The 246,248-nt window shown below is 49.2% G+C and overlaps 1 protein-coding gene across 6 annotated transcripts; it reads right to left on the minus strand.

Moving 5' to 3' along the window:
- Window positions 1-2,092: 2,092 nt before the first annotated feature.
- On the minus strand, window positions 2,093-230,512 carry MSI2 (musashi RNA binding protein 2). Of its 6 annotated transcripts, none has more exons than XM_032200675.1 (14): window positions 230,417-230,512; window positions 230,112-230,152; window positions 229,874-229,955; window positions 229,547-229,631; window positions 225,384-225,425; window positions 154,878-154,970; window positions 90,515-90,563; window positions 54,921-55,003; window positions 48,745-48,859; window positions 41,023-41,097; window positions 25,372-25,434; window positions 6,152-6,306; window positions 4,333-4,410; window positions 2,093-2,367 (listed from the first exon to the last, which is right to left on the minus strand). In XM_032200675.1, the coding sequence occupies exons 1-13, from the start codon at window positions 230,476-230,478 to the stop codon at window positions 4,369-4,371; spliced, it is 987 nt and encodes a 328-aa protein (XP_032056566.1). In that variant the 5' UTR covers window positions 230,479-230,512; the 3' UTR covers window positions 2,093-2,367; window positions 4,333-4,368. The 6 variants fall into 6 exon arrangements, with proteins under 6 accessions (XP_032056566.1, XP_032056565.1, XP_032056564.1 ...); XM_032200674.1 differs by having other exon boundaries at window positions 6,152-6,360; XM_032200673.1 differs by having other exon boundaries at window positions 6,152-6,360; window positions 25,327-25,434.
- Window positions 230,513-246,248: the final 15,736 nt, after the last annotated feature.

Raw genomic sequence — 246,248 nt, forward strand, 5'->3', positions numbered from 1 at the left:
ATTTTTAACCTTAATTACGATACACCTACCAATATGTACTAGAAGAGGAAGAGAGAAAGAGGGGGGGAAAAATTCACTACACTAGCATCAGGACAGCACTCTTACAAGATAGCCATTTTATACACTATTAACATACAACAATGATCAACAAAGAATATTCTATGAGGTGATAGGGAATGGAGAGGAAAACCAACTGGTAGTACAGTACATCATCAACATTGACAAAATATCAATAAAAAATTCCCTGATTATACATTGAATTTCAGGGAATTTGGTTTGTTGTTTTTTTTAGTTTTTATTTTTTAAAGAATTGTTTTATTTACTTTATTACTTGATCAAGTCTCAATATTTAAAAAGCGTCCAGCATTTTGCTTAAACCTGGTTGTTCTGAAATAAGAAAAAAACCTAAAATATTACACAAAAAAGCATGATTCTTTTTTTTAAAAATAAGAAAAACAAGGTTTTCTCCTTTCGGTTAGCAGTATGGTGCCTTGTTTTTGTTAAAGATGCCTTGCTCTACCTTGTCTATTGAACGTCTACATTAGTCTACTTGTTAGTAAAATTTACAAAAATAGGAGTGCAGCAGCTCTTTTTAACAAATGTCGCATTCAGTGTCTTATACTGGCTGTACCTAAAGTACCAAATTTATAAACGTAACAATTTAAAAAAATATTAATAAAACTTGTCAATATTACGTTAAAAAAAGAAGAAATATATCCACACTACAGTATGTTCTTAATGCCACCTACCATGTTGTACTTCTAGTTTGCTGTTGCAGGCCTATTTACCAATATTAAAAAAATTAAATTAAAAAATATCCTTCATAAGTTTCCTCCCCCAACAGAGGACCATATATATAACAGCCAAATATTAAACATGTGCAAATAGGAAACTGTCAGTTTTTCCCCTACCAGTCACAGTGCAATGATGTTTTATACTTTATTTTTTTAAAATTCTGTTTACAACTACAATAAATTAAAATCTTCCGTTGCTTCTAGGGTGAAACTTGTAGCACTGAGGTATTCCCAAAAAACAAAGTCGCTTTCCTAATTCGTTAATACAGAAAAGTAATGGATAAAAAAGGTAACGATGCAAGCTCTACCACCGCTCCGCCTGCAGCTCCCTGGGGCGGGGAGCCCTCTCCTCCCCGGGCTTCGCAGGGCGCTCGGAGCAGCTGAAATGACTGGACAGCAAGTGGATCTAATTCGAAACGACAACTAAGAACAGGTGTGCTTTGAACCTTAAATGCGTTAAATAGTAAAACCGTAGCTTCTTTTTCAGTCTTGGGAAAAGCAGTTTTTAAATTAAAAATACAACGAGACTGTTACTTGGTAAGCTGTGCACGTATGACTAGATAGTATGCTGGTATGACGCTAGGACAGTTCGAAGGTCTACCACACCTACAGAGCAAGCGAAACAGTGTTAGTCTAACGCTGGTGGGCCAGCTCTGGCAGTTGGTCTACACGGTTAAAACTTTACTTTTTTTTTTTTCTTCCATTTTAATAGAGAAACTGCCTCAGACTGACTCCATCACAAAAATAGTTTGTATTTCTCTTTCTTAATAGTTTATATGTAGTTAATGGAATTGTATTTACAGTATTTTTTTTTTTTTTTTTCAGAATTCACAATTTCAAAAAACCTTATATCACCTCTTTCAACAAAAAAAAGCACTTATAGAAAAAGGACGCGCCAAAGTCTGCCGTCCTTGCCTTATTGCCGAAAATAGATAGAATCAGGTGAACGAAGACACGTCACAAACGAAAAGAGGGGCTAGGGAACCCGCTGCCGGAGCGCGTGCCCGCGCCCGCCGTGCCCCGGCAGCGCCCAGCCCGCCGCCGCGGCGCTGCCACCCGCCCAGGTCTACGGTGCCAGAACTGGTGCCACCCGCTGAGACCCGCGGCGCCGCCTCAGCGTCCTGTAAGCAACAACGACTACGGAGAACGGGAGGAACACGGAGAGAGGGGAGGGGGGAAAAGGAAACGAAAGAAAACCCTTAATATAAACAGCTAGGCTATGGTTAGGCTCCTACGAGATACACAAAGAATTAGGTCTACGTGGCTACGAGGCTATGTCAAAACGCTACGAAAAAACGTGGGTTGGATAGGTTTAAAAAGGGGGGGAACCCATCGAGAAAATAAAACGAACAAGAAATGGATTTTATATACATACTTTTAAAAGCTGTTGTTTTTATAGTACAGCAGATTCATGAGATGATGAGAGAGATTTTAAACAACCTAAGTCCGTCGAGTGCCACCTCCAGTTTGTTTGTTATTGGTGATGATGTAGTGCTCAAAGTCTGATGATATCACCTAAACATGGGACCACTCAGAAACTTCGCCCTGTCTTGCCCGGACATCCAGATAGGCTCTGAAAGGAGAGGAGCACACACAGGACACAGAGGAGAGGACGGTCAGTGGAGGTTTTGAGACCCGACCGCGGTGCTCAGGCGCTGCCCTGCTCGGCGCCGTCCTGGCCATGCTGCAGGCACAGGCCACGGCTCCAGAGTGGCGGAGCACAATGCCACCACTTCTCCCTCCTACCCTGCACCTCCCCGTCCCCAGCACCCATGCCCTGTGCTCCTGTGGCCGGGCTCTGTCAGCACCAGCTGGGCTTCGTGGTGATCAAACACGACTCGATGCACTGGAAGAACACGAGGTGTTCCTCGGGCATCGCGCCCCGAATTTACAAGGCTCCTGTAAAATGAGTGTTATGTTTTTTCTGTTTTATTATATTTGTGTGGGCATGCTGCAGCCATAGGGTTGGAAATAAATATTAGGGGCTTCGGGCAGCTGCAGCGAGGTGCCCGTGCTGGCCGTGTCCCTGGGGTCACTGCCCAAAGCCGCCCCAACGCCGAGCGCTGCACCACGGCGGTAACTTCAAACCCGGTGGTCCTGGAGGAATTAATAACAAGGCTCATTTCCTCCACTCAAAATCTATTTCAATTAGTAATGAGCAACATTAAAAGCACTTTCTGTTTTTAAGTCATTAATGGCTTGAGTTTTAATACTGGCCAGTAAATGATGGTTACAATTTGATGTGTTGTGGTAAGTGTAAAATGATTACAATATATTAATCTGATGAGCACTGCCTTCACTGCAGCATTATTAGTTTGAATTATGATGTTCTGCTCAAACCTCTAGCATGCTTTGTGTACCACCTTGTTATTACACAGGCTGGTGGCCCAGAAAACATGAAGGATTCTGACAAATCGACCTGAGAATGCACACTGATATGTACAAATAATAACCGGGATTAAAGCAAGAGTGTTTATGCATTTTTTTTTGCTTTCCCATAAGAAATGCTACTTGGTGCACTGAATCAATTCATAAAACAATTTCAGGTAATCTTGTGTGTTTATGAGTAGATGAAGAGTAAATAGCAAACCCCTTTATTCACTAGTATTTAACTATACATCTATTTTTACGTTTATTTTTGTATTATTTAAAGCCTCTGAACATTTTCCACAGATTCCAGTCCCTTGACTAACTGTAGTCCTAATTCATACGCTGATTTTGAATGTGAAATTGATCAGGTAGTGCTGGGCTAAAGACAGAGAAAGTAAGGTTGTCACATATATTACATTTGTGTGTCTGCAACAAGAGCTCTAATGGTGAACTTCCGTGGTTTCATGGGCATACCTTCTAGTTTTCATTGACTGACTTTTCTAATCTATGCTATTCTCAGTGTAAGACTATTTGTTTGCAAAGATGAATATACCAAAGGCCAAAAAATAATAAAAAAATTAAACATTTAATTAACTCGAGCTTAGTTCAAAGGGTAGGAAACTGGCAGCGATCCAAGGATGCATTACTCAGGTAATGTCTTTAATTTAATTTGCTTAGCTTTAATTTTTTTTTAATCTTGATAATTGCTCTATGGTTACTAGTTACAATGTTATCTTTTAGCTGTAATATTTGGTACAGCACTTAATTAAGAATGATGGTTTATCTGTAATAAAGCAGTGGGGCTCGTCTATTTTTAGCTGAGTGCATTCATAGCGAATCTATAACCCTGACCATGATGCTGTCAACTGGCACTTGATTGCTTCCCCAAAGGTTTTTTGGGATCACCGTTTATTTCTGTGGGGTTTTGAAGTCTCCAAATCATTGCACGAAGTGTCATGACTATGAAAACGTATCTTTGCTGGGTTCTAGCTCCCGATCTGCCTTCCAGTTTCCAACCCATGAGATTGATTTAAATAAAATAAATCACAGAAAGGAATGATTAAAGGCCAAGGAAAGACGAAATGAAGATAAAAGAATTGTTCACTTAAAGTAAATATAAGGGAAATGGTAGTTTAGCACAAAGTACAAATGGTATATACTATAATACCTCCAAGTGAGATGGCAACCAACCATGTGTAACGTTTCAATGGTATCCATTTGTAAAAGCCGTTGCAATCAAAGGTCCCTAAAATTGTACAATTGTTAAGTTCATCAGTGCTCTATACATGGGAACAGATGATTATTAATTTTTGGCAAGAAATTATCAAAGGACTTGAAAGACTGTGTTGCCAGCATGAATATGTATTTCCAAAAGTTGTTCTGGTCACTAACGACTCCATGTTCTGAACTCTGGTTACCTTTCCAAGACCATCATCTTCTCATTCCCCCGGTTACAAAAATAAACTTAGGGTTTTCCCTTTTTTGTTTTTAAACCAGGGTTAGTAAATGGAGAGTGTTAAATAAATATATATGTAAAAAAAGGGCTACTGGACTCTTTGCAGTTATTGGGGGATAGGAGAAATTAAGAGGCTGCCAATCTGCAAGTCAAATACAAAATCAGTCTTTGAAGTATTAGTGCAGACAAATCAGGATATCACGGCTTTTATTGTGCATCTCATTACTTGAAAGATCAGGGTGTCACTGAGGTCAAAGTGACCAAGTTTTCCAGAACAAACAGGTCTTTTTCATCAAGCGAAAAATGGAAATAAGGGTCTTGGAAGTGGCAGTTTAAATTGGTGTAATAATATTGCACATTTTGTATGAGAATGGATCCAAGGGGGCTGTCAGGTCCCTTGCGTGTCCATGTGAGGAGCAGGACCAGGGCAGGAATGCAGAGCATGAGGACACGAATGGTGGGCAGCAGGATGTTTTGGCTTTTTGGGTACCAGCAGTTTATGCAATAAAAATAACACAGTTTCAGGAATTTTGTCTGCACTATGCTCCCACTCCCCCATTTCATCCAATTTGGTGAAAGGACAAAATTCTCAGTTAGAGGAATCTCGGGGGAGTTCTCTGTACTTTGACATGTTTACCTTACAAGAGGAAAAAAAATCTCAGCATTTTACCAGGAAAAAGTAAAACAACTTAATTTGCTGGTTTTCTGTTTCAGAGACTGACAGCCACTAAAGCAGTTCAACCACATTCATGCTAACACACACAGGTAAAACAGTGCAATCTGAAAAACAGCATGCAGCTTTGTTAAGCAAATTTCCATCGCCCATAATTAGTGAGCCTTCAGAACCACGCAGCATTACAGAAATACGTTTCCAATGACATGACAACACAACACAAGTGACTTACTTGCAACCTGCAAATTTTAAGGACTGTTAGTGACACCGTAACTGGCCTGAAGATGCCTGGGGGTGAGGCAGCGCCCACCTCCCACACTAACGTGCCCCCAGCTCCACACTGACGCCGCAATGGCAGAGGCTGGAAGCTCCAAGCCCAGACAGTCCCGTGCCACCAGTGGGATGTTGTGACCCCTGTGGGACACGGGCAGGACTGGTGTCCCTCTTTGTCCCCCTGCGGGTGGGAGCAGAGGCTTGGTACACTGCCTTGGCACATCAGCCTCAGCGGGCCGTTCAAGTGATGTGAAGACCATCTGGATAAGCAGAAGCTTGGAAGGCCATAATTATTAAATGTGTCTTTTTAAAATAAGCCACGTCAGGACCACAGAAGGCGTCAGACGAGCGTTACCAATCCGGTTTGCAACTCCAGCGGCTCTGGGGCAACAGTGTGCAGCTCTGCACCAAGCCTGTCAGCAACTGCAGCGGGTTAAGCACAGCGGCAGAGGCTACGGGCGTGATGCGCTACCCACTCCATCACTTAATAGTTTAAAAAACCAAACAAACCCCCCTTAACATCACTAAATAACGACCCCATCCCACCCTGGCTGGCACGCAGGGGCCGCGGCGCGTGGTACTTACGGCGATCCCGTGGCCGAAGCCGGAGCCCGGCTGTGGGCTGGCAGCGCTTATGTAGTTGCCGACGCCGGAGTCCTGGCTGGCCGTGCCGTAGAGGTCTGCGACGGGCCCGGGGCTGTTGGCCCCGGGGAAGCCTCCGGGCCGGGCTGGGTTGGAGCCTGCCGGGGAAGCGGGTGCGCCAAAATTCGGTTGAGCACTGTAGCTATTCAAGACTGGTGTGCAGAGAATAAAGCTGGGTATGAGGCCAGACGCCGGGCATGCACCGTTATTACAAAGCCAAACACCAGAATAAACAGCCTAGGCCCAACTTCTAACACTTAACCAAGGCCATGCGATAGGAGAGCAAGTACTGAATAATAGTCAGCCCGTACTACTACGAAGCTTAGAGCTCCAAAATATATATATGAATATATATAAAAAAAAAAAAGAACAATCATTCAACACACTACTGCAACCAGAGACTGGAGGTGCTCATTTTCACCAAATTATCACAAAATATAATAGATATTTTTCAACATCTGACTTGATGCTCATGCAGTAGTAACAAGTTCTCTAGGTCTGGGCACGCCGAGACAGCATTCACATCCCATGCAAACTACAAAGGAACTAATTTGAGACTACACATTGTGGTAATATTGATATTAAAATGTTGACAGCAAATAACTTCAATCACTTCTAGTAAAATCATTTTTGGATCCATTCGATACTTTTGAAAAAAAACCCGCCCTTTTAAATTGGTAAGCTGTAGAAATAGTTCAATAGTTTTTTGTTGTTGTTTGTTTTTTAATGGTATGGAATGGAACAGTTTGGATTTTTTTTTTTAATATATGAGCAAGGAGAGTGTTGTTTTGTTTATTGTTTTTTTTTCCTTTTGATTTGGAGAGCAAAGACCTACCTTCGTCTCCAAAACCATGCTTGGGACATCAACCAAAATTAAACAAATAAATAAAGATCAAAAGCAAAAAAGAATTCCAGAGGGTGTATGACAACTCACCTCCTAACGTGGAAGTAAAAGAAAATTTTATTTTTTTCCTCCCTTTGTAATTTTTTTTTTTTGAGACAGAAAAACAATGTAAATAAGAATGATACTAAAGAATAAATTTAGGTATTAAAGCATGTTAGATGATCAGGCTTCTGGCATTTCTCACAGTTGCTCTTGGATGTAAAATTTATGAGAAAGAGGTTTCAATGCAAAACAAAAGTCAGCGGGCTGGGGAGAGCTGATGGGGATGGCTGCTGGAAGCTGGAGCTACCCCCATGCCGTGCTGGCGGCCCCTCGGCCTGCACCCTGCACCCCACACCCTGCACCCCTCATCCCATACCCCACACCCTGCACCCCAATACTACTGCCAGGCCCCAGGGCCCCGTGGCTGCCCCGGCTGCACGAGGTGCTGCAGGTACAGGGGGAGAGAGGCCTGGTCGCACCGGCAGCGCTGCTGCAGCCTGCCCAGGCTCTGGCCATGTCCTCACAGCTGAGACTGACTAGCAGGGCACCCAAAACCATTCTAAACGCGGCACAAACAGGTCTGCTGCTGCTGGCAGGACACGGCCAGCCCTACCACACAGCCACCGTGTCCCTGTGAGCTTGCCCGAGCTGTGCTCGTGGTTGTAACCAGGCACCTTCACCTCCACGCTCAAGCCTGCACCAGGACTTGCTCAGCCTTCTCCCCCGGCCGCAGCTCCCTGCCTGTCTCCATTAGGCACTAAAAGGGTTTATAAAGTTTGATAGCCTGCAATAATCTCCTGCCCCTAGCCTGCAGCTCAGCACCAAGCCGATCAACTGCTGGGGTTTACTGGGACTGAACACCAGCCTGGGGACAAGCCCTGCTCACCCAGCAGGAGCAGCGCGAGGGAGGACGGTGCTCCTGGTGAGCTCTTTCCAAGACACAAAGTGAGCTTTGGAACAGACCTGCCTTACCAGCTGCAGAACGTGAATGAGAACTGGGGGCCAGCGGCCAGCCCAGAGCTGAGCTGAGGCCGGCACCTTGCTGGGGCTGAGCTGCCACCAGCCCTCCGACCGTCCCCACCATGCTGACCACGCAGGAGGCACGCGTTTCTCAAATGAACAGATTAACTACTCCAAAACCCATCAAAATGGCAACTGTTGGCTCTGCAGCAACAGGAAAGTAAATTTTGCAAAATAAATGATTTTCTGTGGCTCTAAAGTGGTAGCAGGGGAAAGTAAGTAGGTCATCTTAGCTAGCAAGTTAAATGAAATAAGGCATGAGAGAGTAAACAGATTATTTTGGAATTCACTGGCAAACAAAGTACCATTTTTTTATTATTAAAGATTAAATGTCAAGATAACATTTGGCCTTCTCACTCATGAAGAAAAATATCCAGCTGAGATGTTCAAAAGCCCTTTATTACTATAAGCTAGCACTTCTTTTCCCCTTTTCTTCCTCCTGTTTCAACAAAATGGATGCGGGTTTCACTGCCCAGTCACACAGAAAGCCCCGCATGGCCGCTTGTGCAAAGCCACGAGCCTCCAAGAGGGACACGGCCGCTGCGGGGAAGGATGTGCCCAGCACCTCGGGCAAGAAGGACGTAAGGACACACATCTTTTAAGAGACCAAGGAGACCAGAAGGTAGAGGGCAAGACCAGCTGGGGACAGCTGTGGTCTGGAACGTCAACAGAAGCACCAAACGTTAGAAAAGCAGCCCCAAATCACAGGGTGCAGCTAGTGGGGCGTGGGGTGCACAAAGGCTGGCATGGGTGCTCGTGTAACACGTGGCAGCAGCAACACCGGTGGCTGCATCGCCAGTTTACAACCTGCTTTTAATTGTTATACAGCAACACGTGTGCCAGTAGGAGGTGCAAAGGGTGACAACAGCATTGTTACTGCCAGGGGAGGCAATGCCAGCCCCCAGCCCAGGACAGTGGTGGGACAGCGCTGCCCTGCCAGCATGGCTCTGCCCTGCGCGAGTGGTTGCCTCCCCATGATTCACAATGAATTTCCCAGCATGGTTTGCTGGGAAGAAGTCCAAATCGTGACAGTAATGTGAAGACACAGTCCCCAAAACACACAGCTCTCATTTAGAGGTGCACGGGAGATTTAATTAAAAATCAAAGTTGGGGTGCAAGGCCAAATTTCTCTTTGCCGAAGCCCGCTAACAGCAACAGCATGTTGGGGCTGGCATGAATGCGCCTGTATAATGCTTTAAGATTCAATTTCAAGATGCAGTGATCAAATATTAGAGCGTTTCAAAACAGTACTGAAATGAGGGCAGGGCTGGTGAGCTGGGCATCCCTCAGCAGATGCGTGACACAAAGGCTGCCCTTGGGTTTGCACTACGGCGAGCAGGAATGCGGGGCACTGCGGCCAGCCCCACTGGAGATGTGTGGGGCAAGGCTGTGGAGATGCTGTGAGTGAACACCCCTGTGAACACTGCTGCAGCCTGGGACCAGGAGCAAGATGCAGCTGGGGCTGGTGCCCGCACGATGCTGGGGGCTTCCTGACGCTGTGCTGCTGTGGGCAGGAGCAGCGATCCGCATGGGGATGAGCTGCATCGATGCTGGGGCTCATCAGCCATCCATACGCTGCGGCATCTCTGCATCATTAACTCACAACTGCAAAACTGCACAGCTGACAAGGAGACATGCTCTGCCGTGTCCTGAAACCTCACTAAAGGGAAAGAGCAAACAGACCAGCAAGGAGCCAGAGAGGTGCTCCGTCCCTCCGAATCAGCCCAGCCACTGTCATTTACATCTTCAAGAACATCGGAGGACCGGCTGTCACACATGCCGAATGAGTTGGCGACTGTTTATTCAAACGTCCTTCTGATTGCGGGTATGTAATGTAAGGAAAAGGCAATTTTCTATCCGCTGAGCATCAATTTAATACTACACACTGATGATCACAGAAGTGACTGCAGAAGAACGCGTGGCACAGACGCACGCCCAACGCCCCGCTCTCTGCAAGCGGCTCCGTGGGGGCGCAGGATGCCCGCTTTGTGCACCGCCTGCTAAACAGCTGCTTGCAAAACTTTACAGGAAGGGCTGGAAGCTTTCACAGAGCTGACACTTTGCTCCAGACCCGATACATGAAATAGAAAAGCTCTCATAATTACCAGGAGACTAAACACTCCTCAGAAAGCCTTATTTTAACGATTCACTCAGCCATGGCGAGTTGCTAAATATTTGTCTTCTCACAATAGCTGCACTGAAGCGCACCTCGAGCTGGAGGCAGTTTTACGAGCGCTTTGAAACAACAGCAAAGGGACCTTGAACGACTTTCCCAACATACAAAATGCGATGCATTCGGGTAAGAAATGCCTGAAAAGAAATTTGTTGTACACAAACCTATGAATAATCTGAGACTAACATAAAGAAGGAAACAAAACAAAAATCCTCCGGACTCTGATACCGTTTCAGTCCTCAAAGGAAAATGAAGACACCGTGGAGACACAGATCTGCAGGACCAAGCTCCTGCTGTCAGCTCGATCGCAGCAGGAGCTGTCCAAGAGGTGTGTGCCCCTGCACACGGGAGCTCCTCTCTGGGATGCATTCGGTGCAACCCTGCACATTCACTGCACCCAGTCCTTGAGCACTGCTGGGGCTTCCCAGGCAGAGAACCTCCTGCACGTCTTCCTGCCAAGCTGAATAGGAATTTGAAGAGAGTTTTAAAATGCATCCATAACCTCAAGACAGTGCTTCAATGAGCATGGCTATTTTATTACTAACTCGTCTCTGCGCCCTTCAGCAGAGCCGGAGCTGTCTTTATCCACACCTAACATGCGTGTAAGGTACTTCTCAACGCACCACTCAGACAAGTGAGTTATGTGAAGCAGCCAACAGCTGGAGCCCACAGCGAAGCTGGCAGCTCAGGCTGATGGAGAGGCAGAAGGCTCGGTGCTCCAAACACTGCTGGGAGCAGGGACGGAGCTCGTGGGAGCTCGCTTATTAAGCACCTTCTCCTACAAAGCGCCGTGTTAGAACAGCCCTTGCTCGTACATTAATCCGCGTTCAACAAGAAAGGTCACTATTGAAAGATAAACTCTCTTTCGATGAACTCTTGAGAAATTTCTAAGTCAGGATTCATTATGACATTTGCCTTAGCAAGTGGTGTATTGCGCTGAGCAGGATCCAAACGCCTCTCTGGGAGGGGAGGGAGCAGATGGGTAAAGCACAACAAGTTGCATGCTGAAATCCCACCCAGAGCAACTCGATTCAGCTGTAAATGATGGAGGTAAAGAGGGAGGGGAAGGAAGAAAAAAATATAAGGATTTTGATATTACTGGCCTACAAAGAAACCTTGCATGGTCCTGGGCTTATGATCAATCCTCTCAGGGCTTAGTGAATTAGCCATGGCAACGAAACAACACTCTTAAGCACCCCTCAATTACGCTGTTTCAAAAGCAAGCCAGGAAATACACGCAGGGCTGTGAGGCACTGCCTAGGGACCGCTGCTCTGGCACACAGCCACATGCAGCACTGAGTTACAACCCTGCTCCCCCTCCAACAGCACCAGAACCTAGACTTACATACACTCAAAGCTTCCCAAAGTGATTAAAACCCTTAGCATTTATTGTCCTCAGGACAGATTAACTCAGGAGCTGATCCAAAGCCGCTACACATCCTCTGTTTGTGCACCAAGCCAGCAGCCACGCCTGGACCTGGGCAGCTGGAGCAGAGACCAGGCGTCCACCGAGCCTGGGAAGAGGGCTCAGCCCCTGAGCAAAGTCAGCCCAAGGTGGCAGCAGTGGGAAAAGAGGTCAGTAGAGCAGTCTGTTCTATATGAAATACCATGTTTGTGCTTTTTTTTTGCATGTAACACACAAACATTTCACAAGTTAGGGAAACAGGAATGTGATGAGCAGTGCAAAATCCGTGGCTGCCTTCCCCGCCACTGCATGCAGGCAAGGGAAATCTCAAGTTTGAAAGAAACCACCAGATGATTTACTGGCTTTCCTCCTTGAGAAGAGGCAGAATACTTCAGGATGAAATATATTGCCCTGTTATCGCAGCCAGAAATGCATCTCGGAGCTGAGAGCGCAGCTGAGCGCCGAAGCAAGCCGGCTGGAGCCGCCGCAGCTTCTCCTCGCCCGCAGATGTCCCCGTCCCCTCCCGCAGGTGTCCCCATCCCCTCCCGCAGATGTCCTGGTCCCCATCCCCTCCTGCAGACACTGGGCTGTAAATCTGGGCCCACGCCACCGCCCGCGCTCGCCCCAGCCGTGCATCTGTAAGCACTACAGCAGCGCTCCCAGAGAACCGCCTAATGGCAATCAATCACCTCCCGGGGAGGGCTCATTATCCCTGGGCAGCAATTAACACTGGTGAGCTGATTTACTACTGGCATTGCTACAGCAGAGTCCAACCACAGAGGCTGGCGGAGGTGTTACTCAGAGCAGGTGCTGATGTGGAGCACGGCATGGAGACCGGAGCGACGTGCGTGAAGAGCAGGAGAAGAACGAAGCACCCCCCGTGAACATACTCTAATTTAAAAAGCGTGTATCTGTTTGTTTTTGCAAGTGGAGCAAATGGAAGAGGCTCTATAAAAAAAATATTTTAAAAACCAACCCAAGTGGAAGGGATTGTTCAGTGCCAGCAGTGTGGAATTGCCACCGGGAGGAGACGTCCCAGCATTTTCTACAGTTCTTCCTACACCTAGTGCTGGTCACCCACAGCACGCTGTTTCTCCAAGCTCTCCTTGCTCTGCTTCATTCCACCAGCCCCGGCGGTGCCTTTCCACACAAACAGGCTTTTTGACAACTTGTTGATCCAGTGCTCTAATTTCTGGATGACTCTCTCATCTACCATAAACAGCCACGCACAATTTGGCAGGCATTTCTACCATCAATGTTTATGATAATAACAACACGTGCTTGAAAGCAGCAGGAAATTTTCAATATAACTATCATTAAGACAAAATGCTTTAAATCAAAGCCATTACCCACTACCAAGACTCAAAGCTCACAAGATTAGGCTGTTTTTTATCTTTATGAAAAATTCATATAACATTCCACAACAACATCTTCTAGCTCGAAGGAGGAAACAATCTAATAACACTTAACGCCGGCGATGGAGATGGAAAGGGGATCGGGGTGGGGGATGTATGGCTCGGGGTGGGGGCAGACAGGTCAGGGAGGTGACATTTGGCCAGCAGCAAGGCACACATGGGAGATGAGGGTGCACAGCCTCCTGGCACCAGTGGCACGGGGACAGCACTTGTCTGAGTGTGCTGTGGCCCCGTCCTCTGCACACAACCAACCATGGGGCCCAGGTAGCCCAGCTGGGACAGGAGCTGTACCAGTGCTTGGGGACATGTAATTTAACTCACTTGGGACTACTGGATTTAAGAGGGGTTGCCCACTTTTTTGCAGGAGGAATATCATCTGTAGCTTTAGGGTAAACACACCTCATTCCCTGAGATACTAAGTTGGCCATCCTAAAAGGACGCTTTTACTGCCTTCCTCAAACCTCTGTGGCATTGTGCTGCAGTGTCTGGAAATTGGGAATTTCCCCAGGAGTTACCCAAGCATTCAAGCCTGCTGTACTGTCTTTGCAAGAACCCGAGTGTAAATGCTGCAGAGGACATTACAGTAGCACCGGGGCTACTGGTGCGGGGCAGATTGCTCCCCTCCTGATTTCCTGAGCATCCTGTGTGTCCTGAAGCGTGAGCACCAATGGCCACATCTCCGTGCATGACTAATGGAGCAGCAGTCACAGTGTGGTGCTGATACTTTAAATAACCACCACAGTACGGACTGCGGAGAAACTCCAGCACTGTGTGCAAAGCTTAAATCGTTAGTGCTTAGAGCCTTACAAATGCCGTGTCGTTAGCTAGCACGGCTCTCCTCTAACAGACAGCTTGGCCAAAGCTAATTCTTTGTGCACTCACAGCTGAAGTTAAGGAGCTTGTACCTTGCTTCTCAGAGATGCTAACTACCCGGAGGTGATTTACCTGAGACTCGATGTACAAATTAATGCCAGTGTGAATTAAGATGTCGGTGCTCGCGATTCTTGCTTGCCATTCAGACTGTGAGAGTGCAGAGACACAGCACTGAGAACTAAATGTTCACGTTTAGGCTCTTCTGTTATATACCAATCACTGCACACAGCTCCTGCCAGAGGCACAAACACGTTTGTTTGTGGTCAGGATGAACTATCAGAAGCATCACTGTCCTGTATCTGCTGTATTTACATACAGCACCACTTCATGTCTGAGGCTAACCGCGCCCGGCACACCTCCAATTCAGATCAATGCTCAAACTAAAAAATGTCTCGGAAATAATGAGCTGGAAACACACAGACGTTCTGGAGAGCAGCAATGTACAAACAGCTCACAACTACCTGAAACATAAAGTGGGAGACAAACCAGAAAAGCAAATCACCCCGGTGTTACAATTAGAGGCGCCGTTCAGCACGGCTCCTGCGGAGACCTGCGTGGTGCCGCACTTCGTTTGCGCTCTTTCCATGCAGACTTGAAAAGCAAACACCTCTCTGCAAGAACCCATGGCAGACAGAGATCCCCTGTCAGTACTGAAAGCCAGAGACATTTTTCTTAGGACAGCCAGGTCAGTCCTGCCTCTGGGAACCCCAAGGGCCAGCTCTGTGCCTTCTCAGCACAGCTCGGCGATGGGGCACAGCGGTGGGCAGCCCTCCCTGCCTGCAGCCCTCCCGGCCCTGCAGGAACAAACAAAATAAAACAACTGTTGGGCTCATCAGCAAAGTAAGTGGTGATGAGGCCAAGAGACACCGAGAGCTGCTATCTGCCTTAACAAGGTACTATTTGTACGTTATTTTCTATCTGCAGTCACACTTTAAAAGGTTGTTCTGTCTCTGCAGCCCCTTTGGAAACGGCTTCACACATCAAAATATCGCAAGGATAACGACAAAAAGCAGTGGGTGGTGAACAGGTTCCCAAGCTCGGCAATTACAGCTGGAACTGAGCAGAGCACAGGAGGGGGGCACCGCCTGACCCCTCCTCGCGGCAGCCGCCTCCCAGACCGCGCGGTGTTGGTGACAATTATTAACACTTCCCAGGCCCGCAGCTAGCAGCAATCCAAGCTGCTATGAACCAAGCTGGACACATCGGTGTGATAATGACAAATGTGAACTTGTGGCGACTGCTCCTGCCTCCGTTCTGGCACTCTCCTGCCAGCACGGCACGGGGACTTCTGCTCCACCGCCGTACGGAGGCCGAGCACTCAGCATGGACACAAACAACGAATTCTGAGCGATGGTGGACGAGCAGAGAGCCAGAGCTGCACAGTCTGAACAGACTGGTGTAAGCTAAAAATTCGAGTGGTGCAGGTGTTTAAAAACCAAGCACCGTCCCCTTGGTGCTCGCTGCAGGCACGTGAGCAGCACCTGTTCTGCTAAAGACTGCACTTAACTCCTCTGAAGCATCAGCCAGAGCTGCTGATGTGCACTGATTTGCCAAAAAAAAAAAAGACATGAAATCCAACGTATTCAAGCCCAGCTTTTCTAAGTCATGCACTTATGTAGCAGGACAAAGAAATGCACTTTCCAGCTTGGCTGTAATTTTTTTGCGAGCAATCAATATTTACTGCCTAATCATATTCTCCATATTGCAAGTTAGCGGTGTCACTCGCGCGCCGGGCCGAGCGCTACACGGAGGCCACACAAAGCTTCACTTGTAGAAGCTGCAATCAGGGAGCCAGCTCTTGTCACAGCCTTACAAAAGGATTTCCTCTCGAGCAGCTCATCTTTAATCATTATAAAAGCACAGAAGTTTAATCCATTTTTGATGTAAGCGCTAATAGCTTTGTGTCCTTGAAGTTCAAAGTGGTCTTCGTGCATGTCGCTAATTAGCCGAGCAAGCAGCCATTCAGCTCCCTCTCATGTTTCTAATTAGATCCTTAACAACAAACAAATGTCGACCTTACAAAGGCTGTGCTACGTTTCCCTCCATTAGTTAAACAGTTTGGGAGGGAGGCGGTTTCCATTTTTCTGCAGTCGCTCCCCCCGAAAACGTCGCTCGAGGATGCCGGGCCAGGGCACTGGGGTGCCTGTGCTGCCCCGCACCGACCGCCTCTCGCTCAGGTGCTGAGCACCGGGGGTCTTGGGTGGGCAGGGACCACCCCAGCCCCATGCTGTGGTCTGGGATGCTCACCAGCTGCATGGAGACCAGCATGTGAAATACAGAGGTAGAGACACTCGGTCCTGTCAGCCATCTTCCCAACAGGTTTCTCCGCCAATTTAGCTGGTTTTACAGTTAATTTAAAATCTGGTGTGGTTTAATTTTTACATACTTCACGTGAAGTGGTTGGGATTGTTTCCTCTTGCTCTCTTTTGGCACTGGATGTCTGTACCAGGCTGCCTCAGAGCCATTTCAGCAGCAGTATCCCCACCACAACGTGTTTGGGTTTTCAGGTGAGGTCCCTGCTCCAGTGCCCAGCTGTGGCAATCGAGGAGGTCCCTGTCCTGAGCACGGTGGCTGCTGCCCCCTCTCTCCATGCCCTGGGCCACGGGCTCTTGCTGCGTTGTGGGACCCGGCCCCAGCACTGTACGTGCTGCCAGTGCCTGTGCATGAAGCTTTAACACTTATTACCATCCATCCAGCTGGCAAATGAGGGCTAAAGCTTGCGATTCTGTGCTAATGCAGACCTCTCTCTAATAATTTTTCTATTTAAAATGAACAAGAGCCAAGCTAAGAGAAGCTGGCGCCTTCACCTCTCGCTGCGTAACGTGAAATCTGTTGCTACTTTTACCATGGGCAACCACATCTGCATTAATTGTTTACCACAGCCCGGACAGGTCTTTTATTAATATTAATGAGTAACAGGGAACAAAAGGCCCCTTTATTTTTAGCCTACTCTAATTGCGTAGTAATTACTCATCTACAAAACAAATGAGCCAAACTCCATTGCCATAGCAACAGAAACTCCGGCCTCCCACTGTAACACATTAACTGGCTATCACTCCTGTTAATTTTAAATTGAAGCCTTTTGTACAATAACAGACAATACTGGAGGAAAATTAAAACAAAACCAGGTCTTTGTTCCGCTGCCTGATGCGGCCGCAGGGGAGGGCAGCGCGGCAGGGGCACCTTCCTGCGGGGTGGACGCCTGTGGGGGCAGCAGTCCTGGGCCAGCCAGGAGGCAGGTGAGGTGTGAGGCTGCGTTGAACCCTGGTGCTCCCATGCCATGATCCTCTTGTGCCATGGAGTTTGCACCAGGAGCCTGCACAGACGTTTCCACCAGACTCTGCTGGTCAGACAGGTGCCCCCCTGTACGCCTGCACTGCTTTGCACGCCTCTCTTGGGATGGGCAAGGGGAAGACCCTCCCCATCACTGCTGCATTTGTTTAGCTTGAAATTGTTTTGTTGATCCTGCTCCCTTACACCCAGGCCCAGCACTGGGAGGAAGGAGAAAGTGGCACTGCTCTGCCCACCAAAATGAGATCTTGGACACGTGTGTCAGTAATCATGTACATTCCTGGCCTTCATGCCCCGCGCAGGACCTCCCTGACCCATGCCCCTGCTGCCAGCAAACATGAGCTATGGGCACCAACAGGGCTAAGGCTGCCTGACACAGGTTTTTGGTAATAACACCCTGGAAAGGAAAGCATGAGCTCATGGATGAGGAAACTGCGAGACGCTGTGCCTATCATGCGATGTCTTGGAGAGCCGAGGGCACCGGTTCATCTGTCAGCAGCAAATACCCGCGGCCCCTTTGCAGGCACCTGGAAGCCCTCAATGGCACACAGCTCTGGGCTCTTGCTATAACTACCAGGAAATGCCTCTAAAAAGCCCCAGATGTGTGAATCGATTATTTTTAAAAAGCTCGAGTTTATATACCTGAAGACCAATTTCGCCTTCTCCAGCAATTACTGATCCACACTCCTCATGCTAATCCAGAGCCAGATGCATGCTAACATCTGCTGCAAGGAAAAATGCCGCTGCGTCTTTTTGACTTTATCTCAGAAAGGAGAGAGGGAAAAATATAACTGTAATTATGTATTTACTTCTAAAACATTTGGGGAGAGAATCAGCATGAAAATACTCACAATAGTGTGTCTGTAAAATGTGCACCGTGTCACATTTAGCCGTTGTCCCACTAATGGGTAACAGCCTGCGCCTGCTGCCAGCCAGCCGAGTTGCTCCTCAGCTCAGCGAGTACTTTACGCTGCTGGTGATTAAAATGCACGAGACGTGCTCGTGTGCTTCAGTACCTCATTGCACCAGTCAGCTCACGCTGAAGGCCCCGCTTTCAAACTTCACAATGGCTCGTCTGCATCTTGCGTGGAACAAAGTTTAATTACGAGGCCGAGAGCTCTGTCCCTCCGTTCCTACTGGGGAAGACACAGCCAAACGGCGTCACTTGGCCACCGCAGCGCTCGGAGGGGCTGCAGCACAGCCTGCCCGGCCACGGGGCTGCACGGGGCACGACGTGCGTCCCGCACGAGCTCTGCCAGGGAGCCTTTTCCCACTGAAAATAATTCTCCTGATTGAAAAGACTATTAAAAGTTAGCCACTAAATTCATGAAAGATTAACTTACGCTGTACTTAAGTCTGCACTTCAGAGGTGGTCACTAATTGCACTGGAGATGATTTATCAAGTGTGCGAGATTTTCTATTACAAAATTATTGATTAAAGCTGATGTATTTAAACCACAATAGACTTCAGCCAGGAGCCCTGTGAAACAACCGCTGCGGTGGTCAAGGCCTAATAACAGCGGCACAAAATTGTTTTAAATCTACTGAATTTACTACTTTGTCCTTTAGAAAGCTCAGTCCCACGAGGATTTAAAAAACCAGGAAATGGCATCCTAGAGTAAAAGAAGACAAACAAGGCTTGTGGGTAGCCTGAGTTCTGGAATGAACAGGAGCCGGGGCTATAATAGCCCCAGCAAAAAGCACCTAGGGAAACACCGACAGCCCTTCTCACGTAGCCATGCTACACAGGCTGGAGGAGAATGGCATATTCACTGTTCAGACAGGTCTCAGTGCAGTCTGGCTTCTTCTCTGTTTAACACGAGACATTTGTCTTTGTGCTCACCCATTACCGGAGCACAAAGCTGTGCGTGGTTCTTTGTCTTACCCCTCCCACCCTGACCGCCTGCAATGCTCTCAAATGCTGACTGCCTCTGCTAGGAAGATAAGCAAAAGATAAAATCTGATGCAGCCATTAATTTTTTGATGCATCAGCCGTGCTGAGCTCCAGTTGCCAGCCTCTGTCACATAATTACAGGCTGTTCCAATGGAGTGAGAAATTTCAGCCTGCTTGCTGCTCCCAAGTGGTCCACTTGTTAGGTTCTGGCTTTTGAGATTACATAGCTTGGATTAAATTTTATGTACTTTTATATAGCAAAATAAAAGAAGGAGAGTAGTTCCATCTGAGCTGCTGAGCCACAAGGGAGTCCTCTCAATGGGCCGTATAAATCCCAGACTGGCTCATCACTGGATCTCTGAAACACTCCTCCTCCTGACATTTCTGTGTGCCGGCGCCAGCTCCGCTCCTTCCACACACAGACTGACTGCGGTCCCACTTTTTTATGGCTGTAATTTGCTAACACTATGGGTGCCTAACGACAAGATTAAATTTTTAGAGCACCTTCTTTAAGTATAAGACCAGGATTCCTAAACCCCATGCAATTTGTCGCTCTGCTAACTTTTAGATACACTCCTCACTTCATCATATGCCTCGCGCATTAAACAGTGGGTCCTCCCGTCTCCTTGGCAGATTGAGATTGAAGGGGGAAATTATTCTCCCCCTTGATGCAGGAGTGGTTCAGCTCCTCAGGGGCAATAAGGGAAGTAATCTGGGTGGCTCAGATTGCCTTGCATGGGCTTGCATTGTGTCGGCTCCATCCAAGCAGTTGTTTGGTTGATTTACTTCATGTTCTATTAGAGGTAAGGAGCGGATACAAACTCTTAATTACATTTTGAAAGCCCATTCTGGATATTTTATTTCCTTTTAAAGCACTTGCTGAAATAAGTGCCCTAAGATTGCCTGTACCCAGCGGAGCAGGAACATGCTCAAAGCACGCTCAGTTTGCAGGGCATCGCCTGAGCGCCCAGGGAGGAGGGAGGCTGCGGTGGGACGGTGCCATACAGTATCTGTCTGATCCCAGCAGGGTACCTTCTGACAACCAACAAACTAAACAAATAAGCAAAGCCTAATTCAGGATCTCAATTACCATCTGTGAAGCTTACTGACTACAACTGCATTTGTGGAAGAATTTAAAAAGTTTAGTGCATAAACCGGGGCATGAGAAGCAAAGACGCTTGCTGGCTCAATGGCAAAGATGATGAACTTGTCTCAAACTCCTAATGCCGATATTTATGAAATGTTAAATCTTAATAGAAAAATGTTCCCTTAAGCTCAGTGACATGGCAATGAATACAAACCGCCACTAGCTTAGAGTCTCTGTTGCATAACAAGATTTAAGGTTTATGACCTAAAAACAATTGCTTTACAGCTCAGGACAGTCTGCAGGAAGCTGCTTCACACACATGGTATTATACAGACACCCAAATGGAGTGATTTGCATTTGGCACATCTGGTCTACAACTGCTAACGAATGATTCTATGGGCTAATATGGGCGAGTAACAGGCTGATGAAGAAACCATGATTGTAAAATGATTTAAAAAATATCTTAAATTCTTTTAAATACAAAATAAAAATAGGAGAATATAGTTATACTCAGCATTTTAATTCCTAGGGACTTTAATTTGAAAAAAATATAGCAAATTTACTATCAACATAACAGCATGTGCGGGTTCTTGTACAGAAGGGTGTAGGTTGCCTACAGCCATGTTCAATTTAAACTTCCAGATAATGGGATTTAACAAATACGGTACTATGGATCCAAGCCTTTAGCAGCTCTCTGCTTTATTGATAGCCCTACACTTTCAATCAGACCAAGGCTATGCTTTTAACTGCCGCGCTATTTCACGTTGATGGTACCTATAATATCAACTCAACAATGCATGTTCTACAACTACATCTACTGCTACCAGTACGACTACTACAGTGCATGCATTTAGTTCAGTCCCACAGATACATACACTCTAAGAACAGGCAAGGGGAGATGTGAAATGTTTTACGGGGGACAACAAGTGTTTTGTTTTTTAAGTAAGGGAAATTAATAAAAACATCAAAAGAAAGAAAGTGTACAAAAAAATAGAGACATTTCTCAAGAGTTGATATGAGTCGTTTCTTGAACCGTTTCGTCTGAACAAGCAAAAAACATGCAACCAGCTGCTACTAACAAGAAGCTGGACACTGAGAGAGGATTAATAGGTGTGGACAAACCTTCCCGCTGAGAGCGCTCAGAAGAGTGTTTGAGAGGAGGTGTGCACGTCCGAGTGTAAGAGAGGCCGGAAAGTATGCCTCAGAGACACCCTCTCTCACAGCAGCCCCAACCAAGCAAGAGAGAAAACAACAAAACATAACTGCTCACACTCACCATCAAGGTCAGTAGCTCGCGTTACTAGATTCGTTATACTGGCAAGTATAAAGTACAGTAAGGGGTTGTCGGGGCACGGGGCTCAAAGCCGGGACTGGCGCCCGAAATCCAGATGTGCCGGAGGCGGGGGCCGGGGAGGGGGCTCCTTGCGCCGTGCCCCCGCGCTGTCCCACCGCGCTGGGCGCCGCCGGCCACCTCGGCGGGCCAAAGCGTGCCCGTCGGACCCGCCGCGCCGGCACGGCTCACCTGGGACAGGCGTGCGCGGCTGCCGCTGGTGCCGAGCAGCGGGGATCGGGCTGAGATTATGGCCTTAGCGTTTTTGTCTCCAGTCATCAGGGAGGAATAGTTGGTGGCAACAGGTTGGAAACTGGAAAAATCTCAGACTTGTCAATGAACCCAAAAGGAAGGAACAAAAATCCTCTCCTGCCCATTTTTTTCTGTCTCACTTTCCTTCCAAATTAATCCCCCCCCATGTCAAATGCAAGATAAAAATGTCCCCCCCTCCCACATGATTTTATTTTAAAAAAAGCATTTACAAGACAAAAATGTTTTACACTTAAAATATGTCAGGTGGATTTAAAAAGAAATGTGACATTGATAGTGAAGTTGTCTAGGAGGAGTTTGCAGCACTCAAACTTTTTAAGTTTGCTCATTTTCCATGGCTCAGGTCCCAATTCATTAAAAAAAAATACAAGAATGGATGAGGTTGTCAAAAGCAGCCGAGGGATCCGGCAGCACAGCCCCACCTGACGTGAATGGATGTGGCCAAACCCCCTCATCAGCTCAAGAGACCTCAGCTATCGCCTCCTCACAGGGATGTGGACCGGGCATGTGATTTACTGCGAGAGGCATCGCTGCATTCACCCTGCCCGCAACTGAACGGCTAGGCTGAGCCTGAATTTATGACTGACATTGAGCACGAGTGGAGGGAAATGTCCCTTTTTGCTGATTGTAGGAGATAGCTGCTGTGACAGATAAGAGAACTTGTTTGATCGAGCGTGGTAAACTGGTGGCCGTGTTCTCACAAGCTGCAATAGGAAAAGAAGGGGAGAGGGAAGCGAAGACCGGACAGCGCAGGGGACAGGGCCAGGAGTTGCCCACAGCCACCGCGGCCCCGCCGCAGCCCCCATGCGGTTAACTGCCCCCGGTGGGCTGCTCCCGCTGTTAAGCAAACATGCAGGTTTCCTCCAAGGACACAGGACCACCACCCCAGGAGCATCGGAGGTCATTAGTGCCCACACACCAGAGCCGAGGGGGTTTGGAAATGGAAAGGCCGCAGTCTCCTTGGGAGACCAAGACGCAGGCCCCGGCGCCAGGCTGGGTGCCGGTGCTGCAGAGCCGCTGTGCTCGGTGGTGAGGGCAGGACCTGGGGCCAGGTCACCGTGGAGGTGGCCGGAGGGGACACAACGCCACGCTGCCCGCAGTGGGGCTGCGGAAGGGGCAGCAGCCACAGGGCCCGGCCTGTGGCCTGGGGCAGGGCAGGCCAGCAGCAAGATGGGGCAGGGGCATTGCCTGGGCACTTTCTGGCTCCGTCCGGGCTGAAGAAGGAACTGGGCCAGCATGGGGCAACGGTGCTGTGCTCTGGGCTTTGGGCTGGGGCATGTGCAAAGGAGGGCTGTGCAAATTTGTAAAGGGAAAAAAAAAGAAAAACCAACAGAAAAGAAGAAAAACCCCAAACATTTTTCTTGTAATGAATCGGGCCCATACACTGTATCACAAGATCATACTCTACTGCTCCTGAATACAATTCACTACCATGGCTGGATGGAAGTGGCGAACCCAGGATGTCCCTTCCAAAAACTGTCTTTGGATGGAGATGACTCTACATGAAACACACTGTGCCCAGAGCAGGGCTCACTGCACGTGCAAGTGGCAGCGGGGCCGGGGCTGCAACAAACCCACCTTCCTCCTTGAGATCTTGGGGCTGGGAGGGGTTCTTTTGATTCAGTTTTGGGGTTTTGCCAGTTTTGTGCAAAGAGGCAATTTCGAGGCTTGAAAGACATTTCCAAACACCATACTGCTCTTTAAACTTGCCAGAAAGGGTGTTGTTAATTTAGGATTAGTTTTAGTTTCGTATTGCAAGTTCAAATAAAAAACAAAAGAAACAAAACAAAACAGAAAACCCAACAGAAGGAAAAACAAAAAACACTCAAATTAAAGACAAATGATTTTCAGGCACAGAATTGATCAATGCTCAGTTCAGTTGTAATGGGCACCAAAAGCACTCCGATTAAAAAAAATAATAATCAGGGAAGCAACGTTAATCCAGCCAAACCCTCTGTGCCTTGCTAAGGGGCAACTCACCAGGTCTGTTTGTACGTAAAACAAAACCTGAAGGGCAAAACATGAGGAAGAGGCAGAAACAATGAAGTCTTTTTTTTTTCTTCCTGAAATCATATGCAAAAATCAACCCCTTTTTTTCCTCTTTGTTTCTTTTGTTTGATTGCTTTTTTGTTTCCCTCTGTGAAGGGGCAGCGGGAAGAGCAGGGAGATTGGGGATCCCCACAACCAGTCTGGCAAGTCACCCCTTAGGCGCTCTCTACATGCCACAAAATGGAACTGGTACAGATAATCCTTTGTAGCCTGCAAGCAGTGCCAGTTTGCATGGAACGGAGTTCTCCTGGTGTCTTGCTTTGGCCTCCATGGCATTAGGCTCACACTCGAGACACATCAGGGCCTGCGCCCTCCTTCTGACCCGTTGCGTAGCGGTTTAGTCGGCTCTTTTCTGGAAGAGCCCAGTTCACGCCCTGGGACTGCCAGAAAAGTCACCAAGAAACCCCCACGTCAGGACTGCGTCATGAGTGAGCTGGGAAACAGCTGCCAACGCCACGTCCTCCGCCCGGGCACAGGCCTCTGCCCGGCACAGCACTGAGGGGCCGGTGGCTCTGACCCCAGGGAGCAGCCCCCTGAGCCGGGGAGGCCGCAGATGGCTTCTCCCTCGGCCAGGCATGCATGGGGACAGGCCAGGGCCAGGGCAGAGGAGGGCGCTGACAAAGGAGCAGCTCACTGATGACTGCACTGAACACTTAATTCCCTAAGTAAAGCACTAATTCATATGTTTATCTGAATTTAAAACCAAAGGTAATAACGGTAATTGGCAATGATTTATTTATTTCCCTTAAGGGGAAAAAAATAAAAGTTTTCAGAAGGACAGGAAGAAAAGCTTTGGCATTTCTCATGGGAAGCAGGCCGGAGTTTGCAGCAGGGAATGGAGGTGGTCGCCCAAGAAAGGGGCAAATTGCCATCAGTGCTGGGTTGCTGGCACTGCAATGCATGTCCCTGACCCTGCAGCACCGGGGTGCACTTCTCCTGCTTGCCCACCGTCACCCCTGCACAGGAAGAAAACACCATCCCAGTAAGGGATGTGTCCAGACTGGTTTGAAGTGGGGAGCACAGCTCTGAGCACAGCAGGAGCCCATGCTGCTGCATTACCTCAGTGCAAACTTTCCATGAGAAATGAAAACTTTTTTTCAAAAAAACTCCACATTTTTTCTTTGTTTTGGTGTCCTTTATAATCTCAAATTTAAACCAAAGAAACAAAGAAACCAACATAATAAAGGAATAAATAAAGAAACAAATCAGAATATCTACCCAGGTTTTGGCAGTTCTTACGCCAATCTCCTGCAAGGTGCTCCAGGCCCCGTGGCCTCTGCTTGTAGTTTGGGTTTGGGTTTGATTTTTTTTTTTTTTTTGATTTTTTTTTGGTGATTGATTTTTCAGGTCCCCAGGATAAGTGTGAGGAAAATCAGAGAAATGATGGAGAGCTGCAGCCACACAGAATACCGACAGAGCTTTTACCTGACCCTGCACTCTGAGGGTTTGCTCTTCCACGGGCCCCCCTACCTGATCCTCTTGCTGCTGCCACGGCTGCCGCTGCTACTGGTCCATAAGCCGCTGCCGGAAAACCTGGCCGTGGAGAAAAGGAGAAGGGTAAAGAAAGAAGCCAGCGGGCACCACGCGTCTCTGCGGGGCGCGGGCGGCCGTGGCCTGCTAAGGGCAAGGCGTCTCCGAAGGGCAGCGTGAGGCTGTGGTCCCAGCTCCCCGTGCCATCGATGGGCACCGCGTTTGGGAAGAGCCGAGCCCTGCCCGTGTGCCTGCTGCAGGCAGTCTTTGCTGGTACAAAGGTGGCCCAAATCTCCCTGCAGAAGATGTAAACAGCAGCGTGTGCCACTGACGGTGCTTCGTCCCGCGCGTCTGGCCATGGCACTGGGGGTGGATAAACTCAGAGGGACGCCTGCAGCACTGAGCTTACATCTCCTTACTTTCAGATGGTTAGGGTCGGCCCGCTCGCACAAAACAATGGGTGTGTTTCGTTCTGTGCTTATTTGCAAGTGATAATAACGTGCTGATCTATAGATATAACAGTAATGGAAAATACGAGAAGGTCCTCATGTCAAGATCACAGATTTGCTGGGATCAAGCAGAAAAAAATCACCGGAATGTAATTTAAAAAAGAGAGAAAGAAAAAAGCTTTTGAAAGCAAAACAGCCACAGATCAAGGATCTCTAAGACATATACCCTGCTACAGGGGGGCTGAGACGTTACAAATGAATGAAATGCTGCTAGCAAGATTTCAGATTCGGTTTCTTTACTTAATTAATATTAAAAAGATCTGCCAGAGGCTCTGACTTTAAATATGTATTTTAAAAGGGCAATGGCAAGGTCCAGGCTATCAGCAAGAACCCCAAATACCCTTGCTGCAAAGTCAACAAAGCAGTCACAGCACTCCCGGTCTTTGGGAGCTCCGGCTGCTTCTGGTGCCAGCCAGGACACCCTCTGGGGTGCCACGGCACCCGCCCCTCAAGCATGCTCCAGGACTTTGATCACAGCTGCTTTGCAATGCTGAAGAGCCACACAAAAATAACTGAGCCAACAGAAAAGAGAACAGCAAACTAGAGAGATGGAGAGTGAGATCCAGAAGAACCAGCAGACTACGAGCCCGCTACCTCTAGCGCTACCATCTCAGCTACAGGGAATCTACCGGGGGCAGGAACAGAGAGCAGCTAGGCTAGAGTGACTTGAGGCTACTTAAAACATTAATTAAAAAAAGACATACTTGCATTTAAATATGGTAATAGGGCTGTTGAGGGAAAAGAAAAAGTCTAGGTAAATGTATGCAGAGCTACCCCAGGCTGCTGCCTGCTGCTGCTCCCCGCCCACAGAGCCCATGCACGCAACAAATCCTGTTACTTAATGCCACTGTGAAATGTTTGTTTTCATTATGTTGATGATCTGCTATGATCTCCGAGGAGCGGGATGCAGTGGGAAACACATCCATACTGGGGGATATTGTAACCAAAGTGCACTCTTGCTGGCGATGGACACGTTAACCCTGGCTGGCTCCCCCTGACATACGGGTAGTGGATCTACAATATCCTGGAGTGAGAAGACTTCATTGTTAGAAAGTCAAACCAACCTTCCAACAGCAGGGAAAACACCTGTAGGACAAGCGCACAGGCTCTGGGGCTTCATTTTTGTGCAGAGGTGTGCCTAGGCCAAACCCCAAGCTGGTGCTGTGGGTGATGCAGGAGCAGAGCTGGCACTGTCCTTAAAGCCTCACGGCACAGATTCTGCTAACACGTCCTGAGAGCAGCATCCTCAGCGTTCCCTTGTCCAGCCGGCCACCAGCAAACCTGCCACTTGGAGGCTCTGGGGGCTCGCTAAACCATCCGCAAGGGATCAGAGTAGCTGTGTATTTCCCATGGAATAAAATGCCTCTGCCAAAACCAATCTAATACCCTTCAAATCACCAAGCATCCCCTGAAAGCAGCATAAAGAACAGGGCTGGAAAGTTTGTTTCTCTTGTTCAACTGCCAGGGACTCTCAGCATCTATTTGAAATGCAGGACAAAAAGTTTTGCCACGCAAAAGAACGAAATAACAAGGGTGGAGAAAGCACTCCACAGAAAGAGCCCGAACAAAGCATTTATTATGGCATTCCTGAGTTCACTGCAGACAGATGTGTGAAAAATTAATCCCTCCTCCCCCAACGAAAGCCATTCTCCTGATTCTGAGATGAAAGCATCTGTGGGACACGGCACTCCAGACAGCTCAAGTGTGATCGGGCCTGCTCGCGTGCTGCCGGGACAGCCGCATGGTGCAGCAGGATGGCACGGCCGCTGCACAAGTGGGAGATGGAAGCAGTGATGGATTATCCCGACTGGCAAAACCTGCTTACCAGTACAGACTCACAGACTGGCTCCATCACTGGAGGATCCCTAAATCAATCCTACACTCTGAAAGTAATCAGTCCCACACATCAAAATTACATTTGCCAGGCACTGCATTAATCAGCTCCTTCATCTGAAAACAAATTTCCCAGTCATCACACTACCGAGCACATTAATGCTGTGTGATGTCTAAGAACTGTGCCAACTTATGCCTAATACTTACGGAGTTCTTTGTCCCTGAATCTCTCAGGAATGATCGGCAGCTGACACTGTCTCCATTTCACAGATGGGATAAAATGAGGCACAAAGAAGCAAAGTGACTCCAGAAAGTTATCTGCAGAGAGCAAAGGATGCAGCCTGGCTCTCAGCCATTCTGGTCTCAGGCTCCACCACCAAATCTCTTAAATTCCCTTAACACCAATCCTATAGCAGTACTGGAACACTTTTGGTCATGCTGTATTATTACCTCCCACTGTTTATACATGTTTAAATCAGTGAGGACTTTAAACAACGATACAGTGACAGTGAAATTAACACCGAACCCTTTCTGTGTACTGCAGGAAACTTCTGCCTTAATCGTCCTTCTGTGTTCCTGTGCCATTGTATTAGAATTTGAGAGCTGGGGCACCTGGAGCTATTTAAGGAAGCAGAAAGCATTAGCAAGCACTTGTGCTAGTTTCTGTGCCCCAGAAGCAATCTGCTCGTCCACAGAGCCTCTTGCTGGCCTCGCAGATCACACCAGCACCTCGGTGAGGACGTCTGCCTGCGTTCCAGCAGTGACAGCCCCTTCCCCTGGGTTTAAACCAGCTCCCCCAAATCCCTGCAGCACCTTCCAGAGAGCTGCTCCCCAGGCAGTGGCAGAGGCAGATCTGCTCTGTCCTGCCCTGACCGATGGCCCTGGGGCTGCCTCAGGAGCTCGCCTTGGCAGAGCCGTGCACCGAGCCTCTGCAGCTGCTGGGACTGGGACCAGGCACCCAGACCAGGGCACTGGGAAGCCACTGGGAGGCACTGGCTGCAGCACGCTCTGGATCCAGCCCCCAGCAGCAATCCCACCCTCTGAGGTGCAGGGGGCCCAGCCTGGCTTCCTCCAAGCCCGCTGTGCTCTGAAGTCAACTGGGAAATCAGGAAGGGCTGGAGGGAGAGAGAGACTCGTTCACCCTGTTTGTGTGAGGGCTCCAATTCTCGCAGAAACAACCCCTGTCCTTCCTTGTGTATCCTCTGCATATAATTGCCTAGAGAAAACAAGATACCAAAGCTGTTCCAAAGGAGCAAAGTGCCCACTTTAGGCGTTGCAATTAGAAGGTATTTTACAGTAAATGTTTTGCAGTGGGCTCGCACACTGACCAGGAAAGCCCTGAGGATTCACAGCAATTTCATGCTCTCTTATTGCTCAGAATGAGCCAAAGCCAGTATTTGGAGGTCAATTTTTCACAGATAAATTTTTTCTGCTTCCTGCATCAATAGTTTCACTTTAAATACTGAAGCCGCCTTGTGCGAGGGAAGACGGACACATCTGTTTTTAAATGCTGTGCCCTGAGGTCACAGATGGAGTCAGTGGCTGTCTGCAAGCAACTGCTTTATCCAACACACAAACAAGTTTGGGAGCAGGGGATCGAAAGGGTGGAACGCGACCGACAGCAGCAGGACAGGACTTCAGCAGGCAGCATGCAGCCCCACTGGCTCGTACTTGGTGTTACCAAGCAGAAAAAACTAAGACCTGGGGATTTAGCAGATCTTTCAGGAGATTTGGGAACAAATCTGGCAAGAACAATGCTGCGTGAGGAGGGCTCAGGGGCTCTGTGGGGGGCACACAGCATTGCAGCTCTCTGCAGGACCAGGACCGGGCCCTGGGGCTGCCCAGGAGCCCCTCCAGCAGCAGGGGACTGGGGCCACTGGTGCTTCCCGTGAGCCACAGCCCCTGCCCCGTGCCCCACAGCAGTGCTCTGGGCCGCAGTGACGCTGCCTGCAAAGCCAGCTGTGTCTTCACTCTGCTTGCTTCCTTCTCAAACCACATTTCTCCTCTACCCCAGCACGAAGCTAGCCAAAAGACTAGAAACAAGTGAAAAACACAATAAGCATTATATACCCCCTTCCTCTCTGCTGCCAGAACATTATAAACTGTCTCCCATTGCAATAAAGCAAATTACACCCATTTGTTTTCAAGGGTCTGCACCTCACTCTGAGACAGGGACAGCGTTTGCATCGCCCGACCATCCCTTGCTGGGCTCTGGAAGCCCCCTGCAGTGCCAGGAACGAAGGCACGGTTTGAACACAGTGCCCTTTTCATGTCGCTCAAGCTTTGAAAAGAAAACATCCCAGCAACAAGGCAGGAGAAGCTGGCACACGCTTGCCAACTCCCTGAGAGGGGAAAGCAGAAGGCAGCGGCTGTGCGGGTCTCTTGTGCTGGGGGTCTCACTGCAGACACGGCCAGCTCTTCGCTTCCAGTCTGTGCTACTGGGGGAGAATTGAGGAGGGAGGAGTCTTTGTTTGTACTTGTAGATGATGGCAAGGAACTGCCCAGCTCAGGCAAACAGCAAAGAAGCGACCTCTGCTGAAGCGTGTTGTGGCCACATCCTGCTGGCTGGCGGTGCTGCGGGGAGCTGGGGGGTGCTCGGAGCCACCCAAAACTTCACTTCCAAGTGCTGCCCCGCTGCCAGCCGGGCCACTGCTGCCATGGCCACGGCCAGACCGTCACCAGCCCTCCCCTGCTGTCCTGGCCCAGATGGGCAGCCACACCAAGTGCTTCAGGCTCGGCTCTGCTAGGCCCCTGCAGGCCCCAGGAGGACACGAGATGCTGCGCTCTGCAAGCAGCCAGACAACAGCAACCAAACAAGACCAAAAGGTCACAAAGACCCGGAGAATCAGGTTTTCTATCAAAAAATACTACACAAAGGGTTTTTCTCTGCTTCCTACCAGCTCAAGCACGTAGGGCAGAAGAGGTCATACGCTTAGACTTCGGCACTAAGCACATGGATTTAAAGCAACAATAAAAATGCAAGCTGAGAGTCTCAAATCATCATCTGCCTTCAGCACCAGACTTCAGAAAAACAACAGAAATTATGAGATGTGCGTGGAGAATAAAAGCCACCATAAAACGAGCAGAATACTGCCTCCCAGTTTACCAACTATTTGCATGCGTTGGCGTCGCAGCTGAGCACCGGGGCTCAGCCTCCCGAGCACCGCTCCGAGCGGGGCGTTTCGGAGGCCGGGCGGCCGAGCTCCAGGTTTCCGTCCCGCCTCATCTCACAGCGCTTTGTCTTTTAGGCTGCCCCGGCTCACGCAGCGTGCCGATCCACATCAGTCGTTTGGGAGTTCACTTGATCTCCCAGAAAAAAAAAGTGTGAAGTCGAGAATGTAAAATCGTCTGCAGGTTGAGTGGGAAAAGGCGAGGGGAAACTGATCCCCTCCTTTCAAGCAGCGTTACCAGCGGCTTTGATCAGCACAGAAAAGCGTCGCGAGGCTCACAGCTGTCATTTCAAATGGGTTCTCGCCTGCATTATTCTTTCCATTAGGCAGTGTTATCCTCTTTGTAGGATCTTTAGGCTTCATTTCAAAAGTATCAGAGACTCACAAGCATGAAGCAGAAGAGCCCAGTAGCCTTTTTTTGGGAGGCGGGCAGGCGTGGGTCCAATTTACTGGACACAAATGCAGTCTTTAATGGTGAGCACGCACAAGGGAAAGCTCCATCCCAAAACAATCCCTTTATGTTTAAAACCTTCATCTTTCAGTCCTCTGTCTCCCCCTCTCCTTTTCTATAAGAAACAAGAATGAGAAAGGAAAACCAGCTGCCATTTCAAGCTTCAGATTAATGACTAACCGCTCACCGTACAGAGGAACATACACAGAGAAACCCAATTTTATCTGGGCTTGGTGAAAGACGAGGATTCTACCAAACCACTCGCGTGTTATCACGGTTTAGTAGCAATTAACACTTTTGGATTTGATCGAAGACCCCGTCAAGCCCTCCCCACGCCCGCAGGACGTGACCGTCTGCAGCGCCTGGCGCTTCCAGCAGCGAACCCGCCGTGTCCCCACGGACACGCTGCCTGCCCGATGGCCAGGGGGGAACAAGGCACAGGGCAGTGGTCCATGGAAATGGAGAATTTGTCTCCTAAGCTTTCGATCAATTCTATTAATGCTTCTAGCTTCTCCAGGCCTGCTCAGAGTTCTTTATTGTGACAGCCCCATTAAGTGTTTCCCTTTGTCTTTATATGCTGTGTTACATCAAGCTTATTAAAATCTATTTCACCAGGTCAGAAAATTAGCGAACTTCAGATACAGCACATCATGCATAATGGAAACCTCATTAAACAGCCCGCTGTGTTATTCAAGGCACAGTCATCTGCTGCTTAAAATGTACGATGCGTAGCAAGATTTTGTAGGAAAATTCCCAACGTCAGACACCCGTAATGCACTTCACACCGGATGCGTGTTTGCAGATGGATGTTATTATGAACAAATATTTCTGCTTTGGAATTTCAACAAAACAATAAAAGCCAAATATAGTTAATTTAAAATTTGGCACTTCCACATTATGTACAGTGAACAAACCATTTTTCAGCTGTTTACCACTCTCAGGCCATGGTTTTTAAAATGAGAATGATGCACTTTTGCCCAGTAATTACTTTATGCATCAGTGAGACAAAGCCTTGTTTGTCTCCAAATTATCATTCTGTGTCATTTCAAGTGTAATAACCCTTTTGCAGTTATTTCACCATACAGAAAACTGGGAAAGTTCTCAAAGGCAAATGGTTCACTCTAAGAAAAATATTTATTCAAAAAAAAAACCCACAACAAAACCAAAACCAAAAAAAAACACAACCCAAAGCAAAGCAATCCAAACCAAGAAGCAAAAGCTGGTAGCTGTTTTAGCTTATTTACTCTACTTAAAAGCTATTCCAATCCTATGGCAGCTTTAAGGCATCCACTACACTTCTGAAATGCGTCCTATGAAAACTATACCTCCCACCACCCACCACTCTGACTTGGTATGTAATTCTCCCTAATTTAGTATCTGGTGAAATACAGGGAATTATGAGCTTCAAGTGAAAGCAGCTGATGTGCATGAAAGACAATCTCAACTAAATCGCTTCCTAAAAGCAAGTAATTCTGTTTAGTACTAAGTTGATCGCACGATGAAAGCATTTCTCATTTTAAAGTCCAAAGCCAAACACTTACCATTGATTTTTAATAAACAAGGTATGTATAAATGAAATGATCGTTGCAGGGGGAAGAACGCTTGTGAATTCACTGAACCCACGCCTGACACGCACCACAGCAGCACTGAATTTCAGTCACCTGCTGCTGAGCGAACAAGGGCAGGTTAGGTGGAACAGCATCAAGGCATATATTTAAAGTTCAGCAAAGTGGCACTGATTTGCTTCAAGCCTCATTTCAGTTGCTTTGATGGTAGAGAAAATGAGCTATTTTGTTTAAACAGCTTGTTTAAATTTTTATGAATGATCTAAACTATCTGGGTAAGTATTATTAAAAGATAGATCCCAGACTACGAACGAATGCATAAAAAGAACTCACGCCCGGAAGGTGAAGCTGGCAAAATTCAACACAGATGAGAGGCACCTACGTGAAGGAGGAGGTAATTAATCAGAGGACAAGGTTACCAGAGGGCAGGAAATTCTCCACAACTTGCAGGTTTCCAAGTCAGGAGCGAACGCCTCGCCAGAAGACACGCTACAGCTCCCTGCAGCTTATGGAGCGCAACAGCGGTGGCTGGCAGGGACAGGGAACTTCACGCTTCCTTGCTGGAGGAACTGCCGCTGTGCATTTCATAATCCACATTATGAAAAAGGTCAGAGGAGATGGTTGTGGTGCTGAGCCTAAAAACCCTTAGGGCATCACTGCGGGGACTATGTATTACTGCTTCTGGGCAAAGGAGAACTTGGAAGCTACTTAAAACTTAATTATGAGCTTGAAACCCTACTATTAAATGTGACTGAAGAATGTTTTTGTGCTGTAAGGGGAACAATCAATTCTTTTTCAACCCCCAGCTCCCAGTTTTTAACAGCTTTACAGTTAAAAATTGTACCTATGGAGGCCAAAGGCCTAATCAGGTGAGCCGATTTGGACAGGTAGAACTTCCTACAGCAGAACGGGCGTTACCACATCATGTTATGCTTTCCACAGGGTAACCTGTGTTTGCTTCCATATTTGTGTGCTTGTGTTATGACTCTTTACTCCTGTGGCTAATTATTCTCATTAAGTTCCCCAGCTGCTGCAGCTGCGGCCTGCTCACCACACAACGATCACTCAGGGACTCTTTTGCTGCAGAACTGCCCGAAACACAAAGAGCTCCCGAGAGACCCCGATTCACCAGCAGGTTTGTTTGGTTTTTCTTTCCATTCTCTCCTCCCTGTTGCTTTAGGATTGCTCATTTTCAAGGTGATAACCCTGGGTATTTAAAGCCCATCGCAAATTTCACGCACAGATCAGTGAGCAGCTGGGAACAGGACAACCGAGTTCGATGGTCAAGATGTCCTTACTGATCAAGTATGTGTTGAAGGCATCACCAGAGAAAAACCTAATGAAGGGCCTGGAAAGTTTTGGTCCTCTGCCAGACAAGCAGTATGGGGAAACCTTACCAGAACCTTGCTTGCAGCATAAAGCCTCTTGCCTGGACCTGGAGAGCAGTGGAGGCAGCACCTGTACTAGCCACCTGCTGCTGTTCCAAAGTGGTGGAAGCTGGACTGCTGACTGAGATCAACAGCTCCCCTCCTGAAAAACCCTTAAATTCAATAGCCAGGATATTACTTTAAGGAGCGGGGCAAATGGCAGGTGAAAAGGAATTTTACAAAGCACTTCTCTGCAACATGGGGAAAAAAAACAAAACCACAACTCTTCTCAGAAAACAAATGCACCTAAAAGCTGCTTAAGTTCTGCTCAGATTTGAGAAACGGCTCTAGATACCATTTTTTCTGCATCATAATAAAAGCTATTGCTATCTAAGCAGAACTTGAAGGAGTACCTTCTGGCTTTATGGGCTTTGCTATATTAACTTCTCAGTTTGTTTTCCACAGCTTCAGCTGCTCCTTGCTCCGGGGATGCAACTGCAACAAGAACGGCCCCTCCTCAGCCTGCCCTCTGCCAACACAGGAAGCCCAAACTCTTAATTTTAAACCAGGTCAAGTCCATAGCCTTCATTTTCATTGATGAAGACAGAAACTGAAAGTTCTGAAGAGTGACAATTAAGGAGACTCTAGTAGATTTCAAATGCATTTTGTAAACCACTTTATGCCATGCAGATGCAGTAATGTGTTTTAGGTGAACAAAAGCATGCAGCACAGGGATGATTACAGCAGATTTTAAGCAGTTAAGAGAGGGTTAGACAAAGTCAGAACGGTTCCTCTTACTGTTACAAGGCTTAACTTAGCTGCACCTCCTGAGTACCTCCACTGCTTTATACCATGTCCTGCTACATACGAAATGGTCTGCTTGGCAGTACAGTGAGCTACAAACATACCCCTTTCCTCTCTCCCACTGCATTTCTTGTAGGAGATTACTTATAAAGGAGTGGGAAACCAAGAGTGAGAGACCTGCAGGAGAGCAAAACAAGCTTGCAGCTTTGTAATATTCCTGAATGTCCTCAATACCAGATACAGAAACTCACTTCCTTACCTCCTTCTTTCAGGCACAATGAAAAAGAAGCCTGAAGCTTGTCATTATTATAGCAATTACTCTTGTCTTTGGTACCAGCTCCTTTTCTTGACCCAGAAAATAACTATCAGACTCACTAGGCAAGCATCACAAATAACTTTTATGTAAGAACAGCTTCCTACCCAGAACTGATGGGCTATAAGTGAGCAGTTTGCGACTGCTATCAGAAAATAAACTAAATTAAGCTTTATACGTTAACAGAAAGTTGGTTTGGTTTTAAATGCTCTCATAATAATAAAAAACATAGTTTAGGTTTTGAACTTTGATTTTCATAGCACCAGGCACTGCAAGAGCATGACCCAAGACTGGGCTTTGCAGACTATGGAGTATCATTATTAATGAGCAAGTGTATTTCCAGGAGCTCAGAAAAGTTTGTGAAAATATTTTTTTTTCCCACCTCTCCCCATACACAAAGGCTTTAATAAGTTTTAAACATTCAAGCAAACAAACCCTTAATTAAAAAGAAATTTAAATTCTTGAGCTGAAGGCTTCTAAGTAACTTTGACAATCCCCAGACATCCAGGTAACGATGGAAGAAAGTATAACAGAGGGAAACAAAGCGATGGCAACTCCTGTGCTCCCCCAGGCACAGCCAGCAGCACCAGTCCCACAGTGGGGTCTGGGGCCGTTTGCCATCCCAGCGAGGGACCTTCTCTAAAGCAACAAGAGTTACCTGGTTTTCCTTTCCATTTCCAAACAGCAGAAAGAGATTCCTGCACATCAGTGCTGGAGAGTTTGCAACAAGGGTTTCTAACACAACCTGTGGGTTTGATGCTTAAACCCACCTCGGTCAGCACGATGGAAGATCAGACTGTTGGGAATATTGCAATTTTTACATGTAGACATGGCTCTCCCCCCAGTTACAAGTGCGTTGTCATATTTTCTTGTTTTAATTTTTGCTGTCAACACACCTCGTATGTAACCATTCATCTGCAGGTTCTTCAAATACTGGGTCACACGCTTGGAGTGATGGTTGTTTTATTCTTTTATTAAATTGTCATTGGTACTGGTTATTTGGTGCATCCAAACCAAAATATTAAAACTGCAAGCTAAGAGAGCAGCAACACAGCATATCCATTGTAAACAATTTATTATTATTTTCTACCTTAGTTACTTACAGGAAAAAAGTCATAAAAAAGAAAAAAAGAAAAGCACAGATGGACTATTTACAAAAAATGAGAAAATTCACAATAGCCGAAATGTTTGCAAATCATGCACACTAAGACAAGTTCACAAAAGCAAAGCAATTCATAGCAAAAAAACCCAAACAAAATAATAAGAAGCCATACAGATTAAAAAAAGCTATTGCCTGCAGAAAAGTAAAAAGAAAACTAACCAATTATTACATCAAGCATCTTTAATGAAATGAACAGCATAGCCGTGTATTGTAGAGCCTTTGACACTGACATTTTAACAAGTGGATTAACAAACATTAAAATGCATTACAGTTCTACTGTAAGCATGCAATTTACTTCTCACAAACTTATAAAATGGGTAGATACACTTAAAGAAAAACAGGATTCAAATACAATGTGTGTTTTCTACCCAAAACACCAGAACCTGGTCTTGTTAAAAAGGAAGCCAATGGATAGAGGCGTATCACAGAGCTTTGAGGTTCTTCTGGCATTTGGGTGAAGATTAAGAGGCGCAATACAGCTCAAGCTAGCGAGGTGAAAGCTTGCCCCTCTTGCCAAAATTTAAGCAATTTGCCCATGATTTGCAAGCAAAGTCTGGAAGTAAAAGCAGCTGCAGGGAGTACGTGAAAGCGTTGCCTGCTGCAAGAGGAGGGGGCAGCTAGTGGTGCAGAGCTCGAGCGGGGGCTGCTGCAGCACGGTGCTCCAGCCCCCAGCCCGGTGGCCATGCAGGGGCTCACCGGCCACCGACCCCGGCACCGCTGCATCGGGGCACAGCTCTGGGACTGCGGCAGCTCCGGGCAGAGCCACCACGACAAAGCAAATCAAGAGAACAAAACACACGTGGGTCAGCTGCACCCACAGCCACTGGTGGCACAGGTTCACACTTGCCCACGCGGGGCGTGCTCGTTTGGAGGAATTAAACCCTGCTTTGTCGATAACCACAGCAAGAGGAGACCCTAGTCTCACTCCACTTTAACTATGATTTGTGCTACTGCTGAACGTCTCTATGGAAAAAAGCGCCAGCATCTCTCTTTGGGCTGCTGTGTAAGAACCAATCATCATTTTTCCTTCCTTGATAAAATGATTTCTAAGAAGTTTGTGAGAAGTCATGCCTTCATAATGCCCCTATCCCCAGTCCTTGTGAGTTACATTCCAAGTGGGCATTAAAAACTCATAACAAAGCAGAGGAAAAAAATTAAAAAAAAAAAAAAAGGAAAAAATAAAAAGCAAACTCAAAGCAGTGAGGATATGGAGCCTTTAAAAAAATAAAAAATAAAATAAAAGTCCAGTCAATCAAACCAGCCAGTAAGAGCAGCAATTTTTCAGTGGACATTGATATTAAACATGGACCACCCAGGCTTTTTCTGTCTCTCTCTCTCATTAGCACTGTAGTAAACCCCGATTAATTTGTTATGCATCTTTAAGAACTAGTTGATAAAAATTATGTCTTGTGAAATCGGCAAATAGTCTGCAAAGTGAAATAAGAACAGAAATTAATAGATTAAACTGAAAAGATAAGTCCCAGAAATTAAAAAAAAAAATGACACAGAAAGGGAGTGATTGTAATTAAAAGAAAAAGGCTACGTACCGAGTTATAAATGCATAGAGGAAAAAAAATAACGTGATGGGAGAAGATAGAGCAGTCGCCAACCTGACTACGTGTGCCTCGCTGCGGGGCCGGGCGTCGCAAGGGCGCGCTGCCGACAGCGCAGGCAGGCTGCTCGCCCCGCGCAGGAATGACAATGCAAGCAGGTGGAGCGTGGCGTCTGTAGCATTGCTGCACTTCCACAATGGTATCAGTGGGGCAGTTCAATTTCAGTGGGCACCCTTTTTTTTTTTTTTTTTTTAATTTAAAGTGTAAGTTGTGTAACCCGAGAGGTAACCGGCACGATGCCCGCAGCCAGCCCCACCAGGCTGATGTGTGGCAGCGCTGTCACACGCCTGCACTGTAGCAGAACGCGCTGCCACATCTCCTCTGTAGCGACCTGTTCGACTGCAGCTGGGTATTTAGAGGTACATTTGCACAGACGTGAGGTTGCAGCACTGCTGCTGTTTAAGTACCAGGTTGTTACGAGGGTGCCGAAGCTCTCCGACACACCGCCCAGGTGCTCCCTCAGAAAGGGCCACGTCGTTTGTTTGTTTTTTTCCCAAATCCCAACATTGAGCGCTCGGACATGACAACTTATTAAAAAAACTATTCCAGATTCCTCTCCACCAGGCTCGCACCTATCTCACGCTCCGTGCCGTGGCACTTACTGCCCCAGACGCGCTCTCCTCGAACAGCTGGCTCCCAAGGGGACACCCCATCTGCCCGGGGTGCCCCGACCAGCCTCCCCATGCCGTGAGCACCGCCGCAGCCTGCCCAAGCCGCCCTCACGGCACCATCCCCGCTGCGCCCCTGCCATGCAGCACCCACGAGGAGCAGTGCTCCTGAGCCGCCCCTGCCAGGGTCTAATTGCTGTAAGGAACTTATGACCTGCAGGGAGAGCAGCACAGGCACGGCTCTAGCCCCGACAGAGCCACGCCAGCCGAGGCGGCCGCTGCGCAGCTCCCCTTCTGAGCCCAATTTTCGAGCTGGCCCCCGGTGCAGAAGGCACCACTGGGGCCTGCAGTTAAGCGCACCTGCTTTCTAGAGGTGACAATTTGCTTTGATTTTCTTCCGCGTTTGCAGTCTCTGCAAGAGATTGGAAATAACTAGCAACTAACTGGAAGGCCTGTTTTGAAAAACCTGGCCCTTAATAAAAGTATATATAATGAGGGCTGGAGTCAAACGGCATCTCTGCTTTCAGCCAGCCGACACGTTCGTTTTAGACATGTTTATAATTAAAGTCATCTCTGCCGATTTTCATCATTTAACATATCAAAGCTGTCTCTCATTTAGCTGTCTTCATACAAATGAGCTGGTGCAGGAGTCATGAGAACCCGGGAGGACAGCGAGAGACAGGCAAGCGCCTTCTGAAGCCTCCTCCTGCGTTCAAGCACACATTGGTGCCCACCTGGAGAGTGCGTGCATTTGGGTGACCTTCCTGTGTCGGGGAGCAGTGCCTGGCCAAGCCCAGCACCCTGCTCCTGGCTGGAGGAGCTGCCAGCACAGGGCTGCTGCTGCTGGCAGCAGCATCAGCATTTGCCCTGTCCTGCTGCCCCAGCACAGCCCATGGGGCACCTGCCCCTGCCGGCCTGTTGGAGCCCCAGTGCCCTACCAAGGCACCATTTGTTTTATTCACATCCTCCAAAGGACCTGACTCAGTTTGAAAGGGCTGAAGCACAGGTGGGAACCAGGCAGCTGAGTTTAAAATAGAGCCTTAGCATTGGTAAATTTCAGCCATGGAAAAGAAAATCTAACCAGTTTCCCTTGGTGCTATTCATCCTGCAGAAACCAGTTCTGCAGAAACTATCGTGCAAGGACATCATTCATCTTACGATGTTAATAATGCGTATCCTTTCAACGTAATGCTTCATCCTATTGACCCAGGGTTGAACACACGGACGTATCCTTGCCCCAGTTTGCCCCCAGCAGAGCCAACCACCACTCCATGCTCTCCGACCCACCTATGGGTCCATCCGGGACGGTGCTTGGTGTCCTCACCACTGCACCTGCAGCAACTTCGCCATGGGCAGGGTTTCACTTGGTTTCTCAACTGACCTGAGCAAAACTGTGCTTCCACCATTCCCTTCCTAAGCCATTAGAGCATGGCACAGGGTGGTGATTCCACTCGCATGGGACCTCAGCAACGAGTGTGCTCATGAACTGACCGTGTAACACAGAGGCTGCGGTGCCACAGTGTCCAGGTGGGCTTTAGCTACTAGTGGTGATAAACACAGCAGCCTGCTAGACCTCCCTGAGAAACGCTGAGGTGAAGTAAAAAGAAATTCTCAATCCCATGCAGTTTCAGTCCCAGTGGCAGCCTTGAGGCCTCGTGGCCCATGGCCCTGGGCCCTTGGAGGGGAGCACACCGCGCAGCCAGCCCTGACGGCTGTGCCAGGGAGGGAGGGAGAACAGCACAGAGCACCCCCAACGAGCACACGCTGTCAGGAACTAGCTGCTAGGAAGAACACCGAAGGTATCTACGAATATACAGGAACATTGGACTTTGCTCCAAACTGCACTTCTAATGAATATGAACTTACCACAGAACGTGTGAACGTGTGTGAGAGTCTGTGTGTGTGTGCCTGCACATTTATCTGTAATATATATATATGAAAGAAAAAAAAAGTCAAAGGGAGGCTAACAGCTCTTAAATTATCTGTTGCTTTATGTTTTAATTTAAGAAGTTTGTTTTCAAATAACCAGTACCAATTTACACATTAATAAAAATGTCTTAAAAATATGTATATGTATATATATAAATATTTTTAATAGTAAAAAAAAATTGTTATGTGAGATGCTCCCTGCAGACTTGCCTGTCTCAACTTGCAGCTATGGATTTAAGAAAAAAAAAAAAAAAAGGAAAAAAAAAAGGATAAACTAAAGAAGGAAAGAAGGGAAAAAAAGTAAATCTGCAAATGAAATGTACATACCTGGGAATTGATAGCTGTAACTTGGGGCAAATCCAGGATATCCTCGGCCATACGTTGCAACAAAATTCGGGTAACCTTGATCACAGAAATATAAAAATAAAAAAAAATAAAAAAGGAGAGAGAGAGAAAAAAAAGTTTCAAGATTAATAAAGGTCTTTTAATTTATAAATATAATGCAAAGTAACATGGAAGAAACTTGGTTTTACAAGGGGTACTCAAAAGTGAGATTCATTCTGCTCATGCAAAACTGCAGGAAGATTTCATTATTATCTTGAATAGAAACATCTAGAGATATACGAATTTGCTGATCACTTGCCTGCCTTTCTTTGTGCGTGAGACCTGTCACTCACGTAATTAACATGCACTTTGGTATCTGAAGTCCAAGGACTGTGCATACTTGTTAGCTGGAAGAGTAAATGCCAAATGCTAAGGCTAAACACATAACACAGGTTTGCTCTGACATTTGGAGAGCTTACAATGAATGTACTTTGCTTCAGAGCTATTGACAGTTGGAGATTAAGGTAGTAGTAATTCTTTATCCCAGGAGTGTGAAGGACAACAGTTAACACATCAAAGAGTTAGAGGCAGCAACGGCAATGAGCCAGAGTCAAAGAGCTTTTAATTTTTCAGGAAAGTAAAGCCCAGATATGAGAACCGCTTCCTAAAGCAATTGCTAAGATACACACATCCAACCTCAGGCAGCTTTTGAAGTTTTATTATGAGAAAAATACCACTCAAGACCATTTTGCTAATAAAAATGCCTAAGTAAATGCATTAAGGTGCAATTGTGCCCTCTTCCACGCAGGGGATGGAAGTGAAGCAGTAATGCTGCTCGCAGGGCAGGGCCACTTGGATGGCTGCGGGCGCTGAAGCAAGGCAGGGCCTCAGCCCCGTGGGACCGTGTGGGACCAGGCCGCATGGACAACGGCAGCAGTGCCCGCAGGGCCGCCCCATAGCTGCTTGCCCAAGGGTCTTGCCATGGCTGCCGGCCAGCCCAGGGCAGAGAGATTCTGCTGGTCAGGCACCAGAGGTTTGCAACCTGCTGGACATCAAGGCCTGAAACCACACGCGGGGAGGCAGCAGCCAGGGGGCCGCACGCTGAGGCCTCCCAGTCCTCACCCAGCGCCACGGCCGCCTCTGCCCTGAGCGGTGCTGTGGGTGCTGCACGCAGTCCTACGGAGGTTTCCTAAAACTGCAACCTCGCTTCTGACCCTCAGCATTTGCTTGCTCAAATTCCTTAAAAACAGGAATTCTCCTTTGTAATTTGAACACTACTTAATGCTCTCTTTGGCTACCAGTGTTAAACTGTCTGCCCAGACTCCAGCAGTCTCCAGAAAAGGCCTCTCAAGACCAAGAAATCATCTGAAGAAGTTTGTTCTCTCTCCACCTGAAGCCAACAGACATCCTGCAGCGGTGACAGCAGCAGCTGGGCCGGACCTCAAGAACATGGGGAGCTGCTGAGCGGTTCCTCTGGAGGTCCTGTTATCTCCGTGTTTGTTTATTCTTTAAAATACTACTACATTGTACAGTAATTTTGCTGCCGCACCAAGTTCTCTCCATTTATGATTAGATTTATATATAGATATAATATGCTATTAATCATAATCTAAAACAGGAAGATAAAAATGCTTGGATGAATTTTGATTATGGGATTAGGCAATGCCAGGGGAAAGCAGACCTGCAATTGCAGGACAGCGCGTGGCAGCTTTCAGCAGATATGTACACACTGCTTAGCCCCTGCCTATTTATTTCACAGCTCAACAGCTGGATTCCCTTAGAAATTAATCACCTCTGTCGTTAAATCAGATCTTTCAGCGTTAAGCTTTACAAACCTTTTTTCCTTTTTTTTTTTTTTAAACCTACGATATTGATAAATGGATTGTTTGCTAAGTAACTAGCGCCATTAACACCACTGCGAGCTCCACAATGAAAAATCGCTCTGCGGCACCGACCACAGCCACTCTCCTCGCCAAGAGGAAAATATTTGCTCCCATCCAGACCCAACCGACTCCGAGGCAGGTTTTGGCTGGCGACCTAGTGGCCCATGTGCCGAGGAGCACCCAGGTCTGCCCCAGGGCACAGATACTGCGGGCACATCTCATCGGCTGCCCCATGGGGCCGGGGCTGGGGCTGGGGCTGCCCCCGTGTGTGTCCCCAGATCTCAGGCAGCATGAGCAGCCCCGCTCTGCCCAGCCAAAGCCGCTATGTGCAATGCCAGCAGCGGGGCTGGGTGGGGGTCTCGGCTGCATCCGCGGCGCTCAGCACTCTCTAGGTCAGGCAGACGAAATCATAAATTTATAATACAACATTACTTCAATTTTCCTCTTCATTTACTGCTGCAGTGCCCAGCTCTGCTCTAACAAGTCAAAGCCCGATCCGTGCAGGAGAAATTGGCTGGCTGAATATCAATATCGCGTTAACACCATGCCCATGTGGCTGCTTCATCAAGCCAAATTATGGCCACGCTGACCTATCCACCATTTCCATTAGATGCCTTTCTCATCCTGCACCGGGTACCGAACAGTTTATTTGCTTCAGTAGCCCTACTGAATGACCAAACTCTCTAATCATCCCTTGTTGCTAAACCAAAAATCCACATTTTACCTGGACTGCCTCCTCTGAAGCGAGACCCTGCTGCCCATGGGAGCGCAAACTCAAACCAACACCCAAACCACTTTCACAGCTCCTTCACCCAGCTCCCTGTCTCTGCTGTCACCAGCGGCAGGCCCTGCACGCCCACCCCGCAGGCTGGCCGAGCCAGCAGACCTGTCCTGGCCACAGGATGGATCCTCGCCTGCGCTGGATGCTCCCTGGCCTGCACATGGCACTGCCGTACACAAGGTGACAGTGGTGGCCGTGGTATTGCCACGCTGACCACACGATGGTCACGGTCACACTCCCGCTGGAGGGAACACCCGGTGCTGCCACCAAGTCCGCTGCTGCTGCTGCAGCGTGCGGTCAGTGCTGCCATATGGGGAAGGTACAAAAATAACTGCAGGACAAAAATAACTGCAAGCAGGTAACGCTGACCTTCTTACTTGCAGTTTACCTAAGGGTACCACTACGTTACTAGTGTTAAAGCCCATCGTGGTGGACTCACATTAAGGCCCAAGCATTACAGACAGGGATACTGGGCAGATTTCCCCTCTTCCTCTCTACACATGGCAACCTGTGGCCCTGGGGACTGAGCTCCTCACCAAGCATGCACACAAGGTCACTGGGAAGGCAGGACGGCCAAGCTGGACCCTCAGCTCCCTGATGTCCCACCGCAGCCCCAGAGGGAGAAATACTTTGTCTCCTCCACAGGAGGAAGTGTCCACAACTACTGAACCAGCCTCTGGAAACATCTTTTAATTTTTATATGTGGTTACCCGGGATGGACAAACCTCACGGTTAGTATACGGACACACTGCGTGAGCACTTCAGGGCCTGGGGACTCCTGCTTTTAATTCAAATACTTCAGTCGATGCAAGAAAATGATCAGTTACATTATTATTATTAGCGTGGCTCAGAGTAAGGAACTCCGGGTTGTTTGTAATGAAAGGTGCTGTCCTGCTGCCAAAGCATTGCCCAACACTACAACAAAAATGCTCAGGGTCTTGCTTAAAAAAGCCTTGGCTGTGACCTTGACGTAAGCACCCATTGCACCAGGGAACATAGAACAAAACCCAGCTCCTGGAGGCACACGGGGGTGACTGTGTACCAGGAGCAGCTATGGAGATGAAAAGATCTGCTGTAAAAGTTGCCCCCTTGGTCCAAAAAAATCTCCTACCAATCTGTCTCCTACTTCAAGGACAGGAAAAAGCTAAGCCCGAGCTGAGCACAGCTGCGCTAACCGGGGTGAACACCGCACCTGGAGCTGCTGCAGGAGCCCGGTGGCTCCTGGAAGTCCTGCCATCCTGCTGGGAAGCGCGTGTCCAACTCAGGGTTCCCTTTCCTTAATTCTGCCTCAGAGGCGGCTACTGCTCTATTAAGGAGTCTGACGGAAAAAAGGAATGACTTTCTTTGAAGGGCACAAGCTTCTTTTATGCATGAGTTCAGCCTACCTCGACTGAACGTGTGCAGTAATGCAGAGCCCCGGTCTGCCTGGTGCAATGATATAAGCAGCCTGGTAGGGATTTTCTGAAATTTGGTGTTCATATCAGACATTATTTCAGCAGTCTCAGGGCATAAGCTTTATGGGCTGTGCTCTCCTATCTCTGGAGGGGTTTGCAAGTTAAAAAGGGCCCAACTTAAATATTAAACACCAGCAAGTCGAAGATGCTCATCACCAAATGAAACGAGTGCCGTAGGGTCCCAGCTCAGACCAAGCAGTGCAGCAGCCACCCCCAGAGCCTGGCGTCCCCTCTGGGACCACCACACCAGCAGCTGCCCCGACCCTGTTTTTTTTCAAGTTTTCAGGTGTTGTCCTGAACAGAGAGCAGAAAGCAGGGCTAACACAGCAGCACCTACGTGGCCCCTGCCGAAGGGGCTCCAAAGGTGATGGGTTTGTACCAGGACCAGCTGGCAGGGGTGGGCTTCTGGGCGCAGCGCGAGCTTTTGGGCCCCGGTAGTCCTCGTCCAGCTGAAGACGTGTGCTGCCTGCTGGTGCCTGGGATGCGGTGCCTGCCCACCACGGAGCGTGTGAGAGCCTTGCCATCCTCCTGCCAGGTGGGCTGCCAGAGAGAAAGAGGTCACGGGAGCTGAAACCATTCCAGCCCGCTCTTTATGCAGAGTGGCTAATTAATGTTCCTGGTCTCCCCCGAGGATGCGCGCTTCCCATCAGCAGACAGAGACGGAGACAGCCCAGGAGCAGTCCTGGCAGAAGGCTCAGCCTGCCTGCACTCTCGCAGTCAAAAAATCCTTTCAGAAGAACACTTTAATTTTGTTCCAATCAACCAAATCATCACAGAAGCGGCTGCCTGTGCACCTTTAGACCCCGGCTGCTGCAGGCTCCTCGGGGAGGCTATGATTAATGAAAAAGACCAACTTCCTTAATAGCTTTGGAGGGAGTCACTCTCCACTCTTTCCTTTGGGTTGTCTTGTGCATTTGTTCCTTTGATTTCCTCCTCTGCCTGTGAACAGCATCTGGAGAAGGTGACCTTGGACAAGGGCTCCTGGAAAAAGGTATAAAAACCTTTCAAGAGCAGCTCCAATCCACTTGTTTTCAGTCTGGCCAGACACCTAAAACGAGGAGTGGAGTAAATCTGACACAGGCCTGTTGGGATCTGCCCCCAGCAGCACACCACGCTGGGTCCTCGCTGTGCGACGGGTTAATTACACCCTGCGCTCCCCTCTGTGGCTGGGAGGGGGCAGGAGATGTGGGCTCCCCGCTGAGCCTCTGCCTCGTGCCCCCTTTCCAGCCTTGAAGCAAGCTCCTCCGGGCAGCCTTTGGGAAGGGGCTTGTGGTGGCCGACCAGCCAGCCTCGTTGTGTGCTGTGATTTTGTTGTTCAGCACTTGATTATTTAACACGGTGCCACCGCAGCAAGCAGGAACTTGGAAGATAAAAAAACAAAACAGTACAAGCTGATAATGAAGCATCTGGCCTTCACCATAGATCAGTCATTAATTCTGAGCAAGCCACTCTGATTTGAAATCTAATAAGAGCACGCTAAGGGCTGCCCTGTGAGAAGCAGAGGAGCAGCACCCGTCCGGCCGGCTGGCAGCCGTGCAGCGGGGAGGTGAACCTGTCAGCAGGCGTCCCACCGCGGCTGTCTGCAGGAGCCGATCCGCTCACCGAGGGCTTCTTTATTGCTTCTTAAAGCCTGAAGCGATCGTTTTCCACAGGGGCAGCCCCAGCAGCAATTAGTCACACTGCACCTGAGGGCTCAATCTTCCTTTCAGGTCCCCGGGGCAGGTCCCAGCTCCAGGAACTCCTCTCAACTTTTCCTCCTCGCCTCCTTTCCTCCGCCGCCGCGCACCCACCTCCGTGACACCGGGCACTGCAGCACGGAAGCGAGAGAAGCAGAGCAGTACGTGTGCACAGGCACACTGGGAACTCACAGGTAACGAAATCACTGACTGACTAGAACAAGATAAATATTTTAACCATAAAATGTGATTTCCCAACACTTTGGGCGAGGGTGGCGGTGGAACGTGGGGACAGAAGAAGAGATGATCGGCTGAATAACCGAATTACACATCCCCGAAATGGATCGTTCCGGCCACCTGAAGAGAAGTGCTATTAATTCTGAGATACAGCAAACATGGCAGGGAAGTTTTTCCCATGACATCAAGCAGTGCCTGAAGTCAGACATCTCAGCAGAACAGCCTGATCTTCACAGGAACCAAACCCTCTGCCCTGACGCCCGCTCCAGGAGCCTTTGGGTCCTGCAGGGCCCCAGCCCACGCTGCCTGTGGACCCGCTCCGTGGAGCTCAGGAGCACCGAGAGCCAGCTTTCAAGGCTCGTTTTCATGCTCAGCTTCTAGGATCAACTAAACTCCAGAAAAATTCATCTTGAAAAGCTGAAGAGCGTCTTGTTTATGAAGCACTGGATGGACAGGCTGCTGGGACAGAGGAGTTTCTACTGACGGAGAACATGGCACTCTTGAGATCAAAACCCACCACCCTCTTTGTGGGCCAGTCCCAAGGGGAACTGCCTGGTTCCACTTAAATAAAGCCTGGAAAGATTCCTAAGGGTGCCCTGCCTCTCCCTCCTCAGGCTGCAGACAGCAAGTGCTGGTGCCAGGACTGCTGCAGCTGGCAGGTGCCTTCAGGTGAGCAGCACTGGGGGGGACGGGGGAAGGAGAACGGCCTCATGATGAAGCCAAGTGCTCTGCTTGGGTCTCTGCTGCTGCTGGCCCCACTCCACAACCCCACCAACCCCGAGCACCTCTGGACAGAACCTGGGGAGCACCCGGGAAAGGCCACGGAGCAGGGAGGTGGCTGGAAGGGTCCCTTCTGCCTGGGGACACCCCCAGCCCCCCTACCCATCACGTCTACTTTACAGACCCAGCAGGTGACAACCGAGGGAAGGTCCGGCAATACGAAGGGAGCAGAAAGTGGAAAATAAACGGGTTTTACAAAAAGACACTGGCAATGCATTAGCAGGATTTTGGCTTAGTAAATCTGAGGACAGAATATCAAGAGGTTGGTTGTCAGACTGTATAGAAAGAACAACTATCTAGGCAGAAACAAATGAGAACCAATTATAACTAAATAGACCTCGTGCACAAATAGAATTTTGCCATTAAATATCATTTATCCCATTTAATTAGTATTTTCTGGACACAATACACCGGACTAAAATACCGTTCCATCTCCTTGAAACTCGTAATTATTGTTGCGACCTATACTGTTACACATCTCCCTGCTTTCTCCATCTTGCATGCCATTTAAGAACCGGCAAGATTTTCAATTATCTATGCTGAACTGTCAAAGATACCTTTAAAAGAAGGGGAATAATGTGTGACTCAATTCCTCTAAAAAGGGGGAGAGATCATTTTTAGTCAGAATGAACACACTGCATCTTTCATCATTCTATTTTTGCGAGTAAGAGTAAAACAGGCTATTTAAAACATCCATTTAAATGCAAATTTTTATATTCCAGGAAGGGGGGGGGAGTTAATCATTTACCACAGACAGGATTATTTTCCCCACTCCACCCCTGCTGAAGTTTTAGGCTCGCACTCCCACGAGTGCCGAGCTGTGCTCACCCCTATGCCTCACGCGTTCACAAATCAGGGAGACAACACAGGGGAGGCTCGCTCTGGAAGACGTTTGGTGGCTATTGCACACTTACCCAACATTCCCATCCCTAGCATAAAAGCGTCCATGGTATACGGTAATCCACGTGCCCTTCCTCTCGTCCCTGGTGGAAACATCACTTCTTTAGGTTGTGCTTTCTTACATTCTACCTATTGAGCAGAAACATGTACAAATGAGATGCAAATGAATTCCATGTAAATGTCAAATGCAGAACTGATCTACTTAAGGGGGGAGATTTATTTTTAGCATTTTCCTCCCCACACCGCCTCCCCCTCAAAGGTGAACTTTCAGAGTAGTGTAAACGGATTGAGAAGAGCAAACGTGTATGTCTCTTTAAACACAGAGCAAACCAACGCCGTAAAGATGACAGAAATGCTGATTGAAGAAGTTGCCGTGGTCCTGAAAGGAAAACCTGCGCTGCGTTTACTCTCAATGACACTTGCGGGCGTGGAATGGATGGAGGAAAGTCTTCAGCACAGCTCTATTACAATCGATAGCAGAAAATGACTCTCAGTGATCATTACAAAAAGCTCCTTTTAAAACAGGAATAAAGAATCGATATTTCTACCCAGCAGAAAATTTCTGTAAACCCTATTAATAAACGATCTGCATTCTTTCACTTCCAGTTACTCCTGCTGCCCTTTGAAGTCACTTAATGCCGCCTTAATCACACCGCCAGCCTCCGCTAACTCCTCTGCGGCCAGGCAGAGCCCTAGGACCGGGACCCGCTCTGGGGAAAGGCCCCGAGGGGCCAGGCTGCACCTTCAGGGGCTGCTTCTGTGCCTCTGGATGGGATGGGGAGAAGCGAGCAGATGGCCCAGTGGCCGTGCTGTTGCTGCCTACCAGGGCTTGCTCCGAGCAGAGGCGGGCGGGCGCCCGGGGGCGAGCAGCGATCGCAGCAGACAAGCCCAGGGATGTCGCATAACGTGGCTAAACGCTTCCGTTCCTAATAGCCCTATCAGTGACAGTGTATTCATTGTCTTATGAAAACCAACCGCCTGTTCCTAGGCAACCCGATCAGTGAAAATTTCAGGTTTATACAGATTTCATTTAGGTAACATAAAGGTTAACTGACTGTAATGGGAGTATTTTAAACAAAACCACCTACTCCTCCCCTTTCTGCTGCAAACCTCGTGCAGATCCTATTTACTTTGCTTGCAACACATCCCAATGCAAAACCGCTCAGATCCCACCAATGTTGTCAAAACATGCACTTCTTGAAAGCAAACTGCCCGAATCCCGTGGAGTTTGGGGTAATATTCTTCCGGAGTTGTGCCCTGCTACCCTCCTGTCTCGGGAGCAGCACTGCGTGGGACGGGACGTGGAGCGGGATGGCGTGTGTGCACGCTGCAGGCACACGATGGGATGGAGAGCCCCGCGGTGCCCCACAGGCTTTCCGTGCCCTGACATTAAGATAAGGAGAGAAGGAAAAGAAAGGAAGCAAAAAACTCCATCAGCCATCTCACTGGCCAGCAGCTCACAGCCTGCGCTGCCGCGGGCACAGCAGGGCAGGGCAGGCGGGGGCCAGGACCCATGGTGGGTGCCTGCAGCGCTGTTTCCATCCACCCCAAAACCTCTGCCCCCAGAGCCCCCCAGCCCAAGGGCAGCAACCTACTGTGTGTGACTCCCCACCTCTGCCTCCAAGGGCTCTTTGTGTGCTCGAAACACCAAGCACAAGCGCCCGCCTCCCCGATGCCTCGCACGCCAGCAAAGCAGCTCGGCAACATCCTCTGAAACTTTCCTTTGCTTATTTTTAATCAGAGAGACGTTTAACAGGAGTGTGCCAATCTAATTTCTCCAGCCAAATTGCAGCAGGGTGATCGCCAGAAGTGTATCATCTCATTTCTCAGCCATATTCCTCGGGTTCGCCACCACTCCAAATGTCACAGAGGCATTGGTTACACCTCGTAGCTGCTTTCGCTGCAAATATTCAGAATGATAAAAACAATCTAGCCTGGCTCGACGGACAATTAACAGGAAAATGAAGTTTGGATTAGCACTGTTAGAAACAATAACCCAGTAATTAGCTTTTGCAACCACAAAACAGCCTACCGCTGCTCTCTGAAAGACTAGCTTAATTTATGATTTTCACAGCACACGAGGATACAAAGGGAATGGTAGCGAGCTGCAAAGAAGTTTTAACTTGGATTTAAAGGAAAAGAAAAAGCCGCCAGTAGGAAAGAGAATTCCTAAGCCTTGTAAACAAATATGCCCCATACGGAGGGCAGAAAGATTTGCCATTTTTTCCAGCAGAGACATCTCCTCTCCGGGCTGTCTGATGTGTGGGTGCCGAGTGAGCCCCAGCCCGGCTGCACACCTGGGGGGATTTCACTCTCACTGGCAAACGGGGACAGTGAAGCAGGAGGTGAAGGGCCAGGCTGCTGGGGACAGGGCCGGCTGTCACCACCCATGGCAATGGTGACCATGGGGCAGGCTGCCCTAGAGGGACCCACAGTTAGGTTTCTACATGGGCAGAGCACCCGATGGGAAGGCGGCTCAGCTCCTTCCACATCGCCCCCAGGAGCCTGCCTGATGCGGGCACGTTGTGCATAAACCTGGATCCTACACTTCCAGCTCAGCGTTTCTGCACTCCCTTAATCATTGCCAGATTTTCTTCCACCTCCCCTGCACGAGAGATGTGCTGTAGTTTCAGCAGCCTAACAAAGAAAGTTGTAACTCTAAATTGAGGAAAAAAAAAAAAAAAAAAAAAAGGGACAGGGAAAATAAAATTTGCTATTTTTGTTTAGTCTAGTTTGGAGAATTAACATTACACTGGGGTGCTCCTGGGTGAACACAAGCAGTCAAAGCCACCAGAATGCAGGACGGCTGGGATGGGGAGTGAAAAGCCTCTTATACCCAGAGCAACAGAACAGGCTGTCAGCCCGCAGCACCAGGATGTTTCAGAAAAATATGGCTAACAGCTTTCCAGGGAAACCAGAGCTATTTTGAGGAAAGCAGAGTGCTCCCATACTCACAATGCACAAAAAAATCTATTTTACCGCCCAAAGACAAGGCAACTTTGTCTTGCCAGCAAAGTGCACTTCACAGTTAGTTGAGATTGGGTTACCTCGGGGACCCCCTGCCACTCATGCCATGGCAAGGCAAAATATCGCTCTTCTGCCGGCAACCTGGGTTCACCAACAATGCTGCAAAGGTAGCGCTACACCAGAAACACAAGAAAGGTTTTAAAGCACATTTAAAAACAGCTTTACGTCACTGACCAAGGTGGGACAGGGACACTGGGCTCAGAAGTTGCTTGGCACATCCTCAGGCTGCAGGAGATGCTGGCGAAGTGCACTCTGAAGTTTCTTGTGATTTTCTTGTCCCCCAAAGCCCCTGGTAGCCCCCAGCACCGGGCAGCTCCCCGCTGTCCTGCGCAGGCTGCTGAACCTGGCCACGCCAGGGGACCGTGACAAGGGCAGCGCCACCACCTCACCAGCTGTATCACTCACAGGCACATCCAGGACTGACATCAGAGGAATGCACCCAGGCTGCAGGCAGCCAGCAGCGTCCTTCAGCTGCATGGCAGCAGGGTCCTGCTCCCTGCCTCCTGCACGTGGGGCACGGCTCGGCCTCTCCAGGAGCGGGGTGCCTCGGATACACTAAAACCAAACCGTGAACAAACCAGCCCACTGAATCCACCGCGGGCAGGAGAAGGAAAGCTACAGGTGCCTGGCAATGCGAGCCAGTTTCCAGCAGCTGACTGGAGGTGGTGACCTGCAGAGCAGCGGGGGCAGCCCAGCTCCCCGCACGTGTCACCCTGTACCTAGGGTGTGAACAGCTTCATCGCAGCCGAACCGCAAGAAAATCAATGACTCCATCACATTTCTTTTCCGGCTACTTTTGCACCCTCGTAAAAAACATTTTTTGGGGCCAAGCAGCCTGCTTGTGTGAGAAGAACAATATTCTGGGGACGTTTTGCTTTGGTTGCACTTGTTCTGCCCCCCTTCCCTCGGCGTTTGGAGAGAATCTGTGGCCTCCCACGTAAATTCCAGGTTTCATTTATTAAACACCTCGCTGGCATTTTCTTTTCACTTGCACACTGCTCGTTTAATATTACACTTGACATTCTAAGCTTTACGGATGGCAACAGAAGCAGAATGGGAGGGCTAAAAATAGCCTGCCCGGGGAGGGAGGCTGCAAATGGGCTCGGGAACAGTGGCCGCCCACTGCCCCTGCTCGGGGGCAATGACAGCGAGCGCGGTGCAAGGAGCCCACGCAGTGCCCGTGCACCTTGGGACCAGGACAGCCAGCACCTGCTCCCCGTGCAGCACAGCACTCAGGGGGACACGTTAAAAACAAAGTAGGAGTGATCAGTCCCCGAGGGGGCTGCGGGAGGTGCGTCCGTGCCCAGCCTTAGTCCGTGTGTCAGCGCCGGCCATCTGCAGCAGCTTGCTGTCACACATGCGTGCACGGGGCTCTCCCGCTCCTGCCCAGGCTTGGTAATTAATCTGCAGACACATCAGCAACACGATGAGTCAGTCCCAAGACAGGATCATGTCTCATCTCCTCCCTCGTGGGCCGCTTTTAAAATTAGTGCTGTGGAAGAAGTGACAAGGAGAGCATGCTCAAAGCGTCGCGGCACCTGCATCACGCACCAAGCAGGCGCAGAGTGCCGGGAAGAGCGCGCTTTAATTATCCACGACAACAAAACGCCAACAGCCTACACTGCTTCTTCTGCTCCCTGTGATGTTCCTCGAGTGTTTTTGCCCTGTCCCATCCTGCAGGCTGCCGGCACTGCTGTTCCCTTACCACGCGGCCTCTCAGCATTCAGAAGAAACCCTCCAGCAGCTCTCCCAGCTCTGCCCCAGCAGGGCATGCCAGCAGCAAGCAGCGCAGGATTTTACCAACCCAGCAAAGCCCAACCTGAGATTTGTGACAAAGGAAGGGAAGCAGCCCTGGACTTCCCGCTCACTCGTACCTCCAGGTACCCATCCTGCAGGCACAGGGCTTCAGCTGGAAGCTGCACGTGCCGTGCTCCTGCAGGGACCTGTCTGGGAGCCCGCACACACGGCTCCCCCACCCCGCAGGAGCATCCAGCGCTGTGCTGTGCCCTGCTATGTGCTCCTTGGGGCTGGGGCTCGGCGTCACGCCGCTGCTCTGCCTCCCAGCACCTCACCAGGTGACCTGGGCTGTGCTGGTTTGTACCAGGTGAAGGCTGAGTCCTGCTCCGGAGGGAAATGTCTTGTGTGAAGGAACTACATCCATGGAGCTTTCCGCTACAGGCACCCAACACAGCGCTGTAGTTCTGCCTTCCCATGTGACAAGTCTTTAAATTTACATTCAAAGTCTTTAAATTTACATTTAAAGCGTTTCTAATTTGTGGCTGGGTCTGTTATTCCTGGGCTGGGGTGGGGGCGTTTGGTGTTACTTCTTGTTTTGTTTTAACGCAGATTAATCAGCATTTAGTGACTAGACGGGAATGAAACCTCCCCCACAGCCCACAGTTGTCTCACGTGATGCAGCACCAGTGGCAGGAGGAAACTCCCGAAGGAGAGACGTGGGGAGAGCAGTGAGAGGCCAGGCTGGAAGCAAAGCCCACGGCATGTATTGGGGCCAGAGCACGGGGCTGGCATAGGGCACGGCGGGCTGCCCTGGCCCTGCCTCAGTACCTCACCACCACGGTTGCCAAAGGGGCTGTTACTTTTATTTCCGATGCATATTGCAGTCAGGAACAGTATGAAGAATATTATTTCAGTGCCCTGGGAAAAATTAGCAAGTCAAATATTGAATCAGGCCTCCAGCATATGCCAAGGAGATTGCTTTGATCTTATCCACACTAAAAGCTCTATTATTGAATTTAAAGTCTGTGAACACATATCAGACCAATATACAATGCATATCTGAATACACATTTGAGAAGCAAAGGATGTTTTGACAAAGGGAAAAAGAATATTTTAGCCGAAAATATCAAAGTTTTTGCATCAATTGAAATACAAACGCCCTTTTTCATCTGGCTCAGTGGCTTTACTGACAGGGCAACCCGCAACCTGGGACTCGATGTTGTTTAGGAGAAACTTCACGAAGGGCCTGGCTGGGGAACACCAGCACTCGATGGCAGAGCCATGGCAGCCACAGCACCAGAGTAAGGCTCCGCACCCCGACCCCGCAGCACCGCGCGCCGGGGACACCGCGAGCGGCTCCGGGCACGTCGGTGACCGCTGGGGAGACCTCGGTGGCACCCACCCGCGCGTCAGAAAGAGCACTTACCATTTTATTATTGATTTCGTGGAAGTGAATTTCACAGACTTTCTCCACCACGTCTTCATTTTCAAAAGTAACGAACCCAAATCCTGTTCGATAAAGGAATAAAAAGGGGAGGAGGAAAGGAAAACGTCAGTGAAGTCAAACAGCTTTTGTTCTAATGAAGCATTACCTGGCCCTTTGGATTTCGGGAAACTTTCACAGACATACACATGTGTAAATATACCTGCTTTCTACAGGGCTGTTGCCGAGCTCATTACAGACTAATGGAGGGAAGGAGCATCATCTCAGAGAAAATTAATACAGTTCTGTTACAGCTCTTCCATGGGACTTAATGGAGAATTAAAACCTCCTTATGGATTTTTTGATCCATCCTGAAGAATTTAATGGATAGTTACACCCTGGTTACAAGATGGCTCAGAAACTACAATAAGGCTAGATTTTCTTTTACACCTTATGGTTTTTAAGAGCAACCTCTACAAAACCCAATTACATGTCTATGGAACCATATTGATTTTATCTCCTGTTTAATTCCACGGGACTTCTCCATTAGGGCTGACTCATTACATGACCAAAAAAAATAAAGCCCCGTGAGGACAGGAGATGATTCCTCAGTTACCCCTCGCTGTCCCGGCGATGAAGCCAGCACTGACGGTCGCACAGGCACGTGGCAGAGCTCTGTGCTCGGGCCGGCCGGGCGCCGGAGGTGCTCATTTGTCCCCTTCTTCCTGAATGACTTCCTCTACTGCCTCATCAGGACATCCTGAGGCCGCTCAGAAGCCGCTACGTTTGAGGCCTCTGATCTAATCACTCCTCTCCTCTGCGCTGCTGCTTCAAAGGAGCCGTGGATTTGGGCTGGTTTAGGGTTGTTTGATGCCTGCTGCCCGCCTGTAGCTGTACAGGGTTTGCTCTGCTGGCTCCACGCGGCTGCACGGAGGAATCTGGCAGCCCACCACGGCTCTACGCATTAATTCTCCCCGCTCATTTATTTTTCTAAAAAAATATCAAGCTAAGAGAAAATCTAATGCGCTACATTTCTGGCAATGGCTTGATGAATAAACATCACCAGTGATTAACCTAACGAAACCTTACAAGTGTACCAACACAATGAGCTTCACCCCATGACCTGTCCCGGGAGCGGTGCTGGCCCCGCGTGCACCAGCGGAGCCGGGTGCCACCCCTGTCACACCACGGCACAGGGCAGGGGCGACCCCAGACCTTGTGCCTGTCCCCACCATCGAGGTGGGACGCCTCGTGCCACCAGCCCCAGCCTCAGCTGCTCGGGAGCACAGCGACAGCCCCTCATCCCAAACCCGTGCCGCTGTGTAGCGCCATGGGGCGTGCTCCTGGCCCCATGTTAAGCCATGAGGCCGAGTCTCTGGACCCTCTCCTTGGGGGAAAAGCCCACTAGAGATGGTTTGTCGCTCTCCCCCGAGCTGTACCATGTTGTCTGATGGTGCAACCCAGCTCTCAGAGCTCTGCGCCACTTTGCTTTGTGCTGCGTGTAGCAGCTCCAAGTGTTTTACTTGACCGAGGTCTTTTATTTGCCTTCCAAGTTACTCCGTTTAAATCCACCTGAAACAGACCTGCAGTTAAAACTGACTTTTTGTGGTTAACTGGCTAAGCACAGCACCCTGGGCAGCTGTGGGTGGCACAGCCACATCCAGCTCTGCCCAGCACAGCGAGCACCCAGCCGGGCCGCGCGTCGTTAGCAGCCTCAGCACCAGAAGCATCTTCCTCATTAGTAACTCATTAGCGAATCCTGCAGTTGAGGATTTCTCCTTCGTCTTCTGTCAAGTCCTGCTGCCAGAATGGAGCCGGGAAGGGGAATTTAGCGGAGATTAGCACTAATATGCAGAGCACCACTAAAAGCCCACTGCGGGCATTGCGCGCTCGGACCAGGACAGAAGTTTCCCATCCTCATCCCACCCCATATGGCTTAAACACAGGTTTATCAAGAAATTAGTTCTCTGATTAAATCAGATAGCCTCTCAGCTTTCTTTACTTACAGAATTGAGAACAAGAATAAAATAAGAGTCCATAGGTGCCAACACTCATTTGCAGGGTTTTAAACACCTATGCCACTTCACACAGGCAAGAAAAAAATCAGACTGGAGAGGGTCTGTAAGGAAACCCGGGGTTATTTTCGTTCGTTCCTCTCTAGACAAGCACAGGAGTAGTGAAAAACACTGATCACCTCTCAGTGCCGCGGTGTGGCTGTGCAATCCCTGCGCTTGCTGGACGGGGAAGTAACCAGAGGATTTTAATCTGCACATACACAGGCCCTTAAATCCACAGGACGCTGTTCAGGAGATCCTACTGCTCCTTAAACGGGCAACCCCCAAGAGACCGTATACCCCAGAGCTAAAAACTTCATAAAAGTGCCTGGTAGTGGGTCCTTCTTTGTTTCACTTTTTAAATATTAGATTACAACTTTCAGTAATTGCACTTATAAAAAATATTACTGTATGCATGCCTTATTAGTTAGCGTAATGAATACACGCTCATTTTTAAATTACCAAAACTCTTAGAAACCTTCCTGGACTAAATAGACAATTATTTCTTATGAGAGGTACTAGGAGTCAACAAAAAATGGTCCTTGGAAAGTGTATGAAAAAGATTAACACAAAACAAAGAAGGCTGTTTAAAATGGTGACATAAATAGGATTCCGGTTGTCAAGGAGCACACATTTTAAAATGAAATTATACTGCATCCTTCTGAATGAAGCTATTATTGGAAGCTAACAAGCTCTATTTAAGAGATAAGCATTTAACAGAGTCAAACGGTTTGGTTTTTTTATTCAAATGAATAAAACTGAATATTCATTTGAATAATCTTTTCTGTAAAAGAAAAGACAAAGAAGAGGGGGGAAAAAAAAATAAAATACGAGGCAAACCGATGCCCCCACATGAGAGGCACCAAGCCAAGAGCGAGCACTAAAGGAAGCTGAGACATGTATTCATGACCTTCAGGTGAAAAAACCCTCCTTTAGCATCTGCTCAAAAAAAAGGAGTCATTTCACTCCATCCAAACGCCGGTTACTGGGCGATGACAGGCGCGGGCCGGATCCTGCCTGTGTGCAGGGCTCCTGCTGCCCATGGAAGTGAAGCTGGGCACAGAGGGGGCTGCCCAGCTGGTCACTGTCACAGGGCAACGGGTACAAGTGCGTGGTGCACAGGGGAGGGCAAAACCTGGGGAATATGTCCTAGTGCAAAGCGAGACAGTCACGAGCATCCACACAGCCCTGCTCCCCTGCAAACATTTCCAACGCGCCTGCCAACGCCAGCCCAGAGGGTTTGTGCCCAACGGCATGGGACACGTCCCCAGCGTGCCTTCACTCCAGCAAAAAGCCCCCTTTGGTCCAGAGCCTTGTTCAGCCCAGGAAAATGCCCAGATCTGTGGGTGGGTGGCAGAGAAGCCCTGCTGCAGCACTGCCTGCCACAGCACTCCAGAAATGAGAGAAACGCTGCTCAGAGAAAGTGACTGAAACCATAAAAAGATTAAAGCAACTTAAAAAAAATCAGTAGGAGCCATAAATAATATTAAGAAGCAGTACTGAAGATACCAAATGTCAGTGCTCCTATGTTCTGCATTTTGTTTTTTTCACACTCGAATCAACTATATTTCACACCTTTGTCGTCACTTGAGAAGTTTTATGTCAACCTCAGTAAAATATAGCTGAGATGACGACACCATTGCTATGAAATATATCTACTGTCTCTTGCTAGTTGGCAGCAGCTTTTCCACGGCCAGGCTTTTATCTGGTGTACAGCAACATATATTACAGCTGCGTTTGTACATCCCGAGGACGTCACTCGGCAGCAGAATTGCGCGAAAGCAGCTTACCCTGTGAAAGGTCTTGCTCTTTCAAGCCTGCACGTACGTTAAAGCGAGCAAAACAAGGTGACCGCATCCTGCACCAAAAAGGTTAAACCCAGCCTAATGCTGGGCTTGGCCCCAGAGGCTGTGACAGAGGGAATGAGACCCCGGCCTCAACAGCCTGCCCTGCCCTGGTCTGGGGGCTGCCACCCCCAGCAGCCACCCAACCCAACCCAACCCAACCCAACCCAACCCAAGCTCTATCACTGCCTGCCAGCCCAGCACCTTTCCCCGAGGCTATGCAGGGTGAAGAGAAGAGGTGCACAGACACCTCTGCTTCACAAAGAGACTCCTCAGCCACAGAGCTGTGCTCTGGTGGACGAACACACTGCAGAGAGCCGGAGGAGCCTGTTCCAATTCCCAGGCTGTCTCAGGGTCACCCCACAATGCGGAGCAGGTCACTTCATCTCATCTGCATCTGCAGGGCTCCCTTTCACCCAAGTTGGGTCTGTATTGTCTCGTTAGACTGCGCGGTCTTTGCAGCTGGGACTGCCTCTTACTATATTTATAGCATGCCAAAGTCTGAGATAGCTCCTTAAAGGGTTCTGGGAAATAAGTAATCACCAAGGCTCTTTTGTGCCTACACAATAATCCGCCAAACCAAGGGAAGTAGACAAGAGCAAGGAGAGGAGAAGGGAAGAGATTTACATGGTTCACATCATACCAATAAGCGATGCTTAAACCTTGCTCCCGCTGCTAGGCAAGAATAACCTGGCAGCCGCCTGCTGGCGCTCATTACCGCGGGACCCGGCTCCTCCAACGCCCGCAGGACGCTGCAGGCCCCCGGCACGGCGTGAGCACAGCACGGCCCCGGCCCCAGGACTCGCAGCGGCTGTGCTGAGGGACGCGGATCCCCCGACAGCCCCGCAGAAGCTCAGCCCTATAATGAGGAAATATTAGTTCAGGCTGCGTTCCCCCTTTGTGCTGGGCCTCAGTACCTGATCTTCTCGTTTGATTCCTTTATGCCTCTCCTTTTCTCCCCACGTTTAAGTGACTTAAGCTTCGAAGCACAGAAGCGTCCGGGCCTGCTGAGGCATTATTTATGCACCTGCTTTCTTGTTTATACCAATAGTTTTGGCAGTTGGTCCCGTAAACTGTAATAAAATGCTTTTCAAAAAAAAAAAAAAAAAAAAAAAAAAAAAGAAATGTGACCAGACAAGCCAGGCATAATAATATTAAAGCCCATGTCAATTAATTTTTCCTCCTCTTGATAAACGAGCCCCATTCCATCCATTAATAATGAGGGAAGAAACAAGAAAAGTTGACACTAGTTTAATTTATTTTCTCAACTTGCCTGGTCATATTTCTCCCCGTTGCAAAGCTTTCTGGTGCTGCTGGGAATTGCAAGTGGCTCCCACACAGTCGATGCATAGATTGGTGTGAATCAATACAGTTCTGCTTTATTCACACATCCCTTGTAATCAGAAGGGAAAAAGTTACTTAGTAAGCTATCTCGCACCCGGCTGCCAGCCCGCCTCATAATTATAACGAACCTGCACGGGAGGGGACAGGGGGCCGGGGAAGGCGGGCTGCTAATCACTGCCACCAGAGCCCGTGTTTACAGCCAGGCAGAGCAAAGTGAGCAGAGAGGCCAGGACGTTTTAATTGCTCCGACAGGGAAGCGGGGATGGTTCCAGCTTCGTGTTGTCTAGAAGGAAATTCGCAGCCTGGAACGGAGCCCTCCAGGGACAGCCGCCCCTCTGCTCCGAGAGCCTGAACCCAGCTGTGAGGACTCCCAAAACTCAGCCCCGACTTTGCCACCTTCCCGCTTTGTGTCCCTGGACTCTTCCTTGTGCTCCAGGTCCCACGTAGCTTCACCTCCCCTTCCCAGTCCCTTCCAGGACGCCTCCAGCTGCCATGCTGCAGCTCAGCTCGTCACAGCTCGGAGCTGTCGGAGACGGGAGCTGTCAGTTCTCATTTGTGGTTTTCCTCGTCCTGCCTCCTGCACTGTGCACACGAAAAAGGGGTTTCTGCTTCCCAGCAAGCAAGTGCCCATGTCCGCAGAGCACAGCCATAGCACACCACTCTCCTTTCACCTCCTGCTCTCCAGGGAGCCACCACCAGACCCGAGGCACCGCGCGGAGACATCCCGCTCCCCGCAGAACAAGGAGGCCTCGCCCCAGCATCCTGGGGCTGCACAGGGCAGGGGTGTGCCAGGAGCCAGGAGGGGAAAGAGAAGGTTCCTGCCTGCCATCCAGGGCCGCGGCATCAGCCTCATTTCACCGTGAAGTGTGCTCTCTGGCAGTGCTTCTGTGAATGACGCTCATCAAGGCAGATGAGCAGCCTGCACACCCAGCCGCTGCCGCTGCGCGTCTCGGGGCGGGCGCAGGAAATAGCCAGGTTCCCCCGGCAGACACAGGCAGGTATTACTGCTGCTTAAAGTGTCAATATATACTCCATGACATGGGAGTAAATTCTCAAAATTAAATCAGCAGACAACCGCCTCAGATCAAAACCTCCTCGCAAGGTGCTAGCGTTTCAATACCGGCGCGGCAGGAGAGCGAAGAGCTGAGGTCAGCCGCGCAGCTGGATAAAGGGCACCAGCAAGAGACTCCTCGGCTTTTGTTCTGGGAAGCTGCGGCGCTCAGGTTCCTCGCTGTCCTCCCACGGCTGCGTGGCATTTGCAAAGGGAGCATCGTTAAAAAAAAAAAAAAAAAAAAAAAGGAAAAAAGGGAAAGAAAAAAAAAAAAAAAGAGGGCATCTTAGAAGGAGAAGCCACTGCACCACGTAGCAGCCTGCCTGTTTGAGCAGGCAAAAATCCACCCACACGATTTTGGCAGCGATCGTCCCTGAAAGAAGGAAGGAAGAAGGGCAGACAGAGGGGTTTGTCCCGTGCCCCAGCACCCTGCTCTGACCCACAGCACCTGAGCGGGGCAGCAGGAGATGGGGGGTGGCAGGGGGGAGCAGGGGGGACCCGGGCTGGCGGTGGCTGCAGGCAGGGAACCCCCCTTCCCTTACAGACTGTGCTAATGCAAGCAGTACCTGAACTTCTCGTAATAAATTTTTCATAACAACAAATCTTCATTAAAATTTTATTCTATTAACATTCTGAAATCAAACCGAAGTGCTGAGTACATAATGACTAAAACGCACACTACACAGCAACTTACTAAATGCCAGCTTTATCATATTGTTAATTAACAGAAACCATTAATGCATTCACAGATCATTTAGAAGCATTAACGGTGACCTAAGAAAAATTGCATGTACGTGTGATACACTTATGGCTGTACTTTTTGCATCTGAATTTCCTGCACAGGAGGCCCCAAAGTTTGCTCCCAATTCAGCTTCTCTGTGCTGGAGACACCGCGCCTCGACGGCTGGGCTGAGAATTAACTCAGGCTTGAGAATTAACGCAGTGGGATGGAACAGGAGCTGCTGAAGGAAGAAGCGATCCCAGGCAGCGTTTGCTTTTTTGCCTGTATGTAAACCCAGCTCCTCCGCAGCGTCCTGGAGCAGACCCACTCCTGCTCATCACAGCTCCTCACTGCTCCTTTCGTTCCAGGTAAGGATTTTCCAGCTCTCTCACAAGCTGGTGGCGTACAAAAACGATGGGAGCGCAGCCGGGCAGGGGAAGCGTGATATAAACTAATGGATTTCTTCTTGCTATCAAAGAAGAAAACCCCAAATACTTGCAAAATCCAATTAATCTGCCTACCGCCAGAACGCCAACCTTGTGCTTCAAGTGAACGCTCGCGCCTGTTCCTCTGCAGCACCCAGGGCCTCCAACAAACCCAGCCAAAAAACAACCAAAAAACTGTTTTCCAGTACAGAAGGGAGCCGCGGGGAGGGCAGTAGAAGGGCTGCGAGGCCACGGCTGCCCCGGTGCCGCTGCCCAGGCCGGGCTCCCCACCGACACTGCAGCCACTGCCCGCTGCCTGCCAATTTCATCCGCCTGCCTACGGGCGTCAAATACTCTCTGCCTGTCAATTCTTCCACAGTTTATTACCAAATTTCTAAAATATTACACTTTTTATTATATCCAAATTCACTTTATTGCATTTGACAATACAGATAATCACATACCATATGCTCTAATGTTTTGAAACCAATGCATGCTGACAGCAGTTTTTATTCATGATGCATAATTCTATCCGGGGCTAACAAAGGCGATGCAGCGCCGAGCCTGGCGTTGAGGTTTTGTTGGTGGGGGGGAGGATTTCTTTTTTCCATTTCCTTTTCTTCATTTTAACAACACATTTGCAATACTGGGAGAAAAGATGTTTTGCTTTTGGTTGAATAGGAAATTGGCTGAAAAGATGGGCTTATCAAAGAGATGTCCTGGAAATATTAATAACTGGTGGGGGTTGGTTATTACAATTACTTGCATTTGAAGCTTGTTGCTAATGGGGTTAGGGAAGCATGACAGCTCATCTCCGAGCGAGGACAGGGCTGCTGTGGTACGGCAGGTCCCAGGCTGGTGTCCCTGCTCATCCATCAGCCTCACCCAGCTCGGAGAGGGTGGGCAGGTACACGCACAGCTCAGGTGTGCTCACTTTTTACTGCTCCTGCAAGGTGCTCGGGTACCCCATCATGCAGGGAAAGGAGCAGGTGGAAGGAAGCACCAGGGGAAACTTCCCTGTCACTGCCTGCACAGCTCCGTGTCCCAGCACCCAGATTAGGATTAGGGGCCGTGCCAGGGCTGGCAGTGAGCAGCGCCGTGGCTGCCCTGCCTCCCACCTAGACATGATGCAGCTTTGAAAATGGCTCCATCCCTTAATCCCCTGCCCTCGCCAAGCAGCCTGTACAGAAATCACATAGCAGGGTTCAGCTGAGATGCTCCTTAAACATCTGGGACTGGCTCTGAAGTGCTAACCCAGGGGATTCACCAGGGCAGGGACGAGAAGCAGCCGAGGTGGAGCAGCAGCTCCTGTCACACCACAGCACGAAGAGGTGGCACGAGTCCTGCCTGCAGCTCTGCTCCCTGGCAAACCACCGCGGGCCAGGCACAAGCAGCAGCCTCCTTGGTGCTGAGGAGCCCTGGAGCTGCCGAGGGCAGGGAGCTCACCGCAGCAAGCAGCAGCATTTCCTCCACCATCAGGCGCTGAGCACCCACCATCGGCCAGCCCCAACGCCACTGCATCCACACCTACAGGCACGATGCCACAGTTTCCTCAGACACTATCACAGCACAAAAACTGCTTCCATTTAAAGCAGCTTGGCTACTGAGACAGAAAGCAGCCATGTGCACACACTGGCACACGTGTATTCGTCCCTGAAGAGCAGAGGCAGGCACTGCTTCCCCTGCCTCGTCCCGCTGCACGACGCCGAGCAGTGTTACGGGCAGCAGCCTCCCGCGGTGCTCAGCCATTACGAATGAGTGACACGGCAATATCATACCTGATTAACTCTTTTCAAGGTAAAAAGACCTAAAATCACTTGAAGATAGCAGGCACCGAGAGCAGAGCTGAAATGCAGCCGCATCAAGCACCGGAGCTGCGCTCACCAGTGGCCGCCAATGACAACTTTTTGAAGCCTCTCACCCCACGGTCTCCAGTGACTCGTGGCAATAAGCCCCACACTTTACCTGTGTCTTATATGGAAAAAAAGATACCCTGGAGCCTGTGCTAAACGTGTGGCCTGGTAATTCTACTTGGTGTCCTTAGCTCATGCGCACTGAGAAAGGACAATCATCCCACGTGCCTTTTGCATGCCATTCACGACTCACCCAATTCTATCACAAACCCTGGGATGAGAAAAAATCGTGTTTATGAAGTGCTCTGAAAAGGAAGAGCAGAAGCACCGCGTACGATTAACAAGAAGCAATAAGCTCTTATAATCTTTTGGTAAGAGAACCGGTTAGGCTCGAACGCCAGCCCAGCGCCGTACAAAATCCCTGCGTGACTCCAAGGCAAAGTCAAGCAAAGAGCATTTCTGCACGCATTCACATCTCCGTGGCCTCTGTTCCTATCATTTCCTTCTCCTCTTCCTTGAATCGATGCTCACGAAGAGCATGAGCTGAAGCAAAAAGGCTAGGAAAGTCACTCGCCCCCTTCCCTGCCCACATATATCCCTCTGCGAGCGGCCACCAAGAGCCGGAGGATGACGCAGAGCGAGCGCCCAGCTCCTCCTCAGGCTGCTCAACAGCTGCGAGAGAAAGCCCAGGCAAACCCCAAGTCCCAACCACCGTGCTCAGGCAATGGATTCAACAACTTGAACGATGGCAATGCTGTGCAAACCAAACAGGATGCTATGTCTAAATTAAGCTGTAATGACCTGCTCTGCGGTCTTTATTAGTCAGGTAATGATCATTTAAGAGGAGGTTACTATCTTGAGCCAAGGGCACCTAATACCATTACTGAACTTGTTAAAACCTGCCAAGCAAGTCATTATTTCTAACATTATTTCTTTTTCTCTTAACACAGCTTTCCACCTTTATCCTTGTGGTGCTCGGCTGTAAATCACAGGTGGCGGTGATCGCGCAGCCTCCTCCTATTCGAGGAGGCTGAATTCAGCTCCTGCTGGCCACGAGCAGGCTGAACACGAGACAAGCACCCCACAAGGGTAACGGGCACACATTGAGAAACCCCGACTTCAGAAGGCCCATGGGGACACAGGGCTGCACAGAGCCAACAATTCGCTGAATGCTTCCCAGAGCCACGAGCTAGCCGGTAGCAAGGCTGCAGCGAGGCCGGGGCAGACCTGCTCGTGGCTTTGACAAGGAGAAGGTTTCACCCTACAGGGAGAAGAAGTGGCTGAGATGGCTCCACTGGGGGCTGCCCGATCCCAAACCCGCAGGAGGGCCTGGGGGAAGGCGCACGGGCAGGACAGAGGCAAATGGGAGAGCTGAGACCTCACGGCCTGCCACAGGAGGAGCGGGGCTGAGACAGGACGGATGGCTCGAGGTGAGCTGGCAGCCGAGGGAAGGAGGCAGAGCTCTGGCAGGGCTCCTGACATGTCGTGCTGCTCCTCTGCAAGACACTGAGAGTGCCTGACCGGCACTACAGCCTGCCACAAAACGCACCCCAGGGCCGGCTGTCGCTGCTTATGAGCTACCACCACCAGCCTCCCGCAGAGCAAACACGTCCCTGCCAGGAGCACAGGCCGTGCCCGGCCACGCCACCTGGGCTCTCCCAAAAAACCTCGTGCCCCCGGCCCTCAGACCACCGGGACGGCCGCTCCCAGAGACTCAAACCAACGTGGAGGGATTTGGGCGGCGGTGTCGCCGCATTTGTGACACTGCTCGATGCAAACCCAGCCCAGACGCACCCAGCAGGCCCAAGGGAAGCAAAGGCATCAGCCGTGGCTTCTCTTCAGCAGGAATTTAATCATTTACTTAAAGCAGCAATTTCGCATTCCACCTTGACAGGTGGCCACCACCTAAGCATTTTCCTACTTGCCCCAGGAACCCAGCAGGCAGTCCCCTACACCCCCCTTCCCATCCTTCAGTCTTACAGAGGCTCCTGTAAGGGGAAAAAAGAAAATGGGGAGGTGGGGGTGAATAAAACAGACAAGCATGCAGCTATTTAGCACTGTTAGCAAGAAACCTGATGGTGGGAGAAGCCTTTCTGCCAGCCGGGCACGGGGCAGGGTCCCACACCTGGTGGCACCGCAGAGCCCCCGAGGACACCCAGGGCCGGGGTCCCCTTTCCCCAGGGATGTCACGGGGGTGCAGCACACGGGTGCCGGTGTCCCTGGCCAGGAAGGAATGAAGGCAGCTGCATCTTCCCGTAACCCGGCGTGGACAATATTATGAATGACACGAGCAAGCTGCCAGCTCAGGAACTCATTACTGTCAAGGTACAACATGGCTGTCTGCCAGGCCCCCAGCTTTCACACTCGCTATGCCAGAACATCCACACACAATTTAATTGCATTATAATTTCAAAAGTGCTTTTCAAACTGGAAAAAGGCATTCACTGATTAACCAGCGAAGAGCAAAATTGTTTATGAAATTGAATACAAAAAGCTACAGAAATGTAATTGGGTCGTTCTAGCACCTAATTTTCAAGCCATTTTCCCACTTATTTAATCACGAGATACAAAAGGAACTAGTGAATTGACTTCATACTAATTAGATTACTCCCCGCGATACTCCAGGCCCATATTCCAACTGGTTGATAGTGCTGTTTGAAAATGAAACAAAAAATGTAGCAACAGCTTGTCGGGGGCCATAACACATTTGTTTCCCATCAACCCTGTCTTACAGGAGGGCCATAAAACCCAGGCCAAATTCCCCCTAATCTGCCATAGCCAGTCACCCAGAAACCTCTAACTTTCCTGTAAAGGAATGAGAAACGATTGCCAGGCTATTACGGCTGCTCCCTCACGCGCGGCCACGTCGGGTCGGTGAGCCCCGGTGTGCCGTGCTCGTGGCAGGCCCGAGAGCAGAGTCGTGCCCTCGGCCGGCACCAGGAGGCAGTGAGGGCACCACGGGTGCTGGAGCAAACAGGCTGCCCGAGCCAGGGCACCAGGATTTGCCCCGCAGCTGCTCCCCCGCCACCCACAGCCCCGTGCATGCTGCCCGGGAGGGCAGGAGCTGACGGAGGCGCAGGGTCTGCTGAATCCTCATGCACAAACCCCACGGCACCCTGGTGCTGGCCACCGACTGGGGATGTTCATGCACCTGGGAATTCCCAAGAAGCTAGCAGGAACTGCAGATGGTTCATTTCGCTTTAAACCAGGTCACTAAGTTAAACGGGAGCGCTTCGCTGAGCTGCCCCCTTCGGTTTACTGAAGAGCGGCACTTGTGGAACCGGCAGCGCGCGGCACGCGCCTCTTCCCAGCAGAAGTTAGGGCAGCAGAAGTTTTCCTCAAGCTGCCCAAGACCCACTCGGTACCCGATACAATCTGCTCTGAGCTTTTTCACTAATTTTAAATTTTATTAGGTGCAACATAATTGATTACATAATCAAATGTAGAACGTACATTATCAAGATATTGTAGCACTTCACAGGCCATTTAATCAGCATATCTGGGGCTGTGCCAAAATGAATTAGCTTGCATTAAATTTCAAGTACATATTATTGGTTGTATTTGTCTCCATGTTTAAGCAGGCGCCTGCTCTTAGAAAAGAAATCTGAAATCCTTCAATTGTAGAAACAGATTATTAAAAATAAAAAGGGAAGCAGGCATTCCTAGAGTTGCTATCTTCTGCAACAGAAACCAAAAAAAGCTCGCTCAATCCCAGAAAATCACCGTGATTGACCAAGGGATCGTGAGTCTTTAGTGTTTATCGACACCCACATGCATGCACAACAGCTGGTTGCTTTGCAAAAACCGTGCACAGAGCTGTGAAGGAGCTAAACCCAGGGCATGACGAGGAGAGCACGCAGCCAAGCGCGCACCTCTTGCCTCCCCCCTGGCCGGGGGGAGCTGCACAACGGGACAACGGCAGCGGCCAGACCCAGCACTCCACCACTCTCCATCCACCAACTGGCCCATTTTCAGCCACTTTCACCCAGAAAACCTGCCACCAAGACACACTGAAAAAGCCAGGAAAACCTGACCTGTAGTTGCCCCGCTGTTTATACACCATCATGCAAAGGAAGAGAGAATTAGGCACCAAACAACAAAAAATTATTCAAGGAATTGAAATAAATGCTGATGAGAGTAGAGGGAAATACCAGCAAAAATGAGCAGCTTAGCCTCGGGTTAAAATAATACCTTTGAATTGTGCCGTGTGACCCCTTCGGGCTGTAGCTCCAGGCAGCACACAACATTCTTGGACATTTTAATATCCTGGCCAAGACTCCCTCCCCGCTGCTCACGCACCGCATCAGCATTTGCCTAAGCAAACAACATATACTTCTGTGAGAAAGTGCCTGGCCATGACAGATGCTTTGAATATATGCACCATTTGTTCCTCTGGATACACATGTAAAGAGCAAACTGTCTGCTGAGCTATTCCTGGAAGCCAGATCCCACCGCTGGGGACACGGCAGCGCTGCGCAGGCCACTGAGGCCTCCCCTGAAAAACCCAAGCGCAAGGCACGGCGCGAAGCCCCCTGCAAACACCTCCCCTGTGCACGTGGGTTAGAACCAAAAAAACCTTCTGACCCCTTCAGAGTTTGTTCCCAGGAAAGCTCTGATCAGAAATAGAGGAGAGGGGGAAATTACCCTTCTTTAGCATGAGCTCCAAGATGCTTTCTTGATGGAGGTCACATGCAGAGAGATAACATCGGTTCCTTCGGTACACAGATGCTTATCAGGGCGAGTGCAGGTTCAGCATGAAGTAAATAATGAATTACATTAAGATAATCACTTTCTTACACATATATTTAGAATATATGTGGGGAAAAGCCCTCATCAGTCACATTAACACCACCTAGAAATTCACGTCGGCTCTCCCTTGACAACTTGAGAACGGCCTGTCGCTTTGGTGAGGGCCTTGTCCCAAAGGCACCTTTAATGTGTGTTAAAGCACAGAGCGGCTGTGCGGGGAGGAGGATTTCCTCCCCAGCTGTCAGCGAGCACGCCGAGTGACGTTTCATTACTCTGCCACGCCGAAGGCACCAGCATCTCTGTGGGGCGACAATCTGGTGAGAGCTGCAGTGTTCGTAAATACGACGGCACCAGCCACACCAGCACTGTGTGCAGAGCAGGCAGCACTGCTCTTCAGGACTTGCATTAACAATGCTCACCTGTTTACTCCTGCGAGCACAGGCAGCCCTGTTTTCCCCTTTTCTTTTCCCCCAGCTATGTCTGTATCAAAAGGAGACAGACTTTGCTGAAAGACCCCGCGGTCAATTTGCAGGGCCCTTTATCGCAGAAAGCCGGGCTTACATTTCAATGGTACTACACTTTTTTTTTTTTTTTAAGGTGCTATATAAAGAAGAAATCTTCAGTCACTGTACAGAGACTCTTTTCTTTCCCAGTACGCCAGATGCAACCTGCTGTGGAAATGCACAGGTTTAGAAGTGGAAGGCAGGCAAGCAATGGATTGTAACAAGCACCTTACATCAGAAGGAAAACAAAGGCCACATAATAAAGCGCTCCGAAAGAATGGACAAATAAATCAAAATACTACATAGGACGTGCACTCGCGGAATTAAAACCCTGTATGCTCCTTCAGGCTGGAAAAAGTACTCTGCTGCCAAGTCAACGCAGCCGAAATGCGACTTCACTCCCAAGGGCTTGGGTGTTGTTTTTTTCTTTTAAAGAATGTTATGAAGCAAGGGATCCTTATGGAAGCAGCTGCACAGCTCGCTCTCCAGACTCCTCTCAGGCTCCTCCAAGCAGAGGCTGAGCCCTGCAAGGCTCTCTACCCTCACCACCACACGTGGATGCAATGCATCTCCCAGCACCCACTCCACAGCTGCATCCAAAGCTCCGCACACCTCTCCTCCTGTGACACGGGCAAACAGCCTGGCTTTTACACTAACAGCTCCAGAAAGCCAGGAGAAGTCAGGTTTTATGTCTGTCCAAGGGGCAACGGCTGACAGATGCCATTTATATACACAGGGGTTTTTAATACGGCACATGTTTTAGTACGGCAGACTTACACGTGCCCTGACATCTGCTCACATGGGAAATTCAGAGCCCGTACCTCGATGCTCCAAAAATCTAAGCTCGCACACGCAGCAGAACTGGTTTTAAGCCTCTGCTGATCCTCTGCTGTCTTCTCTGCTTCCCATCTCCGCGCGGACGGGAAATTGCCTCTCGGAGGAAGCGAGCGTGAGCTGAGGGCCGCAGCGGGTGCAGTCACTGTATGAACAGCGAGCGCGCACGTCCGACCAGCTTGCAATCACTCCAGTGACCTGACACATGCCTGATGCCATCATCTCTGCCTCACCCGATCCGCGCTCTATTAAATCGTGGCTGCGTTCTGCTTTTTCAGCTGTCTGTCTCGCAGAAAGAGCACGGACAGAGCAGGCACACATCGCTCCGGCCTTGCTGGAGAAGAGGAGCTAATCCATTTGCTGGAAGCGTTTGTTGATATTACCAATCTTCTGTTGAAGTGACCAGAGTAAACCTAACATATCTTAATCATTTTTTCCACTGTTGGAAGCCAGGCATAAAAAAAAAGCCAGGAGAGTATTTTGGGAGCACTGCTGGAGAGAGCCCATTGTTCTTTGCCGCATCAATAAAAGCAGTTTTGCTGTTTGATAGTATAAAGTGTTCAAGAACCAGATGCAACAAAGGAACAGAATCACCCTGGGAAAGAAAACTTTTAATAGGGACCACACAGGGCTGGCCAGCTTTATGACACAGAGCTGCAGTAATGGAAAAGGAAAACAAGGCTCTGAGACGGGCACATTGCAGGCACGAAATCCAGACCCCTTTGCTACAACCACTTCTATAATTTCAGTGTGCTTTCCATGTTCCTCAGATACAAGAGGATGCTTTATTTCCAATGCAGCCTCTCCTAGCCACGAGGCAGAAGAGAGGCTCTTTGCTGAGCATCGTACCTCAGGTAACCACGATTCTGTCATCCCTGGATGCCACAACACCGTCGTCTGATCTCCCCAGGAGCCTGCTCAGCTTTATTAAAAGCCGCTTTTTCCTCCTCGCATTTTTGGTGACATTGTTCTGTGGATCTCCCCACACACTCAACCTTTCTTCAAACCACTGGGGAGACCTCCGAAATCTTTACACTTAAAAACAAAACCGCCGCGAGCAGCAGTCACAGGCGAAGGGAAAGGTGAACTAATTACACACGCCGGAGCATTCCCTGAAGCATTTCCACAGCCTGGGTGCTGCTGGCCCAGACCTCGAGTTGCTGCCCACCACAGTTCCCATCCCGTGCCCCCTCGCAGCCCACCGGCCTCCACTCGTGCCCAGCTCAGGCACTCGGTGCCTCTCAGCAGCACCTCTCCAGCGCAAGGCTGTTGACCTGGAGACGTCTGAGAGCAGCAAGGCTTGGGGGAGGCACTCCCGATCCTGCCTCAGCAGCAGAGCAGTTCAATAATTTGAACACCCTTTGCTTCCCGGCTTTCACATCAGACAAAGAGATCGCCTCGGAGAAGCGGTGTTTATGCGATGACCTTTTCCTATTGTGTCTGCAGGCGCTCGGAACAAAGCAGTGGCAGGAGCTCACCGTAACTTCTGGGCGATTCAGAACGCAGCCGTGGAATCACTGCTGGGAAAGTCGGGGACCTGGTGTGGGGTTTGGGGTCCCTTTGTTGGCGTTACTGCACTCGGACACTCAGCCTGCTCTGAACACCACACAGGCACAGCAGCAGCCCCAGCCCGGCACCACGCAGGAGTCCCACGATGCTGCCTGAAGCAACCTGCTCAGAGCACTGGTGGTACTCAGCTCCTGGGTGCTGCTCGAGGACTTCGTGGCCAGCTCAGATCAATCTCTGCTGTGAGTAAAGCAGGGTGAGGAATCTGCATGCACCCAGCTAACAGCAACTACCTGAGCACAGAGAAAACAGGGCCAGGTTTCAGGCAGAGTTGGACTTTCACAGGATTTTGCAGCAGGCGAGGCTGTGGTTGAGTCCATGCAGTGCAGAGACATAAAAAAAGAAACATGAAGTCCCTGGTATTTTACAGCGTTTTTGTGAAAAACATTCTCCCTGCCAGATGCAGAAATGGAATAATTAGCTACAGTACGTAAAGTCAGCCGTGTCTGCGGAGAGTTGTAATGAGCTGTGGTCATCGCACGCTGAGTTTTCAGCAGTTACTGATGTTCACCTTAGGTACGAATCAAATTACACAGTCTCCAGACAAGTGTCGGCGGCAAAGCTTTTTGTCCCCTCCCTTCCTCTCTGGATGCTCACTTGCTCCAGGATTTCCTCCATCAGTGCACGGCCCCGCTCAGACAGGGGCTCCTCCAGACCTCATCCTCGTCGCTTCCAACGCCTGGGCTGCAGCTGAGACACGCAGCCCCTGCTGGTGCCGCAGCGACGGCAGCCTCTGAGCCCAGCCAAACTTCTCCTCCACTAACCTACATACTTGTTTCGACTTGAAAGATAACGAGCAAACTTTTGGGGCACTGCATATACCAAAGCTGCCTGCCTTACTAATGAGGCAGGGGCCAGATGTTCCCAGAGGACCATCCAGTGGCACTGCAGAGGCGTGAGGATACCGAAGGAGCCTGTCCCTGTGCCATCCCCGTGGGAGGAGGAGGAGGTCGAATGGCCAGAGGACAGAGCTGCCAGGCCCCCAGCTTCCTCACCCATTAGCCCCTACGTGACCTTGGACAAAGTCCTGCTCTGTAGGACCTTCATTTCCCGATCCAGAAAGGGGGGGACTGCTATTTGTAAGTGATCTGGATGAAAGGACCTACAGTACATACGGAGGAAAAAAAAAAAAAAAAAAACAAACTAAGAAAAGCCATGCAGCTCCGCGAGGCACGGCACAAAAGCCTTATTGCCAGTCAATGGGAACAGACTATTTATAGCTGAGGATCATTAACTGTATTAAAAAAGTTTGATGTTCTCTAACAATCTATGTCATTTTAAAACGCCGGCCTTCCCCTGACGGCCAGCTGATAAGTGGAGCGGCAGTGCTGAATAGAGGTAATTATACGCTAGTTCAATAGGCTGAGCCCGCAACCGCGCGGAGCCCTCCTCTGAATGCAAGCGTGTCCTTTCCCCAGGGCTCTTATTTAAATATTATGCCAGCTCCCACAGCCTACCGCGGGAAGAATGCTGCTATGTATACCCTCATAAAACTGCATAATTATGAATAATGCCTTGGTTTTTAACAAAATAAATCACCCCGCACCAAAAAAAAAAAAAGTGCTAATTCCAACCTACTGCTGGAAGATATTGAAATGCCAAGTGAAGTGAAGCATCCCTCTCCTCAAACACCGACACTCACCACTTATTCCTGTATCACTGCTGCCCGCAGCAGCTACGTGGCTACGGAGCCTGGGGCAGGGCTGGCAGGGAGCACACGCCAGGAGCACACACACGAGGAGCAGCGGAGCCGTGGGCCTTTCCTTCATGCTCCTGGTTTTTTCTCCACGTCTCACTGGGCCTTTCCACCTGGGCTGCTGCCTTTAGGGGCAGGGGTTCTGTGTTACCGGGGGGCTGCAGCAGGACCCCATGCTACAGAAGCACCCAGTGCCCAGCAGTGCCAGCAGGGAGCCGGAGCAGAGGGGCTCAGCCTCATGACCAGGGGGCTGCGTGGTCACCAGCCCCCAGCCGCGCTCTTCCAAGTCTGATCAAGACATTAACGATGAGGCACGCCTGATTCCCATCCAGCTCAAAGTTTATCAGCTTGTAAGAAATGTACAGGCGAGAAACCACAGATAACGCGCTGCTGATTGTTATCACCGGGAATATAAAGCTCCTGCGATATGACACATCGAACATATGGTTTTAAAGACTTAATGTTTTGATCCACTACACGATGCCATTGTCATTTCAGCCTGGTAGGACTGACACCGCCTGACACCGGGTTTCCATCAATCACACGATGCACACTTTATCTTTTGCCAGAGCGCCGGACGTGCAAATAACACGGCCGCCACGGCCGTTTCTGCATGGTTACTCCCCAGACAGGCGTGCTCCAGGCGAGCAGCTAAAATCATTTCCTTCGATGGACTGTGCGACCAAGGGAACCGGCACAAAGCGAGCTATCGATTGCCGTGATTATTTCAGCATCAGCCGAGCCCAGCTGATGCTATCTCTGCCCCGCCGGGCCCCACAAGCTGCAGGCTGAGCGGGGCAGGCCAAGGAGCAGGAACACAGCTCCGCAGGCAGGGCAGGTCGCAGCAAAGGCTGCCCACGGCTGGAGGCTTCTGCCTCGCCGTGCCGGGAGACAAAAAGAGGTCTTTGGTCGCTTGGCTGTCAGCCTAACACCCTTCAGCAGCACTGAGTGTACCGCACCATTTTGGAAGATGAAAGCGGAGGCCAACGGGGCTTTGCTTTGGATGGAGATCGTCACTTCCACCTGAGCATCACGCTGCTTCTCTTTTAATAAAGTCTGACACCTGTGAACTGTTAAAATCATTTAAGGAGCTCAAGGCAGTGGACAAAAGGCAAGTGCATGGCTATCCACACCCAGCCCAGACAGGCAAACTGAGGCTCGGAGCTAGGAGAGTTGCCACCAGCACGCAGGGAACCGGCAGCGAAGCCGAAGCCAGACCCTCAGCCTGTTCCCCCTGCAGTGCCAAAACAGGGGAGCAGCTCAGCAGGACACGAGGGACTTTATGTGAACCAGCACATGGTGCCTCATCAGCTGCTTGCATTTTGGCTTCCAACATCAAAAACTCGGCCACCAGAACTCACTGCTTACACACCAGCGGGCCAGGGGACAACCTGGAAGCTGCCAGCAGCGCATAGCTCGGACACAAACTCAGCTCCTCCTGCCCGGGACCTGTGTAACGATGCTCCCAGAGCTGCAGGCAGTTCTCAGGCTGTGACCCACGCCTGATCTGGGGCTGAGGAGGACAAGTTTCCTGCTCCCAGGCAGCCCAGGTGGTGTAAGGCCATGGCGAGGGCCGGGACTGACAGAATAGGAGCACGGAGCAGGGGCCGTGTGGCAGGACACCCACTCGTGTCGGCACCATCTCCGCCCGGGTTTGATGTGCTGTTGTGCTGAGTGTCTCTGTGTTTCCTCAGCGAGGCCAGACGCTCTGGTAACGCTTCATGAGACGACGCGTTTGCTCTGAGAGCACCGAGTCTAATTACCCTGCCAAGCCTCTCCGCGTTTTTAAGAACCTTCCCTTTAAACTCTCGATAATAAGGGCTCTCCTCCGAAATACTCCACGTAGCTCTTGTTTCCCGAGTTGCCATAGCTACAAAGCAGTGTTTACTTGTCCTTTCAGCCTGGTACAGCTTTATTAGTGCCCGGCTCCCAGGAGGAGGGGAGGCCGGGTTTAGCGCCGCTAATCCCCGTAAGCCCTGGCTGCCCGCGGGGTGGGAAGGGGCAGGCGGCTGCGGGCACTGCCTGGGCCTGCCACAGCCCCCAGAACGTCCCCAAAAACGTCCCCAAGCCCCCAGCCAGTGTTGAGCCACTCTCGTAATGCCCTGTGCAGCAGGTCCCCTGCCTTGCACCCAGAGCTCGAGATCCATCAGCCACGGCTGGCCCGGGGCTGCCGCCTCCCTCCCTGGCACTCCGACCGCGCTGCTCTCTCGAGATAAACAGGGTGCTTTTTAAAATTATCTTTTGCCCACAAGCAACACGCACACAAAAGCCGCCTTTCTGCCAGTCAATAATGGAAACTTTCAATAGATCAGGAACAGAGATATTTCCAGCGCGTTTCAAATCAAGTTCAGAAAGACAGCTGGGGAGAGGGGAAAGCATCCACATATTTGGAGGTTTCCTGGCGTTTTTAGCAAGCAGAGGTAATTTCTCCATGGTCAGTGCAAGGATAAAAGAATAGTTTTTAAATAACTTGCAGCTTTCAATTCTGTATTTATTTATTTATTTTACTTCCCCAAAAACTCTCCCCACAGAAGGACTGAATTTGACTAGAGAAGGTAGAGGAGTGACTACCTGGTGTCTGAAGGCCAGTATTACCTTCATTTCCACACAGGTACCAAATATATGTATTTATATCGGCTACACAAGTCCTTCAGTTGGGAAGAACTCAAAACTATCAGGGAAAAAAAAAAATAGAGGTGTGCAAATGAGCACCAAGTGCATTAGGCCACGAGCCACGTTGCTGGACCATAAGGGAAGGAGCAGCAGCCACGGGGCCGAGGGCTCCTGGCTGGCACAGCCCAAGTGTCCCGTCCTGTCCCTGCCCTGTCCCTGCCCCATCCCTGCAGGTCAGCAGAGCCCAAGGCAGCCCCACAGCTGCCAGCCCCTCGCTGCCTGTCCTGGGCATGCAGGGGATAATTTGCTGCTCAAGGCCAGCATTAGCAATGCCTGTCTGTCAGCTAATCAGCAGGCAATTAGCTGGAAGAATTCGGGATGAAGCTTCAGACAAAGAGTAAACCTTCAGCTACTAAATTCCATCCTAAATAATGAGGCTTTATTTTAATTTCAGTGATAATGCACTGCATCCCCTCCCCTTATTTACCTCCAGGAAGTAACACTAGCATTAAAAAATAATAATAATAAAAATAATCCACGAACCAGCTTCCACCTACTCCTATGTATCATTCATCATTTAATTTGAGAATTAAGCTCTGTTAATGGACACAAACCATTATTTTGAGCATGCAGGCAGTGTTAATATTTGAATAAGCTAACAACAACAAGAAAACACAGAGCACTAATACATGCACGGTCATTCTTCCTAACGTGAAGGATTCAGTTTTAATTTTCAAAGGATATTAAGACAAATTTTAATTATACTAGTGCCTCCCTAGTAAGTGCTTGCAAGAGGAACTCCATTGTGCAGAAATACGGGCCACAGTGGAAAAGAAAAAACTTCCCAGTTAAGTAGCTTAATCATTGAACTGCTTTGAGATGGCTTTTTTTTTTTTTCTCCATTGTAGCCTTCTCACACTTTGCAAAGAGGTTGTCAGAGATGTTTAGTCATAATCATTTCTCTGGAAAATGAAAAGTGAGCTTGACAAACAGGAGTGAGATCAGAAAAGAAAAGAGAAGAAACAAATCTGTCAATATGTGAAAGACATCCTGTTCCTTCCCAGTGACCCAAAACACCAAGGTTTGCTACTTTAAAAAATGAAAAGGGAACAATCTCCAAGGAACAGCTTGTTCACAGTTGAGACCAGTGCGGCCTCCGTTGTGTTTTTCTTTAACAGCTAATGAAATCTCTTTTGCACTTCTGCTATGAAGAATTTAAAATCAAAACCAAAACAAGCCAAGAAGGTTAAATATGTAGATACAGCATCACCCTTACGTAAGCCCACATCTGTCACGAAGGTCAGAGCTCCAACAGCAGTGATGATCAGCTCAGTTGCACAGAGCACTGCTCCGAGCCTTCCCCTCCTTGTTTTACCAGGCTGAACGTACAGATACTGCTTGCTCCTCGCTCTCCCCCTTCTCCAGGGCTTCCTGCAGCTTTCGCTGAGCTCAGAGACCCGTGGACAACCCAGCACATCCCAAACCCTGACCCTGCCTCCAACCACCCTCCTTGTAACCTGCCCTGAATGAGGTGGACCTGGGTACTGCCTCCACCTGCAGCCCCCAGGCTCCCACCCCAGCACCAAGCCCAGCGCCGCGTCGGGGGCGTCAGGCCCTGCACCACCGTCACCGAGCAAAGCTGGTAAAAAGAGGAAAACCGAGGTGCCATCCAGCCCCTTCCGACATCACACAGGACAATCAGGACAACAGTTTAAAAATTCTCTCTATTTTGAAGTGTTCTAATTCTAATTAATGAAATCTCACCAGGACTGAGGCGGGGGGGAAGCAATTACACAGCCCCTGAGCTGACGCAGGGATTCCAGCGAGCAGGAACCTCTCCTGTCCTGCACATCTCCCTCCAGAGCAAGACCTCGGAATGATGTAACGCTGAGGAGTGAGGTAGGGTAAGAAACAGCAATTACTTTGCCAACTGCTCCTCTAACTGTGCCTCTCCTGACCAAAAGCTGATGAAGGACAACCCAAGCAGCACAAGGTGCTCCCCACCTCCAAAACCAGCCTGCGCCAGGAAACCTCCTGTTTGCAGGGATTTACTTAGCAGGCAGGGGAAGGGACGTGCATTTAAGTTGTTTTTCTCTGTCTCTGTGGTGTAAAGGAAAGTCTTCCATAGGAAAATCCTAAAGTGCACATTTTGGCATCGCAGTGCAGTTGCTCATTCCCTTCCCAGGCCTGGACAGGCGATGCCCTGTACACAGGGCACAAAGGTGGAGGAAGCAGAAGGCCGGTCAGGTGGTGGACAACGGGATAAAGACTACACGTACGTGCGCCAGGGAGGATGGAAATTCAGGATGCAGAGCTCCAGCTCCAAAGAGCCATTTCTGAGACACACGAAGCAAGAGGCTCCTTGCTCCGGGGTCGGCACAGACTGGCCTAAATAAAGTGCATCGCCCCCCACCAGGACGTGTGCTGCTGTACTTCTGACAAGTGGCCTTTTTAGTGTTGTTTTTTTTCTCATTTTTAATTTTTTTCCCCACTTTTTACTCAATCAGCCCCAGTGTTTACAGCTCACTACACCACAAATCCTTATTTCATGTCACCCACTGGCCCAAGCTGTCCCCACTCACTGTTTCTCCTAGACAAGTTAATAAGATGGAAGGCTCCCCGGAGGCCTCGAGCCAGCGAACATTATCACTTGGAAGCAAGGCAGAAATACTGACACATCGGAAATGACTTCAAGCCTATTAATTACCCTTTCTTCTCTGGCAGATCTTTGAGAGAGAGCCTGACAAATTGAAAGGCAGCAGAGATCATCCTTCCCTGCCCCAGAAAAGCCCCCACCCACGTCAACAAAAGCAACCCCCCCCCCTCAAAACCACCAACAACCTTCTTTGTTTTATTATCAATTAATTCATCAAAAATTAGCTGAAGCCGAGGCTGCCTGCTGGTGACAGCTCTGCCCTTTTCCTTTTTTCCCCCCAATCTCCTGGGGCACAGAGCAGGCAGGAGGGCACCCGCTGGCGCAGCGCCCACCGACCGGGGACCGGCGCCGTCACCTGCGGTGGCTTCGTCCGGAGCTTCCCAGCAGCCGGTGTCGGCAGCCTCTGTCAGGACCATCAAAACTGGCACCCCAGCTGCACTTTAAAACCATGCTGAACACCCCTCGGCACATTTTTGCCCTCCCTCGAAACATCTTTCAAAATTCTGGCTGGTATAATTGATCCTAATTATTCTAAGCATTAGACGTTAAATGTGTTCCTACATGCAATGTGGCTCCAACCATGGGCTTTTAGCAAAGTCTATTGTATAAATAAATGATTGGATTTTGTATTCAAGAGCTTCATATTTGACAGTACTAATTTTGATGCAAAGTAGCCACACAAGTCTAGATAAAGTCACTACCTTCCACTACGGCTTTATTTTTAAGGTGATTTTCATAATTTCTGGTTTTAGAAAAAGGCTTCAAAATAACTTGAACAAAATCTTTAAGCCATTACCTAGAAAACTATCATTAAATCATTTGTTCATTCTTATTAGTATCATTGTAATTAAAGAGAATCATATTTCAAAAATACATCTTCAGCAGCACTTATCAAAACCCATCCCTGCAGCCTATCAATTAGTATTACAATAACCTCACTCCCTTGTTGCCTTTGCTATTAGCATTTTGATTGAATGTCTGTTGAAAAGTGACTGGTAACAGAAGATTGTGTTCAGAAAGTAATGTTTCTTTATTCGCTTTCATTGAAGCTTGTCTAGTTGTCTCCAGTTCCTACTCAAAAGAGACAAGACAGTTCCAAAAGCAGTAATTTTGATGCAGGATTATTTTTTTTTCTTCTCTGCGAGGTGAGATAGATTGGGTTAGGCTGGACACAAATGCTATTAAATCACTTGACAGCAGATTTGGGGGCTTCTCTTGGCTGTGACCCAAACACTCGAGCACACACGAGCTAGAGGCAAGGTGGCACTGCGCGAGCAGCCCAGCTCCGGCCCCGGTAAGCTGGCACCACACAGCACAGGTCTTCACAAACGACCTTTCAGGAGCTTCAGTAATAATAATAATTAATAATGCATGAAGTACTCGGGGAAGTTTTTGGCTCTGTTTATCGCTAATAGTTTTGAACGTAAAAGGCAACAATCTATTACACGGCCCTTCGTGCTGGGGCCGCATCGCCACAACTCACGGAGAGTTAAGGTCTCCAGCCGTAATAAAGCCCTCTAACAAAGGACAGATCTGTAACTAACGTCATTAAGGAGGGGAAATGGATGCATTCTGCAAGTACCATGAATTATAAAGACAAGAGTTCATTAAATCCACTATATTAAAATAAAAATGACCTGCCATGTCAGACAGTTCTATTTACTGATATTCCCACTGCTGATGCCTTTCCACTGATAAATTACATTCAGCAGGCACAACGAACAGTTATCCAAAAACATTTCAATTACATGAACGTGCTGGAAACTTGCAGGCAACGTTGTGCTGCCAGATAAAGGCAACCTGAGCCCCAGGTTCGCTTTTATGGCTTTGTGGGGAAAAGGAAGCAGCCCCGCTGCCGTGCCAAGCACCGCTGACGGGCCAGCTTGGGGCACCAACGCTTCAGCAGGGAGGGGAGAGAGGAATGCCTGGACTCGGTGCCATCACCCAGACACAGTTGGTGTTACCCATTTGTGGGGTTGAGTGGGCAGCAGAGGCCGTTCTTGGGTCCTGCAGTGCTCTCAGCCCCGCTCCTCGCCCTCCTTCACCCGGTACCTGCACCCAGCGCCACGCCGGGCGCGCTGCCGGCTGCAGCTCGGGAAGTCTCTCGTCTCTCCTGCCTCCGCCTGGGTAATGCCTTCTCCTCTGGCAGGCAGCCAACAGTTGATAATGGTGTCAGGTAGCAATTTCAATTTTAAAATGCTCTTATCAAAGATTTAAGGTGAAAGATAAGAGGAGCATACTAAATCACCATAAAGGAAACATTTTATAAGGCATAGTATTTTACAAATCAAAACAGTTATCAAAATGAAAAGGTATGAATATAAAAACAAATGCAGCCAGTGCTCAGGGTGGGAGCCTCCAGATGCGGGAGGCATTGATCAGATTTCAGGTTTTCTTGGCAAGTCTCAAAGCCCGCGTTGAACTTTCACCGTCACCTCAAAAGAGAGATAAAATGCCAGGTACATTTACATGTGAGCATGTACACACAGATCTCTGCGCAAGCACACGTTTATTTATAGGCCTTTTCATATAGATAGACCTATAAATATAGATATATATTTTTCATACCATTACCCACGGTTGTTGGGTGCTTTTATCAAAGTCATCTGACCTGGAAAGCATCTGTTGTTAATACCACTGTTTTATTATTTATCAAATCCATTTCTTCATAGAATGACTAATTTCATACCCACAGCTGCTCTCATCTCCCCTCCGCAGCTGCTCCTTCCCAGAGCAGCCAGGCACGTTATTAGCCTGCCGCCATCTCCCCCCACCCACGTGCCGCTTCTGCGGCCCCCAAAACCCCAAACGCGGGGACAAAACCAGCACAGGCTCCTGCCCTGCGAGGGATACACCACAACCCCCTCAAACGGCCACGAGGAAACGCGGGCGGCGGGGAAGCAGGCGGCTGATCTGCAAGAAAACAAATCCCACGCTTCTGCCATCTGGTTTGTTTTCCTGCAATGACGGGGAACATCCAGGAGCTGGAGGAAAACAAAAGTCCTTACTCCTTTGTTACTCGGCTGCGTGGGTGCGGAGGAGCGGAGCCGATAGAGGAGACCCACACGACTTCCCCAGGGGCGTTCGCACCCGGTGCTCGCTGCCTGAAGTCAACGCCACCGCTCCCAAATGATTTACACGGGGGCCAGCGACAGTCCCACTGAGAGTAAACTCGGCAAGATGGTGCCATGGTGGCAGCACCCGCCCAGGAGCTCACCTGGCTCTGTTCTCAGCTGGGACAGGAGCACCAGCAAGTGAAGTAACCTCGCCGTGCCCCCAGCTCCCCACAACCTCCTGCCTTCGTGGGGACGCTGTGGGCTGCATCCCCCAAACGTGTGCGAAGGGCTTCGAAATCGCTCCGTGGAGGGCAGGGAGGGGAACTGCTACGGATCTGCTCGCTCCTGGGCTTCTACCAAGGCAGGAAAAAGGAAAGTGGTTCATGTTCACAGGTGGTTTTAAATGGAGAATAATCTCCAAATCATCACATTAGTTTAAGGTACTCTTTCTGGTCTAGAAAACACTCAATAAATTAAAAAAAAAATAAGCACAAACCCCACCGAATCTGCTGACCTGTGGATTTTTGCAAGAAGCTGTTTTTCAACTTATTTATTCTATCAGATCCAGCAAAAAAAAAAGTGCCAGATGTTCTTACATCAGCTTATAGGTTAAAAAAAGATTACAAAAACCCCCAAACATACAGAATAAGCAAAATCACTCCTTGCCAGAACATATTAATCAACCTAATTAAAGAAATCTGAAGTCCAAAATTAATGTTTTAGGAAAACCAGCCTCAAGTACAGGTAAGGGCACCGACAAGGAGCGGTGCAAGCCACACAAGCTCCCTCCTGCTCAGCCTGTAACGAGCCGTCTGCCGTCCCCCCACATCACCCAGCCCAAAATCTGCACCACGAGACACCTGGAGAGCGGGCACAAAGGGGAAAGCGTGAAGGGGAAAGAGGGGAAGGTGAAACCACGGCAGAATTACTCTGTTTGGAGACCTTTCTGCCTTCCTGTGTTGCTAACTGCGGGCTGGCCAGGAGGTGAGCTCTGAGCTGGAGAGTTTCAGGGAAGTCAATGTTTCCCCTTTGGCCTTTCTAGGCCCACCTCCCCGAATAGTTTGAGCTGCAAGGTCCCGTGCAGGACAGCAGGGTGGCAGCGAGGAGCCAGGCCAGAGCTGGGACAGCAGCAGCACGGTGCAGGCGCTGCAGGGAGCGGGGTGGCAGTGGCCTTGACCCCCGGGGGGATACAGTTGGCTGAGGCCGGGGCTCGAAGCGAGCACGGCGCGGGGGGACCTGCCCACAGACCGGGCACCGCGACGCTGCGGTGGTGCACGTTTTACGTATCGAAGCTGGTAATTTTAACAGCTTCTAATTTGCTAATGCAAGAGGATTGATTAGGTAGAATGTATCCCTGCAAGAGCCGTAAACCGTTAATTGCAGGGTAGCGTTGTTGCCATTTACACGCCCCACTCCCATTCTGCCAGCAGCAGAGCCACCAGAGCCTCGCGCCGAGCAGCCCGGGGGCAGCAGCTCACACCCCAACACGGGGTGACCCCCGCCCAGCCCGACCACCCCTCACCTCACTCCCCACCAGAACAAACACCCAGGGAACCAGAGCGGTCAGGGGCAGCCTGGCAGAGCTTCCCCTGCGCTGCCAGCGTATTTGCATAACAGCATTTCTGCTGAATCGCAGGGTTTGGGGATAGGGGATGTTATCTGTTTGTGGAAACGGGTCACCGGGAGGCTTTACGTACAGCAATGACCTTGGAAAATTATAAGGCTTCAGCAGCATCCGGGCACCGGTTGTGACAGGGTGGCAGCGGGCAGAGGGGACTGACGCTGGCACACAGAGGGACACCAACAGCTCCTGGGGACACCGCTGACTACGGCTCGCCCTCCCTCGGCCTCCCCAGGCTGCTGTGAACGCCCTCCCCACATTTGGCAGAAGTGCTCTAAAAGCTTTATTATCAGAAGCAGCAGATACAGAGCACAGATAGGAAAAATAAAAATCCCCACCCATGCGGCGTATTTAAAAAGCTTCACCCAATGCGCTCTGAGCAATCCGCTGGGAAAAGGAAACAATGCATCAGGGAGGGAAAACGCAGGATGTTTCGGTATTTTCACATCATATTTTTGGGCACAGGCACGTTGCAAGTAGCTGCCTATTTTCTCAAGGTCACTCTGCTGATTTTAATTCTGCTCATTGTATTAAGACTGCCCGTCTATGTAAATGTTGCATTTTGTTCTCCTCCTGCTTCTGGCCTTTCCTCAATTAACATTTTCAAATAGTCCCACAAGACTTGAAGCACTACCTGCTAATGACTTCGTTCATGCATTCTGGGAGGCAAAAGGTTTTTGGTTTCATCAGCTGAGTAGATTCATAAGCAAGAACTTATTCACGGCATTTAGGGTTTCCTTCCATTCACAGATCATCAGGATTTTTGCTAATTTATCTGTCGCTCAAACCGGCTGCTCAGCAGTGACAATAAAGATGGCAAACTGAAGGCATATTAAAATGACCTCACTGTCTTCTCAATGCAGCTTCGGCTGTGAAGATTACATTGTCTGCTTCTAATGCAAACACTCATCCCAGCCGAGCCCCTGCCTACTGACTTCCCACACATGCAACAGAACCGTTATCATAATTAAAAAAATATATCTTGAATGTTTGCACCATTCTTGCTTTAAGGTTCCTGAAGAACCTTTCAGAGATGAGAAAGGTTCCATTGATTTACTTGGCACTCTCCAATACTACTGTAGTCTAATTACATTAAGTTATTGATACTGTTCAGTACTAGGTGAATGGGAAGACTTCTCTTTTTGAGATAGTGACTGTTAACTGAAGCTCTATGGGAGGGAAATGCCCAGCTTGCTGCTGCTGGCTGGGCTTCTAGCCCTGGGTGCCACACCGATACCTTCTACAAGGCCAGCACTGCCAGCTCCCACCCTCCTGTGTCTCTGCTTTCCCATCCGAGGCACCTGGCTGATCTGCAAAGCCATCATTTAGAGCATCCCAGTGATTTCAGGAGGTTTGGCTCATATTTGAAAAGCTATTGAATACCTTCTGTATACAGGTGTCACAGCAAACGCTAACCTTCCTCCTGCACGCCTCTCCCTGCAGGTGCTGTTCCTGTCCAGCACAGGGTGTTGGGGCCGCCTGCCCTCCCCTCACCTCACACAAGGAGGGTGTGCAGCAGCCTGAACGTTTCCATCCATGTCTCCTCTTCTCACTGCCTGTATTAAAGCTAATTGAAAGGAGGCTAGATAAATTAAGAAGGTCAAAAAGGTCTGGCTACACAAGGCTCCCTCTGGGAAGAGGGAATTAAATAATTTGTTTTTACGTTAGCTATAAAGACAAGATACAAATGAGCATTACAAATCCACTGTCCTTTACAATGTACTTTTAAGTTGGCATTTACCTTAAAGTCTGGTTGTGTAACTGGAGACTTTCAAACTAATTGCTGCGCTGTGTTTGCAACCTTTACTGGAGGTTGGTGGGATTTTTTTTTTTCTTATTATTATTGCATTTGTTTGTTAAACAAGAAAATAAAAATGTCAAGCCATCTCCCGAGTGCTGCTGGCAAGCCGAGCCTCTCCCCTTCTTCAGAGAAAGCATTTGCACACATCTATTCCTTAGGTGCGTCCTGGCCAGTGCAGCTGTTCGCTCTTTCTCCTCCTCTGGATGTAATTTTCATTACTGGTATAAAATTAAGCAATAAGGTATGACAGACAGTACATAGCTGGGCAATTATTCTAAGCCTCAGGTGGCGTTATACAGCACGAGGCTGGGGGCAGAATGACTGTAACCACCCGAGACGTCCAATAATCGCCTTGAAAAGCGTGGCCAGGAGCCTGATTTGCTATTCTGCAACTGGGTCTGCTGGGACGCAGGGCTCATACTGGCGTGAATGCATTTATCCTTACACTTCACGTAAGGTGCCCTGATGCAGCAGCAATAGCCGCTGGCCAGGAAATTAGAAGACAGGGGAGACGGCTCCAAGATTTGGCAGCTTTTCCTTTTTGCTTTGTGCTCACTGACACACAACCACTGAGCAGCGCAGAGCGTATCACGCCTGGGGGGCTGGCGTGGGGCCTGCCGAAGGCACCACCCGGCTGCAGCCACCCCTGCCCAGGGCACGGAGCACTCACAGTGCCCCTGACGGGCTCCGAGGTGAAGGGGAAGAGATCAAAGCCAGATGGGAACGGGTGGGACATGGACTCAGAGTCGGGCTGCCACCACGAGCCCTTCCTCGCGCGCCAGCCGCAGCCACCGCGGCGTCTCCTCCTGCCCACCTGGGATGGGTTTGAACTCAGGATACAAAGCAGAGAGCTGTGAATATTCTTCTTCAGCCTTGCAGTCATTAATGTGTTTTACGACATGAATATTTATAAGTGAGGATGTAATATTAAAAGCATACACACATGAAATATTAATATGGCACATGTCATAACTGCAATCTAAACAGATAGGTGTGAACGATGGCACTGTAGCTCAGCCATCACTACTTTCACTGATAGGAGTGTAAATGGTAAATAATATTAACTAATTAATCTTCACAGCCCTCCTCTGAAGTTTTGAAGCAAATATTTGCTTTAAAGTCGCTATGAAAAGCCCTGTCTGCAGCTACTCTTCCCTCCAGCCCTCTGTGCCTCCAGCAGGAGACAAACTCGCTGTGTTTAACCAGGGGTTAAAGTCGGGCTCGGTGCTGCAAGGCGCGGGTCCCCAGGATGAATTCCACCGGCGAGGGAACGTGTGTACGGACGAGCCGAAGCAGGGCGAGCGCTTCTCTCCAAACAACTGCACTCTCTGGAGTCCCATTTATGGAGTGATAAAATCGACAAGGGAATAAAAGCCAGTCTCATCTAGGAGAGCAATAATAATAATACCACCTCCATTTACGTCTTATGTCACACTTCTCATCCGAAGCTCTTAAAGCACTTTATGCACTAAAAACACCGCCACCATCATTGTGGATGCTTTTCCAAAATCCTGCGGGTCAAACCCGGCCAAACAGGAGCTCTCCCTTCAGCCCCATCCTTCTAAAAGCAAAGCTCTGTGAGCAGACAAAAGGTTTCCTCCCGCGCTTCCCTCCGAGTGCGCGGTACTACCGGCACGCCGCTGCCAAGAAAAGCTACGCTGAAAATGACCAAATTAGGCAATTACTTCCACGTATCTTAAACACTCTCTGCTCAAAACTGCTTGGAGATGTATTTTTAAATGCAGATGACCTTGCTTTATTTGAGGGAGACAGCGATAAACAAATAACTGCAGTGACTCTTAATTATATTTATATCTCATCTATAAAAATGTCAATTATAACTTCAGAGGTCAACTACGAAACGGAGGTTTTGGCAGTCGGACAACACAAAAGGCTATTTTTCTCCTAAGAAAAGCATCATCCTTCGCTGTGGCACAGACAATATCTCACTAACAACATCACTCCTGTCTCTTCCCATAAATGCAGCGATTATGCCACCCGCTTCCACCTGGACAATTACTCCAATGCACTGCGATCCGCCAGATCCGCGCGGCACAAGCACTGGGCACAACGCTCACCTCTGCCTCGAGAGGAGAACGTGGCGAGGAAGCAGCGGAGCTGTGTGCGTGCCTGGAGGGGCACAGGCAGCCACACCACACTGGCGAGGCAGGCACGGATCTTTTGGTTTGAATTCTGCAGTTTTAGATCAATGCCCAGGGCCGAAGGCACCAGGAGCCCGGCGCGGCACCGCCAGCGGGTCTGCGGCAGGGCAAGTCCCTGGGAGGTCTGCCACGACAAGCGCCCGTCTTCTGGAGATGGGTTAAGCCCAGACACGTAGGATATTGTCTGCATCGCACAGACAGCCTGTCTTTCGCTAATTTTGTTTAGTTTTAAGATTAAAGAAGCCCAAATCACATGCTGTCACTTCTCTCCTCTCTCCCCTGCCATTCCTAGCCATGTGAGAGAGTTAATTGATATGAAAATAACTCTGGGGGCTGCATGGCTCGGAAAAACATATAGCATTACATTTAATACCAGCAATTACAACTTGGGGGATTCAATCAGTCACGATCTTTATTTTTCTTCCTGCACTCTCAAGACGCGGGTCTGGCGTGGCAGCCGCAGCCGATGGCTTCGGAGGCAGCAGATGGGCAAGGCAAGCACAGCCCAAAGCAGGCACATGCCCGTGGAGAGCATTTAAGGATCAAGAGCATCCCCTCACATTAACTAACCGATACATCACCTTCTCTTGACTCTCCTCTACCTACGTGCTCAACAGTCACAGAAAGAAAGGGGAGAAGGGGGAGTTGCCAAGCGAATTTATCAATCAGGAGCCACTGCACCCCGCTGCACTTCCCTTCCTGCTAAACTGGAACAGGCAGGGGAGGGCTGAGCCCGCTCCTGCACCCCTCGGTTCAGGCACCTTTCATCTGACACTTCCTCCCTCCCTCCTCCGAGCAGCCCCGCCGGCTGCAGCATTTCTGCTCAGCTTTGATGGGTACCACAAACCAGGCTCCTGCTGCCGGGAGCCGCGGGGTCACCCGGCGTGGGGAAAAGCACAAGGGCGAGGAGGCAGCGCTCCGATCCCTCCGATCCCTGCAGCCCCTCCAGCTCGCAGCAGATCGGTCTGCCTGCTAGAGCTCTGCTTCATAATGAAGTTAGAAGGACATCATCGTCTTGCAAGGCTCCCTCTAACCCCAAAGATCAATAACTAATGTTGAACTCCAGATTTTATCTGCACTTTGCAAGGGTAACAAAATAACACCACCCTCTTGTTTTTTTTTTTTCTCCTTTCCAATTACTAAATCCTTTCAAGATTGACCCAGTAATTTTCAGTTCTATGAAATTTTAGGCAGTGAAGAAAGTGATGAAAGTGATTTTCCAGGGTGTTTACGGAACTTTTGTGTGCTTTTTAATCCCTGCACAGAAATGCACAAGTACAGCACAAGGTGCAGAAATACAAAATTACCCTTTCTAAAAAGAAATGTCCCCTTAACAAAGCCAACTCAGAGCCACTAAGTGCTAGTTCTTTGCATCCCCACTATCAAAATTAAATGACCGAGCTAGGAAGAGAAGCCTTGCAAGATGACACTGTCTCCCAGTAAAGCCTGAGACTGTTTTACTCCAAGAGGTAACCACCGCTCCCATTAAATGTGCACAGAATTTGGAGCCTTCCATTAACGTGGCTAGACAGATGAGCACAAAATGCAGTAACGCTCTTATTTTCTTTAGAGAACTTCCAGGAACGGTTGGACATCGGAAAAGAAAAAGACATCAACAGAAGGAACAAAATGGTTACCTCGATGACATTTAAAATGTTCTCAGGGTTGTGTTCCGCTGGCAAGGCCAACGTTTTATTTGGGGTGAGGCTTTCAAGCCTTCCCAAGGCATTAATAAAAGCCTTCAGTGATGAGCAGTTCGGAAGAGGCTTCTTGCTCTGTCTGGTTAAATCTGCACATTAAATCCAGCGAGTCCTGACGTGGATCCCGTGCCACACTCACAGACAGGTTACCCGCTCTCAGGGTACACACACGAGCAGCACACACGTGCCAGCAGTACGCCAACAAACACTCTCAATTTGCTTGCAAGGAAATTTATCTCCCTCCTAGCAGTAGGGAGCGAATTTTAATACTTTTCCTTTCCCTTGCCTACGTTGATTATTCTAGGCATACACTAACTACAGTAAACCACAGCGGATATTTTATCTGCCATTTCTCCTTCCCCTGGCTAATTTGAAGATACAGATTGCAACCCGCAAGTGGTTTTAAGAATTGCCATTAACACCGCTGCTTGCATGCTACTGCATTTTAAACATGTTTTCAACACAATCAGAATGTCACAATTTGTAAAATCTGGGGTGATTTCATAAACGATCGATGCAGCAGAACTCGCTTCATGATGACAGCCTACTAGCCAGTTCATTAGCCTGATTAGTGGCAGCTACCTGCACGGAGAAGGAAAAAACATCTGAGAAGACTGGCGAAATTCAAACATGAGCATAAAGACAGCTCCCTGGCTTTTGCTTTGTTACCCTTGCTTCTTCCTTCCACTGCTCACTGGCAGAGCTGAAGACCCAGAGCTCGGTCTCTGGTGCCTGTGGGGCAGCTGCTCCAGCACCAGCAGTGCCACTCAGCACCACGCCGGGCTTGGTGCTGCCTGGGTCTCCTGATGCTGCTGATGAGATGAAGATGAGGCACGAGGGCAGCACCTGAGAGCTCTGGGCTACTCCCCCCTCTGCTCCCCAGGCTCTCGGCACTGCCTGACCTTTTAGCAGGCTCCAGACCCAGTGCGTCCCATTTGGATGCATGTCCCGTCCCACAGGACCAACAGCAGACACATAGAGAGAGTTTTTCCCCTGTTCTAACTCAGGCCCCTTCCCTGCAGCCTCACCACGGAGCTCCCTGAGCTTTACCATCACCAGAGAGAGGCACTGCAGAGCCTGATGATCCTCCCGAACGGAATTCATTAGACTGACCAGAAAGGTCACCTCCAAAAAGAAAACCCACACGAGATTTGGCTTTACGCGCCGAGCAACCCTTCCTCTGTACACCTGCAGGACAGAGGGAGCCACCTCGAACACAAAGAGCTCTGCTGATTTAGCACGGCTGAATTTAGCCGCATGGGTCATCGTGCTGACGCTGATTTTTGGCTGTGCTCACCGTGCAGAAGCTGCCACGAAATGGGACGTCTGAGCTCCCGTTCCCTCTTACCTCTATGCCTGTTGGTCGTCTTGTCAAACATAAGCATGGCGTCCTCTACCTGCAAGACACAAGAGGGGAGAGGCGTGCTTTAACACCCCGGCTGCACAGTTCACAAAGCACAAACACGCTGGGAAGGGGGGGCACGGGCAGGAGCAGCCTCAGTTCAGGTAGATATAAGCAATGCATCAGATCTCCTTCCTTGGCTCAGGGTCAGCACTGCCTTTTGGAAATTTGCTGCTTTAAACACGTGCTAGCTGACATTTGATCCTAACGCAGAAAAGTGAACATTAAAAGTTCTGTTGCCCTGGAAAGCCAAACATCTAAGCAGCTCCTCCATCCCACGTCGGTCCCTAGCCATGCCTCTTCTCAGCCTTTTTCCCTTTTGTAGAGATAAAGAAGGACCAAGAGTGGAATTGAGGATGCAAATCACACCCACGACTTCTCCAAATTAGAGTCACTGTCTTGGCTGAGAATTAGGAGGTTTCAAGGAGCATGAGCAGGGTAAAATCTGGTCAGCCAAAAAAGGTATTCAGAGGTTTTCAAAAGGCCTTTTGAAAAGCTAGAGGAAAGAGGGGAGAGGGAGGAGGGACAAAGTTTAATTCGCATCAGGCTTGGCATTTCCACTTCAGAAGAGAGATGACTGATGAAACGTACTGAAGTGCAACCAAATTGCTTTCAACTTTCATTACTATTTGCATGATTTATTCCACCTCCATTTAATCCGTGCAGCCACACCTAAAATTTTACACTTATTTTAGCAGACTGTTGTGCTGGGATTTATTTTCCAGCACCATCACATTTTAAACTGTTGCTCTGAGTCTCCAGGGGCTGGTGCAGGCCAGTCCTGCACACCACAGGAAAGGTCCTGTGCAGCCTTCCTGAAAAAACTTCTGAAAAAACGTACACCCTTCCTATTCCTCCTATTCCTTGTTTTAAACCAGGGGTTGACAAGAACCTGCATCACTGCTTAATTGAAGATAACATTGGGGGAAGGTCATCTTTTTAAGCTTTTTTTTTTTTTTCTTTCCCCCTCAGTAACTTCGATGAGATTTTCACGCTTTTATATTCTGGATTTCTATAAATCATTTATCTCAGGAAAAGCGACTGACGATGTAGTGACACCCTCTCTTCACCTAGCGCAGTGCCACCAAAGGGTCTCCTTTTCACCCCAGCAGCTTGTGCGCATTCGGTGCTGACCTCTTCCTTCCTGCCAACGTGTTCATGCAGCAAATCAGGCCGGGGAGCAGCCCCAGCTACGCGGAGCCGCAGCTTCTCCTCCAGCATAGCTCAAGTCCCATCGGTGTCCCTGCACTGACGGGCTGCTGCGGAGGGCAGAGGAGCAGCACCTCGTGCCAAGCTGGGATCGCTTTGGGTGCCTGTGCCAGATTTTGCTGCCCTAACACAGTCTTGGAATTAGAGCAGGATTTGAAGGCTCCCACCTGGTTAAAATTCCCGGCTCGGGGAGTCCGGTTTGCCTGGAGGGTTCCTATGCAGGGGAGCAGGCACTCAGCCTGCTGCTGGGCTAAATTACGGTATCAGCCTTGGCTGAGCAGAGACTGATTTGGAGAAGGTGGTAAAAACACAGCTTGAGCCTCTCTTAACTACTGTACGAAAACACATTCCACGATATAATAAAAAAGCAGTGCCGCAAAACCTCACGGTATACCTGGAGGTTATTAAAACCTGTCTCTGGTTAACTCGTCCTTAACTTTTCCAGAGCAGTTTGCAGAATGTGATAGCAACACCCTGAGACGGAGAATGGCACGCCTCCTGAACACCCATCGTGAACAAGACCCAGAGATGCTGAGGCACTGAAAACTCCAAACCACATCAGGCACAAAGCCATTTGTCCTGCCGTCTTTCTTCGCTTTGAAGAAGAAAACTCACAAGTCTGAGTGCTGTCGGAAGGCAGATAAGGACAGGGCTCCCCTTCACCCTTCCAAAACCACTTATCTCTGCTCTGAGGTTCCGCTGCTGCAGCAATCTTTATCTTTCATTCCCGCAGGTCCTGGCCTTGCTGGGAACCAGCATTACGCCCTGCACCTCGTGCTGCTCCCTACGGCTCTGTGGCTGCCTCGGGCCAGGCAGGCTGCTGACCACCCTTTACCCAAATGCTCTGTTCCAGGAGCTTTACCAGGCGGCTCTCCCCCACCAAGTCCTTGCTTCGAGTCCCACCCCAGAGCCCTGAGAAACCTCCGAGGTCTTTGGAGGTCCCACTGGCATCTCCCCCCCAGCAAACAGGGTTTTGTGCCATGCGTACCCATGCCCCGCTCCGCCAGCATGATGATCTTGGCAGGGATCTTTTTTACGCAAATAAACCCTTATTAGCAGTAACAAGCCAAGGCTGCGGGGGCTAAGCCAGGAGATTTCCGTGGGGCTGGCCGGGACCCCGAGGAGCGCGGCTCCCCCTGCACCCACTGCTGGGGCCAGAGCCGGGCACACAGCTCCGTGGGGAAGGCTCAGACCCAGGGTTCAACCCCAAAACCTGGCAGGGGGGAGCTGGCTCCCCGCAGCTGAGCTTCAGCTCCGGCCCGAGCACGCCCTTAAGAAAAACTAATCAGGGGGGTGTTCGTCAGGCCAGCTGGTGCCCTTTCAACAATGTCTAATTGGTTATCTTTTCTGTCTCCTAAGGTCAGAACATTTTATCTCCGTCTCTGCCCTTTTTGAGTTTACCCCACCCTGCGTTATTTTTTAGGGCAGCCATTGTACCAGAAGAATAGCCTCTTTCCTCTATAGTCCAATGACACAATGAGACTTCTTGAAACCTCCTGAATAGATAGAGTGCAACGGCAAAAGAAAAATTCTATTAACGCTTTGCAAAATAAAACATCTAAGAGCCGGTTAGACAAGCAGGAGAAGAAAATCAATATGGAGAGGGCAGCGCGCTTAGAAAAAACTTTTCACCAGTTGCAAAAAGGTGGTGAGGGTATGGGAGGGAGGGGGAGAAAGAAACTTATTAATGCAGAAAGCCCATCAATGGTATGGAAATCTGGCAGAACAGCAAGAACTGAAACTAGAAGAATTTGAATATACAAAGGGCTGAATAGAATGAGAAAACCACACTGCCTCACACACGCAGCCCGTTTCTCACGGTTCTCCGTGAACCAAACACAAGCGGCTTGTTCAAGTTTTCATCAAGGAGAAATAAGGGACACAGTCAAGGTAACCGGCAGTAAACCCTGTAGTAAGCAAATTGATCCCTATTTCAAGGGAAGAAAAACAACGTAGATGCAACTCGATGAAACTTGAGCAGGCTCGGGAGCTGCGGCTGCCCAGCAGTTAACCCCCTCCTCCATGAGCAGGTTCCTTTGCTTGCCCGGTGTTTTAAAGATGCTCGAACAGCGAGTTTTCCAGATCTCACCTCAAAACATGCAGCTCACGCCTTGCTGAAAAGAAGGAAGTTTTCTGCAGGGCCCGAAACAGGACTGGAGACAATCCCAGCTCCGAGGCTTGGCAGGGATGCGCCCAGGACCATTTGCCTACCGCAGACCCCAAGGGCCAGAGAGGACACAGCCTCCGTACCTCAGGCAGGGGAGTCAGAGCAGAGAGCTTCACCCCAAAGCAAGATCAGCCACCTGCAGCTACTTGCAGGGGTTTTACAGGGCCTGGGCAGCGTTTCAGGCCACCTCTGCAGCACCCAGTGCTCCTGGAAGCCGGGGTAATTTCAGCCCCGTGTGCTTCAGCAGCAGCCCCGGTTCCCACCAGAAGCAGAGGACTGCTGGTGGCAGAGCTGCCCTCCCCATCCCCATCCCCATCTTCAGCCCCGTGGTCTCAGCCCCCAGCCAGCAGCCGGAGCCCCTGAGGGGCTGCCTGTGACCATGAGGATGCCCTGTGGCATGGAGCCAGTGGTCAGGAGCACCGGGCAACCCCGAAACGGGTGCCCATCCTCCAACGCACTCTGACTCAACGTGGAGGCTGAAAGGAGCTGATGAATCCTAAGTAATAATGAGCATCAAATGGGAGAGTGTTATAAAAGAAACACAAAGTCTTCGCACTTAGGGCAAAGACAAGACAGACGGACCTGCCAGATAATGCCAGGAGCACACGGACGCTTCCTAAGTCTGGAATCCTTCTCCCCTGTCCCTGCATGCCCCACACACATCCAATTTAGACCCAGTTTCTTACATAAAGCCTAAGTAATGGGTTTTAGTTTATTTAACCTTTTTTTTCCGATCCACTTGGGGCTCTAAGAGGAGGAAGGGCCATACCTACTTCTTTAATCACTGCCTGGAAGGAGGAATAGGGAATAAGAGGAGGAAAGAAAAAAAAATTGGAGGAGCCAAAGGCTTTAATAATCCTAACAGTTCCCTGGGTTATTTAAAATATGCCCAACCAGTTCACAAAAGGCTTCACAGAGATAAATGTATTTGATTTTCCTCCACCTTAATGGCGACATGTATTTCAAGCGACAAAACCAGGATGACCTAAATAAAATGACTATTAATTGTACTCAGAAAGGCTCTGAATTTAATGCAACTGACCCAGCCAGAACTCGAATGCACAATATTCTCCTTTCATTCCTCCCACTTTCCTCTGAGGGATTTTCAACTCCTCTCGTTTTCTGCAGGGCAGTCCTGAGCGGTCAGAGATGATCAAACCTGGTGGCAGCCCATCAGCGCTCACACCTTAATGAACAGCCTGAATCTTCTACAGAGCTCGGAAGCAATTCGGTGCCTCTCCGGAGGACAGCAATTTGAATCAGCCACCACAGCTGCTGCCACCGAAATCAGCGAAAACCTCGCTGGAAAGCTGGAATGACTGAAACTGGACATTTTCTGGGAAACTTCACTTCTGGTCTTGTTCTACAACCCAGATTTGTACGCTGAGCCAAGGCATTTGAAATCAGACCAAAAATTGTAGCTGGTTCCCCTGGAGCCAGCGAAGACCCCACAGTGCCTCTTCACTGCGGGACCACCACACAGGGCCACTGGGGAAGCTCTGGGATCAGGAATGGGACCCAGGACCCAGGAAAACCCCCCATAAAAGGGAGCAGTTTGGGGGGGAGAGGAGGCACCACCAGTGTGCGCCCCTGCAGAGCCACCCGCACGGCCGGGCAGGGCACAGCTCCGGGTGCTGCCGCTGCTCCATCTGCCCAGGGGCAGCTCCTGTGAATGCACCTGGTAAAGCTGGTGGTTATTTACAGGGTGTCTGCATGCTGCAGGGGAGGAGGAGCAGCCCCTATTTCATGTTCCAAGTTCTTTTTTTTTCCCTTTGAACCAAGTTTGCTCATTCAGTAAAACCTCCATGGGGAAACCACCGACTTTCATAGTTGTAACTCATGACCACGCAGCAGCCTCTAGTCGTCGTCCAGCCCAGCAAAGCCTGTCCTGACCCAAAACCCGAGTTCCCGACACATCCAGAGCAGGTGGGGGCCCTCCTGCCTGCCCCCAGGACCCCACGGCAGAGCTGTGAGGGATCTGGCAGGGGCTGCTCACCTCCAGCACTCTCCAGCCACCTTTTCCATCCCTTCAAGGTAAAGCAGAATGAGGCCAGGGAAATGAAATGACACACCGCAACCGAACGCTGTGGCAACTGAGATGAGGTCCTCGGAGAAAAGAAATTACAAAGGGCTGACATTCAGCTCCGTGTCTGGGCTGCGTTCCTACCCCTCTGCCCCAGGTCTGTAAACATTACAGGTCTATCACATCTTCTGCTCTTCCAGAGAGGTGTGCTGGATATTCTGGCCTAATTCCTCAAATTATTTATACAAACTGCACAACTCTTACAATATTTTGCTTTCTGAAGCAGAAAAACCTCTTAGCTCCTAGTAAACTGTCAGGTGCTATTATTTTAAATACGCATGTGAAATCTAAGCGCCAGCACTGCGCTTCTGCAGATTTACAACCTCCCCCCACATAAATTAAGACAAATGCATATCGCATGCCAGACAGTTAGAAAAAATTGTTCCTCCACACCAGGCCCCTGGGTTTGATTACAATGGAATTAAACAAAGAAACAAATACTTTAACCTTTTCCTCTCTCTCCATCACGAGCACCCCCTCCTCCTCCCAGTGCAGCCCCTGCTCAGGAGCTGCAGCCCAGCAGAGAGGAGGTGACCACCAAGAGGTGGCAGGTCCCCATCCCACTGCACCCGATGGCCACCACCTCCTCGGCTGGGGACTGACAGGGCCAAAAGCACCAACTGTGACTGCTCTGTGGCCACGGGTGCATGGCACCAGGCTGGCAACCTCTGCGGATCGGTCACGAGTCGTGCAGGGCTCCCCAGGGGCTGGGGACACACGGTGGGGTCCCTCGCTGGGTGCATCCCAGCATTGCACAGTGACAACTTACCAACCAGGGGCCAGCCCATTATGCGCCGCGATAATAATCAATGCCATACCGTGCAAGAACAAATTCCAGTGCTAGCAATCTTTCCCCCCAGCAGTCAAGTCTTTAAAAAGTCTTCTTCAGCAATTATAGCTAATAAAACTACAATTTTATTCAACACACACATATCATTGTAACTAATTTTGCTCCATCGGGGCTGAAATTAAAACAGTCATTCAATCACGTTAATCTCGGGGCTTGCTCACCAGCCGTGACATGGCAAAGAGCATCCCAATTGCTTGCCAAAAATCACAGTGGCTACTCCTGGACTTCAAAACGCTCCCGCGAAAAGCCAAGACGTTGTCCTCGCGAGGGAGGCTGACGAGGCGAGGGCGGAGCCAGCAGCGCCCCCTCCCAGGCTGCTAAAAGCTGCCCCTAGGGAGCGCGAGCGACCAGGAGCGCGGCGAACAGGACGGGCAAACAGGGCGTGGCACGTCGAAGGGCGTGGCAGTTTGCGCGGCAGTTCGCGCGGGCAGGGCGAGCGGGGGGCTCATCGTCGCTCTGTTGCAGCTGCCTCTCCCTTCGGTGCTTGTAACCTGCTGGCGTAGAACCTGACCATGGTATCGACCAGGCAGAAAACCGTGGCCTCCGCATCTCGTGAGGCATCTCCAGCCACGGTCACCAGTGTGGCTACTCAGACGGAGGGCTCGGGGAAACACGCAGCCGTCCAGGTCCTGGGCTGCAGAGTGTGCCCCAGCCTTCTGTCGGTCTCCGACAGCAGTGGTGGGTATGCCTGTGGGAGGTGTGCCCAGGTTGAAGAACTGCTCAGCCAGGTAGCGGAGCTCCGGGAGGAGGTGAACAGGCTCAGGAGCATCAGGGAATCAGAGAGGGAAATTGACTGGTGGAGGTGCGCTCTACCCTCTCTAAGGCAGGTTCACGAGACTACCACGGCACAGGCGTCTCCTGTTACGCAGAAGACGGAGGTTCACTCCTCCAGCCAGGCAGCGGGAGGAGACCTAGATCAAGGGGGGGAATGGAGGCAGGTGCCTATTCGGGGTGGTAGGCGAGCCCTCTCTCTGCCCACCTCACCTTCTCATCTACCCTTAAATAATCGATATGAAGGACTAGAGCAAGACAATCTAAATGACAAAGTAGACAAACACCCGTCCCAGTTGGAGGGGGCGCCTAAGACAATGCGACCTACACGTCGCATTGCCACATCATCCTTCAAAAAAGAAAGAAGGGCTATTGTTATGGGGGGCTCCCTCCTGAAAGGGACAGAGGGACCGATATGCCGACCGGACCCAACCCGCAGAGAAGTCTGTTGCCTCCCTGGGGCTCGGGTGAGAGACTTTGCCAAGAAAGTCAAGCGCCTGGTACGGCCCACTGACTACTACCCGCTACTGGTCTTTCAGGCTGGTAGCGATGAAGTAGCAACGAGAAGTCCGAAGGCGATCAAAAGAGACTTTAGGGATTTGGGGCGACTACTTAGAGGATCAGGGGCGCAGGTGGTGTTTGCCTCTGTCCTTCCGATAGGGGGGATCGAAGCTGAAAGACGTACTGTTCGCATAAACTCGTGGCTTCGAGACTGGTGTGACCGGCAGAATTTCGGTTTCTTTGATCATGGGAAGGTCTATGCTACACCGGGCCTGATGGCACCGGATGGGATGCGCCTCTCTCGGAGAGGGGTAAGGATCTTAGGTCAGGAGTTGGCAGGGCTGATAGATAGGGCTTTAAACTAGAGTCGAAGGGGGAAGGGGCTAAAACCAGGCAAGCCGGTGAAGACCTGAGGGATGGTATGCTAGAATCAGAGGGGCTGTGTGCCAGTGGGGTCCTTTGGTCAGATCCACAAGGTGCTGAGTGTAAGGAGACGCACCTGAAGTGCTTTTACACAAACGCACGCAGTATGAGGAATAAAATAGATGAGCTAGAAGTCCTGGCCCAGTCCCGCAACTATGACATCATCGGCATAAGCGAAACCTGGTGGGATGAGTCCTGTGACTGGGGTGTTGCGATAGATGGTTACAGGCTCTTCAGGAGGGACAGGCAGGGTAGGCGAGGTGGTGGGGTGGCGATGTATGTGAAGCAGGGGCTGGACTGTGTGGAACTTCAGGTCGGCGATGGCAAAGTTGAGAGCCTCTGGGTAAGGATCAAGGGACGAACGAATAAAGGGGATGTCGTTGTGGGAGTCTATTACAGACCACCCAGCCAGGACGATAGCGCCGATAAATTATTCTTTACAGAACTAAGAGAGGCCTCGAGATTAACTCCCCTTGTCCTTATGGGGGACTTCAACTTGCCGGACGTTAACTGGGAGTGCCACACGGCTGACACGAGCAAGTCCAGGAGGTTCATGAAGCACCTAGATGATAACTTCTTGGTACAGGTGCTAACGGAGCCAACTAGGAAAGGTGCCCTCCTAGACCTGTTGCTAGAAAACAGAGAGGGTCTGGTGGGAGATGTGGTGATTGGTGGCCGCCTCGGTCATAGCGACCATGAAGTGGTTGAGTTCAAAATTTATGGTGACAGAAGGAAAAGTGCCACCAAAACCTCATCCCTAGATATGGGGAAAGCGGACTTCAGGCTGCTCAGGGAACTAGTCAGTAAGGTCCCCTGGGAAACTGCTCTTGAAGGCCTCGATGTCCACCAGTGCTGGTCACTCTTTAAGCGATGCCTCCTAGAAGCACAAGATAAGGCAATTCCAAAATATCGCAAGTCAGGCAGGCGGGGCAGGGGGCCGGCGTGGCTGACCAGGAATGTTCTAATGGAGATTAGGCGGAAACAGAGAGTGTTTCGCTACTGGAAGGAGGGCCAGGCGTCATGGAAAGAATACAGGGATGCTGTTCGTGTTTGTAGGGAGAAAGTTCGAGTGGCCAAAGCACAGCTAGAGTTGAAGCTGGCTGTGTCTGTGAGAGAAAATAAAAAGGGTTTTTTTAGATATGTAAATGGAAAAAGGAGAACTAAAGAAAACATAGGGCCGCTCCTTGATAGGGAAGGTCTCCTCACAGACGATGACGTAGGCAAAGCAGAGACGCTTAACGCCTTCTTTGCCTCTGTCTTCAATGCCGATGATGGGCTTCGGGACCCAGGGTGCCCTGAGCTGGAGGACCGGGACGGTGGGGATGACAAACTCCCAACTGACCCTGAACGTGTGCGGGATTTGCTACTCCACCTGGATCCCTACAAGTCCATGGGTCCGGATGGGATTCATCCCCGGGTGCTGAAAGAGCTGGCGGATGTCATTGCGGAACCTCTATCAATTATTTTTCAACGATCCTGGGAATTTGGAGAGGTCCCAGTAGACTGGAAGCTGGCAAATGTTGTGCCAATTTTCAAGAAGGGTCAGAAAGAAGACCCTAGCAATTACAGGCCTGTCAGTCTCACGTCAGTGCCTGGTAAAATCATGGAGAAGTTGGTTCTTGGACTCATTGAGGCGCACCTGGGGGACAAAGCAGTCATTGGTCCCAGCCAGCATGGGTTTGTGAAGGGTAGGTCCTGCCTAACTAACCTGATTTCCTTTTATGATAAGATCACCCGTATGGTGGACCAAGGGAAACCAGCTGATGTGATTTTTTTGGACTTCAGCAAGGCTTTTGACACGGTTTCCCATAGGATCCTACTGGACAAAATGTCCACCATAGAGCTAAATAAAAACATCATACGATGGGTGAGCAATTGGCTAACGGGCAGGGCCCAAAGGGTTATGGTAAATGGAGCTGCGTCAGGCTGGCGGGCGGTCACCAGTGGGGTCCCTCAAGGCTCCATTTTAGGGCCGGTACTTTTCAATATTTTTATAAATGATCTGGATGTAGGAATAGAGGGTATTTTGAGCAAGTTTGCTGATGACACCAAACTTGGAGGAGTTGTGGACTCAAGTGAGGGCGTAAAGGCCTTACAGAGGGATCTGGACAGGTTGGAGAGCTGGGCGATCACCAACCGCATGAAGTTCAATAAGAGCAAGTGCCGGGTCCTGCACCTGGGACGGGGAAACCCTGGCTGCACGTACAGACTGGGCGATGAGACGCTGGAGAGCAGCCTAGAAGAGAGGGATCTGGGGGTCGTGATAGACAGCAAGTTGAATATGAGCCAGCAGTGTGCCCTGGCAGCCAGGAGGGCCAATCGTATCCTGGGGTGCATCAAGCACGGCATCGCTAGTAGGTCAAGGGAGGTGATTGTCCCGCTCTACTCTGCGCTGGTGCGGCCTCACCTCGAGTACTGTGTGCAGTTCTGGGCACCACAGTATAAAAAGGACATGAAACTGTTGGAAAGTGTCCAGAGGAGGGCTACGAAGATGGTGAAAGGCCTTGAGGGGAAGACGTACGAGGAACGGCTGAGGTCACTGGGCCTGTTCAGCCTGGAGAAGAGGAGGCTGAGGGGAGACCTCATCGCAGTCTACAACTTCCTCGTAAGGGGTTGTCAAGAGGCAGGAGACCTTTTCTCCATTAACACTAGTGACAGGACCCGCGGGAACGGGGTTAAGCTGAGGCAGGGGAAATTTAGGCTGGACGTCAGGAGGGGGTTCTTCACAGAGAGGGTGGTTGCACACTGGAACAGGCTCCCCAGGGAAGTGGTCACTGCACCGAGCCTGTCTGAATTTAAGAAGAGATTGGACTGTGAACTTAGGCACATGGTCTGAACTTTTGGGTAGACCTGTGCGGTGTCGAGAGTTGGACTTGATGATCCTTAAGGGTCCCTTCCAACTCAGGATATTCTATGATTCTATGATTCTATGAACACTTACCCTACCAAGGGCGATGCTGGAGTGACTAATGCCCTCCAGAAGGAAAAAAAAAAAAAAGCTTTCCACAGTAGGACAAATTAAACATGACTCCATGCACAATTTCTCATGAATTCCTTGATGCTAATTCCTTAATAAAATGAAGTATTGATGAAAGCGAGGTAGTTTGTCACTCTCTGACCAGGTTATAAGCTCCGTGAGGACTCCTGGGAGTTTCCCTTTTGGCCTGCCACACATTACCTAACACCACCGAGTGGGAAGTCAAGGCTCTTGGAAAAAGCACTTGGAAACATCAGAGCAGTTCTCTGGCAACAGGGATTGCTGGGCACTACACGACCAGCTGTGGAGAAGGCAGGGAGAACAGGAAGGAAGAAAGCAAACAGGGCCAGTGCCAGTAGGACAGTGCAACGTCACCTTGAGTCGATGACCCCCTGCATCCAGCAGAACGGAAGGCACTGTGTAAGCTCCTGGGACATTTCTCCAAAGGTACAAAATACCCAGGCTGGGAAGCACCACCAGGGAGGTGCACAGGTCGCTGCAAGAAAGGGGGAGGCAGGACGAGCCTCTCTAGGAGAGGGCTTCACAACTCCTAACAGCATCCAGGCACCGGCAGTGCCCGAGGTGTCCCTGGTCTCCAGGTGCCTGTCACCCCCTGCTTCAGGGACGCCTTTCGTGATGGAAATCAAGCTGCAGACGAGAGCAGCACAGAACCATCACAGCATCGCTCCCTCCTTGGCTTCAGGGCACGAACGTATTTGTTGTGCTTTTACGGAGACAGAACAGCCTGCCTGGGCCGGAGCAAAGCCTTGGGCCTGCTCTGATCTCCTCTGCAATCAAGTCCCGCAGCCAGGTCTAATGACAGCCATCCCCTGGGTCTGCTTAGCTTGACGGGGAAATAGGTTCCAGTGCTGCCTTTCTGAAGCAAAGTAACAGAGGTGGCTGAGCCAGCATGGAGGCCGTGGCTCAGGAGGCCACAGGGCCCTGCTGCAAGACCCCCATGGAGAAGGGTGCTGAGGGTGCAGGCAGCCCCCACAGCAGGCACCGGGGGCTGGACGTGGTCAGTAGGAGCACAAACCCCCAGAGCTAGGGTAAACTAAACAATGAACTACAAATTTCACCACAAAGAGCGGCGTCTTGTCCTCAGAGTGGTGCCTGAAGGCCCGTGGCCTCCATCACCTCAGGGCCTGGAGCGGTGCCACTCAGGGACGATGCACTTGAAACATGTCTGGATGGCAACACAGATGACAAATGCCTTATAAATAAAGCAAAAGCTTCCAGGATGACCCCTTTTTTGTCCACCAGCATAACACAGGCACGGACCTGGCCACAGAAGGCAGCATCTGAGCACCACGGCATCTCTGTGTTAATTACCCTCAGGAGACACCATTACCTCTGCAGCTCGACAGGGAGACAAATACACCGCTGCTGCAGCAGTAAATCACCCACAGCTGGCAGGTCCCGAGGTGGCCAGCACCAGTATGGCCGTGGCTCAGCACTGGTACGGGTTGTCACCTGTGCCAGGCCAGGGGGAGCCATCGCCACGCAGTGGCTTCTGCCCACAAGCAGCATCCACAGCAGGGGCAGCCCAAGCAGCAGTCGGAGCCAGCCCCACAGCAAGGGTCAGCCCCACGAGCACTGCCGAGGGCAGACCCCACACCACAGTGGGGCACAGAGACGCTCACCTCCTCCCTCTCCAGCATTTTGGGCGTCCCCATCACACACAGGGACAAGCGCAGCAGCAGGCCTCACCCCCCTTTCTGAAGCTGCTTGCTTTAAAACAGCACGAGCTAATGCAACAGAGGACACAAAGCAGACGTCCGTACCCGTTTCTTGAGGCAGACTGATCCGATGCCACACGATACACGTGTTTACATGAAGCTGTAACACTTGGTTAACAAAATGTACTTGTGAATTAGAGCAGCGACTCCAATCCATATTTCTGTCAGAAATCAGTGCCACAGGAATTTCTTCTGTGATCAAACTTGGTCCATGCTACAGGACGAGACAGGGAGCAACTGATAACTTTAAAACACACGTCAACAACTAGAAACACTGCTATACGCGTTACAGCGTAGGACAAGGAGTATATCCTGACCCCACTCCCTCCCAGGCCTCCCACTGCTGCCCTGCACAGAGAGGCAGGGACACATCTCGTTCAAAACGTCTGCTGGAGAGCCTCCAAACTGGCTTACAAGCATCCAGCTCACCCTGCCTCAAAACACCCTTGTGTTTTACCCACCTCATAGACAAGGAAGAGGGTGGGACTCAAAGGGAACTCAGGCTACAGCCACTTGAAGTGACCCATGTGTGGTCCCAGGGCCAACACAATCCTTGAAATCTCGACCTCTATTTCCCTGCCAGAATCAGGAGACCGACTTCTCACATGCATCTTCTTCTATCTATACAAGGCATCCTGCCTCCCCATATGCATACACATGCATACATGTGCATTATGCATTAATTTTCTACAGAGTAACTTCTCTCAAGTGCTTTCCCCATTTTCTTGTGAGTTCTGCTCTGCTCCCAGCCCTCTGCCCTCTCCCCCTGCCTACAGGAGTTATCACCAGACAAAAACATACGACAAACGCACGCAATACTTTTCAATGTGCACAATAATTTTTAAATATTCTTTCTGTTTCTGGCACTCACACATGAGGGTTTACATTTTTAAGCTTCTCCAGGTGAAACGAAGGAGCACTTTTGATCTTTAGAAAGTGAATGCGGAGATCTCTGTACCACCACATCACCCCGAACTGAAGCTTAAATCTATCAAGCAGCACAAGAGCAAAGGCACAGCCACAAGAGCTGACAACACTGAAGTTCATCCCAGCTCCTTTACTCAGGCAGGGGCTCTCAGACGGAGTCTCAGCAGCCCCACCAGCGTTCAGGAGTCTCCCCATCCACCCAAACGCCCTGGCAGGAGCCAGGGGCAGGCACGGGCCGACCTCTCCTGCTCACACGGCTCTGCAGCGCTGCGGCCGCGGAGCACCGGGTGGAACATTGCTCCTTCAGCATTTCAGCAAGCCAGGTGCGAGGCAGTTTGTGATTTTACTTTCACGGCACATTAGCTGCCGTCAGCAGAAATAATTCTTCCTCCCTTCACAGTGCTCGTTTGCATATTAGCACTGCAAAGTTGCAATCTGTTTTCTTTTCCAAACAATACTTGAGCCGTGCTGCCTGCCCTGCACATATCTGGGAAGCTCCAAAGATCCAAATCTGGGAAGATCCAAATCTCCAGGCCTTGGCTGTTCCTCCAGCCCTGCCACCGGCCTCCCCGGGCTCCAGGCGGGCAGCACAATGCCCAGAACAAGCAAGGCACCAGCCTCCCTTGGTGGCGAGGGGAGCTTCAAATATTTGCGGAGCACTTGCAGGTCCTCGGATGAAGTGCGCTGCGTACAGCGTGCAGCCTTTTCTTTCCAAACCCAGCATTTTCCCTACTGATGCAACGCTAAAAAGCGAGCAGCTGTTTTGTTTACTACAAACAAACATGCCAAATAACTAGATGCAGAGAGACCATTAAAAGCCACATGCCAGAAAGAGCATCAGAACTCATCTCTCCGAGCACCAGCTGAAGTGGAATACATTGGACCCCGAATCAGGCACTGACTGTTTCGGGAGCAATCCCTAATACGTGAGAACTCCTGTTAAGTGTGGCTCAATTTTAAGTCCAATTAAGCGCAAGATGTGTTATTTGAACAGAACAATTTTATTTTAACATTTTCCTTCTAAGCACTGTCTGGAATCGAGGCACCAGCACCCCACAACTCTCATGGCAGTAACAGGGCCGCGTCCTGCATCGTTGCGTTACCCTGAGCTCCTCCTCACCTGGCCACAAAACCTGCAGAAGAAATAAAGCAACCACGTGCCCCTCCGCCACATTCGAGAGTATAAACAAAAACCATTAAAGTGCAGGTTTCCTTACCCACTAAATGAGCAGCAATAAGCTACAGCTTTCGTTCAGTGCCCCCAAGCCACGCAGTAAAGCCTTGCTCAGAGCTTTGCCTGTTACAGAGCACAGAGAGAAAAACCCTGCTCACGGGAAACCAAGGTGTGGGTCTTCAAAGATGCCTTTGGAGCACAGCCCCAGTGTTGGACAGCCCCAGCTAAACAGATCTGATGAAGCAACATCCTGAGCAAAGTAACAGGATAGAGTTTAAAGAGCTTCCTACTGCCCTTCTGTAAATACCTGCTGAATAAGTGTGCAGATAAGACAAGTATTGCGTTACTATGCTTCCTGATGCATGAAGGGCTTTTTTTATTGCCCGGAGTTTAAAAAAAAACCCACAAGTATGAACAATTGCCACAGTCAGCTTCAGAAAAAGGCTCAGCTGCAAAATGAAACAGCGTAGTTTATTAGCAAAGAAAAACTCATCTAAGTTTTCTTTCACTGTAATGAAAAAAAGTTTCATTTTATTTCCTGCTAGATCCTTTTTCCTTTTATTGTTCTTTTCATTTACTGACTTGCATATTAAAGAATACTTTTCCCAGGCTATTTCTTCTAAACGGAGCTCTCTCCTCGCTTGTCTCTCAACCCCATATCAAACAGGGCTTTCGTTTAGTGTTGTTTTTTTTTTTTTTTTTTTAATTCCTGGAAACCCAGCCCGGAGCCAGGCCCCTGCAGCAGGTGCTGCAGGCTGCGGCACAGGGCCACGTCCTCAACTCCTGCCCTGGCTGCTAACAAGGTGGGAATTCGGAGAACTGTGCTCACACCAAACTCATCTCACTTCTGATTTATGGCTCTTTTTTAGGCTGCTCCTTGGACCAGAGCCCTGCCATCCCCAGTGCACGCAGTGAGACGCGCTGCCTGCTCCAGCAGCTCACGGCACTGACGCACAGGCAGCAGAAGTGATCGTCCTGTTGTCACCAATCAGCAACAAAAACGGGGCAGCCGAAGTTCCTGGATGTGCTTTCACAAGCCTCTTGAAAAGACAAGAGCTCTGCCATGGCCTTTACACGGCGGAGCTGGGAGCAGGAGCTTCCCCGGAGCTGCAGCAGCGTTCCACCCTCAGCACAGGGAGAGGTGTTACCAGTGAAGCACTAGCCCAATTCCTGTTGTTTGGGGGCTCAGACTTGTCCTTTGGCTCTTTTAAAAATATGCCAGAAGTCTTGATTAGCAGACGGACGGTAAAGGTTTGTGGGAATGCATCTCTGAAATGTGTTCGCCACAGAAAACCATCACCACCAGCACCCATCGCCCATCAGTCCCGGCACTCCCCGCCTGCCTCCTGCCCACGGGTTTTATGGGACGAGGAGCACTGGGCTCAAAATGCCATTCTGATCACTCCAGCACTTGGGACTCTTGCTGCAGCCTGACCCCGCTTAATTTGAGCTCAATCACAGAGCTCAGCCTGGAACACCAGTTGGGGCTGCCGGGATGGATTTGTAAAGCACCACCTTGATTTCAGCCCCCCTGCTCCAGCCCTTCCCAATCTGGCCGGGCTCCTCGGTAATGGTAGTGCTGGGAAAGGCAATCTGCCGGGGAGCAGGCTGTTAAGGCTGAATACAATATTAAAAAGCAAGCAATTAGCAGCCCTGGCTGAGGCACGGCACGGATCCTCTCACACCTAAACCTAACTGCGTGCCCCTCAGAGCTCCTCTAATGCCATCGCATCCTGCTGTGCCTGAGTGTCACGTTGTTGGGAGAGATTTAATGCCCACGAACTACGGCTAGTGGTGGGTAAATTGAGTTTCACACGTGTCAGCACGGCAAGCGCTCATTGCTTTGACAGAGCCTTGCCCAGCCACCTGAAACCAAGGTCCAGCTGTATTTTTTAATTACCCCTGGACAGCACGGGAATTACAGGCATCGCCGTGATTCCTGGGTTTCTGAAACCGCGTTACTTCTCTTTCAGACCTTACTGCAAAAAATAAAAACCAAAAATTCTCTTGAGGGATTTTTTTTGTTTAAAGCCACGCTGAAGCCATTCAACCTCCTGCAGCTACTTAAATCATCAAAACAATGTGTGTGAAAAAAGAAATCATTTTCTTCAGATTACAAATGAAAATTAAAGGAAAGGATGCTCCTCCTCCACCCTCGTCACCCACATAACGGGGATTTGAGGCACGGGCAGGGGGCTCGCTCGCAGCACCGACGTGGCTGAGCAGCCAGTGGGGCAGCCAACGGGGCAGGGGAGCCCACTTGTCTGGGAAAGAACATTGCAGCCTTTAAAACACAAAACAGCATCTGGCTACGGATGCCGTCCTCTCTGGTCAAAAGCTGATGTAATTGTTGTAATAAGGTGCGCTTTCTGGGCGTGTTTTCCCAGGGGACGCCGAGGTGCTCTGCAGGGGACCGATCCCATCAGCCCAGCACACCGACCCTAAATGCAGCAAAACAACCCAGCCCCCTGCCAAACCCCCCTTATTCTACCCGCAATTCAGGGCATCCTGCTCCCTGAGACAGTATTACACATGGACTGAATGTGAACCTTTCCTTTCTGTCCCTTTTTCTCCTGGAAGCCCTGCGGAACAACAAAGCCCTCCCCTTTCTTCCTCTGCAGGGCTCAACAGCTGCCTGCTAAAATTTTGTTGTAAACCCCTGGGCTTTCTTGCCCAAAAGCTATTTGAATGGATTATGGCCCGGTGATGAATCTCTCCTAGAACTGCTACAAGAGACTCTTGAATCACGGCAAACAGGCTCTGTAAATCAAGCAAAGCGAAAAAATGGGCAAAGAGAGGATTTGGGTGTGAAGAATAAAGGTGACAGGTCCATGCATCAATCCCGGTGACTGACAAGGTGTCCTTCCGAGAGGCGTATATGTATTTTCAAACTTTGCTTCACTGGCTACACTTTATTATGCTGAAATAAGACAAGATACAATAACTAAGCTCCCATCTCAGTGGATCGTTCACAATGATAATTCCACCTTTGTAATTCAGCTTCAAATAAACCCCCTTTGTTCTGTCTTATTACACAGATTCTGGTATCATTCAAGTATATTAACTGTAGCCTATTACTGTCACACAAAAATGCTCCCTGAGCCATAGCAAAAGGCTCCCCAGACAAAACTTTATGTCATGTTAATCCAAGCTTTAATAACTATGAGGATATATAACTGTATTCTAATTGTGCTTTGTGTTTCTGCATACAAAAAACAGAAGATATCAAAAGTGACAGAGGCAGCCTCCTTCAAACAAAGCACCAACTCCTCAGCCTGCCTGGCTGCTTCCCTTCAGAGCACGGGGCTAAAACAAGGGCGATGCACGATTCAGGCCAAGTCGTGGCTCACACCAAAAGCGAGTCTCAGGCACAGAGGGAAAGCTGGTGGTGCTAAGTGCTGCGGCTGCTGCTGCAACAGAAATTAATGCCCTCTAAAATAGCACTTAAACAGGGATAATCAGTATTATGGAAATTGTACATAGTTAATTCTTGAGTGTCTGCTGAAAACATTACATGATAAAGGACGGCAGTAAGCAGAGCATTCATTTTGAAACCAATGCTTAAAATAAGCAAGGGGAAAAAAGAGAAGAAGTACGAAAGAAAAATAATGTGGAAACAAACAATGAAAGGGTTCACAAATTTATTAATAGTGTGTTTTCAAATGCCAGCTGCACGCTGGAAAACTTCTTGGGAAGAAGCAAAAGGATCTGTCCCCACCTCCAAGAGGTTGAGGCAAGAGAGCTCTCTGCTGTGTTGTGCTTCTGCTAACCCAGATTTAAGTGTCTTGATCACTGAGATTTACACCCCTCCCGTAAGTATGGCCACGGGGCTGATCTCACCACTAAATCCACAGTGGGCCACAGGTAGGCAGATTTAACCTTGCTGCCCCAGCTGTAGGACGCAGGCCCTTTTAACTCTTCCTTATCTCTCAGTTTTCTACTTCAATCTTCCACGTCTTACTCTTTCAAAATTGTATTTCAACACAGTAAATTCGTGCCCGCTTGTTTCGCCTGTGCCTGGTGGATATAGCCAGCTGCTTCCTTACTCCCTTCCTCAGTGGGTTTTTTAAGAGCCCAGGAAGCCTCTTCGGAGGAGCTGTGTAATGACCAGCCAAAATGCTACCAAAATTCAAAGAATCCTGATGGTTTTCCTTCACATACACTCGCTGTGGCCCAAAGGCTTTGCCAGCACTTCCATGCCAAGAGAATGTCACTAATGCAAATGAGCATTTTACATTATTTACTTGTTGCTGACTTCTAACACCTAGCTACCAGAAAGCATCATTGTGCAATATCATAAAAATAGACCCGCACCTTGCTGCCAACAGCCTGGGTGAGACCGTGCGCCTCTCCACACGCGGCGCTGTGCATGGCCATGCAAAAAGCTGCGTGGAGGTAACCGGAGCTGCTGCCCATCAGGACACAGCCCTTCCGCCTCCCCCACCAAAACCTGTGGCATTATCTTCTGGGTTACTCTGGATTGACTTGTCCTGCAGCTAATTAACGCACCAAAGCTGTTTCCTGGAGCCCCGTTAAGGAGGGCTGACTTCCAGCCCCAAAGCAGCTGGGCGCGCACACTGGGGGGGCTGCCCGTGTCCGCTAACGCCTGGTCCCAGAGCCAGCATCGTGCTGCAGCTGAAGCACGTCCCATCACTCTGAAGGTTGAAGCAACCTGGGAGGGGCAGAGCTGAGAATTACAGACAGCTGTGGCCTCATCCTGGGGCAGCTGGCTCGCCGAGACCTTTCCTCAACAAGAGGAAAGAGAAGGAAGCTCTCCTGGCTGCCACCGGTTTGCTGATCTCCTCCCGTTTGGTACAGGAGTTGCAGGCTTTCCAGATTTGCTTGTTGGCCCCCTGGGAGACCACAAGGATCAAACCCGCATCTGTCTCCAGTGTCAGAAACTCAAAATGAGCTCCTTAAACTCCCCAGACTCTAATTAGGTGGCACCTTCCAAACGTTTCCTGGAGTAAGCCCAAAAGGTATGAAGTGCTGTACATCTCCGTGGCAGGTTTTGTTTATCGGTGTGAACTAACCTTAGACAAACTTGGAAAACTTTGCTGGATGTGTGAAAAACAGAGACGAGCTCAGGTTACACGAAAGGCAACCATGAGAAAACACCGGGCTTCCTCCGGAGGACACCTGCTTGCCCGCCGCCGCCGCTTCCCCTTCCTGCCTCACAGCAGCTCCGAGGTTCCCCGAGTCCGGAGACGCGCATAAAACGCCACGAGACGTGAAATACAACGCAGCCGAGTGTTTTCCTAGCTCACTGACACTCGAGCCTCTTGGTTCCATATTTTGAGGCTTTTTTTTTCTACAACATGTTATAAAGATGAAAATGAACAGTCTTGTGTAAATCACAAGACTCCAGAAACTGGAGTATTCAGAAGAAAAAAATATCACTGAACAGCCTGAAACTCTTGATAAATTGTGAAATTTGGCAGCACCCATCTGACAATGTTTATTTTTTCCCCAAAAAAGTTGTACTATGCAGAACATTAGATCAAAACAGTTTTCTTTGGCAGACACAGGTTCTGCTCTGCATTCCCCTTCTCCCTGACACACCATATGGACCTTTCTTAATGAAATATATTTAGAGAGGGATATTAAGCTAGCTCAACACTGGTGTAAACACTGCTTCTCTGGAAGTCAGACCGAAAAACATCGTGCAGTTTTGAACTGTAATTTCTGACTTAAAAATCACTCTTGACTTTAAAAGTGCAGTCAGTTAGCTTTGATTAAAACACCAAATAAAGGTTTAGTAATATAAGACATATATATATATATATATATATATTAAAAAATCATATGTATTATTAAAATCACTGCTATTCTTCAAAAAAGCCTTTATTTAAGTAGCATATGATAAAAAGAGCCAAGGGAAATCAGGGAAGCCAGCCCGGACAGCTTCAATACAAAAGAAGGACCCAGAGAAGTAGAAATTTATTAAAAAGTGAGGGGCTTTTTTTCTGCGGTAAGGACAAGAAGGGTATTTCCAAGGTGTCCAATATGCTCAGAGTATCAGGAACACTGCAGAGCACGCCGGGCTTTGAAGGACAGCTGTACAGCCACAGACAGCTCCCCAGAAGCTGGCTGCTGGAGCACTGACCCGCGGCACCGCAGCAACCCGCAGGAGCCAGAGATGCCTGGGACCCCCACACGTGGTGATGGTAAGAACGCACACGGGGCTCGCAGGGCTTTGGAAGGATGGGGGAGAGCGCCCTGCCACGGCTCTGTGCTTCTACACAGCCCTTTGGGTGTGACTCACGTGGATGCAAAGCCACCTGCCCCCAAGCACCACCCAAAGTCTGCAGCTCTGAGCTCCAGGGCTGGGCAGCACAGCCCGGGCTGCCTCCTGCTGCTGGCTGCAGGGACCACGGCCGGCCCGTCCCCAGGAAGGTGCCACGCACCCCAACACTAACAGCTGAAGGACAGTCTTTACTTAGAAGGGCCAAACTATCCGCCCACAAGGCCAGCAACTCCCTTGGGATTTCCATCGACTTAAAGGAAACCTGCCACTAATCCAATCGGATCAGATCTTCCCAAGAGCAGGCAGCTTTTATTTTGGGGAAAAGCCCCGTGTAAAGTTGCTTCAGTTGAGTTTAGTTTTGCATTTCCCCTCTCCCTCTTGTTTCCTGCTCCTGGAGCTAGAGGCAGGATGGACAGGCATCGCCTAAAAAAAATCTTGCAGCGTAATGTCAAGATCGATATGTTGACCTAACAAGTAATGCCAGCTTTAGTAGTGTCTTAATGATGTGATCATTATCTTCTTACCTGAAGTACGGCAGCAGCTAGCACGTGTGCCAGCAGGAAAACTTATTCAGTGCAAAACACCACAAACACTTCCCCACATGCACCAAGATATTCTCTGTATTTGGTGTCTCAGGGAAAAAAAACAGGTACACGTGCTCCTGAACACTCACAGTGGGCTCAATTAACCAAGCACAGCAGCAGTACCACTGCTGTGGAGCAGCACTTACTTCCCTCCGGGTAACGCAGCTCCACGGGCTTCTGGCCATGTGTCCTGAGCCTCCCCCATTTCTTTGGAGCGCTCGGAGGTGGCTGGGAACTGGTGCAGGGCACAGAGGCAGCAGGGAGGGAGGAGATGCTGCTCTGAGTCCCCTCTCTCTGAGGGAACCTGACTTTATTTTATGACACTGGAGGATTGTGTGTCCTACATCCCATTTATCTAGCAGACGCTCAGTAGTTTGGGTAAGACACAGCTGCGCTACCAAACCCATTCTGCCCGGCTGCTGTATCTCAGATAACTGAAAGCCTCACATTTCCACCAACAGTATCCCTGCAACGAAACTGTCTCCATCCCGTTTTGAAACACCTGGCTTTGCCCTCACAAACCCTGCAGACGGCTTTGTCCCTGCCCTGTACCCATCGGGAACGGCACCTGCAAGCACCCCAGGGCCCAGCTGGGAGGGTCCAGCTGGGACCCCTGGCACAGGACCCCTGCAGCCCCGCAGAAAGCAGGGAGACCTAAGAGCCCAGCCAACACCTGTTAGGGAAAACACCGACCAGTCACCATCCCCTGGCCACGGAGCATCTTCCTGGGGCAAGTGCTTTCATTGCTCAAGCAGCAGCCGTTAAAAAACAAGGCAACAGATACAATCAGCGTTAGTGGAGAACCCTTTCCATTGCCACCCTACAAAACCACACCGGTCCTGCTTTGCCTGCAAGTTTCAGGTGGCTGGAAGCCTGACATTTGTGCCTGGCACTTCGGCCCCTGTTCTGCCCTTGGAACGAGAGCCACGGGCAGCAGCACCGCAGGGCACGGGGAGCGCGGTACAACACCTGCAAACGGCCACGGATCAGCAAGAACACGGGAGTTTTTCTGTCAAGCGTTAAGTCACAGCAAATATCTCTGAACCAACAGTAAAGAACGTCCCCTTCTTCACAACAGCACTTAGAGGAAAGTTCAAGTCCCCAGGCAGCTCTTTGCTGGCCACCAGCACGAGCAGAGTGAGCAGTAACACGCGCGTTACCGCGGCCCCGAAAGTTGGCGTCCAGACTGCTGTGATTTGTCTATCTCCAGAGACAGACCGCGAAGAGATGCCACTAAGACAATGCATACTTAAACAGATTTCAAGACTGAAATGTGCGATTTTTGGTCTAATTCCAAAAAACGTTAGCTAGTGTGAAACATCTCTTTCAGTTGTCTGCCGTGGATCTCCCAGGACAACGCCAGATAAAGAGGCAATTCATCATCGGGCTGAAGGCTGTGTGTAAGGCGTTATCTGCCTTCCACAAAGCCCTGCGTGGTCTGGGCGAGCCCCGCGTTGTGCAGCCTGACCTCCCTCCTCCATTTTGAGGTGCCATAGCAACACGAAATTAGCACGCACGGAACTGTTAAATGAATAATTTACTGATTTCATAAGAACCTGCCTCGCCATTTATCGTTCTATTATCTGTTATATCCGCGCCTTAACTCCTTTTGTAAGGAGGCTGCAATCAAGCTAAATAACATCTGAAAACCTAACAAGCACACGCAGGCCGTGCTGGCTGGGGGACCCCACACCGGCTGGGTCACGGCGGGCCAGACCCCCTCGGTGCCCCCACCACGGCCACGGGAGGTGGCCCCGACGAGCCTTGTCCCCCCCCCTACCCCCACGTTTCGCTCCCCAGCCATCCAGGCCCAATCAAGGAGGAAGCGAGCGGCGTTCAGAGGCATCTCCGTCTGCAATCTACCGCTTGTCATTTTAAAATCTGCGGCAAGCGAAGGGGAATGCAGGCGGCCAAGATGAGTACACCTGCGATGACAATTGGGGTATAAAATATATTTGAAAAGGCTCCTCCAACACTGTCAGGGATGATCTTCTGGTGACTCAACCGCGTCTTGTCACTCAGACTCAATTTAAAAGATATTTATAAAGACAATACAATGAGAGATTTATTTTCAGACTTATTTATTTGGGTGGAATAGGTTAGATTGTTTTTGTTATATGCTCTTCAGCAGAATGGATATCTCCATTCGCTATACATCACGAGCCACAGATGAGTTCGAGGGATGCTGCAGGCTGCAACTTTCCAGCCTTTCCCACCGAGGACAGCCGACAGCTTAAAGCGCTCGATTCGCGCCCCCTGAGATGCCGCTACCCAAAGGTGCCCAGAGCGGAGGACAGCCTGCCTCTGACTGCTTTGTTTTGCAGATGCAATTCCTGCCGGAGAGCCACTCTCGGGGCTTAAAAATTAAGAACAGCGCAGCTACTCAATGCAATGCTTCTGAAGTAGGTGGAGACCCTCACCGGGGCCGGGGGGGACACAGCTGGGTGCCGAGCAGCCCCACAACCGCATCTCCCACCAGCCCACGGCTCACCAAAAGGCAAAGTGCTTGGAGGTTAAAAAAAAAAAAAAAAGAATAAGGACAGGGTAGCATGATGTTACTTGCTGCTTATTTATCATCTGAAACAAAAAGATAAAATTTCCTTTTATGGCACACGAGCCCTGGGTGGCTTTTTCACGAGGGATGGAACAAATGGGGCACAAGCCGGCCGCTGCCACCCCGAGCCTTCCCTGGGGTGCCTCTCACCTGAGGGTGATCACAGGCACTCGGTGAAACTACGGCTTACCTGGGGAGGGGAAAGTGGGAAGATTGACCTCAGAGTGACAGCACGCAGAAGGCTCGTCCGACGCCCCCAGCTCCTTCGTTCTCTGCTCAACAGCACCGCGCCGCACTGCTGCTGGCACGGGGCTGAGCAGAGACTCAGGAAGCAGCCCACAAAAACATGAAAAACCAACTGATAAAAACTAGGGCAAAAAAAAAAAAAAGTCAAAATGCTGACCTGAGACAGTGAAGTTTTCCTCAGACATCCTTACAAATCACACTGAACCACCAATATGCAAACCTTTCACACCGGGGTCACAGCTTGAACTAGTGGGAGCAGAAAGAAGCGAAGGCTTTGGCACGTGCTGCGTGACTTCGAGATAAGATTTTCAAAGAAACCTCTGACAGGAAGGTGCCCGGCTTCCCACAGAGCTGCAAGCGAACAAAGTAGCAATAAAACAGCCACGAATAAATCCAGGCGAGAAGTTCGGTGAGCTTCTAGCCATCACGGCACAGAGGCATCAAAACAGGCTCTCTGCAGTGGTGGAGAAGGCAAGAAAAACTTCCGAGCCTTCAGGGCAGTGCTCTGCTCTGCTCCCAAAGGGCTGCCTGAGGAGGGCGAGGGTCCTGGGGCAGGATCCCCAGCGCAGGATCCCCGTACAGCCTCGTGTCCCCACGGCCCAGGCTAAAGCACCGCAGCCGCAGGGCCCTGAGGAGGGACGGTCACCAAGCGGAGCCGCTTCCCTGTCAGCGCCTGCAAACCACGCACGCACAGGCATAAATATACGTGCACACAGATGGAGATAAGTAAAAAAAAAAAAATTAAGTGACAGCCAAAACTACAACTGCTTTGAGCTGTGCTGCACGCACCTCGCGTTGTTATTCTTACCAACGTGGTTGGAGTGAAAAGCAGAATTTGTCATATTCCAGGAACACACGAATAGGAAGAAAAGACACGGGTCTGTTTACAAGCCCTACTTCCTTTCACTGTTTATTGTTCACGTCTCTGTTGCTGTCTCAAGCACAGCTGGACAATAGCAAACAAAGGCCTGTTAAACCCTGCTCTTAGCGTTTTATTCCCCGAATGCCCATCACCTACAGGAGAGCGGAGATAAAAGTGAGGAGTTTGACCTGACCACACTCACAATGCAACCGCCTCCCCGTCCTCCGAGCAACATAAAAAGGATGTCAGGAGAGCAGATGGATTTGAAGAGGAATTTGGAAAACAACAACAAAATGCAACCCAAGACCTAAAAGCTGTCTCCATTCGGATCCAAGCCCTCGCTCCGTCCCAACCCCCCGAGCAGCATCGCTCTTACTGGCACCAAGGAGCCAGGCTGGGGCTGAGTCACCAACACAGCCCGGTGCCAGCAAAACACGAGCTGAAGGAGTTCAGAGGTGTAAAGGGAGCAGAGCGTTCACCACCGCCGCTCCTGAGCACTTCACAACCGGTAATTGCATTACCCCACGCTCCTGCACCACTGGCAGCTCTCCTGGACGGTCAGCTTCTACCCATCTTCCTAAGACCAAAGGCAAAATTAGTACTAAAACACCTGCCTCTTAAAGAGGGGCGGTTGTGGCTGCTGATTTCATTTAGTTACTGCTTTCACCGGGACAAAGCAGGGCTGGAAAGCACGGCGGCTCGTGAGCCCGTCCCCAGACCCACGGGGACGTCCCGAGAGGCGAGCGGCGTCTGAGGGAGCTGAAGCCGCTAGCGCGGTGGTGGAGAGGGCTTAGGTGGAACCATTCGTTACTCTGCCAGGAAGTTTTAATTATGTGCTGTACACCAGGAGAAGCTGAACTCACAGTGGGTGCCCCCTTTCCCCTGAATCAATAAGCAGCGTTCAGACACCCGCTCTGGAAGAGTCGCCGCAGCTCCTCCGCTGTTAAAAGGTTGCTGTGCACTTCAATGAAACCAAAAGGACAGATCTCTGCTGTTAGCAGCCAGCCGAAAGGTTAAGCCATGCTGGCACATTGTTTGAGGTAAATGGCCAGCCGCTCGGGCTTTACAGCTCCTTCCAGGAGCTGCGAACTGCCAGCCCGCGCTCCGCAGGACACGCACAGGGGCCCGGGGTACTGCAAATGGGGACACGCGAGGCTTGTGCGAGGCCAGGGGGACCACGGGGGGGCTGCCCGCGGGATCTGCGCGGCGCCAATTAGCCAGGCTGACAGCGCTGCTCTAATTAGGGGCCCGCAGCCCAGCCTGCCGCACGCCCCGCGTCTCGCTGAACCGAAATGGGACAGAAGGCCTGGGGAACAGGCAGAGGTCTGGGCAGTGACTCTGCAGAGCAGCAGCGCACGCTGGCTTGGAGGAAAGGAGGCTGCCAGGACGGGTGCTCACCCACAGCCCCTCTGCACCTTCCCCAGCTCTCCTGCGCTGCCATCCCCGCTCGGCGCTGCCCTGCGCACCCTGCCCGGCCTCGCCAGCCTCCTGTGCGGCCACAGCAATGCTGGTCCTGACCTGCAAAGAATTACAGCTCTCTCCTCTCCTCCTGGCTTTTCCTAAATCAGCAGCAACAAAAGGGATTAGAACAAAAGGTTACATTAACAACTTGGCTGAGGTGACCGCGCCGCTTTCTGATGGGTTTTGGCCGACGCTGACACCGAACGCTTCAGGTTGAGCAGGATTTGCACAACACCCCGCACACCTCGGCTGGCACTGGCACCATGAGGGTGCTGCTCAGCCCGTGGGGGTCTCCAAGCACACATTTCCCTTCGGTGGGGAGGCCACAACGGGGCAGCACGTCCCACGGCATCCTGCTGCCCCTCCAAGAGCTCGCTCGGCACCTCTCCCATCGCCGCAGCACGAGGCTCCTGCTGGGAACTGCACTTCTCAGAGCTGGAGGAGCCTGCTCATTACCTGCTCTTTCCATGCCAATGAAACTCGCTGCACTAGGTAATGGCCGGGAAGGAGATGCAAACCCCGGTATATAGCTCTATATGTTTCCGAGAGGCAAACAATTCCAGCTTGTTTGACAACTGCTCCTGAAGATGAAGCTAAACTGCCCTTTTGTGCCAATTAAAGAGTCACCAGAACAGAGGCTGCACCTACCCTACTGTTTAATAAAAAGGCAAGAAACAATTTTGCTTCCCTTTTTAAAAAATACAAACATCTTGCTAAGGATTCTTGTGACAGGATGTTTTTGGTCCATTAATACTCTCCAACAATAACTGTAATACGAGACAGTTGCTTCTCTAGGCAGTTCAGAAAATGATCCTCCTTCCAGGGGCCCAAAATCCCCCCTGCAAACACATCCTAACACACCAGGCTTTCCAAAGACAGCACTGCTACCAGGTCAGGTGCTAACAGAGTGGAAATCCAAACAACCTGCGCAACCCAACTGTCCCAACCATGCAGTGACGGGGACAAAACCTACCAAAAGTGATGCGGGAGGCCTGCGTGGTGTTTGGGTTTTGGTACCATGCCCTTCCGCACAGCTCAGTTTCAGGGGCTGTACCAAAAACCCGGCAGATTTAAAACATTCTGCCAGAAAGCCCTGCAAGAAAACAAACCAAAACCAAAACAAAACCCGAGACCCGGATCACCAGAGCCTCTCTGTAAAACAACAGCAATAGATGCAGCGCAGCGCTGCCTCCACACAGGGGTTCTCAGATGAAGCAAATTTCAGTGTCTTTGACGCACTGAAATAGTGTATTCCTTGTCATGAGCACAGCTGATGATGCTGATAGTGTTTTTTTCTGCCACTTTAGAGGAGGTTATTTCCATTCCTTTTATTTTTTTGTAAATTGTTTCATTATGTTTGTCTAAAGCACATTCAAGGCTTTGGAAAAACAAAAGCAAGAACAAAAACAAATCAAATCCCTCAATATGTTGTTCTGGAATTTAAAAAACGGGAAAAAAAGAAGGGGGAGCAGGATGGGGATAGAGCAAAGCAGCAGAAAGAAGCTGTCCAGCGCCGAGCTTCTGGCAGATGTGCAGCTCACACAGCAGAGGTTCTCCTCTGCCTCCCCAGTGCTCACCAGCCCTGCACGCAGCCGGCCTCCCCTGCCGCAGGTCCCCGCTCTCTCGAGGAGCACCACGCAGCCTGCCGCTGGTTTCTTCCCCTGGAGCACCTGCATTTGTTTGAGATCCACAGGAGAAACCAGCGTCTGGAGGGCTACACAAGGATTTCTTCAGCTCCCCGCCCTCCTCCAGAACAGGACGCCGTCAGCGAGAGCACTGCTGACAGTGCCTGGAGAGAGGAGCGTGGAAGGGAAGATTGGGCATGGGAAGAGCTCGCTCCGAAGGGAGAAAAATGGAGAAGAAAAAAGAAAACAGATTTGCATGAGAAGGACACTGCTACCCGTGAGATTCCAGTTTGAGTTAAGCTCCCTTGAGCTATGACAGTGTGAGAGAAAGAAAAAGAAAGAAGCACCACCACTCCTCATCACCGCAAAGCGAGCGAACAGCCCAAAAAACACCTCCCCAGCCTGCTCTGTCCCTTTGAGCACAGCCAGATCAGCAGCCTCCACGACCAAAACTGTACAAAGGGACCTCCCCAGCTCCCCACTGCCTGCCTGGGCTCCCTGGGACCTCCCCACCCCGTGCGCCTCCAGGACTCTGCACCCCAAAACCCGGGGCTGGGCTCTGAGCTTCAGCTGCCCCCAGGCTGTTGAGCTCAGGCCCTGAGTGCATGCATACGTATCGTTATTCTCCTTTAAAGACAATAATACCCATGGCCCATGGACAGAAGTGCCCCATCTCAGGGAATGTTTGTTTTTATTTCTTCTGCTGTCAATGAATTTTGCTCGTGGTGATGGTTTACAGCTGGACATATTCCAGACAGAAGCTAACCAGAAGCATTTGTTTCTCAAATAAAAGCCTCAATTGGGAACAGGCTATATAGAAAGTATTTGTAAAACAAAACTGAAGAAAAAAAAAAAAAAAAAAAAGCCCTTTCTTTGTCATGCAAGCCAAACACTATAGAAGAGGAATGAAATTCAAGGGTGAAGTCAGGGGAACTGGGCACTGGAAGGGACGCCCTGGAGCTCAGTCCTTCGCTGTCTTAAGCAACATTAAACCTTATCCTCGTCACTTACTGATAGCATGAACCATTATTTCAGTTTCTGCACTGAATCTATCACTCCTTCCTGGTTCTCCTGACACTGCTCCTTGGTCAAACAATCCCTGCCTGGGGTTTAACCCCCCGGACCTACACAGAGGCACCCCCCACCTGGCCTTGCCAGACCCAGGAGCTCCTCTGCTTCCTCCCTCTTCCCTCACCCACCTCATCAGCCCTTTGCTGCAACTTCCCAAGCAGGATTCATTTCTTTTACCGATGGGTGACCACACTGTGGTCCTGTGAAAAGGCACCAGCGCTGCCCTTTCTTCACCAGGAACACCTGGGCGCTCGGTGGAGCCAGCTCCCCTCACGCTGCAGTCTGCCTCATACGCTTCTTCTAAAGCTATTTTTTTTAAACGAGTCCCTTACGGTGCTTTATTCCTTTAATTTATCACACTTTGCTATTTCAGTCTGCGCTGCTGCATCTAACTGGTCCTGCGAGACAGCCGGCTCCCTGCAGCAGCGATGCTCGGTGGCTCGGAGCCGCCAGCGCGGCTGCGCTGATCCCTCCCAGCAAGGCACGCGGGGGGCTCCTGCCGCACCCCGCAGGGGGGCCCAAAAATGCTGCTGTCCTAACATTTTTTATTTTTTTTTTTGGATTTTCAGAAAATAAAGCTAGAAAACTTGCAGCTTGAACACTGCTCCCCGGCAGCGAGGCCTCCGAGCCGGAGAGTGAAATCTACCAGCGAGATGTGAATGAAATGCAAAATGTAAACAAACAGACTCAATGACATGAAATAAAATTATCGAGTTTTTGGACGGGATCCAAACTTAATAACACAGAAGGAAGTGAACGTTGAACTTGCGGATTTTTAACCTCAAGTGTCTGTTTAATTTTAAAAACAGCTGCTGGCGACACACTTGCGCGCGACGCTTTCGCACAACACGCGAAGCCCTGGTGCATTTGAATAAAAATCAGACGTAGCCGGCTGCCCCGAGGAGCAGTGCCCGCTGTCCCAAGCACGGCTGTCCCTTGGCGTCCAGGAACGCTCCCGTAGGACCCCGATGTGCCCCCCGTGGGGACAACCCAAGGCAGCAAGGTGAGGGCTGTCCTCACCCTCTGCGGTGCGTGGACAGCCCCGGACCGGGCCTCGCCACTTCCTTGCCCTCCTCTGCGGACACGGGCACACGCAGAGCACTGCGTGGAGAAAAATATGCTCCAAAACGGGTCATCTATTCTGTACCCTTGTTATTTGCAGCTAAGTATAATGGAAAAAATTGACTGTTTGCTTGGTGCAATAGGGCATGACTCTGTTTACACAGAAATAATAGCTAAACAGTGATGGATTCTAAATCTCCATTACAGTGAAAGATTTGAAGGAGTAAAGCAGTTAGAAAAATAATTGGTTTTCTTGTTTAGTTTTAAAAAGCTTTTACACACTGCCAAACCGAGAAGACTCCTCACCTTTTGGTTTTGCCTTGGGTGGGGGGGAGGTGAGCATCACATTAACGGCAGGAATAAAAAACCCATCCCACCCGGGGAAAAGGAAGGCCTGTGACCTTCCTGTTAATGCAGAAGGTCGAGGGTTGTCGAGGGTTGCAGAATCCGGGAGGTGAGGCCCTGAGCTCGCCAACATCGCTGCGTGGCCTCGAGGCAGCAGAGGGGACAAGAAACCCCCCTGGTAAACGGAGAGGCTCCTGCTAAAGGGAGAAAACACGGTTTTGCAAGGAAAAGAGGAGGGAAATTGAACTTTTTGGTAGATTCACCGAGGGAGGGAAGGGAGAGCGCTTCTCCCACAGGCTGTGATCCATCCTCTCCCGCCCCCCAGGCCGTTTGCAGAAGGAGAAGCTGAGGCAGCGAGAAGCAGGGCTCAGGGCAGCGGCCTGCGACAGCATCCGCTCCTCCGGGCACGTCGAGCTTCAGAGGCTGCCGAAAGAAATCTGCCTTTCAGAGAAACCTCTCCACCGACGACTGACCTCGCCAGAGGCAGCTCGAAATGGAAGTGTCCCCAGGACGGGAGGAAGAGCTGCACCGTCGGGCCCAGCCTCAACACGAAGCGTCTGCGGCCCCTTCCATTTTAAGGCTGGGCTTACGAACCAGCCCCAGCTAACTGGAAATAATGTAATAATACCAGCAGTGAAACGCACGCAGGGCTTCTCCGTAATGGAAAAAAGGCAGGCATTTATGAGTTCAGAGCCCTCTAGGATGCTACTGAATATTTCAAGCGCTGTGATGAGGGGGGGGGAGACGCCGGCCGGTGTTTTCTGCAGGCAGAGCCCTTTCCCCTACCCCCGAGCTCCTCTGCAGCAGCTCTCTACATTATTTAGCAGCACGGCGACCGCGCTCGCGGCTGGAGACCGAGACACCCGCGGAGCGGGACGGGGCCAAACCTGCCGGTGACATTTGCGGGGTCGGCACGGGGCGTTTCACAGAGCCAGGGCTGGCCCCCCGAAATCCTGCTGTCCTGGCACCGGGCGAGGAGCTCCGCTCGCCTCGGGTCCTATTTCCATACAAAAGAGCAGCTGCTGCGCAGCCATTGTGCTGGCAACTTTTCAGTTGTGACCCGTGGTGGGCTCGGGAGAGGGAGGTTAGCAGCAGATGCAAAGCACCTATTGAGGCCCCATTAATTTTTCAGGAATTCTCAGGCTTTGGCCTTTACAAACCCCGGCAGGAGGAGGAAAGAGGAAAAAGGCTGCAGCGAGGAGAGTCCCCCACCACAATCCTCGCCCATCAAATGGCTTTGTCAAAACAGAGATGAATAGGGGCTGATCTGAACTCCTCGTGTTCCCTAATTAGAAGGAAAAAATCCAGGGCGCTGATTGAAGTGACAGGCAGCCCCTTTCCAGGGGAAGGGACACAAGCACGCTCACACACACACACACAAAAAGAAGTTTCTCTCCGCAATCCAATTTCTGGAAATTTATTCCAGTTGTAAACCATTAGGTGCCAATTTTTCAAATCAACCTTACGATTCAATAGCACTGGCTGCCTAATAGACTCTGAAAATCTTTTGCTGGCTCGCAGCTGAGCAAACGTTATCTAAAAACATCTTAATAAGGCTCTCGCTATTCCCTCGCTCCCCACACACCCCAGAGGGTGGTGGAGGCTGGGCTGAGGGCAGAGCAGCTCCTTCTGGGCAGGACGGGATGGTCCCCGCAAGCCGGACCCCAGCAATGCTCCAGCCCCTGGGGCACCCCAGCCTCTCTGCCCAGCTCCCATAAGCTGCAGCCCCGTGACTTCAGGAAATCGAAAATCACCTCGGTTTAATCTGAAGAAATCTGCAGGCTTCAGCAGCTGGGCTGCTCAAGGTCACCCGCGGAGGGAGCAGATCGGGACCGGGAACGCCGGGCTCCTGGCGCAGGACGTCCCCTCCTCAACCTCTCCTTGAGGGCAGCTTGGCCACAAGGCCCCAGAGCTTTCCCTGGGGCTGCTGCTTTTTAAGAACCACGACGTTAAATACGTCACATTCTGCTGGCTAGAAAGCTGGTGCACGATGACCCTGGGTAAGTCACAGGCCTGGGCTCAGGATGGAGGAAAAAGACCAAACTCCCCATCTTCAGCTACCTGGCAATTCAGACGATGTGACAACGAGCTTAATGCACCTCACGATTTTTCTAGCAGTCCCTGGAGCAATTCAATAATGTGCATCTTCCCGATACTTTTTAAGTTTAAATAAAAGCAAATATTCTTATTGGATTCCTTTAAGAATTCCAGCACAACTTAAGGAAATAAATGTCTTATTCCAAAACCCACCTCCGGGCTCAACCTCTGCTCCCCACTTTGCACGCCACTTGGATTTAATTGCCTCTGAAAACAATACCAGGTGGTTCAGAGAAGGGGGTTGCTTTCTTTTGTAACTTCTCATGGCCTTACGAAATGGCACACACACAAAGCTGTAAAAGCCGACCCGCCAGAAGTCCCCAAATTTGTTCTTGTGTAAATGACATGGCCAAACGCTTCCTGAAGATCCATCGCCCGGAGAGAAGAAAGCGCGCTCACCACGCTTTAAGCTCCAAACCAAGTTTTACAACCAGGATCTAAAGTCCCAGAGGGGGTGGAAAATTTTAGGCTTATGGCGTTAATGCAGACAGATCTCCCTTCCTTTTGAAGAGAACATCTCAGTACCTTGAGCAGAGCCGCGCACGATCAGCAACACTCGCACAATATCCACTCGACTGCGTGAATATCCCCGCTCTGCTCGTGTGAGCAGCTTACAGGAATTACAAAGGCTGAGCCAGCAAGGAGAGAGAAAGGATTACCGAGGGCCACAGTTCATTCTGCTTCTGCATAAACAAAATACGACCTTGATTAAAATAATAATCAAACTTAGCACTCCCACTAAACTGCTGCCCGAGAGCAGCGCCGGCCACAGCGATAACCGCTCGCGCTTCTCCAGCCCCGGTGGACAAATGGACACGTTCAGGCTCCAAGAAGCCCAAACAACCGCTTAGCGGGATTAATTTTTAATAACTCAGCACTTTGGTTTTATGTACTTATTAAAATTTAAGACACCGAGTCATTGACCCCTGTAATTTTTCAATTGTTCAAACTACGAAGTCTGGGCTGGCTAATTACGCCTGAACAGCTGTTGGAGACGACCTTGTGATCAGTGGGGAGAAGCGATGCAATGCTATCGGTTTACGAAGATCCACAACAGTTCCTCTCCTCCTCCCCACCCTGTTATCATTTTAAATAAGTTCATGAGTTAATTACACAGAATAATTCAGAGGGTTATTTGGAAAAATCAAACCCGCTTGGTAGTCTAATAAACGACAGCCCCGGCTACGTGCACTGGGATACTGGCAACGCTTCACCTTCACCAGCACCACGGGAAACGTGTACAGGGGCACCAGCCCCCTCCCCAAAAGGGCTGGAGCAGAGGAGCAGAGCCGGCAGCACCCAGACCCGAGCCTTCAGAGCAGACGCTGCAGCACTGTGCCTGCTGGAGCCCACGCCTGGCCCTGGGGAAGGCTCTCAGCATTTTGTCAGGGTAAAAACAAAAGCCAGGCCTGTGCAGATGACCCAGCAGAAACTGAAGAACTCCTGCACCGGCAGCTGCAGTGATTGAAGTGTCTGGTAAACAGTCCCCGGTTCTCTGGAGATATCTCCCTCCAGCAGCTTCTGGACTGACTTTCAGGAAGGAGGGAGAAAACAATTCCTAGAAAAACAACCAGCAGAAATTCTCATCTTCAGGCAAAGGGAACAAACCGTCAGCCACCCTGCTGCTGAGCCCGGCCGAGGGTCCCTCACCCGCTGCAGGCACCTCCCCTCCCTCACCCAATGCTCCCAGCCCTGCCAGGGTACCCCGAGGGGTGACGATTGTTCCACTCCCAAAAAATCGTCCCAGTAGTAGGCTTTGGTGAAGGCAGCTTGCAGAGGCTGAGAGCACAGCCCCTGTCCTCCCAGCACTGCACCCACCAAGCGCTCACCCCAACGCACAGCAGACACCCCTAGCTCCCTGTCTAAGCTATGCATCTTCAGACCCCAAAGGCCAGGAGGTTTCTCTGTGCTCCTGGGAGAGGTGCAAATGTCACCAGACCTACCCACACCACCGAGAACGGCCAGAGACACGAGGTGGTTACACCTGACACCGCACAGCAATGCCAGCGCCTGGCACCAACGCACCCTGACATCCAAGTTCCCTGCCATCCACATAAAAACACAAACGTCCCCCACCAAGAGCTTGAAAGTGATGGTTTCTAAAGCAATTAACAGCCGAGTTAGCATTCAGAAAGCTAGCGCAGGGGACCAAAGACTTGCGAAGAGCTGGGAGAAGGCGGACAGCTCTTGCCTGGGTAGGGAACACGAACGCAAACAGACTGCCACATTTCCTACAAAAGCTCTCCGGCTGCTTGGCTTCCCAAAAAGGGCAGCAACCGACAAGAAAATAAACTGCATCTGTCAGAAATATGCAGCGAACAATTAGAGGTAAATTGGGCTGCCTCCTGAAAGACCAAACAAAGCAGGGCGCACAATACGCAGCGCATTCCTACACACATTCCAAGGCTACTGTTTCACAGCAGAACTTTTGCTCAAGCAAGCATGCAAAGAACAGGGGGGCTCTCCGTCCAAATGATTCCCACGGCCTGCTATCTGCATACTCGGTAGCTAAATGCATTTAAAAGACGTGAAAACCAAAAAGGAACTCAATACACAATTGCTGCCACGGCTAGTCCAAACAATCAACTTTGAAGTTTTCCATTAAATCGGAGAGAAAAATTACTTACTGCCCCGAGATGCTGAGAAGCACATTTCCTCCTCTGCAGACAGCAGTGTTTATAAACACGCAGAAGCACTGACAAGGCCTTAGGGTTTGTTTCCACCAAAAATAGCAATTGTCAACAGAGGCACCATATTTCAGCATCGTGAGCTGTTACAGACTCCTATTAAAAATTAATATGCATCTTCTATGATTACATGCGAGCTGTAGCTACACGCGGGCTCACCCGCGCAGTGCCACACCTCAGGGTGCGACCACGAGAGCTCTCCAACGCCTGCGGGTGCAGCAGCCGAGCTGCCCTTTGGGGAACTTTTTACCAAGTTCAGCTGAAATGAAACGGGTTGGGCTTTCCTTTCCCTTTTTTTCGCCCCCTAAACTGTGCATTAGCAGTTTTTTTTTTCTTTTTTTTTCTCCTTTTCTTGGGGTTGGTAACCTCCAACATGCGCCCATAGCAGCAGCTCTGCTCAGCCTGCTCTCAGACCCGCAGCCTCCACATCTGCCACCGAGGAGCGCGTCTGCTTGGACTGGAACAAACGTGCCCAAAAGTTACTGCATTTTTTCAAATGCGCCTTGTTTAAAAGATGATACCCTTCCAGGAGGGTGGATTCTTCCATCTTCATTGTCCAGCATACAAATGCACGAGGGGGAAAAAAAAGAAATAATTTGCATCCCTGTGTTTTTGCCTGGTTTCTCACACCAGGAGGGAAGAGGGGCGTGCATGAACCGCGACTGCTGGGCTGCGGGGAGGAGCGAGCACCCTGCAAGCCCTGGGCACCTCCGTGCCCCCCGGCTAGCTCGGAAGCACAGAGCTCACATCCCTGTGACCTGCAGGCCGGGGAGCCCTCAGGAGCCTTGAGGCGTGCCGACGTGGTGCATTTACATCCGCAGCGGCCGGGGGAAGGTCAGGCCGTGGTCAGCCGCTCTCCACACCTGGGGAAGTCAGAGCGGCGACGCCAGGCAGGGTGCGATGGCCCCCGGTCACCTCTCCTGTCTCAGTCACATCAGCGCTGTCAGAGAACGGGCTCGGGCTGCAGCAAAGCTCTGACTGTTGATGAATGAGGCTAAATCCAAGCTACAAGATAAGCAAAAACACCTAAAGGCACTTAAATCCAGTCTCCAGCTACCAGCCAAGCGACAACAGGGCCAAGACTGAACTGCAATCAGGCTGCTCGATGCAAGGACAGAATCGGGAATTCACTGAAGTACACGAAACAGACAATTACCATTTCACATACAGCTATAATGAGGAGAAAGGGCTGTATTTAAGAGGTCTCGCTTTGTCCCAGCCTGCATCGTGGTTCTCCCATGTAAAATTTGATTCACGGTAGGATGCTGTCCTCAACACCTTTTTTTGTTCTTTCAATCGTCCACCACTTACCCAGCACACAAAATTCGAGCTTTTTGCTCGCGCTGGGTCCAGGTTTGACATAGCAGGCACAGGGAAGCAGGGAGCAGCCCGAGCACAGCTCTCGGCTCTGCAGCGCCGAAAGCAGGCGAGCTTTTCTATTTGCTTTAGGAAGACCAGACAGATGTGACTCAGAGGAAACAGTAGCCAGGTTTTGGCTGGTGGCTCACCCCACACACGCCAGCAAACCTGCAGCCAACAGCAGGAGCAGTCGGTAGCGAAGCAGCCAGCCCAGCCTCTGGCTGTCCTCCAGCGAAATTCAGGCAGAGACAGTTTTGCAGAGCCGTGCAGACAGGGGGCACGGGGACAGCACAGCACAAGACCTTGGGAAAGGAAGGCGAGGTCGCACCCTTCACGCACCTGCACTGCCAGGCAAGGCAGATCGTGCACGCTCCTGTGAGGCTGTGATAACCTGTGGGTCTGTACGGGGTGCTGTACGGGAACAGCACCTGTGTAAAGGTGTGATAACCTCTGCCAGCCTCTTCATCCCCGTTTTTCTGAGCACAAGGCACCTGTGAAGCTTCTGCACTTGTTAAAGGAGGGGGCAGGAAGGAACATGGAAAAGCCAGAAAGCTTCACTCGGCCCCTCCAACTGAAAGCAGCTTCAGGTGAGATAAAGAGCCCTCTTCTCAGCAGTCTAACACCCAAAAACCAAAGGACGCAGAGGTGACAAAAAAAACAACAGCATTATCCAGAAAAGGGAGTAGGGTGTCATTGCCCAAAAACCCCAAAGGCCTCTTTTAGGCTTGCAAATCCCACACCTTTGAGATACACTTTGCTACGATGAAGGCAGTGACCCTTCAACGAGATTTTGCAGGTGGGAAACCGAGGCAGAGAAGTTAGTGACTTGCTCCAAGTCCCAAAGAAAATCTGTAACGATGCTGAGACTTGAATCCAAATATATTTTCTAACTTCCGAGCTCTCAAGGAGCCCTTGGGACCATGCCTCTTACCATCTGCACAAGTGAGGACATACAAGCAAGCACCTTTTTGTTTCTTTGCGGCCACCTAACAATGACACATTGCTCCCCAAAGAACGCTTCCCAACCTTGAAATGACCAAAAAGCTTCCTACAAGCTGCCTCACATACTTGTTCTTGCCTCCATTTACTCTGCAGAAAAGCTGTATTTAAATTTTTTTGTTTTGTTTTGTTTTTTGGAAAAAAAATGCACTTGAAGACGACAGCTTAACTGTCAAAGGGATCAAGAGCAAAAGCTCCTGCACCTCCATTAAACTCTCACCGCTCAACGATTCCGGCAATCTGCTCGGAGGACTCCTGACAAGGGGGCACACATAAAACACTCAATCCCATATGCTTTTAAATCACCCAGAAGAAGCATGTTTCTGTGACACTCCTCCTCCTCCACTAACTAGATTTAAGTGGTAATTCCATAGGAAGGGTGATTATCACTAAACTTTTAATGAGTTGCCATCTGTACCCTGCACTTCATAAATGGGGAGCGTTCCACTACCATGCTGTCCAGGAACATGAAACGTGGCAACAAAGCACTACAAGGTGATCTCAAATAATACTTCCCTTCTCTCAAAATTAATGGTTTTAACTTGGCAAAGAGACACACAGCAGAGAAGAAAATGAGAGCTGCATTTTGAGTCCTCTCAAATGTATGAGAAGGCTTTTTGTAGCGTTATCAAGACTTATGGCTCTTATTTGGCTGGATCTAAACTTCAAAATAAAATTATTAGGCATTAAGAAACATGATAAATCTCGCATGCCATCTGAGATGGAAACTGTGCACTGAGTTACCAAAATATGTTCAGCAAACTGGCTACAGAAAATGTAATAATTACAAGGATAAGAGCCTCTCTCAGTTTTATGGCCAAGAAAAGCGTACCCTTTTGTCCCCTGAAAGTTCACAAAGTCATACATCACCCTGGCTGGCATGTTTGCTCCCGAAGTATCTAAACTGTTGCAGCTGTCTCAAAGGATTTAGAAAACTAGGAGCCAACAAGGAATTTTTCATTAACGTGGAGAGCAGAAATCAATGGTCCCCTGGTGTCATGTCATTTCAATGGGGAAAGGGAGGAGATGGAGGAGGAAGAAATTCTAACAATACGCATGCTGCAGGCAGGCTGCCAGCCTACAGCACGCACCATCCTCTCCTGCTCATTTCAGCTCACAAATGATCAGCAGAGTAATTGTTCCCAATAAATTACCGACCTGCATGTGAAATACCACAACAGTTTTGTACAGTTTTGTACTTTCACACGCGCACACAGTTAGCAGGAGGATGCAAGTGAAAGAAGCCCAGCGGTGGCTCTCTTTTTCCAAGAGAAGTGCTGGAGCCGCTCAGGTTGGAGTTTACCAAGAACCACCCAGACGAGGGCACATGGTGCCAGTGGTGGGATCCGTTCAGTGCTGCTCCTCATCCGGCCACCGGTACCTGCTGGGGCCCACCAGCTTCCCAGCCGCCCTGCAGAGGGCTTGGAAGTCCTGGTGGACAAGGAACTGGCCATGACCCAGCGGTGCACCCTTGTGGCAAGGAAAGCCAACGGCACCCTGGGCTGCAGCAGGAGGTCGGAGCATGGCTCAGCCCGGCAGGAAGGTGGGGAGGGCTGGGGGAGATCTCCAGAGGTCCTCTTCAACCTCTGCCAGTCTGCGATCAACAGAACAAGAACTCCCCACCCTCTGTCTGCAGACAGGAAAAACTGTTTCGTTACCCATTCCAATTAAAACAAAGCCCTCCTGCCCCAAGGCAGCCCTGGCACCGCAGCGGGCACCTGGAGCATCTCTCCCGGGCTGCTGCTTCCCAGGGCTCCGGATTCACCTCACTGCATCAGTGCAAACAGAACAGAGACAGCACCTTTCCAAAGCAGAAGGGCAGTGTTGTACAGCCCCTCTGCACAGAAGCCAGCAGCAACACGAGACAGAGGACCTCAGAGATTTAAACTCCGTGTGATCTACAAACGAAGGCAGCAATACAGTCCACATGCAATAAATACAAAAAGCCACTCCTGCCAGCTTCAAAGACCATATTCATTGGAAAGATATTCTCTATAGATCTCAAGAGGGACATGGGGGGAAAAACGCCAAATCTATTCAGAGGCTTTGAAAGTCCAACCAGTATACGTTTGCCAATTAATGTTTGCCATATAAGTAGTTCCTGCTTTCTAGGAAAAGTGAAAAGTCATTTTGAATTTGATTACTATTTCCATAAAAGAGAACTCGAAACCAAAGCTCTTATGTTTTATTCTATTCCAAAAACGCAGCAAGAGCAAGAATTTTGGAAGCTTTTCTCTGCAGAGGAGCAGAGCTCTGGATGCGTTCAGCATCGCAGCGTGCCTGCTCTGTAACTTAATGGGGTAAACCTTGCTCAACGTCCAGGCCTCCGGGTCAGCCCCGTGGCATTTCAATAAAGCAGAGACAAGCTTGTTTCCACTCCCATGCCAGGAGGAAAGACGAAAGAAGAGATGAAAGAAAGCAGAGGACCACACTTGTAGAGCAAATAGTGGAGGAACTCAAAAGCTCATCAAAGTTAGCGAGAGTCAATCCTCTCTTCGGGTAACATGAAACTTGTTGAACGGTACAATATATGCTGCTTCTGTTCTCCAAACAGTTTATGAACACTGTAATTTTGTTCACTAAAACCCTAACAGCACCAAACCCCCCTCTAATTATAGATGTCTCTCATGCATGATAATCTTCATACAATTAAGCCCTCTTAAAAGAATAACCGATTAAATAGCACATAAGGTTGTGATAAAAATGACAAAAGCTCAAGAGATTGAAAACTAAGGCAGAAATTCTACCTGTAAGTACACACTAGTGCACGGAACAGCAGCCCCAACTTTCAGACCTGAACAGGAAGTCTGAAGCTGAAACTTTAATACAGAACCACAAAAAAAAAAAAAAGCCAGCAACAAATGGAACTCACAACTGCCCTTATACGAGCTGTGTATGGAAAGACATTAACCTCCTCTCAGTATCCTCTTTGGAAGAAAAAGCAGTTCGTTTTATTTCAAGTGCAAAAAGCTCTCCTGCACAAAATGGTACTGAAACTTCATGTCTAATTTAGGTAAAGGGTCCTCTAGGTAAAAATACATTTAGGCAGAAATTCAACATTTGCTGGAAAGGCTGGAGTGCTACCAAACCACTCTGCAGACAGCTGTGTACTCTGCGACTGCCCCCGTCCCAGCACACAAGCCATAAATGCAGGCAGCAGCTCACCCTCTCCACGGGAGCACGGCTCTGCCGCCCGCCCTGCACACAACAGGAGCACGGGTCACCCCTCTGCTCACATCCCTCTGTGAGACTCTCTTGGTCTCATCGCTGCTAGCTTGTATGGTTAGAAGCTCCATCCATCAGAAGTTTGCAGTGCTCTGCAGGTTACTTCCATTGCAAAAGCTACAGCTATAGATAAGGATCGAATATGCAAGTGGCTGTACGAATGAAAACCAAAAGGATCATACCTGCCTGACAGGTCCTGGGATTAAGCTGGTTATAAACATCCAGAATATGAAAAGAATATTCCTCAGTGCTAGACGGAATCTCAAAGAAAACAGCCCCCACGCACATATTTTTTAATGTATATAAAACACAACCTTGTCCTCGGGCCCCATATAATTAAGATTTAATTAGATTAAGTTTCAACTAGCAGCAGATATTTTTATAACCAGGGGTTTGTAACGGAAGCAGCAGTACAAATCTCCTTCTGGGAATGCAAAAGCTCACGAGAATAAACTCTCCCAAACACCCTCTAATTTGGAGTGGGAAGGTGAAAACACATCAGGGGAAAAAACCCTCGCAAGCAGCACAGGCTGTGCATGCCATCAGTTCACTTGTCTGCCCGGCTCTACGTGCGTGGTGCCAAAGAGGTGATCTGGCTTCCCAGCCACAGCAACTGGCAGGATGACTTCAGTGTAACTCAGCCAGTGAGCAGCTCACGGACAGCTTTTATTTGCTCTCTGAAGCACCGAGGCTGTACCTGGCCACCAGCCGCCCCGCAGCCGCTCCCATCTCCATCTCGCTCCCTGGGCGACGTGCTGACCATGCTGTGTGCCTGCCGCTGCCTGAGCCGCACCACGGGATCACAGCTGCCATGGCAGTGAGGCTGCCAGCGCAGGCATGGCGTTGTCCCCAGGGCGACAGCAGCCACAGCAGCTGGGGACACGCGCACCACGGGGACAGGCAGCAGCAGGAGCCCACAGTGGGGCGAGAAGCCAAAGCAAACCCTCCCTCCGACCCCGAGCCGTGGGTTTCCCTCTCCAGCTGCCAGCACAAGCCACCCGTAGAGCTTCCCCTTGCAAAGCTCGTGTCTTCACCCCCTTATGCTTCCCAACGAGGCCAAAAATTTCTCAATTTTCCACTTGTATTCAAAAAACAAAATCGGCTCAGGAAATGCCAATGACAACAGAAGCACCTGTATAGAACAGAACGGACCAAGGATGTCACCAGGGCCCTCCCGATGAAAGCAGTGATGGGCCTCAGCCCGGCCGGCCGGGGCAGCACACAAAGACACAAGGGCAGCTACTTGGGGCTTGCGAGGGCTTAGCAGGGGCACGCTCCCACCCCACGTAAACTCACCCAACAATGCACTTCGGTTCCCACAGAAGTGGACCAGCTCTTGCTGCCCGATCAAGAACACACAGAGGAAGCCGACGGGGCCCCAGCACCCCCGGCACCAGGTGGAGATGACAGCACGTGGAGACCTGGTGCCGGCTTCTCCCTCCAGCCCCAGCCTGCCAGGAGGCCGGACTGGTCCTGAGGAAACCACCGGAGCTCAGAGACACGACTCTGCCCCGACAGAGAGAAACACAGCCACGAGATAATTTGCACGGCCTGTGATTCCCTTTCCTGCTCTCCCTCCTCTCCAAGGCCGGGTGCTTGTGACTGAACCAACGCCGGGCCCCGACGCCGCCTGTCTATAAAGTGGAAGACTTGCCGGCAATCGACATGTGGCAATTAAACGGCTGTTTACATTACACCTCCTTCCTAGCCGGCAGCTACAGAGCACGAGGCCACCCACACATGAGCCGGGCACTTTGCAGCACAGGCAGAAAGTAAAAGGCACCCAAACCGTGCGGAGGGGCCTGGCGCTGCGTGAGGGCAGGCTGTGCCGTGAGGCAGCAGCTCATGCAGCACCCTGGGGAGGCCGGGCCCCGTGGGGTTCAATGTTGTGTGGGCCACGCGGCCGTCACAGGGCTCATGGTGCTCAAGGAACAAGGCAGGGGCTGGGGGACAGCAATGGAGCAAGCCCAGCCCCACAGCACGGGCAGCAGCACAAGGCCTCTGCCTCACACTCATGGGCACGACAGCCGACAGACGGATCCCCTCACTGGGCAGGCAGCGTCTTTCTGCCAACGCTATCATTAGCCGGGGCTATTTTTAAGCTGACCACTGCTTAGTGCCGCCAAGCTTCCTCCCCTTCTGCTCCCAGCGCCACAGCGCGAGGCAGCGCGCGGCCCTCCACACCCCCAGGGCCGAGCACTGGGCGCACAGCTCCGCGTTGGCTGCCTGCTCACGGAGCCTGCGCTGCCTCTGCCAGCAGCCACGCGTCCTCGTGCAGGTCCCCTCGGCCGCGAGGCGTTTGTGGGGTGCCAGCCCCAGGCCTCTGGAGGAAAGGAGCCAAGAGGCTGAGATGAATGTGCACAAGCTGCTCCTCTGCTGTGTCGCTGCACACCTACCTCACAGAACAGAAGGCCCCGGCTCAGTTTTTGGTAGAACTGCTCATCAGAGGGATCCCCCCTTCCGTTACATACTGTAAAAAATGTTATATAAAACCCGAAAAAAATTCAGCTACAGCTTTTATTTACCATTGTGCATATGGGCCGATGGCTGTGGCAGGCTACCAAGTCTGCTGTTAAGCTAGCCAAGTTTGCTTCTATTGCTTTGCTACTAACGCGTGCCGCGTGTAAGGAAGCGGGGCCCGCTTCTGATGGCAGCCAAGGCAAGGGCTCTGCTGCTCTGCCCAGCCCCGCAGTGCCTGGGGGAATCCTGGAGAGAAGTTTCATCTCCAGTGATCACTGACACGGCGGTCGTGTCCACGGGCACAAGACACACTAAAGGCCATGGCCCAGGTGTGGCACTGGACAACACCCACTCAGCCCGCACCCCAGAGCCATGACCTACAGACAGCGCCCTTGGAAAAGGCACGAGAGTGCTGCCACCAAGCCCTGGGCTTTGCACTTCATACAGAACACGTACACTGTAATTACAACAGATGCTAGGAAAAACGGGGCCTTGTATTGAAAGGAGACCCGTGGACCGCTCCATTTCCATCAAGTCCCCCCGTTCTTTGAGCAAGACCACGGCCCAGCAGGTCGCTGACACCTCCCAAAGAGACCTGGCACTGCTCAGGAACCCCACAGCGCAGCACTCGCTGCCTCGGTGAGATGATCTGAGGCAAACATGAGAACACCAAAACACACAGACACTGTGGGCCATTTCAGGTGCTTAAGGCCCAATGATAAGATGTCCTTCCCAGCAGCTCATGCTAAAAAAAATAAAAAAATAAAAAAAAAAAGGAGGGGGGAGCTTCAACTTCATCTCCTGATGGGAGGTGATCTTCCAGCTTTGTAGCAGCCCCGGTGTGCCAGGCCTTATGACGCTCACACCGATAAATGACCTTCCCCACCCTGCAAATGTTTCCCACTTCCTAAGGCTGCTGTATTTATTGACCTGAGCAGGTTTCAAAGAACTCCCCCAAAGGCTGACCTATCGGTTATGTTTTTAAGCCAAGTTGTTGCTTTCTAAATTGTTATGACCTTCCTCTTCCCCTCTCTCCCCTCCCAGTCACGAGCAATAGGAATTAAATTGATTCAGTCTATCAGTGTTCTGCATCTAAGTGATTAAATTCAGCCACTAGAAAAATCTGTTTTGTGCTGCATCTGAGCAAAAGCAGCGCTGCCATTGGATCCAGCCCCCGGCCTCAGAGGGAGGGAGGAGGCAGCATGGGGCGGAAAGGCACAGAAGGTAAAATACAGACTTGGTCATTGTGGTGATATCAAAGGCATAATCTTTTTCCCCCCCTTTTTAAGCTGGAGCAGTTATTAGATGTACCATTAGAAGTAGCTTCACAGAGCTGCCTGGCGCAGAGCGGAGAGGAGGCGGCGCTGCGAGGGCAGGTGCAGGCGCAGCACCCCCAGAGCATTAGCAGCACGTTGAGGTTTCAGACCTGCAATATCCAAGATCAGTGCATTATCGATTCCAGACAGATGTCACGGGGCTGGATGCTGACTTTGAGGGCAGCTCCCCATCCTCAGTACAGTCTGTTTCTTGCGCAAACAGACCAGAACTAGTCCTAATTTATCCGGCCTGATGACCAGGCAGCGTTCCTGGGGGACAGATGCCTCGCTCTCCAGGCTGGCTCCAGCCCTAACAACCAGCTGACCATCTATTTTAAGCTGTTCAGCTGGGATTTTACTTTGGGACATCCAAGCCAAGAGGAGCATTCTTCCCTCCTCCCCTTTCTTCCACACGGCAATTAGAAAAATTAAAAAAGGCTGGAGGATTTAACGCATCTGCCTAGCCCCCTCCTCCAGACAACAAGCTGTAAGGGCAGAGACAGGCCCGTGAAGGAGAAGTTCAGGAGGCAGGGTTTCAACTTGTAGGTGTCTGCACAAGTGCTGAGCAATTCACCGAGCAGGGTCTCAAAGAAAGAAGGGATCCAGCTCTGCCACAGCTCTCACTGCAGCTCTCCACCCTCTGCGCTTCCCCTCCTCCAGGCGCTGCGGGCAGGGACCCTACCTGCCCAGGAAACACAGGGGCGTTACGGCTGGGCTGTGCTGAGGATCCGTCCCTCCCTGTTTCAGGAATTTAGCGAGAGAACAAATGCGCACACAGAGAAAGAACACGCTGAAATAACTGCCTGTTCAGCCGCATCCTCCAGAAGTTCTTCGCTTCCTGCATCTGTGGGATTTCTGGCACGGCCACGGCGCTGACCTCACCTGACCTTCCCGCTGCATCAAAGGGCCTCATCTAAATAGGTCATTCCTCGCAGAGGGAGTAAAGTTCAGAGGAAGCTAAGAGACTTACGGGCTGCCTTAATCATCAACACCCCCCTCCACACTCTGCTGGAAAAGAAAAAAAAAAAAAAAAAAAGGAAAAAGGGAAAAAAAAAAAAAAGAAGAAAAAAGATATCCACAGTGGCAGAGACAAAATGTTACAGAAAAGAGAATTCGGATCTACATACTGTGGTAGCTGAATTTTAAGCAGTACAAGGTCTAAGAATACATCTGGAAACACACATGCAAATTCTTCATATCTAAAAATAAATGTCTCTGCTGTAGATTACTCTCCAGAGTAAAAGAGAAGTGCTAATATTACTTGGAAGTTTTTTGTCTCTCGTTCTGTTTTTTGTTCATTTTTTCCCTAAGATCAGAGCTGATGAATTACTGTTTAAAAATCACATACATTGAATTATCTAGATAATTTAAAGCATTATACACTTAAATTAGTATTATTTATTACAAACTACCAGCTTGCCCCAGGCAAACCACACTACCAACGCTTTCACTTCGTTTTTAAAGGCAGTATCTTTTGCTTTGGAATAAAATGTCCTTCACATCACCTCTGCAAAATGCCACATCCTCTTTCCCCGTGGTTTTCAAGGTTTAGGACTAGCAGGCTTACAGCGTGCCAGGCTCACAAACCAGGGCTCTTCGGCAACGGGCTCGATGCTGATTTGCATCAGCAGAAGTTGTTGCCATATTTTCCCCATCAGTTCCTTAGAGGAAAGCTTACAAACTTAATTCCCTCTTTACATTTGCTTATTCAAGTTCCAGCTGCATCTCCCCCTAATGTCCCATTAGGGTTTTCCTTTTAATTACTTTTTCGCGTCAGCTGTGCATGCTTTGCAAGGTCCTCTTTCTAAGAACTTAGCGCTCTCTCCCGTGGTCCCTTCCATGAAGGATGTTTTCTCCCTCTCCTTTACCCCTCCCAAGAGCCCTCCCCTAGCCCCTGTGTCTCCACGCTCCGTTTCCTGCCTCGTGCCAGCCCCCAGCGCTGCTGTTTCGACACCCCGGGATCGTACCTGCACAAGACACTTAACGAATGGGAAGTGCGGCAGGGTGTGGAGCGTTTCATTCATGAGCATTATGCACTTGGCTTAATGACAATTTCTCATTACACATACTGTCCTTGCGACTGTCATAAAAGATTAAGGAACATAAAAAGCAAACTACTTAATTGCGGGCAGGTGTGCAAGCCCATTCCCTCTCCCTGCACCAATGTTCTTTGGAAATACCTTTAAAAGAAAAAAATAAAATAAATCCTTGGAGACGTTATGTAAGAGAGGCACACGGCAGTCGCAGTGGCTGTCCCCGCACTCCCGAGGGACAGACAACCAGGGCACAAGGGACAGACAACCAGGGCATGGCACGGCAGAGGACGGGCCCCTCTCCTTCCCTGCACCAACAAGGCACAGGCGGGTGCAGCCAACCTCTGCCACCCAAACCTTACGCCACCAGCACGATGCCTGCCCCTGCCCTGCCCCATCCCACTGCTACAAAGGAAACACGGACGAAGGTTTGTTTAGCCAACAGAGCCCAGGTTTAATTCCACGGCACATCCCACGGACCCCGAGGCCCAGCAGGCAGAACAAGGGGAATTTTACCCAAACTAGCAGGAAACACCGCACACGGCAGCTGCTGTCAGCCAGGCTGGAGCAGGCGAGGTACACACCGAGCCAGCATGTGCATAGAAGTCAGCAAGGCTGGGCCACGGAAAAAGCAAGCTCCTTCTCATGTCTGAGTTCATTTACATGCTATAGGCTGGAAAAAAAGGAGCATCCATTTTCTGTAAAGCTGTGCTCATCTTTTTTGTAGTGCAATAGGCAGAGAGACATCTCTCTTCTCCATTCAGCTTAAAGATCATCTTTTCCACTACCATGATGAAAGACTGGAATCAATGTCAAGACACGGGAGAAATCATTTTACTTCCATAGTACCAAACAGCAGAAAAGGAATTCGCCCACAGACACTACTGATAAACTGCCACAAATTCGGGCCAATATCCTTCAAGTTTAACTACACATTGCTGCAAAAGAAAAGACACATCGGCAACTACTTGGACAGCAGTCTGAAAATGTAAAGTGCCCTATAAGTATTATTATTACTAGCAGGCTGCTACGGATGTCTCCTATATTTACCATCTGGGTAAAATAACTACTTCAAACAGTCCATTTGAAGGAGTCCCATGAGCAGTTAATGTTTTCCATATACCCTCCAAATCAGTCACAGATGATGCAAAATGGTGAAGCTCCTCCTCCCGTTTCACCTGAGCTCCTGTGAACCTGGGGAAGGGTTGGAGAGTGAAACTTCAGCCACTTCCACGCCCTGGCTGCTGAGGATCCTTCTGCCCACGCAACACGCAGAACTCTGCCAAACAGATTCGATCACAGGGGAGGCCAACATTTCCCTTTACAAACCACTGATACCATCACACACCATTTCTCTCTTTTCAGTGTGATGTTCAGCTTAACCCGGATGATTTGTTCTGCATTAATATTTCAGCAGCACTACAAGCAAACGAACGGATTTCTTCCCGTGCTGCAAGCAAACAAGTGCACGCAGGCTGCACCGCGCGGGGCTGCTGCCGCGTCCACGCACAGATCTGTGTTACCAACCCCTGGGTGCAGAGGCCACAACAGCACAGAGGAGAACGAGACTCAAAGGAGCGCGGGCAGGCCTTTCCTTTGAAGTGCACACCTTTTTCCAGCGTCCAACTCGCAGCTCGTGTAAATCAGCGCAGCTCCGGGCGTTGAGGTCTGGAGCACGTCCATGCACACGCGGTGGGTGTAGATCAGCACGGATCCATTCACCTCACAGAGTTTTGCCAGTTAGCATCCACAAACAATCTGGCTGAAATCATCAATTAGCTCCAATTCTTTTATTTTTAGAGCACTTCCCTTATCACCAATGGCCACGGCAAAATCGTACTGCGTGGTAGCATTTTTACCCTGCCTTACCCCTGCGATATGGCCAAATGGCCCCTGACGCAAGTGCCAGCCTGTCCTATTTTCACAACTCTACCACGGTTTGATTTACACCGTGTAAATAGAAGTCGAAAGCAAGCCTCTGGTCCCAAAAGATGCAGTCTCAGGTTTTTGCACCTCCTGTACATTTTATGGAGCAATTTTTTAGGTCAAGGAATAATCTATAAACCTATCCACTTAAACGGAAAAGCAGAAATGAGAAGTGTGACCTAGGAGTCAACAAAACAAAAGGGCCACATTTCCCCAGGATCCCCTCTCCTAATTACTGACAAACCAGGTGAGGCTCTGGCATTACCAAGCCTCTCCTTCAGCCTCTGCAGCCACTCTGGAGCAGGGAACAGTCAACATTTACTGCTTCAGAACCATCACCACGAACTGCAAGGGCTTTTGAAGATGAGCCCACTGGTGTCAATAGCGCATTTGAGTGAAAGGGACTTGAGGCCTGCTTGAGCACTACCGCAGGCTATGAAGCCTCACGCCTTGCACCGGGCAGCTCCCAACACTGCGGTGTCGGGGCCTGAAGAAACCCACCCTGATTGCAATTTGTGTGTTCCCACGCATGACCTGTTTGCTCGTCATGCCACGGCCACTCACGGGTCTATTCTCAAGCTCTGTTTCCAGCAATGGGAGCGCTGGACTTATCCTCTGGCTCAGCCCGGCCACCGGCACCACGGAGCCTTGAAGGCGCCGTCAGCCTCCCCTGGTTACCCCTAGGGGAGCAGAGGATGCTACGCAGGGTGCTGCCAGACCCTGAACAGCACCAAAGCTTTGCATCCCTGCCCACAGAAGGGTGTTGGACCTACACGATCCTTCCAACCTGAGCCTCTCTGTGGTTCTGTGATTGGAAGGAAAGGGCATCTTCCTCCCGGTACAATCCGGATTGCTGATTTGGGCTTCAGCAATAAGAACCCACCGCAATCCTTGCTCTGCAGGAGAAGCAAGGCGAGCTCCTCACCGAAGGGGACGCTCCAGCCCCCTTCCCTGTCCCCGGGCCGGGCAGGGTCCCGCACGGAGACAAGGTCAGGGCAGCAGCGGGACGCCCTTCCCCTGCGCCAGGCAGCGGCTCCGACAGCGCGCCCGCTCTGACTGATGCTGGGAGCCCGCAGCATCAAAGCCAAGGTCACATTCCAGGGAGGCAGAGCGCGAAGACGGAGCGATGTTTGTGTTGATTCACTTGCTTTCGCGATTGCCGGGTATTTAATCTCTACAGCTCTTTTCTTTTGACACGATGGGCTCCTCTGGAGTCATTGCAGCCTAAAGAGTCCATCAAGTAAATGAATCCAGATTTCACAAACAGCCAGAGCAGCTCACTCCCACGTTGCTGACTATTGATAGCTCACTTCCATTTTGACAGGCGGGCTTTCAAAGCTCCACGCAGGAATAAGAAATTTCAAGAGACCAGTAAGTAAATAAATACGACAGACCGACAGCCGGAGCTGCGCGCCCGAAGCGCCGCCGGCAGCGGGAGTACAGCGTGCGGGGGGCTGCGACGACAACTCCAGGGCCCCCGGAGATAGCAGGCAAGACTGCCTCTCCTTCCCTCCCCTTTCTCCCAACTGGACAATCTGCTGCTGGGCTTGGAAGTAACCCAACCCAGCCTTTACAAGATATTCTTACTTTCTTAAAGTCAAAATAACAGCCAGAAGGTCAAATGAAAGACAGGTTTTCCAAAGCGCCTAACTGACTGTGTGAACTTCTGAGCATAAACCTAACTGAAGGCAACGGCAAAAGAAAAACACATCAGTATTTGCGACTTCTAGAATTTTACTGCAGTTCTCTTTCTTGTTTGTTTGTTTTCAGAAAGTACAGGACGGACAGGAGGGGGGTCTCAAACCATCCAGAAATGGAAGAGTTTGTGTTGCACTTAAACAGACCTCTGTTTCAAGTTGCCTTGAACTCAAGATCAGTATCTGCTCTGTTTTATCAGACGAGGTCTGATTTTTGTTCCTTCTTTTATTTTCCTTTTTAAAGGTTTATTTTTGAAAGAGGACCCTGTAACAGGGCCTCTTCCATTTCAGGAAAAGTAAACAAAATCCTTCACAGGGAGGATCGGGGATGAAGGAACAAAGCCTGCGAGACTAAACTGTACAAAGGTGAATTTATTTGTCATTATTTGGTATCACAGCAGCACTCTGACTTTGATCAAGGTCAGGGCAAGGTGCTGCACGCAGACACGCTCACTGCCTCTCGGAAAAGCCTGCAGTTAAGGCAGCAGTAGGAAAGTCACCCCATTAGTCCCAGATTTCAGGTGGGGATCTGAATGATACCACAGTAACACAGCAAATCAGTGCCACGTCCACAAAGCCAAACTCCTAAACCTCGGTCCCAGCACAGTCATCACTCTGTCCTCTTTACTCAGGGTCTCACCTCAGACCATGTTATCCCAAACCATCATCTCTTCTGGTCCGAACTTATCTGAACCCTGCATCGTCAGCAAAGCAAGGTGCTGAGAGGTGTCCACCAGGCCAAAAAGCAAGCAAGTGACCGCAGAGGATCCACTGAGACCTGAGCAGTTTTAACACAAAACACCCACATGCAAACAAATCTATGGTACAAGGGACTTGGTGTGATCTCCAGACTCCCTGGGCTTGTTGTGCTTTCTGATTTGGGGCAGCAGTGGCACTTGGTGAAGATCAAGGTCCCTGCGAGAGCTTAGAGGCTACACCAAGGCTAATTCCCTAGGTGCAGGTATGCTCTCAAAACAAGAAATACCAAGGGGATTCTTAAAACCAGAGCAGGAGAATCCTAGCAACGTCCTTTTGGCTACTGGATTGTGTCCTGAACATTCACAAATAGGATGTTCAACAGAGAAGAGGGGGCAACAACTTCTGTAGCCTGGTGGGGATGAGAGGCAAGCAAAACAAATATTTAAGTTCCTGCTTATTAGGAAATGCTTGGCAAATAATGTGAAGCCAGAAGGAGGTGTTAAAGAGAAGTATATGCAGTGTTATGGGAAGCTTAATGAGAAGCTGTAATCATTACACATGTATCATATATGGAAAACTAGGTGAGGCCCCTATGGACTATTACATACTGCATGAAACTTTATGGACACCGTAATGCATTATTTTTAATGATTCCCTTGCCTACTTCAGGCTCTGGAAACCAAAAAGAGCTTCCCTAGTTTCCTGGTGGTGTTTTAGCAATGATACCTTGCTTGTTCCCAGACTCTGGGTTATTTTAATGAGAAATAATTGGGTTACTTTCCAGATTCCACAAAGCCGGTATGTAATGAACAGAAACTCTGAGAAGGTTGCTCGGCATTGCAGCGCTCTTCATGTCCTCTACCTTCCAGAGGGTTACTTTCCCTGGTAAACCATCTATCTACAAATAGGTCCACAAAACACTGGCACTTCTGCTAGTTGAAATTTGCGTTGTCATCAACCATCTCTAGGGAGAGCCAGGCCAGAGAAACAACCAGCTGCAACATCACAACGATTGCCCCTGCAGGAGATGTATATAATGAAAATTGAAAGCTGCAGGATGAACTTCTTACATACTTGTCCTTTTGGTTTATTCATCAGAAATAATTATCTGTGCTCACATTCACAGGAGCACATACTTTATGATGTACATTAAAATTTAATGGATTTTTAATAATACTGTAACTACAGCAGGAGCAGAAAAAAAGAGAAAGACATTAAACCATATGTGCCGTGGTGGTGGGTAGATGGCGTTGAGCAAACATCAACAACACGCAACCAGCTTAGGATTAGTGAGGACGGGAAGGAGGAACTGCTGTTTCCTGTATCTGAAGATCATGGTGATCTGTAGCTCCAAAGGTTTAGCTTAAAATCTCCCCAGGCAACAGATGAGGGTATGCATGAAATGAGCAGACCTGAGTTTCTGAATTTCAGGGACCTACAGGTGATACCCATGGCCTTGGACAAGTACCTGAACTCCCCAACTCAGTTTCTCCACCTGTAAAATGGAGAGAAACACTACAAATATACCCCACGATAGTGGTTTGAGAATGTGCCTGAATCCTGATTTCTGCTGTGCCAATTCAAGTACTTACAGCATTTTACAAAGCTATCGATGTCGATTCCTTAAACATCAGCAGAAATGATTGCTCTAGCAAGAGAGACTGACACTCTAAACACTCCTCAGAACCTACTCTGCAGCTAAGGAGTCGGTGCAAAGCATCACCATGTCACCAATACTTGGACAGACATCTATTTATAGACTAAGAAATTATATATGTGGTGTCCCCACCAACAGTGACACATCTTCATTCAGGCATGAGTCACCTATTCATAAGCATGTTTCCAAAAATAGACCCTATTTACCAGAATTAAATTCCACACGCTCAGGGGAAAATGTCTCCTTAAAAACAAAACAACAAAAAAAAGGCACGTTAGGAAAGCAAACAATAGCAAACAAGCGCCGAAGCCTTCCGCCTGCAGGTCTCCGTTCGTACAATCACGCTGAGACTGGAAACGTTCAAGATGTAGGAATGAAGATGATCGTATGTTCTCATTACAAACCCCTGCCAAGGTCACCAGAGCACTACCGTCCAAAAGCAAGTATCCAGAATATTCTTGGCGACTCGTGCTCGGTAGAAATAGGAAGTATATTGCAGTTATTAGAGAGAGCAGACAGAACGAGCGCCAAGTAATCCCAGAAAATGTAGTGTTAAATAGAGGGTTCAAACCACAAAGCTGTTGATGGGGAATGTTAAAAATGTCAGCGTGGCTGAAAGACATTCACCAGTGGTGAATGTCAAGTAGCGAGCTACTGTTCAGCAGATGCAATAAAAAAAAGTAAGGGTACTTGGGTAATGGGACCAACATTACAGTTGTTGATACAAATTATATCCAGAAAGCAAAGAAATAAATGAATAAATAAATAAATAATGCAAAAATGGAACAAGTTCAAACTTCTTTTATAGTAATAGTCTCCAGTTGAGCATAATCACCAAAGCTATAGTGATAAGATTGCCAAAACTAGACAAACATCTGTGAGATGAATTCATCTCAGAGGGGAAGCCAACAGCTTGTTATCATTAAAGAGGCAATGCTCTCTCTGCGTTTGAACTGCAGGCCGCCTTGTTACTGCGTTTGCTGAGGCAATTGCACCAGATGTTGGCAGCTATCTTCAGATGGATGACAAGCACCTGCTGTTGGGGAAATTAAATGCTCGTCGGCCTCCTATCCTTCAGGGGAGGGTGGGCCGGGAGGGGAAGAGGGGGAGTGGTGACGGCTGACCCTCTGAAATAAACCTATTTATGCAAAGTGACAGTAAGTGCTGGTTTGCCAAGCAGGGAAACAGAGTGGAAATTCATTGGATCTCTTCCATTGCCCCTGGTGAAATCTGCTCCCACCCTCCCGTCCTGGCAATTAACACGGCACCAATCTGAACTCGCTAAAGCGCTCGGCAGAGCAACGGAGTCAGCGCGGGGACGTTCCCTCGGAAAGCCACCGCTCGCAGAGCCGCGTCCCCAGGCACGGGGCATCGCCGCGGCGGGGTCTGCTGCCCGCCTGCCCGCCCCACAGCCGCTGCAACGCGCTGACCCACGTCGGGGGCCCACAGTTTGTAACGCTGGCGTTCAAATAGATCTGAGACACGCTTGTGTTTGCTCGGATTTATGTAATCTCACTGCCACTACCACCTGGTGGCACGCGAACGTGTTACCGGCTCGTTTGAGAGCTCCCTTTTGCAGTATCAGGAGTAACAGCAAAGGTCAGGATGGGCACTGCAACCGTGTTAAAAACAAAAGACACAGAACTCCGACAGACTTGCTGGTGTTTTCAGCTTTCTGTGAAAACAAAAACTGCAAATGCGAACTCGTTTTATATGAGCAATTATTTCATTATGGTGTATCCTAATTCTCTTCAAACCTCCACACGAGGACAGGAGAGCAAAGAGCCTGTGATACATCCTGCCAGCAGCACCCGTCAGAGCCCACAGCGCTATTTCAAAAACATTTTGCCCTGGACAATAAACTAAAAACACCATTCTGAATTCCAATTCACCCAAAAGCTCTTGTGAATGTCCCTGACGGAGACAAATGTTTGTTTGATCTAAACTGGCCACATGCATTTCAGGTATCCTTCAGATTAAGAGGGAGCTAATCCTCATTCTGCTTAGATTATCTTAATTGGCTCTTCATTTGAGCTACTTTGCCCTTGTCCCCAATTCCAAAGATGTATTTATAAATACACGTACTGCATCACGCAGTATAAATACACACATCTCTCACAGGACTGGCACATATTGTTACACCGTACTGTATGATCATTGATAGGACTCGAGTTAATCAACCCACCGATACCTGGCTACTACTCCACTGCTACCAAAATACGGCCAGCCACATTTTTCCCTAGAAAAACAAATACCAAATTCCCTTAGAGTCAAACACATGTAAAATGGACATCAAATGAATTTCGTCTTCTACCTCTCCAGAATTAGCATGAGTTTAATTAAACCGGTAATACCCCAGTACTGCACATGTGAACACAATTCTGTTATTTCACTTCTAGGACAGACTGAAAAATCTTGGTTATTTATTTATTTGTTTACCACTGTGATGGGAAATCATTGAAATACATTTAAAAAAGAACAAGAATACAAACAAAACAAGGACCAGAAGGCTCAGCACAAAATCCCCCACTTAAACCCCATTTCCCATCAGAAAAATAACAAGTCCTAGCACTTAGCACAGGGTGCACAACAGGGACAGGACCACCGCAGGGCTGGCACCCCGGGGCCCTGCCTGCACCCAGCCTGCTGAATGCTCCCAGGGGAGGGATTACAGCCCCTCATTTCCAGGTGAAAAACACATCGTTACCTCCATCAGCAACATGAGCTCCTTCCACACTTGGAACAACCTGTAAGAAGTTCCTCATAGGTACTTTTGAAAGCCTTTTTCTGAGGCACGCAGCCTTAAAGCTGCATTTAAAAAAAATCTCCCATTTCGCATCGCATCACTCAGTATCGATTTGTTGTGCAGTATGACAAGGCTCAAACACTTGCTGTCTGATCCATGTTTTAACTAACTCACTTCGGCTCACGAACCTACCCCATGTTTGTGGGCAGTGTAGTGCAAGCTTCAGTTACACCATATTTTCAAATAACTGCTGCTACATTTCCTTCAGTGAACTGATGTTAAAACTCAAGTTTTCCCAAGGCAAAGCTTTGGCACCCCCAGAAGTCATGTTCTGGAGCCAGGCCATCAGTTCCACCGACGCTAGGAGCAGTGTCTACCTTCAGAAACACCTTCTCGGAGAGTCCGAGAGGCTGCACTTCAAGCCAAGTACCACACCAGAACCTGATGCAATTTCACAGCGTATGTTAGAAACACCTACCAAAGAAAATCTTACGTCACTCCTACTGCAGCAGTTTAACACCACTCTCTCTCACTTTAGATGCAGCTGGCTGGGGCAGAGTTCATCTTGCTGTTGTCTTTTTGCATAGTGGCCAACCCCATGGGCCCTGCTCCGTGAGCAGGGCTTCGAGATGCTACCCGAGCACAATGAAAACAAACATTTCCTTCCAAAGGAGGCCTGCATCTACAGCCCCACTCATCCACACTGCGGATGAATCCAAGACCACCGCAGGGATAATTTGAATAGGTTATAAAATATGATTAGTTAAACTTGTTAGGCATATCGTATCAGGTTTTTATAGGACAAAAGAGGAAAGGATGAAAACTCAACTTTTGTGGGGTCTCAGGAAAGATACAGGGTAACTTTATGGGTTTGATTTGGTTGCAAAATTGGTATCTACTCACTGCAAACAAGCATTCACGTGCACGCTGGAGGAGTTAACGAGTATTTTCTTACAACTTCCTTCCGCCAGGCTCCATCCCTGATTAATCACGGATTTCATTTGGACTCTCGGTATGCTTCTGGGTCACCAGTGGAACCATGCCCTGCAAGCTCAGGATCAAAACTGCTCCCCTACTATTACTGAAGTATGCAAGGAACAACATAATGCACCAGCCATGCCTTTATGGAAAAAAAAAAAAAAAAAAAAAAGACATAACAGGGTTGTCTTCTTGTCTTTAAAACCATGTTTTCAGCAGAGGATGCAGGCCTTGCCTTACAGCTCGGGGGAGCCGGGCTGCTTGCACTGCTGCTCCAGCAGAGCCGCCCCACGTACCTGCAGCAGCTGTCAGGCACGGCCACTGCGCCAGCTCCGGTACCGCCGGCACAGAGCTCGGCCTCAGCCCCTTCCTACTGCTACCAGGGCGTTTCTCCCAGTCCTCACCGAGTCCACACGGCTGAAGGCTGCGAGTGACATGAGTGTTGGCATATTTACATTTCCCATGCCCTTCAGAGCTTACTAAGTAAGAAAGGCAAGGAAATGTAAGGCAAGATAACACAGCTTGCCCAAAGTCAGACAGCAAGTGGGTGGCACAGTGGGAAACAGAAGACAGATGTTCGGGGCCCTGACTCTCCACCACAATTACCTAATCTCACACGGGTTACAGTGCTGCGGCACAAAAGCTTCCTTGCCGTTTCATTTAACCGGAGTAAAAAGGAAATAAAATTGTGCTTTAAACTTCTGCTGTGTTCTGATACAGCTGCTGTGCCCACAAATCCTGCCTTAACATTTCCTCTTTTCATAAAATCCAGGTAGAAACCAACATCTAATTTATAACAAAACCACTTCCACAAAGCATGTCTTATTAGAGACCACCTAAAAACTGACTTCCTGTGTACAACTTTTCATTGACAGAATGAAAACACTGACTTCTTTTTAAGTAACGATCAAGTTTCTTGATTCATTAAAAAAAAAAAAAAAAAAAAGAGCATGCGTAGGAGGGGAGCAGAAATAATAAAAAGTGCTTAGGCCACGAGGGACCACTATATCCCAGATCCCTTTGTGACATGCCAAAGCAAAAAATTTAAAGGAATATTCATTATCCTTTATAGCATCGTGGACGTAACACTCAAATTAGGAAATCCACGAACACTGGGACTTTAAAGCCTCTGCGAAGGGCAGAGGCAGCAGCCCGAGCAAGGCTGAGTGCTGCTCTGCAGTGCTGTAACAGAACAGCCTGCACAGATTGTGTTCTGCATTGTTCCAAACTTATCAAGGGCTGCAAACAATGACGTGTTTGTCTGCTGCTCGTTCTGTTTTAGGGAGTTGCAATGAATCAAATTAAGCAACTTCTCCCAAAGTACACCTAGGTTAACTTTGATAGAAAGAAGAATGGAAGGACCTCAGAGCTATTCATCACCGGGCCCAGAGCTCAGGTTCGCTCCGAAGAGAACAGTGCCATTAGCGGCAGCTGAAAATAAAGCCAACGCATTCTGGTTTACAGCTTATTAAAATGTTCCAAAACTCAGGCTATTACAGCTGAGAATGTAAATAACAGTCCAGATCTGTCCTTACATTTCAGAAAACATCACCCATTCACAAATATTGAATCTGGAAATACAGTAATGAAAATGTGAGAGGCTAACACCTTGTCAAATCAAAACATTACTTTCCTGCAAAGCAAATACTTTTAGAATGCCCATCCCTGGATCCCACTGAACATTAAATCTACACATCAGTGTCCAATGGATGTAACAATACAATTCAAACTGTACGTCGAGTCTGAATTAACTAAGCTTTCACTTTCAGACAAGCAAAATTCCTTGCACCTCCTGACTCTGGCCTTAGCTCCAGCTCCACAGACTTCCAAGCCCCCCTGAAATGAACCCATGGCGAGCAAACCACCTTTTCTCATGCTAACAACTCCATTGTAACAACATCTTCAGAGGCCATACTCAAGGTCTCAGGGAAAAGTAAACCACCGGAGTGCTTAATACTCCAACAGCGCATTAACTCGTTCACACCCAGACAGCCTTGCCAAACAAGGAGGAGTTTTCTCTCATGTTTTCTTGATTTATATTTTCACAGCTGTCTGAGAGAAAAGCATGTAGGAAGCAAGTTATGTAAACCACCTGATTAGGCTAAAATCCTCTGTGTGGATCACACCTCTTTCCCTCTCCCCCTCCCGGCACAGTTAAATACAGAAAGGAGAGGGACTTTGTCTATTACTCAAAGCAGATTATTTTTTCAAAGGTTAAACCAGTCTTTTACTTGTGTTGCTCTCTTTGTTATAACGTACAATGCTGTACAACAGAAGAAGAACATTCTCATCCTCACGTTTTACTATTTGCAGCCTCGCTGTTTTCAGCTTTGCTTTTCTTGCACCCAGCACCACGGCTCTGCTAAGGAAGGCCTGGGACAGGGACAGGGCTAGGAACGGCTCTCCTCTTGGCTACTGCTCCTGGTTAACTGCAACCAGAACGTAAGCCATGGCTACAGAAGGTAGAGATTAAAAAAATTACAATCTTTCAAAAGCACGGCAGTTTTGCAGAAAAACACAACATCAGAAGCTAGAAATTATTATTCCCCTGGTCTGTTCTGCGTCTCACAGGAAATAACAAGCAACTGTATAAAACATTTCAGATCCAGAGAGATAATTCAGAAATCCTGTCTTGTTTCAAATTCTCCAAATCTTAAATCCATTTGTGAGGAAACAACATATTCCAAGCAAAGTTGAAGCATGCCTACAATTTGTCTGAGGGACCTCGTGGCAAGTCAGAACAGAAAACAAGATTAATGCATACATCTCCGTTCCAATTTCATTTGAAATTTTAAAATAAAAAGCAAATGCCACTGCCCTCTTCCCCACAAGTCACTTTAGGATTGCTGTTAAAGAAAACACAGCAAATGCACCCACTTCAAATCTCTGAGAGCAAGTGAAACAGCTGGAGCCACCAACACTAACACTGCTTTTCTAGCAGTTTAAAGTAACAGTATGTAAAATAATCCACAAAAATATTTCACACATCTTCTTTAAAAACCACTATTCTATTTCAAAAAAGTGTAAATTAAATGGATTCCCTCCCACGCCAGAAAAACATGATTTTTCTACCAGAACAGTCATATCTGGACTGATCTAAATAGTTCAAGACAGCTGAACCGTACCTATAACACAACCCTGTTCCCACTGGGCTGGAAACACACAGTTTCAAAGACTTCCCACCAAGACTGACTGCACTGCTTTGGGAGGAAGACTTAAACAGAATTCTGTTTCAGCAATCGGGTCAAAAAGTGTTCCCAGAGCCCCACCACGCTCACACACCAGCGAGCGGCCGCCCGGTGCTCGGAGCTCAGGTGGGCTCTGAGCCACGCTGCGGGCCCGGCCCACGCCACGCCAAGGCCTCGATGCGACGTGGCCGCCCTGGGGCAGGCGGCAGCGCGGGCAGCGAGGGGGTTAAAGCGGTGTCAGACAGCAAAGCCTGGCTCCTGACCAAAGGGACATGGGAACCAGGGCAGCTGAGGTATAAAGGCCTCATTGTAGCAGCCCACTGGATTGGAAATGACTTGTAGGCCTAATGAAACAAAACTTTGGCAGTAAAACAGAATGAAAGGAATGAGACAATAAAAGACAGGAACAAAGGGAGCAGAGTTGTTTCAGCTTAGGAAAATAAGCTCACTTTGTTGTTGGGAAAAGCCAAAGCCGATTAGGATAAACCAATGACTAGGCATAAGTCTTCCAAACTAATTACACAGTTCGCCATGTGAAGTATAATTGCAAGTCGCAGAATAAGGACTACATTACTTTCACCGGAGCCCTAATCAGGGAGTGTTACCTGGAACCGAACCGAACCAGGCCCTCATCATCACCCACCTGCAGCTCAAAAGGTGCAGAATGTGCACGTCCTGACAGAGGGCACTTCACTGGTGCCGAGGGGCCTTCTGCTGGTCACAGTCCTCTGGGTGAGGCTTTCAGAGGCTGTTACATTACTTTTTACTGATACCAGAAGCCTTAAACGCTCCGACATGTCCCGACCTCAGAGCACACCGTTTGGTTACGCTTTCAGAAAGCCATAACACAGGCAGGTTGGCAGCCCCAGCACTGCCACCGCCAGCCATCCTGCACCCTCTCATTTACGCTCATTTTCAAACTGGGTCGTAACAGACAGCTTTTCACACACCAGCAACGCTGAGGACCCTGGATTAGTTAACGCAGCCAGCGAATGCATTACGTTTGCCAAAATGTCTGAAACACCTCTGACTGAAGTAATAGGGGATCACAGAAGCAACTGTTTCACTCTGATTTGAAAGGGTTACTTGTTCCAAGTGCTGCTTTGCTGGCTCAGCCTCCTCACGCCCTCAGCCGCACCTTGCTCCCCGAGCCCCCCGAAATGGCCGCAGCGCCGAGCACCCTCCCAGGCAGGCCGCCCTCCTCCAGGGCCCAGCACATCCCTGCGGCTCCCCCAGGCCCCGGCCCCCTTCTCTCCTCCTGCAGTGGGGCTACAATGCCTGTGTGCCCCACATGCTCAGCATTACCAACCCTAAGCGTTCAGCAGTCACGAGGCTTTTAATTACACTGTTCCGCACTCCTTCTGTTAAGCCTCTTGGTTTTAACTCAGGTAATTTTTCCCGGTCAACCTCCACAGCTTACAGCAGTAAGGGACTTCCCTTCCTCGCTGATTGAAAGCGAGGATTCTCACATATCTCGGCCTTACAGAAAGAAAAAACAATCGTATCAGAAACTTCACAATAAAAGGCTCAGGAGTTATCATTACCACGTATTTTGGTGTTCTAGCTGGCAGGCATTTTCACTGGTGAAGTCAGGGAAGAGGGTTTATTAAATGCAGTTTTCTTTTTACTGGAGAGAAAGGTTCTGACATTTACTTTTCAAAAGGAAGCGGTTTCAAATTCAACACTTTAGGGCCCTTCCTGCCAACTCCAGTTAAATTAGTGAGTCAGCTTGGCCCCAGAGCTGATAACCACGCAGAGTATTTCAAGAGCTACCTCAAGTTACCAAAACGACCTCCCCTGGTTGCAAAGCTCTTCTCTGCAGCAAGTACAAACAGGATTTCAAGAAGCACAGCAGCAGTTAAGCAATTTTCTCCACACCAATACATAAGCTCAGCATTTCAAAGAGGAAGTCACCTGAGATGTTCTTATCAAATGTGGGTGGCTCCTCTACACGTTAATTATGTAATGCAATTGTCTTTATTTTAAGAAAGTGCTAAGCAAACGCAAACCTTGCCAATCGATCCTGATGCATTGTTTGCATTGTAATGGCTTGATGGGAGAGTGAGGCTTGTGTGCTAAGCAGTGTGCAGATGTGTCATCAGTCTGCCACAACCAGCCTGCAGCCTAACCCAGCAAGTCAAGGAAAGGTCGGGAAGGGGAACAGACATGGAGAAGGAAACAGCTCCTACACAGTCCCGCAGGCCCAGTCCTGGGTCACTGTACCTGAATCAGAATCCCACCCACTGCACTGGGCTAATGAGTCTTCTGACTTTGCTGGACCACAAGTCCACGATTCCTAAGGGTATTAACCCCTAGGCGCCTCCTCACAACCAGACCATCACCTTAAAACATCCCTCAAACCAGTCTCAGCTGACAAACTACAGCAGAGAGCACTTGAATGCCTGCACACAAGGTTGAAACACAGCAACACAGCCAAAAAGCCTCTCCTCCAAAATGCCACTGCCTTCAATCTCAGCTCCTTTTCACAAGCTAGCATACAGCAGCATGGAACTGGGATGAAACTGGAAACTGCCATGTGGTAGCACAGGGGCAAGCTCTGTGAGCCCCAGCTCCTACAGTCGCTGAGCTCCAGCAACTGGACCACGCAGCCTCAGCAGGACATACCTCATCTCTCCTGCTAGAGGTAGGGCTACAGCTTTGGTTACAACTTGCACAATTATTTTCAGCCCCTTTATTTTTTAGCCCTCAATTTACGACACTTGAAAAAGTATGTCATTTTCCAAAAGCACTGCCGATTGAAAGTCTGACCTCTTTAAGCTGTCTCAAGAAAGGCAAATCACAAAAGCAGGAACTGAAGCATCCAGAACCACAAGTCTACTGAAAAACGCAGCCCAGTTGTCTGCATTCTCGGGGACTGTAAAACTGCAAACATGAAACTACCAGATGGTGAAATTAAAAAGGCTATATTAAGAGAGCATCCAGACAATATGCAAAGCACTTATATTGAAACTATTATTAACTTCAAAAATACAGGTTAGAGGAGTTCTGCAATTAGAAGTAACTACACAAGAAACATCCAAAAGCTCATGTAATCCTTTAATAAAAGGCTCAGCAGGCTGTAAACATCCTGCCGGAATCGAAGATTATTATTGAAAATAAAATGAATGGCTTGCAAAACAACCATCAATCCAGCACAGGAACAGTTTATAAACTCCCCTCCTCAGCCCTCAACAAAATACTGCATGGCCAAGGCATTTCAGAGCCAGATAAAAGAAATATAAACTAACTACAAGGAATGGGAGCTGCTTTGCTTTGGGACAGCCTGCTGTGTCCTCATGCAATCATGCATTTAAATCATCAGCTGATGCACTCCAAAAGACGGGAACAGAGCTGCGTGCAACACCAAAGGTTCAGTGCCCACTGGGGCCTCGGGCTCTGTGCCTCCAGGAACAGAAGTGCTCTGTCCTGCCCTGACTCCAGAGGATCAGCTCACCCCAGTACACCAACCTACAGCTCATTACGCCACCACAGCCGTGGTTCTGGGTCTACTGCCTCTGCAGGGAGGGGGCTTACAGGAGTCTCCACGTGCAAACTCTTCACCTTGTTGGAAGGTGAACAGGCATCCAGAAGCCTTGGGGATGCAAAGTGCCCAGAGGGACTTTGACGTGACAGAGCCCAGTCCTGAAACACTACCTTTGAGGACATGGCACCCCATGGAAGTGGGTGGCACCAAACTGCAGCTGGAGCCTGGACTGTGGAGTTTGAGCTGTTCCACTTCTGAAAAGAATATTCTGGCAAGGTTCAGGTTTCCTTCAAACAGTACTAAATCCTTCCAACAAGAACTTCTGTTTGTTTTGGTTTGGTTTTTTGTTTTTAATGATTTCATAATTCTACATATACTTCCAGAAGGATGTTGCTTAAGAGCTTTTTTAATAAGAATTGAAAAGGATATTCCAGTGACTTCCATATTACTCTTGCTATTCACATGGTTCCTTCAGGCATTTCCACAACTTAATGAGCTCTCTCAAATACCTCTATATGCTCTTTTAGCTACCGGAATCGGGGTAAACAGAAGGCTGATTTTATGGAGTAGACAACTGTGTAATCATTCAGCTAAGGGTCAAATTCTTCCTGAACATATGCAAATTCAACTCTCAATGATTTTTTTTTTAATAAAGGTAAACAGTGTTGGCAATGCTGTACACATTCATATGCAACAAACAAAAGGAATTCCAGAACCAATTTAAATAGGCTTTGAGAAATTATATTGAAAGGCAGAAAATTTGGCCCTCCTTTGAGCACAGGCCTCACTGCGCTTTTTTTTTTTTCAAAACACACTTTAAAAAGAAAGGAAAAAAAAAAAGAATTCAAAATATGCAGTGCTCATTTGGGCAGGAACTTACCTTGCCAAACTGTTCAAAGTATTGCTTTACGTCTTCCACTACTGTATTAGCCGATAATCCACCTACAAATATTTTCTTTGTTCTTGTGACCATCTGCAAGAAATTACAAGACAAGCATATGGTTTAACCAGATTATTTCAAACAATATGTGGAAAAAAAGAAATATTCGTCAGATGCCATCCCTAGCCCAGTTAATGAGAATATTTCTCTACAAAAGCAATTCAGATTCTATTTGATTAGATACTTCTTTTTTCTTTGTCTTGTTTTGTTTTTATTTGAGAAATGGCTGAGTAAAGGCACTCAATAACAACTCTAGCCCCCGGATATTTTTTTTTAATAAATGATTTTTATTGTGCTTCTCAATGCAAATATAAGTGAAAAAGGATTCCAAGTGTCATATCCTGATAGCTACCGTCACAAAAATGCATGCCATTTTCCCCCCTTCTTTCCTAAAGACAAAGTGCTTGCTCCTTGGCTGGCAAAAGGCAATTACACCAAATTGAAGCTCTGTGTTATTAAGTTTCCATAAGCCAGTTTAAAAGGAACTTGGTACAGTCACTTTAAAACTAATCACATGAGGTGAGACAGCACGAGCCACTGACACAGTGCTCTAGCTGCCACAGACAGCGCTCCAGAAACGTGCGGTGTCACCACCATGCAGGGGCTGGATCAGGCCCCGCAGATCGCCCCGTCCCGGGTGTTACCCAAGACCCCAGCTGAGCACCCAGCTCTTTTCGCTGACCCTTCCCACCCAAACATAACGTGAAGGGATGATTCTGGACTCCCTACAGAGCACGTCCTTTCGGATGGCTCGTTATCCATAACCCTTTAAGACGGACAGGACCCAGCCCAGGGACCCGAACCTACAGAACAGCAGCAGGGAAGCTGGGGCCACTGGTGGGCTAATCCCAAACAGCCTCTGTGCCCTGTGGGCCACCTTACATTGAATGCAGATCCAGGACAATGCTGTCAACACGCTCCAAAGGGCCAGGCACCATGCCGGTATGCCTGGACCCAGGGGAAAGCCTTCCAGCTGGAGGCAACAGCCACCTAGCAGCCTACTGCACCTTGGACGGATGTTTTGAAGTTAACACCACGTGTTAACTCAAGAAACCAACAAACATGTCAATAAGAAATTCATACATTAAAACGCTTGATTTTGTTTCCTGTGTGAAAGAAAGTGGCTGAAGAAGCCAACTTGTAAAGACTGAAAGGGAAAAAACACCCCGTAACACCAGCAGCAGGACCGGCTTGGCTGAACAACAGCCAGCAAATTCTGAACCCGCGAAAAGGGAAGGACACCGGGCAGCCGGCCGGGGACGCCACTGCTGCAGCTGCTCAATGCAGAGGTTAGGTCTGCTTCCCTCTCTTACCTTTTTATTTTTAGTACAGATGAGATGCACTTTATGACAGTGACGGAGATGCATGGGGCTGCCTGCAGGTCACTGCCGGGCTCTGCAGCCCCATCAGCGCGGGCTGCCAGGAGCAGCGCTGCTGCCCAAACTGGCACTGGCCCAGCTGGACTTTGTGATGTGACTGGAGCCATAGTGACAAGCTGGGGTGCACGGCTACTGACGAAGCCTTCACGGAGCTGAGGCACTGAACAAAAAGCTTGGAGTTGCCCCAAATTCTCTCAGCGCAGAACAAATTAAACATCACTCCCGTCTCCGCCGCCATTCAAATTAACCAGGGTAGATACTTCCCTCAATCAGCCCCCTAACCATGCTTTACAGAGCTTCACTTTATATTTTTTTTAAGTTAGGAAGAAAAGAAGAAAAAGGTGTAAAAATTCAATTATTTTTTCCTGGCTGCAATCTAGGACTCCGAAATTGAAGTCCAAGCATATATTTTTCTGTAGAAAATTGTCATTTACAAATAAAGAATTGGCTAAAGCCGACTTGTAACTAAAGGATTTTGCAGGGCTGTCAAGAGCCCTCTGCCTGCCAGCATCTGATTTAAGATCAGGCTGAGCTTCTGTTGTCATACAAAAGAAGAAGGAAAGCAATTATTCTAAAGCAATATTTGAAATTATCATCATTTTTATATTTGACCAAGAAAGAGAGAGGTACTTCTGTTAGAAGCAAGATTGAAGGTTAAAAAAAAAAAAAAAGACAGACTACTTTGTTTCAATAGCTTCAGTCCAGGAAAATATTGGTAATGACAAGCAAATTCACCACATTTTAATGCCTAGAGATGTGTTGCGAGCTGGGAAATGGTTTCAGAAATCGGCTCCTTGGTACAAAAGTGAAGGACAAAATTAAGTCTGCTTTTACAATCTACGTTTTCCTGAAGAGACAGTTCAATTGCTTTGTTACACATGTTCCCCTCAGCAAAAGAATACAAGTAATTTGTAGCTTTAGCAATTCCTCCTGCCCTGACGTGCTCCGACAGGACGCGCCGGTGCCGCCCTCTCGCCCCGGCGCAGAGGCCGCGTGCTCAGCCCAGAGCCGCGACTCGGGGCACCCGCGGTGGGGGAACACGGCCAGAAAGCTGCTGCTCGGCTGGCTTGTCTGTGCCGGTACGGCCCCACCGATCCGCGATTGCTGGATCAGTGCAGCGGGACTCGGGCCAACTGGAAACGGAGCCTCCAAGTCCTGCTCTAACCTGCAAATCCGCCCCCACAGCCACACAGGGCAGCCGCGAGGCAAGGCCGGGCCCCAAGCCTGAGGGTTGCGCTGCTGGCCTGACAGCTAATGGCTGCGGCCCTTCAACACCAGCCAAACACCATGGGGCATTCAAAAGATGTAAGATTATTGGAAAAAAAATAAAGGTGTTCACTAACGCAGGTGTTTTGCTGCACCAGGGACACTTGCTCTGGACATCAGCCACTGAATCACCAGCAAGGGAGCTTAAAGCTAATCCAGCTGTCAGGACCTGTTCACCCAAGAGTTCTGAGGGAGCTACGGGTGAAATCATTGCTAGGAAGCTCAAAAACCTTCACTGCTACCAGCTGCAAGGGCACACAAGGAGAGCATGTCAAGTCCAACCTCATACCGCTGCTGACTACAGTCGGAGGCACGGCACCGAGGCCGATGGACTCCTGCCGCGTCCCATCAGGGTGCTCTCGTGCCCCGTGGGATTCCCTCTGCTGCCACCTCCCCAGGCTCGTGCTTGTTGCAGGGAGGAAGAGCAAAGGGTTAAGAAGTGTTTACTGAAGTACACTTAATGCTGCTCAGTAAACATTAATGATGACAAATGACCAGAGCATAGGGAACTGAGCTACCTGAAGAGCCTTTCTTTTCAAAATTAGTTGTGTTTTTTTTTTTTTGTTAAATCAAAATTTCTCATTTGGCTGTGAAAATAAATTAGCACATCCCCAAACCCCTACAATTTTACAAAAACATTTATGTCTGTATCTAAGCAAAACACGCCTTGCCATCAGTTTGCACCCATTACCAGTATTTTAAATATATATTTTTTAATTATAGCAGCAAAAAAAAAACAAAACCTGAAGGTGTGCCCACCCCCAAGCCCCTGCAAGGCGAGTGACTGCGGCTCTGCACCACTTCTGAAGCACACTCAGCACCAGTGCCCACAGGCTGCTGGCAGCGGGGCGCTGCCACAAGCAGGGCACTCGGCAGCTCCGGCTGCTCGCTGCCCGTGGTGGCGATGCGGCGTGGGGATAGCAGGAAGTGATTTGTGAGAGTCAATCACAAACCCGTGTTTTATGAATGACAAGAAGAGCTCTGGGTCAGTCAGAAACCACCATCCTGCCAGCTTCCTGTCTTTGTTTTTAATTTGCAGTATAATATATCTATCATTTGCTGTTGCAGGACTGTGCAAAATGTAGATAATGAATGTTTTTTGGAGCCTCTGTACACCGAAGGTGTCTCTCTTGCTGTAGCAGGAGTCAACAGGGGAGAGTTAGATCTAACGTTGGTTATAAAGTCTGTTAATTGCAAGTACCTGCAGAATTGCTTTGTTTGTATACTGTGTTGGTGTTGCAGTTAATCAAAACACATGTGACTACAACTGCAAAGAGTCACTCAAGGTTACAATCCCTTTATTGGCTTGGCTTTTGAGAAACACATTCGCCTTTGTGTTCTGCAACTGAGCAAACACTTCAGCTGGTGCAGAAGCAGGAAAAGCCACGGTGCTTCAGCAAGACAGCTCTTCTGCTTTAATGTCATTTTTTGCAAGGTTAAGGTTACAATTAGATCAGTTTGGGGCATACAAAGAAAAATCTCTAAACAACAGGCTGATGGCACAGTCTCTGGAAGCAAAAATCCTGTCCCATTCAAGCATGTCAATACATCTTATGAAATAAAACCAACCAATAAAGGACAAATGAAGGAACACACAGCTTTGCAGTTAGAGCCTCCAGTTCAGTGTCCATTAATCTCCTCGCATACCAACTCCACTTTTAGGTTTCTTGGTTTTGTGTTTTTTTCTCCCCCCACTGTAACTGTCTTATTATCATGAATATTTAAATGAATAAAGGGGATGATTTAAGCAGATGAAATATTTTGCAGAATTCAAGGAATTTCAAAATCTCAGGCAACAAGTACCCACCGCTATTTTCAGATGAGCCAAGGCACAGTTTGTGGTTAACACAGGACTTACTTATTTGGCTTTAGGTCAAATATAATGGTTTTAAGTATCATTTCCCCACCATTCTTTACCTCCTAAACATCTCAGCATGGTGGAATTGGACTAAAGTACTAACTGTGAATCTACACCATGAATTGCTGAAATTAGCATTCATTTCAGATTAAACTAATTATGCATATATAACTGTTTTTCAGAACACTTTCCTCTCCTTGTGCTATAGTGTGTGTGTGGGTACATGTGTATTCCAGCTTACTCATCTCATCTGCAGTTTGACTTTTCATCATTTCTAATATATCTGCCTTCTAAATAGGTTTGTAATAGGAAAACTCATCTTTGGTATATATATTAAACTGCCTTTTATACCCCATTGTGTTGTACATCCAAACTACAGCATTAATTCTAATTAACAACAACAGTAACTCATGTAATAGGGGAAGTGATCTTGTTAAGTAAAGTGCTAGGCTTCTTTGGCAGAACACAAACCATAAGCAAGAATTCTCCAGGTTTTCTTTTTCTTTTCTCTTTTTTTTTTTTTTTCCTGTCTCCAGGATCCTCAAAGCAACTTCCAAAAAGCTATTAAAAACAAACTGAAACAACACAAAGCCCATCATGAAAAAGGCAACATTTACTGAAAGCTGCCAACTTTTCTCCATTCACGAAGTAAGAGAACACCCCGGTATCCATCCCCTTCCCCAATATACCAACAACTGTATGGTTCAGAAACGATGGGCAGATTTTGTCTACAGTACTGTGGCACCATAAGCTAGCAAATATTAGGCTCTCAAGCTCACCAAGAGGAAGAGAAACTCAATCCCGTCCAAAGGCAGCACGGCTTTACGTGCCACGTACAACATGCTTAAGTATTCAAAATAGGATTTCAGCAAGACTTAACCACTGCAAATACCTTGTGCCTGACCCCTGCGTAAGCTAATGTCATCCTGTGAGAACCGACTCCAGCTACAGCAAGGTAGGCAGGAATGAAAGAGCTCTTTAATTCCAACAAGCAGCACAGATCCCCGGCGGGGTAAATCAGTTCACTTGATTTCTGTGGAAAATACAGATGGGTTGTGTTCTCCCAAACCATTCAGAAATGAAACTCGACTGAGTCCCTGCTGTATTCCTAGTTTTTGGCTGTCTCTGCTTGTGCTGTTAACTTTGAGGGTTGTTTTTTGGCTGGCGGTTTGTTGCTCCCTCCCCCCGAAGTCTCTGCTATCAGCAGGAGGCAGAACAAGCAAAGTGATTCCTCTCTAACAGGCTGAATCGACAGCCGGAGCCGGTTTCACAAGCAAATCCGGCCTCAATCCTGGCAGTGCCTCTTTGCTGGTCGCTTTCCTGCCTCTGGCTGAGCTTAGGGCTCCCGTGTGCCCCGGGAAGGCCGGCAGGTTCAGCCGCAGCGCTGCCGCCGTGCCCTCAGGAGCAGCCCTCGCCAAGCACAACGCAGGCACGGCCGCGGCACTGCCCCGACGTGCGCCACCACGGCGAGCTCCCGGCATGGGAGCTGCCATCTCCTGGAAATTAGCCCCAGCTGTGAGAGCTCAGCATTTCTTTGAGCAAAATCTGGCTTCAAGCTTCAAATCAAAAGATACAGTAAAATTCACCAGAGCCAGACTTCACACCCTCCAGAGAACAGGAATAGATCACAGCCCCACAGCCTCGTTACAACCAGTTGTATCGTATCCCTTAGGGCTGCTCCCTTCCACTCTGCTCTAGTTAACTCCTTTATGCATTAGGGAAGCGAGGTCTAGAGGCAGGGAGAGGGGAACAGAGACAAAATCTATTTAAATCCCTTTGGTTGCTCTAGCCCCTCACACACAGTGTGGGGAGGAAGGTAACTGAATATTCACTCAGTGTGGACAGCTCACCTAACGCGACAGCCTGATTAGTGTTCAGCAGTGCTTAAAAACTGCATTAATACATTGAACAAAGATAATTAATTTTGAAGGAATACATCTCACGGCTGCAAGTGCAGATCGCTGTTCAAGATGACAACGGACACGGGGCAGGATTTTTGCAGTGCCCATGTAACACAGGGACAAAGCTCCCAAAAGGAACCAATTAAAACTCTGCTCCTAAACTTCTGTGCAAAACTTCACCTTACACAGGCAAAAAGAGAGCGAGATGGTGTCCTGCCCAGGGACCTCACACTCCAAGACATGGCAGCAGGATTTGATGGGCACAGCCTCACCGACCAGCACAAGGTTCATCAGTTCCACTATTTATATCTTACTGTCTTCTGGAAGGAAACATTATGTGCCATATCCAGAGAACAACCGGAAAGCTTGTGTCCTCGGACAGGACCCAGGACTGTAAAAGAACGCACTGAGAAGGGCACGCTCACAGCCCAGTTGGTGTAAGGCTCTGCAGCCTTCCAGCCGGGCTGTGCTGAAGTAGGTCAAAGTGGGAGGCCAAGCTGAGCAGCTTCCCCAGACGTGCCCAGGTCCTCATTTCTAATCCGGATCAAAGCAAGGAGGAGGTAACAAAGTTAAGCAGCATCCCTGCTTTCCCAGGCCAGAGAGGAGACCGCAGAGAGCCAGGCAGGGCAGGGAAGCTGGCTGTGGTGGTGAAGGGCCCTTTGTTCTGCCTTCCCACCACCGGCCGCACGGTTGTGGGCCTGCAGAGAGCCTTCAGAGGGCAGCTTCCACCACCAGCAGCGGCTGAGGCCAGCCGCAGAGGGCAGCTGGCCACAAAGGCCAACTGCTTCAAAGCTGTCTGCCTGCAGCTGGACACCAAAATCCATACCGGGGCACTTAAGTGGCCTCATTTTTCCAGGGCCCGCAGCTCCCATTGACTCAAAACCCTCAGTCCACAGTCTTCCCACTATTTTTCTCATTTGAGTCATATCAACCCCATGAAAATCTATAGCAGTGCTGGAGCAAAAGCAGTAGGCAAACCCCAGTAAGTGCCTTCGATTGCTGCCGTATTTGCATACAGCTGCCGCGGCCGCCCGGAGCGCCGCCAGCACCGGGGGACGTTCCCAGCACCGACCCAGAGCCCTTCCCTGGGACACGAGCAGCCGGCTCGCGGAGCCACGGCCAGGACAAGCCGCTGCCAGCTCGCGGGTGGGCTGCCCGAGCACCACAGCTGTCAGCTAGGAGCCGGGACACCGACCCTGCACAAAGCCTCTTCCATCAGAAGGCGCTGCTGCTGGACAGACTGGCACGGGGCAGAGCCAGCTGATCTTTGGGGACGTGTTCTTGTCCTGCAGCACCCACCTTTCACCGCTCCACACTCACCTCTCAGGCTGAGAGCACACACAGGCGGTTATGCTCCTCAGCCAGCCGCACCTTTTAGCATGCCGAGCAGCTCGCGCTGTCAATACACTGAAGAGCGCATGGTTCAGCAGCTAGAATGGCTTTTAGGGTGCTGCCAATGAACCTTTCTTTAAGCAAGCACTTGCAAAAAGGAGAAGGAAGAAATGTATTTGGAGGCTTAACGCGGTGTTTAACAAAAGCCAGTGGCACAGCCCAATTTGCAGGCTACGAGAAGTGCACGTTCTGTAAGTTTTTGAAATTCTTCCAGCTCCAAACAGTGAGGTCACTCCAAAAAAAACCTCACTGCCTCTACAGCGCAGAAAGCAGACATAATTTAAATACTTCTAGGTTAGTACCAACTAATTTTTCACGATAACCCCGACAAATCAGTGATAAGAGCTCTGTTAAGATTCTAGATAATGTTCTGCTAAAACAAGAAAAAAATCACATGAAGCAAAAAGAAATGTTTAAAGCAATTTGCCTCCCTCCCAACATACTCCAGATGATTTCTCTGTAAAGAACAAATGGAAAACTTTAACCCTTAGCTTTGATTAATTTCATCTACATAATACAGATGCACATGGCAATCAGTTACTGATGAGCAAGTTTTTCTTCATCTGCTGAGTCAAGCTAATGTCTATGCAACACACTGCTTGGCTTTTTCACTAGGGTGATCTTTTCCTCTGATGTGAGACCACTGAAATCTTGCAAAACGTCCAGATTTGCTTATTACTGCTGTTGAAATACTTTCACAATTCCATGAAATGCCGCATTTCTTTTATCCTCTTTCCCCCACACACAAATGGGTTGGCGAATTGCAAGAATTGCTCTGCTCCCACCTTCTTCTCACAAAAGAAAGATGTTTCCCTTGCCAGGGAGGGAACCCACCAGCCATTATAAAAGCAACAGAGTTGTCGCTCTAAAGCAGATCAAATAACCCTTGACTAGGAATAAAAGGGCCCCAAGGAGCGGCATCGAGAATGAAGAGTAGAAGCAAGACAAGAGAAAACATTCATACTTTTTTCGAAGGAAGGCAGCACCTCGCAGCTACAAGAGCTTGTCTCCCTTGTGTGATGTTTACTCACTTATTGACCACAGGGCAAGTCATTTCAGTCTCCATAGGGCTGATGTATCAAAGAGTCTTGGGAGAAACTCAGCTGGAGTCTGCAGGGCTCAGCATTTAAGCATACATTTTAACTTGCAGCGTTTGTGGAAGCCTCATTAGGTTGAGTACGTTGCACAACCGAGTGCTATGTGCCTTGATTTCCACAAAAAGAAGAACAAGAATATATCCCCACAGCTCACTGGAGCCTACGAGGCTTCACTCATTAAACGTCTAACCCCCTGAAAGTCTGATTTGAAGATGCTGGAAAAGTGCAAGACATTGTTACTGACATTATTGTTATTAAAGGAAGAATAAAAAATATTATTCCTAGCCAGGAAGGTCATACCAAACTACCAAGCAGGAGATAAATCAGCCAAGGTCTCCAAAAAAAGACATTATTTCTCTTTTACTCCAACATCTTAATGTGCATGATTTTTTTCGTGTGCTGGAAAGATATTTCCATAAATCCTCCTCTACAGCAAGCCTTGCTTTCAAGAAGGGGAAAAGTAGCAGATAAAATACTACCCATCAAAATGAACTCAAGTCTCTAGTAACATAACTAAATGTGTAACGTTACAGATGTTTTATAGCCAGGATGTCGGATCCATTTAGATCATTTTTACAAACCCAGCAAGAAATATCTCCCCAACGCTGGAAACCACGCTAACAGGTCTTGGACCAATTGTTTATCGGAAGATGCAGTCAGGGAACAGCAGCAAGCACTGCCCACAACTCGGAGGGTTCGCTCCCCAGCCTTGCACCAGCAAGCGGGAGGCAGGACGAGACGCCGGTCCGGATGAGGAGCCAGCCTAAGGCACAGGGGTAGGGAAGAGGGTGAGCATGAGGCAGAACGGCCACGGAGCAGGGGTGGGCCACCAGCATACCTCGCCTTGCATCCCGGCACAGGGTCTTTGCTGCTGTCAGCTCCGAGGCTCCTCCTGCCCCATGGCACCACCCGGCCTCCTCTGTGTGCATGGGCCCTGCAGCCAGCAGCCCCCAGCCCCACAAAGAGCCAGATGCAGAGAGCAGCCCTTTTCCAAGGGTAAGGAGATCCAGCTCCAGCTGCTGCCAAGGAGAACCTGGCCACTGCAGGACAGCAGCAGAACCAGGAGGGTTCGTGTGTCTGCAGCACATCGAACCCAGGAGCTAACACGCCTCCTCCGCTCGTTATGGCGAGGAAACCAACAACCACTGCCACCATGAGAAACAGAGCCCTGGCTTCTACACTCGCCAGCCCTGCCAGAGAGGTGCACAGCACAACCCTCTTGCCCAACACAAGCCCTCACCTACCTCCGACACACGCCTGGGTACACAGGTGGGGACCATCAGTGCCACGTTATCAGCTGCTGCCCTGCTCACAGACGCTGTCTGCGCACATGCTGCCTGCCCAGGCCGGGCACAGCTGACTGAGGTGCAGTTTTACTTTCCCAACCCATTAGCAAGTGGTACCCAGCACTGGAAGATTTATTACCCAGACTGATAACTGCCTCATGCTGCTTTGTTTGTTAATTGCAGCTAGCTTTGCCTTCAGAAGGGTGGGAGCCTAATAAATCAGTTATCTCCAGGAAGAATTTATTTAAAGTTGTTAACATTGTAAATCCAAGTACTTGGCAAGAGACTCCGCGAAGAAGGATGTGTTTATACGCCAGCATTTGGATGGCAGAACACGCAGTGACTCAGCACCCGGGCTTCAGGGAGACCAGCGCTAAGCAGGACCCCGATGGGCTCGGGACTTTGCCCATGGGAACAGGCCAGCCCTCGTGTGGGGACACCCCAGGGCCGAGGTTTGCAGCCCGCTCTCCTCCAACACTGCTCTCCTAAGAGACATCTGGGAAGGCCGTGATGCACCCCCACGGGGTGCCCGTTGCCATCCCAGGCTGGCACCCAGGGGAGCGAGGGCTGCTCCGTACTTTTTCTTGTACCTGCCTCCCTGCACAGACAGCCGAGGGGCACGCTGCCCCGCTCCTGCTGCTAACCAGCTTCCAGCCATTGCACAGCTGTTCCTCAGGATGAAGTCCCAAGCCTCACACCGCTGTCTGGGTACCTGCAGGGTGCCGGGAGGTTTCCCTCCTCCTGGGAAATCAAGGTCTGTAACCACACTGGGAACTTTAACTGAAGGCTGGCAGCTCCGAGCCACGACTCGCACAGTCAGACCCAGGGCTAAAGGCAGCTCTGGTATTCATAAGGAAAACTCTGAGCCACATGAACACCTTTAAGAGCCATACACAGCTCTGTACGACAGAACAGTCCTCCCTGGCTGACAACCACCTCTTCTGTAGGTTTACATCCCACTCCTCCAGTCTCGTTTCTTTAAAGCGATATAAAACACATAAATGAGCTGTCCACACTGAATTAATGCTCAGAAGATGTTTTCCTTTTAGATGAAGGTTAACAACATTAAAATAACGAGAAGACCATCACACGCTTCAGCAACAGCCGCGTGAAGCTTGCAGTAAGCCGGGACCCCCAGGAGGGCTCAGAGCCCTACCAGCACCCCAGAACTGTGCAGCACCCAGACACGTTCCCTGCCTCCTTTCCACGATGATTTGCCATCCAGATTTTTTGCTCCCCAGTTTTTGTAAGCTGCAGTGTGCCAGTGCTTCTAGCTCCAAAGTTCTGCCCTGAAGGCAAACACGCTGGCAGCTGCGGCAAGTTCTGACGGATGCTCTCTGGGAAGAAGGGGAGAGGAGACAGGGAAGGGGCTGAAGGTCTGCAAATGCCAGGTTATACATTCAGTTCAAGTTCAGCCATCCTTCATCCATTGTTAAATCGCAGACCACATACTGAGAGTTAAAGACTTATATGGGACTCCAGGGACTAATCGAGGAATGATTTCAGCTTCTAACTGTGCTCTAACCAGGCACTTAGGATGCAAAGCACAAGTTTGTGATACTATTGTACTCTGCATCAAAATGACTTTTTGATACGTTTCTGCAAATAACTAATAAGGAAAAAAAACATCGCCCTGGCATTTAACATAATTCTTCCCCTCCATCCCCATCTTTATATTCACATTTGTGACAAACAGCTCCTGTCTTCAATTAGGCCTACTTGATGTATGCATGAAGCCCCCAAAATATGAAAGAGCTTTTATGCAACACCAGATTATCTAATGTGCACATATTTTGCTAAAGAGCACTTTTAAAATACCTAGTCACAGAGAAGAAAAAAAGCATTCACTAAGTGAGAAAGGAAAAAAAAAAAGCACATAAAAGCAGCAGAAAAGAAACTGAATGCGTTTTTATATTAAGTAATCAAGTGCTGTCATACATTGAAAACACAAAGCATTGTAAGTTTAAGTGGGCATACACCAAGGGCCTTACCCTGGGACACACTTTTTCAGCAATACAGAAAGCACTCCCTTATCAACGTACCACAGTAAGGAGCAGGATCTCTGCCTATTTAAGAAAAAATAAAAAAATAAAAAATAAAAAATAAAAACAGAAATAACTTCTCTTGACAGCCTGACAGCTGACATTCTTAACTGAAAAAGCTATGTGCCAGGAATTATCAGGCCTGGCTTTTCTCTCCCTGATAGATGACAGAGCAAAAAACAACAACGGCCACACACATCTCATAAATCACAACTTTTATTGAATGCCTCGCCACATAATAGCAACAGTCAAACTGAATAAAGACGCTTTTCAGTGCTCATCTGTAAAATACTGGGGGAGAATAGAGATCATTTCCAGCACCAACGGCACACCCCAGACAGAACAGGTATTAATATCAGGGTTGCCGTTTTTCTTATGCAGCTACCTGAATGGTTTGGAGGCTTCTTAATCTTCTATTGTTGGTGGTTTGGTGTTTCTTTCTTTTCAAAAAGCACAAAAGAAGGTAGTGAAGGAAAACAGAAATTAAGTGCATGTGGGACAGGAGCAGAAGGAAAGACCGAAAACTCTGGCAGGCAAACAGAGGAAGTCCTGTTGCTGACAGCTCCCCCTGCCCTGAGGAACCAAACCTGGCCCCCAGCACGCACCAAGCCCAAAAGGCACAGCCACTGCCTGCCAAACACAACGCCGTGCCCGAGCTTTTCTCTCTGGAAGCACCAAGAATCTGCCTCCAGACTTTTTGGGAACTAAGAAGACAGGTGAGCGGAGAATATGTGCATGTTAGGTCAGGAGACAGCAAAGGTGGCAGCCCCAATCAAGAAAAATTAGCATGATCTCCCAAGTCAATTAACTAGAAGGGAACCTGCAATGACAGGGAAATGACAGTGATACGGCTGCAGATGAACGCAAGGTGGGCCAGGAAAGGGCAGGGGGAAGCAAGGGGCCATTTCCCCAGACAGACCCTTCTATCTGACAGGTCCTGGTGGAAGAACGCAGCCCCCCGCTGCCACCCCAGCCCAACAAAATCCTTCTGACGTTATCTGCCGGGGGTCTCCGAGCCACAAAGCTCTCCAGGACAAGGGCTGTACCTCAAAGCACTGCAGGCAACACACCTCCCCATCCCAAACGGGGATTTCTGGGTGCTTTGGAATACAAGAAGCTTAAAAATGGTCCTTTATAGACAGATATAGGCTAGAGCAGGTTACATTTCTTGCTGACAAAGCTCCTGGGCTTGGTGAGCTTTTGGGGTTTTGGTGTCACCTTTTTTCCAAGAAAAAATAAATGCCATTCCTTATGAGAAATTTTTAGGGAAAGTAAGAAAGATCTCAGTGTTGTGAAGGGGAAAGAAGGGAAGAGGATAATCAAATTCTGCAAGCAGCTGCAGTTTCAGTGCACTGCAGCCTCGGCCCTGGGACTCCCTTGGGGCTGCCCGGCACCCTCAGTGGGAGGACAGGTCACCAGGCACCACGAAAGGAGACAGAGCCAGCTCCTCTCCAAAAGCAAAGGACATTAGTTACAGTAGCCCTTTACAACGCACACTAAATAGTTCCAGGTTTATAGATATATCAGCCTTTACTATTATTATTATGTTTTATTATCGGCTATAAAACGGCCATTTCTGGAGCGGGTTGGTTGTGCTGAAAATAGTCGGATCCTTAAAAGCTCCCACGTTTCCTGGTGGAAGCGCTTTATCAGAGACCACAGAGACCACCTGGTGCCCTCACACTGCTCCTGGGGGGCACCCAGGGCAAGGCTGCTGAACGCAGTGACACTAGCACACTCCGATCCTCCTGGGTATTCCTCAGATGTTGAAACACCCCTGCCAGCACCAGGACCGACTGCCCTGCTTTTCACCAGTCATTCCAGTCACCGCCAGGAGAGCCGTGCTATGCTGACACTAACGCCAGGCTCTGTTTCACCAGCGGGGTGCTAGCTCCATGATTTCTGGGGCTCCCAGAGCACCGCATGCAGGACATGGAAATACTTCACACAATTCAATAAATGTGCTGTGCCTTCACGGCAAGGGCACCGTGCTTTGCGACCGGCTGAGCCGCAGCACTTGGGTTTGTTGAGTCGCCTCAGACTGCATGAGCTCCACCATCACCGACTGGTTCCATTAGGCTAATAACAACAACAGTAATAGTAATTTCTACTTTTATCTGAATTAGTGAAATATCAAATTGTGCTTTTCATTTGAATAGTTTAGAGGCGCTTAATTTTTTATTTCAAGAAAAGCCTAAAAACACATTTTCGTCTCCCTTATAATAGAAAATTTCTAATACAATCTTTCCAGCACATAAACCAAGGAAGGCAGAGGGGCATTTGTATATTAAATCAATTATCAGAACTTCCCTTCCCTTCAACCCAAGCTAATTAAAATTTCATGTGGTCCATACCAATAATAGTATGGAGGATCACAGCTGGTGTTTTCAAAGTCAAGTAACAACATAAAAATACAAGGGGCTCTTGGTCTGTAACTCTACTGCTGCAAGACAGAAATAGCCACCCAGCTCTTGAAATTCCAGTCGCTGCAAGTTTGACACCTACCTCCCCTGAAACCTTAAACTCCAGCATCGTTACGGGGGTCCTGCTCCCCCCAGACCAGAGCCCACCGCCACCAGGAGCCTCTGAGGAGCCAGCGCCAGGCTGGGGCCAGCACCGGCGGCTCCAGGACCCTGCGCTGTGCTCGTGTCTTTCCAGCACCAGCACCTAACCGGTGCTCATACACCCAAGAACAAACCATTTCCCACTAAGTGAAAGGCAGACAAGAGCCTGCTCAAGGCTTTGTGGAAGCAGAGTCAGCTCTGGCAGGGGACCCCCAAGGTTTACCCGTCTTCTCCTCCCCAGCAGCCAGCCCACTTTTGACACCACAAGGGGCTGGCACGCTTCCACAAGCTGCCCAGAGCATCCTCACCTGGGACTCTGCACCAATCCTGTCTTTTTCAAACCACAGGCCCTGTCCTCAAATGTTATTAAGTGCAAAACCCCCTCCTGTGCCTGTTTCCAATATTATCTTTTTTGAGAAAACAGACTGAGCATATGTTCTTGAGGCTTCTGCCCACACAGTGGGCGGGTGTTACGACAAACATCTATGCAAGATGGGTACCAAATGTGTCTAAATATGAGAAGGTGGTGAGGTTCTGGTTGCTTTTTCTTTTTCATTTTGCTACGTTCAGAATTAACAGAATTGGGTCACTACCAACGTTAATGAAACAACTTCCAGGCTAAGTACGAGCCCAAATTCCCAAGCAGGCTCATTTTCCCTGCATCACTCCTCAACTTAGAGAAGGAAAGGGCATGGCTCTTCGTGCCGTGTTGCAGCACCCTGCCCCTGTCACCGCAGTGCTGCTACACGCACAGAAACCACGCTGCACCCAGCATTAGCTGCACCTCTACTGCAAATAGCGACGATTCACGCACGTTAGGCGGCGTTGGGGAAGATTTGCAGAGAGAGATGCTGTCAGAAGTGCGTTTATTTCTTTCGGAAGAAGTGGAAGAAGGCAAAGGGAGGGGGGTGGGGATTTTGTTTCCAATATCCATCTGCTCCTGCTGCCGTTCTGCATGTAAAATCACACTTCTGAATTTGTGACATCCTGCCTGGTTGCTGTGGAAATAGTTATGCCGTCACAAGCAAAGGCCGGTTGCTTTGGTTTGGGAACGAGCAGCAACAAAGATAATGTGTTCACTTAAGTGATGCTCTTAAACAAACAACCAACCAAAAAGCCTAGATATGAGGGAAAAATGAGAATATGCAGACCAGAGCACATTTGCCTCTAAAACAAATGCTTTCTAAGTTTCCCAGCAAGACATTAGCATTTCTTTAATTTCCAGCGTCTTTTCCTTTGTTCCATTAAAAACTACAAAATCCACAATTAATGAAAATTCAGAAATGTTTCTGTTCACTAAGCATGTAGCCATAAACATCACCATGCATTGTATTATTTCTAATCAGCTTCATGGGAAGGAGACGAACATTTGTCTGAAGTGCTGCATCATTCTTTCGATGTAAGAGCCCCATTACCAGACTGTACTTATTTGCAAGTCAAATCATGATGCCACTATTCGAATACATTTTCAAGCCCCCAAAAAAACAAGCCAGGAGTTTAGGCTACCCAGAGCTAACTCGATCTGACAGCCATAGCACTGATGCCTGCCAGTGCTGATTGACTGGGTGGATATATTTAGGCACAGGAGAAGAGAAAAAGGGGGAAGGGAGCAGTCGAGTTACTGAATTCAAGTATACTGCTAGTAGTAACCAAAAATAACAAGCACTGATTCAGCTCCATCGCTCAGAACAGATTCAGCTCCATCGAGTATCCGGCTAATGTAGAATTTACTACCACAAGGGCAATGCCAAAAAAGACAGAACATACTCAGAAAAGCAATTAGGGAATCTGCATCCTGTGCTTAAAAATACGTACAATGGAATAGCCATCTCCCTCCTGCATACATCTTCTAAAATTTCCTAAATAAAGAAGGAAGTGTGAAATTGGAATGCCAGAAGTTTGTTGTTTTTTTTTTTTATAGCAGGTGATATACAAGTATTATATACGGAGGTGTATGTATCACATACCTACTACATAGTGAGATGCCCCCTCTCTCTCAACTCCAGTCCTGGTTCAAACCACTTTCTTTGAGATGGAAGTGCCACTAGCTGAGGGAAAAGACCCTCTCCAGGATGAAAGGACTATGAGAAGTGTATTTGAAGAGCTGGAGTCAATCTTCTCTACCCCCCTTTTAAGGGCTCAGCTAAACCTTGGAAAGTGAACTGTGTTTACACGTGTAAACTAAAGCCACAAAGTATTCCTGATACATCTTCAGTTTTAAAAAGGGAAAGAAAAACCAACCCACCCACCCTGCTTTTAACTGCACACTACAGGCACCCGAACAGCCACACCAAGCTCCTCTCAGGGCTGCTGCAGGATGCCCTGGGGGTGCTCTGGGCTCCTTTGCACCAACAATGCAGCACCTAAGGAAGCGGGCAAACCTAAAACCAGCCCAGAACTCCCAAAAGATGCAGCACAACATGTGCAGTGACCACAGCAAGGAGGTGTTCATTAGGCACCATCCTTCCAGGCTCGGTGCTGGGACTGAGCAGCCTGTCAGGCGCTGAAGGATTTGCATTTGCTGATGATGTCCGAAAGCAGACTGAAAGCTGTAAGGGACGGGCAGGAAGCTGAAAGGCTTTCAGGAGCTGGGGGATGATTTGTCTACCTGCCCTGCACACTGGGAAAGGTCATGGGAGCTGAAGGCAGCACATGCTGGGTTCCCCTGCGGTGACTTACCAACAGCTTTGCTAGAACGCGACTGACCAGGGAAATACAAAACGGACGCCTTCTCCATTTAACACAGAAAGCACGGATTTCTCAGTAATCGGGCCCATCCAACACATACAGGCCAGTTTGTTATGAGTATTTTCAAACACAGTGATGCAGCCTTGAAATTTAAGGTTTTGTTTAAGAAAAAAGAACCTTTAAATGTAAGCGGAATCAGGCAGCAGAACCTTAATTTATCAATTAGACGCCATCTGTGGATTGTGTTCCTTGAAATAATTGTTGAATTTGACAATGCACTGCTGCTTTACAAAGTTTCTGCCAGCCTTGCTACCATTTAATTAAATTTCTGCACTTAACTTTGATTGCACTGAAAGCACTGCTGGTTTCTGCCGATTGAGTCCCTTAGCCACCTGCTGTGTTAGAACTAACCATGTTTCCACAGTTATATCAAAAATTATGTTTTTTATTTTTAGTCTTTGTCTTTTTCTCAGTCTTCACCAAAAGAAAAACTAATAAAAATAAAAACAATGATTCAGCATGCTAACGCCGTAATAACCAGTATGTAAAGAAGCAGAGATTTGTATGCCTCCCAGCAAAAAGCCAGATTCTTCCTCTTTGTTTTCCTCTATGAAACAAGTGTCAGGACATGATGGCTTCATGCACTGCGATTTGCTTAAACAAAATGAGCTTCCTGTGCCTCCTCATTATATTTGTATCTGGAGATAAAGGCAAACATACCAGCAATTTCCATACATAAACATTGCGCACACAAATAAAAATCAAGTTGTCATTCTCCCCTTAACTCATAGCGCGGTTTGGCAAACAGAACCTCAATAACGTCCAATTAGCAGGAGGAGGAGCCCTACCAAGTCCTACAGGCCTACGAATGGCACCGAGTACCCGGCTCACTGCAGCGTGCACCCCCCGCGGGCTCTGCTCATTGCACGATGCTCATTTCTCGAGCTGGGCACTGCAACGAACACCTGATGTACGTGTGCTCAGCTGGTGGGGGTTCACTCTGGTGGAGAAAAAACTGTAGGAAATGAGCGGCACGCTTGCCCCTTTTCTCAAGCTGTGAAGATGCTGCGTCAGTCTCCCTCTCGCCCTTCTCATTTCTTATTTATCAGCTGCGATGCAAGAATCAAGGTAGGTGGGAACTTGGGTTCTCCTCCCACCTTTGACTGTTAAAATGGGAAAAGCATCTCCTCAACTCAGATGAAGGGGTTGATGCTAAATTAACGCATGCTAGACATTTTTACATCCTTCAATGTAAACGCTGTGGAAGTACAAAGATGTATTTCACCTACAAGTGTTATCAAAAGATGTAATGACAGCAGAAATTCAAAGCTGGTGAGAATAACGCAGCGTTTACGTAGGGTCTGTAATTTAGGGCAGCACAGAGGCACACCAAGAGAGGTCACAAAAATGAGCCAAAGTCTGCTTCTGGGCTTCGCTTAGGCAGAGGAGAGCCAGTCATTTAGATATTTAAATTATTTTAATAATCTTTCATATAAGGTCATGAAATATTTATTAGCAACCTGTGGGGCTGACCAGCAACGCTCCAAGAAAAACACAGATTTAGGCAATTTCATAAAGTATGTGGTTCTACAACCAGAGAGGCTGGAATAACTCTTAAGCCAAGCCATGACTAGGTTTTATGATGCATTTTATAGAAAATTACAATCGCATAATTAAGCCTCAGTAGCAACCCTCCAGCCGCTCCCTGATTAAGACCACGCAGCCTCGGCCGCAGGGAGCCCATGGGGACGGAGGAACAGAGGACAGCAGAGGGGTCCCCGCTGGTGCTGCGGGGCAAGAAGGGAATCACCAGGAGAGAAGCAGCAGGAGCAGAGCTGAGAACACCCTGGGCCTCCCCTATGTAACGATACAAACCCTCCTACTCCACCTTCCAGGTATCCAAGGCAGTGTTTTGTGTTTTTAAAAGCAATCTCAGCAGGGTCCCAGGGAAAGGCTCACCTCCATAACCACAACCTGAACTTGTTTGTCATTTTTAACAGTGTGCTGTGCCGAAAGTCAGCGTGAGACCAAAGCACTGGAAGATAAAGGGGTACAAACAACACAGGGCTGAGCCACGGCACCAGCACGAGTGGGTAGATTCCCTCGGCTGGTGATTTGGAGGATTTTTTGACCCCGGACAGGTGGCTTCCACTGCCCCAGCACCAGGTCTTGCAGAGGTATTAGGGGTCGTTACATTCCTTGGCAGTATAAGAGAAGAAAGGACACACTTTTCTTGGTCTGCAGTTCTGCCCTAAATTAACTTTTAATACAGAACAGGATGTCACATTTGCTTCTCCCCGTAATCTAAAAATTTCTCCTTATGCAGCAGCAATAAGAAGGGCTTTTAAAAATTAAATAGAGCTAAAAACCACGCGAGGGTATATTTCATGGCTATAAAAAAGCATTTTAAATGTAATGTTAAAAAGGTGTTTCAAGTGTTGTCATCAAAGTAAGGAGAAAATGGAAGGAAAATAGGATTTAAAAAACTGCACATTTCCTTCAAAATCAACCTTCTGAGTCAGAGCACACAGCCCCTTCTGCTGCCACGAGGATCCTGTATTTAACTCGTTTGTTTGTTGGGGCTCACATGGCAATTATCGGCCAGGCGCTGCCCCGCGGCGCTCTGCTGCGATCCTTGCCCGCTCCCACTCTCGGGGGCCGGCATTCCTTCCTCAAAGCGAGCGCGTAGATCTGGTCAAGGCCTTTAGATACCAACAGCAAACACGACACAGATGCAAAACCAAAGCCCTAAAATACCCTGGGAAGCTCAGTGCAGTTATCGGGCAGAGCCTCGCCGTGCCATGCTGAGGCGCAGGGGACATCACAGCAGTGCTGGCACCCATCCTGCTGCTCGCAGGACAGCAGGAAAAGCTGCTCCTCGCATGGGCAACAGCACCAGGCTCTTCCCTCGCCAGCACTCATTCACTAAGTGAATGCATCATCATCAGGTAACAACAGTATTTATTTATTTATTTATTTATTTATTTTAACTGCTCCAGAGCTGCCGAGGAGGGGAGCGCTCAAAGGTTCCGACACGGCCGCTCTCTGCAGCCCTCGCCACATGGTCAGAATTGAATCCAGCATCTCTTTGCAGGCCAGGTTTATTTTTATGCCTGTTTCCTAACAGCACAAATTAAGAGTGTTTGAAAACACAGAGTATTTGCTGTTACTAAAGTTAGAACACAGCCCTGTAAAAGCCACCGAGAGCGCCTGGAAAGGATGCTGCGGGCAGCACCCAGAGCCACTTTGGAGTGTTTGGAGGCTTGCTCTGTTCCAGCAGGAGCTCCCTTTCGGTCACCAAGCCACACCGTAGCTACAAAGCACATGAAGAGCAGCAACAAGGAGATCCCACCAGCTGTGGAAGGAAAAGCTCAAATTCAAGGATGAATCCAGGAATATTTTTTCAGAGGAGGCTTCACAAACATCTGCATCTAACACAAGCACAGGGCTTTCACCTGAGCTGGCTCTTCTGGGCAGGTCTCGGCTTCACAAGCCCCACGAACCTTCCAGCAGGAGCGAAGCTGCAGAGAGCAAACACCTGGGAAGGTGAAGAACTACTACAAAGCAGAAAAGCTTTCTGCTGGTACTGTTTGTGCACTCACCTGGACAGGTTCCCCAGCATGCATTTATTTTTTGTGCATACTGGCCGATGATAAGACAGGGTTTAACCCACACAGTTACTGCAAAACCAAAAAAAAATCTTCCAAGTTTAGATGGGACTCCACTACCTCCCAGCTAGGAGCTTACTAACCTCCCCCTCATCTTCCCACTAACACTCCTCCTCCAAATCTTGATTTTGCTTTTATATATTAAAAAAAAAAAAAAGCCACAAAAGACTCATCAGCACTATCCAGTACACAGAAAATTGTGTATTTTCAACAACACAAACCTCTGGGTTCTGATGACAAACCTTCACAGCTGGCTACGGCAGGCGCTGGCTGCCATGCAGCGGAGTGCTGGAGATGTCGCGGTGGTTGCTGAAGGCTAAAACATCAAATGACACCACACTGCTGCGCAGGGCCCCGTGGTGTTTCTTCCCTTGTTTTATTATTTTCATTTAGCGAACCACAAAGTTTATTTTCTTAAGTTTCTGCAACAACTCTTGAAGTAATGCCCTTCAGCTCACCATTTTTTCATCAAAATCCTCTAAGCGCCTCAGATCTTTACCACCAGACCTCAAACCAAGATTCCAGTTGTAAATCAAGCAAAGGAAGTGCCAAGCTAGCTCTCACCTTAAACCAAAAGGGTAACAACAAAAACATCCTGGGTTGGTTGCCTGAAGCACACAAAACATCCCTGTCAGAGTTGTAAAGCACTAGCAACATATGTAAATGAACGTACTCTACCACGAGCCCTCCTTCCCTTAAGTAAAGTGCAACTGAGCAGTGCCGAGATGCAAATTACCCAGCAGAGAGTTTAGGGACATGAAGGAAACATAAGGACTTGGCGTCTGGACGCGCTCCGATTTGAGTACTTGCAAACTAAAACAACTCAAGAATTCAAACGAAGAAGCCTTTATTTAAAAACAAACCCAAAAAAAGCCACCCGCGCTCTATTCGGTTAGGAGTAAGGATGATGCAATTGCAAGGAGGAGCCAGGATGCCCTAAGGCCCCGAATTCTGCTGTAACTACAGAGAAGGGAGAGCGGCGACAGCAGAACTGCTCCGACCGTTCCTGGAGCACTGCGTGGACCACGGCCAGCAGCCGCACGGCCAGAACGCAGCGCTATGGCAGGCTGAAGGTGTGCTGCAATGGCAAACTGCAATAGGAACAGCTCGTCTGGGCTTTTGGAACAGAAAAACTCCAGCAGACAGCAGCAATCTGCCCCCACAAGCCCACACAACGCAGCCCAGCACCACGAGGGTGCCCAGAGCTCAGACACACTAATGTGATTCCAAATGCTTCCACTACCAGTTAATTGATTAAACGGAGAATTATCTATGGTTTCAATAAGTTTCCATAGCCCAGACTTCTTCATTAGGAAGTGGTTACCAAACTACTGTGGAGGGGTGGATTAAGAACAGGAGAGATTACGATGAACTCTCTGCTGCCTTTGAAAGAAATCAGATCAGGTTTGCAGCAGGCAGCCTGTCCACCGAAACGGCGAAGTGGGAATACTTCCTGCATTACATATAATGGTAACCATCATTTCTGACCTACCCTGAAATGAATTTGCAAATGACTAGTAACATACAAAATGGGAAGATAGGGCCTCAACTGACTGCTAATCTTCACTAAATAATTACATTTACATATAAATGTAAACATACATACAAATTTACATCAATAAAAGGCTTTTAACTGTAAAGCCCTGTCATCCCTTTTAAAAAATGAAGTCAAATTCCTAGTTAAAGAAAAGCCTGAATGCTGTAGCGTATTTAATACAAACAGTGCAAAGTGACTTCAGCACACAGTATCACTCACTGGAAATTAACACATACTTCTTCCTCTCCTTTATAAATCATTTGTATATTGAGACATCCAATGCAGCTAAATCAGCTAACGCACAGATCTAATTAAACAACCTGGAAACTGACTGAGCTGTGTAACACACCAAGGGTGGTTTTTGTTTGTTTGTTTGTTTTAAAGAGAGATCTGGCCTGAAATCTCATCAGTCCAACACATGCCAGAATTAGCCTCTGCCTTTGTGTTGGATGGAAACCGAATCTACAAATCATCCGATGGAACTCATGCTCGAGATGAACAAAAAGCAGCTGCCTTGGTCTGTTAAATAACATTCTCTGCTTTCCACTATCAGGGGACAAACTGCAGGTGTAGTGCTCTTCCAGGCCAGACACTACGACCTAAAATAGAAATACAAGTGGTTAAACTGAAAAAAGTTACGTGCCTGTTTGCCTGAGCCAGGTGTGAAGATCTGGGAGCCCCTCGGATGGCGACAGGAGCACAGCACGAGACCAGGGCTGTAAAACATCAGAGCTGGAGCTCTGCTTCCCTGCTCCTCTGCCCTTCCAGGTGTCACAGCACCGCAGCAAGCAGAGACCTTTTAAGTGTGCTTCCATGTCCTTGGGTCTTGCCTCTGGCAGCGCTTACACAGCGCTACATCAAGCTCCCTTCACACTCGTCTCCCTTTAGAAGAAAAGGATTTTTGTTTTTTTTCTGACCTTAACTGCCCAAACTTCCAACTTCAAGGACTGCTCAATCCTCCACCAATAAATGCTCCGGAGGAATTTCAGCTGTGACTTGGAGCCAGGGCAGCAGGAACCAGCAGCTGCTTCCCGGAGCGGGGCCAGCCCTGGCAGAGCAGATGCTGGTGGGGGCCAGGGGAACACCGAGATAGGAAGAGGGGTACAGGAGCCCCATGCTTATGCAGCCACCAGCAACAGCTGATTGGAAAGGTGATCAGGAAGATGATCACTGTGGTGCTGTGGGCTCTGTAACCTCACTCATCCCACCAAGACCTGTCTTATTACCTAGGTACCAACCACCCAATTCGGCTCCACCAAGGACACACTCCTCGAGAGAAAATTCACAGACCTGCTGGAGATGCGCGAGTCATCGCCAGCAAGGAGTCAAGTAAAAGGCAAGGCACTGGGACACTTCTGCTTCAAAGTATTAACTAGTGAGTAATAAATATATTTGTCATAGTACCAGTTTCTTCTGAAGGACTGGAAATAAATATGAAATAAATGCTTCTTCCATAGCTACACGCAGGCTATGCCCACCTTCCCTGTGTCTGTGCCCGAACCACCCACCGGTAGCAGATGAGGTTCAGCAGCAGCGAGTGCCCACCAGAGACCAACAGGAGGCAAAGCCCCCCGGCAGGACCCCTCCTTCACCCTGCCACTGCACTGGGGTTCTGATCGGGGAAAAAATGAGTGGTTTTACGGCCACTCTCTCAGCTAGATACTTTGATTCATCTGTTCTAGATGGGCTTCGCACAAAAGCTTATGACGATGGCCATTAAGGTCAGGCACACTTTAACACCATATATCACAATTTTAGAACATGTTGATGCTGATCTGAAATAACATTTTTACACTTGCACCCTAATCATCGTTACGGCTTCTGACAGGTTTTAAATACAATAGTATTAACTGCAATTAATTCATTTGAAATTAATGCGGATATTGCAAGCACTTCAGCAAGATCTCCACTGCAATTCACTGTTCATTACTGCACCATTATTTTTTAAGTGTTATCCATAAAGCAGGCTGCCAGTGCATTTGCATTTAGGTGACAGAAGTAGGAACATAGAGGAGCAATAAATTAGCAGAAAAATTAAGCAGAAGGAGGCTGGAGAATTACCACAGCCCAGGGTCTGAAGTTTTAACTCCCGATGACTTCAGGACCCGCGGTACCACCGAGCTGCGCACCCAGAGCTCACGCCACTGCCTCCACACACCACGTACCACATGGTGCTTGCTCCAGCTGACTGGAAGATCAGCCATTATCACTCAGAAGATAAAAAAACAGTTGTTTTTTTTATCCAACACAGACATTAAGAAAAGCTGGCACATCCAGAAGGTAAGGCAGAAATAAAATGTATTAGACCATTAAATGTGGTGCATAGCAGCATTCCTCCTTGGGCTAAAAAGAAAAAGCCTTGGATGTAGTTAACAGCCGTTTTTAGAGCATTAATGACCTCAGGTGAAAACAAACTGGTCATTAAAAACACGTTTTAAGAGGATTAGCTATCATCAGAACATACAAGTTACTTAAACTGAAGCTGCTCCATATGGTTAATTTATAATTTCCAAGGTACTAATCAGTGAACAACTTGTGATGGTTCCTAGGTAAAACGCAGAAGGCGAGATGCACAAAGCTTCCTCGGAGCAGCCCTGACTGGAAGCAGTGCTGGCAGGAGAGTTTCATTTTTCATTTCCCTGCCTAAACTGAAAACAAAACAGAACCAAAAAAACGGGAGGATAAATTTGCTTATGATTAAACAAACATGTTTTCAGTTTGTTGGTAAATTAAAAAAAAAAAAAGAATTTCATTTTGAGTCAATCCACATCATCTTGTTTTAACTCTGAACGGAAAAATACTGCGTTTCTTCCAGGTTATTTAACCCCTTCCTAGCCTTTTGTCTGCTAAATCAAATCAGGCAGACTTTTGCTCACTGGAAGACCAAAGCCATTTAAATAATACATCGCTAAATACATACTCCCCAGAACCTAAAGTCATTAAAAACAAGTGTTGTTCTTATCACAGAAGCCTTTAGGGAGATTTTAGAAGTAGGCTTCTTCCTCATAAAATAACTGCATCACGCTGTAAAACTTTATTAATGCGATCATACGGGGCTCTGCAGAGAGCCAACAACAGGTTTGAGACTAAAATTTCTACCACAAAACAGCAGCATTATCAAATAAAACACACTTACATTCTCTACAGCTGAATCTTTACTGTTTTGTTAGCTTTAACTCCTTGTGTAAGAAATACATCCATCTGCACTGGATTTCCTATCTCCACCTACCCACATCACACTGTACACGTACAGGACACAAATAAGACAGCTGTCAAGGGGCTTGTCCAAAGACATCCTCAGCAATTCAAAGGAGACCCCAAAAAGTTTCTGAGATTAAGTTCTCAAATTAAATCAATCCTGCTCTGGAATCCAAGGGAAGGATCTCCCCTGGCAGTCAGCATCTCCGCTGCATCTTCAGCACTGGAGACAGGGCTGAAGGAGGCGAGGCCGAGGTGAATCCTTCCCCAGCACAAACCAAAGCAAGCCTCTGGATGGTTCTAGACCCATTTCTTATTCCAGTCCACTCAACCTCTGAGTTTGCTTTGATCTTTTTGTCAAAGAAGTACAAAAACCAACTGTTTCCAAAAATGCAGAAAGGCAGAAATCCAAACCCAAATTCAGCTTAAATCTCCGCTTTATTATGGCCTGAATTATGCAATTATTTGGGAAAAAGAGGGGCTAATCTCTTTCCAAGGTCCTTTCAAGTTTTCCGTTCCAACACAAGACAAATGATTTACATGTGCCAGATGTATCCTGTGTATTCAACTGGGAAGGTAAATACCACGTTTTAAACCACACGCATGCAAAAAAACAACCACCACCACCACCACAACTCAGAAGACAAATCGCTGCCTCAGAGCGCCTGTTTCTGCAGCTAAATGGGAGTACAGGATGTCCATGTCCCAAGAAGGTGTTGTGCCAACATCCCTTAGAGCTACATCAAATATAATTTTCAAACCAATTAGTTCAAAAAGCATCAACACCAAAGCAATGCCTTCCACATTCTAATTACTAGGCCATCCTATTCAATTCTTAATGAGAGAAGAGACAAAGGCAGTATATGTATTAGGGTCTACTTCAAGAATTCTTTTTCTTTTAGCAAACAGATCCTCTTTTGTTCTGGTTAAACACCAATTACTCCGTTCTCTCTAACATGCAAATCAGCTGAAAATAGGGCATGATGTATCTCGATCCTGCACCACTACAAGTTTGAATGAAGGGGGAAAATAAAGCAACCCTCTAGGGGTTTTCAATTCCAAGTACTTTGTACTCTGATAAAGCTCTTTTCAAAGAGCTTTTTGTATTATCTACGGCAGCTCCCATAAGCAGCGATTTTGCCATTATGCCAAAAGAAATAGCACATTTAAGGTGTACAATATAAGCAAGGGAAGTAAAAGTAGCCAACAAAGCTGTTTACATGTAGCTTTTAGTTGTTACGTCCCCGCTGCAAACAGCACAACTCAGAGGCACGATGAGTACTGCTACACCTAGGGAGCCCGTTATCGCCGAAATGGGAGTGAGTGGCGGGTGGGAACGCAGACATCCCGCACGTCGGGACAGCCCGAGCACCACGGAGGACATCACAGTGCCAGCCCTAAGAGACCTCCTCGGTCAGGCCGAAGGCTCGGCCCCATCCTCGGCTCCTGCACACACACCGCTGGGCTCTGCTGGCACCAACCTCTCCGCTCACTTTCCGCCAGACACGTTTTAAGGTAAGTCTCTGCAGTTTTGGAGTCTACTCGTTTACCACACCCACTGGCTTCGGTTTCAAGTGAAGTGCTGATACCTTGAAGCCCCTCTGGCCATGGCTGGAAGGCGGCTGCTGCTCCTGAGCTGTCACCTCCACACGCAGCAGCCCTGCCCAAAGGGTCAGCCTGGGCAGTTAGTTCAGAATCCAAACCCATGACTGTTTTCACACCTTTGGTCACTGCTCTACAATTGAAAGCTTTTATGTGCTGCTCTCTCCTTGTAAAGGCCCCAGCCAGTGTCCGTGACGCTTCAGGACTGTTACTTACACAGACACATGCATTTCTGTATGGAAAGACATTTAACAAATGGAAGTGATCTCTGTGAAACAAGCTGAGTCCTAACTTTGCAGCTGAGTTCAGGAGGCTGAATTGTGCCACACAGTGTCCCTGCACTGACCAGGTGTACAAGGGTTCAAATTTCTTCCCCCACAGAACTTTTTAATCTCCTTTTAGGGAGAAAAGGGGGGAAAAAGAGTGTCTGTTTTGTACAATGCACAGAACAGTGCGTATTGTGGGGCAGAGATAATACCAGATTCCCAGCCTAAGAAGTGGTACAGAAACTTCTGAGTCTAAACAGCTTCCCTAAAGCAGCACAAGCAGTCCAGAGGTGACTCCCCTTGCTTAAAGCGTCAGGAACATCCTAGGACCCAGAGGCAGAAGGCCAAAGCATCGCAGGAGGAAGCAGCAGCTTTAACTGATTATCCCACACTACGTCCTTTGTGGTGTCACTTGGTTACACTGAACACAGCCACACAAATAATTTTTAAAATGCATTAGGAGGGGAAGAAACATGTCCTTAAAAGTTTATTGAAGAGCAAACAGACACAAAGCCAACTCAACGGGATCCACTCGGCCTGATTACTTCCATGCGGCTGCTAGCAGACACCGGGCATGCCTCAGAAGGCCGCCCTGCTCCAACATCCCTCGTGTGCCTTCCCAGATACACATTTGAAGGAAGGGTGCACACACGCACACAGAAACATGCTGGCATTGAAGGACATCTACAGGTGCAAGAGTATGTGCATTACGGAAACAAAGATCTCCACAAAAATCTCTGTACTGCCAGCCCCGCATTCAACAAGAGGATACAGAATTTGTTGGCTACGATTAAGGAATCTAACAAGCGTTTGCACAGCTCAGCACTTGAATATTCTGTGTAAAATTGTGATTTAATTTATATAATGCAGTTTACATATTTAAACGTAAATTAAACACTTAAATACATATCTTCTATACACGGGCAAAAATCACCACTGCTGTTTTTTTTTGAAATACATACACACAAAAACATACAAAACCAGCCCATTTCAAGGAGAAAGACCCTAGAGTATTTCTCATTTACAAATTCAGCCAAAAACCACAGCATATTAGTCTCTTCTGCCAAACATTATACACAATCTTCCAAAAAAGTTTTCATCTGTTCTGTTGGCCTTTAATATATTTTTTGATTTATGTCATTTTGAATTTTTTTCCTTCTGTAGCTTAAGAGAAAACAAGCATTCTTCTGATTCCAGATTCAAGATTTCTTTAAAGAGAAACCAGAAGTAATAAATCTGAAGCGTCGCGCTGCTACCGTATCACGCAAGCGAGCAGTCTTACAGCATGTGCTGACTATAGTTTCCAAGCAAAAAAAAAAAAAAAAAAAAAAAAGTATTAAGTAACAGTACTTTCTTACATTATATATTCTTTTTCTTGCCTGAAGAGCGTTCTTCCTCAAGTTTTCACTCGGATGTTCTTTGTGCCCCATGTATTATACACACGGAGCAAGCTGCTAGGGCTCAGGCTCTCCCACCTCCTCCTCTCCACATCAGCAAGCTGTAAAACCTCAGGGGCAAGGCCAAGTGGTAACCTTGGCCTGGGAAGCACGAACTGCTCTCCAATCTGTTTCATGGTTGCCACAACCAGAATAAGCTACCAGCACGCTATTCCTTGCAATTTCTATGCCAAACCTACTGCAAGTTAAAGAGAAAAGACAAAGCCCGGGAGAGCAACAGGGTACAAGGAGCTCCTTTTCAGTGGGGAAGAAACGAAACTGGCATTACTGCTTGTACTGCTTACAAGGACAAAGTCAGTTTCTTGCTGAAAGTTACCGTGTCAGCTCAAAGCTGAAGGGAGCACTGCTGCTATAACCCTGGGACAACGTCCGAGCTGAGCAAAGACCTGGGACACTGGGAGGTGAGGGCTGGCCAAGCATGTGAGCAGCTCCCCCAGAGCTGACTACCCTATGCTTAAAGCAAGGTTTAAACACAGTGCTAAATCACAGGAGTTGAAGTCTTGGGGAAAAGGGAGGAGGTGCAGCTCGCAGAGACAGCAGGCTCCCTAAGCCACCTCCGGTCCTGGCCATTTGACCATACGATGGTCAAGCACTGAGCGCTATGTACCAAGCACAAGTACCAGGACTCGGTGTCAAAAATCAACTGCACTAAGCAATAATACTCTTCTGTTGGGTCAGTCTGACAGGGGAAGGAGAGTAGCCTGAGAGAAGCCTGAAAATGGAAGAGAAAATGAGCAGTAAACTATGTAATGTAATAAAAATGGCAGTTAGTCTACTGAGTACATAGATACCGGGTTTATTTCAGTTTACTACCAAGAACGAAGGATAACTGCAGGGCACTGTAAAACGTTCATTCCTTTGCATTAATTGCTGTTAGAGTCATGGTTTAGTATGTTACACCAGCCTCGGCTTGCTCTAATTCTTTATCCTATTTGCTTTGGCTAGGATGCTTTAAAAAAAAAAAAAAAAAAAAAAAAAAAAAAAAAAAAAAAGGAGAAAATGCTTTTAACGATTACTTGAGGCCTGTGTCACCAGGTATGACGAGGACATCGGCAAGACACACGACAGGTCGGTGCTGAGAAGAGCCCCTCGCACACAGCACCGCTGCAAACTGGCCCACTGTTGGGCAGCAGATCCACAAGCCAGCTCTCACGGAGACACAAGCGAGCACACGTTGCAGGAGAGCAGAGCACCGTGCCTGCGGTACCCAGCTCCACATCGACCCTTTCTGCTGCCCTTGAAGGCGTGCACAGGCCTGGACACGAGTGCCCGGGCAGAAGGAAACGGCCAAATGCCGGCACGAGCAGCAGGCGCTGGCGCCGCCGCAGCACCCGGAGCAGGGTCGCTGCACGTGCTGCCTCCAAGCCCCGACACGCACCCCCAGCACAGGGAAAACGGTGGCAGTCAGGCCCCAAAATGAGTACCTGCATTTAAAAACCAGCACCACAAAAAAGCCCACGGAGCAGCAAACCACGGGCACGCACACAAATACCCTGACCACCACGCAGAGCCGGAGCTGATGGCAGTACCCTGGCTTCAGAAGTGACTGACACCAGCCAGGCCTCCCCTTGCTCCTGGGGAGGAAACACGGTGTCCACGCCTCGGGAAAGAAAGCCTGGACACAAAAATGCCAAATAACCTGCCTTAAAAAAAAAAAAAAAAAAAAAAAAAGGCAGCGGAAAGCCTGCTAAGTTTTAATCATGAGTTATGAAGGCCCAGTACAATACACAAGAGCTGGCACGGCTGTTGCAAATCTGTGCTGCCAAACTCCAGCAAGTCTCATTACCAAGTAATTGGGAATCAAAGCTTTGCTATCCTCTCTTGCTGAAGCCAGCCCTGAGGCCCTCGCACACCCGCATCCCCGGAGGGCACAGGGTCACTGCACGGCCTTCCTCGTGATGGCTTTCAGAAGAGGAGCCCTCCGACCACGTGGAGGCAGGTATTCAAATTGTTCCGACGTCTGGCAATCCAACTGAGCATGTTGCCTACTACTGAACTCATGGAAAAAATAATTCACATACAACCTCACACCTGTGTTAACTCGGTGTATGTAATTACACAGATTATTACTTAATAACTGCATTATATTTACCGACACACAAGCCATTAAGAATCAGAAAAGCACTGAAATAACCTAAATGAAAAAAGTAAAAGCTTTTACAAAGCCATAAAAGTTAAGTCACAATTCCACATGGAAGTAGAATTTCGCTACCTCGAGACTAGAATTACAACGCACATTCGTTTTGTATCCTTTTATAAGGATGATATCTCCCAACGCTTTATGATGTTAAATAACACACAGCTGCACAGTTTAACGAGCAACAGGGAAAAGCTCTATGAGGAAGTAAAAAGAAAAGATAGGGAAGCATCTGATTTTCAAGTGAAAGTTAGTGGAATGAAACAGCAATGAAGCAAGCATTATACAGGGAAATTGTTCAAGATGGCAGGGTCTTCTGAGGTAAAGGCTCCGGGAGAGCAGAGCAACAGAGGCGGCAGATTCGCTCAGTGGGTGGTTAAAAAACCACACGGGCGTTTTGAACTTTCCGTAACAGATGACATCTTGGTTAAACGACTGGATTCTGGAAAACAAGAGTTTCGAACCCAGCTTCACCACACGCCTCCTGCGTGACCTCAGGCAAATTTCTCCACCTTCCCTTAGATTTCATCTCTCCCTCTTCTAGAGAGGGTTGATGTTGAGTCCCTCCCCGCAAACATCCCCTGCCAATTCCATTTGCCTTAAGATCTCCGCAGCGCAACGCGCACACGTGTGGACAGCAAGGTCCCATGCCTGGCAGCTGATACATAGCAGGCGAGAAGGAAAGGAAAAGACAGCATCTCTTTAGGGCAAAAATGAGCCTCAGGTTTCATCTTCGTGAGCGCTGTAACAGACTTTCAGCAGAATATCCTACAACTAAGTCACCCAGGAAACGATGCCAGGGCTCAGAAACACTACGGGACCGAAGGCGTACCGAGGGCCTCAGTTCCAGGACGTAGCTCCTGCACCACTTGTGCTCTGCAAGGAGCTGGAAACCCTGGCGTCCACCCCCTTAAGTTATTATTCAACAACAAACGAGGACTATATTTAGAACTTTTTCCATGGAGCAGCAGTATCCAAGGGCTGTTGAGCCAAGAGGCACTCAAAGGTTAAACAAGCCTATCAGGCACTGTCCCCGTCCCAAGTCTGTCTGCAGGTTACATCGCCGCCATCTCTTACACATGCCTTTAAGTTTTACAAAACGTTGTTGATCCAAGGAGTGACAGACATGACCAGAAATTACCCTCCCTGGTGCCTCTGTCTCGGTAGCGACCTTACAATCGCACGAGCACATATACACGAGTACTTTGACTTATTTTAAAGGCTTGGCTAGCAAAGATGAATTCAATGCATTAAACAATCTTAGAAAAAAAAAAATGAAATCCTACTTTTTCTCTCCGCTATTCAGTCAGTATTTCAGCTCCTCAAGCTGCTCTGAACACCACGCATTCTTCATTCTCTGATTTTGCTCATATTTTAGGAAACAACTGTTAGATCATGTAGAGATTTACATTTCGTTCTCTGCAAGGAAGCATGGCCTAGCTACAGAAACAAACAGGGAACAACTCCTAGCTCCACTGGAGTCGTACGCAGTCTTCAGGAAATTAAAACTACTTCCACCACTAGTCATCAGCAGGGCTTGAAAACTGGGACTTTCAGCTCCTTAGCACAATACCCCATCACTTGAGCTAAAAGAGCAGCACAACTGCATCGCAGGAACAGATGAACCAGTTTGATCACGTTGATCAGAAAAATCCACCTTGCTAAACAGTCCAGGCTAGAAAGGCTGTCTGGACCAACCAGTAACTTTAGTGGCTTAAATTGCTGATTATGTTTCCTCCCAATTGCTGATTATGTCTCCTCCCAAGCTCTTACGAAACACGACCAGCAGGGCTGGAAGACTCAGCACACAAGGACAAAGAAACAGCAGGCATGTAAGCACCAATATTTATCTAATGTATGTCATGTTCACACCACAATGAAATCACCATCTTCCAAGGGGGCTGGTATGTTTGCAGCATTTGTTTGTTATTTCTAAAGATGCAGGAGGCAAAGTAGTTAAAAATAAAGAGGCCACTGCGTGCAAAATTCATCTTTAACTGCCTACACTGCTTTAAGTGACTTGGAAGGATTATAGCGCGCTCCCCGAGCTGAGAGTACCGGTGTTAACAAACGACTCCTCCAGAGGCAGCAGAGGGTAGACCACCAATAAAAGTCAGCTGGCAAGTTTTATCAGCTTTCCTTACTCCCAGTGGCTACCCCTGCACTGGCTTCACTCGGTGGGAGCCCTGCCCGCACACGAGAGCACAGGGACGGGTGCCCTGCAGGAGACCTCCCAAAGCCCAGCACAGGCGGCGCTGCTTGAGAAGTGGGCACAGCAAAGCCCCAGCTGCCTCACGGCCTCACCTAAGCCCATGTTTAGAGTGGAGGGAACAGTTTGAAATTAATCCCATTCTTTGCACGAGGAGACAGCAGAGAGGATTCCTCCAAAACGCAACCCGTGGTAATGACAGTTGTTAAATGCTTACCAACACGCTACGTGCGGCACGGCTTTAATGCTATATGCATAATCCAACCCTGAAGAACGAGAAGAGGCACACAGTATGTCATTTCTTCCCTGTGTAGCAATGGATGGGGAGGCTGTACTTGGCTAGTGGCAAAGCAGCAGCTTTGACATTACTTTACCAAAGTGCATCATAGAAACCAAGTGTCAAAGAAAACTTAAAGCACTGAACTGTACTTGACATCTCCAAAGAGGAGTCATTCAGCTCTCAGATTCATGACTTGCAGTATAAACTCAGAGAGGTCAGCCTAGAAAACCCTCTTAAAAGTTGGGATTATGAACATATGTTGATTTAGACACAGAAGCCTCATGTTAGTCTAAAAGGCCACCCAGGGATGGCTTCTGGCAGCCTTCCCAAGTCACAGCACCACACCTCGTTTACCCATCTGAGACACAGGAACGGCACCTCCCTATCTCCCAGCGCCTTCTGAAGATTCACATTTCTAAATCAGGACAGCCCTCTGTGTCACCTTCTCGAGCAGAAGGGGACAAAGCAGATGACCACCGCAAAATTCACCAGTTCAAAGAATCCTCATTACAGGTGCAACAGTTGAAACCTGTTTTTTTGGAGATACAAGGATTAAGGATACAGCTACCCACTCTGTTCACTACTCGTGTCTAAACCGTGTCAGCTGTACGTGAAGTGGCTTGCTGCACTCCAGACAACTGGCAGGGTAACAAACTGTCACCTAGGTGACAAAATAATGACCCTTCTGTGAAGCTCTTGCAGTGTCTCCTGGCCATAATTGGACACTGCTGTTCAAAATGCTAAGCGTGGGAGGGAACGAGATGGTACGATCGTGGATTTGGACAGGCTGCAAGCTAACCTTTGGCTCAGCAGGCTAGAAGGGACTGCTGTAGGACGCTGTGCTCCAGTGATGGTGGCACCAAGCGGGTGCTGCTGCACAGAGGAGAGCCAGCACGCCCCGAGAGCTGTGCCTGGGGCAAGCAGGGCTGTGCCCAGCATCCGCAGGTGGAACTGAGCTTCTGGAAAGCTGGGGGGAAAACGGTCTTCAAGAAAGCAGAGAGAGATGCTGACGTACCCGCAACGGCCACAGCCAAGGAACTTCACCACCACGTCCTGCACAAACAGCATCACGAAGGGGAAGTCGTTCCCAACATCTGCCTTGGGAAGGGTACAAAGCACCTCCCCACTGCTCAGGAGGCTGCACACGACCAGCTACCCAAGACTCCCTTGACACACCGAGAGGAAGAAAACACGGCATACAATTCATCTCTTTGAAAGAATCAGGTTTAGGTACACAAGATGGATGTGCAGCAAACCCGTGTCTTCACTTCAAGCCCGTTAGAGCAGCTGTAACAACTCCAAGTGCTGAAATGCATTGGTTAAAGCAGCTTAATGCACACGCCTCAAGCCCTGCTCACCACACAGCCCTCCAGCGGTGGTGCCTGAACTCCTGTCACACACATTAGAGTTAATTGAAGAAGATAAGCCACCACACCTAACAAGGACAGCCTGGACAAGCAGGGTAGGCATGCTATCTTCAGATGAGCAAGCTTCAAACAAGAGACAAAATGAAAGCCCCCGAAGCCAAGTTTATTGCCGTTAACCTGGGACGCAGCAGCACAACCACCACGCTGGGCACTGCCTGCCTCAGAAAGCACAGGAAAGCCAAGCTTCCTCGTGCCGGGGGTGGTAGGGTCATGCCAGGTAAGGAGGAGACAGAAAGGAAGTGCAAAAATAACAATACCATATTATATAGTATATATAGTATTTTAGAATAAAAATGTCACTTTCTGTGGCTTCACTAGAGCAGCATTTCAGAAGAAGCGGGGTCGTTGCTTTTCACAATCCTCTGCTGCTCATCACAAATCCCTAATAAGTATTAGACACATGCAAAGAAAAAGCATTTGCTTAATGGAAACACTGCAGGTCAGGACCAGGAAAGACCCAGGAGAAGCACGTATGCTCATTTCTGTTCCTGCCTTACCCCTGTACATCAGCTTCTGAACAGCCAGGAACAGTTTCCATTTTGTTTCCCCACAAATTCTACTTTGATCGTTCAGATAAACATTTGTTGCCTTTCCCCCGAAACAAGAATAAACCTTTCTGTTCATGCTCATACTAAACCCAAATGTCTGACAAATGAAGGCAGAGAATAGAAAATATTTATATACCCAGGAGTAGATATGGCTGCAAGGAGCCATCGGGGTAATGTAATAATAGGGGTTACATCAGAAATTTAAGGAGGCAAGCTATAGCTTGAAATAAGCCATGGAAGCCCAACATAACTCAAGATGAAATGGAAATCACCCTCTGACTAAGAGGTTTAACCAAGATTAAAACGGCAAAATAAAAAAAAAAAAAGTATTGCTCAGCTCATCTTGCAATTCTCCTTTCAAGTCCTATCACATCTGCACTGGCACACTGCACATACCACGAGACAGGCCCCAGCCAGGTGAGCTAAGGGAAGATAAAAGCAGATGCAGGAGGAAAAAAGTCCGCGGGTACAAAGACTTCCTGCGCTCAGCTCAAGTGAAGATTAGCCATACAATGCTGGGAGGACTGCGCTTCGCTCTGTAACGAAGGCACATTTCCTACCTGACTCTTGAGAAGAGTGTTTTGTTTGTCAGGAGATGACGAAAGGTTAGCTCCTTTTGATCTTTACCCTCCTGGACAGGATTTTTCGAGTGATTTTCTTTGACGAACTACAGCTGTAGCTGTGAACTATGCAAGATCCCAGGTGGGCACGGAGGAGAAGGATACTGTGCGTTGTTTCTGAAGAAGGTTGTAGATAAAAATAGAAATAGGTGCCTTGCATTTTCTGGTAAGTTTGTTTTGTTCTTCTGTGATTACCCAGAGGCAAAGCTGAGACGTAATCCATGGCCTCTAATCCACCAGGCAACCCAACGGAAGGCAATGGAAAGCGAACTGAAAGGAGGCTGGTAGAAAGACAACAGCACAGGACTGACAACGGTCCTGCCATTGTAGTGGCAGAAGACCAGCCCCCAGAGCAGGATTTTCTCAGTATTTTCTGTTCTCCCATGGAACGCGCCCAGGAGCTCGCACAGGGCTGCACCGGGGGCCACAGGGCACTGCAGCAGTGCAAGCTGCTGGCAGCGAGAGGAGGCAAGTCCCTAAAACACTTGTTCAGAAAGGCCCCAGAGTAAACCCCGTGCTACACGAGCACATGGGCTGTCACTAGGTACCTATCATGCATGACATGCTACTAAATGAAGGATAAGTGACACGTTTATACAGATTTCCTGCCTACCTCCTGTGACGATTCAGTAAACACTGGGAAATTTACATTTAACAAATCAGCATCTTAATTTTTAACCAGAACAGGTGTTCCAGCCTGGAAGGATCCTCTTGAAAGGCTGACTGAAGCCTTAATTCGTTATGTGCTCTCTTGAGGTGATGAGGCCCAAGTTTGCGGGTTCAGTATGCGGAAGGTGTGGCAGCAGACAGGGCGAGCTGAACGCCCCCTGCAGCACCCCCCTGCTGCCAGCAGCTCGCTCACACACCCAGGCTTTAATTTCTGTAGATGCATCTTTCAAAAAAAAATAATAATAATAATATTTAGCAATGCCTCAGCTATTTTGAAGCTCCAAAAAGAAGATTCACTAAAGCAGATAAGCCTGTTTTGTTTATTGTTTTAAAAGCTATTTTCTCAACCTTGCATTTGAATGGAAGATTTGACTCCTGGAAAGTCTGTGAAAAGACAAACACAATACGTTACGGCCAACTCAGGACAGCAGTAGCTACAATCAGACCACCCTTCAGAGAGAAAGGCAAAGCTTCTGAACCACTTGTTCCTGCAAGCCCCTGCAGTTCCCCCTGCAATACAGACATCGTTACTGTCTCCGGGTTCTTCACAGCACCAAAGACTTCGCTCTGACAGAGCCTAACTGGCAGAGCTAGGCTAGCTCTCTCAGCCCAGAAGTCTAATTAGATGGAATAAAAATCATAAACGCCACAGAATACTCCAGCAAAGGAATTTTGGAAGAAAAACAGCGAATTACATGTTGTATAACCTTCTGGACCCAAACCACACGTCCAAAACTGGATGTGTTTTTTTCTTGATGATCACTGATTGGAAAGCCCACGCAAAGGGTACGAAGCGGGACACATCTTCAGGGTGTTGAAAGAATAAAAAAAGTTATTGCACATCTAATGGAAAACCTTTAAATTAGGAGGATGCCAATAGAAGTCAGAAGGACGCATTTCTGTAAAATCCCATTTAGCTGCAACATTCACACCAAATTGCAGATTTAATCAAATTTTTCCCACTCTTTGCTTTGCAGACAAATGCTCGGGTTTCAGAACCACAGAGGGACAATTCTCTCTTCAGGCCTCGTGATGGGGCTGGCGGTCAGAGGGGGAGATCTGCCAGGAGGCGTGCTACCAGGCAGCCCCCAGCCCAGGCACCCTGAGCTTCTGCTGGGGGGGGCGCAGGGCAGCAGCACCCCACGGGGCTGGGGACACCGAGCAGAGGGCTCAGGCACCTGCTCCTGCTGCTGGCACCACTGCTAAAGCACCGAGCCTTGCCCCAGGCCCAGAGCCACTGCTCACAAGTGATTAAACTGGAGCCGGATCAGGGCTAAGCGGTGATGGAAACAAGCTGGCGGCAGTGCCTAACGATACTAGTTCATGTGAAAAACAATTCAACCTTTTTAAGTTACAAAGGAAACCTGGCTTCCAGTTCCTTCGGAGACCCCCACCACGCTGCTCAGAAGCCAGAAAATGATTGTCCGTGCCCGCTGCCCGACCCCTGTTTGTGTGCACAGGAGGGTTTTACCCCCGACCCCGACCAGAACAGGGCGTGCTGCTCCGGGCTGTGTGCGCTGAAGCGTTGCCTCTGATGTTCGTTACCTTGCAACCAATTAGCGAGCTAGGGTTTACAGGAACATAAAAATTCACAAATCTCAGATACTGTGTAAATTTACATCCAATATGTTTGGAACATGTCAATAAAATATTTATCATTACATTGTGCCTCTCCCAACTGTTGTGTTTTCCTCTTGGCAGAGGTTAAAACGACTCCCCCTCACCATCCTGTGTATGTATTACAGGCACTTTCAAAACCGACTGCCAGTGGGGAATTGCAAGTTTGGTTCAGGAGCACACGCTTTAAAATTAGTCTTTCCGAGAACTATTCAGATTAGGAGAGCACGACTAAGTGTCTAATCTCCCCCTGCAATTCTTGACAATGTTCCTTTAGGGGGAAGAGAAACGCACTGCAAATCACTTTCTACTGCTTCCCATCACCAAAACCAATTCAGGACTTGGAAACCTGACTGATGAAGTCAAACCCAACTTAATGGTAAGGCAATTCGTGCGAGTGCAAACCGCCCGCCCCTCCGTGGGGCATTCGAGGTTTGGCTGGCAGCACTGATGCTCAACAGCCTGCTACAAACACCCAGAGAGAAAGACCAGCAGACGAGGGTGTACACACACAGCATCACACTACCAACACCAACCTTCTGTACAGCATCCCTCAAAACAGCATGGAAACACGATGTTAGAGAGGCATAGGCGGATTCACAAAGGTGTACACGCACAGGGTACATACACGCACAGAAAAACAAAGCCACCCCAACCACTCTCACAGCTGCTTTTCCCCTGAAGGACTCGAGTTTCTTTCCAAAGTGAATAAATTTCTCTGTTGCAGCATGATCGGACCTACACAGTCATCTCTGGAGCAAAACACAACTGCTGCTTTCATGATAAACTAAACCACCAGAAACAAAGACAGAAAATACAAAGACAGAGAAGGGATTTCAGGTAGGCAGATTGTTTTAACTGAACAATTCCGGCCTTCTTCCATGTTAACTGCCAGGGAACCCAAGAATGCTGGTGGCTTTCATCTTAGCCTTGCACTTGAGTGACACCAGAATAAATACCCTTCACTTATCTCCTCTGGCTAATGTCATCACGAGACGGACAGGAGGAGAAGGAGGGCAAATACCAACCTCCTTCAGGTTCACTGCTTCCCAGACTTGTTTGGCTACGGGAAGAGACACATCCACTCCTATTTACTTCTGTAAGTAAGACTTATGCCTCTCCTGTATAAAAATATATATATATATATACACACATATTTTAAATCTGCCTGATACAGCTTGAACCTCATTTTCTGTGGGCAATTTTCCTGAAAGAAAATAACAATAATAATAATAATAAGGGAGTGTCCTGCTGAGGTTAACCACTAATGCAGTAAAATAAGACGGAAGGCAAATGGCATAAACCTACTTTGAATTCCGATCATAAGCCGGGGGAGTATTAACTGTCAAACAGCCCGTGGCACTTACACTTCTCCCTCCCTTTTTTAACTGCTACAAGCTTTTACTATTCTACATATGACTTCAAATACTTATGTAACAAAGCCTGAAAAATGAGAGGCAGATGAGCTGTCTTAGCCCAGAGGTAGGAGGTTAAAATGACCTCAAATCATAAAGTCTAGTGTAATATTTAATCTTTGAAACTAGAAATGTTTAAAAAAAACAGTCACCATCGATCAGTTCTCCATGCCAGCAGCCTGCTGGCACAGCCTGCAGAGCAGAGGCACTCTGCTCCAAAGCAAAGCCAAAATCAGAGGCTTTATCTATGGAAGAGGAGGAGACCACAGCAGAAGAGTGACATCATCCAACTTCTCCTGGTCAAAAACGCTACTTTTATTGTGCAGGGAGGAAGATTTGCTTCCGTTTCACACTGGTTAGACTTGGATCTTCACTTGGCTAACAAACGCATGCAGTAAGCAGTGCCCCGGCAGCGAGCGATCTCTGCTGCGCAGCGCTGGAGCACGCAGAGTACAGCACACGCTGCTAACGCTGCTGGAGGCAGGAAGGGAGGAGACAGAGGAGACTTTCTGCACTAACACCCCAAAATCAGTTCCCGTAGTCCTGCCACCAAGCTCTGCATTTTCACTATCAAGCCTAAATAAAGGAGGTGCCAAAGGTGCTCCTCTCATTTCATTAAAAGCAGCTCAGCAGCTTCCCTTCAGATTTCATTAAGAGCAGGCCTTCGTGCTGCTCCGTGTTTAACAATGTTCTCCTCCTGAGCCAGGAAGCAAACTTCTCCTCTGTTGGGCTACAGAGCTCACGCAGCGAGGAACATCCCTAAGCCAGGCAGGATCCTAAGACTTGTGCAATAAAAGCCAGGACAGCACCTGCCCACCGCACGCTTCACTACACACGGGCACGGCCAACATCTCAGAGACCTTGTCCCTCCTGGCTCCGTGAACAAGGGCTCCAAATCCCAAGGTCGCTGATGTTTAAATTTTGGCAAATTTGTGGTCCCAAACCCACAGCCGCCACCTCAGAGGGTACCCAAGGGTCCTCGGACCTCACCCCCAGGGAAAGAGGAACGCTCAGCGCCTGGAGAAGGGAGCGCACCACACTTCCCAACAGCAGTCCTGCTGGCTTGGGAAATCCGTTTTAATCTGTAGGTTGGCAGCTGCAAAACCACGTTTCAAAGATGCAAAGGAGTTACAGAGATGGCATTAAAAAGTACCTTGCCCCACAAACTTCAGCCTCTGTTGGGGAGGAGACTGCAAGGACAGAAAACAACATTAATACGTGCTTCAGAATCATTTTTCAGGCAAAGAAAGCTTCCTCTCCCCTCACTATCACCTAAATACATCAAAGTGATGGAAATTGTATTATGATGGATAGATCAGTCACTATGATATATCTGTTTATCACGTAAGTAGCTAATTGCAAACATTCCCATCTCTGCCCTTCTTTAGATCCGACTCCTGATCAACAAGGCTGCTCTAAACCTGAGATGACATCTGCAGGCGACCTCAAACAGAAAAAAGACAACTCCTCCCCATCCCCACCTTCCCCCACATCTGGGACCAGTGGCTCTTTACCGCGGCCCTTCTGACAACTCCCAGCCATTTCCCTGCGTTATGGATTAAATTGCCTGCAGTATTTTCCCAAGAAAAATCTCAAAAGCGAGGAGATGCGACTATTAAATACACACAGAAAACTACCGCAGCCGTTCAGTGTGAGGAGAGCATGCCACGTTTCCTTCAGTATCAGGAAGTTTCAGCACAACCCAGGCGGTGGCAATCTGCTGCATTACCTCACACAGCTGTCACAGCCAGGTTTTCCCAGGAACTTAAAAACCACCTACCAAAAACACAGTTGCACAAACAATTCCATTTCCAGTTTTTTCCTCTTATACGGTGACGTGCACACAGACTATCTAAAAATCTTGAATCTCTACAGCTGAGGATAATTGGCAGCTGAACACAAAATATTTATCATCTAAAGTCCTCCTTTGGTCAATAGAAGCTTAAAATAACTTCTGCCTTCTACCCTGCTCAGTGCCCTTGCAAACGGAGCCCGAATGACCTAATGTTGTCTCCCGAGGGATGGGTGAGGCCAGCCAGAAACACCAGCTGGAACCTTCAAAGACAGCAAATACAAAATTGCCTGCAAACAAACTTTCTGCACTGACTTCAAGGCTTGGCCATTCCCTCCATTATCAAGCAGGACAGAAAAGCAAGCCTGTACCGGGGATGCCCACACTGCCCGCAACCAGGTTTTTGAGAAAGGAGACCACCCTGCGGGTCTGTGCATGCTCCTCCCTGTGTCCTCACCACTGCTGCAGTGCCAGCACATGAGAGAAAGCCTCCTTCCAGATCCCATACACAAAGGATCTCTGTCTTCTGACCAAATCAAAGTGTGGAGAAGAACAAGAACCAAAGCATCGGCTGCTGTGAAAGCATACCTGTTGTTCCTGCAGTTCTCTGAGCAGAGAAAACGGGAAGAGGGCTGTAACATGCTAAAACCTACCCCTTACTTTTTGGGCTTTCAGCTCAGACCAGAACTCACCGCCTCACCACAGGGAACAGAAGTTTCATACTGCGCACCTACACAACGCACTGATCCTTTTCTGCAAAAAACTCTTCCTGGTTTTTACCAGGGATTAGCACGTTTCAACTTTAACTACTGACGCTGGATTTAAGCAAGAGTTGCTACAGAACATAAAACTAAATCTGAGGGGGAGGGAGAGGAGGTGGCTTGTTTGCGCTCAGCCATAACGCTGCTCTCAGGCTCCCATGGCAGTGACCTCCAGCCTGCCCCTCCGCGAGCAGAGAGCAAGTCTTTGTTTTCAGGGGATTTTCTTGAACTTCAAAGTACCTTCCTGCTGCCACACTCAGCTACAGACCTGAGAAGAAAAGAGACCCCCAAACGCCTTTAAGTAGGTCTGCTACCGTCCTGATAGGCTCCAGTCAGCAAGGCACAGAGCAGCCTCAGAAGCACACCGGGTGTTTCCGAACCAGGCACTCACGACATTTAAATACTGCTGGGGCACAACAGGGCTGTCACACAGCCATCAGCTTCTGTGCCCAAGTTCTCTGCATCTGTGCAATGGGTCATCGTATCTCCCAGCAGCAGATGAAGTGATTGCATGTTGCTTTGGAAACTTAAAGACCCCGAGTGTGCGCTCCAGGTCTCTCAGCTCCCCGCGATGCAGCCTCGCCCACCCGGGTCCAGCAGGCTGCAGGAACCTGGCGGTGTTTGCCCAGCAGGGCTGCTCGTCCCCACAGGTTAATTTACCAAATCCTGCAGGAGATTCTTCAGAGAGGTCTGAAAGCACCTCCAGGTGAGCACGTTGCTATGGGAAAACCACAGAGCATCTCTATTTACCTAGCACTAAGCGTTATTCATCCCCTTCCCGTGAAAGCTCCTAACAGTCCAAAACCAAGGAAGTAAAGCTACGGTGCTCCTCGTACATGAAAGCAGCATGGAAAGCAGGAGTAGAAAGAGTGAGCCCAGGCTTAAAACACACAAAACCCTCACTGAGGTCACTGTAGCAACTGGACTAATACAAAGAAAAGCTCACTGAAACATTCACGTACATTTTTGGAAGCAGAATTTGTGCTGTCAAGTAAAGATGGAAAAAAAAACAAAACACAACAGTGCCCCGTGAGACCACCCTTTTTCCATCTCCAAGACACTTGAAGTTTTACTTTGCAGATAAGCCGTTTCTCAGAGCTGTGACTCCTTTTTTAAACAGAGAAATGACGACAAAAATGTGTAGTAGTTGTGTATTTTTTTCCCCTTTCTCAACTATAACCTCTCTCTCATTCCCAACCCTTCCAAATCAGCCAAAAAAACTGAAGCCATGGCTGTGTAATATTTCTCCCTCACTAAGCAAACCCAGCAACGCTTCCCTGCGGAGCCCGCACTGAAAGTTCAGGTTGTGAAGAACAGGGCACTATTCATTACGTGCCTCTGCCACGGACCCTCCCAAAACCCAAACCCCAGTGCAGGCACAAAGGCAAGCCACCACCCCTCGGCAGAGCCACACTCCCCATGTCACCAGCCACGACTCGGAGCCCTCCACGCAGGCTGCTGCCGTGCCACCACAGCGGTGACCACGTGAGGACGGTGGCTAGAGCCAGGGAGGCTGCTCGAGGACGCACAGGGGGGCTGAGGACCCTCCGCTCACCAGCAGAAAGGCTCCAGGGAGGTGACCGCAAGCAGCCAGCCCCGCGGAGCCCTGCAGCACAACCCCTGCGCTTTCCTTAATTTCTACTTTAAGAGGAAACATTTATGGTAAGTGTATGGCTCCCGATCACAATGGGACAAGATTCCAGCTGGCAGGAAACCAAGCGAGGCAACGCTAAAATACACCACCACTAGTCCTGGCAGCTAAGCACACCCACATCACGGGCTAGGGGATGAGAAGAATTGTCAGGGACTCGGCACCCTCACGGCACCACGGCCTGCGGACAGCCCCTCCTTGGCCAAGCAGGGTCAGGGACAGAGCCCAGGCCCTCGAGGACGGCAGGACCCCGCATTCCCTGCCCAGGACCCAGCTCTGCCTGCAGCCAGGAGGCACCGGAGCCAGCAGCACGCACGCGGGGCCCTGCCGGGGTCACTCACCTGTCCTGCTGCCCCTGGAAAGCTGCCCCTTTGGGCAATGCTCTGACACAAAGTAAGATTGATTGCACAGCTGTCCAATGAAGCCTGCTTTAAATAATCCAGATGGAAGCCAATGTGGGTGATAAATTAAGAATAATAATCTATCCTCTGTGACACCCAGAAAACGTGCTCATATCTTTCCTTTGCACCTCTCTGCGTATCAGCGCGCACACTCGCAGCCCAAATCCTAACCTCTCAGGGAGAGACCCTTACTTGGCTGGGAAACATTACAATGCCAGGCTTGATAAAGCGAGGACTCGATAGGCAGCCTTGAAAGAAAGCCATGCTGTTCAGGTGGATCTGCCCCAAATGGCCATTTTTAGGCTGTGGAAATAAAAAGACATCTAAAAGAGCTGGTAATTGTCCCCAGAACTCGAAACACCACTATAGTTGAAGGAAATTCAACCACTGCGATAGAATAATCGCCAGCCCCAAGTCAAATTGTTATTCTCCTCCCCCACAACACGCACGCTAAGTGCCCCCACAAGAGCCTTTACCGGAGGCTTGCACTTGGCAGGCGAGCCAGCAGCGCCGCGGCACCTCGTCAGCTTCGCAAAGCTTCCTCCTGCTCGCTGCGGTGCAGGGGCCAACCCGCCCAAACCCACATCTCCAGCAAAACTTCCCCGTTCACGGTGTGCTCCGCCACCTGAACTTGCCCATCATGTCATCTTGAACCAAAAAGTGTTTGCCAGCCACCATTTCGCAGGTTGTTTTTCCTCGGAGGAAAAGGAAGGTTTGGAAAGGGCTGGAACAGAGGGGATGCCCTGTGGTCCTTCCAAATGACCAGAACTCGTTTTAAGGCTCTGCCACCAGCTCCCCGGGACAGGTCTGCACTGAGCTTGAGGCTTCACCCCGAAGCAGGGTGTGGGCACCCAGCACCTCCCAGGGCCAGGCTCCCACCTCGCCGTGCAGAACCCTCCTCCACTGCAGGTCACGCGCAGCACAGCCGAGGGCTGTAATAATCCTGGCAGGAGCTGAACCGGCTTCCGCCGCTGATGGCTTTGGACAGAAGACAGAAAAACACTGCAGAAAATTCGTGACGAAGGTCCCAATCCATCAAAGCAACAGAAGCTAAAGCACATGGTTGGACTGACTTCACTGAACAGCTCTGGTGCTCGACTTCCGCACAAACAAACCCTGGCGAAAGCGGGAGCTGTTTCAGATTTGGGCCCGGGAGGGCGCTCGCAGCAGCTCCCAGAACAAAACAAAGTCCTGTTATTTTTGTCAATTTCATCAGAATTGAGTCTAATATCCATAAAGCGCGTTTTAAATGAAATGAATGAATTGAAAGAAGAATTCAAACGCTATTTCAAACACACTCGAGAAGTACCTGTGTAAAGATTTCAGGACTCCATCACGACACCATCCAGCAGAGACAGGGGAACAAATGTTAATCTAACTCAAGATGTATGCACAGCATAAATCTCCACATTCATTGTGCAGAGACAATAACATCTTCCCACAGCTTATAACTGTATTTAAAATTCATTTATGTAAATTACAATAGCATACATATGATAAAATTGTTAAGGCAGAATGTGCCCTTTGCTCAAAACAAAAGGACTGAAAAAGCGGAGTTTTTAATAGTAATAAAAAATATCTATTTCCAGTTCAATTTATTTTAAAATATAAGCTCTCAATCATGCACTATTAATTTCCCCAATTTATTCTGAAGCCAAAGGCAACAAATGGCTGTTATGGAAGCAATGACAAAACCACCATGTCACAGAAAAAGGGGGAAAAAAAAGCATTAAGCAGTCAAATCTGATGAATGACGAGAATGAAGGAAAAGCCTGTGATTATGTGAACTGGAAGCAGGAGTTACAGCACTAAAGCGAGAGAGAAAAAAAAGTGTTTAAAGCCTTCCCCTAAGAACGGGCATTGTAGGAGATATTCTGGGCTTAGGAAAAAAAGATCATTTTGAAGCTAATGTATTGCCCACCTTGTGGTTAGAGCACAGGGAAGCAGAATCCTTACATGAACTAGAGGGGGAAGAATGAACTTTATTGTAGGAAATTTCATTCAACTGTGTTTAAAATGAAAACGCACAAGGCTCTGGAGATAATGCCAAGTTGTATGCGGTTCCAACGAGCCTCTAACTCTGAACTCTAGAGCCAGATATTAACTTACAACCCACTCACAATATCGAAAATAGAAGCATGACGTAATTCGAGCATGTTTGCATTGGTCAGCCACGGCCGAAGGCAGGCAGCACACCGAATCCGGCCCCTTGACCAATTAACTCTTCTCTCAGAGCCACGAGAGCTCCCTGACATGCCCGCTCAGCAGCACGCACCAGCCCTGTAAGCAAAAAACAAAACAGCCTGCAGGAAGGCGCAGGGGGACGCAGCAAACCTCGCCGGTCTGTGAGGAGGCAGCACGCAGGTGCAGCTGCTCACACCACTGCTTTCCCTCGCAGCCACCTCAGCAATAGCAGAGCACATTAAAACAACTCAAGAGTATTTCGTGCACAAGGAACCGCTTCCCTGCAAACTCTTACTCCAAGTACTCCGCACACAGTCATGCCCAACATGCGATTTAAGAACATCAAGTCAACGATGTCCCTATCGCCCTACTTCTGATGGTACTGGAGGCAGTGACAGAGGTGAAAGCCCACCAGCCAAGCCCAGACCCCTCTCGAACTCCTTCCCTGAAGTCACGGCTCTGCAGAACGAGGCATGTGGATGCACACCCAGGCACACACCTCCTCGTCCTGCCACCGATGCTCTGCAGACAGATTGGCACAGGGCAGATTAATAACGACAATTACGCTCACCAGATGCTAAGGAGACGCGTATCTGAGTCACTAGACATGCTTGAAGACGAAAACATTTCCTGAAGTACCAGATGAGGGAACATAATCAGAACTACAAGTACCAGAAGAGTTAGTACAGCACAAAAGGGCAAACACTGGACCCAGTTAGAAAACAATGTTACACTTTCTATTGGAAATTAAAATATTAAGTTGTTATTTTCAGCCTCAGGGAGATTTTCAGAGTTTCCTCTCTTCCCCCCAACCATAAGAGTAACTGTAAAGGTCTCAGAAAGTCAAAAAAAATGCTCAGTTTGTCCCCATGCTCGCAGCTCCCTCCCAGCTCTTAACAGAAGCGAGCAGGGAGCAGAGCAGAGAACGGGGAAGCAGAACGTTTTGCAATATTTTATCATCAAACGTAATCTGGATTAAAAGTAGTTTTTATGGAAGCTCTCAAGCAGCCTTATCGAAAATGACATTTCAGCCCAGATTTCTCAAAAGCACTTCACAACAGAATCCTTGAAAAGTGAAATTAATTGTTACTCTATCTATTAAACAGATAAGAAGCAGAGGCACAGAGTTCCTCTTCCAGCCAGTGCACAGAAACAGAACTACATGGGGGGGGGGAGAAAAGGGGAAAAAAAGGAAAAGAAAAAGAAAGGGAAGTTTTTTCCCATGGAGACACAAAACCAGCACAGCAGCTGCTTTCGTACAGCCGGGCCATCGGACCTGGTACTGGCCATCAGCTGATGTTGAAGTTCTGACAACGATATGAAAATACCTAGTTCTAGCCTTTTAAAATAAAAACCCATCTGCACTTACACATCTCTCCCCATGCAAGCACCAGCAAGTACCACAAGACATACCAGACTAGGGGAATTTTCTGCAACAAGTCCTGGAAAACGCGTGGGAGATTTTTGTTTCCTTTTGCTTAGTTCTGGGGAACTGGGGGAAAGTATTTAAAACAGCTCGCTGCCAATTCACCAAGCGGGCATCTCCGGGGCTTTTCTCCTTCCTGCTCCCTAATTCACGCTACCTGGGCTGCTTCCACTACCCCAGCAGCACGGCCGTGCCCAACTTGCTCCCTGCCACGTGGGCCTGTGGCCCGACACCACCCCAGCGCTGGATGCCCTCTCCCTCCACACGTCCCCCCAGCCCCTGTGTGTAACCCCCAAAGCAGAAGCCTTAACCGTGACCGACCGAGGTGCCGGAGCAAAGCACTGGCAAAGATTTATGACAAATAGCTGTTGGTCTGCTTCCCGGCAGGAGGGATGGAGAGGGCGAGAAGGCGCTTGCTTCGAGCTGGGTGACGCCAGGCTCTGGCCCCAGCCCCTCGAGGAGGGCAGCGGCCAGCGAGCCCCCGGCGGGTGCTGGAGGAGACCTGGCTGCACAGCGTGTCAGGACACGTGTGCCCACATGAACGCCTGAATTAGGAAAAAAAATTAAGCATTCACATGCATACCCATCCATTCCTAATACATTTTCCTTCACTGATTGCATATTCCAAATGAAGGCAACAGAGGGAAGAAAACTTAGAGAAAAATTAATCAATCAGCTACTTGAGCCTTTTACGCTTTCACAAATAATCAAGTAATGGTGGCAGAGTATCGCAGAGCATCCTCCCCATTATATGCAGGCAGGAGTACCCAACTCCGCATCGTGATGAGCTGATAGAGGCTGCGGTGCAGGGCAAGCTCACCAGACCCTGCTCGTGGGGAAATCACAGCGGTGGGAGCAGAGACAGCAGCGTGAGGCCAGGTACAGCTGTAGTTTTATGCACATGCAAAGATGCCCACTTCAACTTTCCTACTTCTGTTGGCTTGGAAGAAGGAGCAGAAGGGGATTAAAGCCACCGACAAGCCAACCCAGAAAGCTGCCAGCGGACGCCTGCCTACAGGCTCCAAGAGGGTTCCTTCGAGTCCAATTCCTGTCTCCAGGGTCGGACAAGGGATAAATGAAGACAACCCACTAGCAAGTGGGAAGCTCCAGGGAGCTGTGACTTGTTTGTTACTTGTTCACGTCCCCAGGGAGAGATCCCACACCATCCAAGGCGAACATGCGAGGATGGCCAAGAAATAACAAGCTGCACATGCTGCTTCATGGATGGCAACGCAGAGATGGGGTAACTTGCATCAGTGTATTAAATTGGACTTTGTTATGGCATAAGTTGACTTAAAGTGGCATTAATGGTTACAGAAAAATACTCCCTCCCCCAGCTCCAGGAGGCTGATCAGACCAAGCAGAGCTTTGCTTGTAATGCTGCTTATTTCACTTAAAGCCTCATTACAGTATCGTACTGCTGGTTCGCTTGTAGAGAGGGATGTCTTTACAGCATTAAAAAGGTCTTGTGTTTAATTAAATTAGCTGCACCTGTATATATTATGAGCAATAAATCAACTATAATTTGCTACCATAGGCAGCTATTAATCTTCCCTGTGTTATTTATTGCTCAGCATCATTAGTACGAAGGCTCTTCCAGGATACAGTAAGAAATAGCAGTTTAGGGACCAGAAGCTATAACTCACTGCGCTTTCCCCTCTCCCTTTTTTAGTGGCATCAATCACATCTCTTGTACACTTGAACAAATGCAAATATATAAGCGATTCTGGCATCCATTACGTGTGCGTATTCATACATATATTTATAAATAAAGTAAAATTAATGTCCCCCCTGCTTTTGGGCCTTGACTTCTATTTGCACATATCCACCAGCAAAATGACACAGCTCAAAATACTAAGCACAAAAATTAAAACTAAGTGAAAACAAAACAGCTCTGGATTCTTGCTCTTTCACATTATGCAAAAGAACAGTAGTAATGTTGCAGTACTCCAGCTATGCCATACAGCATCTCAGGATACAATTTAGAGATGTACTCACCTAGGGATCAGACTGCAATCCACCACAGCAGTAGCTGGCTGTATTAGCAGCACTTGGACATTTTTTTTTTTATTATTTTTTTTTATCTTTACACATACAGACACGCTATACTAGATTTTGCACAATTTGGCTCACAGTCAAGATCATGATGGCATTAGCAGTTTTGCTTCGTAATTTACTCACAGAGTTTAGGAAGAAATTGTTCAGTACTAGCTACCAGCACAAAACGTACAAGAGCAACACTTGCTTATGTTTGCAAAAAAATGGATTAAACATCTGTTGTGCCCCCCAGCCCCTGCTTTTGTTCCTCTCACCTAGCTCCTGCCCTTCATCCCTTCCTAGTTAAGCCATCACTTAAAGTAACAATAATAAATCAAGATCCCATAAGACTAAAAACAAAATAAAAGACCAACAGCAACAAAAAAAAATCTCCAAATCCTCTACCCATAACTTCAGCCTGCTGCCAACACGCCTGTGTAAAGCAGTGTGCATTGCTCTCTACTCTCCATATTTTTATTGTATTTTTTTTAAACAGCTGCTACATTGCACCGATGTTCACAGTGCATTAAATACCTTCCCCACAATATTTTTCAACTGCTTAAACTGACACGAGAGGATTATGCAACAGCTAATGTAAGAGAAGCTGTCTCAGTAAACAAATGCACGACTATTTTGAATGCTTAATGTTGCTGCTAAATCACAAGTCCACTCTGAACACAAATCTTGCAGTTGCTATTTGATTTCTAGACTTGAATCTCGAATCACATCTCAGTTTCTCTTTCCCACCGCAAATGTACAAGTGTCTGCATATGATTTTATTACTTATTTTTTAATTTTATTATTTTCAACAACAGTAATAGCTGACATTGACAATGCTAGAGCTTCAGGTAAGTGCCTGCCACCAGGCCACGTATATATAATTAGTGACTATCCCAGCAGGAGTGGAGAGCAACTTCCAAACGACCCCATTATGGAGTTCGGTGAGGGGAGGCACTGGCATCCTGCAGCGCTCAGAAACACTGCTGCTCTGCCTCCTCAGAAACACCAGCCTTTACTACTCATCAGCAGAACACAAACTAACTCACTGAGCTTCATTTACAAAAATAAAAGCTCCATACAGAAACAGAACAGCCTTTTCAGAAGTCAGCAAGCTAGGTTTCAAGAACTCTCTTCCAGCTGATAAAGCTGTGCTCGGGAGGAGGAGGACCCTGTCCCGGGGGGGCAGAGTAGGGTCCCCCTGCCTCCCATCCCCACCAGCTCGGCCACCACCGTGCCCATCTTCCCAAACCAGCCTCCGCTTTCCCTCACGGCCCGACGAGCCTCGCTCATGAATGAGAACAGTCAGCCCCTCTTGCGAGCTCCAACCCTGCCCAGCCCTCCTGCCTCCCTCCCCACATTTTTTTCATAAACATCTCTGGAACTAGCAAAGAAAACACACGTGAAAAGCTCGAGGCTGGTGGGGGAGCAGCGGCACGCGCTCGAGGCACGCACACCACACACAGCCGGGGAGGGAGCGCGCCAGGCAGAGAACTATTAATAAAGAGAAAAAATTAAAAGGGCGTTCAGGAGCCAGATTGGGCACTGGCGCTGGATGGGGCTGCGGGAGCGCTGACACTAAACCCAGAAGAGATTATGTAACCTAAGCTGTCCGCGATCATCTGCTCCTCCGGCTCTGCTGCCGCGCGGCCTGGGCCGGGCCCTGCTCCCTGCGCGTCCTCACGTGCTCCTGAGGCCGCCACCGTCCCCCTGTGTGCTACAAGCACGCTGCCCTACGCCCTTCTCCGCCTCAAGACCTGCCCACGCACACCTCGTGCCGTGGGTGAGCACAGAAGCAGGGGCAGGGCTGAAGCGGGCGCTGCTCCTGCCCCTGCAGCACCCCTCCAGGCAGCACGGGGCAGCCGGCCCACGGCCGCACCTCAGGCCCTGCCTGCACACAGCGACAGGTCCCAGCCAGGTGGGTATCAGGAGAAACCCGCGTTATTTTCTGCAAAACGCTTCAGCCGTGGCAGTACAATCGGTTCCTGCACCTGCAAAGCAAAGGAGGAGGAACTTAAGAGGATTTGACCTGCTCTACTTGACCCAGAAGACCGACACCTACAGAAAGAAGGCATGGCCGCTAGCTGATGTGTGTTTCTCAGAAGAGCTCTTGTTGCCTCCTGTTTTTTCATGGGCTGGGATCAACCGCTGCTCTACGTGAAGTCGTTTGAAAAGCCTGCCAGCCATTATCACCTCTTGCTACTTTTCCACATCCTTCAGTGATACTCAACCCTGACAGGAAGGGAAGCAGGGCTGGAGGCACCAGCAGCCCCTCTCCTCTCCCCTCCCCTCCTCTCCTCTCCCGTGTGAGACAGCCGCAGGACATAGCCACGTTGAGCAGCTTCGCATTAAACGCTACCTGCAAAATGCACAAGATGCAAAAACGCCCTCCCTACCTGAACCCAGAAGTGCGAAGACAAGAAACCTCTTGAAGCACATCTTAAAAAAAAACAGTTAAGGCACAAAGCAACCACTGTCTGCGTCCAGAGCAGCTCCGTGGGCCGGGGGGAGCCAGGCAGCTGCCGAGGCCAGCGCTGAGCCCCCGCAGCCCCCCAGCACCCTGCCAGGTTCAGACCTTGGCGGCGCGTTCCAGCAGGAGAGGGCAGCGGCGTGACAGCTTCTTGTTTATCGAGCCTGAATACCAAGAGCTTCATCACCTCGGAGAATTAACAATACAAGGGCTCAAAACCTACTTTATTGGTTACGTCAAACGCTGGAAGATGCTGCCCGAATCCTGGCGGAATGGCAGGAAACAAAAGTGGTCTCAGCATGAGCAGGGAGCAGAGACTTGATTATCTGCAATTAGCGAATCGATGATTCTCCAAGACACTGATTTAGGCCAGCACTTCTTATTAGCAACAGTCAAGGAAAGCACAAGGGCAAATTGCATCAGAGCCGAGCCCAGCTCCCAAATACTGTCTCCACTGGAAATTCACATATAATCTTACAAGGACTCAAACAGACGCGCACAACAGCATCACTTAGATTAGCCTGCCAGATACAAGCTGAACCTGACCATCAGTTAGGTGGCCTTAGTCACCACCGCCATGGAAACAAGTAATTTTATTATTTTGCTCTGAATATACTGGTATCTCAGGTAGCTAGATGTTAACAGCCCCTTACTGCAGGCACATTTAAGCAACTTTGCTCACGTTACACATCCACACCCTTGCTGCAGAGCACAAAAGGCCTAAAGGAAGCTTGGTGAGGTCCCTGGGAAGACACCCACCGGTTTTGGATTAGGCCCTTCTGTTTTTAAGTACTAGATGTAATTTTGTCTTGTAACATTACACAAGAACACAGCTGTATATTTCATCTCAGAGTTAAACCGTTAATTTGCAAATTACAATATAGCAATACTCCCTATTAATAAAGCCATTACACGGGTTATGTTCATTTTCTATCCAGAAGTTTACACACAACAGGTCTCACTCAAACAGCTTAAAACTAAACTATTAGTTCATTTGCAATCAGACACAGAGACAGGTATGGTGTAAAATACACAATAGCAGACAGCTTGAATATACATTTTACTTTCATTTGTCTGAGATGCTTGTGCCAAGAATCCACTTGAGCCTGCTCTTCACTCTCTTTTAATACAATTAGGGAGAAAAAATTGTTTTTAAAATGATTAAAAGCATAACGCTGCCCAGTGTCATATACCCTCCAACAGTCTTCAATGTGTGTGACTGTCTTTGAAACTGTATCACAGCAGTTACATCACTTACAGCATGTATTTTTGGTTTATTAATCCCTCCTCCTGTAGAGGAGTTGCTGGAAACCTTAACCCCTTTATTTTAAAATAAAAGCACACACTAAGAAGTCACGTAGATATTTTAAATAAGAATCAGACAGGGTCAAACCCTGATGCAGAGCAACACAGCTTCCCATTTATACTCTTACATGATAAAATTAAAAACACCGAGTTGGGTTACTGTAACAGGCTCTGCCCGAACAAGGCAGCGATCTGCCCCCCCGGGAACACCCCCAGCACAGCCCCTACAGGCCGTGCTATGCACAAAGTTGCTCGGTGATGATTTACCGAGACAAAAGGACGGGCGGCTTAATTCTTCCCCTTCACCAGCCCAGATAAATTCCAGCCCCGAAGCACAGGAAATTAAAAGAGAACAATAAACTACGAAGACACGCGTCCATCGGGGAAGGAAATCCCGACGGGCACCGGAGCCCTGCAAGAGTTAACGTGCGCGCTGTCCCCGCAGCCCCGCAGCTGCTACCTGCAGCCACGGCCCCTCAGCAGCAACGCACAAGGGGAAGGCACAATTTTGAGCTTCTCTTTTCATCTCTATGGTGACAAAAAGCTCCGCGGAGGGAAATCAGGGTGCCTTCCACTCAAAAGGTTTCTCATTTTCAATGACTGCCTTTCACAATATTTTAATTAAATCTCTGGTGGGAAAGCTTTAATTTTTTTATTTTTTTTTCCAGATTGTGGGGCTCACAACAACTATAGGAAAAAAACATAAAGGTTTGGAAGGAGGTAGTTTAAGCATTTTTGAAATAGATTCTCTGAAGACATTAGAATAAATCTACCAGCTGCAAAGTTTTACAAGCCAGCATGCAGAGGGGCCAAAAAGTCATCCGGTGACTAAAGTGTTCTGTTACATGCACCTTCTCCCACGTTTTAGCTGGGGCTGCAGGACTAAACAGGAAAGGGGGCTGAGCACAGCCCAGGCACGAGCAGGGGGGGCATCAGTGGGAGGGCAGCCCCTGGGGAAGCTCTTGCTCCCCCGAAGCAGTAACAGCACTGCGCCACTCCAGGCAACGCAGAAGATCCAGTTGGAAGGCTGCAGTATAAAAGCAAGGTCACCGGATTTATCTTTGTTTCCCAAGATCTCTGTTCACTGCCAGCAGCACACAGCCAGCTGTAACCTCGGAGGACGGGGCACGGCAGGGGCCAGCAGCCCTCCCTGGCTCCCACGGCAGGACTGGTGCAGGACCCACGGCCCCACAGCACGCTGCACCCCGCAGCCCCGCCACCAGGAGCCTGCAAGTGCTCCCCAAGTCACATCAGATCTTTCTGACAGCCAAATGGAAAGGCTCCTCTAACACGAACGGGATGGAACCACTGAAGAGATGCTAAAAACTTTGTGTAAAAGTGACAAAACATCCCAAAAATCAAAGTGGTAGAATGCAGGAAGAGCAGCTTGGGAGACTGTGGCTCTGGAGGACAGGCTTCATAAAGGTCATTAACAGCCTCTCCACCCAAAAAACTTTCTCTAGGGTGCCCATTTCAATAGCAGAGCAGAAGCAGTTCAGCTGAAGATGCGCAGTGTAGAAGAACAGATGACTCTGCAGCTGAAATCCATGAACTGCACCAGGAGATCCAAGTGTGTTAACAAACACGAAGCTCTGGCCAAAGCACCTTACCTCTCATCCAAGCTCCCTTGTGTAATGTAGCAATAATACCAGCTCTTTACTTCATGTAATTGCTGGGAGAACACGTTCATATCGCAAGGTACTGCAAACTCCTTAAAAACCAAGCTCTGCGACTGCGAAGTTTTCAAGTAATGAGACAAACCAGGACAAACATGTCATCAGTTTGTATTTGTTTAAAAGTTTAACACTTTACTGAAGTGAAAAGCAAAATCTAACTAGATATGCGAAAAGAATACTCTCACCCTCCTTTAAAAATAAAAATTTAAGCACAGGGAGAGGCAATGCCACAATCCCCTGCAACAGACAAGCCCAGACCCCCTGAATCCCAGAGCGGTGCCTTTGCCACCACGCTCAATAGAAAACACAAGTTATTCAGGCAGGCTGACTACTTATCCCGCGCTCCCGCCTGCTTGCTGGAAATTGCTATTCGAGGAGCTGCCCAATCTGTAACGACTTCTGGATGAGTCTGCATTTGATTTCAGGGCAAAGGCCAAGCCAAGAGGGAGACCCCGCGAGGAACTCCTCCCTCCAGCCTCAGCTCATTTTTTAAGGCCGTCTCAAAGATGAAAACAAAATGCTTTAGTGCTCGCAGGGGCTAAATATATGGAGTTCGAAAATGAAATACAACCTCCTTTCAAAGCCGCTGATAGGCAAAAACTATGTTCTTTAAAATAAAATGCTGGAGCAGGGGTGGGAGTCCTGCAGGACCAAAGGTTTCTTTTAAACTGACACAAACAGAACTGCCTATTTCTCATGTAAATTATTATTTTTTAAAATCATAATAACTACTGCAAGTCCAGCTACCCCTGTACATAAAACCCTTTCCACATACATATTTTCCTGGGGGAAAAAAGGCTTATCCCCACAAAGGAGTATGAAATAAATTGCTTTACTGAAGGTTAATAATATCCTGTCGCCGTGGTAAAAGACTCAATTACAAAACCTTCAGAAGAGCTCCCAAGGAACTCATCTGCCTGCAGTGACAGAGGCTTAAATAGCCAAAATACACAGAAAGGCTAAGCGCTTCCCAAAAGAGAGGAAAAGGGGAAAAAGATGGGGGGGTTAAGTAAAAAACCTGGAAATTGGACACTCAAGGTTATAAAAAAAAACAAAAAACTGCACACACACACACACAATGATGATTCCCCTCCGCACACACAATTCTCTATAATCTCAGCAAGAATTATGGCCTAGGGAGACCAGCACTAATTTTAGTATCAGATTTATTATGCAGCAGGGAGCAGAAATCAGTCAGGCCCGTCTCTCACTCCTAATGGGCAGAACTAGATCACGCTCCGGGAAGGCTCTGCTGAAGAATAGCTCGGGCCTGGTGAAAAACAAAGCCCCTGGGGCTCCCCGGAGCACAAACACACTGCGTTCTTAGAAGCCACAATAAAACATGATGATACTCCTCGTTTCTACAGCGCTGCCTGCCAGAGGATCCCAAAGCACATCAGTCAGAGCTTCCCGAGCCTCACGGCAGGGCGCAGACTTCGGGGTGCTCGGGCTGGGGCCCGGGGGGGTCCTGCTGTGTTTTACCTCCCCGACAAGGGTGCTGTTCAGGCAAGTCCTCTGCGGGCAGGAGGATGGCTCTGCCTGGCCCTCAGGAGGCTTCCCGGGCAGCAGGGGCAGAGGGAGGCTTAGGGGCAGCTGAGGAAGGAGCTGAGCGCTGCCACCCGTGCTGATGCTGGAGGGGATGTCCCCAGAGCACCCTCACACAACCCTCACCCTCACACTGTCGCATCAGCCCCCTGGCACACACAGAGCATCCCCCAGAAGTTCAGGGGACGGCAGCAGAGCGCCCTTCTCCGCTCAGCTCTTCCCCTCCCTGCCCCAGGCTGTTTGCAGAAGCCCCAGTGCTGTGCTCCGTCCACTCGCCTCCACGTTTTAAGCGTTTTCCAGCCTAGTCCCTGCATCCGTCTGTCCCCCCTCAGACAGCAAACAGCACCAACACCATTCTTCGGATGCTTTGAATGCCCAGTGTAACCAGGCCTACTTCGAACAACTGTTTCCAATAAGCCAGCATCAGCCCTTGGCAGAGGGCTGTCACGACTGGCTCACGCCTGCTCCCCAGCTCCCGAACAGCCCCGCGATGCAACACCAGGGCAGGCTTTGCACAAAGCTTTGTCCCCTGGTGGGAACTGAAGACAACACAACACCACTCGCACTGCACCGGCCACAGCTCAGCCAGGACGCTGCTGGCTTCTCACGCCCTCATCTCCTGCCTTTAACCAGCGCAGAGGCGGCACAGGCACAGCCCCACAGGGCAGCACGCACCCGAGGCCGGTCAGCAGCAGCCCTCTTTGGAGGCACGGGTTATTTCCACCGGTTTGGACGTTGCAGGACACGTGAGCAGCACTTCTGTTTTCCACATCCATAAAACAAGAGCGATGACAATCACTTAGCTCATCTCCATGTGATGAGAATCAGGGTCAGATTTGAGCTAGTTCCAGTCATTTCAGCACTTCAGTCTTTTACAAAAAGAAGATGCTGATGTCTACAGAAACCTGTGTCCCACAGACTTTCATTTTCAATGAAATTTCTCCAAGAACCATTTTTCGTTGGCACCTCACTAAGATGAAGACCAGAAACTCTCAAAATATCACTACCTCATTTTGTTTTCAAATAGAAGCCAGGCAGGTACATGCCTCTAAAAACTGCATTACCTTACTTCTTTGTGTATCTAGGCACTTTGCTAGTAGTTTTCTAGTTGTGTTTTTGAAATGGCCATGAGTGTATCAAGCAATTTAGGAGCTTTCCATTAGAGCAGGTCAAAGCAAGCTTACAGTTAACTCCTGCTAACCTCGATGACAGCAAAGACAACCAGCAATGAGTAATTTAGAAAAGTCCACCAGAAATGTAGGTGGCCACTCATGGTTTTTACCTAGAGTAAATAACAGATAATAGTAAATAATAGTGCTAATGAAAACAGATTTAGAAGTTGTGAATTCTCCTGCATGCTTTCCTCCATCAAAAGAGCTGCCTTTTTGCCTCCAAATTTTAGGGGGGGGAAAACAAGAAAAAAACATAGCAGTTTCTTGTCCAAAAAGTACCTCCGTTACCCAAAGATCATCCACAGAACAGTTCACTTACAGCCCAAACCTAGCCCTGAACTACTCATGTCCTGCTCATTAAGAAATCACGGAACTACTCCTGGCTCCTATCTCATTTCTTCCACTGACTTCCTCAGTAACCCCGAGCAGCTGACTTCGATGGAAGTTATGAGACTTAGAAATTAATTCAGGCATTTACACACCTGCCTGGAAAACACAAAAAGCAGGAGAGCAAGGGACAGAAAAGACAGCAACCAGGCCCTAATAATCCTGGCCTCAACCAAGCAAGCTTAAACCATCCATCCTGTCTGCTAACCTCAATGCAAGCCCCCAGAGCTCTGCACGTACTGCTGCTTCTATCACTCTGGCTGCCAGGCAGCAGAAAGCCTCTCACATTTCTTAGGGCAGTGAAGACCTAAGATCCTCCTTACAAAAACAGGCACCAGATTACCATTCAAGAATGCCACATCAAATTTATTCACTCAATTGTACTGGAAGTGCAAGCTCTCCTTCTACAGAACAGCCCCACGTCATGTACACAACACCCAGCGAGCTCACCAAAAACTACTTGCACGTTAACGCTGCGCATTTCAGACCTGCCAAGCAGCAGGAAAATAATCTTGCACATAACCACCAAATTACCTCTTCCTCCCTCTGCCTCTTTACAGCCCAGAGCACATTTTTGCCCGCATAACCAGCACCAATAAGCAGGCCAAGCAATTCAGGACTTGCTCTCTGATCTCTGTTCCACCTCAAGAAGCGCTTGGCAGCATCCATTTGTCTGCCTTGATCCAACGATCTCCAGTTCTCGGCAAGACAAACAGGTGCTGTTGTCCTTCTCTCAGCTGGAGGAAATTCAGAACATTTCAAGGAAACAAAGGGATGCACCCTCTGCAGATGAAGGAATGCACCTGCCAAAGACCTCTAAGAACACTGAGAAACAAAAAATTCTCTTTTCATTTTGTCCATATAAGATGCTTGCCCTGTCCACATTCCTTCAGCTGCAAGCTGGATGAAATAAGGTTACGTTTTCTGCAAGGATACTTGTCCTCCCTCCCTTTTCTCTGTAGCCATCATTTTCAAATGAATTGACACTTTATTTTACTTTCCACATATTGCAAGAGATCAGGATTACGCAGCATCAGCTGAATAAAGTTCCACACACGCTCTCATCAGCTTGATGTGTTCAGATGACAGTGATGGGGACTATAAAAGCATGAAGACAGATAATCACTGCTTATGTCTGCAATTATAGTTTCAATAAAGTTTCTTCATGGCTCTTTAGCATTAAAGCCTTTGGACTGGTAACTAAATTGCTTTCATTTTTTGTATTTTATGTTTTGCTTTCTCGACCCCCTAACACATACAGATAAATTGATTGAGAGAAAAAAGAAATGCCCCTACTAAAATATCCACTAAAGATACCTCAAAAACAGCAGCCCAGAAATCTGAACTGATTTCTAATAGCTACAACAAAATCAAAGCCACGCTCACAAAACTTTGGGGGAAATCTTAACCATGGATGGCTTTCAGCTATCATTTTATTTGATCTGGAAGATAAAACATAGAAGATGTGACCAGATTAAAACAAAATAAAAAAAAAAAAGTCACACGAGACAAGCCCAACTCCCTCTTCGTACATAAATTGCTGCGGACATCGCATGCATAACCCAACGCTTTGATCACAGTTCACGGTGATTCACCAGGATTAGGCTGACTTGGGGATTTAAAGCACACAGGCACCTGGCAGGAGACTCCCTCAGCTCCCCTCCGCGCCACCCGCCCGCGGGATGCAGGCTGACCAGGGCAGGGACCCCCAGGCGGGCAGGGGGGACAGGCACGTGCAGTTAAACACAGCCCATCTCCAGCAACACACCCCTCGGTGGGGACACATCGGGACACCCGATGGAAGAACCACCACAGCCACCCCTCCAGGCTCTGACAGGGAAGGACGAGGGCCTGGCTGCGAGCAGTGGTCACGGTCCCGCTGCACAAAGGAGAACGCCAGGCTCCAGGAGCTGGGCCACGGGGGCGGAGGAGCGTCCGGCATGGCTGAGCGCCCAGCTCTGCGGGGAAGAGAGCAGCCAACGCTAGCTGGAGGCAGAGGGCCCCCAGGACACCTGCAGCTTCGCGTGCTCGCTCCTCTCCTCTCGTTTCTGAGGGCACCAGGACCATCCAGGCGGTGCCGTGCGTGTTCGAGCCCACCGCCAGCCCCTGCCCTCGCCTCCCGGAGCCGCCAGGCGAGCGCTGCGCCCCAGCCCCCATGGCAGCCCGCAGCGCCACGTGACGGCGCCGGCCCTAACTCGCACCACAAACCACCTCGCCCGCTGCGGCCTAGCGCCCTTATCTCGCTTCCCCCCTCCCCAAAGCCTCACCCCGCCGGCGCAGCTCGGAAACCCGAGCACGCAGCAGGAACCTCGGCCTTCGGCGGTTGCAACCTCCGCCGTGCCCCCACAGCACCGGGGCTCTCGAGTCGGGGCCTCCCTCCTGAGTTCTCAATCAAAAGTCGTTAAAAACAAAAAAACCTCAGTTTAATCCCTCAAACGAGTCACAAAGAGCTGGCAGCGCTCGATACTGCTTCGCTTCACGCACTTCCTTCCCAACGCCCAGGGCCGCCGTCAGCATCTCTCCAGAGCAGAGCAGAGCAGACCGTTTACCTCACAGCACCGAACCAGGGGCTCAGGAAACAGCTGCGTGTGCTGCCACGCTGAGATACTTCGGATAATCCCTTGTGCCATTTTCTCCTCCGGCCCTTGCTTCTTCAGGCTCAGTGGCAGCATCCCCAGCAGCAGCAGGGCCTTGTTTCGTCTGGGTTCCCCCACGCTCCTCAGAGTCCCACCTCTGCTGATGCCAGGCTGTGCTGACCTCGGTGCTCCTGGGACATGACCATCACGGCACAAAGAGCAGGTTTTCAGGGGGCTTTATCACCGAGTACAGTTTGAACAGGGTGGAGACCAAGCTTCAGGTGTGTGCATATTCAGCAGGCCACCCAGCCAGGGCCAGAGTTATCGAGATGACCTACAGCACTGACTGGGGAGGAAGGTGAGCTATCTAGTACAAATATATCAATCATAAGAAAACGAGCAAACTGAAACAAAAACACAAGGGAGCCTCAGCCACCAGACCGACACCCTCCCTGCAGCTGGCTCAGGGCTCGTGTGGGACTCGCGTGAGGTCTCCCAGGAGATTCAGGACGCTGCAGAGAGCAGAGGCACGGCGTTTAACGCCACAGCAGCCCTGCACCAAAAGGTGGGGTGCTAGCCCCATCTCCTCAGCAAATTCCTGCGATATTTCACATCTCCACATCAACTTCAGCTTTCTTTTCCATGTCTTCTGTTCCCTCCTGTACTTCACTAAGCACACAGTGTTGCTTTAAACTTTGCGGGTCTGCCACATACAATGCCAGAAGTAGGCAGATTTCACCAGCAAACGAGCATCTTCTGTAACCCTCTGCAACATTTTGCAAACCTTTGGCAGACACAGGATAAACACCGTGTATGCATCAAGCTCAATGTGCAGCTCAGACTCCGAGCAGACAACAGCACCTGTGCATCTCTGAACATAAATGATTGATAACAGGGCCAAATGGAAAACTACACGTTTCCTGCTTTCAGTGAGTGCTGCAGAAAAAACACCAGCAAGGTCCCTGCAGCAGCACCTTTCTCCAGCAGTGCACCCAACACAAAACCAGCCCTAAGGGTTTGCTATTGATGATCTTTTGTCACAATCCACACCTCCAACTTGAGAGATACCTCTCAGTCCAGTTGGACTTACAGATGCTTGGGACAAACGCCCCGCTCTTTGCAAACTCCTTACACACCCCATCTACTCACCCTTCAGGAGGATTCCTGTACATTTATCCAGCAATTCTAACAAAAACCTCTATTGACTCTCTACCTAGTAGGTTCTCTATTTCTGCCAGCATTCAAGGAGCAGGAACTCTTGCTGGCACTTCACAGTCCTTATTTTAAACAAATCAAATCTTCAAAACACTTTTTCTCCCTATGCTCCTCACCTTCCCGTTCATGCAAAACCGACCCACAAAACAGCATAAAGATGAGCTCAGAATCAGGAATACTAAAACACAAAGGGAAACAGCACAGGACAGGTTTGGGGGGACGAGAATTTCATATCCTCCAGGCAATAGCAGCATTCCCAATGAGCTGGGCTAAGCCACAAGGGCTGGAATTGCTCCAGGGCTTTGCCCAAGTTCCCAGCCAAGGGACGAAGCACAGCGGCCTTGCTCTGGCTGCGTCTCACAGTTATAAGGTCCACACAGAAGAAAATAAAACCAATAGGACTTAACAACTTCAAACCTTGGGAACTACTTAATTCACTAGATATTAGTTTCTTTCCCCCACCCCACCGTTTTCCCTCCCACCTGCCAGGCCACCTCATTACTGTCACTCTACATCAGCTCTTGCTACAGTAGTTTTCTTGGACCTTTGCCCCTTCAGTCAGCTTGAAACCTCTTCCCTATTGTACATCAGAGTCAATGGGAAATTAATGCAAGTCCTTGCTGGGGGGAGGGAAGGGCAGAGGGAATGGCGCTTTCTGCTGCTGTCGATATTACTTTCCTCTCACCCTTCTTGCCACATACACTTCACCAACATATTAAGAAGCCCTGTTTGCATTTAACTGCTCTTGCTGAAGTCTCTGGAACTATTCCTCACGTGTAATGCTTCAAAAGCGTTAGCAGGGTAGGGTCTTTTCTTCTAATCTAAAGCCCCAAGTACAATCTTAATACATAAATTAAGCCTACTTGATCACAACAATACATACAGCAACAATACATACAGCTGCAGACATCCCAGCACGAGGAACGACTGAGCAAGGGCAAAGCACTTCCTAACATTCTTAACATTTTCTCTGCACTCAAAAAATAAAGGAAACATTTTCACCAGGAGAGCAGCAGAACGTCAAAGTTTAGAAGTAACTTATTAATACAGCACGCTGATCCCTCTACAGGGCTTCACATTAACTTGAAAGTTACTCAGCAAACCACAATTTCTACAGCAATATCATCTTAGAAACCTAAGCCACATTGAACACTACTCACATAGTTTACAGAATTATTCCAGTGACTAAGGCAAACAGAATGTGTGATTGCAGGACTAGACTAAATTAAGCTTAGACGATTTTTTTTTAAAAAAAGTTAGATACTACAGAGACCCAGCCTCATGCCTGCAATTACTTTTTTGAGGCAACAGCAGGTTAGTAAGTATTTTCTTGTGAGAGAGATCCTCTGGTGGAAGAGGAAAAACGAGAGAGAGGAATCTGGCCATCTCTGAAGGAAGTGATGGAACTGACCGTATACGAAGTACTGTCAAACACACAAAGTAATCTTTTAATCTTTTTCTGCTACAGGCTCCTCAGTTCAACAAAGCATTTAATAACGTGCTTTTAGTCCATCCTGATTCAGCAAAGCACTTACCCACATGCTTATGCCAACTTAAGTATATGCTTAAGTGCTTTTGCACAATAGGGACAGAGAAGATTCAGGCCCTGCAGATGAACCAGTTTCTGAAAGAAGCCCTTTTTTCCCTGTAACATGACTGGCTCTATCTACAGCTTCCCTTCCCTTTAGAGCATGACCCAAAACGTGTTTGAAGCGAACATTAAAACACAATTGAAAAGTCAAATAACTATTAGGAACAGCAAAGACATCCTCGTGTGACTTAACAAAATTGAAGAGCTGTTCTTTTTCCTTCCCAGCACAGCACATACCTTGATCTGCAAACGTCACTTTACCCCGATTCACTTGCTCTCCTCTGAAAATAAGTTACAAGTTCCTCTAATGCTTTGGATTTCACAACATTTATGAGACTATCACCAGAGTCAACAGGCTAAAAAAAGAATCCATTAGCATTAACTGGGCTGTCACTGGCAGTGACAAATAAATGAATTTGATGGTTTTAGATCAGTCATTAGGAGACCTACCCCCGGGCTGATAAAGGCTCAGCACTTTGCAGACGAGATGTACTCAATCTGGAAGCAGAGAGGAGTGTACAAGGGTGTTAGCATGCTGCTCTTCTTCCATCTCCCCATCCTTCCTTATTTCGGACCCTTTCCTAGCATATCCAAGCACCCAGGACTTAGTGCAGAAAAGTTACAGCTAGATGCCATTAAAAAAAAAAAGTCTAATAATAAAGAAAAACAAAGGGAATGGAGAAACACATTAAAATAAAAAAGTTAAGCAGTGTTCAATTTTAATTTTTAAGTCAGCAGTAAGTTAAAATGAAAAATACACTAGACACAGCTTTTGTGTTTTTGTAACACAAAAGACGTCCTTAGGCCATGATAATAGAAAGCCATGTATTTTACACAAGAACAGGACAGTCTCTGGGGATTAAGGACAATGTGAGCATCTACCTGAGTGTTTAGGGAGAAGAAATAAATGTTTACATCTCCAAAAATAACAAAGTGATGAAAATCCAACTCAGCTCTTGCCTCTGACAAAACTCTCTGCACTCACAGAATGCCTCGCACAGCCACTTCGTCCTGGCTGCCAGCATGAAAGAACAGAGATCATGTTCTGCCTCACACAGATCACAGAGAGCAAGAAGCTGAGCCCAAGAATAATGGGTTTTAAAACCCTGATCCTCTACTACCTGAGAAGATCAGCCAAGACTCAGACTCATCAATTTTTTCATTTCAGCACCTGATGCCAGAGGCGAGTTTTAAGAGCCGCTTACGCTGAACAAGGCATCTGCATCAGGGCAGGTTGAAGATACCACGCACTGGCCATCAGCTGCAAGAAGAAGTCCCTCATACAGCTTGGCAAAGGCTTCATACTCTGTATGCAGCAGGTAAAGCAGTAATATTAAGGTACACATACATGCCCAATGCCATGAGCAGTAAATACTACCTCTCTTATTCTATCCAGACCTGCAAATGCAAGGGAATAAAATAATAATAGAATTAATAGCAAAAAGGTCTGACCGAGCTGCTCTTGAGCCTGGTAGGAAAGGAAGAATCCCAAGCTCTGCTAGTGTGTTCGGGCTGCATTCTTTTGAAAAGGACTTCAAAGTCTACCCTATACTTAAAGCAAGAAGGGAAGTACTGGGACTAACCCGGAGGAGTTTAGAGGAAGAAGCAGGGGAGGAAACAACAGAACTCTTGATTTCCAAGGTCCATCATTTGTTTTGGAATAAAATCTCTCCGCTACTCTGGCTCATGCTTATCAAACAGCCAAGGGATGCAGACACCCCACCTACAGTTAACTTAATTGGAATCAGACATCTAAATCCACTGTTTTGCTTTAAAAAAAAAAAAAAAAAAAAATCCCAGGTTAGCCTGGGTGTTATTCCAAAAGGGCATGCCCTCCATTTGCTGCTCTGGAACAGCCAGCTTCACGTGGGTTTAACCGGAGCAACTCCAATGAAAGGAGAGTTGTTGATGCTCTGTTTTTCGCCCAGAGAGGAGGAACAGATGTGTACGACTGCACCTCTTGCAATCCATGGGCCCGGCCAGACAGGAAACCAGCTAGGCCACAGACAAGGTACGCACAGCTTGCCGATACACTGGCTGACTTGAGCACAGCGATGCCAGAACCAGTTATCAGTCCTGTGCTGTCCTCTGTCAGGATGAAACACACCTAACAGAAACACCGGTACGCAGCGTCACCATTCGACTACCAGGCTAAGTGTGCGTCTCACCAAATAAAGCCATTTTACTGTTTTGTGCTGGACAGTCCCCAGAATACCATGCCCAACCAAGGCAGATTAGATCCCAATTTACCACACGCAGCCCTGACAAGAACGAGCTCTACTCCTGGGGGTCAGCAGACACCCAGCCCACAGCAGCTCCCAGCAGCAGCTGGGCTGCCCCAGAGCCGCTGCAGGGGACGCAGACTGTAGTGGGCAGGTCACACGTGGTGCTGGCGAATGCTGTGAACGCTGCTACCAGGACCTCCAGCTTACTGGCTTGCCACATCAACCCCCAGCCACACGCACCATGGCCCCATCGTGGTGCCAGAACAGGCTCCGCGGTCCCACGCTGGAGGAACCCGAGCACAAAGCACAGCTCAGGGAGCAGCCTCACTAACTGCAAGTCTGCAGTGAAGTTTTATCTGCCTCACGCACTGCTTTGCACAACAAAACATCCAAATATCCGTACCAGTAAGTTACACGAGCACGCTTTGATGACCAAAGAGCTTCTTCATGGACTGAGGATGCTGCATTTCTGCTCTTCAGGGTGTGTTGTGTTTTTTTTTTTTGCCCTCTTCCCCTTTCTCTTTGTAAAAAACACTCTCCAAGGAAGGGGGAGGTGGCGCAGGGGCTGGAAATTGCTCCCATTTGAGAACATCTAGTGAACGTGCTAAATTTGCTAGGGCTTTTCCAACCTAACACAGCAGGTAAAGTCGGAGCTGACAGGCTGCGTATATCACAAGTCAAGTGACAGTAGTCTTTGGTATTCAAAAAAAGGGCACTAAACTACTTCCTTCCCCTGCCCACCCCCGTCACAGCTGCTTTTTAAGGATTTTTATGTCAGCAGAGTTACAAACAATCAACTGTTAGAGAGCTCATTCCAGCATTTGGAAGCAGGACAGATTGTTATCAAGGAACAGCAGCCTCCAGAACATGGATGTGTATTCTTTTCATCTCGCTGATAGCCATGGACTGGAACCTCAACGAGTCAAACCCCTACAGCACATTTCCAAAAACAATGGCTTCAAGTCATCCTGGACTTCACAAGGAGAGAAGGATTACACATCACTGCGTAATCCACTGGAGGCAATCACTGAGGATTTTCTGCAAGGGTCATTCTCAGAAAACCAGGGAAGAATGCTCCGCTGTTACAGCCTGCCACTTCTCGCTCAGTAACCAATTTGCATCACCAGAGAGGTGTCAAATCACGAAGATGCAGTTAAAAAAAGCCCAAAAGAAAGCGTTTTACTGGGACACGGTCTGAAAGAGGAGGCCCAGCCAATTAAAATCAATCCGAAGGGGGGAAGGAACAGACACAAATCATTGTGCACACACAGAAAAGCCAGTGTGACCCCGCAGGCCACGGCGAGGCGTGATCTGGCAAGGGGGCGCGTGCGGCCCCAGAACCCGCGGCTGGCCAGAGCTGAGCACCCCGGGCAGGTCGGGAGGGCTCCCGGAGGGAGGAAGGCCCCGGGGGAAGGAAGGAGCTGCCGGCAGCCCCACGAGGGAGCGTGGCCTTCCCACAGCCCAGCCTTCTCCTCCTCCCCAGCCCCGTACCCGTTACCAAGACCACCGGAGAGCTGAGCCCTTTGCGTTTGGCTACACGCGTCCAGGAGGACGGCCAGAGGGGGAAAATGGAAAAAATAAAAAGCCTTCCCTCGAACCTAGAGAAAGACAGAGACGTTTCATTAAATGCCATTAATCTCCACAGACCCAAGCATTAGCTAGTTAATTAGACTAAAGCACGGTCGCATTTTAACGCTGAGCACTCACTGTTCAACTGGGATAAATGAACAACTGAAGTCCAAAACCTTAATTCAGTATCTAATTAAAAAACAGAAAACAAAAAAATCCAGATTATAAAATACAGTCCAGAATAATGTATCACAAATGATGTAAAATCTGTTCTTCACTGCACACGATTTTCTCCAGTTTCGTGATAAAGCCCCTTCAAAGACTTTTGTCTCTCCTCCCCCACACACACCCGGTGGAAATCCCAGCACCTTAGAAGGGACAAGTCCATAAAAAGCAGCCACAGACAGCGCTGACCTCTCTCCAGACAGAGCAGTTCCAGCTAAGAGCATCGTACATTCCAGAACTGACCCCACACATTTTTCACCAAAAGCAAAAAACTACCAAGAAAAGTTACTTGAGGAAAACCAAAATCCCTTTTGTAAAAACTTCCTGTTAAACAATGCAAAAATCAGGTCAATTTAACACACTTATTTCCACTGCATAAGACATGCCCTTTTTCTGGTGTTTTATTTATTTATTTATTTATTTATTTACTGTTTTAGAAGAAATCACAAAGGACAGTTTAACAGCTCTGTTGCAACTATTATTAACTTTTCCAAATAGCGCTACAGAAACAGATACCTGGTAGATGAAAACAATTTATAAAGTGAATAAGCCTTTAAAAGTATTGGGCAGGGGGAAAGGAACAGCAACCACAGTGCAAGATCACCCTCATGCAAGATAATCATCTTGAATCATGAAACCTTACAAATTTTTAAAGTTTTCTGAATTTTATCTGAAAGACAGCATTAATTCAACAACATAATCCAGAAGCCACAAACCCTACGAACTATAAACTCTGCTGAGCATGGAAGCAAGCCAGGCAACTCATTATTCACTAATTAGTTATTAGATATGTCCAATGAAGAAAAGAACCCCTAAATACTTGACTGTATTAGTTTGGTTTAAAATTCTGCAAGTAGGCTGTTACCTTTTTTTGTTGTTGTTGTTTGCTTTTATTCTAAAGAAATCACTAGCACCTCTCCTTCCATATGCCTAAGGTTCATAAATTATACATTGTTTTTTCCAGATGCACGCTTTGCACGATATATAATGTTATAGTTCCACACACTATTGAACTGCTTGCTTTCATAAAAGCTATATACAATAAAATTGTTAGATTAAATTTGCTCAGGTAATCTCATGCCACAAGCTTTCAACTGTTCTTCCGTATTATAAACGTGCCTCTACAACTTTGCAGTCATCTTCCCACTTTTTAAACAGGACACCAAAGCAACTCAAGGTGATTACAGTGTATGCAAGTGGCGTACACCAGATAAATTCAATTCTTCCTATAGATTCTCAGAAACAAATCATAACAGTAAGTTGATTCCAAAAGTTTTCTTTTGGCCTCTGACTTTCAGAATTCAAATGCAACTGCCCACACATTTGGATCTGAAACTGTTGCTTTCATTAGCCACAGCCTAAAGAGCAACAACCACTCCTATTCCACAAGCAGGTCCTCCGGAGGAAATGGCACCTGGCGATGCTTCAGAGCAAGCAATAGGACAGAAGCATCGCTGCACACAGCTACAGCATCTTTGTCCCTGCGCGGAAACCGGCCGCACTACAGCAAGAGTGCCCTGCAAGAAGGTCACTCCTCCAGCCAGCGGTAAGGGACTTGCAGCTCATTGTTTCGCTGCTCTTGCAAAAGAACACCCTGTGGCCTGAAGAGTTCAGAGCTTCATCAGAAACTTGCTATCCAACACTTATTAAGTCTGCAAACACATCTCTGAAGTTACACAAAAGAAAACTTGCAAACAATGAAGGCAGAGATATATTCCCCTCCATCACAACCACAGAACTGAAAGCTCAGCTCAAAACAAGCCCGAAGTCTGCTCTTAATCCAAACGCTCTTCATAAACACCATGCAAAACACATTGCGTAAAATAGCATAACAAACGCGAGTAATGCAGCAACGATCTCCCACCACAACGAGAAGCCTCTGGTTTTCAGCCAGCGGCAGCTGAGCGGCACTCTGCAAGGAGACGGTTAAACTGGAGACACGTAATATCGCACAAAGCAGCTCTCCTGTAGTTTCACAGCCATACGCTGATACCCTTAAGACGCCATGCACTCCGGCTTTAAAAGCTTTCATTGCCAATTCCCTGTTTGAAACCTGAACTGCCTGGCAACAATGATTCTCTGTGTGCCTAAAATCCTATTATCGATCCTCCTACTTACCTTAGGCTGTGCTCGTCGGGGAAATGCAACTTTGGGGTCAATCTGAGGAAAAAGAAAGGGGAAATCAACAAGATAGCTTTTGTTGTCAGGGTTTGTTTTTTTGTTTTTTATTTTTATTTTTTTTAAATCACTGAATTATTAATCCCTCATTTCTCAGGCTTACAATTCAGCACACTGGGTCATCTAGAACTACTTTGGAAGTGACAGATCACAGTCTCGGTTTGTCAGGTAGTTTTTTTGGCAAGGGGAGGGAAATAGGAAGAGAGGAAGAAAACATCTCTTCCGCACATCCCCTGCATCAACTTCAGGGCTATGATCTCTGCTCGCACCCAGGAAGCTCTGTGTAGCCTCTGGGTGCTACCTGTACAACAAAACTGCACACTAAACCATATCTGCATGCTCTGGAGGTTGCACAGAAAAATCTGCACTCCTGATCAAGATCTTAACCTGTTGGTTTTGACACCTGCACCTTCCTTCAGTTGGGCTTTGGGTTACTTCGTTTTTTGGTTTTCTGTTTTGTCAACTGACTAGCAACACCACACAAAAAAAGAAATGCAGAACTCAGAAGTCAGATTACCTCGATTAATTATTAGAACTAAATCGTTAGAAGGAAGGCAAGATTATCCTTCATAACAACATCACTAATTGATCTGGTATACAGCTTCCCTCAAAAAATATGGGTGAGCAATCAAAGACTATGGGGTGGAAAAAGAAGAGAGCAAGACAAAACATGCAAGCACTTTAAACTGTAAGGGACCAACTTCTTAAAGATTTTCCATGAAGGAATTACCTAAAGCATTCTTGAATGAAGCATGCTACCACAGAGACAAAAACGAACAACAACAAAAAAATCTGTTTCACCCCACAGTCCCTTGTTTTAAGGTACAGCACTGACTCCCATCATGCTGCATAAATGAGAAACCGTGTCCACTTTGCAATTCCAAAATGCCACTTCTGCAACTGACAAAAAAAAAATTCCACATGGGTCACCTTTAAAAATTAAAAGTTCTCTACCTGTCAAAAATCACTTAAAAATAAAAAGCATCATAAATGAATGGCTGAATGTGAATTTAAAAAATCCCACCTTCTGAACAGATGTCCATCTAAAATTGTCATCTTTAAAAATGACTGCAATAAAATGTCTACGTGCTCCTGATTGCACCTGTATTTTTTATTTATTTTTTTAGCAGCATCTGCACACAGACACATTCTAAATAAAGAAACTGGAAAAGGATGTTTTAAAGGACTAAATCCTACCTTAACTGTGTAACTTGCAACTGCTTTCAGTGTCATTTCTGACTGCATAACAAACTTTAATCCTGATCATCCTAAGGTATATGTAAAGAAGTAGAGGCTATGATAGTTTGGGTTTGGATTTTGTTATATGTCCACTCCCCCCTCACCCCACGCCCCCAGCTAACCCTGAACAAGGAGATATTTCAATTTAGTATTGTCATTCCTGTGGTGAATTGACTCATAAATAACCACGGGCCTCTCCTAAAAAGCAGTTTTACTCAATTAATATGTCAAAATTGCAAACATCACAAACATTTGATGTGCAACTGATAAACTAATTTGTCTGCATCGGATACAAATAGAGTATCTTTCCTTTTTTTAAAACATACCTGAGAAATGAGCGATTACATGCCACTTAATTGTTCAAAAAGCATAAAAAGTAGAATTCTTTATCTAGAAAGCTAACCTTTTCATAGAGATTAACATTATCTACAAATATATTCAGCACTGACTAGGCATTTGTCTACTGGGGAAATACAACAGGTATGGATTTTCCACAGAGATACCTAAAGGTAGAGGCAAATATGCACGTTTCTATGTTTGCTTCTCAAGTCAAAGATTTCTCAACAAAGGAGAACGCCAGTCCCACCAGAACGACAATGCTGCAGAGTCCCACTGGCAAAAAAAAAGTTGGGAGAGCCATTAAATTCTGAGGCAAAACAGTCACTTCTGAAGGTCAGTTCAAAGAGCATGGAGTTCTTTGCACCACAGCAACAGCACTTGTTTCTTCAATCGGTGATTTTCCTTCACGAGAACTTTTGGATGCACACCATCAGCATTTTCAGATGAACACTACCAATAAACATGTCAAATCCATACCTTTTGCATAACCCTGTCAACTATTTAAACAACAACCAAAAAAAAAAAAGTTCTACCAAAAAAAAAATTAGTTAGTTAGGTACAATTCTACTTACTGTATCTACAAGTCCTCTAGGAAATGACTATAATACTATTTCTGATATGAATGGCCATTACCTAAACAAAGCTTTTAACGTAACTGTAAACAAGAGCGACGTTTCCATGCCAATACCCAACCGATCTGCCTCCTGTGCTGAACGTTGAAACAGAGTCAAATGCTATGTTATACTAAAGAACAGTTACTACAATACGTTTACAGATAAATGTCTGAAAGGGAGCCTGGCTAGCTCTGTGCGTTACTTTTAGGTTGCATTCTGACTGTAAGGCTGATTTGTTTTTCAAATTGATTCAGTCATTATCACACAATCAAAATCGAGGCAAATTTGTCCTGGTCAAGCTTTTCACCCCTTCCCCAAGGAAAAGAAAATTAATGTATTGCAGAGACTAAATGGTGATAAAGGAAAAAAGCTGGGGGAGGACCTAATTATAGGCAGAAATGAGACAAGGTGTCCTCCCATGATTTTTTTTTTTTAAACTCTCGTTCAAGATACTGTTTGTCTTTGTTCTTCTTATCTACATTTATCTTTAAAACACATAGAGAATACAGCTGTACACGGAAAGTCTGGTGACTTTAATCTCTGAAGCACAGTAGAATCAGTTATCATACCATATCTGATTAAACCTAAAATCAAATTATTAAGGCATGTGAAAGCATGGGCTACGTGTTCAGACAAGCCCAACAGAATTTGTAGGTCAAACTGAAACACTAAATTCCACCTGCTTCTACAAGGGCTTTGGGTTTTTTTGTTTTCACAGAAATCACATTAAAAATCACACACTCGTGTTTGCTCCCTGCTCATTCTATTCCTCCGTTAACTGCATCTCATCCGCCCAGGTACACGCAGGATGTTCCAGCCCTCAGACAGGATTCTCCCTACCACCACGCTCGCGTTAAAACATTTCAGCTCCAGAATGCACGCTATAAAGGACGGTTACAGCAACGAACACATTTGATACGTTCAGCAGAAGCTCTCTGCCAGACAGTTGAACCAATACGATCCTTCCCTTCCCAAAACACGACCCTCCTCAGACCGATCGGTACCAGAGCAAAAATGACCTCTACCGGCGTCCTTTCCCCCACCCTCCAGGTTTGCTGAGGCTGAGCACTGAAACAAAGTAAGGCACACGCAAACTTCATCATCCTTCTGCGTGGCCTCGATTGCAGGGAGGAAAACAGGGCCCAGCGCTGCACACACCGGGCACCTATTGTTTGACCCAAGGCTGAACGTGCACTGTCAGGTCAAGGGGTGAACTTCATGTTTAAAAATAAACAACAAAAAAAAAAACACCACATGCGAATGTAACATTCACTAAAAAATAGATCAAGTGAATAATCTCGTGAGCGGTCTCCTTATGTTACCCACTGGAGGCTGAGCATAGCAAAAAGCTTTGCAGAAAGGACAACAAATCAGGACTTTTGCTGCTCTGCCACCGCCAACCTGGAGCTCTCGCACAGCTCCCCAAAATTACCGGGCAGGGGAAAACCTCTCCAAAAAAGGCTCAAGGAGTGACACCAGAGGCAGCTTTGGCGATCTGATGGTCAGTCACCCCTGCCCCGAGACACACGCACCACTAAGGAAATAAATAATTCAATCGCAGCAAATAAAAAGTTCCCTGCGGAAAGCCTGCTGCAGCGGAACACCAAAAAAGTTAGATTTCCCCCTACAATTCCTCTCAATGTCACCGCTCGATAAAATACAAGGCTGGGGGGAGGAGCCAGCGGCTGCTATGGGAAGATTCGGATTGAGGAAAAAAAAAAAAAAAAAAAAAAGGAAAAAAGAAAAGTTACCAGAGGAAACGCTGTAAAAGTGAACTCCGGGAGGGGGTTAATGAAAAAATATAAAAAAAAAAAAAAAAAAAAAAAAAAAGAAAGGGACGGCGGAGGCCGGTGCTGCCCGGCTCAATGACAGCGCGGCGCGGCCCCCCCCCCCCCCCCCCCCAGCACCTACCGTCTTGGAGTCCAGCTCGTGGTGGGGCTGGGCCAGCACTTTGTCCACGCTCGCCGGGTCCGCGAACGTAACGAACCCGAAGCCTCTGCGAGAGACAAAGAACAGGGAGCGGGGGGCGGGGGGCGCTCAGCACCGGAGGAGCGGCGGCACGGAGGCAACGCCGCCCCCACACCCCCCCCACACCACCACCACCCCGACCCCGAGCCCCGCTCCCGGCCCCGTCCCCTCCCCGCTGCCGCCCGGTGCCGGCCGGGCCCTGGGGGGGGGGGTCCCCGCTCCCCGCGGGCGAAGTTGTGAGTGCGTGAGGGGGTGTGGGGGGGGGTTTACCTGGAGCGCTTGGTGGTGGGGTCCCGCATGACCATACACTCTCTGATCTCCCCGAATTTGCTAAAATAGTCTCTAAGGCTGTCTGCGGAGAGAAGAGCACAGAGGCAGCGCGGGGCGAGGGGAGTGGGGGGGGGGGGGGGGACCGGGGAAATGGGGAGGGGAAGGGGGGGGGCGTGAGGAAAGGGAGGGGGGGGGGGGAGGCGGTGTTTTTTGGGGCCGGGGGGGTCCCGGCGCCTACCTGGTGAGGTCTGCCAGCTGAGGCCGCCGATGAACATCTTGCTGGGGGGGCAGAGCAGAGCGGGGTTGAGCGCCGGGGCGGGATCGGCCATTTTGACGGGGCACCGCACGGCGGCGCGGAGCGGAGCGGGGCTGGGGGCGGGAGGGGACGGGAGGAGGAGGAGGAGGGGAGCGAGGGGAGGAGGAGGAGGAGGAGGAGGAGGGGGGGGCCCGGCCCGTGCCCGTGCCCCCGCCCCCCCCCCCTCCCCGCTCCCCGCTGCCCGCTCCCCGTTCCCCAGCCCCGCCGCCGCCTCCCCGCCGACTTACCCGGGGTCGTGCTGCGCCTCGCCGGGGCTGCCCGAGGTCGCCTGGCTCCCGTCCGCCTCCATGGCCGCAGCTGAGCCGCGCCGAGCCACAGAGAGCCCCCACAGCCCCCCCACCCCCCGCCCGCCCCCCGCCCGGCCCGGCTCCGCTCCGCTTCGCTCCGCTCCCCTTCCCTTCCCTTCCCCCCTCCTCCTCCTCCTCCTCCCTCCGCTACCGGAGGCTCTCGCCGGAGCGGCGCTGGGGCAGCGGCCAGAGCCGTCACACGTGGGCTCGGCTCGGCTCAGCGCCGTCCCTCGCTCCCTCCCCCCGCCACCATCCTCCTCCTCCTCCTCCTCCTCCTCCCCCCCCCCCTCCCTCCATCCCGCGCGCCACGGGGCGGGGCCGCCGCCGTCGCGTGGCCCGGCCGCGACGTCACCGGCGCGCGCGCGCGCGCCCGCCGCGGCCCCGAGCCGCCCAGCGGGAGCGAGCGCCGGGAACGCGCGGCCCCCGCCGGCACGGGAGGGGACGGGGAGGGTGTTGGGGGGGGGGGGGGCAGGGGGAGCAGCGGAGCCGGGCCCGGGGGGGCGTGAGGGGACGGCAGGGAGCCGGGCGGAGCGGCCCCGTGGCACGGTGGCCCCCGCGCGGTGTCCCGGTGGCCCCCACAGCCCAGCAGCACGGGGTCACGGTGTGCCCGTCCCGGTGTCAGCCCGGTGTCCCCACATCACAGCATCCCAGTGTCCCCATCCCAGTGTCCCCATCCCCATGTCCCCATCCCCGTGTCCCCACCCCAGTGTCCCGGTGTCCCCACATCCCAGCACTCCACACCCCGCTGTCCCCGGTGCCAGCCTCAGCTTTGGTCCCGCTCGGTGCCCGGCAGCGCTGCGGCAGGAGGTGGGAGCAGTGCGGGGCCGCCAGCTGCTGGCACGGCTCCATGAGGTGCCTGCGCTCAGTTTCCCCTGGAGAAGCCCCCATCAGGGGTGCAGGCCACCCGCCCAGCAGGACCAAGCCGCAGTGCCCTACATCTCCAGGGGTGCCCATCAAATTCCAGCAGCTGCACCAGCACCAACCCAAGCCTCAGCCCCAGCCCCGGGGCTGCTTCGGCCGTCAGGGGAGCGAGGCCTGGGTTAGGGCACCCCACAACCTCCCTGACCCCGCTGCCGAATTGCACAGGGAGCACGGAAAGGGTGAGCAGGGGGCAGCTGGTGGGCAGAGCCACACCAAGAGCCCTTTCCAGCAGAGATGCCTTACCCAAACATTAAGTGATGGCGTGAACATCGCTGAGTGGGCAATGCCACAGCTTGGCCACAGCTTTAGCACCCAGAATTTGCACCCCTTGCTCACCCCAGGGCGAGCAGCCACCCGCAGTGGCTCGGGCCCCGTGCACCGGGGGCGCTTGCAGCCCCCATGCAGGAGCAGTGTGCTCGTGGGGTGAGCGCTGCCCGGTCCTGCCGTGAAAGCAGCGTCTGCAGCTCATGTGCCGTGGGGTTCTCATCAGCAGGCCTGCGCTGAGTTGATTAGTTATTCATGTTTAATGCAAGATGAAAAGTGCTACAGTACAGAGGAGTGCCTGTGGAAGGTTTATTACTGTTCAGGGGATTCCCTGCCTGGTAGGAGAAGGAAGCAGCAAGTTTTAGTAACATCTCTGGATGGGATCCAGAGAGAACAAGCGTCTCTGCCGCCTGGTCCGAGCACAGAGGACCCAGGCACCCACCTTCACCACCCTGGATGTGTGCACACAGCCAGCAGAGGGGCCAGCACGGCCACTTCCCAAAGCCTCTGCAGCCAGCACAACCCCAGGGAAGGGGCCGGGTTGCAGCAACCCCACCACCGGGATGCCCACGGGCACCACGATGGGAGCGCGCGCTCTCCTCCTCCCCGGCCACCAGCGCTCGTGCTAAAGATCCGAGCTCCCAACAGACTTTTGGAAGGAGCTAATGAACTGTGAAGCTGACATCTGTAACTGCTGCTCAGTGGTAGTATTGTCCCTAGCCGCACAATTAAAAGTTGGAGCATTTATCCCAACAACAAGGAAAGTTACGGCTATCGATATAACCCCAACCAGCCGGTGGCTGGTAGCGCTGCAGACAGCTGAATCCGCGTTCACACATCTGTCCACGCACTCTCACAGCACCTACTCCTCGTTAGCAGGTTTTAGCCTCACTGGTCGCCTCTCAACATACAGCAACCCCGCTTCACAGATCGGAAATTGAGGCGCTGAGTTCGCTAGGTAAGCTTTTAGAGGGCCTGACTAACACCTGGCTCTGCATCTCACCAGAGACACGCGTCCTGGGGGCCTCAGTGATTCTGAAATACACGGCTGTCGGGCTCCTAAACCAGCCAGGGGCTTTTGAAAATATCATGTCCATTAAGGAAGGTGGAAGCAGGCAGCTGAGTGAGGTGCAGGTCCTCATCGCCCGCATGGCAGCCGTGTGCCCCTCCTGCTGGGACATCTCGTCCATGCTGCTGGACGGCTGCACCTCCCGCACGCCGCCTGGAGAAGGAGTTCGTCCTGCTGCTGCAGGAGAAATCTGCATTTATGTTTTGTGTGTGCTATAAATTCAGTGTCGTAATAAAAAGGGGCTAAATCTTCACTGAATAATTCATTTTCGCGCGTAAGGAAGAAATAATGACTTATATTATATTCCATCTATCATTTAGTAAGTTCTTGGGATTGATCGGCCGGTGGCTGTCGGCAGTCCCTGATCACTGGCGGTGCGCTGCGGGCTGGCCTGCCTGCTGCCCAGATGCGGCCTCACCTGACAAATGTTATTTAGATAGCATTACGGAGGGGCAGTGCACAGGGAAGCTGCCAGGAAATCAAAGAGCATTTAAAATGCAGAATATGTCGTTGTCAAACAATTGGTCTCGTTGATGCCTCGCTGCCGCTGGCGTTGCCTCGGTGCCCGCAGCGCTCTGTGGAGAGGCTCTGCCAGCACGGCGCTGCCAGCACGGCCGCGGAGCAGGGGTGGCATGGAGAAAGGGAGCGATGAGCGACGGCACAGCCGGGGATGGCCAGGAGGCTGCAGCTCCAGCAGGGCCTGGAGGAGGCGTTCCAGGTCCCGAGGTTCCTAACAGAGAGGTTTTTCACGTGCACGGCACCAGCAGCTTTGTTGCAACGCTCGCAGGCAAAAGTTCACCGGAGTGCGGATTTATTCGCTCGGGTTTTGGGGTTTGCTTTTTAAGGCTCTCCAGCCTTCAGTATCCAACTGCATCTCCTAGTGGCGAGCGCTCCCCGTCTGCCCGGGCTGCCAGGCCTCTTTGTTACCGGCTGCTACCTCGCCGAAAGGGGAGCGTGGAAAGAACGCAGCCGCCAAAACCCTGCCCTCGGCCGGGCCGTGCAGGGGACCCAGGAGGATCTGCCCCTGCCGCAGCAGCTTGCCAGGAAAAAAAAACAAACAAAAGCCATTGAGCCGGGCTGTGCACGAAGGAGTGGTTATTTAAAAACGCAGCGACCGGTTCCTAAGCTGAAAAACCTTACCCCAGAGCCAGCAACTTTGGCACATCTAGCGCAGATGTGGCTCTGGACTTTCTGTGGAGACACTGAAGTTTTTCTCAGCGGCAGTTCCGGATCTGCACTGAGGCATTCCAGCATCGTGCTAAGGAAGACCTTACACTGACCTTATTAAAAACACGGGGATTTTCATCCTGATTTTCATCCTAATTGAGAAGACACCATTTTTCAACTGTTTCAAAAGAAGAATAAAAAACCAAACATTATCAGTCCCATCTTTTAGATGATAAGGGAGGGGGGGAGAAAGCTCGGTGAGGAGAGATTTCAAAGCCTGCTTTGTTTTCATCAGCTTTGAAATCAACAGACAGCCCTGAGAATTTTGTTTTTCAGAACTATGGTGTTTAATTCGATTTACAACTTCCAGGCAATTCTATAGATATTCACCAAAAATACAACAACAACAAAAAAAAAAAGAACAAGACTGCTTTAAAGAAATCCTCCTGCTTTTTTCAGATGTGTCATTTTTCCTGTGGGTAGGATTGCAGGATACAGACCAATTAAGCTAAAAACAAAAACAAAACAGGGAGGAGAGGCGGGGAGAGAAGAGGTGGTTTCGTTTTGTCCCTGTTCAGCACTCCCTGCCCCGTCTGGCTCAGGCGACCATCTCACAGACACCTTTCCTTCACCTTACCGAGGGCTTTAGTGCTGGTTTCTTAAAGGACCATCCCTCAACTACACCAGCTGACAGCAGCTGAAATCCTCCCATTTCTTTGGCTAGAAACATCGGAGCCACCTGATCTAGTGCATTCCCTCTCGCTGTCGGAGGGCTGGCAGCGGCTTCCACCCCAGTGCTGTGGCAGGACGGGCTCCAGCCTCGCTGCCAGCCCCGTGCCCAGCACTGGCAGCAGCAGCAGCGACAGCAGCAGCTTGTCCCTTCACTGCTCCCATGGCCTTGCTCCAAAAAAGCATCCTAAGATCCCGGGCAGTGCCACCGCCTCTTGCTGGCGGTGCCTCCTGGGGAGATGCACTGTTGGGGCCACAAATATTTTCTCTGCCAGGACTCCCTCTCCTGAACTGAGGCTCTCCACCTTATTTGTCTACCCGGTTAATTGTTAGAAAAAGCCTTTAAGATCCTCTGATAAACTGTTCCAGAAGTCCAAACTAATATTATTAACTATGAATCTTCCCCTATAAATAATTCCCAGAAGTAGATCAATGCTACAGCAGAGTCAATGGATGCACTGGAATCATTTCTTCCTGTTACTCCTGGACTACTTTTTTTTCTGTTGCCACTAATCAATTACGATGATAAAACTGCCCTGGAACACCCCCAAAATAAAGACAAACCATGTATTATCAGAGGCTGGGGATGTGCGCGGCATTGGAGATGTGCTACCTTCTCTGTGGCACATTTGTTTTCTCCAACAGACAGTTAAGTTAAAAAAAAAAAAGGAGGCACAGTAAATGAATGGTCTGGATGTAACACAGCATTAATTCCCTGACCTTCTGCATTGAGTGACTAAGAATCTCAATCTCAATTATTCCTTTCATGATGGAATCTGAAATAGGCACAGCGAGTCCTCACATTCTTGCTCAAAACCAGGAGAGGTGGAATGAGATGAGCCAGCCCGATTGCTCGGCACTGAAACCACATTCATTATCAGCTCCATGTCATTCAAAAAAATTGACTGCAGGAGAAAGCAAGAGCATCCAAGGAGAACGACCGCAGAACATGTGCAGGCAGTGTCTGTGTGGGTACAGGCGCATGTTTGTATGTGTCTATGCACTTCAAAATGCACAGATCGGAAGCTGAATCAGGGTAGGAAAAGCAAGTCGCTCTCTAGAGGGCATCAGCGCTGTACATTTCCAACAGGCAGATCAAAGTTGTTGCAAGACACCCTGAAAGGCTGGGGACCAGGAGCGACTCCGCCGCCGTTTTCCCGTTTATCCGAGCCACGTGCCCCCCGGCCAGCAGCTCCATTTTGAAGCTGTGGCGTTCCTGCACTTCTGGAAATGCACAAAGCTCCCATTTCTGGTGTTTCCCAGCTGTCTTCAGAGAGCTAACCAGTTTATTTAGTTCTTTCCAGCTACTCAAATACTTTTTATTGCTGATCTGGCAGATCCCATGCCTAGGAAGGTCACACCAAAGGCGACACAAGCAGGAAGGCTTCCCCCAAGCTTTTAGGCTGCCTGAGCACAGCTCTTCAGCGGGTACAAGCTGCCACTGGAGGGGTCTGTGAAGGAATCTTCCTGCACTCAGAGCAAAGACAGAGCCCCAGGGCCCAGCTGTAGGGGCTATTTCCCAGCCCCGTGTGGCCTTCCTTGCAGTCGGGCACGGTTTCCCTGCACAACCTCCTGCCCTTGTCCACGTAGCACTCACACCAGCACCTCGGGGCTGTTCTGTGTGCATGCTGGTGGGGTCAGGTGCCCTCACAGCACCTCTGCACATCACCCAAGAAGGGCTGGGGTGCCTGAAGGCCCCTTGGTGCCCAGACCCCAGACATCCCCTTGGCACAGTGCGCTGGGCTCCATCCTGGGAGACCAGAAGCCGTGCGCATCGCGCATTCCAGCGCTGTACGTCAGGAAGGAACGTGCCTGGGGACTGCAGCTGTAACGACGTTAAGGCGCCGTAATCTAATTCTAACCACATCGTGACGGAGGCGTGGAGCAGATAAGCACAAAGAGCCGGGGGGGACGAACCCGGCGCCCGCTGCGCCCTGCTCGCAGGAGTCCTGCAGAGCCCCGGCCCCGCAGCACACCAGCGGGCAGGGCCCACACATGGGCAGGGTCCTGCAGCCTCCTCGCGGCACCGCACATCCCACAAGCTGGTGCCACCAGCCCACAGCATGCAGAAGATGTTCCCCGTGCTGCCGCCCGATGCCATCCCACCCCGGGGAGCAGCCTTGGCCAGCACCGCGCCAGCCTCTAAGTCGTGGCCAAGAAATGTCCCCGTACCCGGGAGCGCTCCTTCCCTCTGCGCCAACCCTTTGTTCTCTTCCCTTATTTAAGAAATTCCTCATCTTGAAGCATCCTCTCCCCTTGGATTTAAAGCACAGCTGCTCCGGCTGTCCGGGTCCTGGATTCCTAGTCTGACGTTCGGGCTGCCATCAGATTTACTCCCTGGTTCCAAATCCGCTTAAGCAGAGGTTAATGCTGAACTTGTGCTTACACCTTTGCTGAATCAGGGCTTTGCTGACTTTCTGCTTTATTTATTTGGCTTTCCGAGGTTGCAAAGCTGAGATGGCAAGGATCCTGCCTTGAACTTCCCCCGGGATGCCGTGTGATGGAGAGCAAAGGCTGCGAACATTGTGGAGTCTCTGCTGCATTAGGAGCAGAGTTTCATGAAGATTCATGTCTTTCATATTGTTCTATGAAATTAAAGTGCAGTGGAAAATCACTCTCGAGGAAGTGAAGATCTACTGCAGTAATTTAGATGTAAACATAATTAAGCAACCCGTCCTGACATACCTGTCCCTTCTTGGCCAAAGTTCAGCTGGAATGTTTGTCGATGTTAAGATCAAGCTACACAAATAATTTGAACCAGCTACGGCAGGGAAGTGAAATCCATAAAAGAGATTTGGGTGACAAGATCCACAGCAGCACTCCCCTCAGTCCATCTGAGCCAGAAGCAAAGTTTGGGCCCTTCATTTCTCTTCCTGCACCACCCTCCCGCCTCCCGCACCCCCTCAGAGCTGCCTTTCCTCATGCAGCAGTGGCCAAAACCCAGCTCAGCTGCAGGATCACCGCCTGTGCAGCTTCCCTGAGTTCGTTTAAACCTGACGGGCACAGGGTTAGTCACACATCTCACCGGCTGAAAGTAAGAAGCAGGTATTTATGCTTGGTTTTGAACACTTTACGCTTGGTTTTTGAGTAGCCAGAGTCACAAAATGTGCCAAATTCATGTTTATGGAACTGGTTACAACTAAGCAAAACTGAGTTGCTTTTAAGCTGAGCTGGGAGCGTCAAACTGGCAGGGACACTTAGAGCTCTCCAGAGTCCCTGGGTGTGGAATGGTTTTCTGAAAATGCAGGCTTTTTTCTTTTTGTTTAAATGTATAGTCTTTGAAGCTCCGAGGAAAGAACTTAAAAAATGTGACCTTCAGGGCTCTGATACCAGACAACAAATAAAAATAATCCAGAGGACAATCCCTTCAAAAACATGCCCCGCTATTATTTAGCAAGCAGAGAAAAGAAATAAGGATGACATGTTTTGCTTGGAGGCCACGACTGACAGCGGGCCCCTGTGTTATCTTTAAAAATACCGGAGGGATAACACGGTGCTGGCAAACTTCTGCTGCGTGTGACACGCAGGAGCAGGCACCGCGTCCCCACCTAGCAGCGCCGTGCGCTTTGCTCAGGGAGCTGTGGCCACGTGCCAGGAGGTGACACCCGCTCACCTGGCACTCCAGGGCATTTCAGCTTCACCTTTCCGAATCAACTCTTCGAGTCATTTGGGAACCACACCTGGAGGCCCAGCAGGACCCAAAGGTTCTTATCAAGGTGCTGGTTCAACAAAAAGGGGAAAAAATAGAAAATTTGGGCAATCCTAAGCGGGAATGGACAGGGTCTCCTGGACCTGCTCTCTGACTGGGCCATTTTGGAGTCATACATCAGCATGGTGCTGCCGGCCCCGGGATGTATTAGTGCAATGCATCATCAGGGCAGCGTTGCTGCAGTGATGCATTACTCTGCACACAGCGTTAGCCTCTCGCCAGCTGAACAGAGCATGTTCAGGACAGCCCGTACAGATTAATTTATTCTCAGAAACTTTTGGAGACTTGCGCTGTTTATTCTGAAACTCAGCTTTGTTTCTTTCTGGGTACCCAGCTGGGACCAGAGGAACTCTCAGATCTCTGGAGAACACCCACAAGCCTCACCATGGCATGCTACTTAAAAGGTGAAAACAATTTTCAGAACAAGCCGAAGTCAATGGAAACCCCCTAAGGGTTTCTTCAGTTTTCATGTTGTGTTTGCTGGCAGCCCGACGAGCTGTGGCTGCAGCTTACCGAAAGCAAACAGCCCAGGGGCTGCAGCCCCACGGACTCCCTCAGATGGAGGGATGGTTCGGTGTGCCAGGACACAGGCACGCTTACAGCCCTGCTGGTACTGTATGGTGGTCGAGGAGCAGGCAATGGACAGCCATCATCCAAGCTTCTTCCCACTTAGAGCTTTCTCTTTTCTTAAAATGCACGGAAGTTTTAAAAACTTCTCAGTCACTTCTCCCCCTGCTTTTTGCTCACCTCCCTGTATGGCTGCGGCTCACCCCGCTGCAGGTTTGAGCCACTACAGGGACAACGCTCGGCTGTTCTCTAGCAGGAACAGAAAAATAAGATAAAATTAAAAACAACACCAACTTAGCTGAGAAAGTAATAAGAAGGCAAACTCAATTACTGTTTCATCTGGCATTATTGTAGCTTTGCTGCTGTTTGTCAGGGACTTCTTCCAGGCAAAATTGGAGAGATTATCTTGTCTGGATGTTATGAGGTAGCTAATCCCTTCCGCAAGCGGAGGGGCGCCAAGCGCGCCGCGTTGGGCCCGTGGGCGCGTGGAGGCGGGCGAAGCGCTGCCGCCAGCTCCTGGCCTGGCACAGCCTCTGGGAGAGCACCACCGCCCCGAGATGCTCTCATCTCCTCCTCTCCCTGCCTGGCCGTGCCTTTGCTGTCCGTGGAAGACGTGTCCCCAGAAGAGCCTGCACGCCCCCGGTGTCCCTGCTGCTGGAGCAGAGCTGAGGATGAGGCCGGTCCTGCCTTCCTCCAGCCCACTGCAGGGGTCCCTGCGGCACGGCGCGGGTGGGAGACACCAAGAAGCACATCCCCACCTACACGGGGTCTTACACAGTGCATGTCACTCTGGGGCCATTCCTTCCAGGGAAGACAGTCTGATTTCCCTGTAAGGACAGCTATTTCTCTATCATTTCAAACTCAGATGTAAGCAGGGTGAGGTTCAACAGAAATTCATAAAGGTCTGATTGTTAATCACACTGTACATTAACCCAGAGCAAGGTGTTTAGGCAAACAGCACTGACACAGCTAACGCCTCGCAGCAAAGCAATGGATCACTATTGCAGCCTGGGGAACAAAATGTGGAGCCCCCCTACCCCCTGCTCACAGGACCAAACTCTCCGTCTGCCCCTGCTCCCCATGAGAACAGGGAGCAAAAACCAAAAACCAGACCTCACTTGTTCCCCTGGCCCCCAGGAGCTCAGGGAAAACATCTTTGCAATTGGGGGAAATGTAAAGGGTTGCTCAGCTGGAAAAACTGACCAGCCACTCTACCGTGTGTGTATGTATATGTGTATGTACGTAGGGGTGTGCTTAATGATAATGACTTCTTTTCAGCAGCAAGCAATGTGTCTGTTGCAACCAAAAACGATTCTGCTATTTCAACGCCGGGAAATCTGCAAGTCAAAGGTGAGGGAATGACTGCACGGAGCAGCCAATATTAAAAAATCACAATCTGGCAGCCAGCAGCAGCCTGTGATTTCTGGGCGAGCTGGATTGCCAATCATTTTTATACCTCTGCGCTTTAAATAGCAATAATGTGTTGAATGTGAAATTGCCTGTGCTGATGTGGTTTGCTCCGCGCTATTAAAATACAAGCGTCGGGACACATATTACACATTTGTGATTCCTCGGAGACATTGTTGGGGGAAAAATACAAACTCCACAAGAAAATTGTGGGGATAAAGAGTCAAATGGGAAGGGAGAACCGGACAACCAGGTCCCTGAAAGATCACAAGCATGAGGAAAGGAAACGGGGGGAACATTGTCTGGTGCATCTGGATACGTCCAGGAAATAGCCAATTATTCCAAAGCCACCGGAGCACATTAAGTGACGGAAATTATTTCCGATAACGTTTATTCCCCGTTTGATTTTTATTTGTTTTTTTGCTCTGGCTTGGCCCATTCCAGAGCAACACTTGGCCCAACACCTCTGGCCCCATCTTGGCACTAGGTTGCTGCTGTGCCTTCCTACGGAGCCAGAGCTCCAGCAAAAGGTGCTCTGTTGCACCTCGCGCAGCCTTGGAAGAGGTGAGGCAGGCGCAGCCCCAGCAGTTCCCGGTGGCAGGAGGCTGGCGCCCACCAGAGTGGAGCCCCCAGCGGTGCCAGCCGGGCCCGGTGCTGCCACCCTGCCACAGGGCCACGGAGCTGTTCGGGTTGCTCACCCAAACCCCTCCCTCCACTCACACGGTGTCCCCATCGCGTACCTTCCTGCCAGCAGTTTTGCCAGGACTTTCCAGGACCGCGGGTAATGCTGCTGGTAGCTTCCTCTGGGCAAGGACACGGAGTGCTAAACCCTCAGCCATGCACAGCCTGCATCTTCACAGGAGCTCTTTTTGTCCCGAAGCCGGTAGCCGTTACACACTCTGACAACCACATAACTCTTTGTGGATGATCAAATCCTTTAATGTATGACTTTACAGCCGTATTTATATATAAGTACCCACATGTAATGCATACTTGTATAAAAAGTACCAAGCCATCTGCGTAAACAGCTATATTCCTGAAAGGGGAAAAAACGGTGATGCGTGCACAGTGTTATTTCCATCCACCTAAAAAGTTATTGCATGATTCATTAATCTCCACCCTGCTTTCTGCCCTCTACCCTCTCCCCTGTCAGCACATAAATAGCCGCTCCTCAGTCCCACAGTCCAGGTGCCAAACTACTGCAAAGTCTTTCAAGAATAGGACATTCCTAGCTCAGACACATACAGACCAGGGGCTGAGGGTGAATAAAATAAAATAAATAAAGGAGCCTTCGATACTCTCAGGATTAGTTTTGCTGCAGCATCATCTAGTGACCGGAGCAAAGCCGGGTCCCCGCGGGCAGCTCCTGCCATCGGCAGCAGCACCAGGAGAGAGGGGAGGCGCGGGTGGCGGGGGGCTGGGATGCTCGTTCGGCAGACGTGGAACAAAGCAAAGAGATTTAAGGTCCTGTCATACTCGGGAATTTTATTAGTCCTTCTGCAGCAGTTATAGGGCTGATTTTTTTATTATTATTTTTTAAGAGAATAGGCATAGCGGGAAGGTCCTAGTAATAAAAGGTGCTAGAACAGAATAAAAACCGAAGTATCTCTGTTCATCATACTCACGGACCCCATGCTATTGAACCAAGGTCACACAAAACTAGAACTCGAGCCCGTGTTTCTCCAGCCCCTCCACTGCCTTTGCTACGCCCTGCCAGCACGCCTGCTCCTCATCCTCCACCTCGCTTCGTCGTTGCTGAAGCTCAGCACCAGCAGCCGGAGCGACCTCACCTGCAGAGGAGCTTCCTCTCCACACACAGACCTCAAACCCAGGCAACCAGAGTACAACGTAATCAACACAAAAAGGCTGAGAAAATTAACTTAAAAACGTTAACTGAGAAGAACAAAGACTTTAGACGTGAGCTGGAAGACAAATTGCGCCCAGAGGAGAAGGCGGCACGGGCAGTTAGGTGCAAAGGCGCTGTGTTTACAGAGGTTGCGATGCAGAGGAGATGGCAGGCGAGATATTGATTTGATAAGCAGATGAGCTGAAATTCTGAACGCACTGGAGATGCTGATAGAAAAAACAGGATAGAGGGAGAGACAGGGGAACGCAGGAGAAACAGCTGTGTACACTGAGATGCATGAGATGTTATGGAAAATAGAAGGTCATCACGATCCACGAAATTCTCAAAAGAAATAGGAGAAGTGGAGATCGCAGGGAGACAGCAGATGTTTTCATGCCAAGACAATGATGGAACCGTAATTACAGCGAGATAGAGCATCCTGCATAGTCACAGCAACAAAGAAACAAAACAAAACCCCAAACCAGACACGTTTGATTGGCAACTGGAAAAGACTACGGAAAGGTAATAAGCATTTAGCCCTTCTATTACACACAAGTCAGAAGAGTGAGAGAGGGCACCTCTCCACTGCAGGGCGAGAGCCCTGACCAGGAGGTCAAGCTGCTGATGAGAACCCAGGGGCTCACCTGCATCTTTCACGCGAGCTACAGCTGGGGGCTCACAGCTGAAGCCAGGAGCAGTTTTCTCTCCCTGTTTTCAATACTGGGGACTCCCAACACACGAGGACAGAGGCAGGGACGTGCCCCAGCCAGCACTACCCCAGGCACCTCACTCGAGGTCAGAGCCCAAGCAGCGGCACAGCCAGAGGCAGCAGGGGCTTGTGTACCACAGGGGCTCCATCCCCTCTCCGCCGCCACGGCTCCTACCTGGCAGGGCTGCCTTCATGGCATTTCCTCCCTTCCTTCTCAAGTTAAGTCCAAGTAGATCATTTGCAGCCAAAAGTCTGATGGTTTGGTACAGCAGGACACAAACCACCTGAGCACCATTCCTGCCCTCAGCCCCTGTCTGTGTGGGCTCAGCAGCACGAGGCCTCGCCCGGTGCTCGCTCTCCTCCATCCTCCTCGGAGCAGTGCTCATGTTCCCGGCTGGGGGACAGCACCGCTGCCTTTGTGCTCCATGGGACTGTGCCCTGGTGATCTCTGAGCCTCTGTCCATGCCCTGAGGCTGGCTTTCCCTGCGTGTACCTGGGGCAGCACGGTGCAGAGACTGCGAGAGGTGGTGCTTGGCCAAGGAAAGCAGTCAGGGATGGCAGCCTGTGCCTCATCAGCCTCCTTGTGATTCTTCTCTGCCTTCTTCCTCGAAGACGAGAAGAGCCGTGCATTATTTTTGTCAGGTCTTCAAAAAAATAAAGTTACAGTTGTGGTACATGGCACCTGATCTCGCCTACAGGCTCCCGAAAGTTCAATTTTTGCCTGTGTAAAATTAATTATATATATTCAGCATGCGCTCGGTCTCTAAAATACAAAAGGGCTTAGAAATACGAAAATAAAGCTCGAATTTGTTGCTAATTAAGCAAAATAACACCTCCGTGCACTGTATTTGCAGCATCTGAAGAGGAACGTTTCCTCCAGGCTCGTTCGTACTTGTCAGGCAGGCCCCTCTTTTATTTATTTATTTAAGTGCACCGGGCTGTGTTTCCAGCTCCCTCAGCCCCAGGTCCGCCTTTCAGTGCCGGCTCGCCTCAGGCTGGCCGGGTTTTGGGGCAGAACAAAGCCGGGCAGCGGCCCCGGGGCAGGGCGGCGAGGCCGGGCCAGGAGGGGCCAGGCCCGGCCCGGCCGGTGCTCGGGCGCCCTCTGCTGCCCCGGGGCTCCGCGAGGCCCTTCCCCGCCGTGGGGCCTTCGCGGCCCGGCTGGGGCTGGAAGGGACCCCGCAGGCCCAGGGAGGCCCCGGGGACTTGAGCAGGGGACCCCCGGAGCTGGCTGAGGCGCCTCACGCTTCCCGGGAGCCGAGCATGGCAGCAGTGCCAGGCTGCTGGCCCCGTGCAGGACGGGGCCAGAACTGGAGCCCCGGGGTGTGTGCAGGGTGGTTGGCATTGCTGTCTGTAACCACAAGTGAGGAGCAGCTCCTGAGGGCCAGAAAAGGGGCTTCGATGCCTCAGACACACAGCTTCTAGACCCAGACAACACCTAGGAAAGAAACCCAGCTCCACAAATTACTTTGAAAGTGTCATTTTCCAGAAATGAGAGCACCCTCCTGGAACAGCCTCAAATATCACTTCAGCATCCTTGAATCCAAACAGTAGAGTTCAGGCATACTTAAAAAAAAAAAAAAAAAAAAAAAAAAAAGTCACCCACCCACAGCTCTGGAGCTGGGACAGGTGCTGAGCAGAGGGGGCGCCCCTTCAATCCGAGCCCCCTGTCCCAGGGGAAGGACCCCAAGGCCGCACCACAGCCAGCGCCACTCAGCACCAGAACTCTGACATCCCAGGGGCTGAGGAAACCAAGGCTGCTGTTGTAAAACACCTGACCACGTTTTTAGGCATGAAAACATAGTCCTAAGACTTTGCAGCAGCTCTTACATTCCTGGTTCAGCAAAAGGAGGAAAGACCCTGGTGTGTGTTCATCTCCCAAAGGCCAGTGTAGAGCTAGAAAAGGTGCAGGGAGGATGCATGGTACCACCAGCTTCCACGTAAGGAGCTAAATGGACTTCAGACGCCTCCCAGAACACAAGCAGGTGACAGAAGTCTCTAAGCCTGCAAGTGGCACAGACAAGGCAAAGCAGGGGCCATTACTCACCTGAGGCAGCATCAGGGTGATGGATTATCTGGGGTTGTTCTCAGGCAATTTAGAAGACAAACAGGAAGTAATTCTTTCACCCACACGTAATTATGTTGGGAGACACATTGCCACAGGATCTCGTGAAGGTCAGAAGGACAAACAGACTCAAAAAGCCATCACACGAATTCAACATGTCTGTTAAGTACAATAGCTGCGTGGGGCTCAGAAGCCCCAGCATCACTCCTAGCTGGAAATGGGGCCAGCCCCCAGGGCAGGACAGCTCTGCAGGGGATCCAGCTTCTGCACCTTGTATCTGAATTACACGGGCAAGCACCAGACCGACCTCCATCCCCATCCCCTGTCAGGGCCAGTCTTGGACCACAGAGCCCCAGAGCACTGGCTCATCCCTCTTACACCAGCCCCAAGCGCAATCCGGCTGCTTTGGGCAAACGGGGCAGGAGAATCTTTCCCCTTTAGCTTTGCGTTGGTGCTGGTCTTTTCTTTTGACAGGAAGGGGGAGGAGGCAGAGGTGGCTGGAGCCAAAACCCAGCCCTGGAGGCACTGAACTAAATGCAGGACACATGTTGGTGGTTCTTGCTCTGTGGCCTCTGACTTGCAGGCTTCCTACTGACAGCACCGAGACAGGGACACGATGTATTTGTATAACTCAAGAGCAGAGAAAGTCATAGCAAACTTTATTTTTACTTTTATAGGAAGAAAACCACTGCCAATGAAATTTCCACCACCAAAGGCCAGAGCCAGGTTCCCTGCTGGGCTGTGAGCAGGCTGCATACGTGGCTATGAGAGGCAGGGAGCTGAACCACCCCATGTCAGCACTGCCAGCAGCAGACAGGGGCACCATTCATTACGCTCCATCTGCTCCAAAAACACCCTCTTTGCTCCTCCCCTCCTCGCTCTTTAAGAAGTCTTTGACTCACTGTGCTGCAGGAAAAACAGCCCTGTGCCCCCTGAGGACCTGGCCCAGGCACTGCTCAGCTGCCCTGGTGTGGAGGGGACAGGGACAGAGGCCATGGGGGGAGGCCTCATGGAAAGCAGCCCCCAGGCTGCCAGGGGTCAGAAGAGCGAGGTCTGGGCTGACACGGGGCCACTCAGCAGAGGAAAGCAGGAGCACAGCTTCGGGCTGGGAGGCAGGAAGCACTCCAGACGGAAGTTATAAATTAGGCATCTCCAGAGACCTCATTCATTTTACCCATAATAAAATTACCACTTTTCAAAGGGGAAAGCCCCTTTGAATGACTTCAAAGTAAGCCCACGGGAAGGCTCAGCTCAGATGCACGCATGCTCAGCCCCTGGTTTGCAGCCAAGAAGAACAGGGAACCAGCCCCATCCCTGAAGCG

The sequence above is a fragment of the Aythya fuligula genome, chromosome 20, assembly GCF_009819795.1.
Source record: "Aythya fuligula isolate bAytFul2 chromosome 20, bAytFul2.pri, whole genome shotgun sequence".
In the NCBI taxonomy this organism is placed as follows: Eukaryota; Metazoa; Chordata; class Aves; order Anseriformes; family Anatidae; genus Aythya; species Aythya fuligula.

Excerpts from the sequence above, each read along its gene's own strand:
- MSI2 (XM_032200673.1), bottom strand. The coding sequence starts at position 230,478 with ATGGAGGCGGACGGGAGCCAGGCGACCTCGGGCAGCCCCGGCGAGGCG. Across the intron at positions 230,153-230,416 it reads GAGGCGCAGCACGACCCCGG|CAAGATGTTCATCGGCGGCC; the intron begins GTAAGTCGGCGG and ends CTGCCCCCCCAG. Across the intron at positions 25,435-41,022 it reads TTACAGCTATCAATTCCCAG|GTTTTCCGGCAGCGGCTTAT; the intron begins GTATGTACATTT and ends CTCCACGGCCAG.